We start from the raw sequence: 241,366 nt of genomic DNA on the forward strand, positions 1-241,366 counted from the left end.
TGTTCCTCTCTTCTCTGTCCCTCCTCTCCCCAAACAAATTGATTTGCTTTTTGTCAATCAAGATGTGCTTGCATTTTATGGAGAGTTTCTTATAAATGAAATCATATAGTATGATTTCTTTTTGATTGACTTTTTTTTTTTTTCAGACAGAGTCTCGCTCTGTTGCCCAGGCTAGAGTGAGTGCCATGGCGTCAGCCTAGCTCACAGCAACCTCAAACTCCTGGGCTTAAGCGATCCTACTGCCTCACCCTCCCAAGTAGCTGGGACTACAGGCATGCACCACCATGCCCGGCTAATTTTTTCTATATATATTTTTAGTTGGCCAGATCATTTCTTTCTATTTTTAGTAGAGACGGGGTCTCACTCTTGCTCAGGGTGGTCTCAAACTCCTGAGCTCGAGAGATCCACCCGCCTCAGCCTCCCAGAGTGTTAGGATTACAGGCGTGAGCCACCGCGCCCGGCCGGGTTGTTTTCTTATTGTTGAGTTTCAAATGTTCTGGATACAAGTCCTTTATCAAATATATGCTTGCTAATAATTTTATCCCAGTCTGTGGCTTGTCTTTTCACTATCCTAAGAGTGTCTTTTAAAGAATAGAAGTTTTAAATTTTGATGAAGTCAAATTTATCAAATTGTCCTTTTAGTGATTGTGATTTTGGTGTCTTAGCTAAGAAATGTTTGCCTAACCCAAGGTCACAATGATTTTCTCCCATGTTTTCTTCTAAGAGCTGCTGGTTTTACATTTAGGTATATGGTCCATTTTGAGTTAGGTTTTTTATATGGTGCATGGTATGGATCCAAGTTCATTTATAGATAGATAAAAATATCCAATTGTTCCAACACCATCTTTTGAAAAGTCTACCTTTTAACCACTGCATTGCCTTTTGCACCATTATACAAAATCAATTGTTCATGTGTCGGTCTATTTCAGAACTCTCTATTCTGTTCCTTTGATGTCAATTATCTACCTTCATGCGAATACCACACTTTTGGTTACTATAGCTTAATAATAATGGTTAAAGTCAGGCAATATAGCTCTCCAACATTGTTCTTTTCTTTTTTAAGTTGTTTTAGTTATGCTAGGTCCTTGGCATTCCCATACCAGCTTGTCAATTTCTACTTTCTTTTTTTTTTATTTTAGAGACAGAGTCTCATTCTGTCATCCCAGCTAGAGTGCAGTGGCATCATCATAGCCCACTGCAACATAAAACCCCTGGGCTCAAGCGATCCTCCTGCCTCAGCCTCCCAAGTAGCTGGTACTACAGGCTCACACGATGCCCAGCTAATTTTTCTATTTTTTAGTAGAAATGGGGTCTCACTCTTGCTCAGGATGGTCTCGAATTCCCAAGTGCAAGTGATCCTCCCACTCTGGCCTCCCAGAGTGCTGGGATTCTGGGCGAGAGCCACCGCACCCAGCCCTCTTTAACATCTCTGAGCAAAATTTTGTAATTTCCAGTGTACAGATCTTTTGCATCTTTGGTCAGATTATCCCTAAATATTTCATAATTTTTGATGCTATTATAAGTGGCATTTTTGTTTTTATTTCAATTTCCAATTGTTTGTTGCTGGTATATGAAAATTCAATTTCCTGTTTGAAAATTCATTGTATCTTATTCAATGCATATTAAATTATTAAAAGTCTATAGCAAGGAACATAGGTGTTTTACAAGCATCAGCAAGACCTGATAATGAATTAAATGGATCATATGTGTGTGGCACGTGTGAGAAAAAAAAAAGGGTGGAAAAATGATACATTTCTAGTTGGGATGACTGAGGTGGCTGGTGATCTTATGGTAAAAATAGGAGAATAAATGCTCTTCATAGGGAAAACAATAGTTTGGTTGCGGATACGTTGATCTGGCAGTCCCTTTTCAAAATCAAGATAGAAAAATCTGGCAGGTAGTGGGAAAACACCTGAGACTGAGTCATTTATAAAGAAAAAAATTATTCCTTACAGTTCAGAGGCTGTGAAATCCAAGATCAAGGTGCTGGCATTTGGTCTAGTGAGGGACTTCTTGGTGAGTCCTCACATGGCAGAAGGTGAAAGGGCAAGCTGTGTGAAGCCACTTTTATTAATATAAGGGCCTTAATCCAATTAATGAAGGAGGAGTTCCCATGTCCCCATCACCTCTTAAAGTCCTCACCTCCTAATATTATTGTATCACATTGACAACACCTGAATTGTGGAAGGGATATATTCAAACCATAGCATCTTATCTTCCAAGATTCAAGTAAATTTTCTCAAAACTGCATCTCACATATATTGGGTAACTTGGCACCCCTTAATATCTCTGGTGCTTTGGAGGGGGGTTGGGAGGGGAATTACTTTTCTGCTTCCATTAAATTCTTGGTAATTGTTCTGCATTTCACTTTCTACCTTATTATTAAGCTGATGGACCATTCTTAATCCCTTTACCTTCAAGGATACTACCAACTCAAGGCTGAGGGTCTGGGGCAATAGAGAGGAGTTGCACTCCAGTGTGGCAGAGGCAACAAAAAATTGAAGTTTAGATATCCCTGCTACTAAAAAAGTTACCAACCATCCTTTTTCTCAGGAAAGTTTCACTAGCTGTCTCTTGTATTCAAGCTGTACCTTCTTGTGTTTCTCAAGCCCCCTTTGTCTCTTCTTTGATTCCTGTCCTCTCCTGGTTCATCCTAACCTCAACCACCTCTTTGTCTCACTTCTAAACTACATAGGGCCTGTCCTGAAGATCAGTCTTTCTACAACCACAATAGCAAGTCAAAGGCAGTTTCTGATGGTTCTCTCCCCTAAGCAGAACTTTGCTACCAGCACTGATTCTATAGGCCATTTTTTCCCCTGTTAGTATTTAAGGGATACCACAGCTACACTGCGTTCTCCCCCATTCTGATGTCTCCTCTACGAATCCCTAACATTGCCTGTCTTCTCACATTCAAATTTCCCTCAGAGGAAGAATCTGATGAGGTTAGTTGGTCTCTATCCTGTATGGAGCATCCCTATCAGATGTCTTTTTCCTCAGGTACCTAATTCTCATTCAATCATCCTGACCAAGGTCAAAACTCAAAATGTTGTAGTCCATAAAGAACTTCCCATTTTGCTCAGAAACAAGAGGGAAGAGAGGGAAAAGCCAGAAAAATTAACAGAAGCACACAATTATACTGTTTGTTGGCACATTTAGGATAATTTAGTGCCCAATCACCTTTAAGAAGACAATGAAGACAGACAGGTCAAGTAACATGTTCCAGATTACACAGGGATTGGGAGAGTATTGACCAGGACCAGGTTCTCCTAACTCCAGATCCACCCACAATATTAGCTCCCACCTGATAAACCAGTAGCTTTCACCCTTTTTTGACCACAACTCAGTAAGAAACATAATTTACATTAGGACATAGTACACACACATATAACTTTTATATAGTCCTTACTATATATGCGCATATATATAGGGGATTGTGTGTGTGCACAGCAAGTGCCTTATAAATTATAAGCTCTTTACATATGGTAGCTCACTTAATTCTCACAACATCCTGTAAGTTAGGTACTTTTATTATTTCCATTTTACAAATGAGTAACCTGAAGCACATAGTAAGTTGTCCAAAGAAAAGTAGCCAAGCCAAGATTTCAGTACAGTCATGTGGCTCCAGAGTCCATGCCCTTAATCACTTCACATAGTCTCTCATTTGTTATACTTATGTATACATATAATGTCATATTGCTTCATAAAATATCCTTACTTCATGTGATTCACTCTGATATTTTCAATTTTAATTCATTTTTTTAGTTGACTGCAAACCACTAAATTGATTTTAACCCATTTATAAAACGTTCGAAAAATGTTGCTAAACCAAACCAGATTTTCTTTTTAGAAAAGAAGGAAACTAACTTTAAAGACAGTTATAAATTGGTCATTAAGTAAAAGAAAGAATGCTCCAAGTTTCTGCCTCATGGGAAGATGATTATAGTACTTACCATTCGGGAGAGAAAAGATCAAGAAATTATTCTTGCATAGTATTAGTGAGCAAATATGCCTGCAAGTCAGACATGGAGAAACGATTCCCTAAACCTCAAGCTCACCATAATAGTACAGCCACCGCGTTTATTAGTCCACATTTGAACTATTTTTAAGTCAGCCAATCCTATCTGAAAGAAAACTATTAAATTCAACAAAGATGTGTCATGTTAATAAACTTGTAAAACATCTATTTAGTTCTTACTGTGTCAGGATTGTTCTAAGCATTTTACATGCAGGTTAACTCATTAAACCTCACAATGCTGTAACATGGGTGCTATTATTAAGCCAAATTTACAGATGAGGACACTTAGGATTTGCCCAGGATCACTCAGATATTAAGTGTAGAGCTGGATTTCTAACCTACACAACCTGAATCCAGAGGCTGTGTTCTCTTAACCACTCTACAGTGGTTGCTGTCTCCCACTCAATGTTTAAGCCATTGTGCTGGGTACTGCATGGCAATCTCCAAAGCGAAATAATTGATAAAATTCTATAATAATTGATCAAGTAAAGTTAGATCTTTTGGAAGAATGCTAAGAGAGAGCCAGTTCAATGTTCAGACCAAATCAAGTATTAATTCATCAACAGGCAACACGGTTTCCAAGGAAAGTGGCTCCTGTTTACCTAACTCCATTGTTGTTGTAATACTCTTCTCTTTAATGTTTGTATATTATTGTGGCTTAATATTATTGAAAATTGATATTTGTAATTCATATCAGTCTGACTAAGCCCATGATTACCGTATAAACTCATTGACTGGATTCTACTGGAATAGACATTTTTTATGTTATGATGTCTATATCATCAATTTTATCTACCACTGCCACTAACATTAGCAATAATAGCTTGCCCACTGAGGGGGTGTATGTGTATGTATATCTATGCATGTGTGTATATACATATAGTATTAATATATATACATTTATGTTTATACATATACATGTACACCATATGTACACATAGCCCAATAATTTCATAACATTTCTTTCAAGTTTTTAATATTTATTGCTATCCTCTTTCGTGTGCTACTAGACCTTGTTATTTCAATATTAAAGGTTAAGGATCGCTGAATGAAATCTTTCAAGAAGGAAATTTTAAACTAGGAGAGAAGTAGTGGGAGATAGTTTTAGTTGCTTATAGAGGTCTGTTGTAGTCCTTGCCCAAGAGATTTTCACAAATGCAACTCAAGAAAATATCATGCAAATTAACATTATATTTCTGTTACTTTCAGTAGGTATTTATAGAGCTGTCACTACAGGTTGAGTATTCCTTACCCAAAATACTTGGGACCAAGTGTTTTAGATTTTTTCAGATTGTGGAATATTTGCATATACATAATGAAATATCTTGGGGATGGGACCCAAGCCTAAACACAAAATTCACTCATGTTCCATATATAATTTATGCAAATAGCCTGAAGATAACTTATACAATATTAATAATTTTGTGCATGAAACAAAATTTTGACTGGATTTTGACTGCATTTTCCACTTGTGGTGTCATATCAGCATTCAAAAAGTCTCAGGTTTTAGAGTATTTTAAATTTCAAATTTTTGGAGTAGGGATGCTCAACCTCGTTCAATCTATTGCTATGTCATTGAAGTAAAACAAAACAAAACAAAAAAAGTTAAAATTTCCCATTTAATTTCTTGGGTTGGCCTGCCATTAAACCTTTAAAATTAAGCCTAAAAGAACCTGTCAAAAAAAAAAAAAAGAACCTGTCAGAATTATTCTAGTCTTCTAAACTAGTTTTTACTCTCTTTTCCCAATGTCTAGTATATAACAGATTATCAATGCATGTGATAGAGGTACATCAGCTTCGTTCACATGCAAGATGGTGAGAAGACCCAAAGATCTGTACAAAGAGAATGCTATTTCAAATAGTATTCCAGTTAGACCAAATATTGTATTAAATGATTTATAGTCTATGTTGAGAGTTTAGAGGCTTTTTCATATTTAAGGCAATCCGTGTACACTATGAAATACATAGGATTGTGTTTACTATACTATAAATTAATCCCATCTTAGGATAGGGTCATAAATAATATTTAAATAAACTCAGTTTATTCTAAGTTTCATCTAAGGGCAAATTCTCTTTTTAAAAATGGAGGCTTCAGAATAACTCAACAATTATGTGTTAAACATTAACATTACCCCCTGCCTGTCTACTTTTGTTTCTCTCTTAATGTTTGCCAAATGTAGAGAATAACAAGAATATTTTACATTTCAGTAAGGCTCTTTTTAAAATATGTATTTTCCAAATGTCATTGTGATGACCCTATGGAGTAGGTAAGACAGTTATTATCGTTATCTACACAGCCAATAAGTACTAAAGGCAGGATTCAAACACAGTTCCTCCTAGAAAGTGACACCAAGCCTTAGAGCATAGATATGATAAAAATGCTAGCATCCTAGACAAAGATAGATTGTTCTTAATTTCTATTCTGAGTTTTTAGAGATAACAGGAGCCCAATGGGGTTGGCAGCTCTTATTTTCAATAAATTGCCAGTTTTAAAATATAATTGGTATACAATGGCCCATGCCAGCACATTGGTATATACTTCTTCTTTTTTTTTTTTTTCATTTTTTTTTTTTTATTTCAGCTCATCATGGGGGTACATAAGTTTAGGTTATATACATTTTCCATGTCCCACCCATCCCCCCGAGTCAGAGTCCCAAGCGCGTCCGTTCTCATTCTCCGGTATATACTTCTTTTGCAGTGTTAGGATTCTGACTTTCCCAGATCTGCTTAAATATTGTTCTAATGCCAGTTCAAATTGGATACCCTCTAAATAAAATCAGAGTAGGCATTTTGTGCACTTCACTATTTGAAGCACAACACTGACATCTAGTGTATTGACTGATTTTACTTCCTTCCTTTCTTTTCCTTTTCCTTTAAGGAATGACTGTTAGCGTATAGTTTAATAATAGTAAACATTTATTGAAAACTTAACATGTTAAGTATGTGCTAAGTATTTTAAACATATCTCACTTATCTTCATCAACTAGGAATAATACTTTATCATCCCTATTTCACAAATAAGGGAAAAGAGGCTTAAAGAGTTCACTCACATTTTATTATTGCAAAAGCCAGATTCCAACTCAGATCTGCCTGACTCTGGAGCTGGAGCACTAAATCACTATTTTTAAAGGAATCAAGTAGCATTGTGTTATTAAATAATTTAGTTTACATGTATTCACTTGGAGGACATTTGCACACACTTCCTTCAAGACTGTTTGCAAGCCTTAAGGTAGAAAGTATGACAAATCTCAGGCCTGCAGCTTTAAACCAGCCCTCTTATTAATATAATGTCTATTTCTACAGCAGAATGTTAGCCCTAGAGTTATGCCCAGTCCTTTGCCTTCTCATTCTCCCTTTGAGGGCAGACAAGAGTCTCTCTGAGTTTTCTGGGTAAGTTCTGGAAACCTTTGGGTATTTAAAAAAGGAGAACTTTTATCTCGTGAACAATGTATTATTATAGTGTGGTGAGCCTTCATCTGGTGAGCCTACCTTTCCTCAAATTACCAATTTCCTCTTCCAGACTGAATGCTCAAAAAAGTTTTCCCATTCTTGAAGGCATATAGTACTCAATAATGTGTTAAACACATTAATGAAAGGCTGAGAGTATGTATTTCTTTTCTTGTTTTTTTTGTTTTTGTTTTTTTGCTTTTTTGTTTTTGAGACAGAGTCTCACTTTGTTGCCCGGGCTAGAGTGAGTGCTGTGGCGTCAGCCTAGCTCACAGCAACCTCAAACTCCTGGGCTTAAGCAATCCTACTGCCTCAGCCTCCCGAGTAGCTGGGACTAAAGGCATGCACCACCATGCCCGGCTAATTTTTTCTATATATATTTTTAGTTGTCCAGATAATTTCTTTCCATTTTTAGTAGAGACGGGGTCTCGCTCAGGCTGGTCTCGAACTCCTGACCTCGAGCGATCAATCCGCCTTGGCCTCCCAGAGGGCTAGGATTACAGGCATGAGCCACCGCGCCCGGCCTGTATTTCTTTTCTAACGTTACTTTCTTTGCAACTTTTATTTAGAATATGCAGGTGTTTGAGTTCAGTTGCTTAGCACCTAGTGCTAAGAAGACTGTGGTTGTTCAATTCAATCCCCACGTGGGCTGCTTAGCCTCTCTCTGTAAGAAAACATGGCTGGTCCCCTGACAGTGTTTCCACTGTCTCCGTCCAACGACTCTTTCAGGATGTGAGAACGTTCTGGCTGCTACATCTGTCACCCCATTGATCACCAGGGTTGATTCAGCTGATCTGGCTGTCTAGGCGGGTGTCCCCTTCCTCCCTCACAGGTCCACGTGCATCCCTCCCAAAGCTATGCGCTTGGTCTAAGAGGAAGACCTACTCCAATAGAGGAGGACCATTCTTTGGTCAAGAGTATACAAGTAGCTGCGCTTCTCTGCTAGAACCTCCAAACAAGCCCAAGGGCTCTTTCAAGGAGCATTTTTATTTACCTTTCTCTTCTCCTACAATACACTTCCCTCACAGTCTCATTGTTTCATAATCTAATGTTAAGATGCAGCAACTATCTTAACACAGTGGGAATAAAACAGTTAAGACACAAATAGTATCTTAAAGAGGTAACAAGTTCAGTGTCATGCTTTTTAAGTTTGACCAAACACAACTCGGCTACTTTGAAGGCTTCCCTTTTAACTTTCTTCGGTTAGCTTATAATTAAACCTTTGTAATTAAATCTGTCAAAATTACCCTAGACTAGTTCTTTTAGGCTAGTTTTTAACTTCACATTTCTAGCATGTAGCATATAATGGATTCTCAAGGAATGTGAATTTAATATTAGAGAAAATAATAAAAGCTAACATTGATCAAATACTTAGCATATGCAAATTCCCAGCATAGCACAACACATATATTATCCCATTCCACAATACAAGAAGAAAACTATTATTGTTCAGTTTTACAGAGTATAAAACAGTTTCAGAGAAATTAAATAACTCCTTCAATGTCAGGTTCCAGATTAATATCTGACTCTAAAACAAACACTCCTCACAACTATGAATCCCAAGTCAAAACTAAGCTTTCTTTTACCACTTTTGGTTGAAAGAAGCAAGTATTTCTATACGAGTGTCAGCCCTGCACTACAGTTTGAAACTATTCTCTTTTCTTTTTTTATTTCAGATTATGGGGGTACAAAAGTTTAAGTTATGTATATTGCCCATGCCCCCCATCCCCTCAAGTCAGAGCTTCAAGTGTGTCCATTCCCCAAACAGTGCACATCGCACTCATTACGTAGGTATACACCCATTCCCTCCCCCCACCCCCCACATCTGCCCAACATCCAATTGGTGTTATTCCCAAATGTGCACTTAGGTGACGATCAGAGAAATCAATTTGCTGGTGAGTACATGTGGGTGCTTATTTTTCCATTCTTGGGATACTTCACTTAGTAGAATGGGTTCCAACTCTTCCCAGGAGAACATAAGAGATTCTATATCACCGTTATTTCTTATAGCTGAGTAATACTCCATGGTATACCTATACCACATTTTACTAATCCACTCATGTATGGATGGGCATTTGGGTTGTTTCCACATCAAAAAGTCCCAAAACAATACATGTTGGCGTGGATGTGGAGAGACAAGAACACTCATACACTGCCGGTGGGACTGCAAACTAGTGCAACCCCTGTGGAAAGCAATATGGAGGTACCTTAAACAGATACAAGTAGACCTACCATTTGATCCAGCAATCCCATTATTGGGCATCTACCCAAAAGAACAAAAGACATTCTATAACAAAGACATCTGCACCTGAATGTTTATAGCAGCACAATTCACAATTGCAAAGATGAGACTGTTCTCTTAACATTCACTTGAAACTGGATTCAGTTAGTGTTGCCCTTTAGACTCCAGTCAAAAATCTCTCTCCTCTATTCTAAATGCATAGCATCCTGTAATGCCTCTCCTGAGAGTATCTGTAATAAATTAATTCAAATTAAAATTTATGTGATTAATGTTGTTGTGTTTGCTTGATTTGTGGATCTTTTATGTGAAGTAGGAAGAGATAAGTTCGTATTCAGAAACATGACCTTCTTTTACAATCAGATTTGTATCACTGACTTACAATCTGTTCCAAGGAAGTAAACTCCTTTGTCTGAAAACTGCCCATATTAAAGATATCAAATATCTGATGAAGTAACATTAATTTCATCACACCCCCAAATGTATACATTTAATAATCACATCAATAGCCCTCAAACTTCAATGTGTAAATGGAAAGCTTACAAAAAGTTGGGATTCTCAGGCCACGCTCAGAAAATTCTGATTCAGTGGCTGTGGTATTGGGCCTAGGAACCTACAGTTTTCATAAGCAAAAGTAATTCTGAACCAAATTATGAAAATGTTTATTTCAAATAAAAAATCCAAGTAAATATTTGAAAAATATTCCACTCCAATAAGTCAAAGAATATGGTCAAGAAGATGTAAATATTTAGGAAAACTAGGTGCATCACTGCCCTCTGGAACATATCTCTTGGTCACCTTGCTCAGTCTTTTGAAAGACTTGTCTACTTTTTTATCAAGTCATACAGCCAAGAGTTTGTGTATTCCAAAAGCTTGACAGAAACACCTGTCTAATAACTTATAAATGACAAAAAATTAGAATAAAGATAAGCCATGGTGGCTTTAAAAGATTAAAAAGGGAAAAAATAGAAAAAGTTATTGCCTAAAGACTCCCAAAGCATCCTAAGGGATCTAAATTTCAGAGACACAGAAAAAAAACCCACTGGTCTCATTTTAAATCATCTCATTTAAACCCTGTGAGTCACGCACATCCTAACAATCTCTGCAGGCTCAGCAGTAGACACACATTCTGACATTTCAGGGATGAAACAATCTTTTTTCTTTTTCATCAGGTGCCCCACAAGGCAGCAATGTATTGTAGGGACATGAAAAAATATATAGCCAGATTAAACTAGGTGGTATATAGTAGAATTAATTCATAAATAAACTCTTGAGGTAAGAAATGCCAGGAGACTGAAGAAACAGCAGCAGGTAGGAGAGAACTGAGATCAGAGGCAGAACTGAGGAAACACAGACGGGACACTGGGATTCGCAGAAGTAGATGTATTACAATGAAAGAATATGATTGCTAAGACATTCCACCATGCCCTCCCTTCAGACCACCTTTCTTTTACCCAACATTTCTCAAACTTACCGGATCATAACTCTTACCTGAGGCGGGTAGGATTATTAAATCAGCTCCTTCTCACTGTATTCAATTTCCAGTGTAACAAGAAATGCAATGACATCTTTCTGATATCCATTTATAATACAATAAAGAATAGTTTTTAAAAAACAAATTCTACTTTTCCCCCCTAAAATAATTCATCATCATTGTAGGAAAAGATAAGCAAAAAAAATTGTTTTAATTACCTATAACCCTACCACTCTTGTTAACATCTTGGTATATCCTTACTGTCCTTTAGCCACTTATCTGTAAATAAGTACCCTTTTTTTGGTATAAAAATGGAATCATTCTAAAGCATACTGCTTTATGCTATAGTTTCCTACTTACTAAGATGGTGTCAGCATTTCTCCATATTATTTAATATTCTAGACTTCTGTGGAAATGTATTCTATTGTATGGATGTATGTTTAGCCATTCCTCCATTTTTAGATCTTTGGAGGGTTTCTTTTTCAACTTCCTATAACAAACCTTTAGTAACAGCCTTACAAAACACTTTAAAGTATCACAATTTCTTGATGTGGGATTAATAAAATATACACAGAAAAATGAAAATACTTAGCTCCCAGGTTATCAATTTCCAGTTCCTTCTCTCTGCCCTCATATAACATGACCTTTCCATTCAGAAAGTCCACTAGTTAATAGTCACCTCAAATATCTTCCTCAGAAATAAACAAAGAATCACAAATTTGGCCTAAGTGCAGGTCTACTAATGCTAGGCCTGATTTGTATTATCTTCTTGACAGTTACATCATACTCTTGATTCTAAGTTAAGTATTTGGTTTAAAAAAACCCCATAAATCTCTTCATATGAGCTACAAAGTCAGCTTATGCATTTATTTTTTACATAAAGGCATTTACACCAATTCTTCCTAAATGTGACAATTTTAGTCATCCTTGTTAATCTACCTCTCTCACACCCATTCACCATCCTGCCAGCACCTGAAAGAAAAAAAAACAGTATCTTACGAAAGTCCTGATCCAATGGATTTGATCACCTGCCTTCAGGTGACTGAGCATAAGATACAAAGGTTGTTATGACAGTGCAGTATGTATTGGTCATCGCAAGACAATGGTGGGCTAAACCACCATACTGCAAATTGCAGTTTGCTGAGAAAGCAGTAGAACAAAAGTAGCCACTTTTCCAGGTATTTGTGCTGAAAGAGACTGCCAAAATTTAGGGTATTCCCTGACTATATCTCCTAGGCTAACAGGAGTATAATTAATGAATAACGGTACTAAATTTAGTCTAGACTACCCTTATCACTGCCCCTAAACAGTCCCTGAATATTAACAAGGGACACAAAGATAATCTAATTTTCTTAAATCAGCTTTATTGAGGTATAGTTTATATAGGATAAAATTCATCAAATGTGAGAAAACATTGTATGAGTTCTGACAAAGATGTACAGTTGTACAACCATCCAAAAAAGGATATAAGGTATTTCTATAACCCACAAAACTTGTCGCCTTTGTAGTCAATACTTTTCTCTATCTCTGGCACTTGGTAACAACTAACCTGTCACCATAGTTTCTGCCTTTTCAAAAATTTTACGTAAGTATAATAATGCAATAAGTAGCATTTTGAAACTTTTACTTAGCAAAGTACTTTCAAGATTTACCCATGTTGTGTATAGCTTATTCCTCTATATCAATGATTAGTATTCCATTGTATAGATATACCAAAATGTGTTAACGCTTTCAATAGTTGAAGGATGTTTTCAACAGTTGGAGCTTTTTTCCCAGTTTGTTACTACTATAAATAAAGCTGTGATGAACATTTGTATGTAGATCTTGCTGTGATCATAAGTTTTCATTTCTCTTGGTTAAATACCTATATGAGGAAATGTTGAGTTGTGTGGTAAGTGTAATTCTATCTTTTACAAAGTGTTAAAATGCACAACAGCTCAGTTGCTTCACATCCTCACCACCACTTAATATTACCACTCTTCTCTTCCTGAAGTGACTGTTCAAATCTTTTATCCATTTTTTTAGTGTTCTTATTAAATTTCTTAATAGTTCTCCATGTATTTTAGATACAAGTCCCTTGTCAGATAGGTCCTTTGTAAATATTTTCTCCTGGTGGGTCTGTGCATTATTTTTTCATTTTTAAAATAGTATCTTTCAAAAACAACAAGTTTTTGGATCAAGTCCAATTTGTTTTTTATAACAAATGCTTTTGTGTCCTAAGAAATCTTTGCTTAAACGAAAAACACAAATTTTCTCCAAAGCATTTTATAGTTCTCACTATAGCATTTACATCTGTGATTAATTATAGTAAATGCTGTGAGGTAAGGCTCAAGCTATTTTTTTTTTTACACATAAATGTCCAGTTGATCCAGCAATTCAATTGCTGAAAAGACATGCATTACCCCCATTGAACTGCCTTGGCACATTTGTTGAAAACCAATTAAAGATATATGTATAGGTCTGCTTCTGGACTCACTATATTCCATTAATCCATGTCTATCCTGATGTTAATACATTATGTTGCTATTAAGACTAACATAGTCTTAAAATCAAGTAGTATAAGATCTCAATATTTAAAAATCAAAATTGTTTTGGCTAATCTAGCCTTGTGATTTTTCATATAAATTTTTTAATCACTGTCAATTTCTATTTTTACAACCCTACTAGGACATTGTGAATGCATTGAATCTATTCATAAATTTGGCTGGAATTAACATTTTAATAATATTAAGTCTTCTAATCCAGTAATATGGTGTGTATCTCCATTTGTCTTAATTTCTCTTTATATAGAGTTTTCAGTGTATAGGTACTGAAGTGTTTTGTTAACTTTACAAGTCTTTTATATTTTATACTATTTTAAATGTTATTTTAAATTACAACTTCCAATCATTCATTGCAAGGATACAGAAATAAGACTGAGGCCGGGTGCGGTGGCTCACGTCTGTAATCCTAGCACTCTGGGAGGCCGAGGCGGGCGGATCGTTTGAGCTCAGGAGTTCGAGACCAGCCTGAGCAAGAGCGAGACCCCATCTCTACTAAAAATAGAAAGAAATTATATGGACAGCTAAAAAAATATATATAGAAAAAACTAGCCGGACATGGTGGCACATGCCTGTAGTCCCAGCTACTCGGGAGGCTGAGGCAGGAGGATTGCTTGAGCCCGGGAGTTAGAGGTTGCTGTGAGCTAGGCTGACACCACGGCACTCTACTAGCCAGGGCAACAGAGTGAGACTCTGTCTCAAAAAAAAAAAAAAAGAAAGAAAGAAAGAAGACTGAATATTGTATACTTTCCATCTGCAATCTTGCTAAACTGTTATTCCTAGTAGCACTTTTTCTAAGATTTCCTAGATAGTCATGTTGTTTACATAAAAAGGCAATTTTATTCCTTCCTTAGCCTTGCTGCATTGTCAAAAACCTTCAGCACGATGATGAATAAAGGCAATGAGAGGAAACATTCTTGCCTTATTCTCAATCCTGGGGGTGAAGCATTCAGTTTTCCACCATTACGTATGACACTAGCTATAGGTTTGCTTCCCTTCTATGGGGAAATTCCCTTCTATGTCTAGTTCATTGAGGGTTGTTATCTTAAATAGATATCAATAGGATTTTCCACATCTATTGAGACAATCATATGATTTTTCTGCTTTATTCTGTTAATATGGTGAAGTACATTGACTGATTTTAAGGGTTGACATTCTTGGGATAAAATCCACTTGGTCATCAGGATGTTATTATCCTTTGATATGTTGAATTCAATTTGCTTTTTACTAAAGAATTTCTACATCAGTGTTCATGAAGAATACTGGTCTGTAGTTTTAGTTTCTTGTAATGAGTTTTTTTGGGTGTTTGTTCTACTATCAGAGTAATGCTGGACTTGTGAAATAAGTTGGGAAATGTTTCATCCTGTTGAATATATGTAAAGTCAGTATTCTTTCTTAAATGTTAGGTAGAATTTGCCCTTGAACTCCTGTAGGCCAGGAATTTTCTTGGTGGGAAGGTACGCAACATCAATTTCTTATCTTTAAGAGACAGAAGGCTATTTCCAGTTACCTATATTCTTGAGAAAGCTTTGGCAGTTTTGTCTTTCAAAGAATTATCCATTTCGTCTATGATGTCAAATTTATTGGTATGATCTACCCATATTTCCTTATTATTTTAATATCTACAGGATTTGTATTAATATCCCCTCTTCCATTCCAGCTATTAGTTATTTGTGTCTTCACTTTTTTTCTGGTTTAAGTGCCCACACATTTATCAATTGTATTGATCTTTCGCAAAATCAGTTTTTATTCCACTGTTTTCTTTATCTTTGATTTCTGCTCTTAACTTTACATTTCATTTGCATACTTTAATTTGTTCTTCCTTTTTTAGTTTATGAAAGTAGCTTAGATTAACTGAAATTTTTATTTCCCAAATGAACACTTAAATTTTTCTTTAGACACTGCTTTAGTTAAATGCTATAAATTTTGTTTTCATTTCTCATTGAGTTCATTAGTTCTTCTTTGATCTATACACTATTTGTTTATTTTCCAAATATTTGAAATTTATGTAGATAATTCTGTAATTAACTTTCATTTTGCTGTGATCAGAGAAAATACTTTGAATGATTTCAGCCTTCCTGAATTTGAGACTTAACTTATGGCCCAACATATGGTCTATCTTAGTGAACGTTCATGTGAGCTTGAAACAAATGTGTATTCTACTTGTTGCTAAAGTGAACTATAAATGTGTATTCTACTGGTTGCTAAAATGATCTATAAATTCAATCAGGTTAAGTTGTTAAAGTCTTCAAGCCTTCTACTACACTTACTGATTTTTCTCTCAACTCTATCAATTATAAGAAATATTCAACTGTGACTATGAATTTATCTAATTCCCTTTTCTATTCTGTCAGTTTTTAATTTATGTATTTTGAAGTTCTGTTATCAGGCACATATCAGATTCAAAATCCTCATTTCCTTGAGATATATTAACAGCATTGTCAGTAAGAAATGTTTGTTATTATTCCTGGTAATATACGTTGATCTTGAATTATACCATTTATGTGACTAATATAGCTACTCCAGCTTTCTTTGGATTAACGTTTGCATATAATTGGACATTGTTTTTTTTATCCAATCTGACAATATCTACCATTTAATTCTGGTATTTACACCATTTTGTGTTTCTTAATAGCTTATTATGTTTTAAAGACAAGGTCTTGATCTTTCACCCAGGCTGGAGTGCAGTGATTTAATCATAGCTCAGTGTAGCCTCAAATTCGTAGGCTCAAGCAATCCTCCCACCTCAGCCTCCTGAGTAGCAGAGACCACAGGCATGTGCCACCACATCTGGCTAGTTTTGTCTGTTTGCTTGTTTTTTCAGAGACAGGGTCTCACTATGTTGCTCAGGCTGGTTTCGAACTCCTGGCCTTAAGGGATCCTCCTGCCTCCGCCTCCCAAAGTGCTGGGATTACAAGTGTGAGCCACCACATCCAGCCTAGACCATTTTCATTTAATATAATTATTGATACGGCTGGATCTAAATCTTAACTTCTTTATAGCTCTTTTCTCATGAGCTCTTTCTTCCTTCCTCACTTCTTTTGGATGCACTGAGTTTTGCTGGGGTTTTGTTTTTAAATGATTCCATTTTATTGCCAGTATTAACTAATTGGCTATCCCTCTTTGTTGTGTTATCTCATCTTAATACTATTGCTAGAGTTTACAATATAAAATCTTCAAGTAACACTATACCATTTCATGTACACCATTAAGATCCTTACAAGTGTATACTTCTCATTCCCCATTCCCACACTTTTGTGGTATTATTTTCAGACATTTTACTTCTACATATGCTATAAACCCCAAGCACAATGTTAATACTTTTGACCTAAACATAAATTTTTATGGAGATTTAACAAGAAAAAAATCCTTTTCATCTATCCACATATTTACCATTTTTAGCATTCTTTTCTTCTTTGTGTGGATTCAAATTTCCATCTGGCATTACTATCTGTGGGAAAAACTTCCTTTACTTTTCTTGTAGGATAAGTTTACTAACAGCGGATTGTCTAAGCTTTTATTTGTTGGAAAAAGTATCTCAACTTCAATTTTCAAGTATTTTATTGGGCCAAAAATTTTGGGTTTCTAGGGTTTTTTTTTTCCTCTCTTTTTCTTTCAGTCCTTTAAAAGCACCCTTCCATTGTGTTGTAGCTTCCACAGTTTCTGGTAACTATGGTAAGAAGGCAGTTTTTATTCTTTGTTTCTCTGTACAATGTCTTTTTTCCTTTGTTTTTTTTTTTAAGGATTTTCTTTGCATCAATAGCTTTCAGCAATTTGATTATAATATGAGCCTTCTTGTGGCTCATATTTATTCTTTGGGTTCACCGTGCATCTTGGAACTGTTTCTAGTTTTCATCAAATTTGGGGAAAATTTGGACATTATTTCTTTATATATTTTCTATCCCTTCCTCTTTGCCATTTTCTTCTGGGAATTAAAATTGCACATACGTTAAACTACTTGTTATTGTCCCACATGTCTCTGAAGATCTGTTTCTTCCTCCTCCTGATTCTTTTATTTATGCTTTATTCTGAATAGTCCTATCCTTAAATTTAGATTAGTCTCTAATCTGCTGTCAATCCCATTCAGTGTATTTGTCATTTAACACACTATATATACATCTATACATATATATATATATATATATCTCCAATCTGACAGTATCTACCACTTAATTCTGGTATTTACACCGTTTTCTATTTATTAATAGTTTATTATTTACATATATATTCATTCCTAGAAGTTCCTTTTGGTCTTTTTATCTCCTATTTCTCTCATTATGCTATCTTCTTCTACCTTCTTGACCACATGGAACATACTTGTGAACAGTATTAATGTCCTTGTTTGGTAGTTCCAGCATCTCTGGCATTTCTGGATCTCTAATTGATTGATTTTCCAAACACACAATGTAGGACTTTTTTGTTGTTGTTGTTTTGGTCTCTTTATATACCTGATGGGGGGGCGGGTAGTGGATGCTGGATATTCTAAATCTTATATTGTTGAGTACTGGAGTTTGCTTTAGCCCTTTAAATATGGCTGGATTTTATTCTGGCATGGGATCAGTGGGATTCTTTGAGTCTTGCTCTTAAGTTTTTTAAAGACAGATCTAGAGCAGAGCCTAGTCTAGAGGTAATTAAACCCTTCCTGGATTCTTCCCATATATTATAAGGTCTTTCTACTTTGGCTGGTGAGAACAAATTCCAAGTCCTGTCAGTTCTGTAAACTGTGTGCCTACTCCTTTGCAATCCTCCTCTCCCTGACCTCAGACCATTTCCTCTCAAACATGCACAGATTAGTACTCAACCAAAGACTCAGTGGAACCCCTGTTACATCTCTAGAGCACTTTCTCTGTAAAGCAAACTTCCTTTCTGGTACTTTGCTCTATAAATTCAAATCATCTTGGCTTCCCCAATCTCTGATCTGCTTCTTCTATTCTGCTCATCTGTTGTGTTGGTTGGATTCCCTTCAATGCACAGAGACCTGGAATCTGCCTCCAGGCAGTAATCTGGTACAATCATGTGGCCATCCTGGTTTGTTTCCCTTCATTTACGAATCCCATTCCTGCAATAGCTGTTGTCCAATGTCTGAAAACTACTGTTATATTTTATTCCTTTTTCTATTATAGCTGCTTAAAGTATAATGGTAAATCCAATTTCTATTACACCTTCTTGACTAGAAACCAGGACATTAGTTTTACAAAAGACCCTCGACCGTCATACAGAACTAGAACTTTCCATTTATGATTCAAGATGTGGAACAAATATATTTCAAGGGCTTAAAACTTGGAAACAATTTTATTTCAAAAAATTTATCCTAATGAAAACACTAGAGATGCAGATAGTTAGGGATAGGGATCAGAACACCATTTATGACTTTGGAAAAAAGAGAGAGAAACAACCCATAAAACAAAGAATAGGAAAATTGTCAAATAAATTATATATGCTCTATGATGACAGGTGAAACATTATCTGGTGCATTTTCTTTCTCAGTTACTGTGCTGGCAAAACTAAGACAAAAGTATGATCATAAGCTTCTTGGGCATTAAACTCAAAAGCCATAATTTAGGTGCAAGATAGGAAATAGCTACAAAAAGATATCAGGTAGAATCAATGTTCCTCGTCCACTGACTACATAAATTTCTTCCAGGTGGGGATGAGAAGAGTGAGAGTTGTAAATAGGAAACAAAGCAAGTAGACCAGACACAGATATGAGGTTAGACCATTACTGTGCAACACTATTCTCCATGCCCTCAAACCTAACAGTGGGGAAAACTACAAAATCAATCCTCTGAGAGGTTTGGGTTTCCTAGGGCAGAGTGGGCTTTAGTTTGTTTCCCAGAAAACAGTCAACTATGGAGAGAAGCCCCAGGCCCAGATGATGCCAAAGACATGGACTCGGGGTCCAGACACAGAACCCCACTCAGCACAGTGAGGCAGAGTAGAAATTGACTTAGAACTGGCAGTAACTCCAAAGTCCAAGAAATGGGAGGGAGGTAACATACCAGTGGATACAAAAAACAATCTAAATGCAGCAGAAAGGAAAACATCACAATAGATGTCTACAGAGAAAAGTGACCATATCCAAGGCCCAGCGAGGGGCAAACAAGGACCAGGCATACTTCTAACACCTGGCTGTCATGTCAGTCACTTTTGTATACAGACATCGTGTAGGAAGAAAGAATGAATGGGAAAATCTGAGTTGACTGAGGAAAATTTCTTAAGATAAAAAAATTTTGAATTGGCTATTTTTTCTGACATAAGCCACCATCAGGAAACTCTAGGTGAAAACTGAGGTGTAAAAGCCAGAATAACAAAACTGTATACATGGAATTCCATTTTAAAAAGATAGAGTAGACAGAAATACACACACTGTATGCTCAAACAATATTAGAAGTGATACTCTCTGAAGCATGAGACTCTTAAATGACTTTCTTCTTTGTAGCCTATTTATGTGCTTTTAAAAATAAATATATATCATTTTCTTTTTTTTTTTAAACCCTGCAAAGGGTTTTTTAAAAAATTATTTATGGGTCAGCACACGGCCAGGTGGTGGATAAAGGGAACTTTTGGGCATACAGCACCAGGCAGTATTTGCCTGGTGGTAGGGAAGAAAGCAGTTTATTATTAATGTCTCAAAATTCTTGCAGAATAAAGCTACTGTCCAGAATTAAATGGCCAGATGTTTACATTCTCAGGAATGAAAGGACTATGGGGGTATTTGCAGGGGTCACCATTTTAAAGTATCTAGTACCAGACCACACTAAATCTGGTAAAAGCATCCAGACTAAGTCCTGTTTGATGAGTTTTGTATTCAGTCCATATCCTGGGAAAAAGCACAAAGTTATTGATTCTACTTAATGTTAATTACCAGGCCAGGAACTGAAGGGAATATAAAAGCATTAAACTTCCTATGTGCAGGGAATTTATAATCTAGCTCAGAAAATAACAAAAAGTCATCTAGTGCTAAAATTGCAAGGGAAACAGGCTACAGGAATTCAGAGAGGAGTGTCAATTCAAGAAGGGTAGAAAAAGCAACAGGAGAACCAGTTGGCAAATAAACAGTATGTTTCAGGAAAGGTGAGAACACGCACTGGAAAATGGGGGAAAAAAGTGGATCTTCCTAAATAGCAAAATGAAGAAATTTTGAGCGGGAAATTTACACCAGATTTACAAAGAACAAATTCCAAAAGCTCAGGAAAAAAACTGATATGATTTAAATGAGCACTGCCTTTGGAGCAAGAGAGGCCTGGCTCAAATTCCAACTCTGCCCCGCTAATAGGTAAGTAAACCTGAATGAGCTTATTCTCCTCAGAGACGGTTGTCTAATCTGTGAAAACATCTACCTTAAAATGGGATTATTGTGAGAATTAATATAAGGTTCAATCACCTTATATTTGTAGTTTGTCTAAGAAAATAATAGTTGATTATCAGCAATTTCATATGGTTCATAAAGAACCTACAGTGCCTGTCACATGCTAGGTGCTCAATAAATCTGCTGACATACATTGTCTTATTTCATGAAGAAAGTAAAACTCATCTAAAAAGAGAAATGTGGCCAGGAGTGGTGGCTCTCACATCTGTAATCCCAGCACTTTGGGAGGCCAAGGCAGGAGGATCGCTTAAGGCCAGAAATTCGAGACCAGCCTAGGCAACATAGTGAGACCCCATCTCTACAAAAAATAAAAATTAGCCAGGTATGGTGGTGTGCACCTATAGTCTCAGCCAGCAGTACCCAACCTTTTTGGCACCAGGGACCAGTTTCGTGGAAGACAATTTTTCCATGGACGGGAAGCAAGGGAGGTGCTTTAGATGATTCAAGTGTATTACATTTATTGTGCAAACCTCTCTGCTAATGATTATCTGTATTTGTAGCCACTCCCCTCACCACCTCAGCTCTACCTCAGATCATCAGGCATTAATTTCTCATAAGGAGTGCACAACCTAGATCTCTCTCGCATGCTCTGTTTACAGTAGGGTTCACACTCCTATGAGAATCCAATGATTCTAATGCCACTGCTGATGTGACAGGAGGTGGAGCTTACAGTGATGTGAGCAATAGGGAATGGCTGTAAATACAGATGAAGCTTCACTCACTGGCCTGCGCTCACCTCCTGCTGTATAGTCCAGTTCCTAACAGGCCACAGACCACTACCAGTCCCCACAGGTCTTAGCTACTCAGAAAGCTGAGGCAGGAAGATCGCCTGAGCACAGGAATTTGAGGCTACAGTGAGCTGTGATGGTGCTACTGCACTCCAGCCTGGGCAACAGAGTAAGACCCTGTCTCTATAAGAGAGAGAGACACACACAGAGAGAGAGAGAGAGAGAGAGAGAGAAATCTTACCAGAGGGCACCATGTTTTCTACACAGTAAAGGTCAGAATTCATACCCTGGCTCAACTACTTAGTGGAGTGGCATCATATCAGTTACTCAGTTAGCCTTTCTAAAGTATATAAAATGAGGATACTTACCTATTTTTAATGATTATCTTGAGGATTAAAACACACATAGACTGTAACACAGGTTAGTAGACTATAGCTAGTGTTGTAGCACTATAGCAGGCAACATAAACCAATCAGAAGAAAATCAAGAACTTGAAACCTACTCTCAGTTGAAACTTGAGGAAAATGCTCAGGTTGACAAAATAGGTTCTCATAACTTATAAGCACAGGAAAAAAAAAACAAAAAAGGCTTTGATCTTTAATTTGAAAGAAACAGTTTATATTTAGCATACATAATATAATGTCATACAGTTATAAATTATATATTTAGATGTATTGCTACGTATGTGCCATCTAAATTACATATTTAGATGTATTGCTATGTGTATGCCATTTAAATGGCACATACTGCAATTTAGTGAGTCAACTAGTCAACCTTATATACTATATATACACACACACACACACATATATATATAAATCCTAAGTGCCATGCACTCTCTTCCTCAAAAAAAAAAATGCCGTTCAGAACTGAAGAGTACACTATACATTATAGAGAAGGCACTGAAAAAAATTTAAGAGGTTACAAGAAAACATCTTACTGCTTTAGTATGGGATTCATGATGAAAAGACAAATGACATGCTACCAGACCCTAGCCCTGCACCACCACCCATCGTCTGGAATGTCTTTGAGCTGAGACCGACAAGACACGGAACATGTAGACAGGAGCTGAAAGGGTTTTCCAGGCATCAGGGAAAGCAAATGTAAAGTCACAGAAGGGCTAAGGCACAATTTGGGGTGGGTAGAGAAGAAGGTGAAGAGGTCAGCAATGTGGCTAAACAAGAAAGTTCTTGAAGAGCATTGCAAAGGAATTTGGGTTTTATCCCATGGATAATGAAAAGGCATTAAAGAATTTTAAGTAGAGGAGAAGCACAATCGGATTCTCCTATTAGATACTCTGGTGCTTGTGTGAATGACAAACTGGAGATAGGAAGAGACTAAAGGAAGGAAAATTAGTGAAAAGGCTATTATAAAAGATTATCTATAAATGTGGGCCATGCTATCTGCCTTGCCTATTTCACTTAGGTTATTATATGATGACTAAATGAGAACATGTGAAAAAAAGTGTTTTGAAAACATTAAAGTATTAAAAAATGGTTATTATCTACAGAAGCTGAACCAACTGCACATAAGATTTGAGAGCTGCTACTATCTTTAAAAAAAAAATCATAGAAAGTAGAAGAGATAACAAAAGACCAGAAATCGGTAAACATTCTTCAATTTTTCAAAAGTCAAAAACGGTGGATTTCTAGAAATTTAAGATTAGTAAACCTGACCTCAAGCCACATTCCTTCCAAGAATAATCCCCACACTTTTGGAGACACTCGGGGTCAAAACATGGTCTATGTTCCCTCAGTCCAACTAAATAAACCATAGTCTGTTTAAGAGCTATAAAAGTATGTGCCCCTAGGATGAAACCCAATGAACTCTGTCCCTCATGGTGTTTATGACATTGTAAAATACCTTCCCCTTGAGTAACTTCCTTCCAATCATCATTGAGAATATGTCACTCCCATCATCAGACTACAGAAGATTCTGACTTCTGTCTTCCTAGCACATTCGCTCCCTTGCTGGCTTTGATGAAGCAAGTTGCCAAGCTGGAGAAGCCCACATGTCAAGGAACTAAAGGCAGCTTCTGCCCAGCAGCCAACTAGGCTGGTCCATAAAAAAGAATTAATGTTAGACTTCATTAAAATGTAAAACTTCTGCTCAATGTCAAGAGACAATGTCACGAGAATGAGAAGACAAGCCACAGACTGGGAGAAAGTATTTGCAAAAGACATATCTGATAAAGGATTGTTATCAAAAATATACAAACAACTCTTAAAACTAAAAAATAAGGCCAGGCATGGTGGCTCACACCTGTCATCCTAGCACTCTGGGAGGCCCAGGCAGGAGGATTGCTTGAGGCCAAGAATTCAAGACCAGCCTGAACAAGAGTGAGATACCATCTCTACCAAAAAAAAAAAAAAAAGGAAAAAAAAAATTAGCCATGGGGGTGGTAGCTGCACTTGTAGTGCCACCCACTTGGGAGGCTGAGGTAACAGGATCTCTTGAGCCCAGGAGTTTGAGGTTGCAGTGAGCTATGATGACACCACTGTACTCTAGCCTGGGCAACAGAGCAAGGCTCTGTCTAAAAAAACAAAACTAAACTAAACAAAAATTCAAAAATATTATAAGAAAATGAACTACCCAATTTAAAAACAGGCAAAAGACCTTAACAGACACCTCCCCAAAGAAATTATACAGATGGCAAAATATATACATAAAAGGATGCTCAATATCCTATTATTGGGCAATTGTAAATTAAAACTACAATGAGATACAACTACACATTAGAATGGAGAAAATCAAAAACACTTACACTGTCAAATGCTGGAAAGTATGTGAAGCAACAAGAACTTTCATTCATTCCTGGTGAGAACATGAAATGGTATAGCCACTTTGGAAAACAATTTGGCAGTTTCTCACAAAACTAAACATATTCTTACCAACCCATCCAGCAATTGTCTTCCTTAGTGTTTACCCACAAGAGTAGAAAATTTATGTCTACACAAAAACCTGCACACAGATGTTTATAGCAGATTTATTCACAAACATCAAAATTTGGAAGCAATTAAAATGTTCTTCAGTAGTAGGTTAGTGGATATTTAGGTAAATAAACTGTGGCACATCAAATGGAATATTATTCAGTACTAAAAAGAAATAAGCTATCAAGCCATGAAAAGACACGAAGGAACCTTAAATATCTATTAGTAAAGGAAAAAAGCCAATCTGAAAAGGTTGCGTACTGTATGATTCCAACTATATGATGTTCTGGAAAAGGCAAAACCAAAGAGACAGTAAAAAGGACAGTGGTGGCCAGGCACTGAGGGTAGAGAAGGATGAACAGGCAAAGTAGAGAAGATTTTTAAAGCAGTGAAAACATTCTGTATGACACTATAATGGTGAATTATGTATTGTTATACATGTCAAAACCCATAGAATGTACACTACCAAAATGAACGCTGTAGACTGAGTGATAATGATGTGTCAATGTAAGTCTGATTATAACAAATATACCACTTTAGTTTGGGACGTTAATAGTAGGGGAGGCTGTGCATGTGGGGAAGGTAGTGGGTATACAGGACTTTCTGTACTTTCCACTCAATTTTCCTGTGAAGCTCAAACCGCTCTAAAAAAGAAAGTTTACTTTTTGAATTAAATTTAAATTTTTAATTTAATTTAAAAATTGTTTATTTAATTTAAAAATAGACTTCATAGGTAGGTGATCAGACAAGAGTCTAAGTTAATTTCCTAAATATCCCAACATTTTTCCTGCCCTTCCTGTCCAATGATTAAGACTTGTGATCATTGAGAATAATCAAAAAAAATATCCTGCAAGCTGTGAAAACAGCTACAGAAAGTGCCAAAGCATTACCCTTTGAATAGCTGCCCAAAGCTACTGGTACAACAGCAGCAGCTATTTGTATACATGAATTCTAGTAAGTTCGTAGAAGACAAAAGGTATCTTGATAGTCCTACATTTTTCAAGGAGATGATCACAGACTATTCAAATTCTCTTTCACTGTAAATATATTGATTGTATGTTGTTTGAATTGTGTTGTTACGCAGACTTTAATTTTTTTTTTTTTTTTTTTTTTGGAGACAGAGTGTCGCTTTGTTGCCCGGGCTAGAGTGAGTGCCGTGACATCAGCCTAGCTCACAGCAACCTCAAACTCCTGGGCTTAAGCGATCCTACTGCCTCAGCCTCCCGAGTAGCTGGGACTACAGGCATGCACCACCATGCCCAGCTAATTTTTTCTATATATATTTTTAGTTGGCCAGATAATTTCTTTCTATTTTTAGTAGAGACGGGGTCTCGCTCAGGCTAGTCTCGAACTCCTGACCTCAAGCGATCCACCTGCCTCGGCCTCCTAGAGGACTAGGATTACAGGCGTGAGCCACCGCGCCCGGCCCAGACTTTAATTTTAATAGTACTTTCTATGGTAGGATTTGACCTGTACTATAGCATAAAGATTGGCTGAATATTACAATGTATCATTTCCACTTATTAAATCTATAATATACTGATAATGTTCACTAAATGCTATTTAAGAATTATTTTTAAGTTATATGACATTTTTAAAGAAATTGTAAGAGTACTGCCAAAAAAGAAAATTTGTTTAAGTACATTGCTATTTTAAAAGCATAACTAACACTTACAAAATAACATTACTTCCTAAGAACCAGAGCTACAGATGTCTTGATTTCTGTGCCAGATTAAGAAACATCAATTCATTACCAAAGAGTAAAACTAAAGGATTTCAATTTAAACATCTCTTTTAAATTTTAATGAGGTAAAAGTTAAGACTTTTCTATATTAAAATCAGCAATTCAGATTTCCCCAATTTTCACAGTGGTCCTAAGGGATTCTAATTGTTACCAAAAAAACTTAAACTTTGCCTTTTTAAAAGCTGTACCTTTATATCACTTATCAATTTTCACAGAAGAGTCTAGGACTTTTACACACATTATATCTAAGTATTTGAATAATCTGTATTATGTGCTACATGGCCTAAATATCATCCATGAAGTTGACTGCCCTGCTTGTAGATTTGAATTTAGGACAAAGCAAAATCATTTTATTAATGATTTTGTTCTGAGACATATTCTTTCCTGCTTCCCCCCCAATTCCACACCCACAACATACACCACACAAAAAGGCTTGTGGCATTTTACCCTTAATAATAATTCTACAATCCCACTTTGAGCTAAAAAAAATTTTCTAAAAATCATATAATCTCTGAAACTTTTCCTGGACAGAATCTTACCTAAACAATTCCTGATGAACAGTTATCTCCCTTTTTCTTCACCAAAAGTTCCCATGGTTATGTGACGTTACACTATAGGAAGTTACATGAGTTAAGTTTTTTCCAGGGTCCAGTCTCATTTATGCCTGTTTAAAACTACTGACTAGAACAACAAGTAGCTCCTCACCATCACATAGAACATGATCCTTCTCAAGCCAAAAGACGCCGTCAACTCTGTATGATTTAACATTTTTTTTCTTAATATTTCCTCCAAATCTCATTTCCTCAAATCATCATTTGTGCCTGCCACTTACCTCTGAACTTTTTTCTCCTCTGTATGTGAGGTCCAAAATCAAGCACAAAACTCTATAAAAGCTTACATTACTGAGTATAACGTGTGAGGACTCTGCAAAACACTGTTAACATGGCAACCCCCCCCAACAAACACACTGTGCATATAATGCTGTATTACTAGCTCAGCAAGTGGATGGCAACATGCAGAGTTTCTATTTATTTCCAAAAGAGTTATTTTTCATTTCTTTTTGAGAACTCATTGATTTTCATGAATGACAGTACATCGTAGACAGAGATGACCAATCAATCATTAGTTTTTCAAGGGTTTAGCAAATGCCATTGGCCAACCAGTCTATAGACCTAATTCATCCAAAAATAACATTTCTTTTAAAAAATGACATTCTTTCTTAAAGGAGGGAAAAGACATTGGCTGAAAAATGACAACAAAATGGAAAAAGCTGCATCCCTTCAAATGTCATGTGATAAAAGGATCTCAGAAAGTGTTGTTTTAGGCTTGCAGAATTTACCCTATCACACACAAAGGAACCCCATTCAAGAAGAAACTAAAAAACCATTTTTATTTATGATTTTGGGGGTATAAAGAAAACAATAGATTTACATACATGTTTACAAAACATTTCTATAAAATGATTGTCTTCCTTTCCTTTTAAAAGATTTTTTTCATTTGGCAAAAGATTAAAACATTATTTACTGTAAGCAATGAAACCCAGCATGTTTATAAACAGTTATTTCTTCCCCTCACCCTTTTCCTTAAATTCAATTCTTTTATAGGCTAATGGTAAAACTGCTCTCTTGGGAGATAATGCTAAAGTTATGAGTGCCAATTGAGCATATGAAGGTTGTTTAAAGGAGGAAGGGGGCATAAAGCATTGTAGATATCTCTACAAGGGGAGAATGGGATTAACACCACCCCTGCATTCAAACATGGGGCTACCATATACAGGGTATTGAATCTACTGAGCTCTGGTCTCCATTTTAAAAAGACATGGCTATGGAGACTGGAGAATGAATAGGTTACTTTCTATAAGAAGCTGTAGGTTTAGAACTAGCCTAAAAAGTGATAACTTCTCAGGTAACAACAGACTCTTCAAGACTATAAAGGCAGGCTTTTGTTTTTATTTTTAATATACAAGGGGAAAAAATGCAACAAAGGAAAGGAGGATGGAAACAGATCAGTGTTGTTATCTTCATATTAGTATCTCTTAGAGGAAATATCTTTTTAAATGTTATCAGGTAATAAGCATTATAGAATTTTAACCAGTAATACTACTATTGAATTACATGTGTCAATTAAACAAAAGAGGGAAGGTGCCAATGAAATTAAAAGGGAGGAAACAGATATATCTTTGCATGGACTGCTTTAGGTCCCAAATATACAGAAGATCATTAAAATACAGAGTATCTTTTTCCTAGGGATAATCAATTTAATTAAACTTCAATAGAGTTTAGGTTTTTCAAAAAAATATTTTAGCTATTCACATTAATTTCTGTCATATATTTCCATTTATAAAACTCATTATACTCATTTGACAAAACTTTATTCTTCATTAAACATGACAAAATTCCCATGACTAAAAACTTCAATGTCTCTAATTTGTTAAACAATACATCCATTACTTTTGTGAGGGTTGTTCCTAGGCTCATCTGCAAATGAGTACAAAACTTGGTAAAGGTTCATTTTATTCTTGAAGAATATTGAGTGCTGCAAGCTCTGTTATGAGAGAAGTAAAGTATACCTCTCTATCATGGCACTGCTCATCTTGGGCAAAAGTATTAAAATTTGTTAGAAATAACTCCACTTTCAAATGTCTAGTTATGCTAAACTTGTAGAGAAGATGGAGGCAACGTAACTACTAAAAAAGGGGGGTGAGGGAAAGGTGGGAAGAATACGGGTAGAAGCTGGCAAGAAAAGCTAAAGATTCTAATCAGAAAAGTTTTTTGTCACCATGTGGTATTGAAATTACTGTAAAATTTCTACTAAAAATATTTTTCTGAGCCATTTTATAGCACGAATTACTTGTGTCGTATGAGTTGGGCACAGAAACCTCAAGCCATTGTGGACAAACATCTTTTCAGTTAAAAGGGTAAAATTTCAAGGAAAAACAAAAGAACATCTTGTTGTACCATATAAAAGCTGCTATCAAACATGGAACTAAAGTACCCTTCAAGTAATTAGTAATGACTTAAAATACTACATATACAAACACTACATATTTACTTACATTTCTATCATTTAAAAATTATTTAAATCTCCATTTTAAAAATAAGCATAAATGCATTGTGAAAATAAACACTTATAAATAATGCAAAAATCTCTTTTAAGTCACACTTAAAATATAAATTACAATCAAGTAATTTTGAATCTAATATTAACTCTACTGTAAATACCTGAGTGAAAAGTGAGATAGAGTCAAAATTCTATGCAAAACCCCAAACCGGAATTTCAGTCTAAATTGCTTTAAGTAGTAACAATCGATTCAACTTTCCCTATTCAGTATCACAAAAATTTAGTTAAAAATTGTTTTTGCTATTAAGAGATAATAAATGTGAAGATTTTTTTATATGGCAGAACAAAAAACACATTGGGACTAGATTGCCACAAGATACAATATTTTTCTAACACAAACACAACGAAGTGAACCAGGAATTAGAAACTTATCTTTGGCAATTATGGAGATCTGCTTTTTGAAATATAAATTTATAAAGTACTTTAATTGTTAAAACTTGGATCATTGTTTCATCCAAGTTAATTTTCTCTGACAACTGTAACAAGTACAACTTTCAGGAATAGACTAACCCTGTAAGATTCATTAAAATAACAAACATCCACAAACACAAGTACTTGACATTAATAGAAGGCAGGAGGCACTTTTTAAACCTAATAAAGACCTGGTTGTATTTCAACACTTAGTACAGAAGTATTGCATAAGTGGCCTACTGGTAATGAAAATATGTAAACTTTTGAAGAGAGATGGTTTTTCAGGCTTGTTTTACAAGTTGTCGTGAGATTGTTCACACTTAACACATAGATTCAGCTTCCAGCTAAGACTTTAAAAGGACACTTCCCATTTTTAATCACTCTATCTTAACAATTCCTTATAGAAAGTATTTAGTGTTCAGGAAATGGGCCAGCTTTCTAGACACATTTTAAAAACTATCTCTGGTTCCACACAGATTTTCAACTTACCACATTGAGATATCTCAAATGTCAAAAGCCTTAACTATGGATTTAGTAATAAATTGGATAGTTATTTGGATGTAACATATCTAGAAAGCAACAAGATTAATTTTTTTAATAATACAAGTTATATTTACAAACAGTTACTTTAACAAACTATTAGCTTATTCCAATGTGCCACTGTGGCAATTTGGCGGATAGGGCACTTTAAAGCATGTATGTCCCAGGAGAAAAGCAGACTTAATCCTTTATTACTAACATATTTTCCCCCTAAACTATATTATCCAATCTAATTATCCAGCTAATCATTGATCGTTTCTAACAAACCCAACCTCAAGGGTCAAGAAATGTCCTACCATATAGTCAAGAGAACATGGCAGAATCTGAAGGTACCACAAGGCAACTAAACAGACTCTACCTACAATTTCTAGTATTTTTGCTAAATACATATATGTTTGTATATATAGATGATTAAAAATGTTACTCTATAACCAGGATAACTAATTAAAATATATTCTTTAAATGTTTTGCTCTTCTTAGGAGAAAATAAACTTGCCTGAATTTCATCTATGTTCCACACCTCAAATCAATAGAGGACTTGAGAAACATAAAGCATAATTTTTACATAAGGAAAGAAATGACTGATTTTCCACTTTTTAAAAGCATATAAAAACCAGTATTTCTAGTTAAAAAAAATGCTCTCACAGAAACAGGCAAAGGAGGCAACAAAAAATCCAAACAGAATAGTTCATATAAAGAACCCAACTCAAAACTGACTGCATATCTTCCTCTCCTTTTTTAACCTATAGTGTACTAAATTAGTGTAGAACTTGTTCACTTTATAAATTCCATATTCCTTAATTGCTAATGAGAACACAAAAAGTTTTGCTTTAACAAAGATCATAAAATAATCCTTGGAGAAATTATCCAGAGACTAAATGTATTCTTACAATCAATGTTAGGCAATGCTAATCCTGATCCCTAATTATGAATAAGCAGGTTCTGGTAAGAAATGAGAATGTTGGGTCCAACTACAAAATAATCTATAACTTTGGTTGAATCAAATTCCCTGTTTTAATTCAATTCTACAAAAACAGATAACTCATTTTGTCCTAAAGTCATTTATATAACCACCCCATAATTTTTTAAAAGAAAAGATCTAGTAGAAAAATTCCCACCTAAGATCTTCTACCTTGAATTTCTACTTTAGAGTCCTAACCTTGAATGTTTCCTTTGTTATATTAATAAAATGAAGCTAAGGAATTTAAATTGAACATGGATGTGATTATGAGACTATAAATAAACTAAAATATTCAGAATATTAAAACTTGTTTCAGATTTTGTCCAAAATTGTTTTTTGAAAAAAAATCTTTCATATATTAGCACAAACATTATTAATGAATAATTTCCCTAATCAAGTCTGCCCAGAAACAGAGTCTGAGACAAGAATTCAAAGACAAAACACTTATTTGGGAGGTAATCCCAGGAAACATCAATAAAGTAATGAAAAGTGACACAGAAAAGAAGAAGAAAATAAAGATTACATATTTAATGGTTTCTTGCTGAGAGCAATGAGGTCCAGTCCCACTGGGAACTCTAGGAGACAATGTGAAACATGCCACCAGAAGGATGAAGAAGCTGGAATAACTCCCACTCCCTCCAACTCCCATCCATCACAGGCTGAGGACTGCTCCCAGGGCATTATCTTCCCAGCAATTCCAACATGCCCTGTGTGCAGCTGAGAAAAATCGAAGGCAAAGTTGCAGGTGTTTAAAGACACTTTATATTAATACATGGACTTGGAATGGTGAGAATCAAATATCTGCTACAAAGTCTCACCAGCAGTAAGACTCAAATACCAAATAACTGAAACCTCATTTTTGTCATTGTCCCATTACATAGAGGCAGTACATTTTAATAATGCAATACAGAAGAGTGTGGAATTTCGTGGTCTTCAAGTAAAGCTCCCAGCAGAGAAAATAGAAGTCTATACAGTTATTAGTAGTATTTGAACGCACAAAAAGTAATCTACTTTTACCTGAATTAGTCAAAACAGCCATTTACATGAATGACTCCCCCATTTTAAGTGAAGCTGCAAAATCCCATTACATTTTAATTCAATAGGATATCTCAAACAGCAAGCACTAAAAACAAAATGCAGAATATTTCAGTGCAGTATTTGAAATACACAGTACTGAAAAACAAAGGAACTGAATTCTTGTCCTAGCTCTGACACTACTACCTATACAAACATAAGAAAGTCATGTAATTCGTATGTGTCTCAGATATCTATCAGTAATATTAAGGTAATAATGTATGGCCTATTATTGTTGAGACTAAGGCAGGGTGGGGGGAAATGTGAGATTTAAAATTTAAAAGTATAATATATTAATAAGGTGGTTTTATTCTTGCCTTTAAAAAAATCAAAGGTGGAAAGGCCCTTAGAAGTCACATTATTTCAATTCTAATTAACATTAATAAAGAAATAAACTGTGCTTTAGAACTGTGTGGGACTGGGCACAGTGCTCTACTGCCACCCCCATCCCCTGCCTCATCCGTGGAAAAAATTGTCTTCCAGGAAACTTAGCCCCCCCCCCCCCCACCGGGCTTCACAGCAGGAAGTGAGCAATGGGAGGGCAAGTTTCATCTGTATTTATAGCCGCTCCCCATCCCTCACTCCCCAACCCTTGTCATCACCTGAGCTCCGCTCCCCACCCCCTTCCCGCATCCGTGGAAAAATTGTCTTCCATGAAACCGGTTCCTGGTGCCAAAGGTTGGGGACCACTGCAGAAAGAAGCAGTGATTTGCTCCAGCCAATCAGTAGCTAACATTTAACTCACTGTAAAAGTTAAAAATAGATTCCAGTCCAGTGCTTCCAGCACACAAGTGTCTTTCTACTTGAGACTGGGCAGGACATGTCACTGGCATGCAGCTAAAGTACATTTTAATTAATTGTTAAAAATTTGGCCACACTTTAAGTAATGGTAAACATCCTAGGATATTGCTAAATATGAGCTAGTAATCACAGTCCAGTGGTTTCAAATTTACATCACCATTCATTTCATTTAGCCTAGGAATAAAATTCTACCCTCTTTTAAAATTAGTGAGGAGAATGGTTCCCACAATTAAAAACTGAAAATGAAAAAAGCCAATCAAAAGGTGTTTCCAATTAAACAGTTGTTTTCCTGACCTTTAGAAAACACTTCACATGAAGATTGTCTTTTCTTTTCTTTTCTTTTTTTTTTGTGAGACAGAGTCTCACTCTGTTGCCCAAGCTAGAGTACCGTGGCATCAGCCTAGCTCACAGCAACCTCAAACTCCTGGGCTCAAGCAATCCTACTGCCTCAGCCTCCCGAATAGCTGGAACTACAGGCATGTGCTACCATGCCCAGCTAATTTTTTTTATATTTTAGTTGCCCAGCTAATCTAATTTCTTTCTATTTTTTTAGTAGAGACAGGGTTTTGCTCTTGCTCAGGCTGGTCTCGAACCCCTGAGCTCAAACAATCCGCCCGCCTGGGCCTCCCAGAGTGCTAGGATTACAGGCATGAGCCACTGCACCAGGCCGATGATTGTCTTTTGTTCTCCTTTCTTCAAAATTCAATTCACTGAAATCAAACACACACCAACTAAATATCTATCATGTGCTAGATTCAAATGAAAAAACTCTTATAAAAAATTCCATTTAAAAAATTTACATTAAAAATACTTTTACTAAATAATTCAACAGTCTAAGTATTTAAATTTTTAAAAACCCACAAAACTCAGTTAATATGCTAATTTTTTTAGTTTTCATCTTGTCTTAGTACTTTTTACTTAAATGTATATATTATCACATTCAATAATTACTCAGAAAATCAAATCAAAAAAATTCAAATATTTTCCAAAGTTTACGTTGCAGATTTAAAGATCAGAACCCAGATCCTGCTTATAGCTGAATCACTTGGCCCTTTAATAGCTTCTTAATAATGGTATTTATATGCTCTTTGGTTTCATTATTAGGATGATAGGGAGAAAATATGACTACATCCAAAAAAGTTACAGACCTAACGTTGCAGTATGAAATGTGCACCTGAACATAATTTATAATTAATAATGAAAAACCAACTGCATTATAATATAGCTTTCAAAATCAGAAGAACTGATTTTTAAAACTATTCCCATTATTTTTATAGGGTGATGGCCAAAACCCTACATTAGAATTACACACACATACATACAAACACACACACACCCCAAGTAAATGTGATATATCCTGGGTATAAACCACTCTGGAATCACTAGAGAACCCTGGAATAAATGACAAATCTGAAACTCTAAAGTTCTTCACATAGTACTAATGAACCCATGAAGTGGCTGCACAAACAAAATCCTTCCACAACAATGACTATAAAGAGGTAGAAGTATCAGCATTATTTAAGGGAGCTTTGACAAACTATATAGCATGGTCACTGATAACCGTATATGTCATGCCACTCAGTTGTATGTGCTGGTATGTGATAGGGGTACTGGAAGAGGAAGTGGACAGGAAAACAACTTATCTGCCACCTGCTCCGAGTTCTCCTCCTAATATTTTGACATTAATAGGAATAAAAAGAGCAGAGTCCCTCAATATCCTTTTCTGCTATTGATATGGCTCTCTTTTAGATTGTAGAAGCACTTCCATTTAAGAAAATTGACTCGCTTATTGAAAGACCAACTTAAACTTATTTTAGGAAATGTTAGAACTTTGCCTTATTTTAAATCTTTTAACTAAAACAAATTGATTAATTATTCTAAAGTTCCACCAGTAACCAGTGTAACAGTGATCTACCAATAAAAAGCAACAATCATCATATCGATTTATAACCTCTGTCTTTAAAGTTAGTGTTAAATGATCAAAATCCATTTTGATTTAATAAAAATAATTTTTCTTAACAGTTTCATACAAATGAAATAAATTCCATTTTCTCTGTGCTAATTCCATTAGCTATTTTTCAGCTTGGTGATCCATTATTTCATATATAAAATAATATCCCCAGATAACAAATACTGATATTAATATCCAGGGACTAAACTCAAAAAATCACTGACCTAGCTTTTGTTTGCGTACTTCCAGTGCTCCCATGAGAACACAGCCAATTTTCATTATTAGAAATTCTCATTATAGAATATTAAATGTGAAACCAGAAACTCCCATTTCTTACTCATAATTTTTCCATCGAGAACAACATAGAATAATTCTATTCCTTCTTAAACATGGCAGTCACTCCAATTTTTGAAGAAAACTCCCTCTCTTTAAACTTATCTTCCCCAAAATAAATATCACCAATTTCTTCAACCACATCTCACTCTCCATACTATTCAGGTCTTTCATCATTCCAGCTGCTTCCCTATAGACACTACAGTTTATAACGTCTCTCTTAATACATGGCATTTACAATTTAACACAGTAATAAAAGTTTTAGTCTGAATAGCAGTGTGCATGTTGTTTATTATATCTCCTAGTCAGTAACAGTTTTTATAACTATGTTAGGTCTTTCAATAATTGTATCACAGGACTTCCCAAATACCAGTCTATGGACTGATGCTAATACTTGATAAATTTTTCAGTGATATAGACAGAGTAAATGAGAAAATTTAACAGTAATTTTTTCACCAACCTGAAGTTATTCAAGCTAAATTACTCTGTTATTCTGAGTTTATGTCCTTCTTATATATTGGGAGTCACTTTTAAAATAAACTGCTGATGGAAAATGGTAGTTATTTTTTTGAAAGTCTTTATGTGACAAAATAAAGTCTCACATTTCTCAATATTTTTAAAAATACTTGTCTAATGTCCTAAAACACTCAGGTATAAAGGTTCATCTGATCTATCCTCTGTTATCATCTAGGTAGCCAAGCACTTGGAATAATGTAAAGAACTTGCAACAACCAGTTAGAACCTCCACTGATCACTCTTTTGATTAATCTATGGCCCAAAGTAAATGGGCTCCCAAGAGGTCTAGTCCCAGCATCAAAGTTCTTTAACACTAATTTCCAAGAGTTCTCAATTTCCCTTATCCATTTCCCACTAACTTTTATGATCCTAAATAACACTCAAACTTAGCCAATCAGACTACATCAAATTAAGATAGGGTTCAGATGGCAGAAATTTAAAACCACTTTTTGCAGTTTAGATTATTAGCCAACTATTTGAACTAAAAACAAACAACACCATCTTGGACAGGAGATAGCAAATAAAGCCCGCAGGCCAAATCCAGCTCACCATCTTTGTGTGAATAAAGTTTTATTAGAACAAATTCATATTCATTTTTATTATACATTGTCTATGGCTGCTTTTGCGCTACAATGGCAAAGGAGAATAGTTAGGACAGAAACTATATGGCCTGCAAAGCCCAAAATATTTACTATCTGGTCCTTTACAGAAAACACTTATAAACCCCTAATCTAGGAGAATGAACTATTTGCTACTAAAGCAATATTTGAGATCTGTAACAAGTACCATTGACTAGCTCAGGGCATCAATCATCCATATGGGAACATCTAAATATAAATACTGGAATATCTAAATAGTTCTTTGTCCTAATCTGTACAAAGATTTGTTGCCCACCCAAGACAAAGCACTTACCTGCACAATGAGCTATTCTTTAACATACATTTCTCAAGGATTCACTAGTGGAATAGTGAAGAATCCATGAATATGCTGCTCTGTGTAATCTAAGGTAAAAAAAAAAAGTTGCTACAAAACATTCAAAAGTATATAATAAAGAACCAACTGTATGGAACTACATAATAATTTCCTTTACATTTTAGATTCAAAATACAAAACACTTTTAAAGGCACTTAAGGTAGAAAAGCTTAAGTTCAACAATTTAGGTAACATGAGCTGCATTAAATAATGCAAATTAATTTCCCTTTTTTGTTAAATAACAAGACTTTCATTTTCATGTATAGAGAGGTGAAATCAAAAGATAATACTTCTAGTCTAACTCAATCATGTAGGTGTTTAACGTAAGTGACACCAGAATCTCTAAAGACAATAAAGTCATGACATCAAAGTACTTTGAAACTACAAAATGCTTAAGAGATCACCTCTACATTTTACAAATGAGAAAGTTTCAATGTGACATATAATACTTAAATTCAGAGAACTAATTAGTGGCAGAAACAAACTAGAACTCAACACTCAACTATCAGCTTGGAACACTTTCTAATTCATCACCAGGAAGAAAAATATGTTCATAGACTAGCAAAGGATGATGTTAAAATATAGTAGAGGTGGTTCCTTTTGTTTGGTTTTGAGAGAAAGTCTTGCTAGGTTACCCAGGCAAGTCTTGAGCTCCTTGGGCTCAAGCGATCCTCCTGCCTCAGCCTCCCATGTATCTGGGACTATAGGCATGTACCACTATGCCCAGCTTCTAGAGTTTTAAGACCGCAGCAAGCATACTTCTAAGTACTACAGTTCACCCAACCTAGGCAACCCTCTTGTCTTTTTTTATATAAACTACAAGACTATACAAAGACAAAAAAATGATTAATTGTAAAAGCAACTCTTATTATTAGAATGATCAAAGAAACAACCAATTATTTTGCTTAACAAATTCTCAAAAATTAGAAAAAATAATGATACTGGTGAAGAGGCAGTATGATGGGTACTCATACATTGCTTATTTAGTACAATCTTTCTGAAGGGTAATTTGGCAATATTTTAAAGAGCCTAAAAAGTTCTTACTATCTAAACCTCTTATTCTATTTCCATGAATATATCCTAAAGAAAGAGTCTAACATAGAGTTCAAATTTTACATACAAGGATGTCCATCCCACTATTATTTATAATGGTGAAAGATTAGAAACAACCTAATATCCAAAGAGAGAGATGGTTAAATTATGGTATATTCATACATTAGAATATAGGCAGCCATTTAAAAAAACCACATTTTCAAAGACATGGGTAAGTACTTATGATATGAAGTTAGGTAATAAAATACAGGGTACATAACTATATGGTCAGTATAATCTCAATTTTGTTATACACACACACAAACACATATACACACACTCATACATATAAATAGCATAGACAAAGACTGAAAGGAAATACAAAAAAAATATTAATGTTATCTCTGGGTAATGAGATGGCAGATAATTTTTCTCTTTATACTTTTCAGTATTTTTCAGATTTTCTATAATAATCATGTTAGTTTTATATTCAGAAAACATTTTAAAAATTCACTCTGTAGTCAATTTTAAAATTTTTATAGTCCATATTAAACAAGGAAGATTAAGAGTACTCAAAAGTATATCTAAATGATGGAAAATAAATTACTAATGTGTGAAAGTATAAATTCCACACAATTATAGGTGGGTAACTTTGAATCTCAAAGGTAACATTATTTTATCTCACTCTTCAGTATAGAAAGTTGATATTTAATAAATAAGAAATGTAAATCTTTAAATAAAATTGGTGCAAGGCATCTAAAAATTGTGCTACTCTGGGGTAACACTGAAGATATAAACACTCTCCAATGTAATGTAGACACCCAGTGTTAGGTTCAAATAGGTATAATGTATACATGCTTGGTAGCCAAATAATTAACTAATTGAATTACATCTTTTCTTTTGTCAAAGTGACTAGAATTGGTCTATGCTAAACAAAGAAAGTAATACAACACCATACCATTATTTTAGTTGGAAGAGCCGCACCAAAAGTCATGACAAAAAAATTATGGAACTATAAGAAAATCCAGCGATTTGTTGTTATTATTGTTAATGATTTCTTGCTAAAAATTCAAGTAAAAACCCAAATTGCTTAAAGCATTAAAAAAGCATAGTAGTGTATGGTCTGCAATGATTTGAAAAACTCTTAAGAACATTCTTCAATGCTTCCTCATTTGCAGACTATCAAACATGATCCATGAAGTAAAGGGTTACATCTATGTTCTGTTACCAATCTTGAATATACTCGTATATTCTATTACAATATAGTAATGACACAAAGGGATGTCACACACAAAAAGGCAAACTGCATGTAATTTTAAAAGTCAACTTTAAGATTATGTGATTCTAATTTCTGTGATTTAAAAAAAATCACATAAATATGTAAAATATAAAATACATCCTAATATATTTTTACATAAGAGCTGATCAGGGTTTACCATTTTTAACAAAAATTCTGAGATGGAACTAATAAAAAACAATTTTCATATATACCACAGAGCAATAAGTTTAAATCAGACTATTTTGAGTTGTGTAGCCCTTTATTAGCAACTAAAATAGAAGGTATCTGTTGTACAACACGGGTAGTAATTGACTATAACTGGAGATTTATTATATTCTAATACAGATCATTTATAAATGCAATTTCTTTATTAAAAAGCTTCCACCTTTTTTTGTTTGTTTGTGTACAATTTGCAAAACTATTCTGAAAGCGGAATATATGTGCACAAGTCTGCAAAGAGTGCAAATTTAGGATATGGTAAATGCTTTACAAGTTACTTTCAAAAAACTGTCTGCCACAACTGGGCCTTTACATTGTCATTTTTTTTTGATCAAAATATTTTGATGCCAGCCTTCCTTCCACTGCCCTAAACTATAAAGCATTTTTTAATGAGTTGAAATTAAGGAAGGACTACACCTACTAGAAAAGAAGAGAAGAAAGTTCTATTAGTTTGAGGTTTCAGAATCCCCCCAAACCAGGACCAGTATCTTGGTAAAGGCTAGGCTGGGACCCCGGACAGAGTATGAGAATGTGCAGGTGGTATCCCTGAGGATTCAGAGCTTCAGTGGACCGTGAGTGCTCCAGCTGCATAACTCACTGAACTGTCTTGCCAGTTTCTACACTGGCTTGACTGGGCATAATTCAAAAAGGAAAAGCTCATATTCATTCCATTCTTCTGGAGCTCTGTGATAGCCTAGAAAAAGAAAAATTTGGTTAGGACAGACATATAAAAAGCACTCTTTGAATGTGTTGGTAGTTTGATCACTTCACAATTGAAGCCTAGATCGCTCTTTCACTCTTCTCCTGTTACTTGAATTTCTCATTGCATCATATTAAACAGAAAAGAGAATTCCTTATTTCATTCTCTCAAAGAACCTCTTCTAATCTAGTTTCTTGATTAAATATCAATCATAATCTACCTTACCTTTTCCTGTAATTAAAAAGGCCACTTTTTAAACCTTTTTTAAACTTTGAAAATCTATTTCTTTATATTCTAGAAACCAAATCCTGGCCACTTCTGTCTTAATATATTGGAGTATTTTCTTTACCTGAAACTTTGATTAAATTTGATGTGTATAATTTGAGTTCCAGATCTAAGGGGTACATGCTAAGATTTTTACTTTTATTGTAGATTGGTTCAGCGTTTATTTTATAATAAAGAATTCATTTGATTTCAATTTGGACTTTAGGAAATCAGTACAGTTTATCCTAGCTTAAATTTCAGAAATTAGGTTAAACTCTTGACAGGCTTTTCTTTTAGTCAATCAATACTGCTTAAGAGAAAAACCCACACTATACTATCTTTCAAATCACATCAAAATAACACTTAACTTCACCACCTTCTTCATTATTTCCCTGCCTTTCCAAACAAATGAGCCCGCTGTTACTTTTTCCTCTCATTCCTAAGTATATACTTTCTTCTTTCTTAAAGAATCTCACATTTTCTTTTGGGAAATCCATACTGTTTTTTATTTATTAGAAGAAAAATTAATGTCATATCTCTTTCCAAAATCCAGCTAAAACTTGTCTCTTACCATTCCTTAAATAAAATAAACATCATCTTTAATGAGATGATTAAAGGTGAAATAAACATTATCATTTAACAAGAAAAACATACATGTCATCTGTGTTGCTTTATTAAATTATGACACGTGAAGTTCAAGAGCAAGATCTTCCATTTATTTTTTATGGAGTCCAGAACACTAAGTAAAACCCCCAAAATTAATAACACTATATCTTTTGAAAGGACACTTTGGTTTATAATTGTAAAGAGCATACTGGAACTAGAAAAGAGTCAGGAGAAAACACAGGTCTCTATCCTAAATAACTTACTATATTAAACAGGAAATATTGACCTATATTCTAGTGATAAATAAATTTATTCAAGTAACCAAAAACAATGGAAATCCAAATTATGTTAAAGGTACTAGAAAGAAACTTAAAGAAACTTGACCATATGTACATAAAACCAATGACGACAATGAATCACAATGGTAACAATTAAGATATTTTTGAACATCATATGATCAAATGTTAAAAGTCAAGGCTCCCTAAGGATACTCACATTTAATAACACCCCAATAGGATGTCTTCCACATATAGTATTATGGTATTTCTTCAAGTAATTGCTAAAAGATACAGGGTCTAATTGTTCTATAATACTCATACCCTACAAAAAAGAAGAGGAAGAAAAAGGAAATGAAAGAAAAAGAAAAAGGATAAAATTTATTATTTCCTAATTACATTTTAAAACTGTTAGAGCTAAAATAATTTTTCAATTAAGGAGACACAAACAAAATATATTAAATAAACCTTGTGAAACATCAAACTCATTCATCAAACGTAATCTCATTATAGTCAACCTCTACTGACAGAAAACTTTTAGCCCCCGGTTTATTTTCTCTAACCTCCACGTATGTTTCTACACTACCTTCCCCGGTTGTCACTTAAGCTTACAATCCTCAAAAATTTCATGATTTGATATTTTCCTTATATAAAGAATATTTACATAAGTAAATCTGTGAAAATTTTTATATGAAATCCAGAATTAAATCTAATTTATGGTTCTTTTTCCTCATATCTACTATATTCCTCCTGCTACTGGCATGAAAAATTGAGAGTTAATGGTAATTTAAATATTTCCATAACATATACTTAAATATAAAAGAGTATAAGGCATTTTAAATTACCAGCAATAATCTAGGTATGTGATAAAATTACCACAAACTAAAAAAATAGTTAACATATTTTAATTAATTTAAAGCTCATGAAAGATTGATAAAGGCTTAAACAACATAATTTATGAACAAGTTTAATAATGGAATGTTTTTTATCACTTTATACTTTAGAGTATCTTATTTTTAAGATTTTAATTCAGAATAAAATATTTTAAACTACTCTTTAAAGAACCACTATGACTTGAACACTTGTTTAAAATAAATTCTGCATTCTCCAAATACATTCAAATAATGTATTTACAATTCATTAATATAGAACAACTTCAACTCACCAAGTCAGGGGAATAAATCACTGATTTTTTTAACTAATTCATTCACCAATTACCTTACATTATTTTCTTATTCAGGAAAAACACTTTACATTTATGTTCAATAAGCTGAATTAATATCCTCTGGGAGAAATATAAATGATGGTTTAACTAGAGACTTAACTGGTATACTCTAATTTTTTAGTTTCACGTTTTAACAAAACAGGCACAGCGTATAAGCACTGAGCATAATTAAATGGACAGCAATAGTAAAAACAGTATCTGAAAAATGGTGGTAATCAGCAGGTGACATGCAAACTTTGCAGTGGCGGCATGAAATTTTAATTTTATAAAAAAATTTTTTTTCAGAATACTCAAGTCCTTCATAAGCATGATTAATTTCCTACAGAATCTATCTGAAAGATAGGCACATGCATGTATAATCAACTTTGAATTGCTTACATATCAATTAGCCACTCTCAATTTATCCACAATCATTTTTTAATGCTAAGTTGGTTTTCCTCTGCCAACCAAGTCAACGCTCTCCACTCACATTTGGTACAAGCTCAGAGAAATACAAACTAACTTAAAAGTTAAAATTTAATTAATATCATAACTCTGGTGCCAAAAAAATATTACAGAGTATATTTCTAATCCAAAAGTAGTAAGGCAGAGATAGAATTACAAATCTCTTCCATAAATATGGATAATTAAGATATAACTCTCCTAGAGATGATGAAACTGAAGCATAAAAAAGGCAAAAATCTTGGCTCTAAATTTCTAGTCCTAAATGCTTTCTCATTGACTACTCTGATTCATTATAGTATAATAAGAGTGATACTAACAATTCTTTGAACACTCTCACATAGCTATAACTGACTTACAGATTGTAAGAGAACTTTTAATGCTCCTGAATAAAGTCTAAGACAGCTTACCTTAAATAGAATTCCATACATTAATAAATTATGTGACAATGAGATTCCAATGTACATTTTAATATTAATCTCAAAGCACATTCAGAAAACATTTACCACATTTATATATTGATATGAATTCAGAGACAAGAAAACTAATGATCACATTTGTAGAAGAAAAATAACTAAAAGTAACTGGCCAGGAAACCCTACATAGAAAAATATCAAGAGTTATAAATGTAGAGAAGACACCACTACTAAATAAAGACTTGAAAACAAAGATATATTGGTTAAATTACAATAGGGAAAATAAAAAATTGAGATGACGAAAGTTAAGGAATCAATGTGTTAAAATTTTAATTCCTTAAGTTGTGCTATGTACCTACTAGGGCAAAACTCAATTCCATTACGCTCAATTCTCTGACAAATGTGATGGTGTAAGTAAGGTATGCCTCTTTAAAAGAAGGGATAGAGGGAAATTAAGGCTTTTCTCACAGGTTAACCTCTCCAATTGGAAAATCCATGAAGTATGCAAACAAAAACAATGATAAAATTCAGAAATTGGGCATCCATTAACTAATACTGAATATTGGCAAATACACTTTTATATAGATTATTTATGTTTAATGCTAACAACCGTGAAATTACTATTACCAAAATTCCAAGAAGACAGAAATGCTAGTTCAATGCTATTGCCAAAATTCCAAGAAGATAAAAAAGGAAGTGCTTCCCCAAATATGCCTAATTAACTTTCCTATTCCTTAAAATACTGGAAGATACGATCAGTGGGTTTAAAGTCCAGGCAATGGACAGCTTCCTAGGACCTAGTATAGTGAAAATTTTATTGTTCACATAAACTTAACTAATATGGAGCAGTAAAATGAGTCACTACCCATTCAGCTCTAAGACAAAAGGCACACAATTGTAAACACCAAAAGTCTATCCAGCAAGAATATGGGTTTCTGAGGAATTTAGCATTTTCAGCAAGAAATTCAAAGATTTTAAATTAACTCCCTAACTTTGGGGGTGGAGCGTAGGGGGTGTGAGCAAATCTATCATTGTGCTGACTCTCCCAAGTAAAATGTGAAAGCTTGTGATGTCAAATCCCAAGTGACAATCCTAAACTAAACAGGCACTATTAACTGACAGAGGTCCAAATTCAGGACTCTGATAAGACAACAACTATCTTTCTTTTTTTAAAAAAAGTTTATCTATATTTAATAAAATGGTAATTTAAAAATCATCACCCAGAAGTAACTCTCTCCCTAAAGTAACAAACAGAAAAGAGCAGCAAAAATTTTTAGAGGTATTTAAGAAATAAGAACTAGAAACATGTCTTTTAATTATGACCACACAATTAACACCTTATTATCAAATCATTAGAATTATGGACTCATATTTTAAAGTAAGGATATACATTTATATTTGAGGAAAGGTACACATTTAGGTAGGTGAGGTGGAAAAAGAAAATATTCTAGTTTCTTTAAGAGACATCAAGATAAAATCTTAACAGTGAAAAACTATGGGGGGTGGGAAGTCACCCTAAACAGGGTGCTAAGAAGTAATGTCTAATAAATGGCTATTTTACACATAATGTTATGAAACTACTAAGAAGCTATTGGCCTAAGTTCAAGAAAAAAGAAGTATGAGTTGACAAATGGGAACAATTTTCACTTTCTAAATGGTAGGAAGAAAGGAATAAAAGTAGCTGGCGTTCGAATTTTATTAAGTGACTAATAAATTTAAAAGGAAAAGAAATTATAATGAATGACCACAATTGACATTTTCAGATAATCTTTGCCAAATCATAAATAATTTGCCAATGTCCAAAATGAACATTGGTTGGGCCGGGCGCAGTGGCTCACACCTGTAATCCTAGTACTCTGGGAGGCCGAGGTGGGCGGATCGTTTGAGCTCAGGAGTTCAAAACCAGCCTGAGCAAGAGTGAGACTCCCGTCTCTACTAAAAAAATAAAAAGAAATTAGCTGGACAACTAAAAATATATAGAAAAAATTAGCCGGACATGGTGGCGCATGCCTGTAGTCCCAGCTACTTGGGAGGCTGAGGCAGAAGGATTGCTTAAGCCCAGGAGTTTGAGGTTGCTGTGAGCTAGGCTGATGCCACGGCACTCTAGCCAGGGTGACAGAGTAGGACTCTGCCTCAAAAAAATACAAATAAAAATAAAAAATAAAACAAAATGAACTTTGGTCAACACCAAAAAAGGGGTATAATAAAAATGATAACATATGACCATGTATATATATAAAATACATGTTAAGTATGGCCAACATTTCAAGTGATCTAAAGTTCACAAAATCAAAGTTTTAAAATATGTTCTGCTTTAGTCACAGTAATTATTGAAATTGCAAAGTACTAATTACCAAAAAAACTGGTCTGCAGCCAATAAAATTACAAGACTTTCAGAATTTACATTTCCTATACTATAGTTACATATTTTTCCCCCAACTACAACATTTGGAAGATATAGTTTGCTTTCCTCCATATTTTCTTTGCGTATTTTTCACACAATTCCAAGATACTCAAATGTTAGAGATATAAACATGTTGCAATAAGAAGAACAGCAATTTTTCCTTTACTTTTGAGACTTAGAAATGTTTTGTTTTCTAGCATTTTTACCACAGTTTGCACCATTCTTACTCTTACGTACTATACATTTGCAGCAGAGGCAAACTGCATGAATTTGCTGTATAATTCAACAACAGCTAAGGCAAGCAAGGTTAACTAGTTGTTAGGGATTGGGCTTTGGGCACAGACTGTCTGAGTTAGAATTTCTGCTTTCCACTTACTGTCTCTATGATTTGGGGCAAGTGCCTTAACCTCTCTGAGTTTTGTACTCTCACTTATAAAAGGCACTATATTCCTACAACACTTCTTTTCTTTTCTTCTAACACACCACCCTGTTTTCCATCTGAAGGTCTTTGCAATGGCAGTTCCTTCTGTCTACAATGCTCTTCCCTCTGATCTTCACTTGGTTTGCTCCTTCTTATCATTCAGATCTCACTTTAATGTTCTTGCTCGAGGAAGCCCCTCAATCTAAAGCAGCTTCAAATAATTTACTACATCAAAACCTTTTTATATTTTCTGCATAACACACATTACTACTTAAAACTAATTTACATATTCCCTTGCCTCTTTACAAATAATATATGTCTCCTCCCCTTAGAATAAAAGTTCAATGACAGCACAGGCCATGTTTGTTTACTGCCACATCTCCACCAGCACCTCAGATCGTAAATGTACTCAAAAACAACTGGCAAAGTGAAAATTCAAATATAGTTCCACTTAGATGTCTTAAAAGCAATAACAAATATAACAAATCCCTAATAAAATTTATGATCTCTACGCCCCCTCAAAATTTGGTCCTTTCTTCTTATGCTTCTGACCTAAGTGACCAGTACAGCCAACTAACCAGCAGCATGGCTGGAAATTCAGGAGTCATCCTGAACATTTCCTTCAGCCTCTAAGTTCAATCCATCTCCAAGACCTGTCATCAATTTGTCTCCTGAATATACTGAATATATGCACTTCTATCCCTCTCTTCCACCATCATCACCCCTCCCCCACTGTCTAGCATCATTTCTCACATGGGATACCTAACTGATCTATGCATTATCTCCTCTGGCCTCCCTCAAACCCATTTGCTACATGCAACCACATGATCTATTCAAATACAAACAGATTTTATCACTTCCCTATTTAAAATCCTTCAAAATGGCCATTCTAGACTCTTTAGCATCATTTCTTACCATTCTTCCCAACCAATTAAACATCCATTCATTCAACAAATACATATATTGAGTGCTCACTGACAGGCACTGGGATACAAAATGGAGAAAGGCCCCATTCTGATCAAGCTTATAACCTAATAGGGGAGACAGCCACCAGACAAAACAAATGAATAATAAGTCACATAAGTACTGAGAAAAAAAATAAAGCAGGATAATATCACTGAACAACTGTTCATCTGAAAAGCATAATGGAAAATCATGCAAATTTTTTGGTTGTCCCAATAATTAGAAGACGCTATTGGGATTCAGTGGGATTCCAGGGATGCTGATACAGGACAGTCCCATACACAAAGAATTGCTCTCCATGTAGAAGACTTTCATAAGTCTATTTAGGTAGAAAAACCTGCTTCTAACTATCTATACCTTAATTCCATCTTATATACAAACCAAAAGAAGTTTTGCATTGATTTTAATATACAGTGGATTTCTCAGGAATGAAACCATCATGTAAAGTGTGGGAAGACTGTACTTTGTTTTGTTTACAAGTTTACTATGAATTGTTCACCATTTTGGAAAATCAAATCACCCAAGAATGGCACTTAGTAATCTGGTCACAAATATACTTAGAAAAGTTTTGTGTTTGTAGCTGTTGTATTAATACTATGCATAAGCATTCAACTACTTGATTGTGTCTTCTAATATAGTTGTGCCTAGGAATTTAAATTCTTAAATACATATTTATCATAAATTCCTTTTATTTCACTTATGTATTATAGTTAGGCTATTCATGTTTTTAAATTGTTGTAAAGGAAGGTTATATTCATTCATTTATTCATATGAAAAATACTTATTGAGCACCTACTTATGTTCTAATCACTATTCTAGGCACTGCGAATACATCAGTGAACAAAACAAATATCCTGATTGACAAAAAAGTAATAAATAAGTAATTACTTAGTTTGTTAGAAGAAAAGTGGAACAGGGTAAGGTAGACTGGGAATGCTCTACGGGTTGGGGGCAGGATGCAAAATTAATAGGCTAGTCAGAAGTCTCCACTGGGAAGGTAAGGGCTGAACAAAAACTTGAAGTAAAGACAGTCAAGTGCAAAAAGAGCAAAAGCCCTAAGCTGGGCACATACATGGCATTATCAAGGAACAGTAAGGAAACCAGTGTGTCCACAGTAGAGTGAATAAAGAGTAAAGTTAAGAGAGAACAGCAGCCTCTTACCTTTGCGGGCTGCAAGTCATGGTGGTCCTTACAGCGCACCTACAGTAAAGGCTAGCTTTTACTCTAACTGAAACGGGGCAATATTAGAGGGAGTATGGGGCAGAAGAGTGACATGCTCTGATTTAGGTTTTAAAAGGATTGCTTTGGTTCCTACTTTAAGCTACTTGAGACTGAAGAAGACAAGAGTAGTTTTAAGAAGACCAGTTAGGAAACTGGAAGGATAGGACTGCCATCAACTGAATTGGGAAAGTCTATGAGTAGAACAGGTTTTTGTGAAGAGAAAGCAGGAGTTCAGTCTGGACATGTTTAGTTTGAGCTGTTCATAAGATAACCAAGTGGAAATATCAAGCAAGTATCTGGTATGTATGGCATTTGAGAAAGTGGTCCTGACTGGAGTTATTCTTCCTGGTTTTGGCGCAAAAAGCATTGCTTTGTCATAAAATTTAGAGCAAACTTGCTAAAACCACTTCCAGGAACACTTTATTTACTTTTGAACTTTTTAATACTGAAGCACCTTTGAAAATTATTTTCTGTATGGTTAGCTAACCAAAATAAAAATAATTTTAACAAGGAGAAAATTTACATGCATACCACTAGTAACTTATATTTCACATATATGCAGCCAATCCTCCTTATAGATATTCTTTCCTAAATGAGTAAAAAGAAAGATGAGGAAGTACACCAGGCAGAAATGGGAATCACATAGCTGATATAATTTTGAGAGTCAAATCTCTCCAAGACCTAAAATTAGGAATTAACATTACTAGAAATTGTAAAGTGATCTCAGTTTCCATCTTTATTTTATTTTATTTTTTTTGAGACAGAGTCTTGCTCTGTTGCCTGGGCTAGAGTGCTGTGGCATCAGCCTAGCTCACAGCAACCTCAAACTCCTGGGCTCAAGCAATCCTCCTGCCTCAGCCTCCCATGTAGCTAGGACTACAGGCATATGCCACCGTGTCCAGCTAATTTTTTCTGTATATTTTTAGTTGTCCAGCTAATTTCTTTCTATTTTTAGTATAGACGGGGTTTCACTCTTGCTCAGGCTGGTCTTGAACTCCTGACCTTGAGTGATCCTCCCACCTCGGCCTCCCAGAGTGCTAGGATTACAGGCATGACACACAACGCCCGGCCTAGTTTCCATCTTTAAAAAGTCTTCCTTTGTGCTTTCCTGCACCTCTTCATCCTCCAAACCAGTTAACATGCAAATATTGTTCCTTTCTATCATAGTAAAACTGGTAGACAACAATTTTTGGCACTTGGCTTTCACCTCCTCATTCCAATTTGACTTCTAACACCTTTTTCTTCTGAAACTACTCTTGCAAGGTTCTTAACTTAATTCAACTCTACATAGCATTTGATACTCTTCCTCCCGCTTTGTTAAAGCTCACTCCTCTCTGTGTTATCACTCATTCTGTTTTCTCTAAGCAGAATTCTACTGGCTCTTCTTCAGCTCCTCACCCACTTAATGCCAGTATGTCCCTCTGACCTAACTCCTCTTTTCTTCCTACTCTATATACTCTCTCTGGACATAAGCATCAGTATCTCTGGACAATGGCATTGATACCCTTTCTTCTCATCTTCGTACACCAATGATTTCAAAATGTTTATCTCCATCTAGACCTAGCTTCATGTTCTAAATTAGCATTGTCCAATAAAAATATAAGGCAGGCCATATATATAATTTTAAATTTTCTAGTAGCCATATTAAAAAAATAAAATCAAAGAGGTAAAATTAATTTTAATATATTTTATTTAACATGATCTAAGACGTTATCATTTTATAATGTGATTAAGATAAAAAATTATTTTTGAGATATTTTATGTTTTTTTCATTCTAAGTATTCAAAATGCAGTGTACATTTTACATTTAACAGTATTTCTCAAGTCATTATTAACCACACTTCAAGTATTCAATAAATACATGCAGATAGTGGCTTCAGTATTGAAAAGAACGGTTATTAACCATAACACAAAAGTCGAAAATCGAATTCGTCTCTCTCCTGAAATCTGTCTCCCTCACATTCCCTGAATTAGTGACTAACAGCATCTATGTAAGCACGAAATCCAGAAATCATCCCATATTCCTTCACTCCTTTAACATGATGTAGCTAATCAATTACTAAAGTCTTTTTCATTCTACCTCCTGAGTATCTCTCACATCTTAATATTATAATGGCTTCCCTCTAAGTCTGTTCAGCCACTGGGCTATAAGTTCCACTGAGTCAGAAACCATGTTTTCTCTTCTTAGTATCTCCAGTACTTTGCACAGTACCAGACATATACTAAACACCCATTAAATATTTGCTATGACAACCATTAACCATTTGCTATATGAAGAAAATAAATGACATAGAAACAAAAAAGTTCCCTGAAGAAACTGACAAAATTCAGAATAAAAAGACTAAAACTAGAAGCCAAAAAAGAGTTAATTGACTGAAATGAAAACATCATAAAGCCAAAACAGAAGTCAATAAATTAAAATCCAAACAAAATTCTAAACATATTAGACAATTAGATTTAAAGTAACAAGATAAATTTAAATATGATAAAATATCCTAAGTAACTAAATTTATATTCATTACATTTGGCTTTAATAAAATATAGTATATGATATATTCTATCTATAGGTTCAGATCCAGATTCCTTACTAAAATATTTTATCTACTTTAGACTAAATAATCTTGTATTAAAACACATGCATAAAGCTTCACATATTGGTAAAGTTGAACAGATCACAGACCTATAGGCTGATAGAATTTAAAGATAATTTAGACACCACCTAGTCCAAGTTTCTTTTCTGACAGATAAGGACATGAGGTCTGGAGAATTGAAATAATCTGCCAAAGGTCACAGAGAAAGTTAGTGATAGTTCTGGTGTATTTAATATTCTGTTTATGAGTACATATCAAAATTATTTGTGTTAATTTTAAAAAATAAGTACCATGACTACCATACACTTCAAGAAAAAATGATAATAGGATCAATGTCCACTGTACTCCCAAGCTAGGTAATAATATAATTACATTTTAAAATTCTATATTTAAAATAACAAATTAAAATTCCATTTAAAATTCCAAATGGCCAAAAGTAAAATAATAAACTAAGAAATCATAGGAAGAGCAAAAGACAAGAGGAGAGAGAAAAACAAATAATTATTTGCATTTATAAAATTAATTTTGTCTTCTTAAGCTTTTTTTATAGCCCTTTTTAATAAACACTTAAAGACTGCAGGCCATAGAAACTTAAAGCTCAAGTCTTAATATGTATGCTTAAGATCAGTGAGAAATGAAAATCAAAACAAAAATATAATTAGATATATAATGATCTGATTTATAGCTTTTATAGAAATCAATGATTTAAATTTATTATGTTTAAAATCATGACTCTCACTAAATTTCATTTCATTTTAAGAAGTTCTGAAAAATGTGAAGAAAAAAGTCAAAAGTCGTTCCAAAATAAACATGCCTGGGATTTTCAAATAAATCAAAGTATTTATACAAGTCCTTTTAGCATAAGCAGACAAGATTTAAGTCAGCTGAATTTTATGTGTACTGGAATTTCTGCATACTGTCATCATAAGACTATGATGTCTTTATTTCCAGAAGGAAAAAAGCAGTAATTGAAAAAATACTTTCAATCAACCATTTAAAATTTTTAGGTTATTTACACTTCAAGTTTACATATAGTTTCTCCCAAAAAAGACTGGTTTTTATTAGTTAATAAAATCTTTAGCATCACTCAAGAACAATAGTTTGGCCTGCTACCAAAACTAAAAATAGACTAAGTTATTTAATAAGTTATAAGAAACAACAACACAGTCCAGAAAAAGTCAAAAGAATTATTGCAGGTAGTCATCAAACAAACAAATTAGAGTCAAGGTATCCCATCATCTGCTATAGTTGTTACTGCTTAACAGTAAGTAATGGCATTAGTATACTATTGTCCCTACAGCTAAGACACTTCTCCAAAAGGTATTTAAACTCCCCATCTATTTTTAAATATTCTTATTAATCAAATAAAATTATGATGAAGAAAATTACTACTAGTGGAACAGGGATTATTCTTATAGTCAATATTCACGTGACACATTACATTTTATACATTTAAAGATAGGGAAAAATTATTAGTCCACTGTATATTTCAACATATTAAGTCTTGAATCACTAATCTGAAATTAAAGAAAAATCCTTAGAGCATTAAAACCCCACACCTGAAAGACTTACCATTTTATCTAGATGTTCAATGGATCTATAAATCTCCCCCTGGGATTCATCATAGTAACTGTAACGGAACCTTTGACCTTGAAACAAATATCATGTACAAAATAAAATAGGGAAAAATTAGAAGCTAAAAAGAAAGCAAGCGCTTACCAAATAATTTCAGTTCTCATGAAAGGCAAAGCACAGCTTAAGCCTCTGAGAGAATCATTCCCAAGAGCCCTCATAAATAAAAATAAAAGGCATATTTGGGAAAGTAATGAAGAAATGGTACATCATCAGTATTTTATGATGTTAAAAACTTTTCAAGTTGTAGGAACCTTAAAGTCACCAGTAATACAAGATTAAGGAAACAAAATAGCTTTAAAGTTAGAAGCATTGTTAAACACTCTATCAGTTTATATTGGAAAGTAAACCCAAAGAATACGATTCAAGAAAATTTGGTTTAAGAAAACTCTCTCAGTGGAACAAATCAATAAAAGCTTAGCTTTTGCTGTACAAATGCAAAGATTTGATCTCTATTACAGAAAAAAATGTGTAAGTCAGAGATATCGTGGCTTGTGTGATTTTTAAGATCTCAGTAAAAAAAATTATCTCATTTTTGCACTACTTGGAGAAGATCAATACAAGTGCCTTATGCGATGTGAACAGGATACACAAAAAGATAAATATAAAAAAATAGTCCCTCCCTGACATAAAATCTCAGTAAGAGTATGCGCATAGAACATTCAATATATAGCTATTCTCCGAAGAATAGAGAGAGTAAAATGGAAGAAGCTTAGAAAGAAGACAGAAAACAAAAGGTTCAGAAAATAAATTGTTTCCTACTACAGTGATATGACAATAAAAAGTTAAACATATTCATAATTTTGGATTGTTATACAACTATGACATATCTCAGATACACCTAAATCTATCTTTCAGCAATGCCTTTTTTCCAAGAACTCATTACTTTTACATTTCCTTATTTTTAAAGATTCACCAAATGCATTTCTAAAGGTCTTAGAGTATAACAATCATGTACATACACCATGTGTCTTATGCTTCATGTTTAGAGCAATGTTAATATATCCAATTACTATCCTCACATCTGAGGACATGGATTTTTTTTGGCCAGACAATTAAGGTTTTTAAGTTTTCTGTTCATCTTACTAAAAAAAAAAAAATTATCTCACAAATAATGGGCAGTATAAAATTATAAAACCCTCTTCGATGACTTTTTTTCTTTTTTGAAAAAACCACACATCACAGAACTTAACACTTCATTTGTTGATGCTGATCACCTTTGATGGTCACTTTTCTAAAATAAGCCACATTTCCTTAATTTTCACATTTTAACTTTTCACATACATTAACGTATTCAATATAGCAGTTCTTATTTTCCCCCAAGAGCCATTATGAAATCAATATTGAATCTTATAACTTAACTGATGATATCCTAGAATCAAACAATAGGGTCTGAAATAATATCTGCTTTTGAATATAACAATGAAGATTATTGCATATTGTCATAGCTAAGAGCTGTGCCATAGACTCTGAGTTTAAAAAAATTCTTAAAGATAACAATGATATCACTCAATGCCTCTATATTAAATAATTCATCAAACATTTCTTCCAAAATTTAGAGTTAGGTACAGCTTTGTTTTTCTTTTAAAGAATGTATGTACTTCACAGATACCTAATAACAAGAATTACCTAATAAGAACTATATAATTGACCTATATTTCTCATTTGCCAGGTAGCTGTCAGAAGGCCGCTCAAAGCCAAATCTAAAGTTCAGTCATAAAACTTTAGTGATTTGATTCATTGGTACTAAATTTTTACTTCTATTTCAAAGTTCCTTTGATAAAGCTGCCCACAATCTTCTGTGAAACAAATAAACAGCTTAGACAAGAAAATTGTGACTCACTGTCACTACAGTAAGAACAATATCCCTGTAAGAACAACATCCCTGGAGGAAATCAAGGTACAAAACAGCTTGATTCTTTGAATCCAGACTGCTGCTTCAGATTTATACTAACACATACTCTTTTTCCTGCTTCTGGAAATAGCTGTTAGTTTTAGCTAACATCAATGAGCCGGGTGACTGGTACATAATTGACTGTTATTCACAGGTGCAGAGAAAAATGCAAATAGTTAGTGGTAGCTATTTGCTACTCAAAAGTCTTTTCGGCTTACTTCCAAGTTCAGAGCTACTTTAAATGACTAAAGTTGGTCATCTCTGCCTTAATAGTAAGTAAAAAAAAGTGCTACCTTGTTAATATAGACCATTTTCTATGTTACTTTCACTTAAAAACTACTTCTGAAGGAAAAGAAAAGTACATGAAACGTTTGAAATACTTTAAAATACTGAATCAGCATGTGATTTAATGAGAATGACAAAATGCATAGGAAACCAAATTGAGCAAATGTTAATATTTTGCTATCTACTTTTTGTGACTCTTTAGTAGCCACATCACATTTAGTAACTGAAAAACTGCATATAAATATTTGAAGAGCTCTAAAGAAACATATCAATTAGGAAGCTAAATCCACACTGCATACAGCTATTACACTGAATAAATATTTTACCTATAAAAGCTCAAACTGTCTCATGATAATTTTTTAAAATTGTACAAATATTTAAAACTTACTTGAGCAATATATTCTGGTCAATGTACATACAGAAAGCATCTCATATGAAGTAAATAGTTGCCACCACCCTAGCCTGTTATGTATGTACATATTTATGTATGTGTGCCCATACACATGCACACACGTACACAGACACACAACTTTTAGTCAATCACTGCTTGGAAACTGAGTCCAAAAGACCATTTGATTCTTATTAAAAAAATAAATTTCTCACGATGTTATTTAATAATAAAGGATAGCACAAGCACAATAAACTGATTATAAATACACCTTTAATTAAATATTTATTATTGATTTTAAATAAATTATGATCTTATTTGTCTCATGAGAAAATATATTTTACAAGTTTTTATATTTATGACATTCAGTAAAGGTTATGAATCTAAACTATTGAACAAATATAGTTGCGCCTGTACCTGGAGAACTGGACTTGTGTATGTTTATAAGTATAAATAAAGCATATTGCAAAGTAAGAGAAAATTACTTACCTGAAACTTATCCTTTCAGAAGGTACACTGGGAAAATGGATTCTTTGAGCCCCTGTTTCAACTCCAAGTATGAGCTTTCTAGCTTTAAGAGCCATTGACACTGCCCCTAGGGGCAGCACAAGCTTTGGAACTCCCCTAGTGAGTATGTCAGAAGTTTCTTCAGGTGCCTTCCCTCAGTTCTTTTCAAATTCAAAAGATGAGAGGAAAAATAACCCAAGAAAAAAATCCTGTAAAGCAGAAACCTTACTCTTTGAGGGAAGGAGGGTAGCTCATTTGTGAATCCATTCCAGAGCACGCTTTCTGAGAAAAAGAAATACAGGTAAGTAATTTTCCCATCTCCAAAGGTGACTGGTGATTAATGAGTGGATTCACAGAGTGTGGAGAATAAGCTCCAGGGATGTCTGTTTAACACACAACAATAACTAATGAAGACAAACATAACAACGAATGGTACAAGAACCAACACTACTTTTAAGTACCTCAAAACAAAAAGTAAAAATATTAAGCTATGTACTGGACTGCAGAAATGAACAATGACTTTGGAAAGTTGATTATCTATAAAGTCCCCAAAAAATCAGTCAATATGACAGACTTCCTGACATATGTCTAATTAAAACTGAACTTTCATACATTTACTTAATCACTGTTTATATGTTAAGCCATTTTCAAATATTTGAGTTCAACCTCACAACAACCTGTGAGATAGATAGTTTGGCCATTCTATACTAAGGACCTAAACTGGGCACATTCATAATTGAAATCAATACCAAAGAAAAAATGAATTTTGTAAAGGAAATATTACCTAAGTAGTATCAATTTTTAAAAGCTACACTCTACTGTCCCTTCATTCTGAAATCTTAGTTACATAATGTATATTAGCCTTATCTCAAATCTGCCAAAAATCAAAAACAAGATATGTAAAACCAGTATGTGCAAATATATGAGAAGATGAATAAGGTTTGGGTAAAACATATTTTAGGAATTAGCTAACTTACAATCAAACCAGTTTAACTATTTAGAAGACAGTAATACCCTTGTACCTGAGACTAACAGAAGAGTATGAGTGAATAATCACTTGTTAGTATATATTAAAGAAAAAAATGAATACAATATCAATTTTGTAAATATTAAGGGGAATGTCACTTTTTACAAGTGGTACCTATTTACTAAAAAATTATGCAACCCAAGACAGATGTCAGTTTATGGACAAAAATTTGAAATTGCTGAAGAGACTATAACAAATTTTATTCATATTTAGATAAAATAATATGTCATAAACATTTACAAAGTAAATTTATTGAAACTGATTTGCAAAACCACCATAAAAGGCAAATCAAATAGAAGCATCTTTTTTGTTGTTGTTTGTTTGTTTGTTTGTTTTGTTAAAGACAAGATCTCACTATGTTGTTCAGGCTGGGCTTGAACTCCTGGGCTCAAGCATGCCTCAACCTTGCAAGTAGCTGGGACTACAGTCATGTGCAAATGCACGTGGCTCACGACTCCACTTTTTTTTTTTTTTTTTTTCTTTTTTTGAGACAAAGTCTCACTTTGTTGCCCTGGCTAGAGTGAGTGCCGTGGCATCAGCCTAGCTCACAGCAACCTCAAACTCCTGGGCTTAAGCGATCCTACTGCCTCAGCCTCCCGAGTAGCTGGGACTACAGGCATGCGCCACCATGCCCGGCTAATTTTTTCTATATATATTTTTTTAGTTGTCCAGATAATTTATTTCTATTTTTAGTAGAGACGGGGTCTCACTTAGGCTGGTCTCAAACTCCTGACCTCGAGTGATCCACCTGCCTCGGCCTCCCACAGGGCTAGGATTACAGGCGTGAGCCACCGCGCCCGGCCATGACTCCGCTTTTAAAGAATCAATTTCAGTTAGATACAATTTCTTTTAGAAAGTTCTTAGAAGTTAATGAAAATTATGTTATTGAAAGCAGTCAATAATCTCAATTTGGAACTATATTAAATAAATTTCAGGAAGCTCAGGAAAACACAAATATTAACAGTAGCTATGGAGAAGAGCAAAACTGAAACTTGGGAAACCAGAAAGTTCTACTAATTAGAAAAATTGAAATAGATCCAGAAAAAATTCTCTCATATGGAGCCATCCTATAGGATGTAGAATTTGATAAGTACACAAAGTATGGGAACAATTTACTTAACCATGGTAAAAAAAAAAAAATTAAACAATAGCAGCAAATGTCTTTTCACTTATTCCACTTCCTGCTAATAACAAACAGGAAGGGTGAAATGAGATGGAATCATTGTAAATGTTACCTGAGAAACGCACTCTGGCGTTGAATAATGCATTTTCATCTACATAAGTCAATGATGGGATAAAACGCAGGAACTGAAATGCAGGGTTTTCTTTCGGGGAACTCACATGAGGGGATAGAAGGAAGTGGGAGAATAGAGTCTAGGTTTCCTGTCTCTCCCTTGGCTTTTCTCAGCCAAAAAGAAAATTTGTGAGTATTTTAGTATTTCAACTTTCATCTCTCTAATGTCTCTTTTCAGGTCTAAATAAAAGGTACATGGGATTTGAAAGACAAACATCTTTAAAATAAAATACATTTTTAAAAAAGAAGTCATTTTTGTAATAGATATAAAAGGAAATAAGGAAAAAATCTTTCCCATTTATGTACAGGAATCCCAACTGTCTCTATCACCATTTTTCACTGTTTTTTGCAAAAGGTGGACAAATAATATAAAGAGAACCAATGACTAGAAATGAAACATGTAGCCACTGCCAGTAATCTAATATAATATTATTCAACAAAAACAAACTTCCACTGTGTACATCTGAGTAATTTGTCAAATGTACTATAATCAAAATAAGTGATTTTTCTTCAAAAATCAGCTGTTTAGAAACAGAGTATGTTAATAGGTAACTCAATGAACATTTTAAGGTCTCTGCATATTTGAGAAACTAAATCCTTTCTGTGAAATTATTTAGAAGTCAGCATTATTATTGCTTTTGTATGAAAATCAATCTGTATAGTATCTTCTTAAAAAAGAAAAAAACACTAAGCATTATCTGCATGAGAAAAAGTTAAATCTTTGGGATAATATAGCACTCTTACTAATTTAGGAAAAATGTCCAATGCCACTAGAGTACAAATTTGAGAAACATGAAAATTCCTAAGTAAAGATGGCTTAATCTGTAACTAGCCAGTAATTCATATTATTTCAATCAATAAGCATGCAAAATAGTAAATGTATCTTACTTTACAAAATGACAGTTAGTAATAGCATGGTAGCAAGAAGATTATCGATTTTAAAATATTATCTATGTAACACCTTTCACTTATCCCCAAACCCCCAGCAAATTTCTCAGTAAGAATTAACACAGTGCTTTCCATAAGTACAAAGTATATTTAATGAGTACTGTTTGTGATGGTGATACTAAAAAAGTAAACACTCAGAAAACTTTTATGACTTAACCACCAAAGGTAAATATAGATATGTTTTAGTATCTGGATAATTCTCATAGCTATCATTTACTAACCTTTAGAGTTCCTTTTTGTAATTATCACCTGGAAATCCTATCTCACAATTTAGATACCAAAATTTTCACGAAATCAGGAGACAAAATGGCCTAAATAATTTTCTTAGAATCTAGGTAGAATACAAAACAAAATTTATTTTTTTCTCTCAACCATTGTAGTTACACACAGTAGTGGACTGGGGTTAGTTTGCTTTAGAAATCTTTATTGAAGAAAAGAGGATGATTCCACAGAAAAGAGCAATATTAAGGTGCCTACCAATATTTTATGCAGATTTATGGTTGCACATGTTGCCAACCAGTTTCTGAAGAACAACAACAAGGGAATTAATTATTTAAATCAAGTGATTCATAGAGCCTTAAAAGTGAAGGAGCAAGGAGCATTTGCTTCAAGAATTTCAATTTCCAAAACATATGGGACATACTTTGTTACCAACACAAATTCATAATACTAAGAAAAATAGTCCTTTTTTTCAGTAATAATACTTCTTAGTTTTTAATATCAACCATTACTAAATTTCAAAATTGCCAGGAAAGGAACTTCTTACCCTAAATCTCAGTTTCCTAACCTCAGCACTGTTGTCAGTTGGAGCCAGGTAAATCCTTTATGTAGGGCTGTCCTGTGCATTACAGGATGTTTATTTCACAGCTTCCCTGGACTCTACTCATTAGATGGCAGTAGCATCACCACCCCCCAAACTCTATCCTGGTTGTGATGATCAAAAACGTCTCCAGTGTTTTCAAATACCCCCTAAGAGTAAAATCATCCCTAGTTGAGAATAAGTGTCTTATAAAAAAAATTTATCTAACCATTATGGAAGATAGTTCTCTTGAATTGAGATCTCAACTTTAAAGAAAGCCACTCAGAGATGGAAGCAAGAGAAGACGCCAGCCTAACCAGGACAGATAAATGTTGAATCAATTCTGGTCCTCAATGGGTAAGACATATAAAAAGCCAAGGCTCCCTATATCTCATTGAGGATGTTTTTCTGGCCATTTTAGCCCTCTACCTTAAAAATTATAGCTTATGTTTTATGCTTTATTAAAATCAAAGAAATAATTGATAAATAAAAAGATACTGCCATCCTTAAACCAATGAATAAATGGGTCAAAGAAATGTCCTAAAAGGAATGAAACTTAGAAATATTCTGGGACAGTAATGGATAAACGAAAGCAAGGTGTATCCAAAGAATGTGAAAACAAAGTTTACTATGAGAGGCATCCACAAATGTCTCACTTCCTTTATGATCTATTTACTGTGAAGTGTCCTTACTCTTTTAATTCACAATAATCACAAAAATCACTTAAGAGTCCTTACCCTTATAAAGCATTACCAATGAAGACCACAGTGCTAATAGCCAACGTGTTACAATCTTTGGAGGGTGGCTCTAAACTGATGGCAATTGTGGGCAAAAAATAAGCACCGAAGGAAAAAAAGAAAGAAAGAAAGAAAGACTAATTACAAAAAAGGAAATGTGGAAAAGGACTGGCATAGCACACAGTGCTCTTCTACATTCTAAAGAAAAACATTTGTTTTATCCACCAAAACTAACTTCAGAGAATCTACCATATATACCTACCTGGAAATGAGGTTAAAAGATCCTAACTCCTACTAACATAAATGTCTAAGTAAAGATGCCCTCACAGTGTGAATCCAATTATACCAGTCGCCTTTGGAAATGTATCCATAATCCACTATTATAATCTGGTCCTTTTTAAATGATCAAAAGACTTTTTTATTCACTTTTAAACATTGCTACTACAATTAAAACTTTCCAAGGAAAGTGATAAAGAACTGAAAATCGGAGCTTAGAATGAAAAGATACTTTAACCACAAATATATAATATCTACCATGATATGTTAAAATCTAGAACTTACCCCAATGGCAGAAATCAGAAGAAACCACAAAGAGATTACTAGGATCCGCTAGATATTTACTGAAGAGTTTTCCGAATTCCTGTTCTTTTGACTCACTCAGAGCTCCAACCAGTACAGGAATAATGGTAAACTCATCCTTATGGCTTAAAGAAAACAGAAGGAAAAAAAAAAGTCATTTAAGATGTTTAAGAATAAAAATAGTTTTCCAAATGTGTTGCCACTAGAAAGCAGAATTTTTATTAATAGTGGAAGGGATAACATATAATATTATCGTTGAATTCTTAAAATCTATAAATTAAATGTTTAAAGAGGACGATTTAAAAATAGGAGAAGTACAGAGTACTAAAAATATCCACGTAAATTATAAAAATGTAAACTACTTTAGGTAAACAAAGCTAATACCAGGTATAATGATATCCTCAAAAATAAAAATAAGCCCATCAGAATATCACCAACTCAAGTCTTCTCAACTACCCACCAAAGCTACAATCATCTGCCTAATCCTCTATGATTTTAAAAGAACATTAAACTCTTCTCCACTTATTTTAATCCTATCCTATTATCAATACTAACATTTCTGGCACTTGTTCTATAAACCTGCCAAGTGAGACCTACAAAACTTAATCTTGGCTCCCATATAAGATTCATCAACTGCACTTTTACACCTATCCTAATAATCAGAAACAAGAAAGTCAGAAGACACAACTCAAATTTCACTGCATCTAAGGTGGAAAAAGAATTCAAGGAAGTATTAATTTCTAGCAGCAAGAAAAAGACATCACACCCACACACCCACCCACAATGTTTACAGCGTATCCACAAGTCCCTTTTTCACTCTACAGATTGACAGATTTATGGAAAAGGAACAAAGCAGATTAATAAAGAATAACTACAACATGCTATACAAAATAGATGTACACTTAAAACTTTTTAAAAAATTTTTAGTGTAGTGAAACTTTACTTACATATATTTAATATTATTTATATTCTAAATGACCCCAGATTTGGAATTTTAGAAGCATGAATCATATTTGCATGACTTGTTCTGAATACCACATTAAAAAAAAGCCACCATTACAATAAATGCTTTTTAATATGATAATCTGACACTTAAATGATGTAGGACAAACAAAATTCATAAAAGTTTTAAAAAATACTAAATTTAAATAATCCCAAAATAAATATTAGCCCAGATGTATAGAGCTAAACTCAGGGCACCCAAGCGCCTCCCCCATAAAGGCCCCCTTACCCTTCAATTGCGAAATAAACAGATCATACAGATCTCCAGTCCCTCTGCAATGCAGGGGCTTCTTGGGCAGAATCTGCATCTATGGAGTAAGAAAAAAAAAGGAAGCTGGCAGAGGAAGCTGCCACGGGAAATCTCTTCCTCTGACTCTTACCAGTTCGCTAAATAACTGCCTGAATGAATAGGGGCTCTTCAACTAGTTAAGAGTGATTATCGACTGACAGAAGAGAATTTCAGCTCCTAGTAAAACTTTAGGAACATTGTTATTAATTATTCTAACCTCGACTACTATCTACATAAATAAATACATTAAGATCAAAGACTCTGCAAGTTATTATGATATAAGAAAGCAGTTATGTAGAGTATAAAGAACAAGGAGAAGCCCTAAGAAATGGGTTTAAGTACCATCCCTATCACATACAAATGTTGAGAGCATGGGTAAGTCCCTAGCCTGAGAATTTATTTCCTTATCTGTAAAGTGATCATAATTATAATATCTATTTCATAAAATTGTTATGAAGCAAGGAATACTATAGGAAAGGTACTTTGTCAATAGCTGGCTCCCTCTGAAGAAACAACCCATCTACTCTCCACAAGAGCTGCCTAACACTTCAATTTACCTCAGTTTGAGCTTGCAAATTTATCTACACAGAGGTAAAAGTCTCATCCTATGCAGAAACCCAAGACTTGAATCAAAGATCATCGATCCCTCTTTGTCATCTCTCTTTCAAAAAATTACTTGTTCTCTATTCCCACAAAGAAGCATGAACAACAAAAGAGCATTTGGCTTTGAAAGATAATATTCCTAGGTTTTAAAATTCAGGTTCTAAAAGTTGGACTTCCCAGTGATGGAATACAAAATCTTGAGCCCCAAAAGCAATTATAAAATGGGAAAAAACGGTCAAAATCAACGATTGCTGGACTCTAGAAATCAACCAAAGGCACAAAAAGAGGAAGGAAGGAAGGAAGGAAGGAAGGAAGGAAGGAAGGAAGGAAGGAAGGAAGGAAGGAAGGAAGGAAGGAAGGAAGGAAGGAAGGAGAGAGAGGGAAAGGAAAGAGAGAGGGAAAGGAAGGGGAAGGGAGGGGAAAGGAAAAGGGAAAAGGAAAGGGGAAAAGAGGGGAGAGGAGGGGAGGGGAGGGGAGGGGAGAGGAGAGGAGAGGAGAGGAGAGGAGAGGAGAGGAGAGGAGAGGAGAGGAACACAATGAGAGGGGTTTCTTCATAAAAACAACAGAACTTCATAGTAAGAACAGTGGAAGTCTGGCATCGTACCAGGAGCTGCCTCCACCCCACCACCCCAGCTCCACGGATACGGAAGTTTCATCAAGGTGAGGTTGGTTGTGAAAATCAGCAGCTTCACTGCCAAAAGGGGATGACTTTGATTTGGAGCAGAGAATAGAAAACCCACACCCAGTGAGAAACAAAAAAGCCTGTAGCTTGCTTAGCCTGAGACTGCTGTATTGGTTGGGATAAACAACAAACCTGAGAGCTAGCTGGAAATTTAACAGGGAGATCCTGGAAATGGGAGCGCTATTAAGGTACTTAACAAATACTCCCCGTATCCTCAGAAGAGGACTTATGCCAGGGGTGGGGAACCTGTGGCTTTAAAGCCCCTGGCCTATGCTCTCCAAACAACACTGGCTGACTAAAAGACTGCTCACATGTGCAGGTAACACCTACAACGTCCCAAGATCCCCGCATAATGCCAGCTAATTGGGAGACTGCAAATATGCACAGGGGAAACTGGAAACCTGAGAGACCAAGCTCTCCACACAATCCCTCTCTAACAGAAAACTTGAGTGTATACACAGGGAGACCCAAGACAACCCAACATAAAGTGAAAGAGGAAAACATGAAAACAGACTGTACTTAGTTATTTTTTTAGAATTAGAGACAGGGTCTCACTATATTGCCCAGGCTGGCCCTGAACTCTGTGCTCAAACAATCCTCTCCCACCTCAGCCTCCATACAACCCACCAGCAGAGGATGAAGGCATTATTGGCTCAAGGGTTTAGATGCAACCTCCAAACAATCATTAACTAAACACTAAGCTATGCAATCACAGGGGGGAACCCTAGAAAGTCAAGTTAAAAATTAAAAATAGGTCAGGTGCAGTGTCTCATGCCTGTAATCCCAGCACTTTGGGAGGCCAAGGCAGGAGGATCGCTTGAGCCCAGGAGTTTGAGGTTGCTGTGAGCTAGGCTAATACCACAGCACTCTAGCCCAGGCAACAGAGCCAAGACTTTGTCTCAAAAAAAAAAAAAAAAAAACCAACAACATAAGCCAGGCATGGTGGCATGCCCATAGTTCCAGGTACTCAGGAGGCTAAGTGAGGCAGGAGGACCATTTCAGCCCAAAAGGAGTTCAAGGCTACACTGTACTATGATCAAGCCACTGTACTCCAGCCTGGGTGACAGAGTGAGACTCTGTCTTGGAAAAAAAATTTGACAAACCCAAACTAGGATAATCACAAGGAGATCCTCACCTAAATACACTATAATCAAACTGTTGAAAACCAAATGGCATTGGGACGATTGCATATCCATATGCAAAAAAAAATGAATTTTTTTCTTTGCACCTCACATCATACACAAAAATTAACTCCAATTGGATCTTAGAACAGTTAAAACTGTAACACTTCTAGAACAGGGGTCAGCAAACATCTTTGAAAGGGGTCCTGAAGTATTTCAGCCATACGGTCTGTCTCTACAGCAACTACTTAACAGTTACTGTAGAGGGAAAGCAGGCACAGACAACGTGTAAATGCATGGATGTGGTTATGTTTCAATAAGACCTTATCACAAAAAGAGGCTGTGGGACAGATGGGGTCTGCAGGCTATAGTTTGCTGACTCCTAGTCAATAAGAAAACAAAGGCTAAAATTTTTGTGACCTTGGGTTAGGCAAACATTTCTTAAATATGATACCAAAAGCAAATCCATATAAGAAAAAAATTAAAAATTGATTCATCAAAATAATGTTTGCTATTCTCTAAGAAAATGAAACTACAAGTCATATAATGGTAAAAAAATCTTTGCAAATCATATATCTAATAAATAACTTATTTCCAAAATGTGTAAGTTCTCTTACAACTCAAAATGACAAGCTACCAAAATAAAAATTGGGCAAAATGTATGAATAGATATTTCACAAGAGAGGATATACAAATGACTAATAAGCGTATGAAAAGCTGATCAACATCATTGGTCTTTAGGGAGATGCAAATTAATATCACAATGAGATTACACTACACACATATCTGAATGGGTGTAATCAAAAACATTGACAATAACAGGTATTGGCCACGATGTGGAGAAACTAGAACCCTCACGTAATGTTCCTAAAATATAAAGTGGTACAGTCACTTTGGAAAACAGTTTGGTAGTTTCTGAAAGAGTTAAAGCATAGACTTATCATATGACCCAGTAATTTCATTCCTAAATACCTATTCAAGAAAAATGAAAATGTTGACATAAAGACTTATATAAGAATTTTTTATAACATTCATAATAGCCAAAAATTGGAAATGATCCAATTGTCTATCAACTGGTAAATGATATATATTCATATAATGGAGTAATTATTTGGCAATAAAAAGGAATAAACTACTGATACATACTAAAACATACATGAAGCTCACAAATAGTATGCTAAGCGAAGGACAGACACAAAAGACTACATTTTATATGATTCCATTTATTTGATATTTCCAGAAAATGCAAATCTTGAGGCAGAAAGCAGATCCGTGGTTACCTGAGGTTGGGAGTAGTAACAAGGACTGACCTCAGATGGACACTGGATTTCTTTTGAGGGTAACAAAAATATTCTAAAACTAGACTCTGAGAATAGCTGCACAACTCAATGAATTTATTTAAAAAAAAAAATCACTGAGTTGAACTCTTACATGAGTACATTTATAGTATGTAAATCATACCTCAATAAAGCTGTTTATATGTGTGTGCATGTGTTTGTGTGTGTGTGTGTATCTCCATCTTTGCCACTAAAATCTGTGTCACTGCTCCTGCGACTGTCATTAAACTGGGCAGAGGTTGAGAATCTCAGCCTTTGTTTTATGGCCAGAAATAAGTCCTTCTCTCTCTTAGAGACTACAGAAGCAGGTCTTACTTTTCTCTGACCATTCCAATATTTCAAGACCTTCACTGAAGCCACAATCAGAAAGGAAAGTAAAATCTTAGGATCTAGTAAAAGCTAAGCTATAATAAAGGTTAGAATAGCATTTCAGAGAGTCAAAAATCCAGACATTTGGAATGGCAACACGGTGGTAGCCTGCAACTGGGAAAGAGGCACAGGAGTTTTACAAGAGAATTAATACAACAGGCCTGATGCTACAATCTTTGGAAAAGCCTGTTTGTAAGACTGGTCCTTGGCTGGCATTTGGAAACTTGGTTTTTAGAATACTCCTTATGTTGATAAGGCTGTTTTACCCACTGGGGACACTGAATTCTGCTATATCAGTTTGCTAAGATTGTCTACAAACAATATGATTATATATGGTGAACACTTTCCTTCTTAGAGTCTGGAATTTTGGTAGCTAGCTACATAGGCAGAGTGCCTACATGACCAGGGCCCAATAAAAAGCATGCTTCCATGAGCAGAAACATTATATACTTTCCATACAACCCACCTCCAGGAGAGAGAAAACATTTAAAGACTGCAGGGATTCCTCCAGACTTTACCGATGTCTTCTTCCCTTCCTGGTCCTACTGTACATCATACCTTCTCTAATTAACCATTATAAATGAAAACAATTGCCTCTATGTATTGTGAGTCCTTCTAGAGAATCACCAAACGTGAAAAAGGTTACAAAACCCTCAAACAGGTATAAAAGGCAAAGTCACATAAAAGATGCATAACTGCAGTTCTAGGGAACCCTATAATGAAGAATTTCTCTCATCATTTTCTCTTGATCAAACTAACCTTCAGGCCAAAGAGACACATATGTAGAGTTTATACAAAGTACTCAGACTCACTATAAAAAAGAACAAACTACAAAGATCCAGAAACCATCAGACAGAGCCAAAGAACTGGGAAAGAGGTAGGGGACAGGAGAAAAGAAAAGGGTAAGCTAGTTGTCAATGATTAACTACAATTAACATTTAAGTCATTGTAAGTCTTTACTGTTTGAACAGATAAATGAATATAATGAGATTCTAAAAATTAATTTTAAAGATTGTATCTTTCTAAATTTCCATTCAAGTAGGCATGTTGATAAGAAAGATTTTCTAAAAAAGGACATATTTCAGGTATTAGAGAGCCATACTAGATTCTATTTTAGATATCCAACCATTTAAAGCTAATATGAAGCAAAACAATCCTACCATAAGTTGGCCAAGTTTGCTGTTAGAATTATAGATAAATTCCAGTATTTTGTTTAAAAAACAAGTCAAAATTTCCCCACCCTACATTCTCTTAAACTTACACCCATTTCTGGCTTTACCATGTCAGATAATGGCAATATTATAAGGCCTTAAACTTTGCGTTCACTTTAATTCATCTTATTCTCCCATATAGAAACCTATGTGGTTTCTATATAGAATCCTGTTGATTCTAACCCTTAAACGTCTCCATCTCTGCTCAGTTTGCTACCCTACCTGCCACTATCTTAGTTCAAAGCCCCCATGATTTCTTTCCTGAACTATTTCTATCAATTTCTCCCAACTCCAACCCATCTTTCATACTGCCATCACATCATCAAGGAGTAGCCCATTTCCCATCATCTCCCTCCTTTGCTGAGGAACTTTTATTAGCTCCCTACCAATCATAGAATAAAATACAAAGTATCTTAAAATATCATTCAATTCCCTCCATATTCTGGTTCCAATTTATTTTCCAACTTTCTAATCCTGCCCCTCTTACTCTATTTTCCACAGGTTATCTACTCCAACGCCTCCAGCCCCAGGCTGGTGTTAACATTTGTGGGAAAAGATGGATACCATATAAACAAGGCATGGTAGCACCAATATCTAACAATAAACATTCATCTATATTAAAAGAACTTATTCTAATTATGCAGATCAAACAAAAAACATCTACAAACAGATCTCAGTTACTACCTAAGCCTTTTACAACTCCTCTAAATTAAGCAAGATAGATTCCTACTCTTAAAATAAGCCCTGGGCTTTCCTACTCCTATGCTTTGTATTTATTTATTGTACATAAATCCTATGTACAATTAAAAAAAAAAGCCTTTCCCATAAAAACCTATGTCCCATTCTGTGAAAATTGTAGGCATCTTCAAAATCCACTCAAATGCCATCTCCTTAATGAAGCCTTCTCTGTGCTTCCCTAACTCAACTATTACCTCTTTCCTCCCACATCCCCTTTTCTGGCTCCCACAAACCCTTCAATTGCACTTATTATACTTTGAATTACATTAATTATTTATATACATTTCTTCTCTCTCCTACCAGGCTATAAGATGAAGAAACAATGTTTGCTTATTTTTGTAGTCTGCATCATTCCTTGCACATGGATTAGTATAATTAGGTAACTTTATAACATTTGCAAAAGTCACTTTAAGCACAATTTTAAAATTCTGAACAGTACTTGTGTTTGCTTTTGTTTAACTTATGGACAAAGACATAGACAGTTGCAAAAAATAAATCCTCTTTTGAAACCCAGAACTGACACATATAAGAAGAAACATTATGAAAACAAAAAAATAAATAAATAAGGCTGGGCACAGTGGCTCACGCCTATAATCCCAGCACTTTGGGAAGTCAAGGGAGGAGAATCATTTGAGGCAAGGAGTTCAAGATCAGCGTAGGCAAAATTAGCTGGGCATGGTGGCACGGGCCTATAGTCCCAGCCACTTGGGAGGCTGAGGAAGGAAGAACGCTTGAGACCAGGAGTTCAAGGTTAGAGTGAGCCATGATCCCACCACTGCACTGAAGCCTGAGCAACAGAGTGATACCCTGTCTCTAAAAATAAATTTTAAAATAAAATTTTGAGAGTAAATATCATCTTAAAAACAACCAAATTTTTACAAAACATAGAAGATGAAAAATTATAATTTGGGAGCCAAAATGAGTTTTATTAGCCTATATATTTACTCCCCATTTATAAAATACATTTTTCTTAATTATGATTAAAAGAAACATCAGAAAAGAGTCTCTTAATTTGTATATTCTTGGGAAGAAGGTAAAGCTAAGGGAAAAAATCCTTTTTAAAACTACCCCAAAATAAGCAAGTTTTAAATAGTGAAATCAGAGCTACAAACTAGTAAAATTCTTTTATATAACACTTAGGTAATACAATAATTCATTAAGAGGAGTTTTCTTTAAGAAAATTAAAGAAGTCCAGATTTGTATAAATGTCAACCTTTTCTTCCTCAACATCCTTCTCTACCCTTGAGCCTCTCTTCTTAACTCCACTCCTACCCACAGAGTATTAAAGTAACTGTCTACAGAATGTACTGAATCTTCCTTAGTAAAAGTGAAAATAGGTAGTGATACAAAGAGGTCCTAGTTAAGATTCAAGAAAACTTCAGACTTCCTCCTCTATAGTGAAGGAGTAAAAAATAATGAAAAGAACTTCCAGTTTCTGGTCAAAGATGTAAAGAGTTTATAGAAGTCATCACTCTCATCCTAACAGGGAAAATGCAGAACTAAAAATCAGTAACTCTTCTTAGATCCATCAGAGAATTGAGGTAACAGAACAAACCACTGCCCCAAAACCTGGAAAGATAGGCAGAATCAGAGAATCATAACTTACCAGGAGCAGAAACCACTCTTAGTGCCAGCAGAAATACTTAGAGGGCAATTAACTAATTACTGCAGACTAAATGTGGACTATTTTAAGAGATAAGGTGGGGCGGGGGTGGGGGGTGTAACCATTTTGAAATACACTCAGAGCATTCCTTTTTTTTTTTTTTTTTTTTTTTTTTTTTTTTTTTTTTGAGACAGAGTCTCGCTTTGTTGTCCAGGCTAGAGTGAGTGCCGTGGCGTCAGCCTAGCTCACAGCAACCTCAAACTCCTGGGCTCAAGTGATCCTCCTGCCTCAGCATCCCGAGTAGCTGGGACTATTGGCATGCGCCACCATGCCCGGCTAATATTTTCTATATATTTTTAGTTGTCTAGCTAATTTCTTTCTATTTTTAGTAGAGATGGGGTCTCGCTCTTGCTCAGGCTGGTCTCGAACTCCTGACCTCGAGCAATCCTCCTGCCTCAGCCTACCAGAGTGCTAGGATTTCAAGCGTGAGCCACCGTGCCTGGCCACACTCAGAGCATTCTGTTCTCCTTACAAATGCCTGCCCTCAAGGGAAATTGTTTTACTAGAGCCTAACAAAGTTGGGTATTCTTAGAGTTTAACAGACTTGGGGATAAATACCCAACTCCAGTCCCCTCCTGCCTTCTTGTCTCACCTAAAGTTGGGGAAAAGCTGAGAAACACTTGTTAGGTCACAGCTCAGTGAGACAGACTCACTAAAAAACTACCACCTAACCATAGGATTATAGAATACGTCTCCTCCCCTGGCATCCTACCACAATCAATAGGGTAACCTGTCTAACAACAGGGGAAAGCAACTGAAAGAAATGCTAGACTCAGGCCTTATTTAAGAAGTCTCTCAACAAACCAGGTATAGAAGGAACATACTTCAACATGATAAAGGCCATATATGACAAACTCACAGCTAATACCATACTGAACAGGGAAAAGATGAAAGCCTTTCCACTAAGATCTGAAACAAGACAAGGACGCCCACTTTCAACACTTCTATTCAACATAGTACTAGAAGTTCTAGCCAGAGCAATTAGACAAGAGAGAAAGAAATAAAGGGCACCCAAATTGGAAACGAAGAAATCAAACTATCCTTGTTTGCAGATGATATAATCTTATATTTAGAAACTAAAGACTCCACCAAAAAACTCTTAGAACTGATAAGTGAATTGAATAAGGTCACAGGTACAAAATCAACATACAAAAATCAGTAGTGTTCCTATATGCTAACAGCAATTAATCTGAAAAAGAAATCAAGAAAGCAATCCCATTTACAATAGTTAAAAAAATTATAAAATACACAGGAATCAATCTAACAGAAGAAATGAAAGTTCTATACAAGAAAAACTATAAAACTCTGATGAATGAAATTGAAGAGGACACCAAAAAATAGAAAGATATACCACACTCATAGATTGAAAGAACTAATATTGTTAAAATGTCTATACTACCCAAAGCAATTTACAGATTCAATGCAATCCCTATCAAAATACCAATGACAGTCTTCACTGAATAGAAAAAAATAAAAATCCTAAAATTCGTATGGAACCAAAAAAGATCTCAAATGGCTAAAGCAACCCTTGCGCAAAAAAAAAACAAAGATCAGGCATCAAAATACTTGATTTCAAATTCTACTATAAAGCTATAGTAACCAAAACAGGATGGCACTGACATAAAAACAGACACACATACCAATGAAACAGAATAGAGAACCCAGAAATAAATCCATACGCTTACAGTCAATTCATTCTCAACAAAGATGCCAAGAAAATATACTGGGGAAAGGGCAGCCTCTTTAATAAATGGTGCTGGGAAAACTGGATATCATGGAGAAGAATGAAACTAGATCCCCATTTTTCACCATATACAAAAATCAAATAAAAATAGATTAAAGACTTAAATAGCTACTAGAAGAAAACATTGGGAAATCACTACAGGACATTGGACTGGGCAAAGATTTTTTGGAAAAGGCATTAAAAGCACAGGTGACAAAAGCAAAAATAAACAAATGAGGTTACATCAAGCTCAAAAGCATCTGCACAGCAAAGGAAACAACAAACCGAAGAGACAAGCAACAAAACTATAAAAAATATTTGCAAACTATCCATCCAACAAGGGATTAATAACTAGAATATATAAGAAACTCAAACAATTCAATAGTAAAACAAACTAATAATGATACAATTAAAAAATGGGCAAAAGACCTGGACAGACATTTCTCAAAAGACATACAAATGGCCAACAGGTATGTGAAAAAACACTCAATATCTCTAATAATCATAGAAATGCGAATCAAAACCACAATGAGGTATCATCTCACCCCAGTTAGAATGGCTATTATCTAAAAGACAAAAAATAAGAAATGTCAATGAAAGGGGAACACTCACACACTGTTGGTGAGCATGTATAGTACAGCCATTACGGAAAACAGTACAGAGGTTCTTTAAAAAACTAAAAATATATTTGCCATGTGATCCAGCAATCCCAATGTTAGGTATTTATCCAAAAGAAAGGAAATCAGCATATCAAAAACACATGTTTATTGCAGCACTATTCACAATAGCCAAGATATGGAATCAACCTAAGTGACTATAACCAGATGAATGAATAAAGAAAAACTGGTATTTATACACAATGCAGTATTATTCAGCCATAGAAAAGAATGAAATCCTATCATCTGCAGCAGCATGGATAGAACTGGAGGTCATTATGTTATGTGAAAAAAGCAAGGCACAGAAAGACAAATACGGCATGTTCTCACTCACATGTGGGAGCTAAAAAAGAAATAGATCTTATCCAAATAGAGTATCATGGTGGTTTCCAAAGACTAGAAAGAAAGGGGAGAGGGGAGGGTGAAGAGAAGTTGATTAAGAGGTACAAAAATATAGTGAGATACAAGAAATAAGTCCTATTATTCAATAGCACAGCAGAGATTATACTCAGTAATTTACGGTATATTTCAAAATAGGTCGAAGATTTGGAATGTTCCCACCACAAAGAAAAAATAAATGTTTAAAGTGATAGCTATACCTATTACCCTGATCAGATCATTATATATTATATACAGGTATCAAAATATCACATGCAACCCAAAAATATGTACAAATATTATCAATTAAAAATTTTTTTAAAGAAAATATAAAACCAAATATTAATAAAAGGGAAAAAAAGAACTCTTTGTGGTAACTGTAAGAATACAAGGGAGACAAAAACAAGAAACAAGAACACTGGAAGAAATTTTAGCTCCAACACCCTCAGCTAAAGCAAACAGGGCATACAATCTAACCACAGCTAGACAAAATAAAAGCTCACACTCAGGCCAATTTACTTCAGTGCATTTTACCCAGTATGTCATGTCCAGCTTTCAACAAAAAATTACAGGGCATGCCAAAAGGCAAAAATGCAGTCTGAAGGAACAAACAGAGCATGGATCAGAACTAGACTCAAATACACCAGAGATTTTAAAATTATTAGACCAGGAATTTAAAATAACTATTATTGATATGCTAAGGGCTCTAATGAAAAAAGTGGACAACATGCAAGAACAGATAGGTAACATAAGTAGAGACATGGAAACTCTAAGAAATAATCAAAAGGAAATGCTAGAAATCAAAAACACCGTTACAAAAATGAAGAATGCCTTTGATGGGCTTATCAGTAGACTAAACATGACCAGAGAAAGAATCAGTCAGTGGAAGAATTGTTAACAGAAACTTTCCAAGCTGAAAAGACAAAAAAAAAAAAAAAAAAGAAGAAGAAGAAGAATAAAAAACATGTAACAGAATATCCAAGAATTAGAAGGCAATTAAAAAAAGTATAACATTCGAGACCAGCCTGGGCAACACAGAAAGACCCCATTTCTACAAAAATAAATAAACAAATAAAATTTTAAGCTGTTTAAAAAAAATGTAAATGAGGATGAAATAGAGAAGAGAAATAAAAAGGGGGAAAAGGCAACTGAACAGAGTAAGCTGCAAAGAAAAAGAAGAGTTGTGATCCAATTCTGTTAATTTTAAGAATTAACTAATTTTTCAAGATAGCTGGTTTCTACATATCCTGACAACCTCAATTTCATCTTCTTCAAATGCAATTATATATGATAGTAAAAATCATTACGAATTTCCAATATTAAAGATAATATATGGGAAAAAGAAACAGAACAAAGTACATAAGATATCTCCTGTTACGTGTTTTAATTCAAGCAAATAAATAAAATGTGTATATAAATTTTACGTATATACACAAACTTATGTATGCACAAATATATGTTAGCATAACAATTTTTATTGGCAGTAAACAGTGGCTCAATGGAACTGAGAGGATTCCACTGTTCATTTTGTACTTATTGATTCTATTTACATTTTCTAACCATGTACACATATTTTTAAATGTCAGTAGAATTAACCGAGAAATGGGATTATGAGTCATTTTATATTTTCTCCTTTATACTACTCATTATGTTTTTTAAAAAGCTCTAATGAACATCATTTTTAAAATCTATTTAAGATGACACATTGGATTATAAATAAATACCTTAGATGTCTTTTCTTAAAAAATTGCTTATAATAGTGAAAAAATGGGAAAGTTTAAATAAAAGTTAAGTGTTCAAGAATTGATTAAAGTATTATAAAGGACACATACTAGAAAGTTTTATGTATAGCCAATAAATTGAAGTAAAAAATGACAAGGAAATGTTCATGATATGAAAAGAAGTTAAAAGAGCATTTGATCTCATTTTTGAAAAAGTATTTAATCAAACTACTAAAAATGGGAAGATAGTTATTAATTCATTCAATAATTTATTACTGAAATCCTTTTGTGTACCAAGTAATGTGCTGGGCACAAGAGACAGAGCATAAATTAAATGCTCCAGGCAAAGAACAAATTAGGAAACTACCATAAATAAGTACTCAGAGAGCTACTTAACTGCAGTGTCTGCAAATATAACCAAAAATTTCTTCCTACCTCTAAATACTCAGTGTCACTCCTCCCTACTCTCATCGAAAGTAGAGTCTATTTCTCCCTGCCCTTTCTACTTCTGCTCAATTGCTACGCTAAACTGCTATGTAAAGCAGTCCAAGACTGCCCTGCTAGACAGGGCATGCCATGTGAAGAAAGAGGCCCTGAAGGGTGAGTGATGATAGGTAGACATAGATGAGAACCAAGGTAAGAACTAGAGTACCTCAATAGACAACCAGCACCACAGCCCCAGAAAAGGAGTGAATACATTTTGGAGCCTGCACCCTAAGTTGACCTGCTTCAACTGGCAGCAGATAAAATACAGATAAGTTGCCTCTACCGACCCCTTACTGAATTTCTAACTCATAGAACTATGAGCTAAAAAAAATACACACACGTTGAGATAATTTGCTACGCTGCAATCAATAACTGAGACCAAAAAAAAAAAAAAAAGAAACAGTACCTGGAAATGGGGTGCAGATGTAACAGAAATCTAAACTACATCAGATTTGCTTTGGTACTTAGAGGTAGGCAGGAGCTGAAAGGGCAAGGAGGAAAACTGAAGAAACTGGAAGAGCAGTAAGGAAAATGCTATAGAAGGTTGGAAAAGGGGTAACCCATATTATATGCTGGCAAAGCAATTAGCAAAACTGTCACATAAAGTAATTTAGAAGATGAAAAATAAACCTAATCAATTGCTGGATGTGGCTAAGGAGATTTCCAGGTAGAATATTCGAAGTATTAGTGGCTTCTTTATAGCTAACTATGAGAAGGTACAAGCAGACAAACAAGAGCTAAAGCATCAACTCTTGGTCGTGCATGGTAGCTCACACCTATAATCCCAGCACCTTGGGAGGCCAAGGCAGGAGGATCGCTTGAGCCCAGGAGTTCAAGATTAGCCTGAATATGCTCGCTTCGGCAACACATATACTAAACTTGGAATGATACAGAGAAGATTAGCATGGCCCCTGCACAAGGATGACACTAAAAAATCTTTTTAAAAAGTTAAAAAAAAAAAAAAAAGAAAGAAAACTAGCCTGGTCAACAAAGCAAGACCTCATCTCTATAGAAAATAAAAAAGTTAACTGGGTATAGTGTTGCACTCCTTGTAGTCCCAGCTACTAGAGAGGCTGAGGTAAGAAGATTGCTTGAGCTCAGGCATTTGGGGCTGCAGTGAGCTATGATCCAGCCGCTGCACAAAGCAAGACCCTATCTCTCTCAATCAATCGATCAATCATTTTAGCTTATAAGCAGAATTTAAAGGAAATATTTCTAACCAGGAATTGCTGAGTTGAAAAATAACTGTTTCTCATCACTAGCCTCTTCAGATATAGCAAAAGACTGTCAAAAAAGTGGCATAAGGACAAAGACCAAATCCAGAGCACTGCCAATAAAACATGGCCTCACAATTATCACATCAAGAATGCATTCATATTACCACAAACCCAGTAGCTTCCATAAGATCATCTTTTGTCAAGATTTTAGGAAGTATTCGCATACCCTCTCAGGTAAGCAAAAGGGCTTCCAAGAAACTTACAGGACCATTTGGGGTCCAAAGTACAGAGTGTCCTATCTCAGAAAGAATTGTGGATGTGATTTTTGTCTGATACAATGCACTTATAATCTGATATATAGGAAACTGACAGAGTGTTTAAAGGAGTTCCATCAGCATGAACTAAAAAAAGGACTATTCCAAATAAAAGGCCTCTAAGCTTTCAAATTAACATACATAAAGCAGACTGAGTCTGCTACTCCAATGCAAACAAGGCTCATTTCTTTTTCTTCTTGAAACAGGCTCAAAAGGTAAAGGTCCATTTCTTAAGGAAAAGTAAAAATGATTCAGAGAGTGGAGCACAAAGGACCTAGGCAAAAGATAAGAAAAACAATGAATTATGAAACCACAACCAAAAGATAGAACCAAGCCATCATTAAGGAACATTCTGTACTCTCTCGTTAGAGTTCATAATTGTTTTCAGACCAGAGACTGCTATATGATGCTTCCTATTCTTTCACTCTCCAATGGGAGTGTCTATCATGGTTAACTATTCCCGTCTCAAAATATATATTGAGTATATGGCAGGGATAAGGTGGACGGGAGTTACTTGTCTTCTCAGTTCACAGGTCTCCAAATCAAGAGGATCCACACCCAAGGAGCCTCATTCACATCGTAACTTGACGCAGACAGATCATAAGATAATGGATTTTGAGCCTGAGGTCATAACTAGATGAGATTTCTGGGCATCCTAGGAGAGTTGGGTATGTATTACATGTTGGAGAGACATGAATTGTCTACCAGAGGAAGAACTGTGGTAGACCATCTGCAATGATGGCTGCCAATGATTCCTCCTATTCCTGTACACGTTACTCCTCTTATCAAGAGGAGGAATCTACTTCCTCTTCCCTTAAATCTTAACTGACATGGTGATTTTATTTGCTTTGAAAAGCCATTCAGTGGAAACGGTGCTAAGTAGTTTCAGGTCTAGGCCATAATAGGCCTAGAAATTTCTGTTTTTGTTCTCTTGCTACCCTGAATCACCACACAAAGAAGTCTAGGCTATGTTTCTAGAGAGTGGGCAAGAAAAAGTCCCAGCTGGTGAATAAACAGGCCACCTGGAGAACAATTGAGGGGTCTCAACCAAAACCCACCACTAACGCCCAACACATATGAGTGATGCCATCTTGGTTCCTCTAGCCTCATTTGAGTCACTTCAATCAATATTTTGTGAACAAGAGCAAAGTTCTTTCCTGCCCCAATTCCTGGCCCAAAAAATTATAAACAATAAAACAGTTGTAATTTTAAGCCATTATATTCTGAGATAATTTGTTGCTCAGTAATAGATAATTGATATAGATAGTAAGTGCAACAAATGCTACAAAAGAAAAGTACTAGGTACTATCTAAAAGTCAGTATTAGGAATCCTACTGTAATGTGGGAGTAGTTTATTTAATACCATTTAAAAGAGGAGGAATTGTGAAGAGGAATTTTGTTGGCTTTTAAGTTCTACTTTCCTAAATTTTCCACACTGTACATGTTTTACTTTTAAAATATTGACAAAAATGTTATTTTATTATAACCTCCTTGAGCATGTTCTTGCCATTTTATTGGTCCTATTGCACTGCAATTTATTAAGTCTAAATTATATTTTCTCATGATAAAATACACAAACAATTCAGCAAATAAAAATTTTCTGTTATCTTTTGCGGTTGAAGAATGAGAAGTTCTGACTACACCAACAATCCCAGAAATAAAAAATAAAGATGGTTTCACAATTTCTGTAGAATTGGAATGTATTAAAAGGCAACTTAAAATTATACTGTTTGTAATTTAATATCATGCTGAATATTAAGGTTTATATAATTCCTCATGGTTATCATTGTGAACAGATGTAGGTAACAAAAGACTGAGAAGCAAATAATACTTTGAATATAGAATTAAGAATGGAAATGATCCCAAAAAACTACAATAATAAACTAAAAACAACAAGAGAAAACTAAACAGAAATAACTGAGGAGACATACACATTTAGGGTTAAAAAGAAATCAACTACACAAAAGTAAAAATAATCCATCTTAATAGTATGAAAAAGCCTTGAGTTTTAGCTGATTACAAGTACATTAGCCAAGAATAAGCAAGCCACATCAGCATAAAAAGTGTTAATGTAAAGTTGGGCTTCATTAATACATTTAATTAACAAATATTTACTGAGAACCTAAAATGTATCATGTATTTTACTAGGAAAATACAGTGAACAGATCCAGGGAAGGAATAATCTTACCATATTTAGAATCAGTAAACCTGAATATGAAATATGAAGTCCATATAAAGGAAATGGTTTTAAAAATTAGAGAAATGTGAACTACAAAAGACTTTCTAATTCAAATGTTGCACTAAAAAAAGAAAGAAAACTCTTGAAACAATTTTTTTCATTTCGTTAAAATAATGACTACTACACGTTGAGCATTTTTATAGGCACTGGGTGTAGAGTAGAGACCAAAATAGATACCATCCTTGTCCTCACTCTGCATATAGTCTAGTGAGTATCCTATTACTGGAAGACCTTTAGCAGGTAACAAATAACAGTTTATCAATCATATTTATAAGAGATTCATGTACTTTGTATAAGGTTGAAATAAATGATCTCCAAAGTTACTTTCAAATCGAAAATTTTATGATTATAACACCATACCACAAAAGAATATAATTATTATTCTGAAATGAAGAAACATCCAATGAATAAAATACCAAGCAAGGCAAGATACATACACACACACACACACACACACACACACACACACAAACACACGGTTTTTTATATTTCCCCTAACAAAACAACCATGTCAATTCATGTGTTCAGCCTTCATGGCAAACTAGTCAACAACCAACTTCAATCTACATTAAGACATTCCAATCTCAATTTTTTATTCCATTTTGAGTAACAAAAAATTTTTAAATCTCCTTACTCTAATAATTCTTTTACCCTAGGTAAAATAATTTGAAGAAATTAATATCTATGATTTCTCTAGGATTTCTTATATCAATCAATATACCTTTCCATGGCTTTAGCTGTATAAGGCAAATGCATTTCAATACTGTGTTCATCTTCATCTGTCTGCAGAGACATGCGTTCAAACATTCCTGTCTTCCATAGTTCTCCGTAAACTAAAGAGATTTCAAAATATATTAAAACAAATATATTAATGGATATCCTTATCCTGTGAGATTCCACCCAGTAACACAAAACTACACTCTTTGGCAAGAGTCAGAAGTACCATATTTCATTTTTATTAAAAAAAAAAAAAAAGAATGGAAGGAAAGAAAAAAGAAAACAACTAGTTTTTTATGTACCAGATAAAACAATAGTACTTGTGAAGATTTACTCGTCATTTGCATATGTTACATAGTTACATTCTAAAATCTTAAATTTAATTTAATTTAATTAAATCAGTTCTTTTCATTATTTCTAAAATCATCTATGGGTTTAGGCTTTTCCTTGACTTCAATCAGTACATGCTAGCAAGAACATAATCACAATTCCTACTGAAATATGGGAAAACCACTGGTCTACTTACTCATGAAGTTAGTAATATAGTTTTGGAGTTTTGTTTTGTTTTTAAATCAAATGTGTGATATAATTTCACACCTCAAGTTTCTGCCCTACCAAGAACAGAAAATTCTCACTAAGAATGCTAATTTTTTCAAAATTAAGTTCACTGGATAGATCAGAACATAAATTCACCACACTACCATGCCAACTAAAATGATGTAGTAATACAGGCCCCTTCTGAAGAACTATACGTAAAACTGAATATTGTAGAACAAGAAAAAGGTAAAATTTAAATATGCAAAAAAAAATGACATAAGAATATTTTTGTTTTATCATAGAACAGAACCAACATTTTTATAACTAGAACCTTAAATGTGTTTACCTACACCAAAGAAACAAACAAATGGTGGTATGACCTCTTTTGTACAAAATTATACTGGTCAAAATTCTCCACTGGCAGGCTATCCAAAATTAAAATTTTCTGAATAGCCCCACAAGATTTTAACAATAAAACGTGTCCCCTAAACCATCTTAGGGAAAAAGAATAGTAATACTCTAGCTTCATTAATAAGGTGGATTCTAACAATAAATTGCTAATACTCTGTGATATTTAAAACCCCAAATTATGAAAATTTAGGCCTAAAATAAGGAAAAAGAACGAATCATTTCTTTTGCAAATGAATTCTTTCATTCTACAGAAGAAACTGTTGCAAAATTTCTTGAAACAATAGCACTTCTAACATACTTAAAATGTAACTTGATGAGATGGAAGGAATACACACCAAGTTCATGACAGTAGTTACTTCTGGGAAGGCAAATTGAGTTCAGGATGAGCTTGAAAACTCTGAGTAAATTGTGGATGATGAGTACATCAGTATTTATTATATTATTCTTTATTTTAAAAATTATTCTGCCCCGCCACACCCCCCAAAATGCCATCATAAAATCAAAAGATTTTACTTTACACATCTACTGTGTAAGAAACAACTAAATATAATGTGACTTCTGGAACTCTAATGAAAAAAATAAATCAAAATAATAGCATGTTTAAAAATAAAAAGTATTTAAGATTTATATAGCAACTTTCTTTCAGAGCTTCACAATTACAGTGTCATTTTTCCCCCATAAAAATCACTGGAGAAGAAATAAAGGTGTTATCACCATTATCGATTTACAGTGAGAAAAGTGATATACGTAGAGGTAGGCTAACAAGTCCAAAATCATTCATCAAGTTGATGTGGGAACTAATTTCTTGTCTCATGGTACAATGAGTGCATGGCATTCCCTGAATATAAATGTAACCACCACAGTATGGACACTAGTGGATCTAAGAGATTTCTATAGCTAACAGGAAAACACTAGTTGTCTTTACAGGATAGGAAAGATTTCCTTTCTTTGTTTTTGTTTTATGCAGATTGGTTACAATAAATTTTATTTTAAAAACAGAGATAGTACTTATGATATTCATATTTATACATTTTTAAATTAACTTATAATTCCTATTAAAAGAACTTTAGCTATTTAAAAGCTATAGTATTTCTATGTACTTACTCTTTTGGTCAATACGAAGGTCATAGAGAGGTGTCCTATATATATCCACACTGGAAAGTGCACATCGAGAGAGGGGCACATGATGAGAAGGCCCAAGGATGAAAATTCTCCGGCTAGGAGATATACAGAGAAAAACACAGAACAAATGCACTTCTACACAGCCTTATTAAATAAAAGGGGAAAACATAAGTAATTCTAAAAAATTACTTGTTTTCCTTTTTGATTGATTTCATTACCTATTGTTAAGGGCTGAATTGTGTTCTTCCCAAAATTCATATGTTGAAGTCCTAACCCCTAGAACCTCACACTGTGACCCTATTTGGTAGTAAGGTCTTTAAATAATGATTAAGTTAAAATGAGGCCATTAGGGTAGGGCCCTAATCCAATGTGACTACTGTCCTTCAATCATGTCTGAAGAGGCACCAAGAGGGTAGCCATCTATAAGCCAAGGACAGAGGCCTCAGAAGAAACCAATCCTGCCAGAACTTTGATATTGGACTACTAGCTTCCAGAACTGGGAGAAAATAAATTTCTATTGTCTGAACTACCCAGTGTGTGGTATTTTGTTATGGCACCCCTAGCAAACTAATAAATTTACTAATGATTTGCTTCTCAGTTATTTAAGTTCAATTCCTTATTCCTGTCTTCATGTTAGAAGGCCTTTAAAAGAATCATGTTCAATACCTGGAAATACCAGCTATCTGTTTTTACAGTAAACCAAGCCACTATGCATAAAATAATCTCTGTATTCACAATAGCCAGGATACAGAAGGTTTTCAAAACTGTATTTTATTAACTGGATTTTAAATATTTTGGCTACTAAAATCTCAAAATTCTAAAGTCACCTTCTAAGATCCACCAAACTTTAATAAAATTACATAATAGCAAAGAATTCTAAAAATCCATACAAAGTATCATTACAAAGAAGCATTCTGACAAAGCTATTTCCACATTTCTTCCTTGGCAGAGAAAAAAAGGCATCTTGTTGAGAAGAATTCTATGTAATAAGCTTTCTCTATTCCCATTCAAGTAGAAGTCATTTTCAAAAACAAAGAAACTTGATTATGTGTTATTTGCACTGTAGTCTAAAGAAAAGAAGTGAGCTAAACTGTAGCTTAAATCTTTATCATCTCTTTATCTTGACATCAAGAGTAAAATTAATTTCCTCTCTCTCCAGCCTGGGCAAAAGAACAAGATCCTGTCTCAAAAAAATAAAATAAAATAAAATAACTTCCTCTCATTTTATCTCGAACATCCAAACTAGCCTTAAAATCTAAATTCCAAAACTATCCATTATCTCTGTTCTCTAAGATTCAAATGAATCAAACTTCCCCTACCACACACAAACAAACAAAAAAAACCTTACAGACCCCAAAAAAACCAAAGCTATGAAAAAGAAGAAAACATATGATAGGCTATGTACCTAGAAAATTAAGTATTACTGTTTGTTTAAAGAATGGACAAAGACTGAGAGATGAGCTAGCTCTTTCATATCAAAAACTGGTAGGCCAAGAAATGTGTGCTTTAGCAATGTAATTATTTTGATAAAATTCTATTACAGCTAAGAAAACTAACTGATTGTTTGCTATATGTTACTTCACACATCAGGGCAAGGAAAGAGTACATAATAAAGTTGTGGATAAGCGATTCTCAGTTTAAAGTTCCCAAAACTCCTCAAGACATCACTATTAGCAAACATATAAGACCACCCACAGGCCATTTCTGATCAGAAACATAATCCCTTTTTCTAACCCTCACGCTCCAATATATTATTAGACCTCTACCATCAACTCAATAACCATTTCAGAAAAAAAATAGCTCAAGGCTGGGCGTGGTGGCTCACGCCTGTAGTCCCAGCTACTCGGGAGGCTGAGGCAGAAGGATCACTTGAGCCCAGGAGTTTGAGGTTGCAGTGAGCTAGGCTGATACCACGGCACTCTAGCCCAGGCAACAGAGCAAGACTGTCTCAAAAAAAAAGAAAAGTAAAGAAAAAATAGCTCAAATCTATAGAATCCTAAATGAACAAAATTAAGAGATATCACCCTGGTTTCCTATCTTAAAAGCACATAAATATCATGATAACTTTTTAAATTAAAGTCTAATGTCGGACATACATAAAGGTAATTCAGGAATGTGAAAGGTGACTTCACTAAGGCCAAGCAATATATGAACCAAGAATCAAATATGAAAAAGAACATTTTTCTGATAGAGGAATATATTTCTGTGAAAAGACAGAGGGATAGAATTATTTCAAATAAGAATACTCCTGGAAAATCTAGAACTTATAGTTAAAATATATAATAATTTTTAAAATATCACTCTAAACTCAAGGTATAGATAAATTTCTTAAGTAAGCACTAACAGTGGCCAAAGGATAAGCACTACTCCAGAGGTCTGCTGGAAGCCTAAAGAACTCCTCCAATACCTGACTACTTTCTTTGCTTGTCTTTTTGTCAGACCCAACCTAGATGAGGGGAAACGAACCCCCACCAATCTCAATTAACCAACTGCGTACCTAACAGATTCTTTTAAGTTTGGTAGAAACTCACCCACAGCCAACACAGTAAAGTTCCACATTTGATTAAGAGAGATGATAAGGGGGGGTTGGGGAGGAAGCTTTAGGTCCCAACAATATAAATCCCTTAAAAGTGATGTACCCAAAAACAAAATAGAAATAGGTAGGTATCATACATTTAAGGAAAAATGGGCACATTAAACCAGTAGTAATCTCAAAATGAGTCTCTGTGTTATCTAAATGGTAACAAAAGAAAATGAACAGTATACATTAAAGCTCATGCATTTTCTTTTTTTGATAGATTGCTAAATTCATAAACATCATGACCATAAGAATATTTTGGAGAGAAATGAGTAATATAGACATTGAAAGCAATGCCACTCCTCCCCTTAATTAACTGCAAGGTGCTTTGTCTTTAAAGGAGTAACTTTTCAATATTAGCATATCATTGTTGACCCACAAGTAAAAGAAACCTTTAACAAGAAAAAATGGAGGGGGGATCAGTAGGCATTCTCTTAGAAATAAATGTAGTTCATATATAATAGCTCCAGAGAAAGAATTCACATTTGTGGAGTTACTTACTATGATGAATGTAGTCTGTGCACCCAATATATAAGCTGTCTGAGTATCTACCTTCATAAATATTTATTCAATTACTTATTCCAAATAACAGAATACAAGTAATTTTTTAAAGGTGTTTCACAGGAAGTGGAGATATTTTAACTAAAGAATAAAATGTTATGTGGACCCAAAGAAGATTCCTTTTTGCTCTCTTTTTCTGTCCTGCAAAGCTTTCTGAAAAATATGAATCAAAATCAACTTACTACCTAAGCACATCCTGAATTCTGGGTTTTAATTAGAGTTTTAGTAATAGGAAAAGACTTTGCAACTATCAATATGGAAAAGAACTTAATTAAATGTACCATTTTTTAATTCCTTAAATAGCCAGAGTGACTTTTCTGGAAACAAATCAGATCACTCTACCCTTACTTAAAGCCTTTCATGGCTTTTCACGGTCACAGCATAGAATCCAAAAATCCTTAAAATGGGTTCTCAAGTCTCAAATGAACTGGTGCCTTCTTGTATTACTCTTGCCCTCTTTGACAATAACACTATGCATACTGGTCTTTCTGCAGTTCCTTGATGACACCAACAACTTTCCCTTCTTCAAAGTTTTCACACATGCTATTGTTCCCTTCACTTGGCTAGCTTGGCTTAAAAAAATCAGTTCCTCAGAGGTACCTTCCCTAATATCATTCCCTAATTTAAATTAAATCACCCTCTTAAGATCTATCATAGCAGTTCTCAAAAGGGCAACTATGAGTTGCTGGTATTCCTCAAGATCCTTTGAAGGAGTCTCTAATTTTTATTATGAAAATTGAAACTATTTTCCTAATAATACAAGGTTAGTTATTTGCCTTTTTCACTATGTTGACATTTGCACTGATGGTGCAAAAATGAGGGTGGGTAAAACTGTTCGCACCTTAGAACCACAACCAAGGTAGTAGAATTAGCATGTACTAGTAGTCCTATTTTTTTTAATTGACATATAGTAAAATTGATAGATGATATCAATTTGTCAATGATAAAATTGAAGTTTTCAAGTGAAAATTAAGCTTTTGGAAAACCTTTATCACTGTGAGCTTCATAGCTTCCCAATTGTTAATGATTTTTCTGATAAAATTGGTGGTGGTGTTATAGAATTATGTGAGTTTTTTGATATTACACAATGAAACACCATCACTGGAAATATCTGAATAACTCAAGAAGCAAATATTTTCCAAATGTTCCATGCATGATGTTATAAAATCATTCAAGGGTAAAAAAATCCACTCAAACTGCAAGATGGACAACAAATTTATAAAAAGTACCAAAAAATTCACTGACATAACTTCAGATTTCACACTATAACAAACCTTTAAGAAACTACTACTTGTTGAGTTTGGCTGTAGTATCAAAGAAAAATATCCACAATTATCTGAAAAGATGATTAAAACTATTCCTCTTCCTTTCCCAACTACATAATCTGTGTGAGGTTAGGTTTTCTGCATATACCTCAACCAAAACAAGTGATCATGATAGAGTGAATGCAGACACAAATATGAAAATATAGTTGTTTTCCATTAACCTAAACATTAAAGAGAGATTTAATAACTTTGGTAAAAATTTTATACTTTGTAAAAAATGTAAAACAATTCCACTTTTCCCACTATCTTTCATTGTTATATTGGAAAATGTACTTATTTCTCATTTGTTAAAATGTTATATTTGGTAACCTCTAATGGATTATTTTAAATAAATTGTTTTTTAATTTCTCATTTCAATTTCTAACTCATTAAACAGCAGTAGATATAACCTACATTTGGTATCCTCAATAATTTAAAACTGTAAAGGGTTCCTGAAACCAAGAAGTCTGAGAACCACTGCATTTTACTTTCAGCTTTCTAATTAGATTTTTAACTTTTTTTTCTTTTTAATAGTAAAGCTTTCATTTGTTGATATTCTACATGTGGACCAAACAAATAAAAGAGATTTTTAACTTTTAAGTAGATATCTATTTTTTTTTATTATATACTTAATGTCCATCTCACCACATAACCGTGTCTGTTTTATTAATCATGGTATCTCCAGCACTACCACAGTACCTGGCTCACAGCAGTCATTTAATATATTGTTTTAAATAAATGCTTTAATTTATTCATCCATTTCCCTTGGAGAGCAACACTTGAAATCCTTTGCAACCAACTCTTTGTAGATTTAAACAGGCAAGTCTGTTTGCAAACACACTTGATTATCACCTTAAAAGCTGCCTCTCTGCACTCCCCACTAAATTATAGGCTTTACTGGTTACTATAAAAGAGGACCTGACCAGTCATATTAAAAATCAAAGAACTATTTTGTTGGTTTAAGACTGTTTGGTCCCCTCAATTTATAATCATTTTTGCACAAATACTTTCAAATTTTACATTTTTTCACCATAAAAACAATTCATCTATTTTGCACACAAGAAAACATACATAAAATATTATCATCCATATACAACTGTTATTCTGTTATTTCTTTTTAGACTTCTGTCATAATACTTTATTTTACCTCACATAGTATACTCTTTTCCCAATTTTGCATAATTTTATACCTCTCTTTTTCTACTTGCTATAAATATTTTACAAATTACTACAAAGCCTTCAAAACAATCATTTTGAACTGCCACATAATATTCCATTGAGTAAATTGTCATGTTTATTTAATAAATTCACTATTAGAAATTTAGACTCTTTTGGCTGGGTGTAGCAGCTCATGCCTGTAATCCTGGCACTTTGGGAGGCTGAGGCAAGAGGATGGCTTGAGGCCAGGAGTTCAAGATCAGCCTAGGCAAAATAGCGAGATTCCATAGCTACAATAAATTTTAAAAATTAGCCAGGTGTCATGGTGCACGCCTACAATCCTAGCTACTCAGGAGGCTGAGACAGAAGGACCACTCAAGCCCACTCATGCCACTGCACTGTAGCCCAGGTGGCAGAGTGAGAACTTGTCTCAAAAAAGAAAAAAAGAAATTTATATTCAGACTCTTTAAAAAATAATGCTGCAGTGGAAATTTTAACACATTTAACTTCCCATTTTGGGACTATTAGGATAGAGCTTCAGAATCTAAATGTCTAAGCCAGCAACTACAAATATTTATGGTTCCTAATATATATTAACAAATTGCTTTCCTAAAGCATTAATGTGATATTTTTTTAAAAACTAATTTCACCCAATCTAGCCAGTCCAGGATTATAAGAATTACATAACTGTATTGGTCTATGAATTATTCATTTAAATTGGTACATCACTACTGTTTTTATTTCTATTTCTTTATTAGAGAAGTAAACCATATTTCCATTTTTCTTTTATTAATCATTGTTCACTTTTTTGTAAATTTAGTTAATATTCTTGATAATTTATTCACTGAGTCCTGAGATTTTTCTTATTATTTTTTGATAATATTAATCCGTTACTGTCATTTTTTGGCAAACATCTTTCCCATTCTGTTGTTTCTTTCGGTTACATTGTGACATAGGAGTTATTATTCATGTAATTTAATCTGTCTTTCTAATTATAACTTAATACTTTTTGGAATCTCCCCAACAATGTCTCATAAGCATTTAGACATACTGTGTTCCTAATTAGATATGACTCAAAATTCCTCTCCAGTGAGTGAATACCTTTATCTAACAGTATTTACTTGATGGATGGTGTTTATGGAGACTTTAAACCAACCTCTTTTTCCAAGTCACAAGTCAGCACTCCACCATCAATTTTGTGATAATTTTTTACCTGTTATTTGTAATGCTGTTTTAAAATCATATTTGTACCCCACCATTTCAAATTCTAGAAAGTGACATGCTATCATTTACATTTCCAAAAGATGGCTCTTGTTGAAATGTAGAAAATGGATTAGTGTGCAAGGTAAGAATGGAAACTGGTTGTATAGAATTTAATCTTCTCTCTTGAAACAACTCTCATTTTTTCTCTATACCTCTCATAGTTCCCAAAGGATATTCTTTTGCTACTTTCTTAAAGCATTCTAAAGACACTGCAACTCTCAGGGAGGGCCACTTTTGAGAGAATTCAACTATGAAAGTCAATTATTATCTTTATACTTAGACTACTAAATTTATTTATTCAGAATTCAATTATTATATACTAATTATGAAAATAATCTGATCACCTCATCACCCATCATTTGTCTCTCTACTAATCTTCTTTCACTTTTCTCTTCTTCTTAGTCCTTGACTCTCTTTCCTTTTTTCCCCCTTTCCTTTTTCCTTCCATTCTCAATTTCCATCAATTTATTTAACACATGCTTTCCACATTTACCAACATAGACTCTATACTTCTCTACATATTCCTAAGCCAAATTTAATTCTGGGGTACCCCTCCAGCACATGACATTATCAATAAAAATTCTGCCAAATAAAAACAGGTTTTGGAAAAGGCTGTTATATAATAAGCCAGGTCAAATTTAATTTCTATTTGCTCTTATTCATGAAATAAAGTACTTAAGATTATATATTAAATATGTATCAAGAAATATTTGTTAGACACTGCTCAAAACATCATAAATGAGATAAAGCTAACCAAAACCTCATCGATTTGGCAATATTATCACTTTATTTATTACTAGACACTTGTTAATAATAATTTTTAACAAAAGTATAACAATGTGCAGAAAACACTACATAAAAATTTTAAAGAGCTGCTTTTTGGTTTTAAACACTTGAAAAAATTGTTCAAAGACAAAGTGGGCTGTAGGTGATTTTCTTTCTAAACTTATGACTTTGATGAGCTACTTCTTTTGGATGACTATGCTACATCCTCTATCTACTAGTAGAGGTTTACTTAACATTCAACATTTGACAGAATTAAAATGATCGTTTTACCTATTCACATAGTTTGTACAACTGGCAATACAGACTGGAGACTGATATTAGTTCATATGTAGTAAATTAACTATTTAAATAAAATGCTGGTCAGCAAACTAAGTAATTTGGGTAGCTATTTCCAGCAGAAGTTCTTGAAAGTTCACAAGTTTCTTATTTTAGAGAGTACTATACTACTCATTCTCAACTTTCCAGGAAGCTTTTTTTTAAGCAAATTTTCAGAGATGTCAATGAATTATTAAGAGTTAATATACTTCAAATATCATATTAAATTAACTTTCAGATTCTAAAATATTTCAAATACCTTATCCTGTCAATGAGAAATTATTCTCTTTCAGTAACCATAATTTAACAAGTACAATGAAGAATTTTAAATTACAAAATGATTAAAATAAATCAAAGGGCTTTGCATTTTTCTTAAAAATGCTCATCTCCAGGTTTTCAAAGAAAAATTAAGAGCCAAAATATTTAACGTAATAGTTTCAGAACTAAACATTTTACCAACTAAAGGGGGGAAAATGTTCAAAGAAAAGGAGTATTAAAGTTTTTCCTAACCTATATAAGGTATAATAAAATTCATAAAAAGTCAAATTCTTAATGAAATGAGTACATAAGAAGAATGAAAAACTAATTACTTCTGTGACAAAAACAATTAATCCCCAGCTTTTCCCACTAAAAACAAAACTTTATCTAACTATATTACTTACGTTATAGATGGATCCACTTGTTTGTAAGCATGGGCAGCACAAGACCCACAGTACGTATATCCTGCATGGCTACAAAACAAAATATTTTTTAAACTTAATCATCAAGTTCAAAATCAAGATATTCTGAAAAAAACTTTTGAAAGAAATGTATTAACTATGGTAAACATAAAAGAATTGAGTGCATAGATTAAAAAGCAATGTAGTTAATGATGCTACTTCTGGAAGATAATAGGGAACAGATAATTGTATACTGTGTTCCAATTTTAAAGTTTAAAAGTATTTTGTAATTTTTTTTTCTGAAGGACAATTAAATTTGGAGACATTCAAGGCTTACTTGAACTTGCTAATGTAACACTAATAATATGTCAGTTTTTGATACTCCCCTTCAATGGCATTAGCAGACTTTACAGATCAATGATGAGACCAACAAATCAAAACAGACCAAAACAAGTATCCTACAACCAACAACTCACATCCCTCTGTGTCTTTCAGTGATAAGAGAATTGATGTGGCCTTCTCTGTAGTATGCCTCTCGTTTTCTCTCCATACTATTCTTCTCTTTCATCCACTGGTCTCAGCATTCAGTCAATTCTCTTATTACTTATAGAATGACTATTTCCTCGTTTCATTTTTCTTTCTTGACTCATTCATTCTAGTTACATGAGTGTACAGTCATTTCCTTTAGTGCTTACTTGTTAGTATGTGGCCAGTAGTATGCTAGTAAATGTTTTAACAACTGGTTCTGCAGAAAATGTATGCTTATACATATGTACATAAGCTTCTTATAAAATTTTACTGAGATAAAAAGATATGTATTGTGATTTATAAATAATGATGAAATATATAATATTCTTTATTGTAAATTCCATACAGCCAATTGATTGTCCATGTCATTTCTGTAACATGGACAATTTTTGCTGAACTCCTATAGCCAAACAATGGTTGCAATGACAAAAGAGTGAACAAAGACATATGCTCGAACTTCACTTGTTCATCAATGACTTAAATAACTTCTTTGCTGATTAGATAATAGTTTTAAATACTGGACAGAAACTTTCCTCACTTTTTTGTGCTATTCACAACGTAAAGGCTACAGACACAACATAATTTTGAATTTACTCTGTATTATTAAAATTTTCCCATTACTTTCTTAAGTATAGACCATCAACAAACAACAAATAAAGCCCTAATTTGTAGCAATTTGCCAATTAATATGAAATAAATCATTCCCACTGTGGCTGATGCACAGTATATTGAAAAGACAAAACACAGACTGGGATAAAATATTTTTAAAGCATATATCTGATAAAGAATTTACATCTGAATATTTAGAAATCTCAAAACTCAGTAAGAGAACAAATACCCTAATTATTTAAAAAACAGGTAACCATTCTGCAAGATGGGAAGAATTCTGAAGACTGACTGCACAATAATGAGAACACACTAAAGACTATCGAACTGTATGCTTAAAAATGTTTAAGATGGTAACTTTTATTTGTCTCTTACCATAATCAATTTTTTCCAAGTAAGAAAAGATATGAACAGATACTTCATCAAAGAATACGTTGGGATGGCACATAAGCACACAAAGAGACGCTCCACATTATTTAGTTATTAGGGAAAGGCAAATTAAAACTACAATAAGATACCACAAACACCCATTAGAACAGCTAAAATTAAAGAGTACCCATAGCAAGTGTGGCAAGGATATGGAAGAACTAAGACCCATACTGTGCTTATGGAAAAATAAAATGATACAACCACTTTGGAAAACAATTTGACAATTTCTCACAAAGTTAGACATACTCCTAACCATATGATCCAGCCATTCCACTCATAAGAAAAATGAAAGCATTATATCCACACAAAAATCTGTACACAAATGTTCATAGAAGCTTTATTTGCTATAGCTAAAACTTATGAGAACACCAAATGTCCCTCAAAAGGTAAATGTATACGCAAACAGGTATATCCATGCAATGGAATATTCTTCAGCAATAAAGAGGAATAAACTATAATTACTTTTAAATAATAAATTTAAAACAGGTAAAAATAAATATGCTGAATGGGACAAGTCAGACAAAAAGAGTTCATTCTGTATGATTCTATTTAAATAAAACTCTAGAAAATGAAAATTCATCTACAGTGACAGAAAGTAAACCAGTAGACACAGAAGAGGAGGGGGCAGAAAGGTACAGGAAAAATTGTAAAAGAATATGAAGAAACTTTTGAGGATCATGAATACCTTATCTTGATGTTTTCACTCATACACATGTTAAACATCAAATTGTTACTTTAACTATTTGCACTTGTAAGTTAATCATACCACAATTAGGCTCTTCCTTCCACCCCCACAATAAGGCTCTTTTTAAAGAATGGTCCTAACCTGAACTAGCTTAAGATATGAGTGGAGAAAAAGACATTCACATAAGTCAATCACAGCAATACAAGATAGCAGTGTGTTTAATTAGGAGTTACATAATATGGGACATACACTAGGCTCACTGAAGATTTTAATTAATGGAATTAATGATAGTCACTATTCCTATACCTCTGGCAGGGGAGTCTATCAAGTTGCCTTAATTTAGCAATATTCTCACAACCCAGTTCTCATCTTAGCCAGAAGGAAATGTAAGTAGTTCTTTTGGTTCAGCACACTCAGTTTTGCTGTACTAATCTTGATAGTATAGCGTAACCAGGGAATCTCTTTTACCCCATATGTCCCGAATCTCCAAGTGCCTGACACCCCAATACTGATTGCTTCAGATTCCTAACACTTAGTTCTTGATCTTCACCTAACTACCTCCCTTATCAATTAAGAAGTATGTTGTCTTTCCTGTCCAAGTTGACCTTAAAACCCACCTGGGTCCATCTCAATCTGACCTGGTCTACCTCAAACCTGAATGGCATCTCAGATTTTCAACACTGCTTTATTCTCAATTGTCACTCATATCCCATCCCTTCACTTCCCAATCCTTATAACTTAAACTAGTCCTTCCATCTTAGATCTGCTTTTCAGACTTTAATTCCTCTTTGCAGTTCATGAATTTAAAGGCCCTAATCCCCAATAGTCTGATCTCTAAATCACCCTGTCTTTCTATTCTGAGTCTCTCCTTGTTCCTGACCAAGCTCAATTCTTAACATCCAGAAAGATATCTTGGAAACAGTGGATTCTTAAAGTATGAATACGATAGAAATATTAATAGTAAAAGTAGAAGGGTAAGGGGACGAAGGAAGGGTATAAAGTCTGAAGGAAGAACAAGAGCAAATCTCCAAGTACATGATGTAGATGAGAAAATACAAGACTGGCCTGAGTGCAATAAGAGAGTAATGATAAGCCAGAGACAGGCAAAGGAGTCCAGGCTTGATAAAACAAGATACTGAAAAAATGCTGTGGGCTCTTGGGCAGGGGAGTGACAGTATGAAACTGTTATTAGTCTAGCACTGAAAAGCATTAGCACAAACGATTAACAGCAGGAGGGTGTTAAGAGAAGCTCTCTTGAAAATTGTGGCAGTGCCATGTTCATGCATGAGGTACTAATGTCATGGTCTAGAACTCTAACAGCGCTGGTGGGAAAAGGGAACTGAATGCTCTGGAATCTAAAAAAGAAAAACTGTTGGGCATGGTTGCACATGCCTGTAGTTCCAGCTACTCAGGAGGCGAAGGCAGGAGGATCCCTTGAGCCTAGGCATTTGAGACCACAGTGCCTGTGAATAGCTACTGCATTCCAGCCTCAGGAACATGGCGAGACCCTGCCTCAAAAAAAAAAAAAAAAAAGAAAGAAAGAAAGAAAGAAAGAAAAGAAAAACAGACAGATCTTAGTGAACAAATATGGGGGATGATGAGGAGGGTAAGAGGATAATAACAGTAATAACATTTACTGAATGTTTGCTATGTGTTGAACACTCTTCTACATACTTCTAAGTATTAACTCATCTCATCCACACACCAACCTTATGAGATAGGGATTTTTTTTCTCATTTTACAGATGAAGAAACTAAAACAGAAAGGTTAAGAAACTTGCTCAAGCTCACACAGATGATTAAGTGGCCAAGCCAGGACTTAAGCCAGGCAGTAAAGCTCTAGAACCCATACTCTTAACCAACATAAGAGATCTTTACATGTTTGAAGGAAGAAGGGAGGAAGCCCATGGAGTAACAAAAGCAACAAGCCTGAAAATGGGAAGAATACTTACAGAATCATTTACTCCATAAGACTACAGGAAAGGATGAAAAGTTTTGAAAATATGATCAACTGAGGCAAATACATGTTTTATAATGGAACTCAGATTTCATGGTTTCAGTCCTTTCTGAAGTTGAAGGTTTAGATGTCTGCTTGAAGTAAAAACAAAATAGTTTCAGGGAGAGAAGAGTCTTGAACAAGTCTTAACTTGGATAGAGAACACACTGCAGAGTATTTTTTAAAAAAATCAATGAGTGCACTGTCCCTTTTAACCTCCACCTTAAAGAACTCTACTTTAAGAGAGGCGCAAGATCATAATCAAAGAAGGGAAATTCTAATACTTTTCCTTTATCCTGCCCCAGATATATGGTAATGAAGACAGCCAGACTAATAACCATCAAATCTCACTATAGATGCTCTTTTCCTGCCTCTTCTCTTGCTAATAAAATCTATGATTCTACATGAATGTGGAAACAAAGTTTTATCAAGTGATCACTCATAATAAAGGAGGTTTCACTGAAAAGAACAGATAAAGTTTTTTTGTGCATAATAGCCAGAAGAACGTAAAAATTTGACCTCTACAGATATTCAAATATGCATTATAAAAGTGTGTCCCACTTAGTCTTTTAAAAAGCTCTTAAAATCCTTAATGCACAAAGCCATCCCTGCTAACTTTTCCAAGTCACTCTAGTTCCAAACATCTCATGAAGGGAAGTACAAAATTATATTAATACATGTAATTTTTCATTAGGCTAAGACCATGCCTCTAAAAACTAATCCTTTTTTTAACAGAGAGTGCTTTTGCTTCTCCCTTTATTTCTACACAGTAGACCCTTTACATCAGCAAATCCAGCTCCTGACATGCCAGAATTTCTGTTTCCCCCATGGAGCTGCAATCAAATGAGGATGCAAAGCCATTGTCTGTGATCATTCACTGGTGACGGTTTCCCATATAGCAACCTTGCAATGTGGGTATAATTTAAATTCCTACCTCAGGAAAATTACCAATTACTACATGACATGGATTTTCACTTGTTCATTCTGAGAGCTTCAAGGTCATAGGTGAGTCATGTAAACCGTCAATGCCAAGATTCTACCACACAGTCTATGTAAGGCTTTTCATCAAAGAGGATGTGAAGAATAATAAAGGAATACTTAACTAGGATTGAAGAAAGTCAGGTTCCAATAGTCCTAGTTCTACTTAATAGTAGCAAAAAATGCAAAATAAAAAGTTGGACTAGATAAGAAGATCTCGTCCAACAATAAGAAAAGTCTGTAAGATCTACTTAAGCGATGATAAGAACTAAAAAGCTAGAAACTAAATTATAAAACTCCCATGAACAGATGGATCAATGTGATCGGCAAATGGCCCTAAATAATCTGCAGAAACAGGAGCTTCTACATTTCCTCTCTCAATTTTATTTTGCTGTACCTAGTCTTTTATTCCTTTCTTTTATAGGCACTGCTCAATGGCCCTCAAGATTTCTGCTTTATATTAGTAGATAACTATATCTTAAAAAGTCCAAGTTAGATAATCATTATTCAGAATATTTTATTTTTACAAAATATAATTTCACAAATACTAGGTAAACAATACTATGAACTAAGGAAAGTTATTAAAGTTACTGAAGTCAAATAAGAAAAAACTAACCAGAATGTTGCATATCTAGATTTTTTTACTATTAGAATACACAGGATTTGAGATTTTAACATGAATATCCTACTGCTTAGAATCAACAATGTTTGGATATAAGCTGTACAGCCCTAGTAAGTAACTTGAATAACTACATAATTTATAAAGATTCATTGCCTCATTCATGATACACAATGGTTAAGTGCTACAGGTATGCTTCACTATATAAAAACCAGCCCTCTATATATAAACACTTTTTAGCTTTTACTTTTTAAAACTAGGTTCAATATTAAAAATAATACAGGCACACAGTAAAAAAGTCAAACAATAAAGGATATACAATGAAAAGTGAAAGTATCCTTTTCCTACTAGGTTAACTACTAACAAATCAAACTCTATTTTAAATGTATGAGGAGGGCTTCAATATTCATAATATCTTTTTTATAGTAAAAGTAATTTTCCCATGTTAATAACCCCAATTATCTGATATTTTTATATTTAATAAGAAGTTTCTTAAGTGATGCATACTTTGTATAGCTCCATACTAAGGGTTGCTGAGATATTCCCGTACAGTGTGAGACAAACAAGAAGATTGGCATCAAAGTATCTGGAAGTCATGATAGGAAGGCTTTTGAAACTCCTAGTTTATGAAACCATTTCAATATATATCCCTGGGCCACATGCTGTCTCCTGTACCTCAAGACAAGTAAGGCAATTCTAAATTCAACCACAAAAGAGTTTTAATCAAATTAATTTCTTTTAAATCCTCCAAATGTGCCTACCTGTATTTCATATAGATTAGAATTCATTAAGATAGATCAATAGTTGGTTTATATGTCAATATTTATTCTTGGCCAGGTACAGTGGCTCATGCCTGTAATCCAGCAGTTTGGGAAGCCAAGATAGGAGGATCCACCTGAGGCCAGGAGTTAGAGACCAGCCTGGGCAGCATAGTAAGACTTCGTCTTTACAAAAAAATTTAAAAATTAGCTGGGTATGGTGTCACACGCCTGTAGTTCCAGCTACTCACAAAGCTGAGGTGAGAAGATCCCTTGAGCCCAGGAGTTTGAGGCTGGAGTGAGCTATGATAGTACTACTACGCTCTATCAAAGGGAAACAGAGCAAGACTCTGTCTCTTAAAAAAAAAAAAAAAAACCAGAGAACATTTATTCTTTAATGACATTTATTCTACTTGAGCTACAGCAACATAAAAATGCGCAATATGTTTAAGTAATTTCAAAACTGTCCTATTTTCACACAGCCTAAGTGGTTACAACTATATCTAGGTTCTGAGTTTAAGGTTCCCATGGTATGATTTATGTCTGTATAGGTAAAAATCTAAGAAAACCAGGTCCTAGAGAGCTAGAATTTATAAAATTTTAGTATGTTTTTGATAAACTTGATTTGAAATAAAAATAGAAATCATAAAATAAGTTTTCTAATTACTATACAAGTGTATTCTTACAGAGACCCTTTCATACTATATAAAAATGAAATACTTGTTGCTTTTCTACCTCAACCAAAAACAGGTAACTCTGGAATAGAAAGTAATTACTTCTGGAAACCACATAATTAGAAAAAATGTGGCTGCATTTAAAGTTTTCATAAGTTAACAAAACAGAAATTGCCTATAAATGTACAAACATAACTACAAAGTCACTATATGTATCAGAAACATACATACCAAAGCCAAAACTATTTCCAATTAGCCATTTTCAAATCTGGGGCAACTTGGAAATTAAATGTAACTTAGGCTAAAACATTTCATTTCCCAGGTCACTGCCAATGATTTCAATTTAAAATTAATTACAAGAAGGAAACAAGTCTGGCTACTTTTTAATGAATACTAACCTCAACTTAATTATATGTTGATTCAACTCAGCTCCCACATTTAGAATAACTAGGAAGGTAGCATACCATAATAGTCAAATACTACCAAAGTAATGGAATGAGAATAAAACCTACTTCATGAGTTACTATAAAAAGATGATTATTAATCTGTTGTTTCTCACCTAATCAAGGATTTCACTTATGCAAACTTCCCCTCTTATCCCTGTATCAATTTTTCTTTCTCTACTGAATCATTTCATAAATATTACAAACACTTTAAAATCTCCCAAGTGAAATATAAATCCTCCCCTAGAAAGGGGAACCCTCATATACAGTTGGTGGGAATGTAAATTAATGTAACCACTATGGAGAACAGTACAGAAGTTCCTCAAAAAACTAAAAATAGAACTACCATATGACTCAGCAATCCCACTTCTGGGTATATAGCCAAAGGATAGGAACTCAGTATATCAAAAAGATATCTGGGCCAGGTGCGGTGGCTCACGCCTGTAATCCTAGCACTCTGGGAGGCCGAGGCAGGTGGATCGCTGGAGGTCAGGAGTTCGAGACCAGCCTGAGCAAGAGCGAGACCCCGTCTCTACTAAAAATAGAAAGAAATTATATGGCCAACTAAAATGTATATAGGAAAAAAAATTAGTCAGGCATGGTGGCGCATGCCTGTAGTCTCAGCTACTGGGGAGGCTGAGGCAGGAGGATCGCTTAAGCCCAGGAGTTTGAGGTTGCTGTGAGCTAGGCTGATGCCACGGCACTCACTCTACCCCGGGCAACAAAGCAAGACTCTGTCTCAAAAAACAACAACCAAAAAAAAAAAAGATATCTGCATTCCCATGTTTATCACAGCACTATTCACAATAGCCAAGAGATGGAATCACCCTAAGTGTCCATCAATGGATGAATGGATGAAGAATTTGTGGTACATATATACAATGGAATAAGAGCCACAAAAAGAATGAAATCCTGCCATTTAAAACAACATGGATGGAACTGGAGAACATTATGTCAAGTGAAATAAGCCAAGTACAGAAAGACAAATCTCGCACATTCTCTCTCATATGTGGAAGCTAAATATTAAAAACAATTGATCTCATGGAGACAGAGAGTAGAATGATGGTTACAAAAGGACAGGAAGGGTAGCGGGCAGTGGGGGAAGAAACTAGAGATGGTTAATGGGTTCAAAAACATAGCTAGAATGAATAATATTTGATAGCACAACAAAATGACTATAATTAACAATAAGTTATGGTATACTTTAAAATAACTAAAACAGTAGAATTGAAATGTTCCTACCACAAAGAAATGTTAAATGCCTGAGGTGATGGATACCCCAATTACCCTGATTTGATTAATTCACATTGTATGCCTGTATCAAAACATCACATGTACCCTATAAAGATATGTATCTATTATGTACCCATAATAATCTAAAATTTAAAAAAATTGTTAAATACTCCCCAACACCTTCCCATATAGATATTGCCCTATTTCACTGGACAAATTTCTCAAAAAACTATCTATACACACTGTCTTCATTTCCCTCATTTCCTGAATCCACTCCAGTAATGTCTTCATTCCCACCACTGCACCGAAATCTTTCTTATCAAGGTCACCAGTGACCACCACATTGCCTAATCCAATTATCAATTCTCAGTCCTCACTGTATTTGACTTACTGGCAGCATTTGACACAGTTAATCAACTTCTCCTCCCTGACACAATTTTCCATCTTTTGACCTCCCACAGACCCCAGTAACTCTTGGTTTTCCTCTTTCCTCACTCCTCCTCCTTCAGTGTCTTCTTTGCAAATGATCATCTTCCCTCAGATTTCTAAAAACGTGGTTTGCCCAAGGGTTTAGCCCTTGAAACTCTTCTCCTGTCTACCTTTATTTTATTCCCTAGGCAAGCATCAATCATACCCTGTTTAGACTTTAAACATGAGAGAGAGAGAGAGAAAGAGAGAGAGAGAGAGATACACACATCAATAAAGCCCATATTTCTCTCTCAAGTCTGGCATCTCTTCCCTGTACTCCAGAGACTCCTATATCCATTCAGCTACCCATCTGAAATCTTCTTTTGGATATCTACAAAGCATCTCAACATGAACAAGATCAAAACCACACCCTAGATTCTACATAAACACTTCAAAATCTACTCCATACTTCACTCATCTTCCCCTTATTGTTATATAAAGGTAATTTCATCCTTCTAATTTTACAAGCCAAAATTTAAAAAGAGTCACCCTTAACTCTTCTCCCTATCTTGTTGGTCCAACCATTGAAACATACCCAGAACACACTGCTTCTGATCACCTCAACCTCAAGTCCTCAGTCCAAGCCACTATATCATCTCTTTTCTGAAATACTGTAAAAATAAGCCTACTAAACTGGACTTCCCTGTTCCCACAAAATATAATGTCCATACAGCAACAAGAACAATCCTTTTCAAACCTAAATCAGATTATAGCCCTCTACTGCTCAAAACTAGTCACGACGTACCACAACACCCAGAATAAAAATTGAAGTCCTTATGACAGCCTACAAAGCCCTCTACTACCTGTCTCATCTACTACTCTTCCCCTTGTACATGCCGCTCCAGCTGCACTGGCCTCCCTGCTTTTCCTCAAACACTAAGCATACTCCTGCCCCAGGGAGTATGCTTAGTTCCACAACCTGAAACCCTCTCCCCCAGTGTATCCAAACAACTCACTCTCTCACATCTTTCAGATGTAAATGTTACTTTACCAGGAAGTCTTTTCTTACTATCCTATATAAAATAGCAACTCCCTACCTGTATTATCACTCAGTCCTCTATCTGCTTTCTTTTTCTTAGCACCCATCAGCACCTGACACAGAATATAACCATTTCATTGGTTACTGCCCATCTTCCCTAAGTACCAAAATCCAAATACCACAAGAATAATGATTTTGATTTATTCAAAAAGCAGCACTAAGAAGAGCACCCAGCTTTTACCTGGCACATATTTGCTGAATGACTAAATAAATAATAGCAAATCATTTTGCTGAAAGTTTTATGAAGATTGGCATATTTAATCTTTTGTTAAAAATGGCATTAAAAACTTTATCTCGGCCGGGCGCAGTGGCTCACGCCTGTAATCCTAGCACTCTGGGAGGCCGAGGCAGGTGGATTGTTTGAGCTCAGGAGTTCAAGACCAGCCTGAGCAAGAGCGAGACCCCGTCTCTACTAAAAAAATAGAAAGAAATTATCTGGACAACTAAAAATATATAGGAAAAATTAGCCAGGCATGGTGGCACATGCCTGTAGTCCCAGCTACTCGGGAGGCTGACGCAGGAGGATCACTTGAGCCCAGGAGTTTGAGGTTGCTGTGAGCTAGGCTGACGCCACAGCACTCTAGCCCGGGCAACAGAGCGAGATTCTGTCTCAAAAAACAAACAACAAAAAAAAACTTCATCTCATCTTTACCAACGATGAGATGAAGGTACAAGAGATAAAATAACTTGCATGTCACATGGGTTGTAAGTGGTGAAGTCAGCCTCCTGCATCTACTAAATGAGACCACATTGTATCACACAAATGAGGTATTTAACAAAATACCTGGCACATAGAATACCTACAATTAATAGAATACTTCTTATTGCCAAACATTAATCTAGGCTCTTTATGTTTATTTGCTCACTTAATTTTCATATTGATTATTTAATAAATGGTTATCATCACTATTTATTATTTATCAGAGCACCAACCTTAACCAAAAAGAAGTCACATATAAGATGCTGTGAAAGGAATGAAACATACTCCCCAACTTTACTGTTCTCATAAAAATGTTAACATGTCCTTAACACAGGATGTTTTGAAGGCTAGCACTAGAAACCAATTCAAAATTAACTAAATTCATATCATTCCGAGACACATATCATTAACTGTATATACAGTAGCTTGTAGTTCTAAAAAGCAAACACTCTCTATCAAAGACCAAAAAAAAAAAACCACAGATTTTCTCAATTAAAAAAAAAAATCTACCCTTTCCCAAATATCTGTTTACTACTCCACATTGTACCGCATTATGCTTAATATATCTTTTTCATTATAAGTTAAAAATTATCTGGATTACACCAAGTTTACCTAATGTAAACAATCCTTTTTTTTTTTTTTTTTTTGAGACAGAGTCTCGCTCTGTTGCCCAGGCTAGAGAGCAATGGCATCATCATAGCTCATTGCAACCTCAAACTCCTGGGCTCAAGCAATCCTCCTGCCTCAGCCTCCTGAGTAGCTGTGCACCACCACCCCCAGCTAATTTTTTCCATTTTTGGTAGAGACAGGATCTTGCCCTTGCTCTGGCTTGGTCTCAAACTCCTCACCTCAAGCAATCCTCTCGCCTTGGTCTCCCAGAGTGCTAGAATTACAGGCATAAGCCACCGAGCCCAGCCCCAACCCTCCTCTTGAAAGATCAGTTTTATTGCCAAAAATAAATTTTGAAATTACTGCATATGAGGAAATAAAGTGGCCAATTCCTTTATCCTTGAGTTAAAGTGAAAATTACTGAATGCAATTTCTTCAGCTCAATATAGCATTTAGTTTTTAATTTTTGGTTCAACCTATAGATACTCATTTTTTATTAATAATAAACATATGAAAGATTTTAGGTAAAGACTCTTAAAACTTACGGTGCAATAATGGCTCTAGCAGGTCTTTTTGTAGACTGTACTTGTGAAAGCCAACCTTCTAGCTGTGCATTCAGCTGCGGTCCTATAAAAAGACAAAGAGCGAAATTAGAGTCAGCAAAACGATGTACCACAGATAACCAGCCATACATGACACAAAGCCATCACTGAACCTACGTGGGACTAAAATAGCTTAATGGGCAATAAGAGCATCAGTTTGGATGTTAATGTTTGAACTTATCAACCTCTAGCAAGCCATAGGAGGCTGAGTACTAATTAAGCAAAATTTGCTTTTATCCATTTATTTATTGATTTACAATCATTTTCATTCCAGGGCAACAATGTGATTTATAATTTGGGGTGGTATTTAAACAAAATAAAACAGGAGGCAGAAGACTAAGTACATGAAGAGGAAATAATTGAGTCAATATATTTGACAGCACGAACACCTGCCTTAATCACTGAAATGACATCCACAGAGGTAATCACTCCCACAACCAATGATCTTTTCTTCCATCCCACATGAGCCCCCTAGTCCCATGATCAAATTGATAATTGGTAACTAGTTCTTTTTTTTTTTTTTTGAGACAGGGTCTCGCTTTGTTGCCCGGGCTACAGTGAGTGCTGTGGCGTCAGCCTAGCTCACAGCAACCTCAAACTCCTGGGCTTAAGCGATCCTACTGCCTCAGCCTCCCGGGTAGCTGAGACTACAGGCATGCGCCACCATTCCCGGCTAATTTTTTTTTTCTATATATATTTTAGTTGGCCAGATAATTTCTTTCTATTTTTAGTAGAGACGGGGTCTCGCTCTTGCGCAGGCTGGTCTCGAACTCCTGACCTCGAGCGATCCACCTGCCTCTGCCTCCCAGAGTGCTAGGATTACAGGCCTGAGTCACCACGCCCAGCCGATAATCGGTAACCAGTTACCTCAAAAATCTCAATTTCAAGCACTCTCTTCACTTCCTCTTTTCCCAGTTCACTCCCAGAAATGAACTCCAACAACTTTTTCCACTATCCTTCATACTCTTTCTTTCTTCACTTTTTATCCAGCCTGAAACTCAAAAATCATCACCATAATCATTCTCTTGCCTGTGGCCTCTCTCCTCTGCTGCTCTATACCTCCATCATAGTCAAAACACAGTTTAAAACCAACTTTCCACTTAACACAGTACTTCCACCTGAACAGCTGAATGAGACTGAAAAGAAATACAACTATACCAACTTTAAAATTAAACCCATAAATTTCAGCAGACCCCTAAAAATGCTCAGAAATCCTATCGCATTAACCTAGTGAATTTGCTCTCACATCTTTAAGATAGAAAATTACCTCCTAGCTTCTCCTTTTACCTTAAACCTCAAATACCTCCCTCATCTCCTTCTCACTTCCAGGAGATAATCAATGCTTTTCATTTTGTCAAGGAAAAGCAAACAGAAGTAGGGCAGCCACAAGAGTTTGAGGTTGCTGTGAGCTAGGCTGATGCCAAGATACTCTAGCCCGAGCCAAAAAAAAAAAAAAAAAGGGCCTTCACTTCCCAGTTTGTCCTGGAGTTGGGAAAAGCTGGTTGGGAGGGCGAAAAAGAAAAAAAAAATAAAAGAAATAGGGCGGCCAACCATCTTGGTTTGGCTCAGCACTTTCCTAGTTTTAGCACTGAAAGTCCTAAATCCTGGAAAATCTTTCAGTCCCAAGCAAACCTAGATGTTAGTCACCCTAAATTCAGAAGAGAACTACTTCATCTTCCCACCACTTACTCTGCTTTCTCTCCTGTTTCAACAAATTGCCCTTGCTCCTATCAAAAGCCAAACACACTATTTCTGCACTGCATCCCAATATTTTTTTCTTACTCAAGGATTCTGCTCCCCTAACTATAACCAGTCTCCTGTACCAATTTGTCCCTATTTACCTGATCGTTACTGTTAGCATGCACATATGCAATACTAACACTTCAGCAACTTCCTCATTACTCTCATCCCCTTTACAAGTTTTGTTGAAGAGATGTCCTCATTTCCTTCCCTCCTCACAACCCATTCTCTCTTTTTTCCTTTTTTTAACATCCATTCTCTTTTAAAGCTTTTAATCATTAAATATTTAAACACTACAAAAGAATTTGGATAATATAACATCCATGTACCCACATCCTAAATATGTTTAATCTTAACATTCTACCTTATTTACTTAAGATCTTCCTTTTTTAAGAAATAAAAGAAGGCTGACGTGGTGGCGCACACCTGTAACCCTAGCACGATGGGAGGGTTGCTTAAGGTCAGGTGTTCAAGATCAGCGTGAGCAAAATCAAGACCCCATTTCTACAGAAAAAAATAGAAAAATGAGCCAGGCATAGTGGCATGCACCTGTAGTCCCAGCTACGTGGGAGGAGGATCACTTAAGCCCAGAAATTTGAGGTTGCCGTGAGCTATGATGATGCCACCGCACTCTACTAGCCTGGGCAACAGAGCAAGACTCTGTCTCCCAAAAAAAAAAGTGGGGGGTGGGTAGGAGAAGGAAAGAAGGAGAGAAAGAAAGAAAAAGAGAGGGAAGAGGGGAGAGAGGGGAGAGAGGGGAGAGAGTGGGGAGGAGGGAGGGGAGGGAAGGGGAGGACAGGGCAGGGAAGGGAGAAAAAAGAACCCCCTGCTGATTCCTTTCTACATTCCCCTCCTTAGAGGTAACCACTTTCTGGTTTTGGTGTTTACCATTCTATTATACTTTTACTGTATATATAATATGTGGTATTGTTCTGTATGTTTTTAAATGTTATCTGAATATACTGTACATATCCTTCTGCAACTTGCTTTAGTAAATCCACATTGTTTTTAAAAATTATTCACACTGATATATGTTGATCTAAGTCATTCATTTTCAATGCTATGTAGTGTTGTACTTTGTAAATATACCAAAGTTTATTCACTCTCCTATTCACAGATATTTTGGTTGTTTCCAATGTTTCACTGTTAATATACTTGAATATCTTATGAACATCTGTTAAGAGCTTCTCTGGGATTCACTCAGAAGTTAAAGTACTGGATCATAGGGCATAAATATCTTCCACTCTACTACAACATTGCTAAATTGACCACTAAAGTAGCTGCATCAATTTACCCAACAGTATATAAATAAAAACTAGAGGCTTAATTCTACCTGTACTCCCCTACCCCCTTTCCTTAGAGCACTTTCTATAAAAAACTTGTAAATTCTTTCTCCACCCCTCTGAGATGTATGTAAACCTTTTTAAAGCTAAATAAGTCTCTAGCCAGCAATCCAAGGACTTAGTAGCCATCTCTTTCAAATATGTCATCAAGGGAGTGGCACCCCATCGCACAGTTTCTGCAGGAGGACAGGGCACCTAACTTCAGCAGACCACCTGGTTCCAAGTTGTAAAATTACCTCCATCATAAAGGTAGGAGTTTATTTTTCCTTTGGATAAAGCCAATTAGCTCACACAAAAGGTCACCCCAATTACCAAGTGAATTTAGGATAAGCTATGTGTGACAAATGATGCTATCAAGTCCTCTTGAGCACTATTAATTGTTTACCTTAAGAACATGTATGTAATGGCTTGCCTATACATAGGGTGAGCCTTCTTTTGGTCTTTGCAATCTTTCAGCAGATTGCCTATGATACACATCATATTCTGGTTTAGTAACCTATTCAATAACAAAACTTTTTCCTTTTTCTTTTTTTTTTTTTAGAGACAGGGTCTTTCTCTATTGCCTAGGCTAGAGTGCAGTGGCATGATCACAGCTCACTGCAGCCTTGAACTCCTGTCTTGAACTTCTGAGTAGCTGGGACTACAAGCCCGTGGCACCACGCCCAGCTAATTTTTCCTATTTTTTCTAGAGACATGAACTCCTGACCTGAAGCAATCCTTCCACCTCGGCCTCCCTAAAGTGCTGGGATTACAGGCAAGAACCACCACACCTGGCCTGCCTTTCTACCTTTGAAGAGATGTTTTCTGGGGGAAGCAGGAGATTTTGGTTTTAATTGTATTTCCCCAACAACAGCAATAGTTAAAAGTTCCCATTCTCCTACATCCTTACCAGTATTTTATAATGTCAGAATTTTTAGTTTTTGCCAGTTTGACAGATATGAAATGGTATTCCTTGGGTTTTTCTAAAATTTGTATTTCACTAATATCCATTGAGATTAAGCATCTACTGATTTGGTACTCCTTCTGTATGTACTCAGGACCCTACACATAAACAAGTCAGTTTAAAATGGACAGCCATCTTTAAATTGCCTAAGTACCCAAAAAAAAAGCCTAATTCAGTGATTAAACTATGTAGTTTATCTTAAAAATTTAAGAACAGTTACCAAAAAACTTATACAAAATAATCACATTATTAACTCAAGGAAAAGTAGTTCCTATTCTCAAAATAAATTAAATTTTTAGCTGACTAATAAATTTCATATTAAGTACAGTCACATGTATCATGACATTTTGGTCAACAACGAACCACAAATGCAACAGTGGTCCCGTAAGATTATAAAACCATATTTTTACTGTACCTTTTCTGTGTTTAGATAGACAAATACTTACCACTGTGTTACAACTACCTACAGTATTCAGTATAGTAATATGTTGTACTGGCTTGTAGCCTAGGAGCAATATGCTATACCATATAGCCTAGGTATATGGTAGACTATACCATCTAGGTTTGTGTAAGTATACTCTGTGATGTTCACACAATGAATTCACCTAATAGTGCATTTTTCAGAGTGTATTCCCTTCTCTAAATATTTCCACAATTCAGGAAGCTTTTACAAAACAAATGTGAAAAATAGATAAAAGCAAAGAAAATATCTCTAAATTCAGCCACTCTAATGCCACTAACTTCACTGTTTTTAAGCACTAAACCAAGTTTTTTCTTATCACTACCTTCTGTAAAAGGACCAATTTCTTTATGAGGATGCTCAAGGTTAAGAGCCAAACTCTAAGTTTCTCTCTTAGCTTTGAATAAGATAATTAAGCTACCTATTTATTACATATAGTTGCTTAATAATCTATAAAGTGTCAAGTAAAAATGTGAATTTGAGTTCTTCTTCCAGAAAGACTAGCTTATACTTAGCAATGTGGTATCCTTGATACATGAAGTTGATATAGAATACATGCTTTGTTTTTCAAATACCACCAGATTTGAAGGCACACTGATAAATGGAAAAAGCAAAGGCATTGTTAAATCATAGCAAAACTACTACATGTTTGTGTGTCCTTGCCCTTAGAGGAATAAATGAGCACTTACTTCTTTGGATAAAATAGTAAACACAGGTTCCCAAAGGATCTATGCTAAGGTATTTCCTCAAGAAGCAGACAATAAATAATGTGCTATAGGAAATTCAGTAACACTTCTATTTGAATCCCACTTGAACTAAACAACATTTCCCAAGTTTACTTGCATAGTGACAAAACCACAGAGACACTAAATACACACACACACACACCCCTGCTATTCAGGAATTCCTATGCAACTATTAGCAGAGTCATTCTAAAATAAGGTAACAAATTAAGCCATATTGGTTTTCTGTCTCAGTTTAGCCTGCTCTTCCTCACTCTGGACAAAAGTCATGTGTTCTATAAACTCTTCCCAAACTAAATATGCATATGAACAACCTGATGATCTTGTTAAAATGCTGATTCTGATTCCATAGTTCTAGAGGATCAACTAGGATTCTGCATTTCTAACACGTTCCTCCAGGTGATGGCAATGTTGCTGGCCTACAGGCTACACTCCAGCAACCGGTCTAGATCAATGGTTGCCAGCCAAAAAAGGGTCTTGGACTCCGAGGACTCCACAAATCTATATGTATACCAAGCTTTATCTAGAGATGAAACAAATGTCTAGATAAATATAAGATCAACTACTCATAAGGAATTAAAAATACATACTCATTTAAAAGTGTTAATGAAATTTCTTTTACTTTTTCTTATCATGTATTTTCTCCATCAATAGATAATAAAGAACTACTGTCATGTAGCAAATTTTGAAACTTTCTGACATGAAGAAGGTTCCTAAAAGAGAGGGAAGGAGGACACACTTTGAAGAACATGAGAACCATTCTAGACCTATCACTTAGCTTTACTAGAATTTATCTAAACTGTATTTCAATTACCAGAGATCCTTATTTTTTACTAGCTATTTAATAAACTATTACATCACAAGGTTAACTATGCCCAATAATGTTTTAATGTCACAAGTAACATTTGCCTTCATTTGTTAACTGAATAAATATTTATAGAACAACTATTTATGCAGCAGGAAGTGGGATAAATGCTGGAGTTATAGCTATAAAAAAGATGTGATACCTGCCTTCATGGAGCTTCTAACTGTCAATGTCTTAAATCTAAAGAGCGGCTAAAACACAAAAATTGTAGATACCAGGACAAGCTAGCAGGAGAGACATTTTTCCACAGGGGAGCCCCCCGGTAGTGCTCAAACCAAAGAATGGCCAATTGCCACAGCTTTTTTTCATTCTTGTATAGGTAATTCCTGTCTATTAGCATAATAAACTTTATTCCAGGAATGGTTATGGTAAAGTAACAAGAGACAAAGCAGAAGCAAAAAATACAAAGCCAAACAAAAGTAAGCTATCGGCACCTAGGATATCATTATTAATTACTCTGTGAAATATGTTCAAATCAAACTAAGAAATAAATAAAAATCAAAATAAATAAGGTATTCTTAAAATTTTCTTCATATTTACAATGTGATCACTAAATTGCTTTTTTAATTCAGAGTCATTAGTTATTCTTGTTTTTCCATAATATTATCTTCTGTTAAAGAGAATTAGTGATTCAACATTTCTTTTCAAAAGTTTCTCTATTGCCTCTGACATACACTGTCCAAGGCTTGATGCCATCCCTTTCTTGATCTTACCAAAAGGTGTCACCAGAAGATGTAACTAACAGAAAGTTTCAGGAGACAACCCAGGAATGGTATGTCTTCCATAATTGGTCCTTAAATGGTACGTTGACTGAAACATCAATGGGCTGCAGTTGTATAGTCATATTAGTAGCATTAACTGCAAAGTTCACATATGTGCCAGGAGTAAGGAACTATTTTCCAACCGACTACGATTTTAAGTTGCCACTGACTGTAAAACATATCTCAATTTCAGAAATGTTAAAATGTGGGAAAATGTACTTCTTCAAAGCCATCAAACATAGTATCACTATGAAAACCTCACTCACTACAATATTCTGATAAATATTTTTTCAATGAAGAACGGTGAAAAATTCAAAGACCAGCATTTGGGAACCACTGCTTCTCACTACAATGAAAAGTATTTCTGAGAGGCTTTATCAACTACTGAATCTCATCTAATTTTAAAAATAAATAAATAACACCTCAGCAGTTTTCCCCAAATCCTTTCTCTCATTACAAATGCCCTACTATGACCACATACTTGGAATTTATTGCTCTGCTATTTACAAAATTAGTACCTTATTTTCAGATACATCTCAAGAGATGCTGATTGTTTTTTTTATCTGTGATAGGGCTCCTTACACAGAAAATAGCAGGCCCTTGGTACAACACCCTAGGGAATACAAGAATTCTCACATTAAGTCCAACTGAAAATCTACCCAAAGCAGTATTGTATCAAACCAAAAAAACATTTTTTAAAAATTTAATTTTTTTTTTTAAAAAAGCTTTGCCTTTGCCCTTGCCCTTGCTGTGAAGAACACTGATTGTTCCCCTTGATACAAACCACAAAGGTTAAGCCAAATTCAAATATCATAATATTCCTTATTATTATCCATTCATTTATTTAAATTTTTGGCTAAACTGCAGTTCAGAATACAATTGCATGGGGCAACTAACCATGCCAATAAAGAATATTTAGTGTGTACCAACCAACCCTTAGGTTTGGCCAACTGGAAATCACTTACCACTTTTCTGACCACTTATTAATACCAATTCCATTGCATTTCACACCCAAAAGGACTGCAAATTTGGAGGATCACTGTGTACTACTTTTCCCTCCAGATCGTTTATAAAACTGTAATCTGAAAATGGGTTTAGCATTGATCCCTGTAACAGTCCATTAATTTGGATTCTCCATACCTACCCCATTCACTGTTTATAATTTCCTATCCCTGCCACTAAATATCTTGACAATGCCTGCTTATAGTATCTAAACTATTTTTAAGATCAAAATATTGACTTCTGTTTGCTATTTTTAATTATAAAAAAGCATGTTCAGTACAAGAAATTTGGGGAATAAAGATTAGGAAGGGGGAAGCCACAATCCCATAATTATAAAAATCACCATAATTAATATTTTCCAAATTTCCTTCTAGTCTTTAAAATGATATACAATCCTTTATTGTATACCATACATTTATTTACATAACATTATAACATAAGCATTTCCCTATATTATAAACTCTTCAAAGAGATTTTATGCTAAATAATATTTCATTGTGTGACTAGATCACTGCTTCTCTAAGCATTAATATGTTTATGTTGTCTCTAATACATTTTTGCTATATAAACAATTCTGTAATATGTATCTATGTTTATAAAGCTTTTTGCATATTTAAAATTATTTTCTTTTGAGATTCTCCAGAAATGGAATTACTATGTAAGTCAATATGAGCCTTTACAAGATTCTGATACACATATTCAAAATGTTATCCAAAACTGCATCCATTCATAACCATGCATGATACATGACAGTGCCTATTTCACCATAATCTCAATACTCTCCTCAAAGTAATATTTTAAAAGATTAACTCCTTTAACCCATGACCCCATTTGATAAAAAATTAAAATCTAATGTCCCATTCAATGATATTTGACATTTCAAAATAAACTAAAATTCTGGGTTTTTTTAATCAAAGCCATTTTAAATTCTAAAAAAAAGGTATTTTGGGCTGGCACATTGGCTCATGCCTGCACTTTGGGAGGGTGAAGCAGGAGGATCACTTAAGGCTACGAGTTTGTCACTGCAGTGAGCTATGATGATGCCACTGTACTCTTGCCCAGGCAACAGAGTGAGTCCTGGCTCAAAAAAAAAAAAGAAAGAAGAAGGGAAGAAAAAGGTAAGGGAAGGGAAAAGGGAAGAGAAAGGGGAAGGGAAGGGGAAGGGAAAGAAAAACGTATTTTGACTTCTACGATATTTATTTTCTACTTGGACCATGCAATAGGCAACATGATTGTTGAGTCTTCTGTCAGTAGCAAGTTATCCATCACTAATATTTAGGGAACAACTACTATTAGTTGTTACAGAAGTAGTCAATTTAAACATCAAGTGTATTACACTGCACTGTGCTATTTTAAATTACCCACAATCCTGAAGATTTTTACATGCTCCTGCCATTAAATCTTTTTAACTAATGGGGTATGACTTTGCATCCTTTCAGAAATCATAATTCTTACTCCTGTAACAGTTAAAAAGTAGTCTACAGGCCAGAATCACCTGATGTGTTCATTTAAGAAAGATCCCTAGGTCTTACCCCAGAGACACGTCATCTCTGGGGATGGCAACCAGAAATTTTTAACAAGTTCTCCAGGTAACTCTGATACACATTAAAATGTGAGGCCCACTGCCTTAAAGGAGTTTGTTTTCACATACTGTACTCCCAATGAATGCAGCTAACAGACTCCTGAGGGTTTATAACTGACATTTCTCACAATCAGTCATATAAGCCATAAATCAGCAATAAATAAATGCATGAATTTTGCCTCTGTGCTATTTTGAAGCCATAAGTAACCTCCATTGTTTCTTAAAATGTACATAGTTTATTTTTAATAGTATTTTTAGACTCCCATTTCTAATAATACCTCTTCAGCTTTTCCACTCAAAGAACCCTGATGACAAAAGAAAATAGACTCTTAGAAATTAGGTGATACTCAAACTCAAAATTCTTTTAAATCTTGTTTTAGTCCAAAAATTCATGAGAATTTTGTAGTCTAACTGACAACATCCATGCTTATTTCAAAACTCCCCAATCTTCCTTCTTGCCCCTATTTGCAATTTAAGCAGAAGCTTCAAGAAGATACACCATGTTTACCCTCTGACACAGAGCCAAGTATTCTTGTGAGGGAGATATGAACCTAGGTCACAAAAAGCAACCACCTAAAGTAACACAAATGCTTGAAGTTGGGTCAACAACATTTCCTTAATACAGATCTAAACAGGAATCATTACTTTCTTTCAATTGCAGCTAGCATGTTTCTTTTTTCTTTACTTTTTTTGGGTTACAATCAGCCAGTTGATACTAGTAATCCAAACAGTTTGGTACTGAATCCTAAAACATGATCTGTGGAAAAATCAAACATGTCTGCCTTATTGAAAATAATCAGGATAACCCTTCCCATACAATGTTAATAATTCTCATGTAATTGCTAGAAAAATGAATAAGTTTCTTACGATAAAGGGGAAAGTTACAATTTTCCTTTTTCATATATTTCTACCACAAAACAAATTTGTACACATTACCACATTCTTACCCTATTCTGCATAATATGGACTTCCTTTGTAAGAGCTTTTACTCCAGAGTTTGATAAGAAAAAGTAAATCAAGCCCAGTGGACTATACCAAATAAAATGTAGTAAGAGAAGTTATAATGACTACAAATGTATGAACTAATAGAACAAAAGATCTGAAACAATCTGAGTGTTCATTAAAAAAGAAATTAGGTAAGCAAATTATGTCACATTCATAAAGTAGAATATTAAGCAACTGAAAAACAATAAGGCAAAATTTTAGGAATCTCTATGGAAGATTTTTTAATCGAGGGGAAAAAAAGAAAGCATGATACAGAATAGAAGGTATAATATGTTGCCGTTTTAATGCATGCATATATATCATACATGATTATATACTGGTTAGTATTCATGTAGAATATCTCTGGACAAACACAAAAGAAATGCATAACAGTGACTACATCCTGAAAAGGGAACTAAGAAAGAAGCTTCACTTTTCACTGTATGTTCTTTGTGTATTTTGTACTTTGTACTATGTACATGTAATACCTATCCAAAAATTAAGTAATAAAAATATGGTGCAGTCATAGGACACTAGGAAATCATAAATAATGATGCTGTAGAATATGTTTATTAACACGAAAAAAAGCCTATAAATGCTAACCCTAGCTAACAACAAATCACTAGTGAACCTAAGACAATAATCTAGGTTAAAATAAATAAAACCAAACTGTTAAGAACTGCTCTTTAACCAATAAAATATACATTACAGTAATTAAGATATGTATGGACCAATCTGACAAAATTTCCCTATTGGCAAAAAAAAGACTTCCTCCTTTTACTTCACTTCCCTAAGTGTGATATCCATCACAAAATTTCTGATAGAATCACAGAATGTAGAAACATTCTAGAAAAGAATGATCTAGAAAACAGTCAAGACATGAAACATTTTATTAAGATCTTTCTTTATAATTCTCCACAGAACAAAATATGCATAATGTAGACTGAGAAATGGGAAATGTGCATGCCAGATATCAGATATGGAAAAAAAGAAAAAGGTAGTCAGTCAGGCATAGCAGCCATCACAATTAAAGGGTTTCCGGGGAGTTCTGATATTGGTAATTTGGAGGGAAAACTAAGTATAAAAACTAAGGGACACAGTTAAACATAAAAGTTGCCTTGTATATGTGTATCCACTCTGCCAAACCCTTCCTATGTCTCTTTGGACTGAAGTGCCAATGCAAACATATTAATGTAAAAGCTGCCCAGATTGAAGTGGTACCTCTCCAATTCCCAAGAAATCATACCAGAAAAGTTTTGAGAGCCTCAGCCATGCTCAGGCACTAATACCTTTAAAAGTCCTTAGACAATGCCACTAGCACCTTCTTGTAAACCACAACCACCACAAAACTTTTATTAAAGAAATAAGAACCCCCTCCCAAAACCCTGTGCACTTAGGCCAATTCTGTAAATGAATTAAATAAATACATAACCACTCAACCAACCTTAATTCTGTAAGCCAGTATTTCCCATACTGTGTTATTCAAAGTTAGAGTAGAACTTTGTGCCTAAATAAAATGAAAGGGAGTGAGTCTACGATGAATAAAATTGAGGGCTAGATGAATAACACCAGTATCAATGACAAAATTAAGCACCACCATAAAGTTTGTTCTAAGATAAAGACTTTGATTTTGGACACACCGAAAGTTGCACGGGACAACAAACAATGTAACCAGGTGAAGATGTCCAGTTGGTAAAGAGTAAGAGCCTTAAGTGCAGGAAAAGGGATCAAAGACAGAAACAGATTTCAGAGTCATGTAATTAAAGTAGTAACAACAAGAAAATAGATAACATAACAGCCATATGAATGCGGATGAACTGATGATGATGACAGTATAAAAAAAAAAAAGTGAGGCACTTGGGCATGGAAGTAAAAAGTTGAGCCAATAAAGAAAAGAAAAGAGGTCCAGCTCAAGAGAGAAAGGGGAAACACAGTACAAGGAAACCAAAAGAGATGAGATCCTGAAGATTAACCGAATCTGATGCTCTGTAATGAATGAACACGAGAACAGAGAAAATGTGAATCAATGGATTTGGTGACTATGAGAAATCAATAACCTTAGAGAGATTACTTTTCAGTGGCTAGAGGTAAAAGGTGAGTTTACAAGTAGATACAGATCAGATATTGAGTTACAAGAAAATGGAGAGAGCAAATGAAAGCTACTACAAAAAGAAACTGAAGGTAGTTAAAACTGCATCCTTTTTCATCATCTGTAGGTCTCCCATTCTGAAGTCTACAACACTTCAAAGATAATTAATTCACCTAAAGAAATATACCCTTAGGCATTAGCAATCATATTTTTATACCTCACAACAAAGAAAGCCATCTATTAGTGTCATGGGAAAGTCAACATTCAAGTATTTAATAACACGCTTCTGTAACTGTACCCAAATAGATAGCAAACAACCTCAATCTGAAAGTACATTTTGAAAGATAAACAGTTTCTAAGACTTTCTCTACACATTCACATTAAACATATATTATAGGCTAAGAATTCTGAAGTTAGCTCTATAGAACTCAAGTCAATATTTCATGTTAAAAAAGAGCGTAATAATTAAAAATACTAGCATTTGGTGTTGGGAACAAAGCTTTCATCTAAGGACATCAAAGTAACTTTTGAACATCTTTTAATTATGGCCTTTCTCAACTATTCTGTTTACTGTAGCAAAATACAAGCATGAACATGATTGCATTATACCTTGATGAAAAACAAGATATAATTTAAAAACATTTGTGATTAATACTCAATAATTATAGTAAGTTGGGATATAATAACAAAAGTTACTTGGGGTAAAGTACTTCAGAATGAAAAGTAAAATCTTTTCAACTTAAACTTCAGAAACTGTCATCCAGAAACACTCAGAAAAAGACCAAATTTTTTTATTCTACTAAGGAAAAAGTTGCTAAGCAAATACTGTGAACAAGGTAACTATTGCAACAAAAGCATAATTATTTTCTGCTAATTTAGATATACTTACTTGAGGTTCAATTCATAAAGCAGGCAACAATATGGCAGAAAAAACTGCAAGCTGGGAGGACAAGAAAAACCAGAATTTACACTGTACCTACGATACACCAGCCACACTACTGGGTTCTTTAAAATATGTAATCTTGGTTAACAATCACAATAATCCTATGACACAGTTATCTCTAGCTTGCAAATAACCAAAAAAAATGAAGTTTCCTCAAGGTCAGACAGTTAGCAAATGACAAAGTCAAGATTGTGAGCCATGTTGGTCTGACAGTGAACTACAGGGCTCTTCACTATATCACGCTGACTACTCTAAGAGGCAAGACATTTAGATTCTAGTCCTAGCTTCTCCACTAATGCCCTCAACTTAAGGGTCTCAATTTTCTTTTCTGTAAAATGAAGAGGGTAAACTCAATTATGTCTGTAATTCTAGGTTACTGTAATAAAATAAGAGGTAGAATTGTTTATGTTGATGCTTAAAAGAGGTAAGTACAAATCTCATGTCTGCATTTTACTAAGTATGACTGCACTATCAGACTTCATTCTATGCTTCTCAAGTATTATATCAGAAACTAAGAAACATCAACATGTCAGTGAGAGCAGACACCAACAACCTCTTCCCCAAAGTGAGAAAAAATATATAGGAATATAAGTATTATATAATTTACTGACTTTAAAGAAATTACACCTTTCGGCCAGGCACGGTGGCTCACGCCTGTAATCCTAGCTTGGGAGGCCAAGGCGGGTGGATCGTTTGAGCTCAGGAGTTCGAGACCGGCCTGAGCAAGAGTGAGACCCCATCTCTACTAAAAAGAATAGAAAGAAATTAGCTGGACAACTAACAATATATAGGGAAAAAAATTAGCCGGGCATGGTGGTGCATGCCTGTAGTCCCAGCTACTCAGGAGGCTGAGGCAGTAGAATTGCTTAAGCCCAGGAGTTTTAGGTTGCTGTGAGCTAGGCTGATGCCACGGCACTCTAGCCTGGGCAACAGAGTGAGACTCTGTCTCAAAAAAAAAAAAAAAAACAGAAATTACACCTTTCCTGATGAAAATAACCCTGAAACAAACACTTTAAAGGAAAGCTTTGAAAATTATGAATCTCAATGTATATTCACCACCAAAAGAATCATCAAAGGGCATTTATTAATTGCCAACATTGTTTAGAAGACTTTGATTTTTTTTTTTCAAGAGAATAAGTATCAGTGTTCCTTGGAAAAATGGTGGGTTCCATATCTAGGACAGGAAATACAGAGAATGAGCCTAGAACATCTTATACTAGGTATGATGGTTAATTTTATATGTCAACTTGACCATAGCTGGTGGCTACTCTCACCACTGGAGGGCCTGAACACAAGCTCATCCAGCCTGGCTTTGCCCCCTCCTCTGAGACAGAGCACACAGTCTCAAACTTGCAGATTTCCCCAACCCAGTCCACCACCTTGGGCACGTGAGTATTCCTTTCAGGGCCTATGGTTGGGCCTAAACTTTGGCAGCTACCACCTCAGCTGGGACCTACCTATAAGTGCCACCTGTGGACCTGGAGACTGGCCTGCCCAGCCCATTACAGCCACTGCCAACATTAACGCACACCACTTGGCCCCCAGATAATAATCTGGCCCTGCCACTCCCATTGCCCATGCCACACTGGCTCCCAAGAAGCCTGAGAACCCATCCACCCAACAGGTCCACCGCTGCCACTACTACCATCCGAGCAAGCCAGTTAGAGGCCCAAGATTCGACTCACCAGTAACGGCCAATACAGGTGTCACTGTGCATAGCTCTGAGGTGCAAAGATAGGCACAATCAGCCCACTGCTGTCACCACTGGGGCCTTGAGACTGGCTCACCTGCCATTCCAGTCTCCAGCACAACTTCACCACAACCTCCACTAATAATCTCACTCCAACCCACCAGGGAAATCATGGATGCCAATAACACTGTTTACAGCAAAAGAAATCATACAGAGACTATACTACTGCTTGTACCCAGAATCAAAGCAAAAATACCCCACCCAACCATCATCATAGACACATCTTCAGGAAAAAGCCCTCCACTACAAATGTAAATTCAAAAACAGGAAGAGGTGGCTTTTAAACCAGATGTGCAGATATCAATATAAGGACACAGGAAACATGAAAAAGATAGGAAATAAGACACCTTCAAAGGAACACAATTCTCTAGCAGTAGACTTTACAAAACAAAAAATTTCTGAAATCTCAGATAAAGAATTCACAATACTGATTTTAAATAAGCTCAGTGAGATACAAAAGCATTCTAACAAACAATGCAAAGAAAGCAGAAAAACCATTCAGGATATGAAATGAGAAATTTATCAAAGAGATAAAAAGAAAACTTTTTGAGACAGGGTCTCACTTTGTCGCTTGGGCTAGAGTGCAGTGGCATCATCATGGCTCACTGCAACTTCAAACTCCAGGGCTCAAGTGATCCTCTTGCCTCAGCCTCCTGAATAGCTGGGAATATAGGCATGAGCTACTACACCCAGCTAAATATTTCTATTTTTAGTAGAGATGGGGTCTCACTCTTGCTCAGGATGGTCTCAAATTCCTGAGTTCAAGAGATCCTGCCTCCCTAAGCCTCCCAAGTGTTAGGATTACAGGCATGAGCCACCAAGCCCAGCCAAGATAAATATTTTTTAAAAGAACCAAAGAGTTTTGGAAATGAAGAATTCACTAAAGGAAATACAAAATACATTTGAAAGCTTCAACAATAACTATTAATAGATCAGGCAGAAGAAAGACTCTCAGAACTTGAAGACAGATCTTTTGAAATAATGTAACCACACAGAAAAAAAATGAGTAAAGCCTTCGTGACATGGGACAACATAAAGCAATCGAATTTAGAAATTATGAGGATCACTGAAGGCAAAAAAATAAAGGATTAGAAAACCTATTTAAGAAAATAATCTATGAAAACTTCCCAAGTCTAGCAAGAGAGTTAGACATTCAGATACCAGAGGCTTAATGATCCCCAGGCATATAAAATGCAAAAAGGCCTTCCCTATGGCACCTTATAATCAGACTGTCTAAAGTAAAAGTTAAAGAGAAGAACAGCTATTCACCTATGAAGAAAATCTCCATCAGACTAACAGGAAACTTCTCAGCAGAAATCTCACAGGCCAGAAGAAAATATGATAAGAGAATATCACCTGCCCACGAGGTCCAGTTGCCACTACCAGCATCTAAGCAAGCCACCTGGAGGCCCAAGACTCGACCCACCAGTAACCATCAACACATATTCAACACATATTCAATGTGCTGAAGGATAAAAACTGTCACCAAAAAATACTATTTCCAGCAAAATTATCCTCCATAAAAGAAGGAGAAATAGTCATTCCAAAACAAACAAATGCTGAGAGAATTTGTTACCACTAGACCAGCTCCACAAGAAATGCTTGAGGAAGTCTTAAGCCTGGAAGCAAAAGGACATTTACCATCATGAAAGCACACTAACATATAAAACTCACTGTTAATATATACAAACAAGGAAGAGAAAGGACTCAAATGGCACCACAACAGAAATCCATCAAACCACAACAACAAATATAAAAAGAGAAAAAGAATATATAAAAACAACCAGAAAACAAACAACATAACAGGAACAAAGCCTCATATATCAGTAATAACCATGAACACAAACAACTTAAATTCTTCTTCTAAAAGATACAGAATGGTTGAATGGATAAAAATAATGTCATCCAACTATATGCTGCTTCCAAGAAACTCACCTTATCAGTAAAGACACATACAGACTGCAAGTAAAGGGATGGAAAAAGGTATTACATACACACAAACAGAAACCAAAAGTAAGCAGAAGTAGCTACACCTACATCAAATAAAACAGACTTTAAGTCAAGAACAGTAAAAAAAAGAAATAAATAGGCCAGGCATAGTGGCTCACGCACTTTGGGAGGGCAAGGCAAGAGGATTGCTTGAGGTTGGTAGCTCAAGACCAGCCTGAGCAAGAGTGAGACCCCCATCTCCATGAAAAATAAGAAAGTTAGCCAGGCAGGGTAGCAGCTGCCTGTAGTCCCAGCTACTTGGGAAGCTGAGGCAGGAGCATCACTAGAGTCCAGGAGTTTGAGGTTGCAGTGAGCTATGATGATGCCACTGCACTACAGCATGGGTGACAGAGTGAGACCCTGTCTCAAAAAAAAAAATAAATATTTTTATAATGAAAAGAAAAAGCTTTGTATAAACATAGGATAATACAAGACATTGTTCTATAAAGAAAGAGTAAATGCACATTAATTGTTTTGCAATTATGGCATAATTTAAGTGAAAATAGTTGCATAAGAGATATTATTTATACTAGGTCCCAATTATTTAACAGTCAATAATAGTTTTTTGTTTGTTTCATTTTATTTGAGACGCGGTCTCACTCTGTCACTCAAGCTGGAGTGCAGTGGGAGTAGCTGGGACTACAAGCACGTAACACCACACCCAACTACTTTTTTTAATATTTTGTAGAGTTGGGGGTCTCACTATGTTGCCAGGCTAACAGTAATTATTTTTAATAGAAGTATAATTCCTTAATAAAACTTAGTAGATTTTTTTTAATGTGTGTTAATGTTTAGTGGCAGGTTTTTTAAATTTGGGTGGTTGTTTATGTAGTGAGATACCAAAAGTAGTTATTGAGAAATTACCCTTATGACCTCTATCCTCAAATATTATTTCAGAAAGCCATCTGAGGCCTCAGGAGAATGGGGAACTGACCAAGATGCATAGACAACAGAATCAAAACTCAAAACTGCCAACCAAGAGTCAGGAGTCCTACCTGTGTGTTTCAATCTGTGGTTCAAGAGCCACATAGACTAGAATCAGCTGTTGTGCTTAATAAAAATTCAGAGCCCCAAAGGCTGACCCAGAGAGACTGAACCAGAATCTCTGAGGGAGTTCTCAAACCAATGAACATCTCTGAGCCAGTTTCCTCATCCCTAAAAAAAAAAAAAGGAATGATGAAAATCCTCTGCAGGGGAGATATATACATATATATGGAGATATCTACATATATGTGTGCATGTACAAGTATCAAGCCAAGACCTAGCACAGAACAACACCTCATCAAAGATTATTTCTTCCCATAAGCCTTAAATATCTTCCCCAGCCAACATGTGAAATCAGCTCACATTATTTAAGCAGTTCCAGGTGTCTCATCTTGTGACATAATCCTAATATCTGATTCTGCCTCACTTAGCAATAGGATGCATCTACAGACTCAAGCTCCTTCTAGCTTCCACTAATGGCAAGGGTCCCAGAGCTGCCCATACCCTAGCAGAGCTGACTGCAAACAACTTCTACCCTGGGATCAACAACTCTGCTCAGGAGCTCTCATGTTGATCTCCTGACCTGGAAGTCTCTAAATCTTGCAATACCTGCCACTCCTAAGAGTATGAGCAGATTTCCAGCATCATGGACATCTCCTGGCAGCAAACCCTCCAGTTATTTAATGGACAGCCTCTGTTCTGTTAGTGACCAAACTGTTCAGCAGCAAGTCCTCCAAGAAGTGCCTTAATTACAAAAGAAGCTTTCTCTTTCAATTTTATCCCCCTGATTACAAAACTACACTCCACTTCATATGCTTGAATTCCAAATTCACACTTCTCCAAAAATTCCTGACATATGAACTAGATGTTCTATTTGTTTCACAATGCAATGTCTATTTGTGTTTTTTGCTTTCATCCAAGTTTTCCTGTCAATGTTGTCCATCATAGATAAAAGTTAGACAGTAAATATGTTCTCTATCTAAATAGGATGTTTCCATTCCAAATTTTTAACTCTTTCTCATAAACTAGAAAATACTAAACTACTAAAACACTTAAAATACCAAACAAGTTGGTAAGTACACTATTTTCTGTGCATTATATATACTGTTGTTGTTGTTTTGTTTTGTTTTTTGGTTTTGTTTTATTTTTGTTTTGTGTTTGGGATAGGGTCTTGCTCTCTCACCCAGGCTGGAGTGCAGTGGCAGGATCATAACTCACTATAGCCTCAAACTCTTGGCCTCAAGCAACCTCCCACCTCAGCTTCCCAAAGTGCTGGGATTGCAGGTGTGAGCCACCATGCCTAACCCCTATTTTATTAATTCTTACTAACATGATTTTAGATTAACTGTTGTCTATGCCTTATACAGGAAAAGCTAGTTATTATATCCAGTTGGTCATTTAATAAATAAGACTATGTTAAATACACAGGAAACTTTCTGGCAGGATTCCTCATCTCCAATATTTGAACAGAAAGTTGCACGTTAGACCTACTGTTAAGTGACTTAAGCAGGCTACAAAGATATATATAGATAGAGACAGAGATCCCATTTTTATACACAGGCATAGAAAAAAGGTAAGAAAGGTTATATTAGAATAACAGGTGATTTATTTCAGCTTTATGTTTATATTTTCTAAATTTTCTATAATGTACCTGAATTAATTTTTTAATAAATAACACAAGTTCATTTATCTCTTTCATAACTTTCAACAGCCCTCTCTCCAAACAGAAGGACACTTCTGTTCCTGTACCCTTCACGACACTTTTACATTCAGTATAGTACTATTATTGTATCTGAAGATGTAGCTTATTTAAAGAGATAATTCTAGTTTGGTTGACCTCAGCCTCTTTCATAGTTCAATCAAACACTTAAGCACTTTTATAATTAATTCTATATTGATTCATCCATTTAATCGAACATGTATTAAACACTCATTCTATGCTAGACACTGTTACACATCTGGCTTCCTAATGAACTTAGGGCAACTATGTTACCACCTTTCTTGACCAAACTATATAGTTCTCATTCACACTCAAATGCACCACCATTCCCACCAGAATGAAACAAAAAAATGATAATAACCTGACAATATGTATGCAAAAGACTTTTTATTAACACTACTGACCACTGTGTCTCATCTGAAACAACATTACAGGTTCAAAATTGTCTCACATAGTTACCTACTAACTAGACCAGAAGAGTTTAAGATTTTGCCTTTGTCACATTTTCAGATGCCTTAATTTACTCACTGATACACTCATATGGATACTAATAACATATCCTGCAAATGGTAAACATACTCTGTTAAATTGTAACAACTGTAAGCTCTTCTTTCGTGGGCATAAACCTAAGACAGGCACAGTTACCCAGAAAAATGTAAGTTTATAAACTTTTTATAATACTTCAAAGAAGTACAACTAAAACCAAGCATGGGGAAGATTCAGTAATATAAAATTGTATCAAATAAGTCTTATAACCCAAGATTCAGAAAGGTACACACACACTAGCACAGCACTACACAAAATTATATGTGTAATACAGTTTTGGGTAATAATCTTTCTCTCAAATGTTTCTGTAACTGATGTAGCAGAGGTGGTCTGGGAGTCTGATGAACCTAACTTTCTTTGAATTGATGTACAGTAAATTCAGTACAAAGTCACTGTGGATGGTCCTATTTCTCATGTGTTTCCAATTCCTCCATCTTCTGAAGCAAGTAAAACAAATCGGGCTGTGTTAGAAACACACCAAATTAAGAAATAATCTGAGAAAAAAAAGTTAAAAGCTCTATTTAAAAACCAATTTAATGACAACATTACTAATGACTTTACACAAAAGGAGCCAGGTGTAGTGGCTCACACCTATAATCCTAGCACTCTGGGAGGCTGAGGAAGGATCACTTGAGCTCAGGAGTTCCAGACCAGCCTGAGCAAAAGCAAGACCCCGTCTCTACAAAAAAAATAGAAAAAAAAATTAGCCGGGCACAGTGGCACACACCTGTTGTCCCAGCTACTCAGGAGACTGAGGCAGGAGGATTGCCTGAGCCCAGGAGTTTGAACTGTGATGATGCCACTGCACTCCAGCCAGGGTGACAGAGCAAGACCCTGTCTCAAAGAAAGAAAAGGAAGGAAGGGAGGAAAGGGAAGGGGAGGGGAGGGGAGGGGAGGGGAGGGGAGGGAAGGGAAGGGGAGGGGAGGGAAGGAGGGAAGGAAGGAAGGAAGGAAAGGAAAAGGAAAAGAAAAGAGAATACTCTGAACAATTGCATGCCAACAAATTAGATAACCTAGATGAAATGGACAAACTTTTAAAAACATACAAATTACCAGAATTGACTTAAGAGCAACAGAAAATCTGAACATATCTATAACGAGTAAAGAGTCTGAGTCAGTAATCAAAGCCTCCCAACAAAGAAAAGCCCACTTCTGTGAAGGAAAAAAGAAAAACACACACACACACACAGAGAGAGAGAGAGAGAGAGAGAAATGCCCAGGACCAGACAGTTTCATTGGTGAATTCTACCAATTATTTTAAAAAGCATTAATATCAATACTTTTCAAACGCTTTCAAAAACCAGAAGAGGAGGGAACAACTTCCTAACTCAATCTATGAGGCTAGCATAACCCTGATAACAAAGCCAAACACATCATAAGAAAGCAAAACTACATTATGAATACAGATATAAAAAGCCTCAACAAAATATTAGCAAAATATGGGTGCAGTGGCACTTGCCTGTAGTCCCAGCTACTCAGGAGGCTGAGGTGGGAAGATCACTCGAGCTCAGGAGTTTGAGACCAGCCTGTGCAATATACGTCTTCGCATTTTTTAAGACCCCATCTCTTAAAAACAAACAAACAAACAAACAAAACTAGCAAACCAAATCCTCCAACATATTAGAAGGATTAAACACCACAACCAAGTGGAATTTATCCCAGAATGTAAGGGTAGTGCAACATAAGAAAATCAAACAATATAACAGCTCATTAGCAAAAACAAAAGAAAAAGACACACATGATCATTTTAACTAATACAGAAAAACATTTAATAAAATCCAACACCCTTTGGTGATAACAACACAGTAGGAATAGAAGAAAATTTCCTTGACCTAATAAAGAGCATTTATGAGAAAACCCAGAGTTAACATCATACTCAATAGTGATGACTGAAAGCATTCTCCCTAAACTTACTAATAACATAAGAATGTAGGCTGGGCACAGTGATGTGCACTTGTAGTCCCAGCTAATTGGGAAGCTGAGGTGGAAAGATTGCTTGAGCCCAGGAGTTCCAGCCCAGCCTGAGCAACATAGCAAGTCCTCATCTCTTAAAAAAAATAAAAAATAAAAATGGCTAAGGTAGTCACTTCTATTAAATATTGAAATGGAAGGTCCAGCCAGAGAAATCAAGTAAGAAAAATAAATAAAAAACATCCAAATTGCAAAGGAGGATGTAAAACCACCTCTATTTATAGATGACATGATCTTAAGGAGGGAAAAAAAATCCTAAAAACCCACATCAAAACTCTTAAAGCTACAAAAGGAACTAGGCAGTGTTGTAGGATACAAAAAAAATCAGTTGTATTTCTATTCACTAGCAACAAACAATCCAAAAGAAAATTAAAAAAACAATTCCATTGATGATGGAATCAAAAAGAATACCTAGCAATAAATTTAACCAAGAAGATAAAAGACTTGCACCCTAAAAACTACAAAACATTGCTGAAAGAAATCTAAAAAGACCTAAATAAATGAAAACAACTTGAGTCTATGGATTGAGAGACTTAATATTGCTAAGACAGCAATATTTCCCAAAGCAATCTATAGATCCGATGCAGTTCATATTAAAATCCCAACAGCCATTTTGCAAAAATAGAAGAGCCAATCCTCAAATTCATGTGGAATTGCAAAGGATCCTGAATAGCCAAAATAGCCTAGAAAAAAAGCTGGAGGACTCACATTTTCTAATTTCAAAACTTATGACAAAGCAGTAATCAAAACAGTGTGGCACTGGCATAGAACAGATACAAAGACCAATGGAATAGAATTGAGAGTCCAGAAATACACCCAAACATCTATGGGCAGTTGATTCAAACATTCAATGAAGAAAGAATAGTCTCTTTAACAAATGGTCCCAAGACAACTGGATATCCAAAAGAATGAAGCCCTACCTCACATTACATACAAAAATTAACTCAAAATGGGTCAACAACTTCAACATAAGAAAGAGCTAAAGCCATAAAACTCTCAGAAGAAAACACATGGGCAAATCTTCATGACTTTGGATGTGGCAATGGTTTCTTAGATTGCTTATACCAAAAGCATAAGCAATAAAAAAAACAGATAAAATTGGACTTCATCAAAACTAATAACTTTTGTGCATCAAAAAACATTATCAAGAAAATGAAGACAACCTACAGAATGAGAGGAAAAACTTGCAAATCATATATCTTATAAGGGATTAGCACCCACAATATATACAGAATTCTTACAACTCAACAACAAAAAGACAAACAACCCAATTTTAAAATGGACATGGGACTTAAATAGGCATTTCTCCAGAGAAGAATACAAATGACCAATAAACACAAGAAAAGATGCCCAACCTCTTTAGTGATCAGGAAAACGCAAATCAAATCACAATGAAATACCACTTCACACCTACTAGGTTGGCTATGTTTTAAAAAGGGAAAATAGCAAGTGATGGCTAAGATGCAGACAGACTGGAAATGTTGCTGATGGGACTATAAAATAGCATAGTCACTGTGGAAAACAGTTTGGTAGTTCCTAAATGATACATGTTACAATGTGAGTCAACCTCAGAAACTCACAAAGTGAAAGAAGCCAGACACAAAAGTCACATATTGTATGGTTCCATTTATATAAAATATCCAGAATAGGTAAATACATAGAGACAAAAAGCAGGTTGCTGGTTTACAAGGGCTGAGGGGAGGAAGGAAGGAGGAGTGACTGTTTAATAAGTTACAGAGTTTTCATCTGGGGTTAGGAAAATGTTTTGGAACTTGATACAGGTAGTAGTTGTACAATGTATTAAATGCCAATGAAATGCACATTTTAAAATTGCTGATTTATATTACATGAATTTCACCTCAACAAAAAAGACAATTTAGACAAATTTTCAGTTTACAGAAGTTCGTAAGTATGATAAAAATGAAAAACCAATTAAAGAAGAAACTACTAATTGTTCTCTCTCTCCCTCTACAACCAATCTTTTATATATGTTTAATATGACGGACATCCATAAAACATACAAAAATAAGGGGACTTTATTTACTCATCATGTTTTTGCTTAAAGAAGCTAGTTCAGTTTATCCCATAATTTGCAGTTAACATTTAAATATGATAGTTAATTTCAATTAACATAATATATTGGTTGAAAAATATACAGTACCAAAATCTAAATCAAGTCAATCTTGTATTTATGACTATGCATGCCACACAGAAAAATAAAACAATGGTCACGAATAACAGAAATAAGTAGTGAAATCATAAAAGTTTTAAGGGGTACAACATTGATTTTTTTCTTAAGCTATAAGAGGAATACCATTAAAAGAATGTTTTCCTACTTAAATATTTTACAAAAGGAAAGTGAAACTAATGTGAAGGAATTAAAATTAAAAAAAAATACATATGCACAATGATTTGGTGAGTGCAATGACACTGAAATTATGCAGTCTCCTGGGACAAAGCTCCTTTAACTCAACAAAGCTGGAGTTTGAAGAAAATTCTCATCTCCAGATCTAAGTTACAGGGAAAGGAGGTACAGGCAAAGTATAACAAAATATGACTTTTCGGGACCAGTTAAGTGAAAGCCTACACTCCTCTTAAATCCATGTCCTATCCCCAGACACATGGGAATTGCCACCCCGATCTCAAGAGTACAGTACTTAGCTTCCATATCCATTAGTGTACATCTAGAAAAGGCAGTATTGTCCTACTTTCATTTCTTCCCCATCCCCAATGTGGGCTAATACTAAAAAACAAAGTGTCTTTGACCAAAAGTCTCTAGAGAGACAGTATACAAGAAGCAAGTACAGGCCGCGTGGTGGCTCACGTCTGTAATCCTAGCACTATGGGAGGCCGAGGCGGGTGGATCACTAGAGGTCAGGAGTTCGAGACCAGCCTGAGCAAGAGCCAGACCCTGTCTCTCCTAAAAATAGAAAGAAATTAGCTGGACAACTAAAAATCTACATAGAAAAAATTAGCCAGGCATGATGGCACATGCCTGTAGTCCCAGCTACTCGGGAAGCTGAGGCAGGAGGATTGCTTAAGCCCAGGAGTTTGAGGTTGCTGTGCACTAGGCTGACGCCAGGGCACTATAGCCTGGGCAACAGAGCAAGACTCTGTTTCAAAAAAAAAACAGAGAGAGAGAAATGCAAGCACAAATACCTGACATATATTAATAGTAAGGGCTCAATAATGGTGGCTAAAATAATTAAAGAGAAACCAGAAGCCCTATTATCCTAAACTTTAGATAAGAATTCCTCTCACTCAATATTGCCTTCTAACATTAAAATACATATTAGTATTTTGAGCAAAGCCTCAAACTCTGGATATACCATTAATCACCCAATTTGCCTCCTTGTTACTTAGCATATTTTCTCTTGTAAAATATATTTTCCAAACATCTAATAATTTATTTCTATTATGACCAGACTTTACCTTACACATTATGTTTCTGAAAATTTTCTACAAGGTAATAATTTGCCTATGTAATCACATTTTCCCAGATCTTGCCATACTATGAAATGATTATCTTGATACTGAGATATAATAATAATCACATATAAGAATACTAACATTTAATGGAAGAACCATCCTTAATGCTCATTTCATTTTTCTTTGCTGTCCCCAAAAGTTTAGTAACACTAAATGATCTTTATATGATGTTTCACACTTATTAATAATATATATGTAGTAAAATATAAGCCAGGCATGGTGGTGCATGCTTGTAATCCCAGCTACTTGAGAGACAGAAGCAGGAAGCAGGAGGATCATGTGAGCCCAGGAGTTCGAGGCCACAGTGAGCTATGATCATGTCATTGTACTCCAATCTGGGCGAAAGAACAAGACCCTGTCTCTTAAAAAAAAAAAAAGAAAGAAAGAAAAGAAAAAAAGATAAATCATATGTAATTCCTATTTTTCAGGAGATCATCAAAAATTGTGAATGTGCTATGGATGGATGGTGGTGGTAAGCACAATGTCAATGTACTTAATGCCTTAACTATACACTTAAAAATGGTTAAGATGGTAAATTTTGTTATGTGTATTTTACCACAATTTTTTAAAAATAAAAAGAAGTATAAAAGAACTGTGAGTCTGAATTTAAAAAACAAAAAGCAAGCTTAAAATACTACGGTATTGGAATGCTATCTCATTGCCTTACTTGAGAACTGTCAGCAAGATCATAGTTTAAAGATAGATATTGAATAAAACTAGTGTTGGCTCATCTGAACTTCTGTGAGGGTTCATTTGTACTTATTTTCTACTACCCACAATTCTTAGTGAAATGTTACCATGTACTTAGTAAATACTCCCTAACTAACTAGTATGTAGAAACCAACCATTTATTACCATAACAGATGACAGGCCAGGAATGGTGGCTCATGCCTGTAATCCCAGCACTTTGGAAAGCCGAGGAGGGAGGATTGCTTGAGGTCAGGAGTTCAATATCAGCCTGGGCAACAGAGTGAGATCTCATCTTTATAAAATATTAAAAAATTAGCTGGGCATAGTGGCATGCCCGTACTCCTAGCCATTCAGGAGATTGAGGCAGGAAGATCATTAGAACCTAGGAATTTGAGGCCACCGTGAGCTATGATCCGGCCATTGCGCTCCAACCTGTGCGAGACAATAAGACTCTGCCTCAAAAAAAATATTTTATTAAAAATATATATATATATTTAAAAAACAGATGATAGACAAACTGGTAGATGGGCTATATCCAAGTCCAAATCAGAAACTGTCTTTAACTCAGTTATTTAAAAGCCACACTTTTAAATTTAAAAAGAAGTCAAACTGATATCTACATTAATGTCAAATTTTATATTTTGAAATTTTAAAATATTTTAAGAACTTTTCTGATTTTAATTCATTGCTCTTCATTCAATGTTTGTTTCATTACAGGAATCTTTAATATGTGAATTAAAGTTCTTTATCTGAACTCTCTCTCTGCCATTTCACATAGCTTCCCATAATTAGAATAAAACCCAAACCATTTACCAGCCCTATATAAGATTCTATATGACATAGTTTTAGCCTCCTTCTCCAACTCTCTTCACTATATTTCAGGTACATATTCCCTCTAAATGGAAATCTCTCCCCCTGAGAACTTCACAACATTTGGGATTTCAATTTAATCTTTACCTCCACAGAAAAACCATCCCTTAACCCATATCTATAATAATTTCTTCCTCAGTCACTTCTGCATTACCTGTTGACCACAAGCCAAATGTAGAGGCAAGTAGTACCAACCACAGTAATATGAGGCATAATACACTACAGGACCCTTCCAATCAGATCACAGATGACTGGATAAGGAAATGGGGTCTCAACCCAAGAAGAGCCAATTTATATGCTGGCCAGCAGCCAATAAGGTAGCTGAGTAGCCAAAGAATTCTGCACAAAGCAGAAATAGTAACTAGATAAACTAATCAGCGTCCAACTCTCCCTCTCATCCCCCTTACATAGTTTAAATTAGTCAACAGCACCAATTCAGAAGAAGCAGACCCTGGATCACCTAATGTCAAAGGACAAGAGCAGAAGTGTTTTATCAGAATCATCTATAGAGCTTTAGAAAAAACACACAAGCCTACAATCCCCATTTCTAGAGAAGTCTAATTGATTCAACAGATCTGGTGTGGGGCCCCACAGACTATTCTTACTATATAGCCTTTGGCTAAGAACCACCGCATGAGTAGACAGTTAGAGCTCCCTGGTTTCCTAAATGACTGCCCATTTCCTCACCATACTCTGTCTTCCTGACACCTTGCTAGGCAGCAGTTGGGATTTCTGTGTCCCTTACTTTCCCATAATAAATCTCCATTACTTAAGATAACCTAAATCTATCCCTCGGCTTTCTAACTTAAACAATATATTAATACTATCTCACTTGTGAGATGAAACATGTATTCAGATGTTAAAAGTACTCACAATACAAATGTTCTTCCTTGCCACATTTGGCCTAATTTTCTAAAATATTGTGGTATCTATCAAGCTTACACTCAAAATTCAAATATTTTCACCAAATGAAACCACAAACAAGAACCAAAGGAGAAAAGTATCTGCCTTAACAAAACTGACATCTAAATCTACATAGGAAATTCACGTATTTTACTTCCAAGAAAGTTCCAGAGAATTCAATTCAAGACTTATTTCACTCAGTTCTAATAAATTTATTCTCCAAACACCCAACCACAGGACTACAGAGTCTTAGTTGAGAGGCAGCAACTAAGATGGAAAGAGACAGACTGCTACAAATAGACACAATGACCCCAAAAAGAAATGATACACACACATAAAGTTTTTTAAAAAAACAGACTTTACACATTTGTCAAACCCACAGAATTGAACCATAAAGAATGAACTTAAATGTATGCAAGTTAATCAAACAAAAAAATGTACTAGTATGTCAGGATATCCCAGGATGGAATATATATAGATGATAACAAATGAATCTAACTGTATTACAAATACAAGATACTACCTCACGCGAGGGCATGGGGGGAAAGACAGCTATAAAGTTTAGTAACTTTCCAAAATAATGCTTTATGATTAGAAATTTTAAGGCTAAACACACGAAGAACTGTATACAAACCTATAGTTGGTAAATTTCTTTCAAACAGAGGTCTAGGTTAACAATCCTAAGCTTGCTTTACATGTATACTGGAGCTGAACAAATTGGATAGGAGCCAGGTTTCTCACTGTTGAAGGCAGAAGTTACAGATAAGCAAGGGTGAAACAGTATGAATCCTGTGGTACTGAATTAAGACTTAGAGAAATGGGTATGAACTCAAGTTTAGTTTAGTATATATAAATACAGAGAGAAATAGAGATATTTGTGTACATGAGTTAGCATAAATACATTTCCTGTCTAGATCACTGATAGGGCTTAGAAACAGTGATACTCAGTAGCCATAAACTCATTAAGTGCCTGAATTTGTTTCTAAATGCTATTTCCCAATAAAAGAAAGCAAGATTCCTTAAGGAAATGGCACATCCTATGAATGGGGCAGAGAAATGAAAGATGAGCTTGCAGCACCTTGTAGAAAGCAAGGGAGTGCTAAAAAAAAAAATCAAAAGGCTAGGGCATGACAAGGTGATGCAGGCACCAACCTAAAAACTCTTGCCCAATAGCCAAGGCTGAAAAATTCTGAGCAAGAAAATAGTATGGGATTGGATTACCTCCCAAAGTACAAAATAAATATACTGATATAAATAAATGATTAAATAAATGAGGGGGAGGCCAGGGGGAAGGACAAATCTTTTGTACAGAAGAACTCAAGTAATATGTAGATATTTCCCTGTCCAAAACATGGGCCGGACTTTAGCAACTCACATCCAAAGAGTAGAACATGGAAAGAGGAAGACGGTAACTTTACAACAGAGAAATCTGGCAAACACACACTACCTTAACCAAACGATCAAGGTTCATCGTCACCATGGTTAACATCATGTACCCTCAATATACGATGAGGCCATTTCACCTCTGTGGTATCCATCCATCCCCAAAACCATTAACCTCAGTCTAATCATGAGAAAAAAGTATCAGACAAACCCAAATTATGGAGCATTCTACAAAATACCCAGGTTTTAACCTTTTTTTTTTTTTTTTTTGAGACAGAGTCTCGCTTTGTTGCCCAGGCTAGAGTGAGTGCCGTGGCATCAGCCCAGCTCACAGCAACCTCAAACTCCTGAGCTTAAGTGATCCTACTGCCTCAGCCTCCCGAGTAGCTGGGACTACAGGCATATGCCACCATGCCCGGCTAATTTTTCTATATATATTTTTAGTTGGCCAGATAATTTCATTCTATTTTTAGTAGAGACGGGGTTTCGCTCTTGCTCAGGCTGGTCTCGAACTCCTGACCTCGAGTGATCCACCCACCTTGGCCTCCCAGAGTGCTAGGATTACAGGCAAGAGCCACCGCGCCCGGCCAGTTTTAACCTTATTTATTTACATACTTATTTTCCACCAGAACCCAGTGCTGCTACCTCTGATGCTGCTACACTGATTTTAAGAACTTTTTAGAATCACATTTATTAATTTATTAATAGAAAACTTCACACTCCACGAGCAATTTTATATACCAGAAATCCTAAAGTGTATGTACTGTTTAACTTAATAATCCAAAACAGTTATTTATCTGAAGTCTTTATTAACAAATATAACTGTTAACTTTATTCATTAAGATATTTATTGAGTAACCAAAATCATCTTCCACATATTCTTTTCACTCATTCACTCATCTATTTATTTAGTAAGTTTTGCAAAATGCTTATTATACACCAGGACTGTTTCTGGTTATGAGGATACAACAGTAAACAAGGCAGGCAGGTCTATGTTCTCATGGAGCACATATTCTAGAGGAGGGAGGCAGACAATAAGTAAGGAAACAAATTAAGTAACTTCAAATTGTACTATAAGTAAAAAATAAACAGAACTATTTATTTCATTGCTATTCTATGTGCAGAAGAGGGACTACTTCCAAATAAATAGACAGGAAAGGCACCTGTAAGTATGTGACACCTGAACTGCAATCTGAAGGCCAAGAAGAGAGAATCAAGGAAAGAGCTTTGAGAACAAATGTCTAGGGAGAGAAAGCAGTAAGTGCAATGGCCCTAAGGTAAGGAGTGTAGCATATTGGAGGAATCAGGAAGAAAAAATGACCAGTTTGTGAATCATAAAATATAGTGAACAGGGTGGAGAATGACAAAAGATGAGGTATGATAGACAGGCATAGACCAAATCACATAGGCTGTAATCAGAACCTTAAGTATTAAATACAATAAAAAATCATTGAAAGTTTTAGGTAATACAGTTACATTATCTGATTCACATTTTTTTAAGTTCTCAAACATATACCTGTAAAGTAAGCATATCAAGAAATGTAATTTAACACAATAATTTAAGACTAACTTTGTCATCATTTAATTTGAAAAACTGATGTCAGACAAATAATATAATAATCTAGTCAGATAAGTCATTCAATCATTCATGAAGCATTTGGTGAACTGCTTTGTGCCAGACACTGCTCTGGGTGCTGAAAATACAAAGATGACAGTGCTGATGTCAACCTTCCACTCTAAGCAAGAAATACAAAAATGATAACGGTGATGTCATCTTCTACTCTTAGCAATCCAGTTTTCTTCCTAAATCCTCTAGGCAGTAGTTCTCTAACTGTGCTGGGTATTAGACCCACTTTAGTGCATGGTAAAAAATGCAAATATCTGGGTTCCACCCATCAGTAACTCTAATTCAGTAGGTTTCCAATCATCCCTCACCATATTTTGAGAAACAGAAGTGGAGGAGGAAATACATCAAAATCACCTGTGATTTATAAATTACACTTCCCCATGGTCCTCTCGAGAATCATGCCAAAATGAACTACTGTAATTAACAGAAGGAGTATGCAGTATTACACAGGGTGTGTTGGGGATGGGGGACAGAGGTGTGTATGCACAGAGAGATTAAGATTGATAACTACTATAACGGAGAGTTCTTGGTTTCTTTTTTTTACTTTTTTAATTGCCAGGGAAGAAATAAGGATTTCTACAGAGAGATTCTCAAAGTGACATCTACAGACTCCTGGGCATCCCCAAAACCCTTTCAGAAGGTCCACCAGATCAAAACTATTTTATAATAACATTATAACAATAATAATAAAACATTATTTGCTTCTTTCACTGAATTGACATTTATCCTGATAGTTGAAAAGTAACATTGGGTAAAACCACTGGCGTCTTATTAGCAGTGGGACCAAACTACAGTAGTAATTACTACATTCTTCATCACCATACAATCATCAAAATTTAAACAAACAAAAAAAGTCATTTTCACTAAGAATGTCCTTGCTGTAAATATCATATTACACATTAAATCTCAACACTTGAGTACACCTTTTAATATGTGCACTGAAGTGGGAAGATGACTGTCTCAAGGAAAAGCATTTTTATGACAGAGCTGCAAGCTGAACTAGCCGTTTTTTAATACAACACCATTTCTCTTAAAAGAATGACTGACGAATGATGGTTACTTAATCTTGGGTATTTAGAAGATATTTCTTTGAAAATGAACAGTGGGTCTGTCACATCAAGAAAAACTAACTGACAATATTTAAGCTTTGGAAAAATCAGAATTTTGCAAAACTTGTTTCTACCACTATATGGGCTTTTGACAGCTTCCCAAATCAAAAAGACTTTTCTGATGAGAATGGTGATGATATTAACAGGTGTGATTCTTTGACAATGAATAATGAAATGTGTAAACATTTGGAAGATCTGCATAACCCAAGGAACAAATATTTTCCAAATGACTAATGCATGGTGTTAAAAAATCCTGCATAAATAAAAGATCCCTTCAAAGTGGAGGACAGACCACTAGATTCACAGACATTAATGAAAACAGAATATGAAAACTTAACTGCTATCGTTTCATATTCCAAACTGCAATTAATGTTTAAGAAACTATATTTAAGAATATACTATATTGATTGTGCTGACAGTTTCACAGGTATATTAAATATGTGTAACTTATTGTGTATCAACTATCTCTCAATAAAATGATTTTTTAAAAATCACTTGTTGAGTTTCAGTGTAGCAACAAAGAAGAATATTCATGTTTAACCTGAAAAGTCTACTAAAATACTCTGCCCTTTTTCAAATGGTTATCTGTGTGAGACTAGATATTCTTCATACGCTTCAAGCAAAACAACATATCATAACAGAGTAAATGCAGTAGCAGATATGAGAATTCAGCTTTTTTTAATTAAGCAAGATATTAAAGATATTGGCAAAAATTCTACTCTTATTTTTCTTCTTTTGGAAGATAGTTATTATTTTCACTAAAAATGTCATTTATAACATGTAATGGGGTTTTGGTTTTTTTTTTTCTTTAGAGACAAGGTCTCACTCTGTCACCCAGGCTGGACTGCAGTGGCACAATCATAGCTCACTGTAATTCTGAATGCCTGGGCTAAAGTAATCCTCCCACCTCTGCCTCCTGAGTAGCTAGGACTATTAGGGACGTACCACCACATCCAGCTACTTTTTTTTATTTTTTGTAAAGATGGAGTCTTGCTATGTTGCCCAAGCTGGTTTCGAATTCCTGGCCTCAAGCGATTTTACCATTTCAAACACCAAAAGTGCTGGGATTACAGGTGTGAACCACCACACCAAGCCTATTATTGTAATTTTTAAATAAAAGTAAATATTTTTTAAAGTTTCTCAGTTCTAGTTTCCAATTTGCTAGTTACTGATATATAACCCACATAAATAAAAACTCTTTAGGGATATCAATAATTTTGAAAAGGGCCAGGCGCAGTGGCTCATGCCCGCAATACCAGCACTTTGGGAGGCCGAGACAGGATGATCACTTGAGGCCAGGAGTTCAAGACTAGCCTGGGCAACAAAGTAAGACCCTTTCTCTACAAAAAATTTAAAATTCAGTGGGGCATTGTGGCATATGCCTATGGTCCTAACTACTCAGGACGCTGAGGCAGGGGGATCACTTGAGCCCAGGGGTTTGAGGCTGCAGTGAGCAATGATGGCACTACTGTACCCCAGACAGAATAAGACCCTGTCTCAAAAAAAAAGAAAAGAAAAAGAAAAGAATTTTGAAAAGTATAAAGAGATTCTGAGATTGACAAGTTTGAAAACAACTGCTAGAAATCAAATGACATGTTATTTAGCTATGCAATTCTGGATCACCTTACTGAATGCATTCATCATAACTATCTTCCTCTGAGGAACCAGAATAAGGAATGACACAAAAAGGGGCATTATAGGTGAAATAATGACTATGTTATAATAAGAAAAGATCTTCAATTATTAAATGTATTAAATACAAAAAGACAAAGTACAAAACAATTATATAATAAGCTACCATTTGCTGGAAAAGATGAAATGATGACACTCACATGTGTTTATATATGTATAAATAAACTGGACAGACACTCAAGAAACTGATAAAAGCGACTACCTATAAAGGAAGGGAAATATGGAATACATAAGGATGATATAGGAATGAGACTTCTCAATAACCACCTTTGATTTTTAAAACATAGGAATGTATTCCAAATTTTTCAATTTAAAATTTAACTTAAAAGAAAATAATCCTAAACCAACATTAAGCCATTAATTCAAATGTATTCTCAATTTCTAAATTGCTGTAATCTCAGAAAAAGTCAAAAAATCTTACTTTTTTTGGCTCTGAGGCAAAACAGTGTTGCCAGCTGCTAAATACGCATGCCAGAAGAGTAAAGCATTGGTCAATCTGATTTCTTTTTTTTTTTTTTTTTTTTTTTTTTTTTTTTTGAGACAGAGTCTCACTTTGTTGCCCAGGCTAGAGTGAGTGCCGTGGCGTCAGCCTAGCTCACAGCAACCTCAGACTCCTGGGCTTAAGCGATCCTACTGCCTCAGCCTCCCGAGTAGCTGGGACTACAGGCATGAGCCACCATGCCCGGCTAATTTTTTTGTATATATATTTTTAGTTGGCCAGATAATTTCTTTCTATTTTTGGTAGAGACGGGGTCTCACTCTTGCTCAGGCTGGTCTCGAACTCCTGACCTCGAGCGATCCACCCGCCTCGGCCTCCCAGAGCTAGGATTACAGGCGTGAGCCACCGCGCCCGGCCAGGGAGCGCTGTGAGCAGGATCTGAACCTGCAATCTGATTTCTAAGACAAAGTAGGGAAATGTTTTTTTAAATCTATAAATAAATCTGTCATCTCAAAAAAACAAAATAATAATGAGTAATAACTTTATTATTAATAAAGAATAAGAAATAAGAAAACAGGTAAAACCAGCAGTTAACTCCTGCTTTGAGCCTTCAAGTCACAGGTAGTTTAACCTTTGACTACTTGCATCTCAGATGAGAATTCTATAATACAGAATAGTTCTCAAATTTTTTTAAGACTAGGAGCTTAATAAAAATTCTTAAATTACTTCTGTCACCCTTCCTAAAAGTCTAACACAAAAAGGAACATTTCTTTCCATATGATTAGTAGCTCTCCATAATTTCTAACAGAGTTCTCAAGCCAATCTCCTAGGTCAGGGTTGAACAAACAGCCCACAGGCCAAATCTGGTTCCCCACCTTTCGTTGTAAATGAAGTTTTACTGAAGCACAGCCACACTTATTTATTTACATAAATAAACACTATAGGCCAGGCTTGCTGGCTCACGCCTATAATCCTCGCACTCTGGGAGCCCGAGGCAGGAGGATCGTTTGAGCTCAGGAGTTCCAGACCAACCTGAGCAAGAGCCTGTCTCTTCTAAAAATAGAAAGAAATTGCACGGACAACTAAAAATACACAGAAAAAATTAGCCAGGCATGGTGGCGCATGCCTGTAGTCCCAGCTATTCGGGAGGCTGAGGCAGGAGGATCGCTTGAGCCCAGGAGTTTGAGGTTGCTGTGAGCTAGGCTGATGCCACGGCCCTCTAGCCCATAGTACCTTCCTCTATCTAGTATACTATAAATTTTACTTAATTATTTATTTATTATATGTCTCCCCCAATTAAAGTGTAAACTAAGACTTGTTGTCTGTTCTATCCCCTGCTATACACCTAGTCCCTAAAACAATACCTTTCATATAAAACTCAATTTGTTCAATACTGAATCACTGAATGTTAAATAAAACCTCTTCAGAAGTGCCAAACTCTGTTAGGTCCAATTCAAATGCTAGAACTAGCCTAACTAAACTATACCAATTAGTTTATAATATCACATATGAATATTCAAAATTCATAAGTTTTTAATTATGCTTTTATTATTTTATAATCTAAGATATTACATGACGATTATAAAGATGCTTACTAATTTCAAAGAGTTCAACTTCCTATTTATTCTAGCATTACTATAAATAGAAAGAACAGTAGGCTTCAAGCCAGAAGTCCTGGGTTCAAATCATAGCTCTATCATTTACTAGCAGTATGACTTGAGCAATGAAGCCTCCTCCAAGTCTTAGTTTCTCATCTATAAAATGGCAAGGTAGGAGTGGATTAAAGACCTTCCTCCCTTACCTATCCTACGGCTAATCATAATGTTATTGTGAAAATGAAAAATATGTGAGAAAATGCTCTGTAAGCTACAAATGATATACAATCATTGGACAGTATGGACATGAATTAAATGTCGATACTGCAGGTTGGGAAAAACCTGAAATAGGACAGAAAAAGTTCAATGTTTGGGGCAGCATATCTCACCATACTTCCCTGACCCTAACATAAAATCTAGTTTTAGAGTCAGACTGGTTCTTCAACTAACTTGTTATACCTTAAATGAGTTACTCAACCTCTGTGAGTCATCCTTTCCACATCCATAAATGGAGGTAATACCAACCTGGTAGGGTCCTTTTGAGGATTAGAGATTATATACCTACATACGAAATGTACCCATGAGACAAACTTAATGAAAGACATGTTTAATTTTTTGTCATTTTCATCTTCTTTCAAATGGACGAAAACTCAAAAACAGATAATACAAACTACACCATGGAGATAGGGAAGGAGATGATGTGGACTTAGAAATGCATGTGAAAGGACAAGAAGGAAATTGAGAACTAGAAATAATAAGCAATAATATCAACAGTTTGCCTATTAAGTTTATTTTCCTTCTTGCCTTTCTCCAAAGTAAAATGGGATGAGGTGCAAAGAAAAATCAGCACACAGAAAACTGTATTTTGTAACCTCAAAGAGTGCACTTTAAAACTAAATTTTATTATATCATCTCCTCGAAGAAAAATAATATTAGTCAGTTTTTCAGTTTCTCACACACCAAGATATTTTATTTTGACACTCTAGAACTTGAGGTACACGCCAAAAAAACTAAGTTGTGATTTTCCAGCTATAGGAACCCTGACATAATTTTATTAAATGTTTAGAAACATAGCTGAATGAATGAAAACAACTTAAAAGGCAAAACTGCATTTAAGATATATATCATACAAACACTTCAAGAACGCTCTTTGAAGGCCCTGTGCAGTGGCTCACACCTGTAATCCTAGCACTTTGGGAGGCCAATGCACAGCCAAGAGGATTGCTTGAGGTCAGGAGTTCGAGACCAGCCTGACTTGCCTGAGTAAGAGCGAGACCCGTCTCTACAAATAATAGAAAAATTAGCTGGGTGTGGTGGCCTGTGCCTGTAGTCCCAGCTACTCAGGAAAGCTAAGGCAGGATGATCGCTTGAGCCCAGGAGTTTGAGGTTGCAGTGAGCTATGATTTTGACACTTCACTCTAGCCCAGGCAACAGAGCAAACCCTATCTCCAAAAAAAGGAATGTTTTTTATATCATTAGACTTTGATATTTTCCGATTCCATATGACACCAGAGATTATCACATACACCATCAATGTAACAACCATTTTCCAGGGGTAAAAACAAACCTCTATGTTAAATATACACTTAGATATAAAATATACCAATTTCAGGAAACATTAAAATGTAATGTATCCTTCTGGGATTCTGAAAATGTTCTATTTCCTTTTGTTTTTTTCTCCTTTTTAAGAGACAGAGTTTTGCTCTGTCACCCAGGCTAGAGCGAAGTGTCACAATCATAGCTCACTGCAGCCTCAAACCCTGGGGGCTCAAGCAATCCTCCTGCCTCAGCCTCCCTAGTAGATAAGACTACAGGCACGTGCCACCAAGCCTAGCTTATTTTTTTAATTTTTTGTAGCAACAAGGTCTGGCTATGTTGCCCAGGCTGGTCTCAAACTCCTGGCTTTAAGCTATCCTTCCACCTCTACCTCCAAAAGTGCTGGGATTATAGGCATGAGCCAGCTCGCCTGGCCAATGTTCTATTTCTTAATCTAGGGGCTGGTTACATAGGGTATATTAAATCTGTGAATATTCACCAAAGCATACATTTCATTTGTATTCTTTTTTTATATATATGTTTACTTGAAAAAATTTAATGTAATGTACTGCTACCTCACATATACAACATACACACACTGCAATCAACCAGATGAATTATAAATCTAAATATGACAGGTAAAAAAATACAGTTCTTAGGAATAAAACCCAGGAGAGTAACTTCATGACATTGAAGTAGGTAGAGATTTCATAAGCAGGAAACCAAAGAAAGCACTAATCAATTGATAAACTGGACTTCTTTAAAATTAATAACCTTAACTTACCAAGGCATCAAGATTCTGAAACGGCCATCCACAGGGTAGAAGATATTTGCAATACATACATCTAACAAAAAACTGTATCCAGGATATATAAAGAACTACAAATCAACATGAAAAAAGTAAACAGCCCAACAGAAAAAAGGTTTAACAGACACTTCACAAGAGCAGAATTCCAATGGCCAATAAACATGGGATCCCTAACATGAAAAAATGTTCAATTTCATTAATCATTAGGAAAATACAAATTAAAATTACACTGCAGTATCACTACATACCCTTCCAGAATTACTAAAAAGACTGACAGTACCAAGTATTGGCAAATATGTGAAGCAACTAGAGCTCTTATACACTGCTGGTGGGGGTGTAAATTTGTAAAACCACCTTGCACAACTTTAGCAGAAACTACCAAAACTTACACACATAAGCCATGACCTAATAATTCCATCCCAAGGTATATACCCAACAAAAATCACATATATATTCACCAAAAAAGGCATACAAAGTTCACAGCAGCAAAAAAAGAACAAATGTCCATCAACAGTAGAATAAACTGTATTCACAGAACAGCAAACAGCAATGAAAATAAACAAAGTACAACACAACATGGATTAATGTTACAAATGTAATGTTAAGCAAAAGAAGCTCAAAGAATACATACTATATGACTCTACTGATACAGAATTCAAAAATAGACAAAACTTTTCTACAGGGTTAGAATATAAGGAACACAGGGCAAAGGGAGGAGGAGTGGTTTTGGGGAGTTCCAGTACTGGTATTTCTTGAGCTGGGTGCCTATAACCTGAATGTGCTTATTCATCTAGCTGTACATGCTTCTATATGTATGTCACACTTCTCTAAAAATCTTGCATTCACTGGATCCCTAATTGGTAGATTAGGATTTCTAATCCTTTCCTACTACCAAGAATCTTCATCTATATGTACTATGCTCAGAGACTTTTTTTTCAATTTTTTTTTCTGACACACATGCACACACACAAACACACACACACACACACCCCCCTATGCTCAGAGACTTGACTGGCAGCAGTCCTACATCAGCCCTACTGCTCTTCAAGATTTAAACATCAGTATCTCCATCCATATACTACCAATACCCACCACATGCTAATTACCTACTATATGTCAACCACTTTAAGATTTGTTTATTTAAGTACTTACTGAATATCTACATGTACAAAATATGTGCTGAGTACTTAGGGTACAAAAAATGAGTAAGACATGGTCCCTGGCTTCAAGGAGGTCATAAGACCACATATACAGTTAACAAGGTAAACGTATAAAGATATGCACAGGATATTACGGGAACACAAAGGAACATCAAAAACTGCCTGGAGGGGGGTGGCAAGGGCAATATACGTAACCTAAACATTTGTACTCCCATAATATGCTGAAATAAAAAAAAACTGCCTAGAGGAGGCAATGCATCAGGGTAGGTTTCTTGGCGGTATTAACACCTGAGTCTTTAAAAGATGAGTAGGAACTATCCTGGTAAAGAACATTTCAACAGAGGGAAGTTTGAGCAAAAGTACAATGATAAGACACAGCATGATGTATCTAAAGAAACAATGAACAGCTGTTAGATGTTGCTTAAAGGTGGCAAAACCAAGAACTAAGATGGGGTAGGGGGAAGCTGCCATAGAGATAAGTAGGTGCCAAGTCATGAAAGGACTTAGACCTTATCCAAGAGGCAAGATGGATCAGTGAGGAAATGATCAAAGGAATAATGGGGTCAACAGATTATTCAGCCATCAGTAGAGAGGACAGACTTAAGGGGATAAGGCTGGCAGAAAGAAGTCCGGTTAGGAGACAGCTCTGATGGCCCTGACAGAAGATGATAAGGGCATGAAATAATGAAATGAAAGCTGTAACAAATCTGGAGAAAACAGACTAGATACATTATGCTGCTGGTCCAGAGATCATACTTTGAGAACCACTAACCTACACTAGCGGTCAGAAAATTTTTTCTATGAAGGCCAAATAGTAAATATTTCAGACTTTATGTGCCACACATGGTCTCTACTGTATTTGGTTTTGTTTGCTTTTTAAACAATGTTTTAAAAATTAAAAACCACTCAGCCAGTGGACCTTACCAAAAAAAAAAAAAAAAAGGCTGCAGGCTGTGGGCCATAGTTAGTTTGCTGATCCCTGCTGCACACCAGTAAAGAAGTGAGGATTAACCTTCCTGTGAGATTAATTTTCCTAAAATGCTACTTGCATCATATTATTAGTTCCCTACTCAGAAACCTCCACTGGGGTCCTCAATGCCTAAGTCCAATCACTATGATGCCTAGCATTCATAGGCATCTGTACTCTAGCACCAGCCCACTACTCCAGACTCACAAACTACATCCTTGTGAACCTTCCATCATTATTAAACTGAACTACTTACATTTACCGGCTTCTATATCTTTGTGATGTTTCCCAATCCAATGTTCTTTCCTACTGCTCCAAACCTACTCAAATATCCTTCCTTCAAAGCACAATTCAAATCCTACCTCAAAATGATTCCATCCTCCTCAGAAATCCTAAAAGCACCATTTCAACTTATACTTATTTGTTGCCTTGAGTTGTTACTTCAAATAAACTGAAAATTCCTTGAGGGCAGGCAACAATTTATACTACTCTCTATCAGTGGATCTAGTATATAATGGGGTAAACAAAATGAAGATGTGTGTGTACATATGTACATATTACAAAAATTACATGTCATATATGTAATATCTGCATATGTACACACACTGTTTTTCTGAAATAACTAGATAACTGAAGCAAATGTGATTTCACCCTTATTTGTATCAGTAATTAAACACTTTAATTCTATGGACACAACCTGAATGCTTGTAGAAACCACAGAATGACAATCCACAAACACAACTAGTTTACTAGAGAAACAGTAACACAAGCAGAATTTTCCCAATGTTATCAGTATAGATATACTGGCATAATATTAAAGACAGAAGTTCCCAAATCAATTTGAAGTTAACTTACCTATAGTTTTACATCATTTATTTTTTAAAATACAAAAGAAGTTTTTACAACTAAATTGCTTTAAATTCACCCTCAATTATTACTCAACTTTAAAAAGTTACACACACACACACCCCAAAAGTCACGCATATGGTCTTAATTTTAGTAAGGTTCTCTACCACAGTTCATATCACCAAAATGGCATTACTGATTGCACTCAGAATTTAGAGAAAAAAGAATACATTTAAAATTTTTATGAAAATAATCCATTGTAGTTCACAGTTGTAAATATAATCACAGAATTTTTTCAGCTGGATTAAAGGAGTCATCTTACATTTGAGAAGATATACTTAAGACTTTCCAAGTCCAAAGTGTAAGCTATGCCCTATTTTGTTACCCAAAGAATGTTCAAGAATCTATAAAAATTCCTCCAGAATCACTTGCCCACATTCCATTGCAAACTACAACAAAAGTTTAAAACATTTATAGAAAAGTATAGAAAACCTAAATGGACAAATCAAAAAATGGCCATTAAAGCGAAACCTAAAATTTTTTTTAACTTTTTAATTCTTCAACGCACGTGGAAGAAAAAGTTTAGTTATTTACAATGCCAAAAAGGCCATCACTCATTGATAACTAACATTAATAATGCACTGATAAGAGGACAAACCCAGGAGCCAGGGACTCCCATTTTCCAGTTCCTGTTCTGCCACTGGCTTAGTATAATGAGTCTTGGGCACATCACTCAACTTCTCTATTTTCCCCATATGTTAACCAAAAATAGCTTAACTGAGATTCTCAGGTTGTGAGAACTGATAAAATGTTTATGAAGTACTTTAGGACCATGAAGGGAAGCCACTGTAACCATAAAATGTCATATATGCTTACTGCAAAACTGCAGCTACCTGTTAGCTATAGCTGCAAATCCAATCATCACAATTCTTTTGTGTCTTAACACAGCAAATCTTTACTGAGTCAATAAGGTGCATGTATTTAATTAACTAGTTTAGCAACCTCAGAGAAATTTATTTTCTTCCAAATCTCTTTTTTTCCTCACAAACCATGTCACTATCCAACCCAATTATTTGTAAAGGGAAACATGATCTGATTCACATTAAGTTAGGTCTAGTTATGGATAAGCCAATACGAAATGACTGAAGAGTATTAAGGAAATCACGGTGGAACTTTCTTCGTTAACGTACCAGAAATGTGAGTACTGAAAATAATCCCAGAAAACAGGCATTCTAACAAGAGCTTTATTAAAGGGAAAATCCCTACACTCTCTTAAAGAATTCTAAAATGTTTTCAGACCCTGGAGACAGAAGACTAAATTTGCTCAAAGCCTAAACTAATTCGTTGGGTTGTTCCAGCACCTGCTTGGTGTTGAGCGACTGGAGACTGAGGAGGCTGCTCAGGAAAAGTGCTGATGCCATCTCCAGCTGCCCCTTTCGTGAATGACAGTACAATGCAAACACTGACAAAAGAGCTGGGAGGCCACCCAAAGCCCCTGATTAGCAGTACTTCTATCTAGCCCCAACACACAAGGCGACAAATCCCTGAAAGGCCCTCCTCTGACAGCTCTCCCATGCAGAGACCTTGTCTCTCGCCTGGTAACGCGAAAAAGTACTACCCTTCACTCCTTCCAAGAGAGCGGAGCACCTTAAAGGTGAGGGAAAACGCTGCCTGCCTTTCCGAAGTGCCAGAGGCAAAGACGGGAAGACTTCCTCCAGGGCTCTGAGCGAGGAGGCCCCCTGGGCAGTCAGAGAAAACTCGCCCTGGGCGAGGGCGCCCCTCTGACCGCCGGCAGGGAGGGCAGGGAAGAGGAGAGGAAAGGAAAGCGTGTCCCCCACTTGGCAAGAGGACAGAGGGTCGCTGCCCAGCCGTGAGGAGAAGCGGGGCTTGGCGCCGGGCACACCGTCCTTCCCGAGGGTGGCAGCGGCCAGCCGCCCGCTTCCCGCGAGCCGGAGAAGACGACAAGTAGACTCGGGTCCCGGGGCACCGGGAGCACGTTCCCTCCTCCAGCCTGGTCCCGAGGGAGGGCACAGACTGCCGAGGCGGCAACTCTCCCTCTCGCCCAACTCCAGCGAGCGTGAGGCCGGCCGGCCGCCGGCTGCGGGCGCGGGCTGCCAGCCGCCCGGGTGGGGGAGGCGACGAGGCCGGCCTCGGCCCGCTCCCTCCGCACGCGGTCCGCGCCCTCGTCCCCGCCCGCCGCCGCCGCGGGGCCGGGCCGCCGACCTCGGCCGGCCGGGCGCGGGGCCAGGCGGCAGCGGCGGCGGACGGGCGGGCGGCCTGGGGCCCTACCTGAGGCTGTGTACCAGCTCCCGGCGTGACTGGCTTCCCGGCAGACCACTCGGTTGGACATCTTGGTGCCTGTGCCGCCTATGGTGCACGAGGATGAATGAGGAGGCGGCGGCGGCGACGGCGGCAGGAGCGGCTCCGCGAGGGGACGAGACACCGCGGGCCCAGCCCAGGAGGAGGCGGCAGCGGGGAGGGGATCGGCCCGGCCCAGAAGGAGGAGGAAGAGGAGGAGGCGGCGGCCCAAGAGGAGGAGGAGATGGCAGCCGGGGCGGTGGCGGCGGCAGCAACAATCACCACAAACTCCGGTGACCGCCGGAAGATGGGGCCCACAGCGGCCTCACCGAAGCCCGGAAAGCCCTGGCCCCGGCCCCCGGAGTCGCCGCTACTCCCCAGCCGGGGCTGGTTTCGCCGAGCCGCCCCCACGGCCCCCTCCCCTCCCAGTTGGCCTCCCGGAGCCACCGCCGGTGACCCCACCCCCGTGACTCCGCGCCCGCCCCCTCCCCCCACCCCCCGCGGGGCTCCCTGCACCCACCCCCACCCCCCGGCAGGGCCCTCCTGCCCGTCCGCTCGCCCGCCCGCCCCGCCCCGCTCCTCCTCCCGGCCGCGCGGCGAGGTTAACGGCGGAAACCGGACAGGCCAGACGGCATCTGGGGTCGGGCGGCCCCGCGAGGAGGCAGCGGCAGCTGCAGCTCCGCGCACACAAAAGCCCAGGGCCGGGGCCTGAACCGGGGAAGGCAGACCCAGAGAAGAGCCAACGCTTCCTTACTCGCCACTCTAACGGGTCCTGCCCACTGAGCATGCCCAGCACCGCTGCCAGGCCCGCCGAGGAATCTCAACGTGCACGCTCCGCTCTCCGGGGTTTAGCGGCAGCAGAGGCTGGGGGTGGAGGAGCGCGCAGGGAGCAGGACGCAGCCGCAAGGCAAGCCCCCTCCCCCAGCCAACTTCCTTAAATGAAGAGCGCCGAGGGCACGCAGAGGCTTTCCACGGGGAAAGTCCAGCTGGTATTCACCTTCGTACACAGGCATCCTCGGTGGATTCGCACCCTCCAGGTTTCACTCCTAGGGATGCAAGTCTGTGGCCACGCTGAGAAGTTCGTTTGTAGAAGTAGGCACGTGGCAAACTGTGCCTGTGGTCCTGCAAATGCTAGTTTTTGCTTTACTTGGTCAATCATAAGCATTTATCTTGTTTCATGTTAAATTTAGCTAGGTGCATGTCTTGTCTCCCTAATTAAAGTGCTAGCCTCAATTATTCTCAACTGTAAAATGGGGATACCAACAGGGTGGAACTACGATTATAAGAGTTACTGAATGTAGAGTCTGACAGGGTAGGAATACAAAAAACATTATTTCTACCCTTCCCTTGTCATAAATCCCAGTATTCCACATAAGCGTCAGGAACAAAGAATTCCTTTACAATTGTGGAAGAATCACAGAAAAGAAGGATATATTATACCTCTGAGAAAATGTTACTATTATGAAGTACATACACTGTTACAAAACCAGGTAGAGAACAGGATCAAGTTCCTTATGGTCAATGAAAAATTTGGGGTTTGGGGTTAACACCATAAAATTGTTCTATCTCAGTTTTACAATAAACATGATCCTGGTAAAAATCCAAGGTAGGCAACTGGTTGTCTAATATTCAAGCTTCAGTTTTCCTAGGGCCATAATATATACTTTAAAAAGAAAAAAGGTAGAATTCTGTTCCCTCTCCTCCCACCTTTTCAAACTTTAGAGTCCTAAAACCTGGTCAATTACTGGAATACTTCTGACTTTCACACCTTTTTCTACAGTTATTAAGCCAAAATCTCCACTGAATCTATATATTTCTTCATTCTATCTTTTTTTTTTTTTTTTTTTAGAGACAGGGCCTCTGTCGCCAAGGCTGGAGTGCTGGAGTACAGTGGAGCGATTATGGCTCACTGCAGCCTCGAACTCCTGGGCTGGGGCGATCCTCTTGCCTCAGCCTCAGCCTAGCTTTTTTTGGTACCTGGGGCTACAGAAGGTACCACTGCAGCCAGCTAATTTTTTCTTTCCTTTTTTTTTTTTAAGAGATGGGGTCTTGCTATGTTGCCCAGGCTGGTCTTGAATTCCTGGCCAAGCACCCACCTCAGCCTCCCAAAGTGCTGGGATTACAGGCATGAGCCACAGTGCCTGGCCATAAACTGTTCTTTATAAATGTTTGTTCTTATTATCCTCTGCTCCTAGCAACAATCCCAAGTCTTATTCCAGACTAGCAATCTAATTTAAAATTAAGCTTCCTCCCTATTATTTAGTTGGACACTTCTTTCCCCAAAGGATTATTCTTACTTGTCAAACAGAGCAATGACCACATTGTCAATTGCAGTGAAAGTTTAGAGGATCCTGCATTATCTCTAGAATACACTTGGGTTTGTTGTTGTTTGGGTTTTTTTTTTTGGAGACTGGGTCTCACTGTTGCCCAGGCTGGAGTGCAATGGCATGATCATAGCTCACTGCAGCCTCAAACACCTGAGCTCAAGCAGTCCTCCTGCCTCAGCCTCCCAAGCAGCTGGGACTACAGACATGCACCACCATGACTGGAAAATTTTTTTTTTCATTGTTTGTAGAGACAGGGTCTCACTATGTTGCCCAGGCTGGTCTTCAACTCCTGGCTTCATACAATCCTCCTGCCTTGGCCTCCCAAAGTACTGGGATTACAGGTGTGAGCCACTGTGCCCCACTAGAATGCTCTTAATATAATTCCACCATTACTCGCCTGTCCGCTGTATTCTGGCTCCCTTATTCAAGTATACTCTTGAAAGAAATAAGTTGAAAGTATTTATTTACCCATCTCCCCTAAATTAAAGAAAATTCATACAATGCAAAATACTTACTTTGTATTCCAGGAGAAGCTTATTTGGCACTACTGTACAATTCTCATGTTATTTTCAGCAACTTCCATTATATTCACCAGTAATTTGAGTTTGATGCTCCATAAACATCATTCATAGTAGGGCCAAGGAAGAAACCTTCATTAATAGACAGTCCTCATGAAGCATGGGCTTCAGGAAATAAGAAAGCACCACTAGTCCTAGAATCCAACATTAATGCACATATCAGTAGAAACAGCATGTCCAATATTCACTCCAGCAGTCTGTATTAACAACCACAATATCCATCAATGCGAGACTTGTTATATAAGGATATAAAAATGCACCCATTAAAAACAATGAAACGGCACTATATACTGCTATGGAAAGAGATTCAAAAAAGTGAAAAAAGCAAGGCCGGGCACAGTGGTCATGCCTATAATTCCAGGACTTTGGGAGGCCAATGCAGGAGGATCGTTTGAGGCCAGCCTAAGCAACATGGGGAGATTCTGTCTCTAAAAAAATTTGAACAAAATTTAAAAAATAAAATAAAACTGGGGCTCTTGGCCAGGCAAGGTGGCTCACACCTGTAATCCTAGCACTCTGGGAGGCAGAAGTGGGAGAATCACTTGAGCTCAGGAGTTCAAGACCAGCCTGAGCAAGAGCAAGACCCTGTCTCTACTAAAAACAGAAAAATTAGCTGGACGTGGTGGCACACACCTGTAGTCTCAGCTACTCAGGAGGCTGAAGCAAGAGGATCGCTTGAGCCCAGGAGTTTGAGGTTGAGGTGGAGCTATGATGATGCCACTGTAGTATGCCCAGGGTGACAGAGTGAATGAGACTCTTGTCTCAAAAAATAAAAAATAAAAAAATTGGTGCTCTAACCTAGTATTGGTCAACTTTGCCCCTTTCTACTTAAGAAACCAAACTTAATAAATAACATTTATTAAATAATTACTATGTACCTGACACTGGGGTAGGTACTTTACATATTTGATTTCCTGTAAGATAAAAATCTATTCGTATCCAATGTTTTGGAATGAAATTTTGTATATAAATCTTTTCCATATTTATTAATATTTAAGATTCCCAGAAACGAAGTAAATGAGTCAAAAGTTATAAAAAGCTTTTTTAAAGGCTGGCAAGTTTTTTTAAAAGAATTATTCATTACCAACTGCCCCTTTTATCTCTGGTGACCTATTTTCCACTATTACATCGTTTCCTAATTTTTAAACAAGTAGATTCTCAGTTATAGCCACTCACAGGTTTCATCTTTTCTGCCTCATTTCTCCTATTTGATGGTATGTGTCAGGCCTTCAATTTGTTAATGTCTTTTTGGAATCCAGTCCAGAGAAATATCTGGATACGGTATTTTATGCTATTCTTACAACTATTCTGTCATGTTTCTAGTGGGAAATTATCAGTCTTTAAATCCCACTATAGATTCTCCTAAATAAGATTTAAACAAAGGTTCAATATGATTCCTGTAGCCTCATCACAATTACATAGATGGTCTCCTACCCAAACTATTTTTCTTTTTTTCAATTCAAGGTGTCTATTTCATCTAATAATCTATTCCTGATTTACTCTGCTGGTCCTCTCATTAACCCACCCACCAACATAATTCAAGAACTCGCTCTTGACCAGGCCTAGTGGCTCATGCCTATAATCCCAAAACTCTGGGAGACCAAAGTGGGAGGATAGCTTGAAGCCAGGTCTTCAAGCCAGCCTAAGCAACCATAGGAAGACCTGTCGCTACAAAAAAAAAAAAAATTAGTCAAGCTTGATGGTAAGCCTGTAGTCCTAGCTACTTGCCAAGAAGATTGCTGAGGCCTAGGAGTTTGAGGCTGGGATGAGCTATGATGACACCACTGTGCTCTAGCCCAGGCAACAGAGTGAGATACTGTCTCAAAAAAAAAAAAAAGAAAACCTCTTAAACAGTAGTTTTTACTCTGTATTTACTAAACAATATCTTCTCCATTAAATTAAATGGTCACGCCAGGTACTGTGGGACCTCATCTCTACAAAAAGTATAAAAATAAGCCAGGCAGTGGTGGCTGGCACCTGTAGTCCCAGCTACTCAGGAGCCTGAGGCAGGATTGCTTGAGCCCAGGAGTTTGAGGTTGCAGTGAGCTAATGATGACGCCACCGCACTCTAGCCTGGGCAACAGAGCAAGACCCTATTTCAATCAGTCAATAAAATGAGTAGTCAAAGGGTAGAAATTATTTTTATAATTGCCAGCTACACATGAAATACCTATAGTAGAAGTTTCTAATTTCCATTTAACTAGAGCTTACTGGAGTAAGTGATGCTCTCCATTCCTTCAGTAAAATACACCGAATAATGCCCACCATAACTGAAGTCTTAAAGGTAGTAGACTACACTCTTTAAGAAACTCTCACGTTATTGCACTCTCTTCCCACATTTGTATGCATGAGTAACAAGGATCAATCATGTTCTCCAACTTATTTATACCAGTTGTCCTAGGTATTGCCATGACATAATTTAATTATTATATAAACCAATGAAATACAAATACATAATGCAAAAGGTATGCTATGGTCTGAATATTGTGTTCCCCCACAATTTATGGATTGAAATCCTAACCACTAAGGTGGTGAGATTAGGAGTATAGGGCCTTCTTGGTGGTGATTAGGTCATTTCTTGAATGGGATTAATGCCATTATAAGAGGCCCCAAAGAACTAGCTAATCCATGTCCACTGTGTGAGGACAAAGGTAGAAGATGGCATCTATGAACCAGAGAGCAGGCTCTTAAAAGACCACTTTATCTTGAACTTCCCAGCCTCCAGAACTGTGAGAAATAAATTGTTTACAAGCCCCACCCAGTTTATGATATTTTGTCACAGCAACCAAAAAGGACTAAGACAAGGTGTTTATATCAAAATTAGGTTGAATGCTTTTGAAAGACTCAGTAAAAACAACTGTCAAACGACAGGCTAAAATGACTGAAGATTAAAGAAAAAGATATATCATTCTACAAATCACTTCTTAAATGTCTAAAATCTTACTCTATTTTTAAAAAATTTGAAACTGAAATTTGTAGACCATGCATCATAGGTGAGGTTTGTGGAAGAAAGATACAGAATTTCAATCAAAGAACCCATACCCAAAGAGAGGACTAAAATCAAAATATTATCAAGTTAATGTAGATTAGTGTTTTTAAGTTTTAAAAAAACTGTTTAAAGTATGTGTCATTTAAGATTCCCTACTGTGACTCACCTTCTCATCCACCAGCAGCATAAGCTTCTGTACATAACATAGGGCAGACTAATTTTTCCACCAAAGAAAAATTTTACACACACCTGAGCAGTAATATAGCATTAAGCTGGATTTGAATCTCTGCCCCAAACTTTCTTCCTTTGTAACCTTCAACAAATCAACGAAATCAGTTTCCTCATCTAAGAATGAAGTATTAAAATTAATATTAAACCTACCCCAAACTTTGGGACATGATGAAGATGTTTATGGCCTTGATGGTATGGTTTCACAGGCACATACTGATCCCCAAACTCATCAAGCTATATACAATAAATATGTACATCTTTTTATGTCACTCATATGTTTACATAAAGTGATTTTTAAAAATAAATAAAATAGAGATAAATTTTTTTTTAAATTAAATCTCTCTTTTAAGGTTAAGGATTAAATGACAATTCATGTAAACTATTTAGCATAGTGCCTAGCATATGCCTAAGTACCCAGTAAGCAGCTTGTAGACTACCAGCAAAACACATGCCTATTGTCAGACCTTACTGAAAATGTATCAAATTCAAGATTAATTCAAGCCCTATCTTGCAAATAGTTCACTAGAAGGACTACAGCACTAGGCAGAGTGACCCATACTTATATTTCCAAAACTAAAATACCTTCTGAGTGGTCTTTAACCAGAAGTATGTATCAGAATGCCTTAAAGAGTTTTCTTCAAATTCACAAATTCATGAGCCCTGGCTCTATCCCAATTGAATCATGTTCTCCAGGCACATACGTATGATGTTTATGTATTACATAAATTTTATATTTATTTTATACTTATATTTGAAAAGTTCCAAGTAGCTCTAATGAGAATTACCAGTAAAGAACCACTGCTAAGAAAATAGCATTATTGGCCAGGCGTGGTGGCTCACGCCTATAATCCTAGCACTCTGAGAGGCCGAGGCGGGTGGATCCTTTGAGCTCAGGAGTTCGAGACCAGCAAGAGCAAGACCCCATCTCTACTAAAAACAGAAAGAAATTAGCTGAACAATTAAAAATATATAGAAAAAATTAGCCGGGCATGGTGGCGCATGCCTGTACTCCCAGCTACTCGGGAGGCTGAGGCAGGAAGATTGCTTGAGCCCAGGAGTTTGAGGTTGCTGTGAGCTAGGCTGATGCCACGGCACTCTAGCCTGGGTAACAGAGTGAGACTCTGTCTGGAAAAAAAAAGAAAGAAAATAGCATTATTGTTGCTTTAATAAGATTATCCAATTACTACTTAAATGTTAAAATGTCACTAAAAAGACTTGGCTGGATTAATTTAAGAGTAAGCCAAATAACCAAAATAAATTTGACAGAAGACTTATGAAAACTACTATACAAGCAAGAGATCCCAATATTTCTAGGTTTTTCCTATTCAAGTATATAGATCTGCACATGTAAATCAAAACCCTATCACTTCCGCACAAGTGTCAGTCCTACTAAAATAATTATTTCCTGTAGTAAAGAAAGCTGTAAGATATATCTCATCAACCTTAAAACTTTGCAAAGCCTGTAACATTTTTACTTGGAGACATAAGACTCTAATATGCTTCTAATGCAGTGTTTCTCAATATTAGCACTAATGACATTTTGAGCTAGATAATTCTTGGGAAGGGAGGGGATTGGGCTTTTGGGCTGTCCTGTTCACTCTAAGATGTTTTAGCAACACCCCCGGCCTATCTACTAGATGCCAGTAGAACCCCACCTTACTCCAGGTGTGACAAGCAAAATATGTCCATACATTGCCAAATGTCCTTTGTGGGGGTGGGAAACACTCCCATTTGAAAACCTCTGCTCTCGTGAATGTTTTTCCTGGCTCTCTTCAGACAATTTTCTCTATTTTCTGAGTTAGTGAGCTATTTCAATTTCTTCACAGGGGACAATGGAAATAGACCCAAAAAAGTACTGGCTGCTGCTTTTTATTGCAAAGAGAAGCAATGACTTTAAGTAGCACAAGTACTTCTCACTTAGCTATAAGCAACATTGGTAGAACGAGGTTTGAATTCCCATTCTAGCACTTACCAACAGTGTTGTCTTGAGCATGTCACTTAACCTCTCCAAGTCTGTTTCCTCATCTGCAAAATGGGAATAATAATATCTACTTTGCAGAGTTGTTATATTAGAGATGACTTAAAAAATAGATAATTTAAATAAAAAATATGTGCCTGACACATAGTAAGACTGTAATAAATGATAGTTATATTATTACTATAAAGGTTGATAGTATTGGAGGGTTGTACACCCTCTGCAATGCTTTTATCAGTATTCCAACTTTATTGTACATTAGAATTTTTGTTAAGACATTGAAGATGCCCAGCTCTCACCCTCAGAAAGGCCTAGAGACAAAGCTGAGGAAAACTGACTGAGGTTTTTTTTCCCAAACTGTTATCTTCGTTGCATAGCTGAGTTTTGTATATTATACTTGAATCTGCTGTATTTTCACTCTGTTGTAAAACTGCATTTGAAGACACAAGAAAGAAGCAATTCATGAAAATAATTCAACCACATAAAATATTTATCACACAGAACAAAAACTACTTTAAAATAATGGTGTTTTGACAGTTTATTTTCAAGGTCATTTTAAAAACAAAGTTAAAGACATCTGAGAAAAAATTGCACAGAATATGCTTATTAAATAAGTATGATGATTAAATCAAAATAAGGGAAATGTGTTCTCTTCTGCAACTCCGGAAATGAGTTCTGTTGTCCTGAAGATTCTTATACTCCAAAAAAGGGAAATAATCATGGCAATTAAAGCTGCCTCTTAATCATGTAAATCTACAGTAGCAACCAAATTTTTCTGTTCTTTCCAATAAGTCAGTTTCGATCTTCAAACTGTGCCTTGTTTTTTAAAAGATAAGATGCTAGAAATTCAATGGGATTTGGTGGTCTGTAAGGGAAAAGAAATCAAAAGTTTAGAAATATATTTTCCAGATGTGTTAATTAAAACATATTGTTCCATAATGAAAGGCCATTTGTAGTAAATATGGTACATGAGACAGGCAAGCAAATTCGCCAATATAGGTTAAAGAGACCGAAATTTTTTATAGGGCTTAAATCTGGTTATGCACTCAATTCTAAAACAGAAGTTTCAAAAATGTACAGACAATGGCATGATGATTATTCCAGGAAAAATAATGACTTGAAGGGGTCACAAAGGAGGCTTCTAAGGTACTAGCAGTATTCAGTTTCTTAATCTGAGTGCAAGTTACATAGGTATGTTTACTTTGTGAAAATTCATCAAGCTGTATACCCATGACGTGTAATTTTCTGTATATTATCCTTCATTAAAAGAACAAAAACAATATAGGACAATGGCTGTAGCATCACCAAGACATGCAGATGAACTCAAGTGACTAATCAAAGGAAGCAACACTAATTTAGACAAGTTCTGTTTCTTTTGTAAAAGCCAATTCTTTCTTCAAATAATTTAAATCAATAATAATTCTAATATTACAACAGCACACCTGAGAAGTTAAACACATTTACAAAATTAAGAGGCATTATTTCAAATTTATCACTTTTATGTCAATCATTCTTGCTGAGAAAACAAGTCCAAGTCCAAAGATGAAAAGTTGGGGAGACATCTATTTAAACTCTATAATGAAAAGGCAGATTGAAAACTGATTTACAATGACCTGAAAACATTCCCTTGGCACTTTAAATAGCCCTTTGGGCTGCCTACACATAGACAACATTTTTCATGTAATATTTACAGTTAATCTGATGAATTATTTTGCCAGAACTCTTTACTTAAAAGTTGTACTTACTAATAGCTTGTTACTTAAAAACTTCTTCAAATTTTTTCTAGCATTTAAAGTAATATTTAGAATTTCAAATATATTAACCTTCTTTAAAAAACAAAAATATATAAAATATGCCCATATTTTAATTGTCAGTAGTAAAGCTAAGATGTATCTCAGTCATAAATAAATCCCATTTTACAAATATAACAATGAAAAACAATATATGGCTTATTCATATAATGGTTATATAAATTAATATACCTATTCTAAATCAATAAACTTACTCTTACCATGAGACATATTTTCCATCAAGTTCTTTATCAAATTGTCAGTTTGCTACAATCATTATTATCCTTCGAATAAAACAGAATATGGATCTAATAAATATTGACTAGTCTAATTTACAAAACAAATTTTCTTACTGGATTTTACTTACACAAAAAGAATTTAGGTGACAATTACTGGGGAGAAACATGTAGAAAAAACAAATAACTGTAATCTTGCCAAGTGAGAAAGGGAAATTAGAACAACTTGGCAAAAAGTTTCTAACACTCATGTTGTTGAGGCTACAGTAACACTAGAACAATTTTAAGGACAAACTTTTGGACAGAAATATGATACTATATGTCAAACACCATAAAAATAGTCATGTCCTTTGAACTAAGAAATGAACTCTTAGGAATTTATCATAAGAAAGTAATTAAGCAAAGGGCAAAAGAAGCATGAAAATAGATTTAACTACCTGGTGACCTATAGTAACAAAGAAAATCAAACTTAAATGTTCAACATTGGGAAAATGGCTAAGTTAAATGTGGTGTTATTATAATTTAAATTATAATTATGAATACTATGAAGAGATATAGAAAAATTTTATGTCATAATATTAAGTAAAAAGAAAACAGAAAATTACATGTATACCATGATTACAAATCTTTACAAATATGCATATAATCTAAGACAGATAGGAAAAAATTAAGTACGACTAACTGCTTTTAAAAATCTTTAATATCCATAAGTTATACAGCAAAAAAATAGCTGTACATAACTAATGGTATTTCCTTCTTTCTTTTTTTTTTTTTGAGACAGGGTCTCACTCCGTCACCAGGGCTAGAGGGCAGTAGCATCATCATACCTCACTGCAACCTCAAACTCCTGGACTCAAGCGATCCTCCTGCCTCAGCCTCCCAAGTAGCTGGGACTACAGACACTTGCACCACCATGCCCAGCTAATTTTTCTATTTTTTTGTAGAGACGGGGTCTCACTCTTGCTCAGGATAGTCCCAAACTCCTGACCTCAAGCAATCCTGTCGCCTGGACCTCCCAACAGGGTAGGATTACAGCCATTAGCCACCTCGCCCAACCCTAGTGGTATTTCAGTTAGGGAAGTCTATTTTGCTTTCTCTGTAACTCCATTTGCAGACACTATTATCTTACCTTTCCTTTGCAAGCACAGCAAGTCCCTGTAATAAGATAGGCACAACAGTCTGATCCAGGTAGGCACGAGTTGGCAAAGATTGTAGATCCACCTTCTGTTTTGATGACTTTTCTGCATTAATCTTCTCATTTTCTACTATCCTCTAGTGAATTCAAAAAACAATGCATGAGCATTCCAAATAACTAGATTACTTTGACTGCTAACCAAAAACTAACAGAAATAGGATACTAATAGAAAAGGCAAATCCATGATTAGAAAGCTGGACTAGACTGCAAACTTCTCTGCAAAAATAAAATAATTTCAGACCCATCTAAATAAATCTCATTCAAGTTTTTTCTCTCTAAAGGTACCATATCTCTTTCTCCTAATGTCGTATTTCCAGATCCTACTCTTTCTCTCTTTCCTTCTGCCTTTTTAGGTGTTAATACAAATCTTTTTTTCATTTTTTCATGTGAGTATCTTCTTACAGTGTGTTCCAAAAGACACTGGACATGACATTAAATAGCACTGAATCACAGCAAGAAAGCTAGTCCTGCTTCAGTTTTTTCTTCACAGATAATATCAATGACAAGGTCTCAGCTTGGTGCTAATGTCTTTAACACTGCTGTACCACTTGGTAAACTCCATTCTTAACAGAGAGAACAAGCTTCAGGCTCAGCACTTTACCACTGTCTATAGAATCTAGCTAAAATTTATTACCACTTGCCTGTGAGGAAGAGAAGTAAAAAGAAAAAAAAAAACAAAAAACAAATAATTTTTTTAAAGAAAAAAATGAAAAAAGAAAAAAATTTTATTACCACTGTTTTATAGGCACTATTTTCATTTTTATGGTTACCCTCTATCACAAGAATATTTTTCCATTTGTTTCTTTTCTAAAGAAATATATCCACAATTTTTAAAAATGAATAGATTTAAGAAAAAACATTAAGTAAATAATACCCCCAAAATGAGGAAAATGATTAATATGAAAAAGATTATTAATGTGGTATTTAAATGAAGTTTAGGAAACAATAACTTATACTTTCCTCTTAACAACCCCCAAATTTTGGAGTTTTCACATAGATTCAGCTGACATCCAGAGCACCAAAACTAATTTATTAAAAATCTTGGCCGGGCATGGTGGCTCACACCTGTAATCCTAGCACTCTGGGAGGCCGAGGCGGGTGGATTGCTCGAGGTCAGGAGTTCGAGACCACCCTCAGCAAGAGCAAGACCCTATCTGTACTAAAAATAGAAAGAAATTACCTGGCCAACTAAAATATATATATAGAAAAAATTAACCGGGCATGGTGGCGCATGCCTGTAGTCCCAGCTACTGGGGAGGCTGAGGCAGTAGGATCGCTTAAGCCCAGGAGTTTGAGGTTCCTGTGAGCTAGGCTGACGCCACAGCACTCACTCTAGCCCGGGCAACACAGCAAGACTCTGTCTCAAAAAAAAAAAAAATCTTTGCCTTCTTTTGAAAACCTAACATTTTAGAAATTTAGAAATAAGTGGCGCTAAAAACACAAAACAGGATTCTTTTTTTCTGAGACACAGTCTTACTCTGTTGCCCAGGCTAGAGTGCCATGGCATCACCCTAGCTCACAGTAACCTCAAACTCCTGGGCTTAAGCGATCCTACTGCCTCAGCCTCCCGAGTAGCTGGGACTACAGGCATGCGCCACCATGCCCAGCTAATTTTTTCTATATATTTTTAGTTATCCAGCTAATTTCTTTCTGTTTTTAGTAGAGATGGGGTCTTGCTCTTGCTCAGACTGGTCTCAAACTCCTGAGCTCAAACGATCCTCCTGCCTCAGCCTACCAGAGTGCTAGGATTACAGGCGTGAGCCACCGCACCTGGCCTAAAACAGGATTCTTAAGAGCACTTTCACTTAAATGAACTTTTGCTTCAATCACACTCAAACTAGATATAAGACAGTCAAACAAAATATTTTTCTAGATTTAATTTTGTTAAAAGTGAGAAAAAAATTTTAATCACATATCTACAACATAAAGACCAGGGATTCCAAAGACATTCCCATAACTATATCAGACAACTTTTCTAGTTTTGCTTATGATTTTTCAATCTAATTTTGCAATTTAATTAGAAAATAATTTTCTATAAAGCCTACTTAATCTATAAAATAGCTATCTATTTCATCATAGACTGAGAACTTTATTGTTCCTCACTTCTGAAATTCTAATTGACCCTTTGTAAAACTCACCTTTCCACTGCAGAAAAGACTATACAACTTGGTATTTCTGAAAACTCCATTGCCTTGAATGAGTTTTGTTCCTCTAGATCAAAATCCACTATATTCAAAACTTCACCTTGACCACAATAAGGAAAATGAGGCAACCTTCAAAATCTCAGAGTATATTTTCTAAAAACAGCCCTAACTTACAGAGACATGGTATTTCTACACAATAAAAACTAGTCACTTAGATGACATTACAATGCCTCCAGTAAGAAACAGTAATGCCTAAGCAATTCCTATGGATCCTATACTAAATTCCTCAACCAAATCCTTTTATTTATTTCATCACAATATTTACTGCATACCTACTATGTGCCAGTTGCTATGCCTAATTTTACTTAAGTCAAAATCTTAAATTAATCTAAAAATAGATATATCCAAACTACCACTAACAAAAAAGAATGAACTGATAAGATATTCTGAACTGCTAAGTGTAGAACAGTGATGACAAAAAGGGAAAACAAAGTTAGCTGGATGATTGCACCAGCTTACTGCTTCCTGCCTAGATGCAAGGGAAAGGGAAAGACTAGCATTCTCCCTGAGTTCAGTAGACAGAGTTGAAAATTCTGGGAAACCAAGACAAGTAGAATTCACTGGGCAAATGACTAGAGAGGAAAAAGTTGTGAGGAGAGGAGAACTGCACCAAAAAGAGACTAACAAAATTACCTTCCAGTCTTCAGGTGAGTACTTACCAGTGGATGGATGTGAGGCAACTATCTAAGGCCAGGAAAAGAATCACCTGGAAGAAACAGGAGGCACAATCCCTGGAGCTCACACAAGGCTGAGAATAGTTTGTGTTCCTGTGACTCAGAGTGGGAAAAACCTTGTAATGCATGGAGCATTGGGTAGAATATTCAAAGGAAGGAAATTAGGCCTAAACTAAACGCTAGTCTGGTCCCATCTAACAAAGCTTAACAGCAAGCCTCAAAAGGATCAAACTGTTTCCAAGTAACCATGTCCCAGAACAAAACTAAAGAATGAAGAAAAACAAAAATATCCAATTCCCTACAAGGTAAAATTCACAACATCCAGCATCCAATAAGAAATTACGAGGCAGACAAAGAAGTAGGACAATAATACCTATAATAAAGAGAAATATCAGTCCACAGAACAGACACAGAAATGATACAGATAATAGAAGAGACAAGGCCATTAAAACAGTTACTTATAATATATTTCATAAGTTCAAGATAAAAGAAAGCATGAATAAATTAACCTAACAAAATATTTCTTAAAATAAATGTTGACGCCAGGCTGTGTTGCTCACACCTGTAATCCTAGCACTCTGTAAGGCCAAGGTGGGAGGATCACTTGAGCCCAGGAGCTCAAGACCAGCCTGGGCAACATAATGAGACCTCATCTGTATAAAAATAAAATAATTTTTTAAATTTAAAAATGAAATAAAGATTGAAATTTTTCCAAATTTGATGAAAACTCTAACCCATAAACCTATTAACATGCAGCTCCATGAATCCTGAAGAAAAACAATAAAAAAAAAAACCTACAAGACACATCATAATCAAATAACTTAAAAACTCTGATAAAAACAAAATCTCAAAAGCAGCAAGAGAAAAGACATTACATATTGAGGAGCAGGAAAAATGTCTGTCAGTAGAAAGGACCAGTACTACAAAAAAATGTTAAAGGAAGCCCTCAGGCAGAAGGAAAATGGTACCACATCGAAATCAAGATCTACACAAAAGAATGAAGAGCCCCAGAAATGGCAAATATGTGGATAAATCTAAATTTCTCCTTTTACTTATTTTTTGAAAATCTCTTAAAAGACAAATAACTTTTTAAAGAAAAAATAAAAATCATAAATTGTAGAGTTCCTAACATATGTACAAGTAAATTATATGACAAGAGTACAAAGGCCAGGAGAGAAAAAATGGGAGAATACTGATATAAGGTTTTTACTATAGATAAAAAGATATAATACTACTGAAGGTAAACTGTGATAAGTTAAACTTGCATACTATAAACCCTAAACCAACCACTAAAAAAAAAACCAAATGTATAATAAGCCAACAAAGGAAATAAAATAAAACTATAAGAGGAAAAGGAGGAAAAGCAGCAGCTGTAGAATACTGGTTTCCAGACTTTCAGATATCACAAACAAGTAAATTAGAAATAAAATAATATGATGAACGAAAACATCAACATAAGGTTAACTCTTCTTTGTCAAGTAAAAACTTACAAACAAAAAGCACAATTACTGTTTTACTATCACCATTAGCTCATAAAAGAAAGGGCACTTTTGCCAGATGTGGTGGCTCAAGCCTGTAATCCCAGCATTTTGGGAGGCCAAGGAGGGAGGATCGCTTGAGGCCATGAGTTCAAGACCAGCCAGGACAATAGTGAGACCCCATCTCTACAAAAAAAAGGAAAATTAGCCCAGCATGGTGGTGCACACCTGTAGTCCCAGCTACTCAGGAGTCTGAGGCAGGAGGATTGCCTAAGCCCAGGAGTTTGAGGTTGCAGAGAACTATGAGGACATCACTGCACTTTAGCCCAGGCAACAAAGCAAGACCTTGACTCAAAAAAAAAAAAAAAAGTAAAATAAAAATAAAAAAATTAGCCAGGCATCGCAGTGCACACCTACATAATCCCAGCTACTAAGAAGGCAAGAGGATCACTTGATCCCAGGAGTTCAAGGGGGCAGTGAGCTATGATGGCACCACTGCACTCCAGCCTGGGTGACAGAGTGAGATCCTGTCTCCAAAAAAAAAAAAGAAAAAGAAAAAAGGATAGTTTAAAATTACAGAAGCAGGAAAACCAATCACAGAATAATGCATCACTCACTCCACTCTCCTTATTTTTTCTCATTTTACCATGGACATTGATATGAGAGTTTAGGATATAGCATTTGGGTATCTCTGCTCTCATGGCTGTGCCTTCATATACAGGCACTATCAAGAAAAGTCTGTGCTGATGCCTAAAAAGAAGTCTCTTAAATGACTAGAACACAAAGTAGTGTGCAGAATATTCACCTAATTCAGCATGGCAGTTCAATCATTTAATAAAGCTGCACTATGAAAACAGACAGATTCTCTTAACACTGACATCAAACCAATAAACACTACTGGCAATTTGATGGATACAGAGTAGTCATGCCAGCAAATGCTAAGAGTTGGTGAAGAATAGCAACACAACTTAAAGTCTACTGCAAAAAAGTCAAACTGGCCAGGCAAGGTGGCTCATGCCTATAAACTTAGAACTCTGGGAGGCTGAGGCAGGATTACTAGAGGTCAGGAGTTCCAAATCAGCCTGAGCAAGAGAACCCATCTCTACTAAAAATAGAAAAAAATATCAAGGCATGGTGGCAGGCACCTGTAGTCCCAGCTACTTGGGAGGCTGAGGCAGGAGGATCACCTCAGCCTAGGAGGTGGAGATTGATGTGAGCTACAATGATGCCACTGCAGTCTAGCTGGAGCAACAGTGCAAGATTCTGTATCAAAAAAGAAAAAAAATCAAACTGCCTAGGTTGAAAACACAGCTCTCCCTTACTTCCTGATGACCTTGAAAAGGTCAAAGAACTTCTCTGAGCCTTATAGGGATGAAAATACATGCAAATTACTTAGGGGTGTGTCTGGTACATAATACAAGAATTGAGGAAATACTACCAGCTATTACTATTATCACTCTGCTTGGAAATGCTTCTGGCCTCATTTATCCAAAATGAATCACACATCTTTTTTTAATAAAACACAAATCTTTTCTAGGAAGCCTCTCTTTTTCTAACCAATCCCATCCTGCTCTGGTTAATTCATTTGCTCCAGCATTTATTCATTCATTTACAAAGTACTTTGTATTTTTCAGAAAACAATCTCTTTGCACTTATACGAAAAAGTTCTATAAAAATACACTTTCTTTTGTATGTTTTTCACACATACTCCCTAAATCAGACTTAACCGTGTAAGGCAAAAAGTGTTTACTATGTGTTATAGCTTCCAATGGCACCTTCTATTGAACTCTACAAAGAAATAAACCTTATTAAATGTTGACTCCACGAGCAACCTATTCTGCTACAAAGACCAATAGGATTCTTAATTTTAATATGTGTAGTTTTTACATAACAACATCCAAAGAGATGCCTTCACAGCCAACCACGCAAAACGATTCTGACAGTCTCCCTTAACGAAGTGCGTTTGTTTCTGAATATCACTTAAAAGTTCAACCTCTTGGCTCAAAACTAGTTTGTACTCTGTATACCACAAAGTATTAGTACCGCCAGTAACATAAGCTACCCATAATTCGATACTATTCAGTTCATGATAACAAAAGTTTTCCCTTGTGGAAGGTAACCCAGTAAAAACGGAACTCAAGTTTTCTCCAGGTCTCAAGAGACACACGGATGAAACACAGGAACTGGGCAAGTTACCTCGACGTTGTCTGTGAGACCGTACTCAGAGTGAGGATTTTCTGCAACCTAGAAAACAAAACAAGAATTACAGACACATAACCTCCTCCCCTCGCCCCTTCTCGCTGTCTCCCTGCACGCCGCCACCCTGAATCCAGGGCCTCCTGGTACCTGCGTCTGTCCCTCCATCATCTGCTCCGGCTCCATGGCGGACCCTGCAAGTCACAGTCCCCGGATACTAGTCTTGGAAAACAAGAAGAGCCTCCAGTTACCCGGGTGATTTCAATACGAAGACGCCAGGACGGAGTCCAGCCCGGCCCCCGACCCCGCCCCTCACCCCGACCTGGGCGCGGGAGCACCCCGAGCAGTAGAGCAACAGGGTGGGACAGTCCACGACCGGGCGCCCGCATCAGGTCCGGAAGCTCTGCGGTAGTCCCACGTATCTAGAATAAGTGGGAAAACGGGGAAAGGGAGCTGATTACCCGCGCCCAAGCCGTTCGTTCCTAAGAGCCCTGCACCGCGCCACCAACTCCCAGCACGAACCGCTCCGGCCGTAAGTGACGGATGTCGCACGACTGGCGCGCCTGCGCAGAGCTTCCCGCCGGGCCTGGGGCTGGGAGGCTCCCGGGCTGTCCTGAATCTACTAGGCTGTCTCCAGTTTGCAGTGTGTCTGGGCTGAGATCTGGCGGTGGGTCAAGTGAAGCAGTGGGAGTGGACTTATATATAATGAGAGTTCTATAATATTTTTTCACATCCATATTTATTCGTTCATAGGAAAAAGGCTGGGGAGATATACACGAAACTATTAATAGTGCTTACCTGGGGAGAGGGAAATGGGGAGGGGAAGTCTGACTTTTATGAACTTTTAGATTGTTTGAACTGTTTGTTTGTTTTTTATTTTTTACCAAAAACACAAATTTGTTTTAAAATAAAAAATGTAAAAATGTTTAGATAAATTTTCTTTAATTGGAAAATATGTAGATTTCTAAATCATAAGTAACACATGAAACAATGGAGAAAAATATTTATGTGAGTAATGAGTCTAATTGATTGTATGATGGTATTAAAAGAAAAATCTCCCAGTTCATTCCTTTTCCCTTCACCCAAGTATTTAGTAAGCATCTATTATTTGTTTAGGCCTCATGGGGAGCATACAGAAAAGAATTAACATAGCAGGCCTAAAACTGACATCCTTAGAAAGGTCTGCTCGCAAGATTAGACCTGGACTGGTATCTGAGAACTTAAATGACAAACAGTTTCCTACAGTGTTATAAAACTTTCCCTAAATGATGACAGTGGCTCACTGTGCCTAAACTCTGCAAACAATATGGTTTATGTTAAGCACCTACTTTCCTTTTAGGAGTCTGGGATTTTGATATGTGTTGGGCAGAGGGTACATATAGGACTAGTCCCGATGTAAAGCCCAAGCACTGAATTTCTGATGAGCTTCTCTGGTAGACAGCATTTTATACATGTGGTCAGAACGTGTTGCTGAAGGAATTAAGCACATCCTTTATGAGTCCCCTGGGAGAAGACTGTTGGAAGCTTGCTTACACCTGTCTCAAAAAAAAAAAAAAGATGGGTGACATAGACTCTAAATTCTAAAGGACTTCAGATGAGGCTGAGATATATGTAAGAAGTTATCTTTGGTGTTTTGTTGTTTTTTTTATTTGTTTGTTTGTTTTTTTTTGAGATGGAATCTCACTCTGTCACCCCAGGTAGAGTGTAGTGGCGTCATCATAGCTCACTGCAACCTCCAACCCCTGTGCTCAAGGGATTCTCCTGCCTCAGCCTCCCGAGTAGCTGGGACTACAGGCGTGCACCACGGATGGCCAGCTCATTTTTCTATTTTTAGTAGAGATGAGTCTCACTTTTCTCAGGTTGGTCTGGAACTCCTGAGCTCAAGAAATCCTCCTGCCTTGGCCTCCCAGAGTGCTAGCATTCCAGGTGTGAGCCACTGTGAGCCACTGTGCCCCACCAAGAAGTTATCTTTGGAGCCCTATGGAAAAAAGAATAAGTGTTTAAGCAAAGCCTCAAGTGACAAGCCTGTATGGGAGGGCTGGAGGTCAAAATTCAGACTGAAACACTAATGAAGACAAGAAGTGGAGAAAATGAGTATCTGACAAGATGGAGAGGAGGGTCTCAGGATAAAAGAGACTTTCTAAAACCACTGCAGTTGCTAGCAACCACCTTTGAAAACAGACAACTCCTTTTATGTGTCCCAACATTTTACCTGGTGCTAACTAACAGTTCCCATTACTCTGCTTTTCATGTGCACAAGAGTAAACATGCATTGTCTACCATAAATATAGAAATATAAAATTATATTTATAAACCAAGTATTTTGCTTACAGTGCTGACTAATTGCGCCTCCTTATAATCTAGATTGCCATTCTAGGGCATTCATCTAAAATTCTGTATGACCTGACTGTGCTATGCTTCCACAGCGTCATAGCTTCAAAAATCAAGTTGAGCAGGTCGGGTAACAATTTATATTTACACCTACTATTTCAAAACCATGAGCTCATTCACACTTTCGCTGAAGTAATAAATCCAGTGCAAACTAGAAAATCTCAAACTGGTGACTCAGAGTTTTGTGTTTGGTTGGTTGGTTTGCTTTTAAATATTGGGCCAATAGTTCTTAGCCAATAGATTTCACATAAAAACTCAAAATTCTAGTTTTCTTAAAAATTTTTAAAAATCTGGCAACACTAGGTCCCATGTTCCTGAAAAGCAAAAATCAGCAGGAGCTGAGTAACAGCTGTCCTGTTTAATTAGGGGATGCAACTCTTCAGTTACTCATGGTCTCCACCATCATTTACATCATATATGCTTTTTTTTTTTTTTGAGACAGGGTCTTACTCTGTTGTCCAGGCTGGCATGCAGTGGCATGATCATAGCTCACTGTAGTCTGAAACTCATGGGCTCAAGTGATCCTCCCACCTCAGGCTCCCAAGTCACTAGGACTACAAGTCTGTGCCACCACGCCCACTTATTTTTTTATTTTTATTTTTTGTAGAGACAGGGTCTTGCAATTTTGCCCAGGTTGGTCTTGAACTCCTGGCCTCAAGTCATCCTCTCACTCCGTCCTCCCAAAGTGCTAGGATTACAGGCATAAACCACCATGCCTGGCCACATATGCATTTTTGAATGCCCACCATCCTGTTGACTCAAATAAATGACTGAGGCAACAATTGCAAAAAACGGAGGTTTATTAAGCCAAGATTTTGAGGATGCACCTGGGAAAAACATGAACTGCAAACAAGCTGCGACTGGTTTTCAGAAGGAGGGGTTAGAACTGTCAATGTTTTAAAGGTATAGAGAGAGAAGGAAAAAGGCAGGGGGAGGGGGAGGCTGAAGAGGTAGTACTTACATTCTTGTGAGGCCCAAGAAATATACATTTTACATAAACTAAGGGAGTAAAGGGAGCATCAATTATGTAGATGTCCCTGGGTAGGTGGAAAAACGTCTGATTCTCTCGTTTCCAATTCTGTTACCAGTAAGATAAACTTGTAATTCATTATTAGTGTGGGATCAAACAAGCTTTAGTTTTAGGTGTTAGATGTAGGTATAATTTGTATGTCCTTGAGGTTAGCAAGAAATTTACTTAATGAACGATCTGTAGTGTCAGTTCTTCACAGAAGCCTGAGGACTTTACCTTCTCTTTTGCATAGAGTTGAGAGGGGAGGGAGGGGTGTTATGGCCCTGAGACTTTGATTTTCTTTTTAGAACCCATATATGTTATTATATCTACCTAACCACTGTTGCTATTTGAGGTTTTGGCCACTGCATTAGACTATAAACTCAGCTGAGCACGGTGGCTCACACCAGTAATCTCAGCACTTTGGGAGGATCAGGTGGGAAGATCGCTTGCGGCCAGGAATTGTAGACCAACCTAGACAATATAGCAAGGCCTTATCTCAACAAAAAATATAAAAATTAACCAGGTGTGATGGCACAAGCCTGTAGCCCTAGCTACCTGGGAGGCTGAGGTAGGAGGATCGCTAGAGCCTGGGAGTTTGAAAGCTGCAATGAACTATGATCATGCCACTGCACTACAGCCTGGGTGACAAAGTGAGACCTGTCTCTGAAAACAGAAAAGAAAAAAAGTGACTATGAATTTCATTGTATTCTCTACTGTAATCTTGGCACCTCATTCATTGCCTGGTACATTATCTGTTCTTGATACCTATTTGTTAAATGAATGAAAAGATCTGTGCCACACCGTGGACTCAATTCAGGGAAATGTTTGGTTGTTCACAATTATGTTTTTTGCTTATTAACACAGAGATAGGACAATAATTCCACAATTGTTACTTCACTTCTCTCATCCCTCACCTCCAACCACGTCTTTCAATTGGTTTCTCTACTTTAGGTTTTCTGCCTTTTTCAAAATAATTCATGTCCTCTCTAGGCTCTAGATATACCATTTTATTTTACTTATATTTTTTAGCTGAAAAGAGGTCCTTAATATTTGCCATTTGTCCCTACTTCAAATAATTTAATATCTCTCAAACTGAAGGTTTGGAGTTCCTTAGAAGGCAAGTAGGGCAGAAATATCCCAAAAACTATTTGGTAGTAGGCACTGTGGTAAATAAATTAATGGGTTAAAGTGATAAAGTGACTGAATGTCCTGGATTAGTTAGCACAGTACCCGGCTCCTCCTTTTTGTCCTGGTCAAACTGGCCCAGATTCTGTTCAAGATTAAGTGTCCTGAAAGTTCTTACAATCTAAAAACAGGGAGGCTGTCACATTGTGGATAGAATGGCTAAGAAGGTGAGGATCTTCAGACCTGGCAGATTATAAGGCCAGGGTATTATCAAGGCACTATTTTTCTTTCCTTTCTTTCTTCTCTTTCTTCTTTCCCTCCCTCCCTCCCTTCCTTCTTTCCTTCCTTTCCTTCTTTCACAGGGTATCTGTGTTGCCAAGAGGCTGGATTCCAATTCCTGGGCTCAAGCATCCTCCCTCCTCAGCCTCACAAGTAGCTGGGACTACAGGTGCACACCACTGCACCTGAAGACATTATTTTTCTTTTTCCTTTTTTTTTTGAGACCGAGTCTCACTGTGTTGCCCAGGCTAGAGTACCATGGCCTCAGCCTAGCTCACAGCAACCTAAAACTCCTGGGCTGAAGCGATCCTCCTGTTTCAGCCTTCTGAGTAGCTGAGACTACAGCCAAGCACCACTATGCCTGGCTAATTTTTTTCTATTTTTAGTAGAGATGCGGTCTCGCTCTTGCTCAGGCTGCTCTCAAACTCCTGACCTCAAGGGATCCTCCTGCCTCAGCCTCCCAGAGAGCTAGGATTATAGGCGTGAGCCAACTCTCCTAACCAAGACATTATTTTTCTTGACACGAATTTAGGAAGATATTAAATCACAAAATGGATTTGGGACTGAGATATAATTCCAAGGGGCAGAAGATATAGATTTAGAGTGTTGAAAAATGAGATCCTAGGAGAGTGAGAAATCTGGAATGGGTTTATAGGCGTAAGAGACAAAAACAAAATTTGTTGAACTCTGTTAAGATGCAGGTATTCTGCTGAAGGATTTAGATGTATTCTTTCAGTTTGCAATTTAAATCTTATTATGTCTACTTTACAGAGGCGTTAACTAGAATACCAACACCAGTCTTGCTGTCTCTCTATCCCATCTTTTTGCCATACAAAAAAATGGCAAAGGTGCAGAAAAGCCCAGTCCATATTAGGTGCAACTGAACAGCAGAGTGGGAGGCCAGAGGCCAGAAGCCCAACATTTGGATACTCATAAATGAAAGATCACTTATCCTCTAGGAGCTAATAATATATTTATTTCATAATTAATAAAATATAAACAAACCAAGTAAAAATATTATTCTTGAAACCTTAGACTTTTACCTTAAATCACTGAGGTAGTATGTATAATTAACTAACATGTGATGTTAAGAAAGTAACAGACTCTTAGAGCCTCAAATTATTTTTAAAAATGGAGACAATAATGCTTAACTCAAGTAGTGATGATTGAATAAGACAGTAAAAGTTCATCTGTTTACCCCAGAATATGGGTTCAGCAAATGTTAGCAAGTAGTAGTAGTCATCATCATCATTGTTATTGTTGTCTCCTTAAGTATGTTAATTTGCCCTGTGATCAAATTTAAGGTTTTTATGATGCAGCAAAACAGTTGGGAAATGCTATCTTAAATGAAAGATTCTTAAGCTCTTACTTGAACATGAAGCAAAAGGAAATTCTACACATAATCACTATGCTAGATTACTTACAAAGATGGCCACAATAATTCCTCCCATCCCTATATATATGCTTCTTTGTAATGTGACTTCGATACTTTTCTATCAAGATGTGGAGTTTATTTTCCCATCTCTTTCACTGGAGTTGGCCTTGTGACTTCTTGCCTCCTCTTCATTTAGATAAATTCTCACTCTGTCACCCAGGCTGGAGTGCAGTCGTGAGATCACAGCTCAATGCAGCCTCCAACTCCCAGGCTCATGTATTCTTTCTGGCTCAGCCTCCCAAGTAGGTAGGACTATGGGTGGGACCACCAAATCCACTTAATTTTTTAATTTTTGAAGAGACAAGGTCTCATTATGTTGCCCCAGCTGGTCTTGAACTCCTGGCCTCAAGTGATCCTCTTGTCTCAGCCTCACAAAGTGCTGGAATTACAGGCATGAGCCACTGCCTGTCACTTTTGACAATAGAAATGCAGTAGAAATGACGTTGTGTAACTTTGATGTTTAGGTTTTAAGAAGGCCTACAGCTTCTACTTACACTCTCTTGGAAGTCAGATGCCATGTAAAGAAGTCTGGGCTACCCTGCTAGAGACACATGTACCAGCCAACAGCCACAACCAACCTCTGAACATGTGAGTGAGGCTGGCTTGGCTATCCAGCCATTTGGTCAAGCCATCAGATGACTGTATCCATGTGAATGAACCCACCCCCACTGGTCCCCACAAGGTCATCAGAAGAACCACCCAGATGAACCAAATTGTTGACTCACAAAATTGTGAGTAAATAAATGGCTGTTATCTTAAGCCAGTAAGTTTTGGAGTGGCTTCTTACATACCAACAGATACCTAATACAATCATCATGTTCAAATTGTTTTTCAAATTATTCATATATATTAAATGAGTACCATAAGCAAGGCATCAGGCTAGATGTAGAAACTAAGTAAAAATGTATAAAGCATGACCACTGCCTTCAGTAAGTTTACGATCTCTGTCAGGAAGTGATAAAATGTTTAATTAACTATCATGCAGTGCAACATATTTTAAGAGTCATAGAATAACACAACTATATTGTCATAAGAATTGAAAAATAGAATTATTTCCACTGGAGCTGATAAGAAACGAATTTATCAAGAAGGAAACGTTAGAATTAAGTCTTGAAGGACTTCGACAGTGAAGGTAGGAGGAAAGGCCATTCTAAGTGGAAGGAAATTGACTGGAGGATAATTGTAGTCCTGGAAAAGGGTAAATAATGCTCAGAAACTTGCCAGTAGTCCATTTTAGTTAGACTATAGTATAAATGTAGAGGAAATGTGGAAGAACCATTCTTCATTCAAAAAAATATCAAGTATCAACTTGATTCTAGGCACTGTCTACTACTTTAGTACTACATAATAGATAGGAAAGCTGACTGAGCCACTAGTTCAAGATCACACAAAGCGATGGAGCAGAGATTTGAATGCAACCAGTCTGACTCTGGAACCATTTAACCACTCTTCTATTGGGCCATATATTGGCCAAGTTAAAAAGTTAGTTAGTTATGAAAAAGAAAAAAGCTACAAGCATACAAGCACTGAGCTAAATGTCCTTCAACAATTGAATGGTAAAATAAATTGTGGTAAATTCATATGATGGAATACTACATAGCACTGAAAATAAATGTACTACAGCTATAGAAATCAATAGGAAGGAATTTCAAACACTTAAAAATATTGAGCAGAAAAAGCAAATTAAGAATATTTGCAATCTGATTACATTTATACAAAGTAAAAACCAGCCCACACAATTCACAAGTGCAAAGATGTGGAATCAACCTAAGTGCCCTTCAATTCATGAGTGCAGAAAGAAAATGTGGTGTGTCTATATATATACATATACCATGGAGTACTACTCAGCCACAAAAATGAATGAAAAATGTCATTTGCAGGAATGTGGAGGGAACCGGAGATCATTATCCTAAGGGAAGTATACCAGGAATGGAAAACCAAACACCATATGTTCTCACTAATAAAAGGGAGCCAATAAATGGGTATACATCAGCACAAAGTTATACAAAGGACATGAGAAACCAAGGAGAGGGGAGGACAGGAGGGTGGGTGTGGGGTAAAAACTTACCTGTTGGGAACAATTAACACTTTTGATGATGGGCACACCAAAAGCTCTGACTCAAGCATTATACAAGAAATCAATGTAATAAAAACACTTATACCCCTTTAATATTTTGAAATAAAAAATGCATAAAAAGTAACAATCAGGCAAAATTATACAACACATTGTTTATAGGTACATAAATACATTGTAAACTAACACCAATGGCAATTACAGCAACAGGAAAAATAAATAAATGGGACTTGATTAAATTAAAAGCTTCTGCACAGCTAAGGAAATAAACAACAGAGCAAATGGACAACCTATAGAATGGGAGAAAATATTCACAATCTACACATCTAATAAAGGGCTAATAACCAGAATCTATAATAAAAAGAACTCAAACAAATCAGTAGGAAAAAAACAAACAACCTCATTAAAAAGTGAGCAAAAGACATGAACAGAAGTTTTTCAAAAGAAGATAGACAAATGGCCAACAAACATATGAAAAAAATGCTCAACATCATTAATCATTAGGGAAATGCAAATTAACACCACGATGAGATATCACCTTACTCCTATTAGAATGGCTTTTGTCAAAAAGTCCAAAAACAATCGACGCTGGCATGGTTGCAGAGAGAAGCTTATACACTGTTGGTGGGTCTGCATATTAGTACAATCCCTATGGAAAAAAGTATGGAGATTTCTCAAAGAACTAAAAGTAGATCTACCATTTGATCGAGCAATCCCACTACTGGGTATCTACCCAAAGGAAAAGAAATCACTTTATCAAAAAGACACCTGTACTCGAATGTTTATTGCAGCACAATTGCAAAGATGTGGAATCAACCCACGTGCCCATCAGTTCATAAGTGGATTACCAATATGTGGTATATGTATACCATGGGGTACTACTCAGCCATAAAAAGGATGAATAATGCCTCTTGCAGCAACTTGGAAGGAACTGGAGACCATTATCCTAAGTAAATTATCTCAAAAATGGAAAAACAAACCCCACATGTACTCTTCAATAAATTGGAACTAACTGATGGGCACACAAGTGCACAGAGGGAAATAAAAGTCAATGGAAATTAAGCAGAGGGATGGGGGAGAAGGGGAGGGGCAAAAACCCACTTAATGGGTACAATGAACACTATTCAGGTGATGGGCACATTTACAGCCCTGACTCAAACCATGTAACAAAAACATTTGTAGCTCTTTAATATTTTGGAAAAAAATAAATAAAATACATTGTAAACTAAAATGAAAGGCAAAAGAATGACTAATACAAAATTCAGGATAGCAGCTTCCTCTAAAGGGGGAGAAAAGAGGTTGCAATTGGGGAGGAGCTCACAGAGTGCTTCAAGGAACTGATTAATTTTTTAGACTGGATGTTGCTTATTATTTTTAACTTGTACATTTAAGTTATATACATCTTGTTTACATGATATATGTATAAATATAATAGATTTCACACAAGTAGTATGGGTTTCAAAAGAGAGAAGTCAGATACTTGCCTGGAAGGGGAGATCATGAAAAGACAAGTCAGGTTTTCTGGAGGGAAGTCAGGAATAAAAATGAATAGATTTGAAAGAGAGAGAGGGCATTTCAGAATGAGGAACTAGTATAAGCACAGAGGCAGAAAAGTGGAGCAGCAGAAGGGAAACGGAATAGGTCATTTTTGCAATAGCCATGATATTTGTAGGGGAGTATTGGTGGGGAATAATTAGATAAAATTGTGGCAGAATGTGGAGATTCTTGGAAGCTCTTGTGAGGCAGGCATATGTAAACCTCACACTGTAAACAATGGCAACTTTGTCTCAGAATTCCTTAGTTTTAGTTTTAGACAACAAGAAACAATTATGGCTAACTCAAGTTAAAAGAAACAGAGAAGAGAAAAAAAAAGATAGGAAATAGGAAAAGTGAGAGAGAGCAAAGGGGGAAAGGAGACAGGGAGAGAAATAGAGACTGAATCGTTTATTGGATAGGTTATATAATCAAGCGACCAGTCAGGAACCCAGCAGCTCTGGGGATCTCAGTGGGATGACTTGATCGACCAGCTTTTAGAGCCTTCAATTCCAACTACCTTCTGTCTCAGTGCGTCCCTCTCCACCCAAGATTCCAGGTCCCAGAAGAGTTTGATTGAACTAATGTTTGTTTCCACCTTTGTGATCTGGGTTCTGTGCTTGCAGCTCATTAGAATACAAGGCGCAGAGATGAGGAGGTAGTTCCCCAAAGGAAGAGATGTATAGTAGATTACAAAAGGGAGGGGGACACAGTGTTGATTCTTCAGTAAACTACGTGATGGTTACTGTGCAAAACCTAAGAATTCCCTTATTTGAATAAATTAATTCTACAGATTAGACATCTAAACACCTAATAATCTAGTTAAACCTCTGAATTCGCTGACCCCATCACATCGAGCTAACATTTTTTGTTTGGGGTGACCTGAAGTTTGTCTCTACAACTGCTTTCCTCTTAGATAATAATTCCGATTAATAGATTGATACGCATTGCTTCTGAAATGGATCAATTGTCCTTTGCAGAAGATCTGGGTCTCTTGGCTGAACACGATGAAAGAAATAAAAGAAAATGATAACGCTGCGATATATAGGATCTGCGACCTAAGCTAGGGACCCCAAACCACAATTTCCCCTTGCGTGGGTTGATTACCCAGGTTCCCTACTGGGAGGTCCCGGGGCAGAAGAGCCGGCGGAACGACGGAGCCCCGGGCCGACGTGAGCGAACTGCACATTGGGAACTGTAGTTCTGAGGGTAAGGGTCGAGCGGCGGGCGCCGCACACGCGCACAGGAGCTCAGGTCAACAAAGACGGGGCGTGCGCGCGCCGGAGAAAGACACGGGAGAACGTGCGCGTGCGCGGCCGCCGCTCCGGGCTATCAGGCGGCTGAGAGGACAGAGGAAGAGAGGGAGGGGCTGGAGCCGTCGACAGCTGGAAGAGGCGAAAGGGTTGTGCTCCGAGCTGCGGAAGGAGAAAGGGGCGGGGCCGGCGGGCCTTGTGTGGAGGTGCCGAGCTCCTGGGGCCAGCGGGAGCTCGGGCGCCTGTGGCCCTTGCCGTCGCAGTGGCCGCCGCCGTCGCTTGGTCCCCGTCGGTCTGCGGGAGGCGGGTTATGGCGGCGGCGGCAGTGGGAGCTGTGAATGAATTCTCCGGGTGGACGAGGGAAGAAGAAAGGCTCCCGCGGCTCCAGCAGCCCGGTGCCTCCCAGGCCTCCGCCTCCTTGCCTGGCCCCCGCCCCTCCCGCCGCCGGGCGGGCCCCTGCGCGCGAGTCGCCGCATAAGCAGAACCTGTATTACTTCTCCTACCCGCTGGTTGTAGGCTTCGCGCTGCTGCGTTTGGTCGCCTTCCACCTGGGGCTCCTCTTCGTGTGGCTCTGCCAGCGCTTCTCCCGCGCCCTCATGGCAGCCAAGAGGAGCTCCCGGGCCGCCCCGGCGCCGGCTTCGGCCTCGCCCCCCGCGCCGGTGCCGGGCGGTGAGGCCGAGAGCGTCCGAGCCTTCCACAAACAGGCCTTCGAGTACATCTCCATTGCCCTGCGCATCGATGAGGACGAGAAAGGTAACGGGGGCTGGGGGGAAGGGGCGGCGGCTTCGGGAAGAAAGCGGTGGGGTCGCCGTGGAGGGCAACACCTGCGTCCCTTTCCTGAGGGAAGGGACGCTGCGCCCCCGAAATTAATTTTTCCCGGGAGACTGCTTCCCCACAAGTCAGAGCCTCCTCTAGGATTCTCAGTTAAACCTCTGTACCTTTTCACAGAACCCCAGCTATGGACTTTGTTTCAGACTCCAGCCTTCCCCCACACTTGTGCATGACCCAAGTCACTATGAGACACGCAGACGGGCTGGTGACTGTGACAGTTGTCCTAGAGTGACCACACGGGTCCTTTCTAGCACTGTAAACAATGTGTGGCTTCCTCTGAGCCAGGTTTCCAAAAGGTTTTGATACCGAAGAAGCTGTGCCTTGTTATAGGCTTTTAATGAAAATAGAGTACTGTAGTGTTAGAAAAAAAAGAACTTAATTTTGAAAGGAATAGCTGCAAATGATTACAGTTGAATCTGCATTATTTTTAAAAGTTTCGTAAGTCATTTTATCAATATTTTTCAGTAAAGTTATATTTTAGCATAAAACTTTAGCCCCTGGTTGTTTTGATTTTAATCAGTATTCCAAGGTACCCTCTAAATTTCTAAGTTGAAGTGTTAAATGAATGAATTGGATAAACTTATACATATCATTTTACAATAAAACCTACAATGAAAATTTAAGTTTCTGGATGAAAGTGAGGATTACCATATCTTTCAAGTTTCTTTTTCTTTCTTTGTTTTTTTTGAGACGGAGTCCCACTCTGTTGCTGGGGCTAGAGTGCAGTGGCGTCCTCATAGCTTACTGCAACCTCAAACTCCTGGGCTCAAGTGATCCTCCTGCCTCAGCCTCCTGAGTAGCTGTGACTACAGCTGGATGCCACCAGGCCCATCTAATTTTTTCTAATTTTAGTTGCCTGGCTAATTTTTTTTTTCTTCTTCTGTTTTTGAGTAGAAATGGAATCTCACTCTTGCTCAGACTGGTCTCAAACTCCTGACCTCAAGCAATCCTCCCACCTTGGCCTCCCAGAGTGCTGAGATTATAGGCGTCAGCCACCGCACCCAGCCCCTTTAAGTTTCTTTTAAGTTAACATTTTTAGTTTTCTTATGTGCCAGGCATTGTGCTATTAGCTTTGCATGTGTTATTTAATCCTCACAGTAATCATGTAAAGTGTTATTGGTATCAGCATTTTACAGATGAAGAAACTGAGGCTTAAAGGATAAAGCAGGTTATTCCAAAGCTATGCTATTAGCTAATGATAAACTTTTTATGGAAAATGATAAAGTTAGAGGAAGGAGTCTTATAATATTTAAAAATTCCCTCTTTTAGTCCTTACCTTCAGTGTGCTGAGATCTTGCTTTTCCCTCTCCCAAAGAACCTTTCCACTACTCAATTAGGTACTCACTTGCATTGTCCGTTAATGAAAACAAGAGCAATCTGCACTTCATTCCTAGTGTCTCTCTCTGCTACCAACACCAGAATCTGTTCTAGAATTTCATCCCTGTTGACACCTATTTCCTTTGTGGGCCCTGGAAGTGAGAAGTAGGATATAGGGAAAGAGGCAAGTATTCATGCTTTTGGAGTGTCAAGGACAGAGTGGAGGTTAAGAGAGTTCAAGGAAGGAGACACATTTAAGAAAAGAAAACTATGTGTTTGTTTTTGTTAACTGCTCCATTCTTCACCACCTCTTAGGAACATCCAAGATCTCTTGGGGAGAATGAAGAGGGGGGCCATCATCCGTTCCTAGAGAAGCATTATTTTATTGCAGTATCCTGTTACAGTAGAGTTCTCTGATCAGATGTTTTAGAATGGAGGGATATGTTTAAGGGTAGCTTATTTTAATTGTTGTATTTAGGAAGAGAACGTCAGAACGTGCAGGGAAATTTTGGTTAATGCTGGGTGATGGGAGTTAGGAGATAGAATAAGAGGAGAGATTAAGGAAAACCTATGTATTTAAAAAAAAGAAAAAAAGATCCTGGGCTCTTAGGTCTGAAGAGAAAGCAGTTCCACGTGAGGAATAAGTGACAGAAATAAAATTCAGACCTTGGGTCTCATGCTGGTAACTTACCTTGAGTATCACATGTATGCTTATATCTATAATACTTAAATCCTCTTAATTTTTAAAAATGTTTTCAGTGATCTGTGTACCATTGTGTTTCACACTCTTTCTACTGATAATGTTTCTGTTCAGTTTTTTGATTTATTTATACTGTGTTTTGTAAAGTGGACATCAGAGTGGCTTATGATAACTCTTTAGTTTGATTGTGTTCTACAACTGATGCTATCATATGCCAAATTAAATTTGAAACAGATTAGTTATACATTCATTTTCCTTTAAAAATGAAGTAAAACTGACTTTATATTGTTATGATTCTCTTCAGTCATAAATTTTTTCTTTAGCAGATTGAAAATTTTTATACTTTACCCTTAATCCAATAGTTGAAAGAGAGTTCACATATGAAGTCAGTTTGCCTCTCAGCCATCCTTGACAACACAAAACTTAATGCCAAGAGAATTTAATTCTCCCTCTTTCCCACTGCATCAAAATATATATGAACAAATAGAAATGGATTGGATAGGCAGTCTTCAAAGGTTTCCTAATGCTGTGGTGAACTGTTAAGGAGCTGTCGTTGCCATGCCCTGCCATTCCCTTAATGACTTGACTTAGCTTCTAATTGTACTGAAAGCCACTTTATTTCATCAAATAAAATAGACTATTTCAGATTGTGGTGGTGTTAATTAATTGAAGCATTTGGTACCTAGAAATGATAACTACCAAATTAAATCTCATTTTAATAAAAGTGTATAAATGTTGTGGTTTATATGGTGACTGTTTATTCTGAATTTTATTCTTACGGCATACTCGAATTTCCACTGAATTTTTATAAAGGCCTAATTTGTCTGAAACCAGCTACTTTAAAAGAGAGGAATAACACAGCAAGTTCTATTTACCTAATATAAGAACATATGAGGTTCATTTATTGGTTATTAGTTAATTTGCACAGCTTTGCATTCTAGTTGATACTTGAGAAAAACTTTATCTCTAGTGAGTTGTGTTAAGACATTTGTTATGTGATGAATAAAATGTATGTCTTATATTTTATGTATATTATATATCTCATTTTTCTCAAGGAGCTAAATACTTTTGTAGATATTTTCTTTAATCATTGAACCTCCTTAGAAGATTGATAACCATTAATATGATATCCGTGTTATATATGGAGAAACTAGATTTAAAGAGTGGACGCAAAGTAACAGAACCAGGAACAGAATTTAGGTGAACAGGCTCGTAATATTACACTTTTTATTTTATACTAAACAGGTTTTCTATTTTTTTTTATTTTTTAAATTTTTGACTAGACTTTGAAGGCAATAAACAAGTTTTCTATTTTGTAATGCTGGTAATGGGTTGCTTGAAATACTTAGAGGAAAAGAGAAGGTCGTCATAGTGGTTCTTTGGATTAATCAGAATATGACCTAACATGGTCTGCATGGCTACTGCAAGTAGATAAGCCTGAGATCCCCTGAGTAATACAGTGGTGGAGGTTCTTTAGGTATGGTCTGATTTCTCAAGTATATAGGACTTAACAGTAAGGGCCCAGTATGTTGTATGGAAGAGAGCGAGCCAGTTTCTCAGGATATTGTAGGAGCTGAAGAATCTGGCATCAAGAACAGAAATTGGCTATATATGGTACTTGCGTATTGTAGTAGGTGCTCAGTAAATGAGAACTGTTATTAATTCAACTATACTTTTAAGATTAGAGCCTCTGGAGGTATGTTAGAACATTGTTAAATCTTCATACTAGTTTCTATTACTGTTTTTAGGATGCAGTAGCAACATAAATGAGATTTGGGAAAGAAAAAGTATCTAAAGAGTGATATAAAAGAAAAAAACCTGTGCTAATTGTGACCCTTAGACATTTAAACAAAAACCCATAGATGGAAGCCTCCACCTAACCTTACTCCTCACTTAGTATCCCAGCCTTTTATTATAAAAGATTTAAAATGAATATTTTATTCTCACATATGAACATGATACAAGCTCTTGATGTAGAATTTGAAAATATAGAAAATATACAGAAGGAAATTAAAATTACCCACCACTCATAATAAATTGAGAAGTTCTTTCAAGAAAATAATTTGTAACATTCTTTTTTTTTTTTTTTTTTGAGACAGCCTTGGCTAGAGTTCTGTGGCCCATAATGTCAGCCTAGCTCACAGCAACCTCAGACTCCTAGGCTCAAGCGATCCTCCTGTCTCAGCTTCCCAAGTAGCTGGGACCATAGGCATGCACCACCACACCTGGCTAATTATTCTTTTTTTTTCTTTTTTTAAAATTTTTTATATATTTTTTTCGTGTCATCTTTCCTCAGGGGCCATGCTAATCTTCTCCGTATCGTTCCAATTTTAGTATATGTGCTGCTGAAGCAAGCACATAATTATTCTATTTTTAGTAGAGACAGGGTCTTGTTCTTGCTCAGGCTGGTATGGAACTCCTGACCAAAACAGAAGGAGGTTGTGGACCGCAGTTCTAAATCGTGTACTTGCAAACATATATCTTCTCTCTATCCCAAACTACCCTTATTTTGACTCTTCTTGTGGCAATCTGGGTCCTACTAATTAATATGTAAAAGAAGAGATACAGTAGATAATTTGCAAATTAGTCTATTTATCTCTATTTAAAGATGGATATCAGTATTTCTGTTGTTTAAACAGTAGTACGTACTAAAATGAAACAGTGCACAAATATAGGAAGTGAAAATCCTCTGTAATCTTAACACTAAGAGAGATGATTAAGTTTCCTGACTCTTTCTACTTATATAACCATAAATATTTATTCATTAGAGGAAAAAAAACATATACAGAATGATCTGTGACCCTTTTTCGCTTAATGTACTTTGGTACTCTTTTCATTTCAATATATTTGGTCTTCCTCATCTATCTTTTCAGGTTTGTTTTTTTTTTTTGAGACAGTCTCACTCTGTTGCCCAGGCTAGAGTGCCATGGCGTCAGCCTAGCTCACAGCAACCTCAAACTCCTTAGCTCAAGCAGTCTTCCCACCTCAGCCTCCTGAGTAGTTGGAACTACAGGTTGTACTGCCACACCAGGCCAATTTTTAAATTTTTTGTAGAAACGGGATCTCACCATTTTGCCCAGGCTGTTCTCAAACTCCTAGGCTCAAGCAGTCCTCCTGTCTTGGCCTCCCAAAGTATTGGGCTTATAGGCATGAGTGTGTATGCCCAGCCAGCATAGTGTTTTCAAGGTTTATCCATGTCATGGCATGTATCAGAATTTCATTCCTTACTAAGGCTGAATAATATTCCATTGTATATATATCACATTTTGTTTATCCATTTTTGGACATTTGAGTTGTTTGCATTTATTGTGAACAATGCTGCTATGAACATTAGTATATAAGTATCTGTTCAAGTCCCAGCTGTCAATACTTTTGAGTATATACCCAGGAGTGGAATTACTGGGTTATATGGTAATTCTGTGTTTAATTTTTTGAGGAACTGCCAAGTTGTTTTCTATAGCAGCTGCACCATTTTGCATTGCCATCAGCAGTGTACAAGGGTTCCAGTTTCTCCACATTTGTTTTTTTCCATTTTTTAAATTCCCCTTTATATGCTCCAGTTATTCTATCTACCAACTCCTGTTTGCCCTGTTGAAGTTGAGAACGTGAGGTGAGGGTCAGAGGGGAAGATATGTGGCTATCCTGGGTGAGTCTCATTAGGGGCCATACTTAACAAGGATACCAGAGCTCAGCCTTACAGATTCAGATACTCAAGATACCTGCAGGGAATGAGATGCAGGGAACCAACTCAAACTAACTAGACTCACAGAAGCCTGATGTACAAACCATTTGCCACCTATTTCGGGGGGACTGTTTATTTCTATGACTAGAACTTACATTTGTTAGGTAGATAGCGAGGGATTCTGGGTCTCCTAGGGGCAAAAGCAGGTGCTCTTGCCTTGTTGCAATTGTCCACCTGGGAAGAAGGACAAAGCTTGGCCCCAGGCCCCCATCTTGGTCCGGCCCCAGGCCCACATCTTGGTCCTGCCCCGCCCTAATCCTCTCCCAAGCGACTGCCATACCTGGGGGAGGAGGAAATACCCTATGAATGTGCTAATCATAACTTAGCATGCCAGCTGCAAAAGAATTCAGAGGACTCTCCAGCCCATGGGCCAAGCAGCTCATTTTTTTTTGATAATAGCCATCCTAATGGGTATGAAGTGGTATCTCATTGTGGTTTTGATTTGCATTTCCCTAAGACTTGTGATGTTCAGCATCTTCTCATGTGCTTATGGACCATGTGTGCATCTTCTTTAGAAAAATATCTGTTCATGTCCTTTGCCCATTTTTAATTGGTTTTTTTGTTTTTATGTTGCTGAGCCATTTAGTAAATATTTTAAACTCTCCATCAAACTGCTCAACTCTGCCATGTAGTGAATGTGATCCAGTAAAGCTTTATGTACAAAACCAGGCGACTGAGTAGATTTGAATCTTGGGCCATACTGCTAATCCCTGCCTTATGTAATGTAGTTCACTTGTAGATCAAATATTGGCTAATAATTTAAAGTACAAGTGGTTGTAAGTTTCTGCCACCCCAATCGTTTGTTAATTTGATATAGTCTAGTAACCAGACACTGGTTGATTGAATTTGAGTGTTATTTGGGGTCATAGAGTTAAGAAGGCAATGCATATTAGAAACTAGGAACTGTTGGGAACTAATATTAAGAGGCCTTTTATGTACTGGAGACCATTGTAAGGTTTGATTTTTCTGCAATAAATTAATCAAAAGGGTGATCAGTGGAGATTATGAGCTGTAGTTTGCCGACCTCTACCTTAAGGAATTGAAGTACTTTGAGTATAGATTTCAGTCCTTACATGGGCTGGCCTAGTTCTTCTTAACTCTTCACTCATGCAGGAACCCAACCAAAATCTTTTGCCACAGCTTCTCCTGGGCGTGCTCTGAAATTCATTTTTTGTCAGCTTAGTTCCATAAGTCTGTTAAAAGCTCTGCTCAGTTTCTCAGCCATGTTTGCTTTCTGAATTAACAATTCTTTCAAGTAAAAAAGTGCTGCAAATGCCAGGGTTGCCTCTGTTGGCTTGTCTCCATGTTTTGACAGTTATTTTTTTTAATAACCATCCTAATGGGCTTGGTAATTTTCATTGTTTTGGAACTCCAGTCCCTTCAAACAGATATTTTTAGAAAGATTTTTTTCTAGTTCTTCTCTTTTAATCTTACTGGGGTAATCAAAATTTTAGTTCTGGTATTACACTCTAAGCCATAATGAATATCCTTATACATAAATATTACAGTAATATGCCTTTTAAAAATCAGATTTATAGAAATATAATTTACATATAGTAAATTTTACCCTTTTTAGGGATTCAGTGAGTTTTGATAAACTGAGTTTTGACAGACAATTGGATAGCCAACACCACAATCAATATATCAAATGTTTCATCAGCCCAAAAGTTCCCTTGTGCTTTTTTATAGTCATTCTACTTGCCTTCCCCTCAGCTGCTCCTGGCAGTCACTGATCTGATCTGTTTCTGTTTTTATCTTCACTGCATGGTCAAGTATGTAGCCTACATGTATCACTAGTTTATTCCTTTTTTATTGCTGAACAGTATTCTACATATGGATGTACCACAATTTGTTAATCCATTTACTAATGGTGGACATTTAGGTTGTTTCCCATTTAGCTCTTATGAATAAAGCTGCTGTAAAAATTCATGTACAGGTCTTAGATATTTTTATTCTTCTTGGGTAAATATGTAGAAGAAGTAATTGCTGGGTCATGTAGTAAATATATGTTTAATGTCATAAGAAACTACTGAACCCTTTTCCAAATTGGCTGTACCATTTTGTATCCCCACCAGCAAACATATGAGAGGTCTGTTGTTGTTGTCTTTTCTCTTACAATGTTTTGAGATTTTTCTGTGCTTTTGTTTTTTGCCATTCTAAATTAGGTTCATTGGGGTATCTTAGGGTTTTAATTCGTAGTTCCCTAACAACTAATGATGTTGAGCATGTGCTCATTTGCCATGTACATTTCTTCTTTGGCAAATAAAGTGTATATTTCACTCTTTTGCCCACTATTTAAAATTTTTTTTTACCATTACATTGTAAGAATGCTTTACATATTTTAGTTACAAGTCCTTTTTAGACATGTTAGCTGGGCTTGGTGGCATGCACCTGTATTCCCAGCTACTTGAGAGTCTGGGGTGAGGCAGGAGGATCCCTTGAGCACAGGAGTTTGAAACCACCCTGGGCAACATAGTGAGACCCTGTCTCAAAAAAAAAAAAAGAAAAAAATAGACATGTTGTTTTGCAAATATTTTCTCACAGTCATTCTGTGGCTTGTCTTTTCATTGTATTAACTCTGTCTTTTGAAGAGCAGGAGTTTTGTTTGTTTGTTTTGTTTTCTTTTTTTTCTTTTTTTTTTCTGCAGGTGAGTTGTTACACACTCCTTAGCGGATTCCGACTTCCATGGCCACTGTCATGCTAGGAGTTTTAATTTTAATGAAATCTGATTTATCAGTGTTTTCCTCTTATGGTTTATGATTTTTGTGTTCTCTGTAAGAAATCTTTGCCTAACCCAAGATCACAAAGAATTTTGTGTGTTTTTTTTTTTTTTGAGACAGCCTCATACTGTCACCCATGCTGAAGTGCAGTGGTGTCATCATAGCCCCAGCAGTCCTCCCACCTCAGTCTCTAGAGTAGCTGGGACTACAGGCACATACCATTATGCCTGGCTAATTTTTCTACTTTCTGTGAAGATGGGGTCTCGAACTCCTGGCCTCAAGCAATCTTCCCACCTCGGCCTCCCAAAGTGCTGGGATTACAGGCATGAGCTACTACACCTGGCGTATATTTTCTTCTATAAGTTGTATATTTTTAGATTTTACATTTAGGTCTGTGATCCATTTCAAGTTAATTTTTCTATGTGGTGTGAAGTTTATTCTTTTGCATATTAATGTTCAGTTTTTCCAGCATCTCCCCCCCCCCCCCACTGTATTGCTCAGACTGGTCTTGAACTCCTGGGTTCAAGCAGTCCTCCCACCTCAGCCTTTTGAGTAGCTGGGACTACAGGTTTGTGCCACTGCCCCTTGCTCCAGCATCATTTTTTGAAAATGCTCTTCTTTCTCCCTTGAATTACCTTGTCCTCTTTGTCTAAGTCAATCAACAACATATGCATGGGGCTGTTTCTGGACTTCCTCTTCTGTTCCATTGACCTATATTTTTATCCTTTCTCCAGTAGTCTTGTACTTTTAGGTAAGAGGTATCTGCATTTTCTACTATCATACTAACTTATGAGATTCAAATAATGCAATAAGTGAACTAGCTGTTACCAAAAAATGTTAGGTCATAGAGTAAGTGAATTTATTTGTGATCACTCATTTGTCTAGAGATAATGTGTCAAAACTCTTCACAGCATTTTGTTGTTTTAAAATAGATCAGCAGGGCCAGGCATAGTGGCTCATGCCTATAATCCCAGCACTTTGGGAAACTAAGGCAGTAGGATCACTTGAGGCCAAGAGTTTGAGACCAGCCTGAGCAACATAGTGAGACCTTGTCTCTACAAAAAATTAAAAAATTAGCCAGGTGTGGTGGTGTGTGCTTGTATTCCCAGCTACGGGAGAGGCTGAGACAGAAGGATTGCTTGAGCCCAGGAGTTCAAGGCTACAGTGAGCTATGATCGTGCCACTGTACTCCAGCCTGCATGACAGAGCAAGATCCTATTTCTTAAAAAAAGTCAACATACAGTTTATCTTTTTTGCCCTTCAATTTTTGGTAAAAAATACTTTGAAATTTTGTTGCATACACAATATTCATTTAAAAATATGGAGTATATGAATGACAGAATCAAATGTTCGTAAGGATATTGTCAATGAGAATTCTGATACACTACTGTTAGGACTATAAATTGGTACAAGCACTCTTAAAAAGCACTTTGTTGATTTCTGAATGGAGAAAATGTGATGAACTATATGACTCATCAATTGTATTTCTTAAACCCTAGAGAAACTGGAGATATCTATTAGGGGACTGGTACAAGTATATTTATTGCAGCATTTTTTGAAATACTAAAAAACCAGAAACAATCTCAATATCCTTTAACAGAAAAAATAGTTTAATAAATTGTAGCATAATACAGGATACTATACATAAGTCAAAATAATGAACTAGCAACTTAGCTAGATCTCAAAAGAAACATAACTTTATGCATTTGTCTAGTCTTCAAAATGTATATTAAAAAATAAAACAATACAAATATAGATAGGAACAATAGAAAAACACATCCTAGAAAGATATGCACTCAATTTGTAATGGTGGTTTCTCAGAAGGGAAGGGGCGAGAGAATGGGAAGAGACGCAAAAAAGGAATTTCTGTTATATCTGCTATGTCATACTCACTGTTTTTAAATTTTTTCAGTAAGTAGGACATTGTTATCAATATTCTCAGAGTCAGAATGCAAGTGCTATTTTACTATTTTCTATAATTTCTCCTTTATTTTCAAATTAACATGTAAACAGATATTTTATTGAAACCAGGAGAGTGAACATCGAAATAACTTGAGTTGATTTACAACAAACTCAAGAATCTCTTCCATTGTGGGCAGTGTAAGATACTGATGATACTATATGTAAGAAATTACTTTTTCTTATGAGATTGGGAAAAAATGAAAAACAGTTCTAATCAGTGATTTCTACCTTTGGTTTATTCTGTCTCTGTATTAGCCACTTATGAGGCTTTGCAGATTCTAAAGACTAAGAAATTACTTTTGAAAAACAATGAGATTTGAGTATAATGATCACTTTATAGAAATATCCTATACACATTTTGGGCGCAACACAGTGGTTCATGCCTTTAATTCTAGCACTTTGGGAGGCTGAGGCGGGAGGATCACTTGAGCTCAGGAGTTTGAGACTAGCCTGAGCAAGAGAGAAACCCTTCTCTACCAAAAAGAAAGGAAATGAAACTCCAGTCGGGCATTGCAGTGCACACCTGTAGTAGTCCCAGATACCTGGGAGGCTGAGGCAGAAGGATTACTTAGAGCCCAGGAGTTGGAGGTTGCAGTGAGCTACAATGACACCACTGTACTCTACCCAGGGCAACAGAGTGAGACTCTGTCTCAACAAAAACAAACAAGGCAACTGAACACCCCTCCTCACAGCTCTCCACCTTTAAAAAAAAATAACAGAAAAATAAAGTATCCTATACATATTTTGATTATGCCAAATTTTTAGATCCTTTTAAAGCTTAACTTGGATCAAGAATTAATATTTTAAACTAATCATTTGGTTTAAAGAAAATAGAAATGTGGACATGGTAGCTCACATCTGTAATCCCAGCACCTTGGGAGGCTGAGGCAGGAAGACTGCTTGAGGCTAGGAGTTTGAGACCAGCTTGGGCAATGTAGCTAGACCCCATCTCTATGAAAAATTAGCTGGGTGTGGTGGTGTGCACCTGAAATCTCAGCTAGTTTGGAGGTTGACGCAGAAGGATCTCTTGAGCCCAGGAGTTTGAGGTTGCAGTGAGCTATGATTGCACCACTGCACTCCAGCCTGGGTGACAGAGTGTGACCTTTCTCTAAAAAAAAAAAAAAAAAAACTGAAAGAAAGAAAATAGAAATGTATGTGTTATTAAATGCCACATTCGTAATCTCATGTACCAGTTCTCATGATACAATCAATTGTTACATAAAAACTGTTCTGGAAAGGAGGTACCCAACAATACATTCATTACATGAGATTGAAATATTAGATTGAGGCCGGGCGCGGTGGCTCACGCCTGTAATCCTAGCACTCTGGGAGGCCGAGGCGGGTGGATCGCTCGAGCTCAGGAGTTCGAGACCAGCCTGAGTGAGACCCTGTCTCTACTAAAAATAGAAAGAAATTATATGGACAACTAAAAATATATATAGAAAAAATTAGCTGGGCATGGTGGCACATGCCTGTAGTCCCAGCTACTTGGGAGGCTGAGGCAGTAGGATCGGTTAAGCCCAGGAGTATGAGGTTGCTGTGAGCTAGGCTGACGCCAGGGCGCTCACTCTAGCCCGGGCAACAAAGTGAGACTCTGTCTCAAAAAAAAAAAAAAGAAGTATTAGATTGAATAGTGCTTTTTTTTTTTCTCATTTTTATTGAAATTGTGTTTATAATTTTCATAAGTATATATTTAAGAAAATTCCTAAATAAAATTTCTTTCTCTAGTACAGCATTTCAGTGGTTATGAACATCAATACCATGAGATGGTGTCCGGGTGCGGTGGCTCACATCTGTAATCCTAGCACTCTGAGAGGACAAGGTGGGAGGATTACTTGAGCTCAGGAGTTCAAGAGTAGCCTGAGCAAGAGTGAGACTCCGTCTCTACCAAAAAGAAAGAAAAAAACCCAGCGAGGCACTGCAGTGGATGCCTGTAGTCCCAGCTACCTGGGCGGCTGAGGCAGAAGGATCATGTAGAGCCCAGGAGTTAGTTGGAGGTTGCAGTGAGCTACAGTGACACCACTGCAGTCTACCTAGGATGTCAGAGTGAGACTCTGTCTCAAAAAAACAAAACAAACAAACAAACAAAAAACCCCTATGAGATGGTAAGCAAAAAAGGACTCACAGCCCTGAAATTTTGAGAAACGTTGTGACTGTATTCCCCTCCTGGAGATACATATACACATTAAGATACTGAAAGTACTAAGAAGTTATATAGTAATGTTTCTCAGACTTACTTGATCACAATCCTATTTTTCATGTATCATCTATCAATAGCATGCTTTGGGAAATGTTTATTTTGTGTTCTTCATACTCAGGATATATACAAATAATTATTTCTATTTTAAAGCAGGACAGAAGGACCAAGCTGTGGAATGGTATAAGAAAGGTATTGAAGAACTAGAAAAAGGAATAGCAGTCATAATTACAGGACAAGGTAAGGTTATAGTTATATTTGTTTATAGCCATTCCAAATTATATTCACATAATTGTCCTGATTTCAGATCTAGTTATCTTAGCAAAGATATTTAAACATTTTTAAATGTTATTGACATTTATAGACTTATAGTTAATTCTTTATAATCTATTCTAAAAATGAAATTATAATTAGATATGCTGAAACTTGATTTACTTGTAGCATTCCAGCAATGACCTCTACATTACTTGTTTCTTCCTTGGTACCACTGTTGGTGATTGATCACATGTTTTAGCCCTATTTTTGAAAGCTAGTCCCTTTCTCATTGTTGAGGAGGGAAGAAGTAGTTAAACCACAAACTGCTTTTGTACTTGTGGGTAATGCTTCTTGACTGCATGTTAGAATATGAGCTGTAAATATCTTATGTTAATTCACACTTGGCTTTTTAAACCAAAGCAGTTATTTCTCTACTTTCTTATCACCTCAAATTAAAAATTAGTATCTAATAGTATCTTTAAATATGCAACTAACATTTATTGCACAATTACTACAAACACCCAAGTGTCATCATAACTGCTTCATATGTAGTATTTCTTTTAATTTTTACCACCACCTCACACTCTGTAGCTGCTGTTATCTTTTTTAGATGAGTAACCTAAAGTACAGAGAAGTTAAGTAACTTACCTAAAATCTCAAGCTGCAGGTGAACTCAGTCTGACTTCAAATTCTTAAGTACTATGCTATGAATATTGTGTAGTATGTGGGTACCAAATTATTTTAGTTTATCATAGCTAAAATAGATTCAGAATAAAAAATTATAGTATTTAGGATAAGAATTAATCCATTCAGTAGGTATTTGTTGGCTGGCTAGATGACTCTACAACTTATATCAGCTAATTATAATGTGTCCAATATTTACCCTGCTTTTTTCCTCTCCCCTTTATATTTTGACTGCATCCCTAGCTACTGGTCTCCTGTATAAAAGAAAGCAGAATAGAATAAGTAAACATGGGAGGTGGGCCTTTGAGACTTTGAGCATGACTTTACGAATTATGTGCAAAATATATTTGTTCTTTGTCACTCACATAGAAGAAAAGTTAGAAGATACATTGGTTATAAGAAAAACACTTTTATTGAATCAAAAATGCCTTCAGTGGTACTACTAAGAGAAAAAACTATGTCAGTTAAACTATGATACATGCTCTTCTTATTACTTAGAATTTGAATTTTAATCTTATTGCATAGGCTGTTTCAGTCTTATTTAGACTTTGCTATAACAGCAGTATTTATGACTGAATTTGTACCTGCAGAAGCAATGGAAAACTGTTATCACTACAGCCTGCCTGATGTCATTAGTATTAAATAAGTTGGCACTATTTTAAAACGCATCCCAATTTCAAAGATTTTTGAAATGTGGGGAAAAAATATCTTAGGCTCCATGAAATATGCACAAAATCCATAATATACCACGATTGGTCTGAAACGGTTATGAGAAACTGTAATTGATTTTTTTAGTAGGTATTGTTTGAAAACAATATTTTCTTAACGTCTTTATAAAGACTTTTATTCCCCATGAGAGTAGTTGGGGTGATAGTTTATTTTGAAACAATATTGGTAGGGAAATGTGGATATTTTAATTAATTCCTCTTTTTGTTTTGTTCTTTCAGGTGAACAGTGTGAAAGAGCTAGACGCCTTCAAGCTAAAATGATGACTAATTTGGTTATGGCTAAGGACCGTTTACAGCTTCTAGGTATCACTTAATGTGTTGTATAATTGGATATTGGAAATGTGTGTTCAATAAAACTTTAATTGTAGATAGATAGGGGGCCATCTGTGGTGGCTCACACCTGTTACCTCAGCACTTTAGGAGGCTGAGGCAGGAGGACTGCTTGAGGCCAGGAGTCTGAGACTAGCCTGAGCAACGTAGCAAGACCCTGTATATACAAAAAATAAGAAAAATTAGCCAGGCGTGGTGGTATACACATGTAGTCCCAGCTGCTCAGGAGGCTGAGGCAGGGGGAGGTTGAGGCAGGAGGATCCCTTGAGCTCAGGAGTTCGAAGCTGCAGTGAGCTATGATGGTGCCACTGTATTCTAGCCTTGGTGACATAATGAGACCTTGTCTTTACAACAAAAACAAAATAATTATAGATAGAAATAGATCAATGATCGAAAATGTGATCTAGGCTTTCTTTTTTAACTTACAGAAAACTAGCATATAAAAACAGAAGAGTGTAATAAACCTCCTAATTATTCATCATTCAGCTGTGATAATTATCAACTCATGGTCAAGTCTTGATTTATCTATACCAAGGACTGGCAAACTGCAGCCCATGGGCCAAACCAGCTCACTGCCTATTATTTAATATTATAAAGTTTTATTCACATACAGCTGCTCCCATTCCTTTGTGTATTGTCTGTGGCTTTCCTGCTATAGTGGCAGAGTTGAATAGCTGATACAGAGATGACACAACCCTCAAAACCTAGAATATTTACTATCTGGCCCTTTAGAGAAAAACTTTGCCAACCCCCCTTTTATTCCTCCTCACTGTCCCCTCCTTTATATTATTTTGAAACAAATGCGTGTTATCTTTTTATAAGTATTTCATATTGTATCTCTAAAAGATAAGGACTCTAAAAATATTTAATAAAATCACTGAAATACCATTGTCACACCCAAAAAATAACCAATAATTTCTTTTAACATTAATAAAAAAAAATGGTCAGTGTCCAAATTTCTTTTTAAATTAAAGTTTTTTCTTTCTTTTCTCTTTTTTTTTTTTGAGACAGGATCTTACTCTGTCATCTAGGCTAGAGTGCAGTGGCATCATGATTGCTCACTGCAACCTCCAACTCCTGGGCTCCAGCAATCTTCCTGCCTCAGCTTCCTGAGTAGCTGGGACTATAGGCACGAGCCACTATGCCCAGCCAATTTTTCTGTATTTTTGTAAAGAGAGGGTCTTGCTTATACTCAGACTGGTCTCAAACTCCTGGCTTCAAGCAATCCTCCCACCTCAGCTTCCCAAAGTGCTAGGATTATAGGCATGAGCCACCAAGCCCACAAATTTCTAATTTTGTCAATTTAATAACTTTTACTATTTTTTTAATAATTATTTGAACCAGGATCTCAGATCCATGTGTTATGTCTCTTTTAATGTACAGGCCCATCTGTTTTTATTTTATTTTTTTATTTTATTTTTTTATTTTTGAGACAGAGTCTCACTCTGTTGCCCTGGCTAGAGTGCCATGGCATCAGCCTAGCTCACAGCAACCTCCAACTCCTGGGCGCAAGCAATCCTCCTGCCTCAGCCTCCCAAGTAGCTGGGACTACAGGCATGCACCACCATGCCCAGCTAATTTTTTCTGTATATATTTTTAGCTGTCCATATAATTTCTTTCTATTTTTAGTAGAGACGGAGTCTTGCTCTTGCTCAGGGTGGTCTCGAACTCCTGAACTGAAACAATCCGCTTCTTGCTCAGGCTGGTCTCGAACTCCTGAACTGAAACAATCCGCCCGCCTCGGCCTCCCAGAGTGCTAGGATTACAGGCCTGAGTCACCGCGCCTGGCCTGTTTTTATTTTTATTGCAGTTTATTTATTGATAAAACCAGGTCTTTGTTCCATGGTGTTTCCTACAGTCTGACTTTTGCTATGTGCATCTCTATGGTATCTTTAACATGTTCTTCTGTCCACCCTGTAAATTGATAGTTGGATATAAGACTCGATCAAATTGAAAGTTGATTTTTATTTTTTCATGATAGGACTACATCATAGGTGGTTGTGTGTGTTCATCAGGTCTTCCAATCTTCTTGTGAGGTTAACAGCAGTTACCTATGACTGATGCCTAGTGAATTTTAATTCTGTTATTCTTTCAGCATTCATCAGCTGTAATAGAAAACTTTCATAATCTTCTATTTGGTGGTATAGATTTTAAAAATATATTCTTCAGGTAAATATACCACTCAAACTGGAACAAAAACCCACCATACATGAGTGGTTCTACCATACCTTGGTGTGATGGAAACAGTAGATATTTGGCAAGCAGGCAGACCTTATTTATTTGTAGCTTTGTGATTTGGGGTAAATTATTTTGCCATGTCTAAGCCTTTTTAACCTAATTTTTAATATGAGACTAATAGATAATATTATCTTATCTTTGTGACCATTGAATTATTGAAGGAACCCAACCCACAGTAAGTACTTTAAAAATGTTGGTTTTTATTCAACTCCTTACCTGTCTGTAATCACCTCCCCTGCTTATGTAGAAAGATATATTCATACATACATACATAAATGTTTTATTCATTCATTCATTCATTTGATCTTACATAGTCATTGTGTTTGTAGGGTTTTTTGCCCCACATTGTTAAAATAGCAACCCTTACTGCTTTCAGATGGCTGACAAGGTGGTGTTCTTTTGGCTTCTGTGGTTGACAGGGTTTGCCTTCTTTCTTCCCGAGTGAAGGTTATTACTTTATCAAATATAATTAAATTTGTATCAAAGGTTACAGTAAAATAATTGTTCTAATTGGTACTTTCTATGTGTTTTAGCTATAAAGCCGTTCAGTGTATGTATAAATTATCATATATAATGCAGAATCCATTTGATTATAGAATATTTTGTAACATATTTCAAATTAAATAATTAAAAGTTGGTTTTAATCTTTTACTTGAAGTTGTGATATGATAACACATTGGAAGTGTCTCGTCAATTATAGACTTGTCTTGGAATGTGACTTTGTAATTTTTTTTTTCTTTCTTTGTCTGAGACAGAGTCTCTCTCTGTTGCCCAAGCTAGAGTGCTGTGGCGTTAGCCTAGCTCAGAGCAACCTCAAACTCCTGGGCTCAAGCAATCCTCCTGCCTCACCCTCCCAAATAGCTGGGACTATAGACATGTGCCACCATGCCTGGCTAATGTTTTCTATTTGTAGTAGAGATAGGGTCTCACTCTTGCTCATGCTGGTTTCGAACTCCTGACCTCAAGTGATCCTCCTGCCTCAGCCTCCCAGATTACAGGTGTGAACCACCGCACTTGGCCTTTTTTTTTTTTTTTTTTTTTTTTTTTGAGACAGAGTCTCACTGTGTCACCCAGGTAGAGTGCAGTATTGTCATCATGGCTCCCTGCAACCACAAACTCCTGGGCTCAAGCAATCCTCCTGCCTCAGCCTCCCCAGTAGGCGAGACTACAGGCATGTACCACGACACCCAGTTATTTTTTCTATTTTTAGTAGAGATGGGATCTTGTTCTTGCTCAGGCTGGTCTCAGACTCCTGAGCTCAAGTAATCCTTCCACCTTGGCCTCCTAGAGTGTTAGGATTACAGGCATGAGCCACTATGTGCAGCCTGTATAATTTCTTATTTGCATTATTGGAGGAGAGGACAAAAAGCATATATAATACAATATGAAGCTAGGGATTAAAAGCATTATTATTTTGGATGTTTTGAAGTTGCTGTCTAGTTTGTCCTCAAAAATGCTATGTGCTCATTTATGAAATATGTTACTTTAAAAGTGGGAAGAGGTGGATAGGAGAGGAGGCGTCAACATATTCCTGTCTTCTAAGAACTCACAAGGTCTGGGAGTAGATATGCTAAAGGCAGTAAAAAAAGATCTGTGTACAAATGTGTAGTAAAACTGATTTGTGTATTATGTGTTGGTTAAAAATTGGAGCTTGTTGCCAGAAGTATGGTGGCAGATGGGTGTCTAAGTAGAATAAAGGATGGGGAGAATGATCCTGGAAGTTACTCTTATAGACTGATTTGAGAGGATGCAACCTCTCTAATAAAGATGGGAAAAGTTCATATGTATTATTTATCTTTGGTTTATTGATAATGAACCTTATAGCAAAGCTTAACCTGCTGTAGATAAAAAGATAATTTTGATTTTAGCATCTTGGTATACCTGGCAGATATACCTCATTTACCATCCATTTATTTTTTTCTTCGTTTTCTTCTTTTTTTTAATTTCAGAATATTGGAAGGGTACAGATGTTTAGGTTACATATATTGCCTTTGCCCCACCCAAGTCAGAGCTACAAGTGTGTCCATCTCCCAGACAGTGCATACCGCACCCATTAGGTGTGAATATACCCATTCCCTCCCCTGCCACTATTCATTTATTAAGGCCCTACTATGTACCTGGTATAGTGTTAAGGGATATAAACTAAATTTATTTATTAACTCAGCAAATATTTATTTGGTGACTACCATGTACTAGGCACTGTTGTTGGCACTTGGGATATAGACAAAGATTCCTCCTCCATAGAGTTTATATTCCAGCAGGGAGAAGCCAGATAGTAGAGGACAAACATAAATAAGTTATACAGTATATTAGAAGGTGATAAATATATGAAAAAAAAAGAAAAAGTAAAGCACAGTAAGGGAGATTTGGAGTGGACAGGAGGTAGTTTGGGTTTTTCCTTTTAAACAGGATGGTCAGGGTATCTCTCTTTGAGAAGTTGGTATGAGTTAGCCATGAAGATATCTAGGAGAAGAATGATCCAGAGAGAAGAAGCCTTAAGAGAATATACCTGGTGTATTTGTGAAGCAGGAAAGAGGCCAGTTTACCCCAGAAAGGAGAGTATAGCAGAGGCGAGGTCAGAAAACTCACAGTGGGGTGGGGGAGGAGGTGTTGTCACAACACATAGGGCTGTATAAGCCACCATGAGGACTTGAGCTTTTACCACCTGTGAAATGGGGAGCAGTTATAAGAATTCTTAGGAAAGGAATGACATAATGTGACCTAAATTTTAGAAAGATGACTGATTGCTATGTTGAATATAGACTCTACAGGCAGAACCAGGGAGAGCACTTAGGAGGAGACGGCTGCAATAATCTAGGAGAAAAATGATGGAGGCTCAGACCAGGGTGGTATCAGGAGAAATGATAACAAGTGGTTGGATTATGATTATATTTGAAGGTTGAACAAATGGATTTACTGATAGAGTGGACAAAATGGTTCCTCTGTTTAAGGACCTCATAACATAGTAGGAGAAAAGACACATAAATAGATATTTATCACTACAAGATGGGGGTATACAGATATTTTGTAAGGGTGGGAAAACAGGTTTCTAAGAAAGCTTCCTTGAAGAAGTAAACCCTAAAGTGTAGACTTAAAAAGATAAATAAAAGTTCTTAAAGCATGCAAGAAAAGACATCTCAGGAAGAAGTTACTGCATGAATCAAGACTTAGGAGCAAGAAACAGCTTGGTGAGTAGGGGAGAGTGCTGGTGGAGGCAAGAAGTTGGGATTGCTCAGGCATAAGAGATGTAGGCAGAGCATGGATGGCCTGGTTTGTCATACAAAGAAGCTTGAGGTCTTATCTGTGGGCAATGGGAAGCCACTAACAGGTTTTAAGTAGAAGAGTTATATGGTAAGATTTTTCCTTTTCAGTAGATCACTAAGATGATTGTATGAGGGTTGGGTATGAGAGGTCAAGAAGCAAGGTTACTATTTTAATTTCAATCATTGACTAATCTACTCAACCTTAGTCATTCTAAAAGCAAGTGTTAGTCTAAGTTTACTTTAACAGAAATGAATGGGAGAAAGTTCACAGTAGCATTGTACTACTATAACGTATATGTGTGTGTGTCTCTACACATATAAATCTAAACTCTGTGAACCTAAAAAGTTCTATAGTTTTTTATTCTTAGTTATCAAAACAGAGGATTTAATTTCCATTTATTTTTATTATATAATGAATGTTTCTGTGAACTTTGTCTTACATTTCGTTGAAGAGAGTGTTAATTGATGAAGAATGCATTTATAAATCAGTATGTTTTCTAATTTATGCTTTAACCAACACAAATGGTTTTTGTCTCAGTATGGTGATTTAAAGAGTATTATCGTTGAGAAAAATCAGATGGCCTACCTGTTAGCAAACCAATTTATAAAAAAGCTCCAGGGTATATTGTATCAGCCAATTTTAGGATACAAAAGCTGTGTAGTACTTTGTGTTTTGTGCAAAAGGGGTTGCTGCTATTTAACCTGTCCCAAAGGCATGTGTGGTTGTGCCATAAACCAAGTATGGTGCATGCTTGTCTGACCTTAGAAATGAAAGTTGAAGAGAATTAGTATATATATCATATATATGTTGCATTTTTATATGTGTTCACTTACTTGCTGGTATAGAAGAAAAGAATCAGTTTTGATGACTTGGAGTATTTCAGTAAAAAAAAAAGAAGAAAGTATACTAAAAATCGAGCCCCTATCTTGGATGAGGCACAGAGTACATGCATACCTTATATGCATTATTTAATCCTGGGGCGAATGCAAGGTCATGTCACTAGTAAGTGGTGGAGCAGAGTATACATGAACTAGCCATAGATTGACTCTTTGAATGGGGGTAGAGAGTACAGCAGTGGTGTAGAGTGGCAAGCAAGATCAAACTGCCACCTTCTTGGGCTTCAGATGTTAGGCTTAGAGACCCAGATCTTGAGAGGGTTTTTTGTTATTTGAAGTACAAAGTAGGATTGAGATAATCCTTTTTAATATTTAACTGATCATTTTTTAAAGTAGGTGATATGGGCACATGCCACAAAATTTTAGAAGTTTAAGTATGAAATGCATCCATCCCATTCTATGTCTCAGCCACTCATTTCCCCTCCTCAGAGACAGCTGCTATTACCAGTTTCTCTGGGTCATCTTTAGAGGTAATCTTGATGTATTTAACTGTGCACATGTGTGTGTTTAAACAAATGGTAGGGTACTGTACTCATGGTTACTGCAGCATGCTTATTCCACTCTATTTTATTGCCTTTATTTTTTGACTGACATATGTAGTTCATGTAGTTTCCTTCTCTACCTTTTTAAGTACTGTTCTCCTTTCCTGAAATGTCCTTTCTTTTTGTCTTTTCAAATCCTAGCCAGCTCATAATCTAGTTACTCTGTAAAGCCTTTTCAGTGGTCTTTCTTTTGTACTATGCAGTGTTTTTAAAAAGTAGATTGTATTTTGCCAATTATATTTAATAAATATCTATGTAGTAGAAACCACATTCATTTTTTTTTTTTTATCTCCATGGTACTCTCCCAACACAGTGATTTGAACATATTAAATATTTGGTAAATATTTCCAGGTGATAATATTGATACATAACTGCCTCTGGTTACCTAACCTAAATAAGGCATATTTTGAACATAGCCATTCACTTGTTAATTTCTGTTGCTATTTTCATGTCTGAGTTTTTACTAATTATATTTTTAAAGACCTTTAAGTGCAAAAGCTTCATCTTGTAACAACTGTAACTCCTTGAATAATTTTAATTTCACATGCACGTTTTATTTGTTCATTATATTTCTTTTCTTTTTGTTTATTTTGTTTTTTTTTTTTAATCCCCTCTGTTGCATAGAGAAGCTGCAACCAGTTTTGCCATTTTCCAAGTCACAAACGGACGTCTATAATGATAGTACTAACTTGACATGCCGCAACGGACATCTCCAGTCAGGTGGGTTTAGGTTAACTAACATGTAAAATAATAAAGCTTGCATGCAAAGTAGAGTCTTACTTAACTTGATAATGTTAGTTTAACTTTATAATGGTAGGTTTAATTTTTTATGTTTTCACAGGGCTATGTTGAAAATATACTATCCTTATCATTCATAGTATGTAAACATGTAACAAGTAAGGCATAGCCATTCTAATCATGCTTCATTTACATAATTTGCAACCTCCAGTTTTTGAGATTATAAAATATGAAGGTAAATTCTCTTTTTTTTCCAAATAGAGACAGGATCTCGCTCTGTTGCCTAGGCTGCAGTGCAGTTGTGTGATCAGAGCTCACTGCAGCCTCGAACCCCTGGGCTCAAGTTATCTTCCTACCTCAGCCTCCCAAGTAGCTGGGATTACAGGTGCGAGCCACCGTGCCTGGCTAATTTTTTTTTTCAATTTTTTGTAGAGACACAGTCTCGCTGTGTTGCCCAGGCTGATCTCAAACTCCTGGCCTCAAGTGATCCTCCTGCCTCGGCCTCCCAAAATGCTAAGATTATAGGTGTGAGCAACCACATCCAGCCCCTACATTTTCTTAAATGATTAATGTTCTTTTGCTTCTGTTGTATTTTAAGCTATTGTGTATTTTTATGGATAGCCACACCAATTTTTTTCCAAGATAAAGTGTTTTTTAAGACAAATTTAAATTTTTTTATGTTAATTTTCATTACATATCAATTTTTATATGTACTGTACATGAATGTCTTATAGAACCTGTTAGAATTCGAAGCTTCACGTGGTAAGGAGAAACATAAGAATATTGTTATTTACTATGGATTAAATCTATCTTCCAAAACTTCTGGGTATCAACTTCTACAGAAGATTAAATGTGGTTTCGTTTTGTTTAGGTGGGAGACTCTTCATTTCCTGGGTTCTCCAACATCTCAGCTAGTTTATTGGTGACTTTTTCAGCAACAGTTTTATGTCCAGGGTTAAAATTAAAGTAAATACTACTGTGTTCAAATTATAACAGAAAAGCCTCAGATTAAGCTATAAGACAACTGCCTTTTTTATTCATGAATAGTACGTGAATAAACTTTTAAGCTTTTGATAGAGAACAGATAGAGTAAATGGATTTCGGTGGATAGAAGAAACATCATCAACTCTCACCCTTGTGGCTTTACCTCTGCCTTAAAGAGTTCTCACTTCGACTTGGTCTTACAGTACAGAGTCAATGGCTATAATCCTTTTCCCATTCCTTTGAATGTCTGATTTAAAATGCTTTTTCAAGTATAGATGTAAGTATTTTGTCTGTTTGTCTTAGCATGGCTATGAAGGACTGGCATTTTCATAAGGAACATTCTGGAAACAAATATATGAATGCATTACAAATAGTTAAGTTTCTAAAATGCATGTTTTAGACCCTAACAATCCTACCAAGATAAACAGTAAAAATTCTCTTGCCATGAAGAGGTGATATGCCTTTCCCTTGTTATCTTGATTTTCTTCTACTTCATGACACATGCTAGATCCCATTGTTTTTTCTGCCATGCCAGAAAAAAGCCCTTTCTCTTCTTGGGACCCATTAAGAAAAAAAAACTTGGTCTTATTTCAAATCCCTATCACAGATTGAATACCCCTGTTTCTAATCTGAAAATTGAAATCTGAAATGCTTCAAAATCCAAAATTTTTTTAGCACTGACATGATGCTCAAAGAAATGCTCTTTGGAGCATTTTAGCTTTTGGATTTTTGGATTAGGGATGCTGAACTAGTAAGTGTAATGTAAATATTAAAAAAAAAAATCCAAAATCTGAAACACTTCTGGTCCTAAGCATTTCGGAAAAGGGATACTCAACCTGTATAATCTGTCCTATTAATTCTGTTTTCAAGTTGGTAGGACATACTGACTTGACAGCTGATTTACACAGCATTGGTATTTGATACTCAGTGAGCCCCAGTGAATGAGCTGACTTGCTCAGGCTTAGTTTATTAGTGTCACTCATTTCTGGAACATTCTGGGATGTTTCACTTGGATGAGTTAGGAAATAATCACACCAAAGTAAGTCTGCTTATTGCTACAATATGTTATCTATATTGTCTGATTTTTAACTCAGAATTACTTGACATGCAAAGAAATGGAAAGTATGACCCTTATTCAAAGAAAAAAACAGTAGAAACTCTGGGCCTAGGTGTTGGGTTTAACAGACAAAGACTTCAAAGCAGCTGCTGTAAATATGTTGAAAGAATTAAAAGAATATATGGCATCAGTTAACAAACAGGAAATCTTAGCAGGTGATATAAATTAAACAATAAAAAGAATAGATATTCTAAAGTTGCTTAGTTACTGAAATTAAAAATTTACTAGATAGCCTCAGTAGCAGATAATGTATGTCAAAAGAAAGATTCAGTGACCTTGAACTTCTTTCAGTAGAAATTACTAAATCAGATGACTCTTACGGTGTGAGAAGGCAGATTAATGGTTGCCTAGGACAAGGATAGGAGTGTAAATGGACACAAGGAAGCTGTGGGCTATGATGGAAACATTTTGTGTCTTGATTTTTATGGCTGTTTTACACTTATATACATTTTTACAAACTCATCAAATTGTATGCTTTAAATGGATGTGATTTATAATTTGTAGATGATACCTCAATAAAGTTGATTTTAAAATAGTGGAAGGCTTACAAAGAAAAATAATATTCTCCCTCTGACCCCTTTTTTCTCACTTCCCACCCTTCACAGCTCCTCATACACTGTTTAACTTGTTATTTTTTTCCTCATACTTCCTATTACATTTTCAAGTATTATGCTTATATTGCTATTTCTGGTTTATCAGTTTGTAATATTTATTGACTTCTTTATTAAGGTGGAAGAAAACATAATTACTTTAGGTCACCATTAGCCTTTATTTCCCAACATATATCTTGTTATTTTTAGTTATATCAAAAAAATCATAGTTAACATTATTATGACTTAGTAAAATATTATCTGCCTGAAGCCAAGTATACACGGATGATATTTCCCTTTTTGAGTTTTTCTTCCCCACAGGTTTTCGGATTTTTTTTTTTTTTTTTTTTTGGTTCTCTAACTTCATCTATAGCTTTTTCCTCCTTTCTATGTTTTGTCTGAAAATACCCTCATTTTTATATGACAGGTCACTTTTTTCCCCCTTAACATTTTGAACGTACCTCATTGCCTATTGACATTTGTTATTTCTTTTTTTTTTTTTTTTTTTTGAGACAGAGTGTCACTTTGTTGCCCAGGCTAGAGTGAGTGCCGTGGCATCAGCCTCGCTCACAGCAACCTCAAACTCCTGGGGTTAAGGGATCCTACTGTCTCAGCCTCCCGAGTAGCTGGGACTACAGGCATGCGCCACCATGCCCGGCTAATTTTTTCTATATATATTTTTAGTTGTCCAGATAGTTTATTTCTATTTTTTTTTTAGTAGAGACGGGGTCTCGCTCAGGCTGGTCTCGAACTCCTGACCTCGAGTGATCCACCTGCCTCGGCCTCCCAGAGTGCTAGGATTACAGGCGTGAGCCACCGCGCCCGGCCGACATTTGTTATTTCTGATGAAAAGTCTCCTGTCATTCTCATAATTTTTCTTTTTGGAAATTTATATTTATGGTCTCAGGATTATGTATTTTCTCTCTGCAGAAATTCTTCTTTATTCTCCTTTTTTTCCTCTGAAATGAATGGTATTTAGCATTACCCAAGATGGATTTTGCTTTTTCTTCACATCTTTTCTTATGTCATTCTCTGTTCTGGAATGCTTTTCTGCTTCTTCCCTGACGGTCAGTATCCATTGTTCCTTGCGGATATGATTCAGAGCTTTACATTTATGTACTGGAAAAACCTCTTAATCAACCTTACTCTATTCTAAAGTTCCCCTAATTTAAGTTTCCTTATCATTTGGATATGTGTTCACTAACTATTATAAATTGTGTTCACTCTCTATTGTCTTCTGTAGATTGATTTTGTTTTCGAAGATAGGCACCATATTTCCATTTTTGTTTTTTTTTTCTATACTTAGTACATAGGGTTTAGTGGCCATTTGATATATTTGTTAGTTCAATTAAATGAATCTGCAATTGCAAGACCTTTGGGGAGAGAGGGGATAGTTTCAGCCATTATTGTGACTAAAACAATTCTAGAAGTCCTAATCATTTGCGTCCTAGAAGAACAATCCAAGATAGTCTTGAGTGGGTCTATAATAATCTTCATGATTGTCATAAATTTTATTAACATAATGACTCAAAGTTGGCTTTGTGTTGAATATTTGAGTACATGGTCAAAATTGCCTCTTTCTTGATGCTGTATATTCTTCTACTTGTGGAGATCCTGGTTTTAGTCCCACTGTGGCAATTAAAAATTTAGTCTCAGTGTCAGAACCTCATTTTAGGGTATCCTGAATGTGGAGGTTTTTTTTAAACTTGAACTTTATTTACTCTTTCTGATTTTATAACAGTTTACCTAAGATAAACTGGTTCTCTAAATAACTAAGCTGATTCCCTATACCAGTTTAGAGTCTTTAGTTTCCTTAAACCATATTAAGGGATTTGATGACAAAAGCAAAACTGGGGCTTTTGTCTTTTCTCTTGGCCACTCTGATTTGCTGACTGATTTAACATTTATCTTCACAGTAGACATTATTATTAATAAATACTGATATTTGTTATGTAGTATATAAAAATGTTATTTAGAAGCAATGAGATTTGAACATTTAAAAGCTTACAATTTATGTGGAGGAGTATCACAGGACAAATAATCTTTTTGACTTAATCAGAGGTGTTCTATAAATATTTATTTACATATATACAGCATATAAAATGCAGGACATATTAAGAAGTACATCTTTGTACTCTTTCCATTAACATTGACTAATTTTAAAAATTCTTTTGGTGGGAACAGACTGTGGACTCTCGTAGTATTTTTTAGTCACAAAAGTTTGGAACTAAAGTAGTAGAGTGCTTTTTTTTCTTTCCATCTGTACAGCCTATTCCTAATGCCTTTACTATGTTTTGTTTCTTAGGCATTTGGAAACTTTATTTCCAAATGCTATTTATTTGCCATTATAGATAACTTTTTTATATCCCCCTCCTTGTCCCCAAAATGAAGTTGTTTCTTCTTTTTACAAATATTTTTCTTTATGAGAAAATTAGAATATACATCAGGAAAAGGAAAAGCCTAATAACCTTAATCCTGTCCACCCTGACAGTCCCTGTGAATACTCTGCTATAAGTTCTCATTGAAATCTTATTTTAAAATATTTCTGAATTTAAAAACATATTATTACCTTGGTTTTGCAAATTTGTATTTGTATTATTATTTTTTATAATGTCTGGTGACAATTTTCTAATCACTATGGTTTTACTTTTTTCTTGTTAGAAAGTGGAGCTGTTCCAAAAAGAAAAGATCCCTTAACACACACTAGTAATTCACTGCCTCGTTCAAAAACAGTTATGAAAACTGGATCCACAGGTCTTTCAAGCCACCACAGGGCACCTAGTTGCAGTGGTTTATCCATGGTTTCTGGAGCGAGACAGGGACCTGGTCCTGCAGCTGCCACTCATAAGGTATTCTGGGATAGTAACTTTAATTACAGTGCTTTTGCAGATGAACATGTTATGCTTGTTTAAGTTTCTTTATTCAATTTTTTTTTTTTTTTTTTTTTGAGACAGAGTCTCACTCTGTTGACCAGACTAGAGTGCCGTGGAGTCAGCCTAGCTGACAGCAAAAACTCCCAGGCTCAAGCAATCCTTCTGCCTCAGTCTCCTGTGTAGCTGGGACTACAGGCATGCGCCACCATGCCTGGCTAATTTTTTCTATGTATATCTTTAGTTGTCCAGCTAATTTCTTTCTGTTTTTAGTAGAGATAGGGTCTCGCTCTTGCTCAGGCTGGTCTCAAACTCCTGACCTCGAGCGATCCTCCTGCCTCAGCCTCCCAGAGTGCTAGGATTACAGGCAGGAGCCACCGTGCCCGGCTTAAGTTTCTTACAAGTACTTTGCAATACTTTAGAGAATGGGTAAGTTTTGACAAGTTAAATATCTTTTTTTTTTTAATCCACAAGGGCACATAGTTTTTTGGCCCTAAGTAGGCATTGCTTACCCAGCCTGTTTTATGTAATACTATATATTTCTTTTTAAATTATTTCAGTCTACATAAATGTTTTATAACATCAACATACCTAGAATTTTGTCACAATTCTAACAAGAATCAAAATTGTATGACACTGTTATCATAGGGCCTTTTTCTTTTATAAAAACTAAGTCTCTGGATAAAATCCTCTATAACCTACTTCATGCCAAATGTAGTTCTATAGTGAGTAGAGTTGTGCCTTGGGATACATATACAATTTTTATATTTTTATATCCTTTTTCCTATTTTTAAAGCTTGTATTCTATGAACTTTAAGGTTTATTAACTTGTGAAAAGTGTAAATGTGAAGTTGTATTTTTACATGGAAATTTTGTATCCTTTAAGGGTACTCCTAAAACAAATAGAACAAATAAACCTTCTACCCCTACAACTGCTCCTCGAAAGAAGAAAGACTTGAAGAATTTTAGGAATGTGGACAGCAACCTTGCTAACCTTATAATGAACGAAATTGTGGACAAGTAAGTTTTGCCATTAAAGTGTTTTATTTTATATTTTTATTTTTGAATTTCATTGTTAAAATGTATCAGTGACATAGATAATACTTTGATTTACATACTTTTTATGATAGTTTTTAATCATAAATGCAGAAAATCATTGCTTTATTGATTTAACTGTAGTTTCACAGATAACATAAAAATGACTACACTTGTAGAACCTAATCTTCATTTTGTAACAACTGAACCATATTTCTAATAGGGAACTAACTGAGATTTTGTTCCTTAGTGGAACAGCTGTTAAATTTGATGATATAGCTGGTCAAGAGTTGGCAAAACAAGCATTGCAAGAAATTGTTATTCTTCCTTCTCTGAGGCCTGAGGTAAGAACTTTATATTAGCATTTTCCTGTAACATCATCCATTACTGAATTCATAGTAATTGTAAAAAAATGTTTGGACTGTGCTAGAATGATTAATTCACATAAGGTAACAAGCAAAACATTAGCAATTGATACTGACAAATTAGTATAGGAGGGGAGAATGAATATAGGAGTTCCTAATTCCCAATCCATTTTTAAAATTTTTAGGAAAAATGGGCAGTAGAGCATAATTTTGATATCAAGGTGAGAGAGATTTAAAATAAGAGACAGAAATCATATTAGAGAAAAGATAAATTAAGATAAAAATAATTCTTTTTTTCTTTCTTTCTTTCTTTTTTTTTTTTTGGTAGAGATGAGGTCTCGCTATATTGACCAAGTTGGTCTTGAACTCCTGGCCTCAAGCGATCCTCCCACCTCAGCCTTCCAAAATGCTATGATTACAGGCGTGAGCCACCACACCTGGCCTGAAAATAATTCTTTAAGTATTAAAGTTTGAAGAACAATTTTTAGAAGAATTATTCTCAAGGATATTAATACATCAAAGTAGAGAGCCAATGAATGGTGGATAGGGACCTAACCTTCCATCCCATATGTTACGTATCATTGAGGAAGATAGGTAATATTGTAGTTGATAATAAATATGTGGTTTTCCATACTAAGCACTGTTTTGGGTTTTTGCAATTCACAGATTGCATGTTTAGTGCTGTTTCAATAATATTGCAAAAATAAATCTGAGGACCCACTTCTAGGTCACAGTTATTTCTCCTTGAACATTCAAATCTTATGGACTCATCAGTAACATCTAGTGGAAATACAATTTTGTGGCACATTGTGATGGATACACTATTAAATGAATATAACAAAGATTATGTGGCTCCATTTTTCCATAGTCTCAGTTGTTCTCATACTGCCTTCATGATGTTTTATCACTTGTGAGTACCAACTGTACTAGAATTTATGGAATATTTTTCAAGTCTACTTTCTTTCTTTCTTTTTTTTTTTTTTTTTGATACAGAGTCTTGCTCTGTTGACCAGGCTAGAGTGCCGTGGCGTCAAGCTCACAGCAACCTCAAACTCCTGGCCTTAAGCAATCCTTTTGCCTCAGCCTCCTGAGTAGCTGGGACTACAGGCATGCACCACCGTGCCCGGCTAGTTTTTTTCTGTATATATATTTTAGCTGTCCAGCTCATTTCTTTCTATTTTTAGTAGAGACGGAGTCTCGCTCTTGCTCAGGCTGTTCTCGAACTCCTGACCTCGAGCGATCCTCCTGCCTCGGCCTCCCAGAGTGCTAGGATTACAGGTGTGAGCCACCACGCCTGGCCCAGACTGAATATTGACAAAAAGCTGTTGAAAGAAGATTTGTATAATTGTAGACCTGAAAAGGATCTCAGCGGTTATCTAGTCCATTTGTTAATAAGGAAACTAGTCCTAAGAGGTATTCTTACTTGCTTAAGATTCTAGTTAAGTGGTAGGCCTAGCAAATGAAATAAGATTTCTAAGATTAGAACTGCCCCTGTCTTCAAAACAGTGTTGCATGAAAAATAAGAAAAGAAAGAAAAAACTACCTCTTCAGTGCTATAGCTGCCACCTAATTCTTAAGTGTAGGTTTTAGTATTTATTAAGAGCCATGCTTTTTAGGGTGGAAAAATATATCTAAAATTGTGAAGGTAATACTAAGGAAATATTTGGGCTATGCTAGGAAAGTCATTCAACTTTTTCTTTACCCAGGCCTTTAGAGAACACATCTAAAATAGAAAATAAGATTAAACAACATGAATTTGCATTTAGGCATATTTCCATGGTAGTGACATAATGTGCAATTAAGAGACTAGAATAATTTAAAAATGCCAGTTGCAAGTTACTTCAGATAATGTTGAATAACCTGGCCTCAGGAGAGACAGAAACCTTAGTAAATTGAAACCTAAGGAAGAGCAGGATCTGTCGAAGAGCCAGGCTTTAGGGTTTGTATTCTGGTACACACTTATCTTTATATTGCCACGCCTGCCAAATGAAACATTTTTTTCTTCTACTTCAGATTCTCAACAAAGGGAATATTATTTTCCTAGCTCAGCTTTTCACAATAGACCCACAAAATAGATCATGGTAAGCCTATGAATGGGTAAGACTTATCCCATAAAGTTCCCTGATTCTGCACAAAATCAGCTTTATTCCTAATTCCCCATAGTAGGAACCTTGCATGGACCGCAGTAGGGACATTGTTAGGTTGGATAGAAAGTTGGGTATGGCAGGCATTCTTCAGTATACTGACATTTTTATTTCATTGTAGAAACATGGAATTATTATTAAGTCATCTAACACTAAAACTGGTTTTAAGGAGATAAATAATACTAAAGATAAATTGTTCTCATAATTACTTAAAGTAAGTGCTTTAATTCTTGCTCATTTCATGAAGTCATAGATATGGAAGGAATATTGAAAAAACTCTCCTCCACCTCCCTACTATCATATAGGACCATGGGGATTTTTGGGGGGGTTTTTTTGTTTGTTTTTTTGAGACAAGGTCTTGCTCTGTTGCCCAGGCTAGAATGCAGTGGTGTCGTCATAGCTCACTGCAACCTCAAACTCCTGGGCTCAAGCAATCCTCCTGCCTCAGCCTCCCAGTAGCTGCGACTACAGGCACACACCACCACACCTGGCTAATTTTTTCTATTTTTAGTAGAGACAGGGTCTGGCTCTTGTTCAGGCTGGTCTTGAATTCCTGAGCTCAAGCGATCCTCCCACCTCGGCCTTCCGGAGTTGTAGGATTACATTCATGAGCCACCATGCCTGGCCCAAAACCGGTAGTGCTCTCTATCACTATTTCTAAGCAATTTGTCTATAATCTCCTTACTACTATCATGAGAATTCCCTTCGCCTTCCTTCTATGTTGGATCTCCTTTCTTTTGAATTCCTATTTTCTACTTTCATTGTTTCTCGTTTTGAAGCCATACATCCTCCAGTAACTTCCTGAGGAAGACTTGGTGTGAGGGAATTTTTTGTTATTTTGTATATTTGAAAATATCTTTATTCTTCTGGCTTCCCTTATTGATAATTTGATTGCAGAATCTAAGATTGGACTTCTTATTTTTATTTCTGAAAGCTTTGTGGATCTTCTGTTTATGCTGCTTTTCTGATATTTTACAATGATTTGCTTGATGCATTTTCTTTTTTTTCCTTCACTGTGCAGTTTTCTGGATACTCATCCTTCAATTCTGAGGAAAGTTGTAGGAGTCTAATTCTTTTTCCCTTTATTTTCTTTGATCCATCTTTCTCTCTCTCTCTCTTCTTTTTTTTAAATAGAGACAGGGTCTCACTCTTGCTCAGGCTGGTCTTTAACTCCTGAGCTCAAGTGATTCTCCCACCCCAGGCTCCCAGAGTGCTAGGATTATGGGCATGAGCCACTGCACCCCTGGTCAGATCCATCTTTCTCAAACCTTTTTGTGGATGGTTCTTGAACCCTTGAATGCTCTTTAATTGATATTCTGGTTTTCCTGTCTCTCCTCTTAAGTCTTTATTTCTTTATCCTTTATTGTACTTGCTGGGAGATTTCATCCAATTTCTTTTCTTTTTTTTAATTATTTTTTTCCTAGTCCAGTAGAACACAGATTTATTTTCTATTTCCCTGACATTTCAGATATCATTAATTTAGCTTTAAGAGCTCGCTCGCTCACTCTTCCTTCCTTCCTTCCTTCCTTCCTTCCTTCCTTCCTTCCTTCCTTCCTCTTTCTTTCTTTCTTTCTCTTTCTTTCTTTCTTTCTTTCTTTCTTTCTTTCTTTCTTTCTTTCTTTCTTTCTTTCTTTCTTTCTTTCTTTCTTTCTTTCTTTTCTTTCTTTTCTTTCTTTTCTTTTCTTTCTTTTCTTTCTTTCTTTTCTTTCTTTCCTTCTTTCCTTCCTTCCTTCTTTCCTTCTTTCTTTGAGTCTCACTCTGTCACCCAGGCTAGAGTACAGTGGCATTAGCCTAGATTACAGCAACCTCAAACTCCTGGGCTCCAGTGATCCTCCTGCCGCAGCCTCCCAAGAATCTGGGACTACAGGCATGTGCCACCACACCTGGCTAATTTTTCTATTTTTAGTAGAGACAGTGTCTCACTCTTGCTCAGGCTGGTCTCGAACTGCCAACCTCAAGCGATCCTCCTGCTTCAGCCTCCCAGAGTGCTAGGATTACAGGTGTGAGCCACTGCACCCAGCCCCAAGAGCTCTTTCTTATCCTCTGATTGATCCTTTTTTATAGCTTCCTATTCTTGTTTCATAGATGGAGGTTCTTCTTTGTCTCTAAGAATATTAGAGTTTTTATGAAGTTTTGTTTACTGTATTGTCTCTCTTTCACCTAGATTCCTTTTTATTCTTTTTCTTTTAAACTCTTTCATGTTGGAAGCTTCTCTAAAGTGTCTTGTTATTCTGGTTGTCCATTCATACTATAGTGGAAGAATAAAAAAGTTGATTACAACTTTGTACTGTAGGTAAGTAGAGCTTGGTGATAGTGGGATAATCACAAGATGATCAAGCAGAAAGCTTGCTATTTATTTGGTTTCTCCAAATGACCGTAGGTGTTAACCGTTTTTTCCTGGGGTTATTCAGATTCTTTAAAATGTAACCCAAAATTTCTAGAAAGTAACATATGGAAAATCTAGGTGACCTTTGGTTCAGCAGTGACTTCTTAGACACTTTCTTTCCTTGAAAGAAAACACTGATAAGTTTAACCTTGTCAAAATTAAAAACTTTTGCTCTATGAAAGACATTGTTAAAAGAATGAAAACACAAACCACAGTCTGGGAGAAAATCTTTGCAAAATATATTATCTGACGAAGAACTGGTATCCAAAATATACAAAGAACTTTTAGAACTCAACAAGAAAATAAACAACCCAATTAATAAATGAGCAAAAGATCTGAGCAGAGACCTCACCAAAGATGATATACAGATGGCAAACAAGCACAGGAAAATATGCTTGACATCATATGCCTTCAAATAAATTGCTCATTAAAACAACAAGAAGGCCAGGTGTGGTAGCTCATACCTGTAATCCTAGCCTTTGGGAGGCTGAGGCAGAAGAATTGCTTGAGGCTAGGAGTTAAAAATCAGCCTGAGTGAGAGTGAGACTCTGTCTCTACCAAAAAATAGAAAAATTAGCCGGGCATCATGATACTTGCCCATAGTCCCAGCTACTTGGGAGGGTGAGACAGGAGGATTGCTTGAGCCCAGGAGTTCGTGGTTTCAGTGAGCTATGATAACACCACTGCACTCTAGTTTGGGCAGCAGAGCAAGATACTGTCTCAAAAAACAAAAACAAAAAATATGGCCGGACACAGTGGCTCGCTCCTATAATCCTAGCACTTTGGGAGGCCGAGGCAGAAGGATTGCTTAAGGCCAGGAGTTCAAGAGCAGTCTGAGCAACACAATGAGAACCTGTCTCTACAAAAAATTTTAAAAATTAGCAGGGTGTGGTAATGTGCACCTATAGTCCCAGCTACTTGGGAGGCTGAGGTGGGAGGATCACTGGAGCCCAGGAGTTTGAGGTTGCAGTGAGCTATAGATGGCACTGCACTCTAGCCTCAGCAACAGAGTGAGACCCTGTTTCAAATAAATAAATAAATAAATAAATAAATAATAAATAAACAAATAAATAAAACAAAAAATCCATAGGATACTATCGTACCCTATTAGAATGCTAAAATCCAAAACATTGATAGCACTAATTTCTGGCAAGGATGTGGAGCAATGGGAACTTTCATTTATTGCTGATGGGAATGCTGATGGTTTCTTACAAAACTAAAGGTACTCTTACCATGTGATCCAACAACCCTACTCTTTGGTATTTACCCAGAGAAGTCAAAACAGTATGTCCACACAAAAACCGGCACATGAATGTTTCTAGCAATTTTATTCATAATTGCCAAAACTTGGAAGCAACCAAGATGTCCATCAGTAGGTTAATGGATAAACAAGAGTGTGGTACATCCACATCATGGAGTATTATTTAGGAACAAAAATAAATGAGCTATTAAGCCACAAAAGGATATGGAGGAATTTTAATGCATATTGCTAAATGAAAGAAGCCAACCTGAAAAGGCTACATACCTTATGATTTCAACTATATGACATTCTGGAAAAGGCAAGACTGTGGAGACAGTGAAAGATCAGTGGTTGCCAGGGGTGTGTCAGGAAGTAAGAAAGGATGAATAGATGGACCACAGGGTAGTTTTAGGGCAGTGAAACTATTCTATGGTACTAATGGTGGATATGTGTCATTATGCATTTGTCGAAATCCATAGGCCGGGCACAGTGGCTCACGCCTGTAATCCTAGCACTCTGGGAGGCCGAGGCGGGTGGATTGCTCGAGGTCAGGAGTTCGAGACCAGCCTCAGCAAGAGCGAGACCACCGTCTCTACTAAAAATAGAAAGAAATTATCTGGACAACTAAAAATATATATATAGAAAAAATTAGCTGGGCATGGTGGCGCATGCCTGTAGTCCCAGCTACTGGGGAGGCTGAGGCAGTAGGATCGCTTAAGCCCAGGAGTTTGAGGTTGCTGTGAGCTAGGCTGATGCCACGGCACTCACTCTAGCCCGGGCAACAGAGCGAGACTCTGTCTCAAAAAAAGAAAAAAGAAATCCATAGAATATAAACCATAAAGAATGAACCCTAATGTAAGCTATGGACTTTAGGTAATAATAATGTATCATCATTTGTACAAATGTACGCCACCAATAGAAGATGTTAATAATAGGGAAAGTTGGGGAGGAATGAAGAGTTATATGGGATCTCTCAGTACTTTCTGGTCAATTTTCTGTAAACCTAAAACTGCTCAAAAAATATTTTTTAAAAAATTGAATCTTGGACATTTCACATGATTCAAGTTAGAAGTACATACACCTTTGCTATTAAGTGAAGTATATTCAGTCTAGTGCTTTATCCTTGACTCTTGCCATGCCTAGTGTTCCTGAGTCTGGAGGATCTGGTTTAATTTCTCTGGAGAAGGAAACCCCAGCCTCCTGTGGTTGTGGTTGGCACTTTCCTGTCTGTTCTTTGTGGGGAGCAGGAACATGGGTTGAGTTGTTCCTCATACCAACTTTCAGTCAGTTCCTCTGTTTTTGGCTGATTATCTTTCTATTGCTTTCTTTTTAAAATTTTATTAAATTTTTTTTTTTTTTTTTTTTAAGAGACAGGGTCCCACTCAGCTGCTCAGGCAGGAATGCAGTGGCATAATCACAGCTCACTGCAACCTTGAACTCCTGGATTCAAGCAATCTTCCTGCTTCAGCCTCCTGAGCAGCTGTGACTATAGGCATGCCACCACACCTGGCTAATTTTTAAAATTTTTTATAAAGATAGGATCTTGCTATATTGCCCAGGCTGGTCTTGAACTCCTGGCCTCAAGTGATCCTCCTGCTTCAGCCTCCCAAAATGGTTAGATTACAGTTATAAGCCTCCACACCCAGCTTCTACTGCTTTCTGTGGCACCTGAGCCTTCTTGGGATTTCTTGTTGACATCAGCTTGCTTCTTGTATCTAGATATGCCCTTCATAAATAGGCACGTAGGTTTTTAGCTCATTCAGCTCTGCTAAATAATTTACCATATTTTATCAATTCTCCATCGTACAATTTATTGTGAAATTTATTGTGTCCTCTGTTATCTCCTTTCCTATTTTTGTTTGTAAGATTTGTTTTATTAGTATAATTTTAGTGGGATTTCTAATCAGAGAAACATACCTATGTTCAGTTTGTCTTGTTTAACCAGTCTACTTTCATTTTATCACTGAGGAGTTCATTTTATTTCATTTTGTTTTCTTATGTTTTTAATTATTATGCTAAATTACTGATTATGTGTTCCCCTTTAAAATCTTGGGCAGCTCTCTTTGGAAGGATGCTACTGAAAAAGGATGTTTTTAGATGACAAATAATACTTAAAATATCTGGAAAAGATTATCTCCAGAATCATAGTTGTGATCTAAAGTATGTGTTCTTAAGTTGTTCACAGGGCTTAGAGCTCCTGCAAGAGGATTGTTACTCTTTGGTCCACCTGGAAATGGGAAGACAATGCTGGTAAGAATTCTTTCAAATTTGAGCATTCTATTGAGATATTAGGGATAATAGGGAAAAAGGAAACTTTGTATTGTCCCTGAGTCTATTTTTGCTTTTTGCTATGATATACTTCTCTTAAGTTTTTTAACTAGTTCTCAGAGCAGAAATAGATGAAAAACCAGATATGTTACCCTTAGTATGTTTTTGGTTCATTAAATTTAAGTGTAATTGTCATTATTTTTCCAAATTAAATAATAAAATTTTACCATAGAAGAGCTTACCATATTGAGTATCTTTCTAACCCTAAATTTTTTTTACTATCTTAATGGCTTTATTTAAATAATCAGTATGTTACAGATTTTTTTTAGTATACTTTTACCAAAAGATTTTACCAGTATCTGGATACCTCTTTCCTCTGCATAGCTTTTCTACAGGGAAAAAAATGAAAAGGAAGGATTAACTTTTTCCTTAGCTATTTATCGTTCTCTAAGCAGTTGCCTTTCTATTCCTAAGAAGAAAAAAGAATAGCACTTTTTTTTTTTAACCTCTCTCTATTCATTCTCTCTTATAAAGGAAAAGAGTAGAAAGAAGCACAGCTCTTCCTAGAACCTTTCCTCATTGCTGAAAAGGAAACACATTGATGCCATGTATTGGGAGTTGTGTTATACCTTGCATTTTAAGATAATCTTTTCTTGTACTTAAATCAATCAAATGTGGTTATTATCTTTAAGCAAGATATTGAACTAATTTAATATTTGCTCTTGTGATTTTTAAAGGCTAAAGCAGTAGCTGCAGAATCTAATGCAACCTTCTTTAACATAAGTGCTGCAAGCTTAACTTCAAAATATGTGAGTGTTCTTTTTTTCTTGTATTGTCATGTTTTAAGCTAATGTCTAAATGTTACTATGTTAAGTATAAATGGTAATATTTCACAAAAATACTTTTCTGTGAGTTTTGTATCTATTATTTACATGTGATTGATATCAGTCTTCAAAGTAGAAAATTATATGCATTCGTTAGACTCTTTTAAAATTAGAATTGTATTTTCAAATACTGTATTGGTTTACTAGCACTGTGTAACAAAATACCATAAACTGGCTGGCTTAAACATAAGAAATTTATTGTCTCCCAGTTTTAGAGGCTAGATGTCTAAGATCAAAGTGTTGTCAGGGTTATTAGTTCCTTCTGAGGGCCGGGGGAGAATATGTTACATGCCTCTCTCCTAGCTTCTGGTCATTTGCTAGCAATCTTTGGTATTCCTTGGCTTGTAGATGAACTAAAATATGACAGAAGATTTTCTTGATGCTTTTGGTTATTTTATACTACAATTTAGTTTTGTTTTTTCCATTCACTTTCCAGTGACCCTATAGTGGTATTCAAAGAAGTGCTCAGTCTAGTTTTGGAGTAGGGCAGGCATGACTGCAGAGCTGAAAGAGAGTCATTTGTCTGTTTTGTGGAACCAGTGTGTGAATATAACTGAATTGCAAAACTGTGAAGTAGTTTCTGTCAAACCTTATTCTGCTTTGTCTTTCTCTCCCTGTCTCCCCTTTTCACTTGGTTGCCCAGTGATGTCCTATTCTCTGTTTGCTCCTTATAAAACTATTATGGTTAAAAGTGTTTTACCAAACATACCTAAACTGAAATGTGAATCTCGGATGAAGGAATATATTACTGGTAAAAGTTTGAAGTTTTGGCATTCTGTGCAGTGAAATGCAGGAGTGGTTACCACATGATCTGGGCAGTGTCTTTCCATGAGTGGCTAAGAGGGTAACTTTACTGTCCTCAATCTATCACAGCCTTCAGATTTGCAGAGAAAGAAACTTGATTTTATTAGCACCCCAAGAGTAGATCTGTGTCTTAGGAACAGACGTGATATCAGAATTGTCTAGCTGGCATGAACAGCATATTCTTTCACTATAATTAGATGTGTTGGGAAGGTTATTTGTAAGGTTATATAATAGTCAATGAATTAAAGAATGGCAAATTTGACACATGGACCATAGTTTGAGTATTTTGTGGCATCAGGCTAAAATGGCCTCCATCCCTATGAGAAACAGCCTTGCCATTGGATCCATAGTGTTTGAAGTCCATTTGTTAAGACTCCCTCTCCCCTGGACAGTTCTTCAACTATTACTATGCTTTTTCTTACCACAGGACTTTTCTTTCATGGAATTTCTTTTATTAGGACCACTGTCTTCTGGTTATCTTGGACTCATTCTTCATATATCAATTGAAATGTTATAATCTTCCCTACCCCCTTATTATCCTCATGCACTATTTACCTCTCATGTGTCATAGTCACTGAAATTATAATTCATATTCATTGATGTGATCATTTCTGTTGTATGTGGTATCACTGTCATCTGCACTAGAAGACAGTCTCCATGAGGGCAGAGACTGTTGCCATGTGTTCTTATTCACAGTGCCTTGAACAGTATCTGGCAACAAGTAGGTATTGAATAAATATTTGTGGAATAAATAATCATTTTAAGTAGAGATACTGTTCTTTTACCTGTATCTTATTGATTAGGGAACTGCAAAGAAGTTCATTGATATGCTCAAGATCTCATAACCAAGAAGTAGGAAATCAGAATTTGAGTTCCAATGAATGTGGCTTGACAGCCTGAGTCCTTTCATTAAAAATTTTACAGCAGCTATTCTCTTTTATCCGTATCTGTTTCAAGACTATTTCCTTTCATCTTCATGATTCCTTAAACAATTCAAAGTCCATGATCTTAACCCCATATCTCATACTGCTTCTTAATTTTTTTTTTTTTTTTTGAGACAGCGTCTCATTCTGTTGTGCAGGCTAGAGTGCAGTGACGTCATCATAGCTCACTACAACGTCAAACTCCTAGGCTCAAGTGATCCTCCTGCCTCAGCCTCCTGAGTAGCTGGGACTACAGGCACGTGCCACTATGCTCGGCTAATTTTTCTATATTTGGTAGACATAGGGTCTTGCTCTTGCTCAGGCTAGTCTCAAACTCCTGGTCTCAAGCAATCTTCCTGCCTCGGCCTCCCACGGTGCCAAGGTTACAGGCATGAGCCACCGTGCCCAGCCATATATCTTGAAGCAAGTTTACTTTAAAGAAAGTTGGAGTATTTAGTTCATCATCTGGATAGCTCTAGTTAATAAAACTTTTTTTATGTCTAACTGAAATCTTCTTCTTCTAATTTTTTACACTTTTCTTAAGTATTATGTATATAATAAAACTCTTGTTTTCTTTTATGAGACAGCCTTTCAAATATGTAGGAATTTAATGTTATATCTGCTTTTTTCCCCTTTCTGGATTAGTTACTATCTTAGTTATCTTCCTGTGATCTCATCCCAGTTTGTCAGTATGCATATATTATGCTAAGAACTGAATATTTTGCTTCAGATGTGATCTCGCTTTTAAAGATTTAAAAAGAAAGTATTGTTTAGTATTATTTAGACGCTCTGTTTCTTTTTTTTTTTTTTTTGAGACAGAGTCTCACTTTGTTGCCTGGGCTAGAGTGAGTGCCGTGGCATCAGCCTAGCTCACAGCAACCTCAAACTCCTGGGCTTAAGCGATCCTACTGCCTCAGCCTCCCGAGTAGCTGGGACTACAGGCATGAGCCACCATGCCCGGCTAATTTTTTCTATATATATTTTTAGTTGGCCAGATAATTTATTTCTTTTTTTTTTTTTTTTTTTTTAGTAGAGACGGGGTCTCGCTCAGGCTGGTCTCAAACTCCTGACCTGGAGCGATCCACCTGCCTCGGCCTCCCAGAGGGCTAGGATTACAGGCGTGAGCCACCACGCCCGGCCTAGATGCTCTGTTTCTTATGATATATCCTGAGAAACCTTTTTTCAGGAACTGCATCATAGATGTTGGCAACATTTGTGTTATTAAAATATCTAGATTTTTTTCCCACAAAAAATCAGTTACAAATATATCTTACCATTTTATTATTGATTAACCTTGTTTATTGAAGGATTTACATTTAGGAAAATGTTTATACCATTAGTATGCAGCTCAGTGTATTATCACAAAGTGAATACTTTTTCATAATCGCCACCCAGGTCAAGAAATAGATTGTTCCCTGTACCCCTGAAAAGCTCCCCCCATTTTTATCTACTCCTCTCCCAAAAACCACTTGACTACTAATATAGTAGTAGGAACCTATCTTTGAACTTTATATAAATGTAATCATACAAGATTTTGTGTGTGTTGGGCTTCTTTCATTAGCATTATATTTGTGAGATTTATCTAGATTAGGCACATGTAGTTGTAGTTTTATTGTTTTATATAAACAATTTTAATTCTTATATTTTAGAACTGCTAATTAACATGCTTATGTTGTATTAATTTTTGAAAAAACACAGTATTCCCATCCTTTGCAGTTTACAAAATATTCTTTCAGTTTTTCTTTAAAAAAATTCTTTCAAAATTTTTATAGTTTGGTCTTCAGTACATCCATGCGCTACTAGATTAAAAAATGGTAATATTCAGGTTGTCTGTGTCTAACAGTTAAAAAAAACCAAAAAAGAAGTGGTGGGCCAGGGGTGGTGGCTCACACCTGTAATCCTAGCACTCTGGGAGGCCGAGATGGGAGGATCGCTTGAAGTAAGGAGTTCGAGACCAGCCTCAGCAAGAGCAAGACCATGTCTCTACTAAAAATAGAATGAAATTAGCTGGGCAACTAAAATAGAAAATATTAGCTGGGCATGGTAGTGCATGCCTATAGTCCCAGCTACTTGGGAGGCTGAGACAGTAGGATTGCTTAAGCCCAGGAGTTTGAGGTTGCTGTGAGCTAGGCTGACGCCATGGCACTCTAGCCCAGGCAACATTAAGACTCTGTCTTAAAAAAAAAAAAAAAAGAACTGGTAATAACAGAAAAGCTGATGATATATTTCCCTTATATTATCTTTTTTGTGATAAGTCAAATCTTTTAAAAGTTTCTTTAAATAATATTTTAATAAGCTTTAATGCTTAAAATAGTCTCAATTTGTAAAGTAGTTAAAAGTAACTATAAAATGGTACCCCTTTTCCTGATTACATTTTCCTTCCTGTGTGAAATTTTGCAGGTAAAGTTATTATTAAAGTAGGTTTACCCAAATGATGCACATAATGTAACAAAAAGCACTCTCTTCAAAGTTAGGAAATACGAATTTCAACCTAACTTTTATACTAAGCTGGCCTTAGAAAAGTATCACTTTAGGCCTACTTCAGCTATAAGATGTAAATGTTGGTTGGGTGCAGTGGCTCACACCTGTGATCCTAGCACTGTGGGAGGCTGAGGTGGGAGGATTGCTTGAGCTCAGGAGTTCAAAACCAGCTTGAGCAAGAGGGAGACCCATCTCTACTAAAAATAGAAAAAAAACATTAGTCTCAGGCATCATGGTGTAGGCCTGTAGTCCCAGCTACTTGGGAGGCTGAGGCAGGAGGATCACTTGAGCCCAGGAGTTTGAGGTTGCTGTGAGCTACAGTGACACTACTGTGCTCTATCCAGAGCAACAGAGCAAGACTGTGTCTCAAAAAAAAAAAAAAAAAGTTAATATCATAAGAGGTAATCTCTTGACTTTCAGTTCCGAGAATATTTGTTTTGATGATTGTAGATCTGAAGCCATTCCTTTTATTTATTTGTTTTTAATTGAAATTTTCAATAAAAAGAATAAATGTCACCTAAAGAACAGAATGGTTTTTATAGTAGATTATCACAGACTTCCTTGGATACTTAAGTGGGTAGAACAGCTGTAGTATGGTTTCAGTACCTGGGAACGTCTCAAAGGGTATTCTTATACCTCTTGGACTACCTAGAAACATCTTAATATTTACTGATAGTGGTACTGTGAGAATGACTTTTCAAGGTGTTCTTAATACAGCAAGTTTTGTTTAGGAGAGCACATTCCTAAACAACTTAATCTGCTTCTGTAAATATACCCTGTAATCCAGGGTTTAAGGAATATGTGTGGCATCTCTTTCTCTGCCCTAGTCTTACCTGTTCTCACTAGTTATACCCCTCATTGAAAGCTATTCCATTCTCAAGTCTTAGGAATGCAACGTAAAGGTAAACAGATATATTTCATTTTTTAAAGTACTTGCCAGGCTGTATGAAATCATAATCTATTTTCTGACATTATAAGGGACACTTCAGTAACACTCCCCACCTTCCTCAAACCAAATTTCAGTTATTGGAAAGTAGGGAAATTAAATTCCTAGGTTATAGACTTGATTGACAGAGTCTCACTCTGTCACCCGGACTACAGTGCAGTGGCATCATCATAGTTCACTGCAGCCTCAAATTTCTGGGCTCCATGGAGGTTATAGACTTTAAATCATGAAATTGATTTTATTTATTCATTTATTTTGAGACTGTCTCGCTCTGTTGCCCAGGCTAGGGTGCTGGGGCATCAACCTTGCTTACAGCAACCTCAAGCTCCTGGGTTCAAGTGATCTTTCTGCCTCAGCCGTCTGAGTAGCTGGGACTACAGGTGCACACCACCAGGCCTGGCTAATTTTTTCTATTTTTAGTAGAGACAGGGTCTCAGTCTTGCTCAAGCTGGTCTTGAACTCCTGACCTCAAGTGACCTTCCTGCCTCGGCCTCCCGGAGTGCTAGGATTATAGGCATGAGGCATCGTGCCCGGCCTAAGTCATAAAATTAAAAAAGCTGGAATAATGTTGCATTTTATATGTATAACAATATATAATGCCTTGCTTTAGGTGGGAGAAGGAGAGAAATTGGTGAGAGCTCTTTTTGCTGTGGCTCGAGAACTTCAACCTTCTATAATTTTTATAGGTAAGATGTGTTCCAACTAAGTTAGTTGAATATTTGTGAAATTCCCCTCTCCAAAGATGAGAGGTGTGATAGGAAAGATTATTCAGAAGGAAAAAATTTTAAAGAACGGTGAGGTTAAAGACTATCTAATTAGTTAGTATTAGTAACTTAAGTAATAAGTTCTGTATTAGTAACTTAAGTAGTAAACTAGGGTAATCTCAGATGACTTGCGTAGCTTGGCCTTTATAATTGAAGTCTTATCCTTTTATTTCCTCTAGATGAAGTTGATAGCCTTTTGTGTGAAAGAAGAGAAGGGGAGCATGATGCTAGCAGACGTCTAAAAACTGAATTTCTAATAGAGTTTGATGGTGTAAGTGTTGATTATAACATTTTTAATGTAGCAGGATTTTAGTATATATTTTCCTATTAAATGACCACAATGAGAAATACAAATATCGTTATTTTTCTTTGTTATTGCTTTATCTAAAAGTACTGAAAAATGTATTTTTGGCTTGTAGGTGCAATCTGCTGGAGATGACAGAGTACTTGTAATGGGGGCAACTAACAGGCCGCAAGAACTTGATGAGGCTGTTCTCAGGTAAGGAGATTTATGTGAAAACACATGGATTTATCACAGATATATTTACTCATCCGTTCATCTTATATATTTCTTATTTCCTTTACTCCAAATTTGAAGACTAAATTCATTATTTTCCTCTCTGTACTGTCCTCTAGCCCAGGAGTAGGGAACCTTTTCATGTTGGAAAGCCACATTAATTTAGCTGTAATCAAATAAGGCCGTATTCAAGAAACTTCAATTAGATATACTTAAAAATGTACTTTATTTTACAAAAATCTAAGTACTATGTACTTAATAATTTCAAAAAAAATGAAAACTATTTGTTAATTTTAAAGTTAACCTTTTAATGACTTTGTTGTGTTTGCCTTTTGTTGATGACAGGGTCTCATTCTGTTGCTCACCCAGACTAGAGTGCAGTGGCATCATCATAGCTCAAACCTCCTGGCTCAAGTGATCCTCCTATCCCAGCCTCCAGAGTAGCTAGGACTAAGGGTGTACACTACCATTCCTGGCTAATTTTTCTATTTTTTGTAGAGACAGGGTCTCACTGTTGCTTAGGCTGGTCTAGAACTTCTGACCTCAAGCAATCCTCCCACCTTGACCTCTCAGAGTGCTAGGATTACAGGCATGAGCCACTGCGCCTGACCTGTTTGTTTGTTTTTTTATTTTGAAAACTCTGTGTTCTGACAGCCACGTCTGTGATTTGCAATGGCAGATCCTGTATGTATCTTCCTTTGTCAGTGTAATTTTCACTGCCCTAGGCAGCCCTTCATGTATTTTAGTTCCATAAATGTTACCTAATTTGTTGATGATGTTTACATTTCTGTTTGTTATCCTTCTTGATTTTAGGTGTTTTCAGATTCAAGAAAACAGCAGAGATCTCTTTATTCCACTTCTTTTATAAGATATTTTATATGTTTTAAAGTATTATTGCTGGTAAAAACATCTACATACATAAATGGTTAATTTAATTCTGACAATATGGAATTAAGGATTTTAAAACATTAACTAGAGTGTTTTAAAAGAGTAACAAAATATCTTTTTACACTGGTAACTATTAGAATGCATCCAAATGCCTTGAATAGTATACTTAAAGCCCCTTTTCTGTCATTTGCTACTTAAGCTGAGTGACCTTTAAATTCAAAATTATATTTCTAAAATTTCTGGAATCTTTTTTTTTGTTTAGGCGTTTCATCAAACGGGTATATGTGTCTTTACCAAATGAGGAGGTATGTATCTTTATTGGAGGTTTTTTTTAAAAACCAAAACAAGAACTACTATTTTACCAATATTGAATCTTGGTAAATATCATGGTGTGGCCACTTTGGAAAACAGTTTGGTGGTTTCTTTTTATTTTTTTAGATAGGGTCTTGCTCTGTCACCCAGACTAGAGTGCAGTGGCATGATCAAAGCTCACTGCATCCTCAAACTCTGGGCTCAAAAGATCTTCCCGCTTTAGCCTCTCCAGTAGCTGGGACAAGAGGCATGCACCCTCACACCCAACTAATTTTAAATTTTTTGTACAGACAGGGTCTCGCTATGTTTCTCAGACCGGTATCAAACTCCTGGACTCAGGCAGTCCTCCCGCCTTGGCCTCCCAAAATGCTGGGATTATAGGTGTGAGCCACCATGCCTGGTTTGGTGGTTTCTTAAAAAGATAAACTTACCGTCAGAACCAGCAATTCTGCTCCTAAGAATTTGCCCAAGAGAAATAAAAACATGTGTCCACACAAAGACATGTATAAGAATTTTTATAACAATAATATTAATAATATCTGAAGCTTGCAAAGAACCTAAACTGTTCATCAGTTGGCAAACAAATAAACAAATGTGGTATATCCATTTAATGGGTACTGTTTAGCAATAAAAGGAATGAGCTGTACATGCTGTATACTCAATTCATACATGAAGTTCTATGAATGAAACTCTAAAACATTATAAGTGAAAGATGCCAGATGATATGTTATATATCATATGATTTCATTTATATGAAATGTCCAGAAAAGGGAAATTTCTAGAAACATAAAGCAGGTCATTGGTTTGCTAGGGTGAGAGTTGGGAGTGGGGATTAACTGCAATCAGACATGAATGAACTTTTTGGAGTGATAAAAATATTCTAAAACTGGATTACGATGATGGTTGTACAGCTCTTTAAATTTACTAAAAGTCAATGAATTATATACTTGCAATGGGTGAAACTCATGCTATATGAATTCATACTTCTAGAAAACTATTTTTTTTAAATTGTTGTGTGGCTCAGACCTGTAGCATCCTTGATAGTAATAGCAGCTACTTCCTTAGTGCTTTGTTTGGATTACCTTCTCTAATTTTCTCAAGAACTCTCAATGAATAGGTAATTTTAATTCCACTTGACAGACATGAATGAGGCTTCAAAGGAACAGTGAGAACTTGATCTTGATTCCTGGCTATTAAGTTAATTTTCAGCATGTGAAGAACTATTCTGATACCAAATTAGATCAGACTGATAATTCTTTAATATTTTTTTTCCAGACAAGACTACTTTTACTTAAAAACCTGTTATGTAAACAAGGAAGCCCATTGACCCAAAAAGAACTAGCACAACTTGCTAGGTGAGTAATTTGATTTGATTTATTGTGCAGCTTTTTGGGGGGGGAGGATAAATAATTCTTTTTCTCTGTTATTTAAAGTAAACTTAAGTATGAAATGAGTAATTTATTTATCAGAAAACTTCTTGTCTGATCCTCTGTTGCCTTTATCTTTTTTCTTACCTCTCATTCCTATATATGTTATCTAAATTTGAATTTTTATGTCCTCTGCAAGACATGGTCTAAATATCTAATGATGATACTACATTCTTTTTATAAATGTGTTATCACTTCTAAGTATAGTAATTTAAAATTTTAAAACATCTCATGTCTGCCCACACAAACACAGTTATTTTTATTTTTTTTTTTTTTGAGACAGAGTCTCACTTTGTTGCCCGGGCTAGAGTGAGTGTCGTGGCGTCAGCCTAGCTCACAGCAACCTCAAACTCCTGGGTTCAAGCGATCCCACTGCCTCAGCCTCCCGAGTAGCTGGGACTACAGGCATGCGCCACCATGCCTGGCTAATTCTTTCTATATATACTTTTAGTTGTCCAGATAATTTCTTTTTATTTTTAGTAGAGACAGGGTCTCGCTCAGGCTGGTCTTGAACTCCTGACCTCGAGCGATCCACCCGCCTCGGCCTCCCAGAGTGCTAGGATTACAGGCGTGAGCCACCGCACCCGGCCTGGACACAGTTATTTTTATATAAACTTGTTCTTTTGCATTACATAGAATTTTTTTTATTTCTACTAATTAAACTTTTTTGTTAATAATGTATTTATGCAGTGTATTGAATACAGATGATGCACTTGTGAATTTTAGTCCCTGAAAATGTCATAAAGTAATTTAAAATATTCAACAAGTATGTGAGTAGCAAGCAAGTAAATTTAATAAGAACCTGAGTTTCCAGATACCTATGAGAAAAGAACAAATTAAATTCTTGGAAGTATAGAAGTCCTTCTTTGTCATTTCAATAAAGAACTCTAATGTTTGATCTGTGTAGTTGTTTAACATAGTACATGGTAAGTAAATGCTTTTTCGCTGTTTTTATTTTCCACTTCCCCTTTGCCTCACTTCCCTAGTTCTTAGTTCCCTCTGGTAATCTCTTGGCTGCCCAGGACTCTCTGCTGTGGCATCCTATTCAGGTGTGCCTCTTTCTGCCAGTGTCTTCTGCTCCAGACCCGTCCTTCATCTTGTCTGTCCCCCATTTAACGATATCTACCTTGATTGGCCCTTATTCCATTGCAAGAATGCTCTTTGCCAAAATATAGACTAACTTATATAGAAGTAATTGTGTTTCTGTGTCAGCTGGCCACCACTGGCTTGTAGATGTTACCTTTCTAGGTGACATGTTTACAATTTAGTGGAGCCTCTGGAGTTAGTATGCCTTAATCTAAAGGAATGGTTCTAATGATTAAAATTTGAGCCAATATAAGGAGCCAGTGATACAGTGTTTTGTTTGTTTTCAGCAAATGGGCCTTTCTGTTCCCTTAAAATGAAACCACATAACTGTTGGCTTACTGACAAAGGCAAACTAGTTTTTACTCTCTTATGTGGAGATTTTAAATCTGCAGAGATGAAAATAATTTGCTGTTTCTTCCTTCCCCTTTTCAGAATGACTGATGGATACTCAGGAAGTGATCTGACAGCTTTGGCAAAAGATGCAGCACTGGGTCCTATCCGAGGTTGGTGTGTACAAGAGCTTGAAACATTTAAAACTGTTTCACTACCTGAGAAATTTAAGAAGTCCCTACTGAGAGATCTTTTTTATTATCAGTATGAAAGCAGTAAAACTGCATCAGTGGAAAACTTGGTACAAAGTTGTTTATAGACTAGGGGTCAGGAAACTTTTTCTGTAAAGGACCTAATAGTAAATATTTTAGGCTTTGTAGACCACATATGGTCTCTGTTGCATAGTCTTCATCATCTTTTTTTTTTTATAACCCTTTAAAAATATAAAACTGGCCGGGCGCGGTGGCTCACGCCTGTAATCCTAGCCCTCTGGGAGGCCGAGGCGGGTGGATCGCTCGAGGTCAGGAGTTCGAGACCAGCCTGAGCAAGACCCCGTCTCTACTAAAAATAGAAATAAATTACCTGGACAACTAAAAATATACATAGACAAAATTAGCCAGGCATGGTGGCACATGCCTGTAGTCCCAGCTACTCGGGAGGCTGAGGCAGTGGGATCACTTGAGCCCAGGAGTTTGAGGTTGCTGTGAGCTAGGCTGACGCCACGACACTCACTCTAGCCCGGGCAACAAAGTGAGACTCTGTCTCAAAAAAAAATATATATATAAAACCATTCTTACCTCACAGGTCATATGAAAACAGTCCATGAGCCAGTGGACCATCACCCTTGTTGTAGACAACAGGTTTCACTTCCTAATAGTAGGTAGCAGCAGAAAACTCAAAGGAAAAGAAAACTTTATTTAAAGTATCCAGAAAAAAATAAGGGGAAATGTTCTTATCTGTTTTCTGGCTCTTTTCCATATTCTAGTATCATTTGAAATTAATGTGTCTAAAGGAACTTATATAAAGAGAAGTTTTCATTATACGTTATCGTTCAAGGATTTACACCAAAACATTTATTGCTATGTTTTGATTCAAGTCAGCTTGTTGATTCTGAAATACTACAACTGATTCTTTTTAGATTAGGTTAAACTCACTGTGATACCACTTTTAGAATAGATGTTCTCAGCTACTTTTCCACAACTAACATAATAGGCAGTGGATGAATGATGCCCTCAGGTATGCACTCAGATTATTGGCTATGATGATATAATAGAACATACAACTTGCAGAGCACTACAGGTATGCCCTCAGGTATGCACTGAGATTATTGGCTATGATGATATAATAGAACATAGAACACACACTTCAGAGCACTGCTTATAGTTTCATCCTTTATCTCTTACTCAAGAAAGTGCAATTGTATGAGAAAGATGTTACCATGGTTTCTGCTATAATTTGTGTTAAAAGCCTATATTATACAAAAATTTTTTGCTTTATTAAAAATTACTGACAACACATCTCCCATAGTGAAACAGGGCACTGATTAAGAACCACTACTTTTTTTTTTTTTTTTTTTTTTTTTGAGACAGAGTCTCACTTTGTTGCCCGGGCTAGAGTGAGTGCCGTGGCATCAGCCTAGCTCACAGCAACCTCAGACTCCTGGGCTTAAGCGATCCTACTGCCTCAGCCTCCCGAGTAGCTGGGACTACAGGCATGAGCCACCATGCCCGGCTAATTTTTTTGTATATATATTTTTAGTTGGCCAGATAATTTCTTTCTATTTTTAGTAGAGACGGGGTCTCACTCTTGCTCAGGCTGGTCTCGAACTCCTGACCTCGAGCGATCCACCCGCCTCGGCCTCCCAGAGCTAGGATTACAGGCGTGAGCCACCGCGCCCGGCCAAGAACCACTACTTTGGAAAATAACAAATATAATCTTGCAAATATATTTTGATACTCTGGGTAAAAAAACTTTCTTGCTACCTGGGCATGAAATCTTGTCCAGATGGTAAACTCAGAAACAGTAAATAATGTATTAGTCATTTGTATTTCTTAGAATATTTCAGTAATTATTCTGAAGGAGGCAAAAATTCTGGGTTAAGAAAAGATGAACTAATGCCTTTGCAGAAAATAAGTTGTATTCTCTTAAATTCACTTTCAAATTTCAAATAGTAAACTATTGTTCTTGGGCAATATGTAAGACATTGACTACTTCCCGGTTACTCCTAAGAAGGAGTATTATTTTAAGCATTTATAAATTGTATGCGCTCTCAATATTAATGTTTCTTTCTTTTAATGTAATGATTTATATTTAACATATACTTTTAGTTCATTGTACATGATTTTGCCCCTCAGCAATTTAAACTTATATTTTACAGAACTGAAACCAGAACAGGTGAAGAATATGTCTGCCAGTGAGGTATACTGTTTTACAATTATCTTTTCTTTGTTTTGATCCCTCTATATTGTAAGACTTATATTTTTATGTGGATTTTTCTAGTTTATTTGATTAGAAACTAGAAAGAATTAATTTTGCTTCATTTCAAAATACAGAAGCTTGTGAAATTAATGTCTTATGTTCCTTGGTGATGGACAAAAAAATATACGCAGTCATTAAGTCATTTTCTATCATATCATATTATGTAAATATTAAACAGAAGAAAATTTAGGAAACTTGAGGCTTTTTGTTTTTGTTTTTGTTTTTTTTGAGACTGTCTCGCTCCATCACCCTGGCTAGAGTGCTGTGGTGTCACCATAGTTCACTGCAACCTCAAACTCCTGGGCTCAAGCAATCCTGTTGTCTCAGCCTCTGGAGTAGCTGGTGCCACCACGCCCAGCTAATTTTTTCTACTTCTTGTAAAGATGGATGTCACTCTTGCCCAAGCTGGTCTCCAACTCCTGATCTCAAGCAATCCTCCTGCCTTGGCCTCCCGGAGTGCTAAGATTACAGGTGTGAGCCATCATGCCCCAGGCTGGATTTTATACCTTTTGAAAATAACCTAAGGTTATAGGTTAACCCTTTAATGGTCTATTTTGTTAGTTTTTCAATCATCTTATTTTTCTCCTTATAAAAGCAGTACAGTTACCATTGTAATATAATTTATTACATTTTCTTAATAAGGCCCCCTTATGAGATGCCGAAGCATGTCTTTTGAAAAAAAATTATGTGCAAAATATAAAATTGGATTTACAGAATGGTCCTAAGCTATGTGAACAAACTTTTGAAATCAGGCTTGAATTACATTCTGCCCTCCATATGTGTGAGTTGCACATTCTTGGATTCAACCAATTGCAAATTGAAAATATTCAGGGGAAAGAAAAAAGGGTCTGTACTGAACATGTATAAGCTTTTTTCCTTGTCATTATTCCCCAAACAATATAGTATAACAACTGTTTATTTCCACAGTATTTAAATTGTATTAGACATTATAAATAATCTAGAGATGATGTAAAGTATATGGGAGAATGTGCATAGGTTATCTGCAAGCACTATGCCATTTTATGTATGGGACTTTCAGCATCTATGGATTTTAGTATCCATGAGAGTCCTGGAACCAATCCCCCAGGGCCACCTAGGGACAACTGTATATTTGTAACTTATCTGTCAGAGAGTATTTTTTATTGTCCAAGTTTCAACAGCTATTGAGGGGACAGTGAACTGTTAGCATAGAGAATGAGTATCAAGTACCTTTAGCAGTCTTTTAAATTTTATTTATTTATTATTTTTTTGTAGAGACAGGCTCTCGCTATGTTGCCCAGGCTGGTCTTAAACTCCTGGCCTCAAGTGATCCTCCTCACCTTGGGCTCCCAAAGTTCTGAGATTATAGGCCGGAGCCACCACATTTGGTCAGGCAGCCCTCTCATTTTAACAGTAGTTTACTGAATATATATTTGCCATGAATGAAGCTTGGGATACAGAATTCTATTATATATACCCACTTCGGTGCTTAGCTACCATTACATTAAAATTCATGTTTAAAGTATTAGCTCCAAGTCCTTTTTGTCTGATTCAGAATTTCAAGTCCACATTTTTTTAATTCTGTTTTTAAATATACAAGTACTATGTCCCTTGGAAAGACCATAGAGAATAAAGGGAATAGGCAAAGGGTAGTGATAAACTAAAACCTCCACCTGGCATATAAATTTAAGCAAGAAGCAATCTACAAATTCTCAATGTATTCAAAAGGCACTCCAGATGCATCTTGAATTTAGCTGTCCCAAGACATAGAATTGGCAACTTTCTAGGAACCCTGGATCATTTTAATAGAGAGTGCTGTTAAGACTCTGGGTGTAAAAATGCGTACTGCTTCATTTATTAGTACAAGTGTTAGGTTAGTTCATTGCAATAACAAGAGCCTGAAAATACACATGTTTTTAAAATGTCATGAGTCCATTCAATTTTCTAATCCCACACCTAAAAATATAATTGTATCCCCCATTTAAAAATGTCATAAAATTATTTTATTAAAAGTTTAGATATCAGGGCCAGACACGGTGGCTCATGCCTGTAATCCTAGCACTCTGGGAGGCCGAGGCAGGCCAATCACTTGAGGTCAGGAGTTCAAGACCAGCCTGAGCAAGAGCGAGACCCCGTCTCTACTAAAAATAGAAAGAAATTATATGGACGGCTAAAAATATATATAGAAAAATTAGCTGGGCACAGTGCTGCATGCCTGTAGTTCCAGCTACTCGGGAGACTGAGGCAGTAGAATTGCTTGAGCCCAGGAGTTTGAGGTTGCTGTGAGCTAGGGTGATGCCATGGCACTCTAGTCTGGGCAACAGAGTGAGACTCTGTCTCAAAAAAAAAAAAAAAAAAAAAGAAGTTTAGATATCACAACTAAAAATGAAAGTTTAATAAAACAACCAAATGAATTACAAGAAATATTACTGGTACCTTTTATGACCATCCCACTAATTATGTATACTCAGGTTATATTGTTATAATTTTTGGTTCTACTGTATACTTTCATCCATTTTAGATTTATTCTATGGTTTTGGTATTAATAATTTGATAGTGACCTTTAGCTGTTAGTCATTACTTATGAGTTAATATTTATAAAGCACTTAAAACAGTGTGGCACATACTAAACACTATATAAGAGTCCATTAAATAATTTTTAAATACATAAAACTCAATAGTGGCATATTATTATAGAGATTAAGGAAATCCATTCTGTCATTCCCATTTATGGGACAAGAGGTAAACACAAGTAGTTTGGTCTGTAAAATTGTATTCTAGAATTTTATGTACCCATTATTTGGTGTGACTTTAATAACTAAGTGTATTGTAAGGTACCAGTGTATATACACAAATTTAGATAAGAAAAACCCCAAATTGGCTGGGCACAGTGGCTCACACCTGTAATCCTAACACTTTGGGCGGCCAAAGTGGGAGGATTGCTTGAGGCCAGGAGTCCGAGACCAGCCTCATCAAGAGTGAGAACCTGTCTCTACAAAAAATAGAAAAATTAGCCAAGTGTGGTGGCTGATGCCTGTAGTCCCAGCTACTTGGGAGGCTGAGGCAGGAGACTCACTTGAGCTCAGGAGTTTGAGGTTGTAGTGAGGTGTGACACCAGTGCACTCTATCCTGGGTGACAGAGCAAGACTCTTTCAAAAAAAAGAAAAAAAGAATGAATGAATGAATGAATGAATGAATGAAAAAAAGAAACAGTTGACATAGCGTTTGTTTGGTAACTATATGTCTTTTTTCTTCTTGGCTAAGACTTTTCAGATTAGTTTAAAAGTGTAGGCGATTTTTAATCTATACTCATGGAGATATCAAAGATGATATGAAGTAGTTAGATTGGGTTTTATAAGAGTAATAAAAAATATAGATAAATACCAGTTGTTGAAATTTTGTCTAAAATTATTCAACTTCTTATTTTTGGGCCAACTATACAGATATATGCTACTAATGTTTTTAACATGGGTCATTTTGTACCAAACTGCATTTTGCCTTTGAAAATACTTAGGTAAATGTACATATTTATTAATTTAGCATTGTTTTAATCCACATTTCCAAAAGCAATTTAAAATGTTAGAAAATAAGACCAAATTAATATAAAATGCATAAGCAATATTAGAACTTTAGAAAATTTCACATACAAGCATCGTATATGTTGTAGTTAAAAAGCAATATTTCCTTTAAAGTCCCATGCATTTCTTGTAAACTTCCCTTTCCTTTCTAATAAACCCTAGTATGAATTTAGCTGAAGTATTCTTGTAATAAGTGAGACTTGAGAAAGCAAAATTTCATGAAACTATACATAGAAAAATACATTGGAAGGAAATAATTCAGATAACTGTTGTATATATGAGTGGTGGAACTGTGAATGATTCTTTTTTCTACTTGCCTGTATTTTGTCAACTTTTTTGTAACCAGTGTGTTTTGTTTTTATATTAGAAAAACATTATGCTTTGAAATGTTATTACTATGAAACTAAACACAAGTAATAAAAGCATATTAGTATAGCACTTTCTGAGCTTTCTAATATAGCAAACTTACAATATAGAGAATCTATTTAAATGATTGGCATGACTTTCTAGGACTATATTTACATACATTATAACATTAATAAACAGCAGCACCATTACTTTAATCTGTCGTTGAGTTAACCATTGTATACATGTTCATCATTTGTATCATCATGTGTTTTTTAAAAATCTAGATGAGAAATATTCGATTATCTGACTTCACTGAATCCTTGAAAAAGATAAAACGCAGCGTGAGCCCTCAAACCTTAGAAGCGTACATACGTTGGAACAAGGACTTTGGAGATACCACCGTTTGAGGATATACCTTTGTTAGCCTGCAGAACATTTTACTTAACAAGAGAGAAACACACAGTCTTGAGTGAGCAGTTATCAGCTACAGAAACGCAGCCTAAGTTTACAGGACTTTGCAAAGTCTTACATATTTGTGCACCAAACTTGAACCAGAAAACAAATTTAAATAAAATATACAATGTGAATGGAATATTTTGTTGTTTAAGGCTTTTTTGCCTTGATGGTCTTGGTTATCCCAGTGAGCACTGTAAGTTAGAGCACAACACAAACTGATTCCGGTCTTCTTTACCAATATAATCATAATGTAAATAATAATTTGTATATCATGTTGCAGATGAAAGTATTCCAGAGACAGTGAATGGTAGAAGACAAAAGAGGCTTTGGTTGTTCGTCTTCTGGTGTTTTTTCTTAAAATAGTAATGTTTCCTACTTTTCTTTCCCACTGTTGTCTTAACTATGGGTGATTGGAATGCCAAACACTCTTAAGTTTCTTTTTTGTTTGTTTCTTTTTTTTTTTTTTTAATAAATTCAGTGTGCCAAATGAAACTTTTTTTTTCTAAGTAACAGTAATAGGAAAAAGTTATGTTGAGGATTTTTTCTTCATAAATCTACAGACATCATACAATTGTTGTATTCTTTTCACTTTTTATTTTTCTATTACCTTGCTACCAAACAATTTAGAAAGCAATATAATAGCAACAACGCAAATCTGGTAGCATAGAGAAGGTTTGAAGGTTTGAGTTACTCTGTCATATAACATGTAGACAAGTCCTCATGTGACCTGCAGTATTTTTTTCTAATATATTTGTCAAAAATCTGCTGTAGACTGTTAACATATTTCTGATGGAATTTATTTTCTGCTAGAATTATTCTAATATTGCTGTAAAACTGATTCCAGTGTGAGAGAAGGGAAATACTCGGAGCTAAGACATTTCTAATTTATTGCTTATACTGTTTACAGGATAATGATAAGCCAGTGGAAATACCATCTTTTATTCCTAATAATTATTAATCCCTTCAATGAAACTTTAAAAAAATACTGAATTTTTATACATTGCATACATTTTATAGGTTTCTTGTGCTCACTTTATTAACTAAAAAGTTCTAGTCTGTCGATCTGCCTTTTGTTCCCCAAAAATGTACAGTAATTCTGTTTCTTGTTTGTATAAATATGCCTGGATTTTTATTATAAAAATGTCATTGTAGGAAGTAGACTCATGTCATGGCCTTTTAAATATTGTAATAAAGGCAAATGGATATTTGCCCTTAGTTTACTGGTTAAAAGTTTGTTTACAGAATTTTTCTTTGGTGCTTAAATGATGCTATGTAAAATCTCATGGATGGAAGGAATAATTTGTAGAAATAACAAAGATTTTTCATTTAGGAAAGATTTATTTGGTTTTGAGAAAATACATTAAAATAAAAAACTTGCCCCAACAGATAAGAATTTTATAATGAAGACATAAATTATCCTTAATTTTATTCTTGCTCTTCTTAATTTTACTCTTGCTCTTGCAGAAGATATGTGATTTCTTAAGATCATATACTGTTTGTAGCCATAATTTGAACCATGACTCTTTTAATCATGACTTTAGAACTCCCTGCATAATAAAAAGCGAGAGTTGAGATAAATAGAAAAATTTTTTAAGCCAGAGCTATGCATATTTTAGATGGGTAGTATCTTTAAGGTCTCAAACATTAAAGCATCAGTTAGAAAATATTGATAATGAAAGGTAGTTGTGAAATATACATGAAAAGAATTGGGGGAAATTTCAAATTAAAACATTTTTAAGAAAGCCCATAAAATTTCATTTTGTTTTCATTTAGAAAGGGATTAATATTACTGATACTTACATAACTAGCTAATCATATTTACAGAACTATGTGGTTCCAGCTCAACTTTTAAAATATAATCTCCTTTAAAATTATGATTATTGGGAAAGTTTTTGGATAACAAAGATTTCAATTGTTAAAATATATAAAAGTTAATATTATAAATATTGAGTCAGAAAATTATATTACTGAATAGAAGTTACTTTACTGATAAAGTCTGGAATTCAGTGCTAGAGAATTATTTTCTATGACTTACTATGACTGAGTTTTATTTTAAGCTGTATTTCTTTCATAGAAGGGCCATGAAAATAGAATAATGATTTAGTAGATAAGAGATTGGCTTGGGCTTTTCCAATAAAGATAGAAGTTGTTGAGGTTTTCTGAATTAATATTGACCTAGATTGTGACCTTTTAGATTTTGTGTTGAGCTCTATTATATTACTTCCTAGAAGTTATTGCTTAAACATTAAGCATTAGTGTGCTCTTCATGTTAATATGACAGAGTTTTGTAAACTAAATTAGAACTTACTGATGTGTACTGGACTTTGAGCTAAGGGAAAGAATCGGAACTGTCCTTCCAGATATCTTAAGAGTAAAAGCATACTCTGAGACAGTCTGCCCATTGAGGTTATCAGATTTCTGACTTGGAAATATGCTTTGTGCTCAAGAATTGGAGGAAAAGAAGATACTAGAATTCTAATTTAAGTATGGATACAGCAGTCTTTGTTTATAGTGTAAAATTCTTTATATTTTGTACAAAAGCTAATTCTTTTGGTAAAATGAACCATTTATAGTTTGTTTTTAAACTCTGAGTCAAAGGATTTTCCTTTAAATGTTTGTCTCAATTTTAGTCTGGTCTTTTGTACTTTTTTCCAGAAGAAATGAATTAAAGGGTACAGCTGCATAAAGTAGGTTTTTTTCCTAATGGATTGGAAATAAATGATAAAATATATTTTGCCTTTAATTTTTTACTCTAAAACTTTTTGAGATTTCAGGGGTTGCAGTATGATAATGAAGAAGCAGCTTGTATTGAACTAATTCTCGTCAATAACAATTATAAACTCTGAACAAAATATAGATAGACTGCAATGATTAGGAGGCTCTGGAGAGCAATCAAAACCAGGCAGAAACTGCACAAAATCCTGTAGAAGACATCCACATTAACCAGCTTTAACCCATAGGGCAATTTCCAGTTTGTACAGCTCACTTGGGAACAGAACTCAAGCAGAATACAGAATTACGGTATTTATAATGTATGTAGAAGTAAAATATAGGACAAAAATAGCACAAAGGGCCATAGAGGGCAATAAATGGAATTATATTGAAATAAGTTTATTACATTGTACACAAAGTGGGACAGTATTAATGTAAGGTAGTCCATGTTAAATTAAGGATGTATATTGTAATCTGTTACCCAGTCACTGAAAAAATAGTACAGTAGATCTAAAAAGCCATTAGAGAAGATGTAGTATAATTTATTAAGATTTATTAAAACTTAACGTGATTGACTGAAATCAAGAAAGGAGACAAAAGGAACAAAAAACAGATGTGAAAAATAGAAAACAACATACAGGATGGTAAAGCTGAAATAAAGTGATAGCAAATAATTAAGTTAAATTTAAATGAATTGCTCTCTTACAATCCTTCCTGAACTTTTTGTTTTTTCTTATTTGTTTTTTATTTTTTTCTCTTTCTGCCACCCCCTCCCCTGTCCGCCACCCCCCCACCCCAGCCCACCCCCGGCAAACTATTGTTTTAAAGTCATTAGGTGGTTGGCCCTCGAGACTAACTGCAGGTTTACTGATTCGCTAGGGGCACTCACAGGACTCAGCATAGTCATACAACAATGATTTATTAGAGCAAAAGGATACAAAGCAAAATCAGCAAAGAGTAGAAAGGGAATTGAGCAAAGTCCAGAAGAAACCAAACACCAGCTTCCAAGAGTTCTCTTCCTGTGGAGTCACACAGGTTGCTCTTAATTCCTCCAGCAACAAGTGACAACATGTGTAGAAGTGTTAAGTCTGTTAGGCAAACATAGTGAGCCCCTCTATCTCTTAGAGAATGGGGAGAATCCTTCCCCAGATCCAAGTTCCCAAATGCCAGCCAAGGGCAAACTTTCCTACCCAGGCTTTCTAAGGATAGCAGTCTCAGGCCTAGTATTTAAACTCTTCTGCACAGTGGTCTAGATCAAAGTGTTTGCAGTGGGTAGAAGGGAACTATGGTAGCTCAGAGTTGGGTGTCAGAGACCTAGTAAGGAGAGGAGGGTATCTATAATTATGGGCAGCCAGGTGTCAGGGACAGAGTGAGGAAGTTATTCACATGGTGGGTAACAGCAACCTGGAATAAGAGCTCAAGCATGGAGAGGAGAGTCTGTATGGGGAAAGGGTGTCAGCAGAGATGACAGATTGGTTGCATACAGGAGACTTGATCAAAGTGAATATACTAACCATAGTGGAAGCCAGGTTTCTCACTGTCAAGAGAAGTGGGGTATGAATACAGAAATGGAGAAAACCTGTAGAGTTGGGCTGGAAATGGATTTAACTAAATTCATGGTTTAAAAACCTATAAAAAATATATGAATATAAATGTGTGAACATACGTATGTAGGTATGCATCCACATACACATATTCCACTGAGAAGGCCCTGGAGCTTGCCTTCCAAATTCCCCACTGTCTTAGTCTGCTTAGGCTGCCATTACAAAATACCATAGACTGGGTGGCTTAAACAACAAATTTATCCTCACAGTTCTGGAGGAAGTCCAAAATTAAAGTATGGCTAATTTGGTTTCTGTTCAGGGCGCTCTTCCTGGCTTACAGATGGCCACCTTCTCCCTGTGTAATTATATGGCAGAGAGAGAGCAAGCCCTCTGGTGTCTCTTCTTCCCCCTCCCCCACCAGACAGAGTCTCACTCTGTCACCCAGGCTGGAGTGCAGTGATGTGATCATAGCTCACTGCAGCCTCAAACTTCTGGGTTCAGGCCTTCCCATCTCAGTCTCCTGAGTAGCTGGGACTACACGCACATGCAACCATGCCTGGCTAATTTGTTTTTAATTTTAATTTTTTGTAGAGACAGTATTTAGGAGTCTTGCCCAGGCTGGTCTTGAATTCCTGGCCTACAGTGATCCTCCTGCCTTGGCCTCCCAAAGTCCTAGGATTACAGGCATGAACTACCACACCCAGCCTGGTGTCTTTTCTAAGGACACTAATCCCATCATAAGGGTCCCACCCTCATGATCTCATTTAACCCTCTCTCCCAAAGGCACGTCACCAAATACCATCACATTGGGGGTTAAGGCCTCAACACAGGAATTTGGAGGGACAGAAACATTCAGTTCATAACATCCACTAGAGGAACCAGGGCTCCTTTTAATTTGTCATGTATTTATTTACATATCCATGAGCCCATGGTTTCTTATTTTACGATGGGTTGTATATAATTCATTACTACAGTTACTTATTTGTAAACTAAATCCAGGCCTGGGACAGGGAAAATACAAGATGAGTCTGGAATATCTTGTGCCAGAAAAGAAGAAAGTGCTCAAAGAATAAGGATGAATTGTTGAAACGACACAAACCAGATCAAAGGGACTCCTGAACAAATTTGAGAATCAAAATAAGTAATTGTAGTAATGAATTATATACAACCCATCAAATAAGAAACCGTGGGCTCATGTGGATATGTAAATAAATACATGAACACATGAAAAGATGAGAAATAGGATGTTTACATGGTTTAAAAGTACCTCTCCACAAATACTAATTAGAAAGGAGGAAAGAGTTACTTTATAGTAGAAAAACCTGGCAGATACCACCTTAATCTAGTGATGAAAGTTATTAAAGTGCCAATTTCCACATAATTGGATCAATGAGTAGAATGCAATATCATTTCTGTGGTGTTCCTGTCAAAGATGCATAACCTGAATAGACTCCAGGGGCATTCTACAAAATAAAATAATTGGCATGTAATCTTCAAAAGTGTCAATGTCATGAAAGTCAAGAAAAAACTGAGGAGATGTTCCAGACTGAAGGAGATTAAATAGAATGACAGCTAAATGCAACTTGTGATTCAGAACTAGTTCCTTCTGCTATAAAATGTTATTGGAACAAACTGGCAAAAATTCAGTGGAGTCTCAGGACTAGATGACAATAATGCATCAATATTAATTTTCTGATTTTGATGGTTGTATTGTTGGTGGTTATTAGAAATACGTCATTGGTTCAGAATATACACTAACGTATTTGGGGGTAATGGGACAGCAGGTCAGCAACATAACTTTAATGTTTCAAGGAAAACAAAGTTCTTTGCATTGTCCTTCCAACTTTACTTCAACTTTCTCATTGCTTCAAATATTTTCAAAATTTCCTGACATCTATTTTCCATTTCTGTCTAGTTTACAACTTTGAATCTTTGGTCAATCTTCTCTTAAATTTTCTACTTTTATTTATTTTTTTCTTTCTTATTTATTTTTTTTGAGACAGAGTCTCACTCTGTTGCCCAGGCTGGAGTGCCATGGCATCAGCCTAGCTCACAGCAACCTCAAACTCCTGGGCTCAAGCAATCCCTCTGCCTCAGCCTCCCAGAGTGCTAGGATTACAGGCATGACCCACTGTGCCCGGCCCATCCCCCTGTATTTTTTAAGTTCCCTTATAATTTCTTCTTTGACCCATTGATTATTTAGATGTGTATTTTTTAATTTCCATAAGATGTGAATATCCCAAGTTTCTTCTGTTATGGATTTCCAATTTCATTCCATTATGTTAGGAAGTATACATTCCATTATGTTTCAGAGAATGTATATGCTTAATCCTTTTAAATTTACTGCAAATTGTTCTATGGCCTAACATATGTTCTATCCTGGAGAATGTTCCGTGTCCACTCAAGAAGAATGTGTATTCTGCTATTGTCGAGTGGAGCATTCTAGAGATATGCTAGGTTTAGTAGGTTTATAATGTTGTTCAAATCTTCTATTTCATTTTTGGTCTTCTGTCTAGTTGTTACCTAGGATTTTATACTCAATTCCCCATATTAGATTTTTTTCTTAAAATATCTTGAAAGGTTCCTTTTTGTTGCATATAAACCCTATTACACAAATTAATAAGGAATTGATTAAATATAATAAGGCACATGCCTATGACTGAATTCTCTGAAGCCATTAAAACAATATTCTGGAAAAATTAAGATGCAAGGAAAAAGAAGTCATAATACATCCTTACATTAAGTAGGTACACTAAAACAATATGTACTGTTTGATTCCAATTTTGTTAATAATACAAAAAAGACTGGAAAGAAACATCAGATATCAAGAATGGTTTTCTCTGGGTGAATGAGGCAATGAGTTATGTTCTGACTTGTCTTCCTACTCCCAATCTTGTCAGGAGTAGCAGTTAAGACTTTAGAACCAGGTTGCATAGGGCAGAAGAGTAGTTCTGCCACTGACTGTGTGTGTGACCTCAGCAAATGATTTTCCAAGCAGGGGATGACAGTAGCTTATTAAAGGCCTGTCATCAGGATTAAATAAGCTAACGCATATTAAGCTCTTAGAACAGTGCCTACCAAATATTAAGTGCTTAATAAATCTTAGGTATTACCATCCATCTACAATCTGAGGACTGAACTCTGATCTTTTTCTTTGCCCCTCCAAATTCCTGTCTAAGGGGGCCTGGTGAGTCATGCCTACAAATGATAAAATCCCAGTAAATAGGTTTATATGATGTGGTTTACTTCCTAAACTGATTTCAGTATAGCATCACATAAAGGATAGAAGACCCCTATCTTAACTCAAGCGTTCCTTTCTGCTGATTCCTAGTCTTTTGGACAAAGCCTCTTTCAGCCAATTGTCAACTAGAGAATCCCTAAATCCACCTGTGACTTATAAGCCCCCGCTTTGAGATGTCCCACCTTTTGGGGCCAAACCAATGTATGCCTTCTGTGTATTGATTTATGACTTTACCTATAATTCCTTTCTCCTTGGAATGTATAAAACCAAACGGTAACTCTCCCACAGCAAGTCCACTTGCTCAAGGTTTCTTGGGTGTGGCTCTGGGCCACTGTCCTCAAATTTGGCTCAGAATAAACCTTAAGGATTTTTTTGTTTATTTATTTATTTATTTTTTTTACAGAGTTTGTCTTCTTTTCCATTGACAACTCCATTCTCTACACTGCAGCCACAATAATGTTTAAAAAATGTAAAGGTCACTCCTTGTTAAAACCTGTCCTCTGGCTTTTTGTCTCACTTAGAAAAAAAATCCAAGCACTTTATCACTAATTTAGAAATTCCTGCTTGATCTGGCCCCTGTCTACCATTTAGATCTTCTCTTCATTTCTTCCTCTCAACCACAAAGCTGCAGACATTCTGCCTTCTTTCAGGTCTTAAAATACTCCTGCTCTGTTTGACTTAGGGTATTTGCACTAGCTATTCTGCTTGGAAAAATCTTCACAGAAAGACTTTTGCCATTCAGTTAAATTTCATCTCCTTAGAGAAGCTTTCTCTGACCACCAGAGTTGGTCTAAATTAGCCACCCAGTTGCTCTGTATAGCACTACAGGTTGAGGATCACTAATCTAAAAATCTAAAATTAAAACGCTCCAGAATCCAAAACTTTGTGATTGCAGACACGATGCCATAAGTGGAAAATTCCACACCTGATCCCGTGTGATGGGCTGCTGTCAAAATGTTATCTCATGCACAAAATTAAAAATACTATATAAAGTTACCTTCATGCTATGTGTATCAGGCATACATGAAAAATAGATGAATTTGGTATTTAGATATCTCATCATGTATATGCAAATATTCCAAAATCTGAAAATATCTGAAATCCAGAACACTGGTGCCAAGCATTTCCAGTAAGGGATACTCAACTTGTAACTTTTCTTTTACATGACACTACTTATGAATATCTTTTTTTTTTTTTTTTGAGACAGAGTCTCGCTCTTTTGCCCTGACTAGAGTGCCGTGGCGTCAGCCTAGCTCACAGCAACCTCAAACTCCTGGGCTTAAGCAATCCTTCTGCCTCAGCCTCCCGAGTAGCTGGGACTACAGGCATGCGCCACCATGCCCGGCTAATTTTTTCTATATATATTTTTAGCTGTCCATATAATTTCTTTCTATTTTTAGTAGAGACAGACAGAGTCTTGTTCTTGCTCAGGCTGGTCTAGAACTCTGACCTCGAACAATCCTCCTGCCTCGGCCTCCCAGAGTGCTAGGATTACAGGCGGGAGCCACCAATGAATATCTTTTTAAAATTTCTTTCTTCCTGCTTTTGTCCCCTCTTATTAGAATATAATTTTCACAAGACCAATACCTGACATACACGTGTGTTCCAAATTCAGTCTTTATCGAATGCTGGCTTTTCTCCCAAGTTTTCTATAATTAACATTACTTCTATAAGAAATTTTACAGAGAATCAAAATAGTATTTTAGCAAGTAGACTACAGTACTCTGCAATTCGCTCAATTTCAAACTCTGCTAAGGCAAACTAGATGTATAACTCGAGGCAAGTTTCTTAATCTTCCTCCTTCCTCACTTGTAAAGCGTAAATACTATCTATTTCATAAGGTTAAATTACACAACACAGGTAAAAGAGCTGCAGCACTCAGGGA

The 241,366-nt window shown here is 36.1% G+C and overlaps 3 protein-coding genes, 1 non-coding gene and 2 pseudogenes across 6 annotated transcripts; 3 read left to right on the forward strand and 3 right to left on the reverse strand.

Annotated features, from left to right (window-relative positions):
• Positions 1-39,716: 39,716 nt before the first annotated feature.
• MEMO1 (mediator of cell motility 1) lies at positions 39,717-147,499 on the reverse strand. The gene is made up of 10 exons (XM_045549338.1): positions 147,420-147,499; positions 146,657-146,734; positions 102,782-102,863; positions 90,476-90,544; positions 81,831-81,943; positions 79,783-79,894; positions 61,295-61,437; positions 52,795-52,871; positions 41,761-41,865; positions 39,717-40,389 (listed from the first exon to the last, which is right to left on the reverse strand). Exons 2-10 carry the CDS (start codon positions 146,715-146,717, stop codon positions 40,258-40,260), a joined length of 894 nt encoding a protein of 297 aa, XP_045405294.1. The 5' UTR covers positions 146,718-146,734; positions 147,420-147,499; the 3' UTR covers positions 39,717-40,257.
• LOC123637639 lies at positions 69,099-69,204 on the forward strand (annotated as a pseudogene).
• LOC123637579 lies at positions 76,141-76,233 on the forward strand (annotated as a pseudogene).
• Positions 147,500-155,288: 7,789 nt separating the features above from the next.
• On the reverse strand, positions 155,289-165,102 carry DPY30 (dpy-30 histone methyltransferase complex regulatory subunit). Of its 2 annotated transcripts, none has more exons than XM_045549339.1 (5): positions 165,000-165,102; positions 164,689-164,760; positions 164,539-164,586; positions 157,921-158,063; positions 155,289-155,630 (listed from the first exon to the last, which is right to left on the reverse strand). In XM_045549339.1, exons 2-5 carry the CDS (start codon positions 164,722-164,724, stop codon positions 155,558-155,560), a joined length of 300 nt encoding a protein of 99 aa, XP_045405295.1. In that variant the 5' UTR covers positions 164,725-164,760; positions 165,000-165,102; the 3' UTR covers positions 155,289-155,557. The 2 variants fall into 2 exon arrangements, with proteins under 2 accessions (XP_045405295.1, XP_045405296.1); XM_045549340.1 differs by having other exon boundaries at positions 164,689-164,755; positions 165,000-165,075.
• Positions 165,103-175,695: 10,593 nt separating this feature from the next.
• SPAST (spastin) lies at positions 175,696-234,715 on the forward strand. 2 transcript variants are annotated; one of them, XM_045549342.1, is made up of 17 exons: positions 175,696-176,393; positions 189,263-189,349; positions 190,996-191,079; positions 198,671-198,766; positions 204,137-204,324; positions 205,232-205,365; positions 205,631-205,724; positions 213,691-213,765; positions 214,521-214,592; positions 220,432-220,507; positions 220,765-220,856; positions 221,005-221,084; positions 222,253-222,295; positions 223,578-223,657; positions 225,248-225,318; positions 227,523-227,563; positions 231,813-234,715. In XM_045549342.1, the coding sequence occupies exons 1-17, from the start codon at positions 175,979-175,981 to the stop codon at positions 231,933-231,935; spliced, it is 1,851 nt and encodes a 616-aa protein (XP_045405298.1). In that variant the 5' UTR covers positions 175,696-175,978; the 3' UTR covers positions 231,936-234,715. The 2 variants fall into 2 exon arrangements, with proteins under 2 accessions (XP_045405298.1, XP_045405299.1); XM_045549343.1 differs by having other exon boundaries at positions 189,266-189,349.
• LOC123637569 lies at positions 180,744-180,846 on the reverse strand. Its single transcript, XR_006734937.1, has one exon. It is a non-coding gene; the product is annotated as a U6 spliceosomal RNA (small nuclear RNA).
• Positions 234,716-241,366: the final 6,651 nt, after the last annotated feature.

Source organism: Lemur catta, chromosome 4, assembly GCF_020740605.2.
Source record: "Lemur catta isolate mLemCat1 chromosome 4, mLemCat1.pri, whole genome shotgun sequence".
Classification (NCBI taxonomy): domain Eukaryota; kingdom Metazoa; phylum Chordata; class Mammalia; order Primates; family Lemuridae; genus Lemur; species Lemur catta.

Excerpts from the sequence above, each read along its gene's own strand:
- DPY30 (XM_045549339.1), bottom strand. The coding sequence starts at position 164,724 with ATGGAGCCGGAGCAGATGATGGAGGGACAGACGCAG. Across the intron at positions 164,587-164,688 it reads TGATGGAGGGACAGACGCAG|GTTGCAGAAAATCCTCACTC; the intron begins GTACCAGGAGGC and ends TTTGTTTTCTAG. Across the intron at positions 155,631-157,920 it reads GCTGTGCTTGCAAAGGAAAG|ACCACCAAATCCCATTGAAT; the intron begins GTAAGATAATAG and ends TTTCCCTTACAG.
- MEMO1 (XM_045549338.1), bottom strand. The coding sequence starts at position 146,717 with ATGTCCAACCGAGTGGTCTGCCGGGAAGCCAGTCACGCCGGGAGCTGG. Across the intron at positions 81,944-90,475 it reads CAAGTGGATCCATCTATAAC|CCGGAGAATTTTCATCCTTG; the intron begins GTAAGTAATATA and ends TATATCTCCTAG. Across the intron at positions 41,866-52,794 it reads TTGAACATCTAGATAAAATG|GGTATGAGTATTATAGAACA; the intron begins GTAAGTCTTTCA and ends TCTTTTTTGTAG.
- SPAST (XM_045549342.1), top strand. The coding sequence starts at position 175,979 with ATGAATTCTCCGGGTGGACGAGGGAAGAAGAAAGGCTCCCGCGGCTCC. Across the intron at positions 198,767-204,136 it reads CAACGGACATCTCCAGTCAG|AAAGTGGAGCTGTTCCAAAA; the intron begins GTGGGTTTAGGT and ends TTTTCTTGTTAG. Across the intron at positions 222,296-223,577 it reads TGTCTTTACCAAATGAGGAG|ACAAGACTACTTTTACTTAA; the intron begins GTATGTATCTTT and ends TTTTTTTTCCAG.